General features: G+C 46.5%; 3 protein-coding genes and 3 long non-coding RNA genes across 26 annotated transcripts; 3 read left to right on the top strand and 3 right to left on the bottom strand.

The window, feature by feature from the left end:
• Positions 1-4,585: 4,585 nt before the first annotated feature.
• LOC120399403 (meiosis-specific coiled-coil domain-containing protein MEIOC-like) lies at positions 4,586-60,356 on the bottom strand. Of its 11 annotated transcripts, none has more exons than XM_039527620.1 (9): positions 60,317-60,356; positions 58,848-58,923; positions 47,021-47,152; positions 30,484-30,650; positions 22,384-22,485; positions 16,331-18,146; positions 12,752-12,886; positions 12,442-12,622; positions 4,586-9,475 (listed from the first exon to the last, which is right to left on the bottom strand). In XM_039527620.1, exons 3-9 carry the CDS (start codon positions 47,060-47,062, stop codon positions 9,219-9,221), a joined length of 2,700 nt encoding a protein of 899 aa, XP_039383554.1. In that variant the 5' UTR covers positions 47,063-47,152; positions 58,848-58,923; positions 60,317-60,356; the 3' UTR covers positions 4,586-9,218. The 11 variants fall into 11 exon arrangements, with proteins under 11 accessions (XP_039383554.1, XP_039383552.1, XP_039383557.1 ...); XM_039527618.1 differs by lacking the exons at positions 58,848-58,923; positions 60,317-60,356 and adding exons at positions 47,438-47,531; positions 53,950-54,395; XM_039527623.1 differs by lacking the exons at positions 58,848-58,923; positions 60,317-60,356 and adding an exon at positions 59,410-59,667.
• On the top strand, positions 59,621-61,446 carry LOC120399407. Its single transcript, XR_005595136.1, has 2 exons — positions 59,621-60,051; positions 61,154-61,446. It is a non-coding gene; the product is annotated as an uncharacterized LOC120399407 (long non-coding RNA).
• A 336-nt stretch (positions 61,447-61,782) lies between these two features.
• On the bottom strand, positions 61,783-76,070 carry IBA57 (iron-sulfur cluster assembly factor IBA57). 2 transcript variants are annotated; one of them, XR_005595134.1, is made up of 5 exons: positions 75,687-76,070; positions 71,707-72,053; positions 67,872-68,114; positions 63,502-63,600; positions 61,783-61,920 (listed from the first exon to the last, which is right to left on the bottom strand). XR_005595134.1 is itself a non-coding variant. In XM_039527635.1 (3 exons), the coding sequence occupies exons 1-3, from the start codon at positions 76,031-76,033 to the stop codon at positions 67,720-67,722; spliced, it is 1,089 nt and encodes a 362-aa protein (XP_039383569.1). In that variant the 5' UTR covers positions 76,034-76,070; the 3' UTR covers positions 64,878-67,719. The 2 variants fall into 2 exon arrangements, 1 of the variants encoding a protein (XP_039383569.1); XM_039527635.1 differs by lacking the exons at positions 61,783-61,920; positions 63,502-63,600 and having other exon boundaries at positions 64,878-68,114.
• Positions 75,999-84,278, top strand: LOC120399406. The gene is made up of 3 exons (XR_005595135.1): positions 75,999-76,136; positions 83,730-83,851; positions 84,066-84,278. It is a non-coding gene; the product is annotated as an uncharacterized LOC120399406 (long non-coding RNA).
• Positions 84,279-88,240: 3,962 nt separating this feature from the next.
• GJC2 (gap junction protein gamma 2) lies at positions 88,241-211,295 on the bottom strand. 10 transcript variants are annotated; one of them, XM_039527626.1, is made up of 5 exons: positions 211,219-211,295; positions 198,453-198,790; positions 166,765-166,862; positions 94,408-95,637; positions 88,241-94,047 (listed from the first exon to the last, which is right to left on the bottom strand). In XM_039527626.1, exons 4-5 carry the CDS (start codon positions 95,615-95,617, stop codon positions 93,995-93,997), a joined length of 1,263 nt encoding a protein of 420 aa, XP_039383560.1. In that variant the 5' UTR covers positions 95,618-95,637; positions 166,765-166,862; positions 198,453-198,790; positions 211,219-211,295; the 3' UTR covers positions 88,241-93,994. The 10 variants fall into 10 exon arrangements, with proteins under 10 accessions (XP_039383560.1, XP_039383561.1, XP_039383559.1 ...); XM_039527627.1 differs by lacking the exon at positions 211,219-211,295 and adding an exon at positions 134,252-134,388 and having other exon boundaries at positions 198,453-199,204; XM_039527625.1 differs by lacking the exon at positions 211,219-211,295 and having other exon boundaries at positions 198,453-199,204.
• Positions 89,304-110,422, top strand: LOC120399409. Its single transcript, XR_005595137.1, has 3 exons — positions 89,304-89,425; positions 90,476-90,569; positions 110,154-110,422. It is a non-coding gene; the product is annotated as an uncharacterized LOC120399409 (long non-coding RNA).
• Positions 211,296-224,622: the final 13,327 nt, after the last annotated feature.

Below are 224,622 nucleotides of genomic sequence, written 5' to 3'. Positions count from 1 at the left end.
TGCCACTAGATTGAGGGATGTGATCATTCCCCTCTATTCGACATTGGTGAAGCCTCATCTGGAGTACTGTGTCCAGTTTTGGGCCCCATACTACAAGAAGGATGTGGAAAAATTGGAAAGAGTCCAGTGGAGGGCAACAAAAATGATTAGGGGGCTGGAGCACATGACTTATGAGGACAGGCTGAGGGAACTGGGATTGTTTAGTCTGCAGAAGAGAAGAAGGAGGGGGGACTACCTGAAAGATGGTTCCAGAGAGGATGGATCTAGACTGTTCTCGGTAGCGTAATGGTCTCAAGTTGCAGTGGGAGATGTTTAGGTTGGATATTAGGAAAAACTTTTTCACTAGGAGGGTGGTGAAGCACTGGAATGGGTTACCTGGTGGTAGAATCTCCTTCCTTAGGGTTTTTAAGGTCAGGCTTGATGAAGCCCTGGCTGGGATGATTTAGTTGGGGATTGGTCCTGCTTTGAGCAGGGGGTTGGACTAGATGACCTCCTGAGGTCCCTTCCAACCCTGATATTCTGATGGGGAGAGGTGAATTCTGCAGATTAATGTTTGTACAATGCTCTGAAAGCATAAAGCAGCTCGGTAAGTATTATTATATAAAGCACTTGCATGAAACAGCAGCTAATGGTGCCTCAGGATCACATCAGGCTCTGTACCTCCTCTGCTTCACCTCTAAGGGAGGGAATTTCTGCTTATGGAGCTGCATGTAATCACCCCAGGCTCCAACACATCTGTCCATGCAGCCTTGGATGCAGTCCCATGGGGAAATGCTCCACAGAATACAGAGGGTGCACAGGCTCCCACACATACTACCAAACCAGTTCAGCTACCTTATGGAGCCATAAGGAAGAGCAAGAAGCAGGGAGGGGAGAGCAACAGGGACAGAATTTAGCCACTGGCATTGTATTTGTGATCTATTGTATAATTAGTCATGCTGGAAGACCGTGGATTCTTTCATTTTTAACTCACTTTAACAGTCAGGCAGTGATCCTGATACAAAACATCATTTTGCAGATGCACTGTCGCAGGTGGCTTGAATATGGATATAAGGGAAGTGAGAGTGTCTCTCTGGGGGAGGAGGACCTGGGACGTGGGCTCAGGGCCGTAGCAATAAAGAACGTGGCCCCCTCCGAACATATGTCCAGGGCCCCTTACAATGCAGAAACATTTTTTTTGCCACTTTTAGGGGTCCCTTTCTTTGCGGGTACGATACTACCAAGCGACTGTCTGGAAAGTTCAGCAAGCCAGAACGTCCCGTTAAAGACAAGCAGGGAAAGTCTATAACAGGAATAGAACTACAGATGAACAGATGGGCGGAGCACTTTGAGGAACTCCTGAACAGACCAGCACCACCAAATCCACCAGACATCGACCCAGCCAACGAGGACCTCCCAATCAATTGCGATAAACCAGCCAGAGACGAGATCAGAAAAGCCATCACCATGATGAAGAACAGGAAGGCGGCTGGACCTGACGATATCCCAGCAGAGGCCCTGAAAGCAGACCTGGATGCCTCAGTGGAAATGCTGTACCCCCTCTTTGAGAAAATATGGGAAGAAGAAGTGATTCCGGCTGACTGGAAAGAGGGATATCTCATCAAAATCCCCAAGAAAGGAGACCTCAGCAACTGTGCCAACTATAGAGGAATCACACTCCTGTCGGTGCCAGGGAAGGTCTTCAACCGAGTCCTCTTAGAGAGAATGAAGGATGCCGTCGATCCACAGCTACGAGATGAACAGGCAGGTTTCCGGCAGAACAGATCATGCACGGACCAGATAGCAACGCTCCGCATCATAGTCGAGCAGTCTATGGAGTGGAACTCCTCGTTGTACATCAACTTTGTTGACTATGAGAAAGCATTCGATGGCGTGGATCGAGAGACCTCTGGAAGCTCCTTCGCACTATGGCATCCCAGCAAAGGTGGTCAACCTGATCAAGAATTCATACGACGGCATACACTGTAGAGTGATCCATGGAGGGCAGCTCACAAACAGCTTCCAGGTGCGAACCGAGTCAGACAAGGATGCTTGTTGTCACCACTTCTCTTTCTTCGTCATCGATTGGATTATGAAGACATCCACTTACAAGCGTAGGAATGGAATCCAATGGTCATTGTGGACCCAGCTTGATGACCTGGACTTTGCCGACGACCTTGCACTCCTTTCGCACAGTAAACAGCAGATGCAAGAGAAGACCAACGTAGTGGCAGCCATGCCATCACAGGTTGGCCTCAACATCCACAAGGACAAGACCAAGATCCTTAGGATCAATTCCATCAGCAACGACCCAGTCACACTGAATGGAAGCCCCCTGGAAGAAGTGCAGTCCTTCACCTACCTAGGTAGCATCATCGACCAGCAGGGTGGCACAGACGCAGACATCAAAGTAAGGATTGGTAAGGCAAGAGCAGCCTTCTTACAGCTCAAGAACATCTGGAGCTCCAGAGAGCTGTCTTTGGCAATAAAGATTCGACTGTTCAACTCCAACGTGAAATCAGTCTTACTGTATGGAGCTGAAACCTGGAGGACAACCAAAACAACCACCAGGAAGATCCAGACCTTCATTAATAGCTGCCTCAGAAGGATTCTCCAGATCCGCTGGCCAGACACCATCAGTAACATCCACCTCTTGGAGAGGACCCATCAACTCCCAGCAGAGGAAGAAATTAGAAGGAGAAGGTGGGGCTGGATAGGACATACACTACGCAAGCAGCCAACCAACATCACCAGACAGGCACTGCAGTGGAACCCCCAAGGCAAGCGGAAAAGAGGCCGCCCAAGAAATACCTGGCGACGCGACCTTCAGGTTGATAGCAAAAAAATGGGCTATACCTGGAACCAGCTAGAGCGAATGGCCCAGGATAGAAGACTATGGAGATCTGTTGTTGGCGGCCCATACCCCGGTTGGGGTGACGGGCATGAATGAATGATGATTTCTTTGCGGGGCCCCCTCCGGTCGGAGGGTACAGAGGGCGCTTGCTACACCTCTGGGTAGGCTTAACAGTCCTTGAAGAGGAACATGTAAGTAGTCATGCTTGGGGAGAAGGCTTATGCTTGACTTTGAATATCATTTTGAGTTGCCTGGGAAATAAAACCACACCATAGGAAGGGATAGATTTCGACATCCTACAACTTGCATGCACTGTTTGGAACAGACTGGGAAACCACCTAGTCACAGAGCACATTTTTAATTTTTTATACATAAGGTGAGTTGACAAATCTATCCCCTGAAGTGGAAGATAAGGGATTAGACTGAATTAAAGATTTTATTTTAGTTACCAGAAAGGAGATAATGTGGAAGTTTTAATTCCTGATCCTAAAATCTTTTTCAGGTGAGGATTGAGGTAATTTGGCACGACATTCCATGAGAAAAAAAAAAAGTCTGAATTCTTCCATTGATTTTACATTGTTTGGATTTGCAACTGATAATATACTCTCAAAACATGTGTCACACAAGCTATACAAAATAAGCTTTTATATATTGTATATAAAATGAAAGTAGAAAGGATCACACAGTGAATTAAATGAAACAGAAACATGTAATTTAATAGATCTAGAACATTCTATATCTTTTGCCTATATCCTCTCCTCTACCCTTTGAATACAATTGTCATCTTAGGCCTGAACCCGCAAAATGCACACAGACACACACCTGGGTCTGTGCAGAGCTCCACCAACTTTGTGGGGCTCTGTGTGGGCCCAGGGGTCCACCTGCACATATCTCAATGCAGGTTAGGGTGACCAGACCTCCCGATAAAATCATGACTGTCCCGATTTTGAGGAGATAGTCCCGCATCCCGACCAGAGTACGGTCAGGACACCATTTGTCCTGATATTTTGTTTCCTGGTCTTTGGCGGCAATTTGGCAGAGAGTCCTTCAGTCGCGGACGGTCTTCGGCAGTATTTCGGTGGCGGGTGCTTCTGTCTTTGGTGGCAAGGTTTATTACCCACTGCTGAAATACCGCCGAAGACCATCCGCGACTGACGGGCTCTCTGCCGAATTGCCACTGACCTCCTGGACGGGTGAGTGTAAAAAAAAGTCCCCCCTGCAGCGGTCCCGATATTTTCCCCTTAACACCTGGTCACCCTACTGCAGGATCAGGGTCTTAGGTTGTCAGCTCTTCAGTGAAGGGCCTATGTCTTCGTGTGTTTGCAAAGCACTTAGCCCAATGGTCTGATCAGGACTGAGGCTTCTAAGTGCTAACACAACAGAAATTGAAGTGTGATGCTTTGTGAAATAATTACAGCTAAGTTGTACATCAACTTATCCAACAAGATTGAATTCCCTTACAGAAATTTCACTTGCACAGGGGGAAAAGAGGTGAAAAAAAAGGTGAAAGTTACTTAGGTTATTTACTAACACTTTCTCCTTTCATGTATTATTAGTTAGTAGTTTATTAATTCATTTAAATTTTGATGTTTAGAAAGATTCTGCACCTCATGTGTGTGACCTCACATCTGGAAACTAGAATAATGGATATTCCTTATTAACACTGACCCATGTAAAACAAGTATATTACCCATTGACATTTAATGTTCCCACCACCCCACATAAATTTACTGAAATAATACAACCAGTGACTTAAAATATGAAATACTTTAATTATTTGTATAACTGTAAGTGTTAGCCAGAACATACAACAGATCTTTTCAGTGAATTACAAAAAAACCCCAAACAAACAAGAAACACCTCACATATAGAAGAGCAGCTGATAAGTAACATGAGTTGAACTGAATAAAACAATAGCTGTAACAATTTATTAGCCACGTACATACAACACAACTGATTATTTAAATAAGGAAACAATCACATACATAAAAAATGCTAGAAAATTACACTGGCCATGATTTCTTACAGGATTCTCATAAATCTGTGACTTTCATACATGTAATACAAACCTTAGCATCTCTTTCTACTGTACCTTTTTCTTAATATAAACTGTATGTAAGTGTACACAGCATGGTAGGTTACTTTACACAAGTGAACACAATCTAGCCGCAAGGCTTCCTGGTGTTCCACATAAGGGAGTTGTCTAACAGAAAACAAAAAATGCACACCAAATTCACTAGTTAAGGTGCATCAACTTTCTAAAATAGCAAAGTATGTCCCAACAGAAATCTGTGTAGTATAAATAACCTTTTTTAAAGTTAAGTGTTACACAAGAGGTAGAAGTGATATTTTTGCAACGTTCATTAAATATCCAGTTATTTTACAGAATCACTGAAATAAGCCTAAATTGACTAATCATTAAGTATTAACAATTGACATCTTGCTTCTTTTAGTTAAATGTATACTTTCACTCATTTCTGTTGGGTCTACTAAATGGATTAACTCACAATAGCCTTCTTCAGTAATATTTTATTAACAGTGTAAAATTAGTTTTTAATTAAATGAGATTGACCAACATACATGTAAAAGATATACTTCAGACACCAAACAGTATATTAAAATATAGACACTATTAATCTTTGTATATCTGTCATAAAAATAAAAGTAAACTTATTTTTCCCATATATATTGGAAATAGCCTAATTTTGTGGAAAAAACTATGTTCATTAAATTATTACTGTGCATAAACAAGTTTTAGAGCAGTTTTATTTTGTACAGTAAAAAAAGGAAAGCAACCTTTATCTGGAATTGATTTTTTTAAGTTGACACTGGTCTATCCTCGCTCTCATTAGTTAGCATTCATATATTATATGCAAACAATTTCCTTTTTAAAGCTTATCTGGCAAATAAGAAGCAGGGGAATTATAGTTTCAGTTCCCCAATTCTAAAAAAGTTGCTCAAAACTACTTTATTCCATACATTTTCAACTTCTAACAACAAAGGCTAAATAAGTACATTATAATGCACCTTGTTTTTTTGCACCTTTAATTGTAGTATTGCTAATAAAGAAAAATGACTCACCACGCTATAAAATTGACAGATTTGGTTGCACTATTAAAAAGTAAAAAACTAAAGAAAAAGAAAGTGCTTTTTAAAAGCAAATTGTAAAACAATTTATAATAAAAAAGTAACTTCATAGATACACAGTTTTTCCTTTTGTAATTATTTATAAGTTTCCACAAAACAGAAAAGTGCTGGTGATTGAGACAGATAAAACTGCACAAGAAACAAATCAAGATCTTAACACGGTTAAGGCTGTATTTCTATCCAGGCAAATCAGGATAAAACAAGGTGCAAATTTCTCAAAAGCCTATTGATTTAACTCAGCCAAAGCATCTTGCAGAAGGTACATTCCTCAGCTTTAAATGAAAGCAGACTATTCCTCCTAACTCCAAGATGTTACTATGTTCAAAAACCTTACAATAAGTTAGGGAAAACATATGTTTCTGGAGTTTCTTGGTACCTAATGTTCAACATGAACTGCAACGCTTGTATATACAAAAAGTTAAACTGTATAAGACTTTAGAACAGTAAACCCAACTGAAGTCAGTATCTGGCAAAACTATTGACTTGAATGGAAGCAGGATCATTAACAATTTCTGTGTAGTCTTAATTTCAAATGCATTTAAATTTAAAGACACATTTGAAAGGATTTTTGTTTTTGTATGTCAATGATGTTAATTGTTGAAGTATTTCAAGAAATGGGCAGAAAAATTTTCATACTAAGATGTCCATCAGATAGTTCGCATTTTAAGAAGAATACAGGCAGATCAAGTCAAAAAGAATTAAATGTGCCCCATGTTGCATTTGTGGGCAACACAACTAAACTCTGTTATTAATACATTTGACTTGTGGCAACTCTCAACAGCTATGGTGCCTTACACATGTTAAAAGAGTCCATAACTGGACAATCAAAAATTATTCAAGAAAAACACTAATACCATATGCTATGTTAGCTATAGTCAAATGTAGCTACATTTAACCCCTTTAAATGTATTATTAAATTGCAACAGAAAACTGAAGTGAGCATACACAGTTACTTAACGTTTTTGAAAAATAAGACTTTTAAAGGCACATTAACTATATTATGAACTGATTAAGATCACATTCCTTCACAGTAACTTACATACAAACAATACAATAAGGATCTAATATGCCGAATACATTCAATACTACAAAACAATCCTGCAAGACTACAATTATTCTGTAAACAGAAATGCAAATCAAGACTTTCAAATTCTATTTCCTGTTAACATAGTAATCATAACTCAAAAATTTAAGTTCCATCCACAACTCAAATACTGTAAACTCTGAAAATTTTTCAAACCACTAACTATAGTTTCACAAAAACACATCTGACCTTCAGATATTAGTGCAAACAGACTGCGCACACACACACACAAAATACACTCACACAGCACTAAAATAATTCTCTTCACTACCAATTTTTAGTTTTAGACTAAGGCTTAAAAATATCCACTGAAACTGATTAAATTTTCTTTAGAAAAAGTGGAGCATACTTTTAATAAGATTCTGCCTTCTAATGATTCCTTTGTTTAATCAGTGGATCAAAATGAGGCTTTAGTGACTTCCTATTCTACAAAATGATGCACTCATCACCTCGTTACCATTAACAATGGTACTACCACTGGTACTATATTGGTACTAATAGAACTATAAGACTACAGATGTTCTAGAAACATTCACAGGTCCAAAATTACAGATTGTTTGGAATATTTAGCAAGTACATGTATATGCAAACAGAATTATATATTTATCGAGAAAGTGTCGAATTCAACATCATAACATAATGAAACACAGATAAATCTTCATTTTAAGTCTTTGAACTTTTTCTCCTGTCCTCAACATAATTCTTTTTTAAAACAAGAACTGCTCTCCAAAGCCATTCATCAATATACTAACACCTAAGAACATACTTGGTAATTAGTACATTTTGAAAGACAATCTAACATTAAGACACGATTGATAAAGCATTAAAATTACTCATAAGTAGTGTGATAAGATGAAAATATGAATTATTCATCCTTTTCTAATTCTCACTCTGTACATTCACATTGATAGGTAACACTTCTGATTGTCTAAGCCACAGGATGAAGACTAGTAATAGCAACTAAACATATGAAATCTTCTCATGCTAAAACAAATCAGTTAAACAGCTTTGGTAACCTAGTATAGTGAGCTTTGTGTAAATATCTTGCAAACATCCCTACCCCTCAAAAAACCCCTATATACTGTACTGTGTGTATATTTATATATAATATACATAGTTCCTGAGTAAATCATTAAATCTGATTATTAGGAAGGTTTGGCAAAAGACCCAACTGTATTTTATTAAAATAGAATTTTAAATAAACATTTAATCAAAACATTAAAATAAATATGGAATGTTTCTGAAAATTAGAGTACCATAAACATATTAATAACCATGTAATTTTTCATTAAGTGCATACTTGCTGTTTTTAATCATGAGGCATCAGTACATTTAATTTCTAAGTCTGAGTGACAATTTTATGTTAATTGCCAATATGTATTTTAATGCAATGTACTGCAACTCTAAACATTCCTTAAATTAGTTCTTCATTTATTTATTATGTAAAAATTTTGTCACAAAGATTATACTATGGGAACTTTTGGTTTAGATTAGTCCAGCTGGTAACTTTTAATTGGCAGAACAAGCATGTCATGTAACTAACATTAAACTCTGATTATTCCAATCAGACTCTTGGCAATTACCTGAAAGATTTGACACCCTGTCACAATAGCAAAGCAAAAGTGTGGACTATTCAGTGTTGAGTGACAGTACAAACAATTATATTATTTAGCAATCATTCTGGCACTTAAAAGAATACATAATTGTGCAAAAAACCCAATAATTATGAGATACGCTTTAAAAATGACATTTCTAAAGTATGCTAAATTTTATAACGAACAAATGAAGAAAAGAATCAAAATTAGCTTAGCCACTCACTGGTTTCTCAGATCATGGCTTGAGTCACAGCTGATACATAGCTTTGGCTAAGTGGTCAAGAAAATGGTCAGCTATTGCCCAGTTCCCCTTATTAATAAAATCTTTATCTTACATAGAAGACACTGCAATACCAGCAATATTAAAACTGCAATAACACTATTACAAGAAATATTTGTCAACACCAGAATCACAGTAATAAAATTGCAGCACTGATCAGTTGAGTTATCCTTATTTTTTCTGATAACCTAGCAAAAAAGTTCTCCACAGCACAATGCAATTCACTTTCTTCCTTTTTCTTTAAATTTTTTTATTTTTTTTTTTTTGCTTCCTGCACAGTTATTCAGAAATCTGTATGGGTTCCTCATGTTTTTCTTTTTTGCTTCCCTTGTCTTCAGGATCTGCACTATTTCTTTCTTGTGTGCTTGTGTTTCCTGGACAAAGCTCTTGCAATGCCCTTTTGACCTCCTCCTGTTTCACTGGAGTGCTTAAGGAGGTTTTTGGTAGAGTCATCTGCAGTGCACACCATAAAGCAGTACGAGCCTTGCGTGTGGAAGCAACTAACTCTTTAATGGCAGCTGCCAGAGCAAGAACATCTACAAAGACAAGAATATGCAACCACATCACAACAGAACTAATATACAACCATGACATCTATTGATTTCAAGAGATTTTTGTCTATTCAGTCAACACTTTGTAATTCCAAGAAACCTCTGGAAAGATTGCACCCTGTTATCAGAGAACCTTATTTCCAATATTTCCTTAGTTATATTCTAGGCTTTCCAATGCACTGAAGTTATGAGATAAATTCAGACTCCAGAACACGGGCTGTTGGTAACAAATGGTGCTGACGTACAAAGCAGGAGAAAAAGAAAACTTTGTACTAACAATTTCCTTTCCTTCAAGATAGTGTGATAACTTACATGTTGTCATTCACTGAGTTCAGCCCATTCACAACAAAGGAATTATTGCACACCGTAAAGGAGATTTAATCCCAAACCTGCAAGTCCTATACCTACCCTTCCTGCTTGGTTTTAAAAAAGTAAATTGGAGCTTCACCTGACGGAGATAGCCAATACCTCACTCAGTGAGTAAGTCCACCCTTCGTCCTTCAATCATAGAACAGACTGACCAACACTTAAGAAATACACCCTGGATGCACTGGACTTGGCTAGTATCCACTATGAAATCTTTAGGGTTCCCAGCAAGCTAGCAATAAACCACTTTCAGTCTCACTGATCTGAAACCAAGATATTGGGGCCTACGCAATCTGGATTCACCCAAGAACATGGAGCAAAAATTGTATTATTGGCACAGACAGATATTCTCTTGATGTAGATGGATGGAGGGCAGCCTTCCACTTTATCCTGGCTCTCTCTGCAACATTTAACATGGTCAATCACGATATATTGCTCTGTTTAAGACAGTGGTTCTCAAACTAGGGCTGCTGCTTGTTCAGGGAAAGCCCCTGGCGGGCCAGGCTGGTTTGTTTACCTGCCGTGTCCCCAGGTTTGGCTAATGGCGGCTCCCACAGACCACGGTTCGCCGCTCAAGGCCATTGGGGGCTGCAGGAAGGGCAGCCAGCACCTCCCTCAGCCCATGCCACTTCCTGCAGCCCCCATTGGCCTGGAGCGGCGAACCGCGGCCAGTGGGAGCCGCGATCGGCCGAACCTGTGGTTGCAGCAGGTAAACAAACCGGCCCGGCCCGGCCCACCAGGGACTTTCCGGAACAAGCGGTGGCCCTAGTTTGAGAACCACTGATGTAAGATACTTATTCTTGGCGCCTAATCATAACAAATTAAGAAATCATGAAGGAGAAAACAACTTGAAAGACTAACTCTTGTCTTGTCTCCTTGTAAGATCTAATCTTCAGTTTGCCTGTATAGGACGAGCGTTCTTTCTTGTTGCATCTGGACTGGTTGAAAGGCGATGCAAGATTTATAGTATGTATGGTCTTTCTGGAGAACATGTGTGGAGGTAGACAAAGACTTTTTGTTCTACTTGAAATTCTCCGCCATTCTTGTCTAGGTTACAAAGATCACAATCACCACTAAGAAAGCAGCAACTTCTTGCTTGAAAATATAACCCACAGATGAAGCCAAAGCTGCCTTTTAACTAGTGCACTACCCACGAAGGGTCTGGCTGGAAATGTGGTTGGGGCTAGCATGAATAAAACTGCCAGAGATATTTGTCATTAAAAAGCCAATTCTTTTGTCCTTGTTTGGGATAAGTTCCTCCAAACAGGCAATTGCAGTGGAAATCTACAAGAATCTGTCTACTCGCTCAAATGTGGGTTTTTTTTATGACAGCTATTCCAGTCTGTCTGACATCTTTAAGAGGAAAAAGTCCACAGGATTAGGATGGTCTTATTTTTCAACTGTGACTGTGGATTCCACTTTTGGAGTCTGGACATACGGACTCTTCCATGTGGAATTTATTTACTTTCAATTAACTGCCTAATACAACGTCTGTTCTTGGCGGTGAACTCCAACTCTTCAATACCAAGATTTGGGGGTAAAGCCTGTTCTTTTCATTGCTAGCGGGAAAGTACTAGCCCACAATATGCTTAACTTTAGGATCCTTGGCTCCTATCTTACATTAAGAGTTATCCTCCTCCCTCTTTTATTTTTTTTTAACAAAGCAAAAATAAAGAACCCCAACTTTTCTTTCTTTCTTTCTTTTTTTTGGGGGGGGGGGCGGGGGCCTCCAAATTGGATAGATGGGATCCTAATAAAAGAGATCTGGTTTTGATTCACCAGTGAACTTGACTCCTATCATCAAACATTCTTGCTTGCTATTCCTCGGCAGAATCTGCCAATTGTGCCAAATTTGCAGCGGTTTTGTGACAGACAAAACATCAATTAATGAGCAGTGTAAGACCAAGCAATTTTTCACTGTGAAAGCTAAGAAGGATGAAAGCCCACTCTCAATCACTATTAATAAAGAAGCTCAATTTGTTAAAATGAGTACAACCTGATTAAGGATGCTGGATTGCTTACTTGGCGGGGAGGGTTTGAGCATTGGTCTGCTAAACCCAGGGTTGTGAGTTCAATCCTTGAGGGGGCCATTTGGGGATTGGTCCTGCTTTGAGCAGGGGGTTGGACTAGATGATCTCTTGAGATCCCTTCCAACCCTAATAATCTGTATTTGTTTGGTATCAATTCCCAGTCATAGGTTACCATTTTACAGTGATAACCCTCATATCCCCTACCTGTTAAGTAACAGCATGCACTGAAACAAGTAGGAATTCATTCAGAGTCTTTAATAAAATCTGATTATTTAATATAATAAAGAGGACTTTTTTTCCCCCTAGAAAATATCTTGTGACAAGAAGGGGTCTAAAAATCAACAACACAAAACAGAGTAAAGTCTATGCAGAAATTACCTGATACGAGGGAGGGATTTTTCTCTTTTAAAGTCAAAGGCACACATATAACGTTTTTGTTTACGAGTGTAAGTCTACTTGTTGCCATTACAACATTTAAAATGTGTTACAAATTGAATTGAATACAAATTGAAAAAAAACCATTTTTAGAACTACAAAGCAATCAAAAGTATTTACCTTTTTCATTATTATAGCGAGGTGCTCCTTGTCTCTGCGGATTGGCAGCATTAACAATCTCATCTTTTCGTCTCGCTTGTGTAACATGAATGGCTTCTAAATGATCTTCCAGAGTTTTGGATATATTCTTATGGACAGGAGTACCGCGAAGCCTTTCCATTTTTCCTATTAAGGTGAGCACCTAATGAATATATTGCAAACACCAAACGATTATTTTTTTAAAATCCTCCACAAAATATAATAAACCCACAAACATATAACCTGATGTTACTAATCCCTGCAGAACATTCCACACTGTAAGTATGCTTACTCTAGCCTGTTCTCGTAACTGGTCCACAATCAAACGATCCACTCGTGAAGGGTTAGCAGGAAGTCGGGAAACAGGAGTGTTATTTGAGCTAGATACCCGCTTTCCTGGAAAGTTTCTTGCAAGATCAGCTTCAGTCTGAAGAGAAAACACATACCTTTAAAATATTTAGAACGGCATTTCATTCTATAGCCTAAGCTCTTCTATTTTTTCACAACTACATGGAGGCATGAGATGTGTCTGCTGTTTAAGTCTCTGAGGGCATTTAAAACAATAAGAAGTCATTATTAAATTTTAAACTGGCTGTAAAAATAAGGGTACTTCCAAAAATTCCAAGTACTACTTTAAAGCATAAATCTAGAATCAACAGCTGTAACCAACAAATAAAATTACCTTTAAAATGTTAACCAATCTTGGGTAGAGACCAAAGTAAATAGAAGGAACTTGCACAGTCCTTGGAAGGTTAAACTCTAGCTTTGTCAAACCAAATTAGTGACGTGAATTCCCAACTGCCTCTTGATAACACCTTGTTAAGGGATCTCAGGGTACGTCTACACTACAGGATTATTCCGATTTTACATAAACCAGTTTTGTAAAACAGATTGTATAAAGTCGAGTGCACGCAGCCACACTAAGCACATTAATTCGATGGTGTGCGTCCATGGTCCGAGGCTAGCGTCGATTTCTGGAATGTTGCACTGTGGGTAGCTATTCCATAGATATCCCATAGTTCCCGCAGTCTCCCCCGCCCCTTGGAATTCTGGGTTGAGATCCCAGTGCCTGATGGGGCAAAAATCATTGTCGCGGGTGGTTCTGGGTAAATGTCATCACTCACTCCTTCCTCCGGGAAAGCAACGGCAGACAATCATTTCGCGCCCTTTTTCCCTGGATTGCCCTGGCAGACACCATAGCATGGCAACCATGGAGCCTGTTTTGCCTTTTGTCACTGTCACCGTATGTGTACTGGATGCCGCTGACAGAGGTGATACAGCAGCGCTACACAGCAGCATTAATTTTCTTTTGCATGATAGCAGAGACGGTTATCAGCCGTTCTGTACTGTCTGCTGCCATTGTAAATTGGCAATGAGATGACGGTTATCAGTCGTTCTGTACTGTCTGCTGCTGTCATGGGTGCCCCTGGCTGAGGTCGGCCGGGGGCGCAAAGACAAAAATGGGAATGACTCCCCTAGTCAATCCCTCCTTTATGGTATCTAAAAATAGAGTCAGTCCTGCCTAGAATATGGGGGAAGTGTACTAGAGAACCAGTGTATCAGAGAACCAGAGAGCACAGCTGCTCCGTGTCAGACCCCGCAGAAATGATGAGCTGCATGCCATTCACGGGGGGTACCCCTGCAACAACCCCACCTGTTGCTTCCCTCCTCCCTCAACCTTCCTGGGCTACCGTGGCAGTGTCCCCCCCATTTGTGTGATGAAGTAATAAAGAATGCAGGAATAAGAAACAGTGACTTGTTAGTGAGATAAAATGAGGGTGAGGCAGCCTCCAGCTGCTATGATAGTCCAGGCAGTACAGAATCATTTTTTTAGACATGAAGGGCGGGGGCTGATGGAGCTCAGCCCCCAGTTGCTATGATGAAGATGGTTACCAGCCGTTCTGTACCATCTACTGGGAATGACCGGGAGTCATTCCTATTTTTACCCAGGCGCCCCCGGCCGACCTCACCTGAGGCCAGCCAGGAGCACTCGCGGGCTGATGATGACGATGGATAGCAGTCATATTGTATTGTACACATTGTCCGGGGTGGTTCAGAGTATAGCTCGTCAATTTCCCCCCCCCCCCGGAAAGAAAAGGGGAAAAAATCGTTTCTTGACTTTTTTCAATGTCACCCTATGTCTACTGGATGCTCCTGTTCACTGCCGCAGCATCGCGTCTACTAGCAGCATTCAGTAGACATAGGGTGACATTGAAAAAAGTCAAGAAACTATTTTTTTCCCTTTTCTTTCCGGGGGTGGGGGTGGGGGGTAAATTGACGAGCTATACTCTGAACCACCCCGGACAATGTGTTTGACCCTACAGACATTGGGAGCTCAGCCAAGAATGCAAATGCTTTTCGGAGACTGCGGGGACTGTGGGATAGCTGGAGTCCTCAGTCCCCCGTCCCTCCCTCCATGAGCGTCCATTTGATTCTTTGGCTTTCCGTTACGCTTCTCACGCAGCACTGTGCTGAGTCCCTGCTGTGGCCTCTGTCTGGAGATTTTTTTCAAATGCTTTGGCATTTCGTCTTCTGTAACGGAGCTGTGATAGAACAGATTTGCCTCCCCATACAGCGATCAGATCCAGTATCTCCCGTATGGTCCATGCTGGAGCTCTTTTTGCATTTGGGACTGCATCGCCACCCGTGCTGATCAGAGCTCCACGCTGGGCAAACAGGAAATGAAATTCAAAAGTTCACGGGGCTTTTCCTGTCTACCTGGCCAGTGCATCCGAGTTCAGATTGCTGTCCAGAGCGGTCACACTGGTGCACTGTGGGATACCACCTGGAGGCCAATACCGGTCAATTTGCGGCCACACTAACCCTAATCTGATATGGTAATACCGATTTCAGCGCTACTCCTCTCGTCGGGGAGGAGTACAGAAACCGGTTTAAAGAGCCCTTTATATCGATATAAAGGGCCTCGTTGTGTGGACGGGTGCAGCGTTAAATCGGTTTAACGCTGCTAAAATCTGTTTAAACGCGTAGTGTAGACCAGGCCTCAGATAGTCAAATTCAGGAACTACTAGCAAGTGCATGAGATGTCCTCAATTGCTGCAGTGGTTGTGTTTGAAAACCCCAAGGATAATCCCAGGTTTAACATATTGGCTTTGAGAAAATACCAGCCCTGAAAAGTCATCCACATGGACATCAAACTCACCTATGACAATGGGCCTGGGCAAACCCCAACACAGGGCAGATAAAGATGGGACAAAGGCAAAAGAATATGTTTTAGAGTGACATCTCTCTTACATTTGAAGTCGGATATAAACAACCACCCTTTTGGCCATCCCTCAGTGCATGCTGAACTGAGTACTATCCAAAAATAGCTGGACTAATAAAGGCCCTATATTTATCAACCATCCAGGCTTTCGCTATACAAGTCACATCAGCGGTCTCTTCCACAATCCATGGATGGTGGTAACTACTGGCTACCAAACTTGCACTGAACAACATGAACCAAAGAATAGGCTCCATGCCACCAGATAATATAAGACCTTTGGCCAAAGAGGGCTTGATGGTACTTGGTTATGCAACCATTGCTATCGGGTGTAATTTAGTTCAAGAAAATTACTGCTGAACAAGTGGTCCTAGCTCCTGTATGGCTGGAAAATGAAAGGTGAACCTCAGTCTCATGCACAATTGTACGACATTCACACTGCTTGGTATCTTCTTATAATTATGAATACTCAAAATAGAGTGTTCAGATGGGGCTCAAAATATTTAGAGTAGAATGAAAGTCACAATATTTTAAAAAAGGCAGCAAGACTGCCTCCTTTTCTCCAGTCAGATGCAGGAATTTCTACTCTACCTAGCTGTTCCTTTATAATCACCATCCTACATACAAGTCTATTATGATATATATTATTACCTTTTTCCTCTCCTTCTCCAGAGCTCTCCACTGTTCGTAACACTCCTCCAATCGAATATGAAGCTCATTAGCAGGTCCACTGCGATTTCTTGGAGGCCTATACTTGTTAAAAGGAGTTGGAAAGGCAAAGTATGGCGCACTTAATTCCCCACAAAATAGGTCATTAATGAAGGGATTCAAATGGTTAAAATCGTCATAGTGAAAAAGATCAACAAGTTCTGAGAATGGAAATGGTGATGGAGGAAAAGCAAAATTATTTGCTGACAGAAATGGATGGGGATTAAATGGAGCAAAATTGGGATTTTGCTTAAAATCAGACATTAATGGGAAAGAAGGAAGAAAAGAAGGATTGATGAAATCTGACATGTTGCCACCATTCTGTTCTTGCTTCTTTCGGAACATGCTGAACTGTTGCTGATTTTGTCCGGCATAACCAGGATGGGGTATCCAATTCCTTCTACCTCTTCTTTCATCTTTATTACAGTTATCTTGGTTTTGCTTTTTGCGAAACCTATGATACTTTTCAGACTCATCACTTGCAGAATTCTGCTGTGTTAACCAGTTGTGTGACAAATTAATGGGTATTTTACGATACTGACCTTTATTAGTCAATGAATCATGCTGGGAATGTCCAATAGGTTTAATTTGTTTCTGATTTTCTACAAAGAAATTTGAAACCCCTAAGTTACTAGAAACACTATTTGAGATTTGTAACTTTCCATCTTTCCTTGAATAGAGTACTGGTGACAACTGCGAGTAATAAGAGGGCTGGGTTACAGACTGATGTGTGGGAGAGCCACTGGACATAGTTGAAACCCCTGAAGAGGACTGTGGGCTTGTTACTACTTGGTTTTGCTTCCTATATGCAATATCTGATGTAGATGTGGGACTTAAGATTTTACCATCCAGCCACCTATGTCCATGGTAAGGTGAATGAAAATTTCCATGTTGTAAAGCAGTTTTTACAGATAAATGATATTCAGAAGGTTTAGGAGAACATTCTTTAGCATTAACATGGCTCTTACATTCAGTGTTATTACAGGGTTCCCCCAAATTGAAGCTCTTATGGCCATTTTGCATGTGAGTTTCCTGTGGGTTTCTATTTGTTCCTCCAGGAAAACTATTTTCTTTAGTAAATGGTTGATTGAAAAAATATAGCGATGGGTGAATAGATGGCTGTGATTTATGAGAAGCTGTAAAATCTTCATATCTTTTAGAAAACATATGGTTGTCCTGGAACACTTTGCTCCACGTGCCATTAGCAGGTGGACTAGATAGATCATTGGAATACTTTGCTTGTTCTTGTTTGTCATTTTTCATAAACTTGCCTCTTGCTCTGTCAGTTTCCCAATACTCTTTCTGAATACCAGTGCCATCTTTAATTCTGCACTGAGAAGAAAAATTACTAAAATCAGAGCAGTTCTTTTCACAGTCTCCATTTAATTTCATCTTATCATAATTGCACACATGCTGCTTAAATTGTACATTCTGAAATGCTAATCCTTCTTGCTGAATTATGGCATTATTTTCAAAAGCAGAATTTTCAGGATAAATGTTAAAGATATCATCAGATGGCTGAGTATAAGGGTCAGAAGGAGAAAGCCAAGACTCTATAAGATGAAGGTCTTCAAATCCTCTGTGTAAAGTCTCCACATCAGGTGACTTTTGCAAGTGTCCTTGGTAACAGCTCTGTGTACCAATCAGGTTTGGAAAATCTTTACTTTGTAAAGGGTGCTTAGAAGACAGACCTGAGAAGTCACCATTGTTTCCAATGTCAGATGCCCACATAGGGGGAAACAATCTCGACAGAGAATTCCTGTAACAAATAGAATTGCACTTTTAGGAATGACCAAACACATTTATGTTACATTATAGCTTTGTTCAGAGTTAAATGTTTTTTCAAAATGCAAAGCTACTACTAAGACCTTTGCTAAAGATATAATTTCAAGCAGTTTTGTCACAGAAATTAGCGATAAAAACTACTAGTGTACTAGACTGTTGACAGCCTATAATTATTTCCTAAAGTCTATTTTTATTGTTTTTTCTAGTCTACTTTTAACGTGTCACATTATGGTGCTTCAATCACTACTATTTGCCCTTCATAATCTTCAGAGACTTAATTATTTATTCTTTAAGAGTTTCTGTATTGATATTTGAACTTATATAGCACTGTTCATAGAAAGATTCCATAGCATTCTAAAACAAAATTAAGCCTCACAACACCTCCGCAAAGTTGATTCCAAGTTCTGCAGTAATTCTTATTTCTTTAATTACATTTTCCTTGTTCAATAAAAGTATGTTTTTACCCCCAGTAAGAAAACATATATTTAAATCACTTGCTATAAGGTTTTCTAATCGCTGTTTTAAATATTCATATCATCCTGCTCAATGTTTAACAATATTCGTAAGCCATCAGATACATCCTGTAATAGTTGAAAATGTCTGATGGCCTCCCCTCTTAGCATGCTTCTGTGACAACTAATTATGTTTTAAGACAGGGAGAGTAAGAATTCAAGAGAAATAATGTACTAACAAATGGTTATCTTGATTTTTTTCCCCCAAATACTATCTATCTAAGAGAAGTCAGTAAAGTCACTGGTATCTATATAATCTCCACCATTCTAATTTTTGCAGGGAGGAGGGGGAACTCAGATCCTCTTTGTGGAATTTCCCCACCAAATGTTTGGGTGCAAGAAAGAGTGCAACCCAAACAGGAGGCTATAGGGCCTGCCAACAAATCCTACCAATTCCAAGAGATCCACATGCTCTCTATGTCTGTACGGGTTCCGGATCTCTAGTTGTTCCCCAAGCCAACTGCCACACAGTTCCAATGGAGCTATGCCGTCAGGTCTGATCAACGTTGTTCCCTAAGACCCCCAGTGCAGCAGAGATCTGAGGAAGTGTAATATAGCACTATACTATTACATTTCTGTGAGAAGCTCTTTTGAGTACCAGAAGGAAGTTGAGTAATGGAGAAAAGCTGCAACAATGTAGTTATCCTACCCTTGGGGCATCCACTTCACCCATCACATGGAGAGGTGTCTGGCATGAAGAGGGTGGGGGCAGAATTTCCCCTCCCAGCATATATTTGTTAGAAATGATCAGGCATGGTAAAAATAGGAAGTACATGCCTTAAAAGTATAAATTTAACTCAAGCTATTTGGTATCAAACGACACAGAAAAGCCTTTCAAATTTTCTGCATAAACTCTGAGATAAAGGCCCATTGATGGTTCACTTCTTTGCATCAGCAACTCCTGACATGCTCAGTACACCTAATATTCTGTTGTCATGATAATTACCCAAAAGATGGCATGTAATAAATCATCAGAAAACTTAAAACTCATTAATCATTAATATTCTTGCGTAATGTATGCACAGTTTGTGTACAAAGAGTTCATATGTGCTAGAATTATATTCTTAAAATGAGTTTGGCAAGCAAGGCATAAGCCCAGTCTGCCTTAGACAAAGGAATGTGTATTTGCATGTCTGACCAGCCTGGTTGTCAGGCAGAGATAATGAAGGCACATTTACATGCAAGATAAACAAAGTCATCAGGACAGCAAGTGGGGAAAGATGACCAATCTCCACGGAGGATGGAAACTGCATCTCCATGAAGTCTTCCTGCCTCTTGAAGCAGGGTCAATGAACTTTGGGAAGATATAGGGAGAGAGAAAAAGCCATTTTGGCACCATCACTTGAGGAGCTAAAGGGGTCAGAGATCACAGAATGTTGGATCCTTCAACCAAAGTGGTTGAAGTCCTTGGGTGTTAAGTATAGGTGATAAACCTGCTGAGGAAACTATTGCAACTTGCAGAAATTAAGTTTTAATCTTAAAATTGTATTTGTACTTGTTTGGTTGTAACCCTATCTTTATTGCTTATACTTGGTATCACTTAAAACTATGGCCTTTTGTTTAATAAACTTGTTTTTACAATAAACCAATTCAGTGTTTTGATTAAAACAGAGGGTTTGTGAAACCCCAGTTAAATTAATGAGCTGTTTTCTATGTCGTTTAAGAAGCAGTGAACTTAACTTCAGGGAGTTTTCCAGGAAATTTGGGACTGTGGGGGCAGGGAGAGTGTTGAGGTCACCCTGCGAAAAAGTAATTTGGCAACGGAAACCAGGATGGGACCTACATGCTTGTATGCTGGCTGTTGGTGTCACGCTTGTGAGCCACAGCAGCATAGCATTTAAGGCACCCAGTGTTACAAGGCAGGTGGTAACATCTCCTTACTGGTCTGAGGTGCACCCTAAAGCATCATAAACTCTCTTTTTCAGTACTCAAAACATGGGCTCTTCTTGATGACAATAAAAATGATGGCTCTTATCACTATGCATTAGCAATATATCATTGCTTCTCTTTATAAAGGAAGACACTCCAAAATTCACGACATTAATAAAAGGCAATACCTCCTTTGCTGGCATATTCCCACAGCTTTATGGACATTGTCTTTTGAATAAGCATCTCATGAGTATAGCACTCAAAGTGCCATGTTATTTTCTTCTGTTACATACAAATAAATATTTTTTGCATTTGGAAAACAAAAATGGTAAAAATTTAACTATTATGTTCCTACAATATGATTTGTATTGAGCCCACTAGCAAACTTCATCAAAGTATTATTTAGTCAGGACCCAAAAGTATGACAGGCACCTTGCAGAACATAAATCTGGTCCCCACTCCCAAATAGTTTACAGTCTAAAAAGACAAGACAGATGGGGTGATGTGGGAAGAGATACAACACTAATGTTTTGCTTCTGATGTTATCCTTTTAAGTTTATTAAAGAAAAAAATACTGATTTACAGGACTGTCTACTATTCGGGGTTTTTTTTTGTTTTCTTAGATATTATCATTCATAAATCCTGGAAATATATAAACAACTCAAAACATTCTGAAATGTATTTGTATGTTTAGATATTATAAAAATCTTAGGATTTTATACTGATTGATCATTGCAGCTAAATCATTTTGAGTAACTGGCCTCCAGCTGAAGAATTCTGCCATAGCATTTGGTACGATGCCTTTTCCACTCAACTAAAACAAATGTGGAAAGTATTATAATGGGTTTTTTTTAATAGCCTTTTGTATATATAGTGTGGAAGAAAACACAGTCTTCACTCTTGGGTTGTTTGCAACATGTCAGAGACAGTTTATTCTCAAGCAATTGCAAGGTGGAGTGCGCGCACAGACAGGAGGTCTCCGCCAGATAAACAATTAGGGCAAGCATTTATATCTTTTGTTGCATACAATAATGATCAACAGCCGCATCTTGTTTATACACATTCCTTCCTGATATCTTACTTTTCTCAATAGTTCCTGCTACAGTCTGTGTTCCATTCTTATCTAACACAAGGTCAACCAGCATCTCTTACAGTTTTCCTCACTCGCTTCCCAGGCCCTGCCTTGAAGTCTTGTGTTATTAGAATTAGAGTTAGCTTGACTCGACTCTTGCTCTGTTCAGTTAAAAACTAAGATGTCTGCGTCCAAATTCCCTTTATCCTTTTTTCCACTTCTACAATAGTTAAAACTCCTATAAAACCTTCCACATTTGTCTTAGTTGAGTGAAAAAGGCTGCCTATGCTACTGCAAAATTCTTCATTTGGAGGCCAGTTACTCAAAATGATTTAGCTGCAATGATCAATCAATTCAAAATCCTAAGATTTTTATAGTATCTAGAAATACAAATATATTTCAGAATGTTCTGAATTATGAACTACTTCTACCTTCAGCTATATCCATAGTCATACCTCCATTAATCCTCTTAATAAAACTAAAGTACCTAAGACATCGATTTCTCTTTCCAGTTGCCATCTGCTGGTAGACGGATGAACAGAAGACTGCCTTTCTATGTTAGTTTATTCCAAGTAAGTACTAGTAACAGATGTTTCCAATTTAATTTGATGATAGCTTATTTAAATGATATCTTAAAACTCAGTACTATGTCAGACAACACATAAGTTGTCTTGTCAAATGTCTACTGTTACGTAAAATAAATAAAACTTTAAAATGTAAGACATACAACAGCATGAAAGTTTTCAGTATAAACTTACCAATCTGTAACTGGCTCTGGCTTGTTTGGCTCCTCTAGGATGCTCGACACTAACCCAAACATATCTGGGCCATTGCCAGAGTAAGACAGATTTATCTGTGCCCTGAAAAATAAAACCCAGACAGATATGATCCTATTTTTAGGAGAAAAAACAACCAATAAAGAGAAAGCACACAAAAGTTTACCTTCTGATTTCTTTAGCAGTAACATATTATAAATATAGGAGGGGGAGAAAAGGAAGCTTCCTTACCCACCAAGAATTAATGCAATAATGTTCCTTGCAGATGAGAAGCTAAGTATTATCTTCTATCATATCTTTGACAGTAAACACATATTTGAATAACTAGCATGTGTTAAAGCACCAGGATCCTGGCCCTTGTGTGCAGATCTCAGCCTTGATGCATGAAGCATTGTTTTTGGTTTCTAGAATGTTTACAGGGAAGTGGGAAGGAGAGAAGATGGATGGATGGGATGTCATCTGCCTCCTTGTCACCTTTTCCTCCCTCTTCCCCAGAACAGCCTTCTATGGAGATAAGAGTGGGTGGGGACTGAGCAGACATGAAGTGGGTTGCAACACTCCTGTGAAGAGTGGGAGGAACACCACCCAACATCCTCCAACCAGCTCCATGAAAATTACTACAAAAGGATACATAGGAATTGTGATACTGGATTAACCTAAAATCAATCTAATGCAGAATGTTGTCTCTGACAGTGGCCAGCACCAAATACAACAAGATGTAATAACCCTACTGTAATCTGTGCCCCCGCATTCCCAACTTTAGGTCTGATCGTGATTTATAATAGTCCGAGATTGGTTTAATGTCTGTTCCACCAATTTTTAACCTAATTATAACTCTGGATATTCTTGATATCTGTCTTAAGTAACCAATCCCTTTTTTAATCTTGTTAAATTCTTGCCTCAACAACTTTCTGTGGTAGCGACTTCCAAGGCTTAATTACACATTGTGGGAAATATTTCTTTTTATCCGTTCTGAATTTCCTACCTTTCAATTTAATTGAAGACCTTGTTTTTCTGTTAGAAGACTGGAAGAACACAAGTTTCCTATCTACCTTCACTACTGAATATATTATTTTATATACTTTTATCATGATCCCTTTTATATATCTTCTTTCTAAGGTAAACAATCCCAATCTTCTCAAGCTCTTTATATGAGATTTTTGCAATGTCCTTGATCATTCTTGTCACCCTTCTCTGACCCCCCTCTAGGTCTGCAATATCTTTTTGGAGAAGAGGTGACCAGTGCTGCACACAGTATTCCACACGAAGCCAGACCACTGATTTATATAAAGACATTATAATATCCTCTGTATTATTCACTCTCTCATTTCTTACACAACCTAATATAGTTTGCTTTTTTGATCACAGCTGCACACTGAGCAGAGGTCTTCATTGAACCATTTACTCTGATGCCCACATCCCTTTCTTGATTCGATACCATTAACTCAGAACATTGTAACACATATCATTAGTTAAAATTTTACCTCCCATTTGCATTTATCAACACTGAATTTCATTTGTCATCATGTTGCCCATTCACCTAGCTTGTTTTGGTCTCTCTAAAAGTTCCTCACAGTCCTCTCTGGTCCTGACTAACCTATGTAATTGTGCCATCTGCAAATTTTGCTACTTTGCTGCTCACCCCCCTTTACAGATCATGAATATATTAAACAAAAAGAACCTAGTATGGAACCTTGAGGCATCATACTGTTTGTATTTTGACATGATGAAAATTGGCCACTTAATCCTAAACCTGGCCTACATCTAAAATTTAGGTTAACCTAATTATGTTGCTTAGAGATCTGAAAAAGTCACACTCCTGAAAAACATAAATAAGCTGACTTAAGCCCTAGTATAGACACCAACTATGTCAAAGGAAGAATTCTTCTGTCAACCTAGCTACCACCTCTCAAGGGAGTCGGTTTAAAAAAAACTCCTTTCCATTGCTGTAGCAAGTATCTACAGCACAGCAGTGCAGGTGCAGCTGTAATACTTGCAATGTAGACATAGCCCTTTGCTTCCTAGCTCCTAGTCAGATTTTGATCCGTAACAATACTTTGCCTCTCAGTCCGTGACAACTTAGTTTCTTTATTGAGGGACCTGGTCGAAGGCCTTTTTGGTAGTCCAGATAAACATCAACTGGTTCTCCTTTATCCATTATCTCATTGACATGTTCAAAGAATTTTAACAAGGAGTCCCTGTGGCACCTTAGAGACGAACAAATTTATTTGGGCATAAGCTTTCGTGGGCTAAACCCCACTTCATCAGATGCATGGAGTGAAAAATACAGTAAGCAGTGTATATATATATTACAGCACATGAAAGGATGGGAGTTCCTTTATCAAATGGGGGTCAGTGCTAATGAGGCCAATGCAATCAAGGTGGACGTCGCCCATTTCCAACGGTTGACAAGAAGGTGCGAGTATTAGCAGAGGGAAAATTACTTTTTGTAGTGACCCATCCACTCCCAGTCTTTATTCAGGCCTAATTTGATGGTGTCCAGTTTGCAAATTAATTCCAGTTCTGCAGTTTCTCGTTGAAGTCTGTTCTTGAAGGTTTTTTTGTTAAGGTTTTTGACACAGTCCCACAGGACATTCTCATAAGAAAACTAGGGAAATGATTAAATTACTATAAAGTGGGTAAAATACTGGTTGAAAGACCATGCTCAAAGAGTAGTTATCAATGGTTCTGTGTCAAACTAAGGGATGTATCTAGTGCCTGCAGAGGTCTATCCTGAGTCTGCTGCAACTCAATATTTTCATTAATGACTTGGATAGTAGAGTGAAGAGTATGCTTATAAAATCTGAAGATGCCACCAAGCTGGGAGGGATTGCTAACACTTTGGAGGGAAGGATTAGAATTCAAAACAACACTGACAAATTGAAGAATTGGTCTGGAATCAATAAGATGAAATCCAATAAAGACAAGTGCAAAGTACTATACTTGAGAAGAAAAAGAGCAACACCACCTACAGAACGGGAAATCACTGGCTATGCAGTACTACAGCTGAAAAGGATCAGGGGGTTACAAAGGACCACAAATTGAATATGAGACAATAACATGATGCAGTTGATAAAAAGGCTAATATGCTTGGGTAGTATAAAAGACATGGTAGGCAATTGTTCCACTCTACTCAGCATTGGTGAGGCCTCAGGTGGAGTACTGTGTCCAGTTTGGGGCACCACACTTTAAGAAAGATGTGGACAAATTGGAGAAAGTCCAGGGAAGAGCAAAGGTCTAGCAAATATGCGTATGAGGGAAGATTGAAAAAAAATGGGCTTAGTTTGGAGACGAGAAAACTGATGGGGGACATCATAGTTTTCAAAAACAGGTTGTTGCAAGGGGAGTGAAAAATTGTTCTCGTGAACCTCTGAGGATAGGAGAAGCAGCAATGGGCTTAAACTGCAACAAGGGAGGTTTAGGTTGGACATTAGGAAAAACTTCCTGTCAGGGTGGTTAACCCTGGAACAAATTAGCTAGGTTGTGGACTCTCCATCACTGGAGGTTTTTAAGAACAGGTTAGACCAGAGGTGGGCAAACTATGGCCCCCAGGCCAAATCTGGCCCGCGGGACCCTCCTGCCTGGCCCCTGAGCTCCCGGCCAGGGAGGCTAGCCCCCACCCCCGCTGCCTCAGCTCGCTCCGCTGCCGGCACAATGCTCTGGGTGGCGGGGCTGTGAGCTTCTAGGGCAGCGCAGCTACAGAGCCCGGCCTGACCCAGTGCTTCGTGCTGCACGGTGCCAACGGCGTGGCTTGCTCCTGCGAGGCGGCGTGGCTATAGCGCCGCTAGCCATCGGTGCTCCAGGCAGCGCGGTAAGGGGGCAGGGAGCGGGGCTTTGGATAGAGGGCAGGTGAGTTCGGGGGGTGGATAGAGGTTGGGGCGGTCAAAGGGTGGGGAACAGGGGGTTGAATGGGGGCAGCAGTCCCATGGGGGCCGTCAGGAATGAGAGGAGGGGTTGGATGGGGAGGCAGGGGAGTCAGGGGCAGGGGTTCCAGAGGCAGGCAGGGGACAGGACGAAGGGATGAGGCAGGGGTCTCGGGGGGGGGGGGGGGTACAATCAGGAATGAGGGGGAGGGGTTGGATGGGGAGGCAGGGGGCAGTCAGGGGCAAGGGTTCCTGGGGCTGCCAGGGGACAGAGAGAAGGGGTGGTTGGATGGGGCAGGGGTCCCATGGGGGCCATCAGGAATGAGAGGAGGGGTTGGATGGGGCAGCGGGGGTCAGTCAGGGGCAGGGGGCCCAGGGGCGGTCAGGGGACAGGGAGTGGGGGTGGTGGTGGATGGGGCAGGAGTCCAGGGGGGTGGGGGCCAGGCCACAACCTCCTCCCCTAGCCCACCCCTGGGTTAGACAAACACCTGTCAGGAATGGTCTGTTATGTCGTCCTGACTTTAGTGGAGGGGACTGGACTAGATGACCTATTGAGGTCCCTTTCAGTCCTACACTTCTGTGATTCTTCCCAGTAGTCTCACCAGTAAAGACTGATTAAAAAAAAAAATTTAACTTCTCAGCAATGCCTTTATCTTCCTTAATCTCTCTCTTTAACCCCTTGAGTGGCATCATCTGGAGTTCTTCACTCCCCACACAAGAAGACTCTTGGAAACACCTGAGGAACAAAGACTAAACTGGGGGAAGGGCTGGACCCAGGCTACGGGATTTCTAGCCTGTGAATAAAAGACCTGGGGATTCCAAGCTGTAAAGCAAGTGCAGTTTGCCCCTTAAAAATCTGCAGCCTGCTTGTACCATTTCGCCAGGTGAGAATCTGCTAATTCATATCCAATCTATCTAGTACTGTATATACTCAATCATAAGCCAGTTTGTTCATAAGCCGACCCCCCCAAGATGGATAAGTAAAAATGGAAAATGTTTATAACCCGTTCATAAGCCGACCCTATAATTCAGGGGTCAGCAAACTTTGGCTTCCGGCCCATCAGGATAAGCACTGGCGGGCCGAGATGGTTTGTTTACCTCGAGTGTCCGCAGGCACGGAGGTAAAGCTAAGTAAACAGTGTCCTGGCGCGCCAGCTGCTTACCCTGATGGGCCGGGACAGCAACTGGTGGGGAAATGTTTTGGGGGCGAGAAGCTGGGGTCAGGGGAGTAATCCCTGTGACCACCCCCCACATGACCCCACCCCTAGCCCGGGACTCCCACACTCTCCCCATCCCATCCCTTCCCACCTTATCTGGGGAGGGCTAGGGGAGGATCTCTCTGACCTGGCTGGAGCTGCTCCGGCAGGCTGGACAATGCGGCCGCAGCCTGCTCCGGTGGGCCAGACCGGGTGGCGCGGCTGCAGCATGTTCCAGTGGGCAGGTGGCATGGCCACACCCTGGTCTGGGGGGCAGGGCTGCAGCTGCTTCGGAGGCTGGGGGGGAGAGCAGCGTGGCCAGAAGTGGAGAGCCTCTGGCCCTGCCTCTTCCCTTCTGGCTCTGCTGCCTCTCTTTGCTCCCTCTGTTGGGGGGAGGGGCTGTGTCCCACCTCTCCCTCTCTATACTCATTCATAAGGTGACCCCCTACTCTGGTGCTTCTCTTTTTTACTAAAAAATTCAGCTTATGAATGAGTATATACAGTCTATTAAGGTTAGTTTGTGTTTTTTATTTATTTGCTAGGTAATCTGCTTTAATCTGTTTGCCATCACTTAAAATCTATCTTTTGCAGTTAATAAACTTGTTTTTGTTTTAATCTAAACTGGTGAGCTTTGAATGGAGTGCTTGGGGAAAATCTTTGCTTAGTTACCACAAGTGTGCATTGTTCTCTTCACATTGAGGGAGAGGCAGACCAGGTATTAAACCCATATACTGGCCAGATTTGACCAGGGTAGGACGGTACTGTTCTGGTGTCCCAGGCTGGGAAGCTGGTGGTTAGAGAGCTTATGTGTAACTGCAGCTGGGTGTGTCCCTACCTGTGTGAAATACTGGTGGAAGTGTAGGATCGGCAGCGGGTCTGCAGCTTGCCACAGCAGCACAGTTTGAGAGGGAGTCCACGCTGCTGGGTACACAGTGAGTACCCCAGTTCCAGGTAGCACCCGGGGGGAACCAGTCACAGCACCTATTCTTTCTTAGGTTTCCTATTTCTGATGTAGTGAGTTATAAATACTAAAATGAGACATTTATATTGAAAATGCAAATGTCATCATGGATATCAAGGGCCAATAAATTGCTGTGGTAGTCAGCCTTAAACAGCCCCAAAGTAAGAATGCATGCCATAGCCAGCATCTGGGATAGAAATGGAAAGAACACGGGGGTGGGGGGAAGAGAGAGAGAGAGAGAGAGAGAGAGGTCTGCATTTATATAACTTCTCTAATTGTTAACAGCTGCCTATATATTTCTAAAGCTACTATAAAGATACACTAGATATTTCAACAGATGCACATATTTATCTTAAGATGACTAAGATAAATGTGAGATAGCACAAGAGTGCTCATTTAAATGTCCGGTATATAAGGGGAAAGGAAATAGAACCAGGTAATAGGAATGTGAAGGAAAATGGGAGTAGACAAAAGAAGGGGTAACACAGGGCCAGGCTAGCCTAACAGCAGGCAGCTGCAACAACAGTTGCATAAGCTTACTGAAAGATTAGATGGGAGAAGTAGCCCAGGCCTAGGAGTGAGGGCTCAGAGTGCAGATTGGGGTGTCCATTGAAACTTTAAATTTAATAGCTAACATGATTCCTGTCTCTGGATACTTAATACAGGCTGCCCACTTTGATGGGAGAGAAAGTGAATCCAATCTCCACATGGTTTACTTGAACATCCCCTATTTTGGAATTGGCCAATGGGAGGTGGGGGGTGGTGCCTGTGGGCGAGAGCCTAGGAGCCACTTGTGCGCCTCTGCCTAGGAACCGGACCTGCTGCTGGCCGCTTCCAGGGTGCAGTGCAGTCCATGGTGCCAGGACAGGCAGGAAGCCTACCTCTGCACCCCTGCTGCGCCGCGGACCAGGAGCTGCCCGCGGTAAACCTGCGCCCCAACCCCCGGCCCCAGCCCTGAGCCCCCCCCCCAAACCTGGAGCTCCCTCCTGCACCCCAAACCCCTCATCCCTGGCCCCACGCCAGAGCCTGCACCCCAGCCCAGAGCTCTGACCCCCTCCCATACTCCAACCCCCTGCCCCAGCCCACACCCTGAACCCCTCATTCCCAGCCCCACCCCGCAGCCCTCACCCCAACCCTGAGCTCCTCCCACACCCCAAACCCCTCATCCCCAGCTCCTTTGGGTCACGGGCATCAACAATTTTCTTTAACTGGGTTGCAAGAAAAAAAGTTTGAAAACCACTGGTCTAGACAGACTATACCAGTGGTTTTCAACCTTTCCAGACTACTGTACCCCTTTCAGGAGTCTGATTCGTCTTGTTTATCCCTAGTTTCACCTCACTTAAAAACTACTTGCTTACAAAATCAGACATAAAAATACAAAAGTGTCACAGCGCACTAGTACTGAAAAATTGCTTACTTTAAAATTTCATACAGAAAAAATTAGAGTTTGTATGGACTTTTTATGTAGCCTGTTGTAAAACTAGGCAAATATCTAGATGAGTTGCTGTACCACCTGGAAGACCTCTTCATAAGTCCCAGAAAGCTGGTGAATGCATGCTTATGTTACCGGTGGTGGTGAAGACAGACACAGACACAGACACACACACACACACACACACAGACACACACGTGTTCCCTAACCTCCATCCGTCTGTACTGTTCAGTAACAAGAGGAAGAAACTAGCATTCACCGTGCCCCTTCTGTTACAAAAAACAGCTCCCTCTGTCACCAAAAAGGGTCATAATGACGTCATGTAACAAGGAGGCCTTTTCAAGAGGTAATTTTTTGTCATTATATAAAGATCAAGATTTATCTGATACTTGACTTTCCTATTATGTTCCATAATAAGGAACTTTTATGTCTCATATTTTAAAAGTATAGCCATGATTTCCACAGTTATTTGATAAATACTATTCAATTCAGGTGAGTTATTGCCCATGAGTTTCTGTAGTTATCCCATAACTTCTTCCTTACAATACTTAGAAACCAAACCCTCACACTCCCGCCCAATTAAACTTTCAGCCTTCCAGAAAACAGCATAAGATCATACTTATTTAATACCTTTTTTTTGTGCAGTCTTGTAAAGAAGTTGCTGTGTTGGTATCATCTCCACACACAGACCAATTAGTATATAACCGGGATGATTCCAGAGGTGGTGGTGTACTTGTGATCCCTCCTAACAACGGGGAGAATAACTGAGTGTCCATTTTTTGTTTCTTGCCGTTTACCTGAATTGAAAAGAGAGTGAACAGTTTTACAATGTGAGGAGTTTATGTAAGTGAACAATAAAGGGCACCTCTTTTGAAAAAAAGGAAGTTTGTTTTTTAAAAGAGGTAATATTTTTTCTTTCTGAAAACTTTGTTTTCTGCAAATCCATACATCTGATTTTAAAAAAAAAAAATCATGTGTTATTTAAATCAGAGTTTTCTTTTTAAAAATAAACCTATTAAAAATAAATCTGAAATTGTTACAACTTATGTTAAGGCCTAAACTTAGTATAATCTATCAAAATAAATTAACTAAACAGTTATTAAATTAATTCAAACAGTACATGTTTATGCTGAAATTTTAAAGAAAGTCAAACCACTGAACTGGTGGAATTCACTGTGCTCAGCACCTGGAAGTGCATTCATTGAAGTGTTAACCAGATTTTGATAACTGTAGCCTCTTACACAGCTGCAGAGAGAATATTTTCTTTATTTCAGTTTATTCAACTAGTTTGTTAAATGACTACATTGAAAGTTGAGAAATGGATTCACATTTTTTTTTAAAAAAGGCAGGAAAACTTGCTTTCCTTTTCCAGTCTACGAATAAAAACTAGGGGAGAAAGGATGAGAGCTGCTGTTTCTAAAATCTAAAGGAAATGGAAACCAGAAACAATCAGTTCAATTAAGTAATTACAGATAAAACTTCCTTTGTATATCAAATCAGGTTTAAATGCACAATGTTTTGATAAACTTACATTTTAAAAAGTATGCAGCACATTTAAAGTAGCTTTATTTAATCAAAAATAATTTTAAAATGCTGTTTTGGGCATTGTAATTCAATTCCAGTTTCCATTCTAATGCAGCTTGACACAAATCACAAGTAAAAATAAGCATGGGGCATGCCACAACCCTTCCGCTGGCTCCAGGATACTCTCACTGATTGGCATGGCCAAACAGACTTGGGAGACAGGATGCAGAATATCAAATAATTTGAGAGAACTTTCCTGAATGACTTTGAGGAGTGTATCTAAGGTCTCCACCATTCTTTTAAGGAGGTCCTGACAGGTCTTGATATTAGGCTGTGGAAGGAGCAGATGGTGCTATAGCCTTATTTGGTGATGAAAATGAAGTAGCCAAAGCAATGGGTTGGTCCCTCATTGTCCTCCATGAGGTTCCTGTTCAACTTCCCGGATGAACTCTGGTTAGAGAGTTGTGCTATCTTAAAGGATTCTTTAGGAAGAGGCAATCTATTCTCAGACCTGAATCTAAATGAATAAAGAGCAGGAAAATGTTGAGGATTCCATAATGACCTACATTCCATACAGGAAAGGCAGATAACACCACAGGATGTACGGTGCCTGAAACCTGTCAGAAGTATGGGATCTATGACAAGAAGGACTTCTTCTTAGGTCTCTTTCAGGAACCAGTCTAGGAGACTGAGGGAAAAAAATCTACAAGAAGCACTTCTACAGTCATAAGACAAAGATACAGACTAGCAGAACTCCATCCAGGATGGCACATACATCTGAGGGGTTGTAACAGACTGTGGAGATCTAGACACTAGTTACTGAAAAATAGATATTGGTACCACAGATAACTGTCTCAGAGAGATTCGTTCATAATTGATCCCTTTGGTTCCCATACCAGACGGGACTTGAATCCAGTAAATACTGGAAAATATTAAAAGACAGGAGATTCCGGTATTGGAGTGATCACTATGTTCTCAGAGGTTGTAAAGGCAGCCTGCATTGAGATAGGAATCAGGACCAAAGTGGACGAGCTCCATGGTGCCAATGTGGATGTCTCAGTAGATGGGCTCTTCTTATTAAGATGTGGTACTGAAGACTCTGTGGCAGATGGCACCAATGGCATCAGTACTGAAGAAGTGGTATCGGTCACTGAGAACTGTGTCAACACAGTACCAAGTGGAAGAAGGGCTTCCCTAGTCCCTGAAGACTCATGGTGCTGATCAGATTTGGAAGGAATGAGTTTGGAGACATCAGAGCAATGAGTCTTAGACCTCTTCTTAGCTGGTGCCAGGGATGGTGATCAGTGCCAAACATCATCTGAAGATCTCTGCTCCTTCCTACCTTGGACAGGAGGAGTCATCCTGACTGACCCGAAGAGAACTGAAGAAAAGGCTCAGCATGTTTTTGAAAAGCAGGAGGTCTTTTAGAGCAGTAGGCATGCTAGCCACCATAAGTAGCATCTCTGGTAGCTGAAGCACTAGCAGCAACCAGCTTTAAAACAGCTGATTGCTTTTGATGAGGGACTTCAAATTTGGGAAAACGCCTCACTAACCTTTCCATCAGAAACATTTTTCAATGGGTATCACTAGCTCCCTTCATGCATGTACAAAAGGATTTGCAAACTGAACATTTGTCCATAATATGCAGTTTCCCTAAACAAAACAAAGACACTTAGTATGTCCATTATTTGCAGGCACGGGTGATTCACAGGCAGTGCAGATTTTAAAGCCTAAAGATGGTGTCAGCCATCAGACTTGCACCTCAATACTGGGGGAGACTCAAACAAAAAATAAATTTTGCCTTTTTTGAGGGGGCCAATGGGCACTAAATAAAATGTATAGGCTACAAAGAACAGTTGTCAACCCATTAACTATCCTAAACAACCTACGAAATTACAGGGAAGTAGGAGGACACGATGTAGCTCTGTCTTGCTGCCATGAGCAGCAAGAAGAAATTGAATGGCAGCTGGGGCTGCTCCACTCTTTATACCCTTGGGAGGGGCATGAGGGAGTACAGGATGCATGAGCAGCCGCAATGAATACAGCTGGATAAAATATTCTGGGCTTGCACACATGGGGTACACACACCTACAGTGGGATCCACGTGGACAAATGTTTGAAGAACTTTTTGACAGGGTTCTTGGAGAAGGCAGAGGGTATATTTCCAATATGAGAAAGGGGCTAAAAGAAATTACTGTCATTGACTGGCTGATCTCCTGCTCAGTTAATCATTTTAATGATGCTGAGATTTCAACTGCATTGTTCCTGTGTATCAGGGTGCCTAAAGCCCTGGATAGGCATCTTTTTAGTTATCATTTAAATCAAAATAAATAAAAAGTCAGTCTTCACTCCACTGTCTCTGAGGTATTGCTAGAACACTCCCCAACCCACAGGTGTTGCTATCTGTTCAGCTGCTTTGAATCTCTCTCTCTCTCTCTCTGTGTTAGATACTCAAGAAACCAGATCACTAAGGCCCTCCTTGTTGCAAGACCTAGGCATGAGTTTGATTTGGTGGTAACCACCATACCTTTTTCTCAGTAAGCCTCTCTTCCCCACTGTGACCCAATGAGATAGAAGTGGCTTGGCAGAAAAGGCACTTAACCTGAGTGGACTGGACATTTTGATGTTATAGGGCACTTTATTAAAGAAAAAAATGGTTACTAACTTATCTCAAAGAGCAACAGTTAGGAAGTGTTGCTCATGTCCATTCCAGGCTAGGTATGTGCACGCTACATGCACAGTTGCTGGAGATTTTTCCCTTAGTGGTATCCGTAGGGCCAGCCCAAGCACCCTCTGGAGCCCTGTGAACATGTACCGGTATAAGGGACACTGCCGACTCCACACTCTCAGTTCCTTCTTTCGGGTAACGTCGACAAGAGGGTAGGAGAGTGGGTCAGGGAATGGACATGAACAACGCATTTGAAAGAACAACTGTTATGAAAAATTAAGAACCATTTTTTCTTCTTCAAGTGCTTGCTCATGTCCATTCCATGCTAGGTGACTCACAAGCAATATCCCCTGAGGTGGGCTCCAAGTTCATGTATGTTCTGATTGCAACACTGCTCTACCAAAACTAGATTGTCACGGGCCTGTTAGGTGATGGCATAGTGGGATGCGAAGATCTGAATCGATGACCATGTCGCAGCCCTGTAGCTATCCTGGATTGGTATCTGCGCGAGAAACGCTGAGGCTGAAGACTGGGATCTTGTAGAATGAGCCATCACGATAGCCGGTGGTGGGACGTTGGCCAGCTCATAGCAAGCTCGGATGCAGGCGGTTATCCAGGACAATATTCTTTGGGATGACAATGGTAGACCTTTCATCCTGTTCAGCACAGCCACAAAAAGCTGTGTAGACTTGCAGAAGGGCTTAGTTCTTTCAATATAGAAGGCCAAGGCCTATCTAACATTTAAAGTATGTGCTGACATTCCACAGCTGTGCTGTGAGGCTTCGGAAATAAAACAGGCAGAAGAATGTCCTGGTTGTTATGAACAGCAATACCACCTTTGGAAGGAAGGCCAAGTGGGGGCGCAGCTGGACGCTGTCTTTGAAGAACACTGTCTATAGTATATGGGGGTTCTGATGTCAAGGCTTTGATTTCGGAGACCCTTCTGGCTGAGGTAATCACCACTAGGAAGGCAACCTTCCACAAGAGGAGTAGGCGAGAACAAGAAGCTAACAGCTCAAAGGGGAGACCTGTGAACCTTGACAGGACCAGGTTTAAGTCCCATGTGGGAATCGGGGCACAAACCTGTGGGTAGACTTTTCTAAACCCTTGAGGACCCTGATCGTCATCTCATGGGAGAAGACTGATTTGCCCTGGACCAGAGGATGGAAGGCTGAGATGGCTGCCAAGTGAACCTTGACTAAAGACAGTCAGACCCTGGTGCTTCAGGTGGAGCAAACAGTCCAAGATGGACTGCAGTGAGGGCTGCGATGGGGAACGATTCCACTCAGAGGCCCACAAGTGAAACGCTTCCCCTCAGCCAAGTAGGTAGCCCTGATGGAGTGTTTCCTGCTACCTAGCAAGATTGCTGGACCTCCTCCAGAGCACGCCCACTCCTTGGAGTTTAGCCACACAGAACCCACACCATCAGGTGTAGGGAGACGAGGTCAGGTGAAGCAAACGGCCTTGCTCCTGTGAAATCAAGTCCGGACGTCATGGGAACTCTAACAGAGTTGCTACCGAGAGGTCCAGAAGTGTGCCAAACCAATGCGTGGCCATGCCGGAGCTATCAAGATAACCTTTGCCTTGTCCCTCTTGATCTTCAGAAGGACCTTGTGAACCAAGGGGATCGGTGGAAAAGCAACCAGCAGCCTGCCTGTCCACGAGAGCAGGAAGGTATCAGACAGAGAGCCCTGGCTGAGCTCGTGCACCGAGCAGAAACTGCGGCATTTCCTGTTCTGTCTGGTGGCAAACAGGTCTACCTGGAGAGTCCCCCACTTCTGGAAGATAGCATTGACTACCTCTGGGTGAAGGGACCACTCAGGATGAATGGAAAAGGACCTGCTGAGTTGATCTGCCAATGCATTCTGTTCTTCGGGAAGGTGTGCTGCCTCGAGACGGACGGTATGGTTCACACAGAAGTCCCACAGACAGAGGACCTCCTGACACAGGCCTGAGGAGCAAGCTCCCCTTTGCCTGTTGACATAAAATAATCAAGGCCGTGTTGTCCATTGAGACCTGCACAACCTTGCCTGACAGGTGGGGAAAAAACACCTGGCAGGCCAAATGTATCGCCCCGAGTTTAGCTCTTCCTGGGACCAGAGACCTTTGATTCTGAGATTGCCATGGTGGGCTCCCCACCCCAGTTCTGATTCATCCATAACCAAGGTCTCGGATGGATACAGGGCAGCAACGGGCACCCATTTCATCACCCAACACGGATCTACCCACTAAGTCAGAGATGCTAAGACAGTTGATGGGATCGTGAGAACTGAGTCCAAGTGGTGTTTGCCCGGGGAGTAGATCGATGCCAGCCACATCTGTAGGGGTCTGAGGTGTAACCTTGCATATTGTACCATGTAAGTACACACTGCCATGTGACCTAACAGTCTGAGGCATACCCGGGCACTCATAAGCGGATGAGCTGTGACGTGGGTGATTAGATCGGACATAGTTCGGAACCGGGCTTCTGCTATGAAGGCCCTGGCCTGGATAGAGTCGAGCACTGCCCCTATAAGCTCTATTCTTTGCTCTGGGACTAGTGTTAATTTCTGTTTGCTTACCAACAGGTCTAATGCCTGACAGGTGGCCCATACTATGGCAATGCTGTGCTGAACCTGAGCTCGCAAATGGCCTTTGATCTGCCAATTATTGAAGTATGGGTAGATTCGTATACCTCGACGTCCCAGGTAAGCTGCAACCATCACCATATACTTTGTAAAGACCTGTGGGAAAGCTGACAGGCTGAAGGGGAATGCAGTGAACTGGTAGTGGCATTGGCCCACCACAAACTGAAGAAATCTTCTGTGTCTATGGAAGATGGAAATGTGGAAATACGCGTCCTTGAGATCAAGGGCGGCATACCACTCTCCTGGATTCAGAGAGGGAATGATAAAGGCCAGGAAGACCATGCAGAACCTCAATTTCTTGAGATATTTGTTGAGGCAACACAGGTCCAGGATGGGACGCAGGCCCCCCCTTGGCCTTCGGGATTACGAAATACCAAGAGTAGAACCCCTTCCCTCTCAATTCTCGAGGAACTTCCTCTACTGTTATGTACTGTAGAATGTTATGTGAGACCTTGCAGTGCAGAAGGGAAAAGACGGTTACTCACCGTTGTAACTGTTGTTCTTCGAGATGTGTTGCTCCTATCCATTCCAGTTAGGTGTGCGCGCCGCGCATGCACGGCTCTTCGGAACATTTTTACCCTAGCAACACTCGGTGGGTCGGCTGGGCGCCCCCTGGAGTGGCGCCGCTATGGCGCAGAATATATACCCCTGCCGACCCATCCGCCCCTCAGTTCCTTCTTGACGGCTACTCCGACAGTGGAGAAGGAGGGCGGGTCTGGAATGGATAGGAGCAATACATCTTGAAGAACAACAGTTACAACGGTGAGTAACCGTCTTTTCTTCTTCGAGTGATTGCTCCTATGCATTCCAGTTAGGTGATTCCCAAGCCTTACGTAGGTGGTGGGGTCGGAGTTAGATGTTGCAGAATGCAAACTGCTGAGCCAAAGGCTGCATCATCTCTGGACTCTTGGGCCAATGAGGCAAAGGTGTGGACCGAGGACCAGGTAGTTGCACGACACATCCCCTGAAAGGGTACGTGAGCCGGGAAGGCAGCAGAGAAGCCTGAGTCCTGGTGGAATGTGAAGTAAGGTGGCTCTATGGAACATGGGCCAAAACACAGCAGGTGCGGTTGCACAACGTCATCGAAGACGAAATCCTCTAGGAGGAGACAGGCATGCCCCTCGTCCGGCACGCCAGCACGACGAAGATTTGGGGGCGTTACGAAAGGGCTTTGTCCGCTCGATATAGATTGCGGATGCCCTACGGACGTCTAGGGAGGGCAACTGTTGCTCTCCTTGCGATGAGTGTGGCTTCGGAAAGAAGACCGGAAGGAAGATATCCTGGATGATATGAGAGGCTGACACCACCTTAGGGAGGAAGGCCGGACGTGGTCACAACTGCCCTTGTCCTTGAGAGACACCAGTATACCATGGGTCCATCGTGAGCGCCTGAAGTTCGGAGACTCGTCTAGCCGATGGAAAGGCTACAAGGAAAAACTGTCTTCCAGGACAGGTATGTCAGCGAGCATGTCGTCAGTGGCTCGAATGGGCAATCATAAAACTGGTTAGAACCAGGTTGAAGACCCAGGTTTTGGCGGGGGCCAACTGGGGGGTGGGTATAACGCTCCAAGCCCTTGAGGAACCTAGAAACCACCAGGTGTAAGAATATGGAGCGGCCACTCTCCGCTGGGTGGAAGGGAGAGATGATTGCCAAGAGTGCCCTTAATGAGGACCATCCCAGGTGCTGCTGTTTGAGAGACCAGAGGTAGTCCAAGACGGAATGGATCGGGACCTCGGCGGGAGAAACATTGTGTGTTTCGTAGCGGCAGGAGAAACGATTCCACTCTGCCAGATACATTAACCGAGTGGAAGATTTCCTACCACCCAGGAGAATCCTGTAGAACCGAGGCAGAACAATGTAATTCGAATCGGTTTAGCCACGCAGCAGGCATGCTGTGAGGTGCAGGGATTACAAGTCTGGGTGGTGAAGTTTGCCGTGATCCCGCGTTATGGGGTCTGGGCAAAGAGGTAGGGAAATAGGGTTGGCTACCGACAGGGGTAGCAACCTGGTGTACCAGTGCTGCCTGGGTTACGCTGGAGCGATCATGATCAGGTGCGCTCTGTCCCTGCGGAGTTTTAGCAGGACCCTGTGAACCAGCGGGAACGGTGGAAAATCGTACAGCCGATGGCTCATCCACGGCATCAGAAAACCCCTCCAAGACTGAGCCCGGGGAGAGGCCTTGGAATGAGGAGAACTTCTCTCTCTTTCCGCTCTCGCAGGAGCGAAGAGGGCTATGCGGGGAAAGACCCACTTCCGAAAAACGGAATGGATAATGTCCGGAGGAAACGACCACTTGTGAGACAGGAAGGATCTGCCGAGGCGATCCGCCAGCTGAAACGCCTGGTATACAAGGCAGACTGCTCTCAGCTCTTGGACATTGATGTGTAAGGCCAGCTCTTGAGCCGACCGGAGGCCGTGAGTGCGAAACTGACCCAGGACCCCGAGGGGTAATGGAACAGCATCCCTGGATGCACCAGGGAGGGCGCTGACTCCCGGTCGAGGGAGCCTAGGATGCTCAGGGGGAACGAGACGACCATGAGTATGCTATCTCTGCCCGAGTGGTACACCAAGGTGAGCCACGATTGAAGTGGACGGAGGCGAAGCCTGGCATGTTTGGAAACAAACGTGCAGACAGCCATGTGACTCAGGAAACCTAGGCAAGTGCGAGCCAAAGTTGTCGGGAAGGTCCGTAGACCTTGTACAATTGTTACCATCGCATGAACCCGAGGCTGAGGTAAGCAGGCTCTGGTGAGACTGGAGTCCAGGGTGGCCCCAATGAATTCTATTCCCTGTGAGGGAACCAGAGTGGATTTTACTATTGATCATCAGGCCTAGACACAGGAATAGGTCCGTGTCGATGCCCACATGACTAGTAACTTGGGCCCAGAGGTCCCTTGAATGAGCCAATTGTCTAGATACGGAGAACGTGTATCCGACGGTGGCGAAGAGAGGCGGCGACTACAGCCCTGCACTTTGAATACACTTGAGCTGTATAGAGGCCAACCGGGAGGGCCGTATATTGGAAACGACGGTAGGCCCCCAACCACGGGTACCTTCTGTGTGGAAGAGAAATGGCGACGTGAAAATACGCGCCCTTCATATCGAGGGCGGCATATAGTCTCCGGGATCCAAGGATGGGATGACGGTCCCCATGGGTACCATGCGGAACTCATCTGCATCGTGAACTTGTTGAGGTCCCGCAGGTCTAGGATAGGTCTGAGACCTCCCTTCGCCTAGGGGATTAGGTTTCGTCCTTAGGTACCTCCTGTATAGCTCCGATGAAGAGGAGCGTCCGCACCTGTTGCGAGAGGAATCGCTCATGAGAGGGGTCCCTAAGAGGGGCGAGGATGGGTAGGCTTTTGCCCCATCGGTGGTTAGAAGGACCTTAATTTTGGCTCCTTTGGGGGCCTGCTTGACGCCTACGACCGCGTAAGTGACGCCTGCTGGCAAAGTCCTGACTTTGTCTAGGCGCAGAGTAAGGGCGGTGAGGCTGGGGACGGAAAGGTCGGCGCTAAGCACTGGCGTGTGCATGCCGAGAGAGAGCACAAAGTGACCCTATTGCCCTCCAGGCTTTGCAGCCTAGGGCCAGTTTTTTCAGAGAACAGGCCTTTGCCATTGAAGGGCAAGTCCTGTATAGTGTACAGCAGCTGCGAGGGAAGGCTCGATAACTGGAGCCATGAAATGCGCCTCGTGGCAACACCCGAGGCCAGGGTCGTGGCAGCGGAGTCAGCTGCATCCAACGAGGCCTGGAGGGAAGCTCTCGCCAGCTTCTTCCTTCGATCCAGGAGGGCATCGAACTCTTGACAGGAGTTCTGAAGAACCGACTCTGTAAATTTGCCCACCGCCACCCATAGTAGCGGCTAAGCAGGGCTTGCTAGTTTGCTACACAAAGTGGCAGGGCCCTCGTCGAGTACATCTTACGGCCCAGTAAGACCACTCGCCTAGCCTCCTTGGATTTAGGGGCTGGTGCCTGCTGGCCATGGCGTTCCGTCCCATTGAGGGACTGGACGACAAGGGAGCGGGGGGGGGTAGATGTACATATAGGTACTCGTACCCCCTGGATGATACCCTGCACTTGCGTTCCGATCAGAGGAGGGCCCGAGGAGTCTGTTCCTGCCCCCGCCTCATCTGGGGAGGAGGAAGAAGAAAGGCCAGGGACAAGCGGGTCCTGTGTGGGCTCGCGCTCCTGGACGACCTCCTGATCCGGTGGGATCTGGGAGCCCGGTGGCTGAACCGGGGCTTGCTCCGTACCGGTCGGAGGGGGACGGCTAATTGTCGTCTCTGGCACCCAGAGCTCCGACGGAACGGAGCGAGATGGGAGCACCGGTATGCCTTTGGCGTGGTAGGATGCCCAAGGTGACTAGAAGGACCACTGATAGGTCTCCTGGAAGACTCTGGAGGGCACATCGGAAAACAGAGTACTGCGCATATGAAGTGTCCGTACGTGGCAACACTGATGCGTGGCTGGATGGCCCTGAAGGAGCTGAAGAGCCTTTGGTAGAGTCTCCCTCTCTAACTGACATCGCTCGACGCGGCACCGGGGATCGGTACCGGGAGACATACTGGAGCTGTGCCGGGCGGTCGACCGAGAGCGCAAGGCTCGATGTTCAGGAGTGGCTACGGGAGTCCCGGTGCCTGGGGCGGTGCCGGGAGCTGGATCGGTGCTGAGTGAACTGGGCCGGCGAACGGGATGCTGACCGGTGCCACGAGTACTAATGGTACCGAAATGGAGAACGGTGCCGAGACTGCGAGCGGCGTCGAGACCTCGATCGGTGACGGGACCGAGAACGCCTGCGGGACCGCGATCGGGAACGGTGCCGCTCTGCGGTGCCGACGCAGGGTGGCGTGAGCAAGACAGGCTCGCCGATAGACAATATAACCCACACCGGCGGTGTCGGGGGTTAAAGCAGCGCAGGCTCTGCCCTTGCCATCCACTCCCTCGCTGTGGAAATGTTTCCAGCGTGGAGGGAATAGTGAGCTCGATCACAGCTCGCACCGGGGAGCATTCAGGTACTGGACTCGACGGCTCTTGCGAGGCCGGAGTCTACGGTGCTGATACTGTCGGTGCCGCAGCAGGTACCGGTGCCGGGCAGTACGACGTAGTAGAGCGCTCGGGCTGCAGAGCAGGCGGCTCGGACGCAGCTTAAAAGCGAGCTCGACCACGGTTCGTACCGGGGAGCTTTCCAGCACCGGACTCGATGGCTCTTGCCTGGCCGGAGTTAACGGTGCGGATATTGTCGGTGCCGTGGCAGACATCGGTGCCGGGCGAACTGACTGAGCGTAGCGCTCGGCTGCAGAGCAGGCGGCTCGGACGCAGCTTCATAGCGAGCTCGACCACGGTTCGTACCGAGGAGCTTTCCAGCACCGGACTCGATGGCTCTTGCCTGGCCGGAGTTAATGGTGCGGATATAGTCGGTGCCGCGGCAGACATCGGTGCCGGGCGCTCCGACTGAGCGTAGCGCTCGGCTGTGGAGCAGACGGCTCGGACGCAGCAAGTATACAGAGCCAGCGAGGGCCAGTGCCGGGAGGCCTTGGCGGTACCGGCGATCCGGTGCCGAGGGAGCGCTCCTTGAAGACTAACCAGCGCTCGGCGCCGAGAGCGGAGGAGCAAGAGCTGCCTCCCTCAGGAGCTGCTTGAGACGAAAGTCCTGCTCCCCTTTGTTCTCGGATTAAAGGCCTCACAACTGCGGCACTTATCTGTTAGTTGAGATTCCTCGAGGCACTTAGGAGAGGATCTCTTGTCGGCATCGGCTTGTGGCCGGCCGAGCGTTGTAAAACCCTGTGGACCGGGCATCGGACCCAGCACTGGGTGAGGGGAAGGGGATAAACCCCGAACCCCTGAAAATAAATACTATACTACAAACAAATAAAGTTAACTACAACTATAAACATCTGAACTATATAGTAAACGAGAGAAACTACGAGTAGCTAGGGAAGTGGAGGTCAGCTAAGCCGCGCTCCACTGTTCCAACGGCCGTCACGGGCGGGAAGAAGGAACTGAGGGGCGGATGGGTCGGCAGGGGTATATATCCTGCGCCATAGCGGCGCCACTCCAGGGGGCGCCCAGCCGACCCACCGAGTGTTGCTAGGGTAAAAATCTTCCGAAGAGCCGTGCACGCGCAGCGCGCACACCTAACTGGAATGCATAGGAGCAATCACTCGAAGAAGAAACAGGCAGTCCAAAAACAAAAGGGGGGATGGATCCTGACTCAAGTCTGGTATGCTGTTCTCAGGCATACCCTCAAAAGGCCTGCCTGGACTCACCAGGGAATCTAATTGAGCCTGACTGGGAGGCCGAAGTGGAAGGTAGGGCCTGACGACGCCTGTAGCCCTTCCCTTTCTTCTTATAGGAATCATGTCTGGGAGGCCGTGGGGGGATGCGAATACAAGTACTCAAACCTGGTGACCAGTATATAGTACTACTTTTCTACCCATTTTGAGGTAAGGGGCAGAGAGGAAGGGGTCTGCCATAGAGCCCTGCCCCTGACTGGTCCCACAACCCCCTCACTGACCAGAAGGGCCACTCTGGAGAGAGCCGCTGCAGCTAAGATATCTATCACATGGTGAGTGGACTCCTTCAGTTCCTCTATCTCCAAGTTTGTGGCGACCCTCTTCAGGAGCTCCTGATGTGTCCTAAAATCATCTGGCGGGAGCAGGCTAAATAACCCTACTACCACCTCCAGTTGGTCACTTCCGTGACCTCGGAGTTAGGGTAGGTGCCAGAGGACAAAGTAGTGGCTTGCCTACACGACTGAGTACAACCATTGGGAATGGGGTCCCGGTACCAGGAGAAACCTCCACAGGTTCCAATACTACCACTGCATGGGCCAGTATCCTGATGACCAGGTGGCTGCTATGAGGCCAGTACTGAAGTCTGGTGCGTACGACAGGTACCGGTACTTCTTTTGGCAGGGTGAAGGACTCCACCTTGGACTCCAATGAGGACTCTTTTCCCGAAGATCATGGGGGGGCCATGCCCGGTTCCACCTCCAGGTGGTGCCGGGGAAGCAGTGACCAATGTCGGGTTGGGGACTGTTGTGGGGGGGGCCATGCAGGGCTTCCTCCTGGAAGGTGCCGCTACCGTCGGTGCTGAGAAGGAGCTCTCCACCCCTTGCACCCTTCTGTCCCGGATAGCCCTGACAGGCATGGGACCTTGGGGGGTGGGCGGTATCAGGAGGGACAATAAATCTTTTGCAGTCTGGAAGGCCTCTGGAGTTGAGGGGGCCCACCAGCACAAGGTACTACAACCACTCCCAGGAGTGGGAGGAGGGTCCCAAACTGGGCTCGATGCAGCTCTGGGGAGGACAAGTGGCCTGGCACAGGTCTCACTACGTCCACTGCTCCCCTCTCGTCTCTCTTCGGTGCCAGGGAGCGCCCTCTTTCAACATGTTGTTTCTTGTGCTTCCTCCTTGGCACCGGGGATGGAGAATGGTGCCAAAAAGAGCCCAGTGCTGGTGGTGCACTTTGCACACAGGCTGAAGTACATGGCACCAATTCGGAGCGGGATGGCTCCGAGGCCGGTCTGAGGGCTGCTTCCATTAACAGAGCCTTCAGGCAAATGTCTCTGTCTTTCAAAGTCCTTAGTCTGAAGCCCCTGCAGATTCCACACTTCTCCTTAACATGAGCTTCTCTGAGGCACTTCAGATAGGCCATATGTGGTCGCTCACTAGCATAGGCTTGGTGCAGGATAAGCATGGCTTGAAGCCTGGAGACCGGGGCATGCCCAGTCCCTGGGACAATGTCCCTCTAAGATTGGAATAACTATCTGATCTATCTAAACTAAGACTGGTAACTAAACTTACTAACTACAAAAATTATATACACTAGTTCTGAGTCCAAAGCACTGTTAGGAAGGCATTCCAGCCAATTGGCACAGTTCATAAGAAGGAACTGAGAGGGTATGGAGCCGGCGGCACCCCTTATACCGGTGTATGTGCACAGGGCTCCAGGAGCGCTAGGGCCAGCGCTACGGATACCACTAAGGGGAAAATGGATGCAATCCCTAGCCCCACTGACTTCAGTGGGGACATGATTTCACCCAATCTCTCTTATTAGCTAGCAGGGGGAACAAACCTCTCCTTCTCCAAAAAAACAAGCTCTCTTATCCTATCCAACTGAAAAAGGAAATGTAATAACAATGCACTCTGGTGGAATACATTCTCTCTCAATGCACACCACAACAGACATTCAGCTCATTTTTAACAAGCTGTAAATACTGGGACATAGTAAGAATTCTGTCCTTGGCATCACAATCAGGCCATGCATGTTTGAGGAGTCAATTTGCTTAACCATTAAGAGCCACATCCTACTCTCACAGATGTGGAATCACAGTTGAAGACTGAGGCTTGGTCTACACTGGAGGGGCCGGGGGGGTGTTGATGTAAGACATGCAACTTCAGCTGAAGTCGACGTATCTTATTTTGACTTACCTCCCGTCCTCACGGCACAGGATTGACGGCCGTGGCTCCCCCGTCAACTCTGCTTCTACCTCTCGCCCTGGTGGAGTTCCAGAGTCGACGGGGAGTGCGTTCGGGGATCGATTTATCGCATCTAGACGAGACGTGATAAATCGATCCCCGACAGATCGATCGCTACCCACCGATCCGGCAGGTAGTGTGGACATACCCTAACAGCAGCCTTCTGGTTTTGAGACAGTAGCAGCTGCTAGCACAACAGAGACGGTCTCTCAACCACAGTGGGAGGGTAAGAGAACCCTGCTCTTTCTGAATCCCATTAATATTGTGGCAAAAGGGATTGTCAGCAGTTATGCAGAGTATCCAGACTCTGCCTACCCTCTCCTGATTAAGAGGACATTGCTGCACTATATAATGGGAGAAAAGAGTAAAAAGAAATAGTTAATGGGGGTTGGGTGTCCTCACACATAAAGGTGTGGAAAAGTATGTTGGCTATTTTAACAGATATAAATCTAAAAAATTAAGGGTTTTTTTTGTATTATATAAGTAACAAATTAAAATAGAGATTACTACTAAATTTCTTCACTTCACCCAAACAATTTGAAATAGTGGCTTCTGTTGCTTGAACTGCATTAAACCTGCCCTGTAATAGCACACAAAAGTGCCAAAACACCTTTTGTTGGCTAAATTCAGTATAGAAACCCTGTAGAGTCACCTATCCTAAGAAGAAGGTATTCCAACTTGTAACGGATTAGTACACACAGAGTTTTTTATTCGCAGGTATCTTGGATGCTATTTTTAACAATACTGGGTACAAACTTTTCAGAGGAGTGTGATTTTAAGTTGACTATGTTCCTTTTCAGTTTCTAGCTCAAACAACTAAGGCAACCATTTTAATGTTATCTGAATGTAAAACAAAGGTGTGCTGCCTTTTTAAATCTGCAGAAAAATAGTTCTAGTACCTCTGTGGCCGCTGCTAACTTTCCCAGCCTGGAGCACACTAAAAATGGTTAGCGTTGCCTCAGTGTTTACTGCTATTAACCCTAAGGGACAGCAGTGAAATTCACAAGAACTGTATCACTTTTACTCTACTGGCACTTGAAAAACTGACCAGAAGTAGAGGTAAATAATAGAGCTATTTACTGGTCAGGAGGACTCCAAACTTAAACTGAGGGACAAGGTATGTGAGTTGAAGAGATCCTGCCCACCACAGACAGCAGCCAGGAGGATGGTAAAGTGGAAGAGTAGTGGAGACTTCCTTTCCCCACACCCACCCTTGGGGCAGCTTGAAGGCTCTGGTATGGTGGTGAAAGGAAGCAAAGAATGCTCCTTTGCAGCAGCCAGAGAATTGTGGACTTCTTGTTTATGGGAAGGCATTACATTTGTCAAACATCTACTAGCCAGAGCAAGGTAAGAAAAATAAAAATATAGACCTAACCAGATGCGGGAACATCACCTTTGTAGGACTCCCACCATTCTGTGATGCTCATCTTTCCTTAGCCTTTATAACCAGATTGCCATCAAAGATGCATAGTGTCTATCGTATTTATGAACTTTTTTATGTGGATAACAGTTAGCTGGGAAGTGGACTGAAAATAAATTCATTTCACATTGCCACTGAGCATTTATCAAGTGGTAACAACTTCTTGCAACTATTTTTCAGTATATTTTGCCAAAGAAGCTCATGAGGTTATCATCACTTGAGGCCAGACTAAACATGGAATTGTTGATTGCTGTAGAAATCCATGATTACTCTTCTGTATAGTGATCCAAATGGAGAGACTATAGAGATCATTTCCACCTCTAGCATATAAGAAACCTAAAGACACGCCATATAGGGTTTACGTACACATTTCAGTCTGGGGGGGGAAAAAAACAAAAACCCAGAGAATTCCATTTCTATTCATCTAAGCAAGCAATTACTTTGGACTCACCCGTGGCTCGTAATGACTGAGAGTGGCACTTTGTTTGACCATGTCCTCGTTGTCAGAATACAAATTCTCTTTTCCCACATTCGTTGCATTGCCAAATAAACAGAAATTCAGAATCTTAAGCACAGGTGTACCCTAAAGATAATTAAACATGAAAAGCAAAGGTTAGCAATTTAACCGGAAACATCAGCACTTTAAGAAAAAAATAGTATGTATTATTCAGAAGGCCAAAAACTGAAACAACATCAAAGATGATTAACTTGTTATTAGTTGAGTAAATAAGGTTCAGGCAAAATGACAGTACTATATTCCAATCCAAGCCTTGAAAAATCCACTAGTCCAGCACAAACTGAAAAATTTCCCTGACAATTGCCATAACTTCCTGCAGAATTTACAATTTCATTAAAAAGAAAAGGATACCTTCCAAATGCAAACAGAAGTTAGTAAGGCAGCACCACACCGGTTTAAGTTTTCAGGCAGACATTCCCAGTGTCTCCCTGGCTTCTCAGAGCTTCTGCAAGATGCAGAAGAATGAAAATTGACTAGGTTTGTCATTCACCAACAAACAGCAAGTGGGTAAACTGAAGTCTAATTTCAAAAGGATGAACTCAGTGATATTAGACTTCCAAGTGCTGTAATTAAATAAAGACAGCAGTCTACTGAAGAATAACTTGGGCAATATTTAAAAGCTTCACATTAGTCAGGTTTTTTACAAAACATCAACATTTGTGGGACCTAAAGGGCCACAAAAAATAGTTTAGCATTAACAATATCCCAAGAAAAAAAATGAAATCTGTATCATATGTTAGTCATAGAATCATAGAATCTCAGGGATGGAAGGGACCTCAGGAGATCATCTAGTCCAACCCCCTGCTCAAAGCAGGACCAATCCCCAACTAAATCATCCCAGCCAGGGCTTTGTCAAACCTGACCTTAAAAACCTCTCAGGGAAGAGATTCCACCACCTCTCTAGAGAACCCATTCCAGTACTTCACCAGCCTCCTAGTGAAAAAGTTTTTCCTAATATCCAACCTAAACCTCCCCCACTGCAACTTGAGACCATTACTCCTTGTTCTGTCATCAGGTACCACTGAGAACAGTCTAGATCCATCCTCTTTGGAAACCCCTTTCAGGTAGTTGAAAGCAGCTATCAAATCGCCCCCTCATTCTTCTCTTCTGCAGACTAAACAATCCCAGTTCCCTCGGCCTCTCCTCATAAGTCAGTTTTGAACCATTTCACATCCAGTTTTGAACTTTCAAATGAAGATTCCCAACAAACAAGATTTCCCAGAGTGACAGTTTGGGTCTTGGAGAATGGGTGGAAAAAATTAGCATTGGCCATATGCACATTTATAAAAGATTGAGTGTAAACTCTGCAATTATCAGCATTAGAAGTAGGACTTCTCAGTGAAGACTTAACAGGCTCAACCACAGAAGGTGACTATTAATTTGCCTCTATGAAGCCCCCTAATTTAAGTTTGCATGCTTGCCATTTCTCCAGCTTCATCCGTCTCTTGAGTTTGATACAGCAGAACAATGCCCACTAAAAATCCCTTGGAAAAGTGAAACTCTTAGGATTTATCTTCACTGACAGATTTTTGTTTAAAGCAGGATAACAAATGTGCAATAGTTATCGAACTGTAAAATCCTAAGTGAAGACAAGTCATTTGTAGTGTTTATGCCAATGTAACTAGGCAATGTCAGCACTATAACTCAGATGGTGGTTGACCTTGCCTACTGACTCTTAAACTAAAACTAAGGTCTTGTCTACATTTGAAAGTTAATTTGGATTAAGGTAGGGTGTGAATTTACAGTGCAACAGCTTTTCATCTAAACAGAATGAGTGTCTACACATGGAGTTATTCAGGGCAGTTAATCAGGAACAGATGAGTTTTCACAAGAGCCATTAAAAGTTTGTTAGCTTATTCTAAAGGCTGATTCAGTCAAACTTTTAAAACTAGATTAAGGCCATGTCTACACTATAGATCTTACAACGGCACAGCTGTACTGATACAGCTGCACCGCCATAATATTTTCTGTATAGCCACTCTACTTCGAAGGGAGACAGCTCTCCCATCGACATAATTAAACCACCCCTAATGGGAGAGAGCATCTCCCGCCAACATAGCGCTGTCCACACTGGCGCTTCTATCAGTGTAATTTTTCCAGTTATACAGACAAAAGTGCTAGTGTAGACACAGGAAAAGATAGAAAAGTGAAAGGTTTCAAAAGACCTTTCTTCTCTCCACACTTTTCTTACATACAGCTCATTAAGAGAATAATAGTTATTTTATAATCACTTTCTTTTGACTAATTTTATTCCATTTCAATTCCTCTGTTGATTGGTATTTTAGATATACCCAAAACAAATAATTACTGAAGGATTCTCTCCGTTAAACTGCCTCCCACAGTTCCCAGTGTGGGCAAACAAGTTGTCCCACAACACCCTGTAAATGGGAACACAGAGCCATGTAGCAAGTTGCAATGCTAGCAGTCTTGAGATATGCTCCCAGATAAATGTATTGTCTGTCATGGCCAGATACAGCGCAAGTGTGGACACAAGGAGTGACAGCATAATGTGTGTGGGTGCACTCTCATGGGTTAGGTTACCACTGGTTAATTAACCTGTGATATCTTCACTGCATGTCTACCACAGGGTAAGCAAAGACCTTACTGATCTGTTAAATAACGTGTATAGGATCAATATGGCTCAGCTATTAGCACATTCATCTGTGTGTAGAAATAGACTTACTGAAAAAGACCCAACAGTTCATCTAATATATCACTACATCTATCACATTGTATTATACTGGATATTTCACAGGAATACAAAAGAAACAATAAAGCATCTGACCAAGTATGCAATTATAAAGTGGGGAGGAGTAAGCATTCTATGGGAAGCAGTTTATGTCCTAGAACAGGAGGCAACTGGGGAGCATTTCAAATCATTGGGGTACTCCGTGACGCCACATATGTAGGTAGGTGTCCAAGTAAAAGTTAAAGTCTATGACAGCTGTTTGAAAAGATTATGGAAGCATCTTTGTGTCCTAGCCAACATTGCCTCTCTCAGTAGAATAGATTTTCAATGACCACAGATTTCTCTGAGCTGTTGCTGAGCACTTAATGGCTAATATGCATGCACACTCATTGCACTAGTAGTAAATAATTCACTGTTTGAAATGCATTTTGGGATACCTTGAGATAGAAGGTGCCTCCATTATAGCTTTGACAGAAGCAAATACTTTAGTTACAGGAAAAATGACAGCTTGCATTTTGTTTGACTAATTTTTAAAAATTCATGTTTCTCACAAAGCACCTTTAATAGTATCCCCTGAATTATTTTAAATTTCTTTTTAAAAATTTTTAATTAAGTGTTTATCTTCTTCATCTGCTATTGTTTAGAAGGATTTCTCCCATCCCCATCCACACTTCTGCTACTGGTTCCGGTTCTTCAGTAGCAGCAACGTTGAGGCAAAGTCTCTTAACTTAAAAAAAATTCTTGGATTTACAGTCATGAGAGACAAACCTCCTTCTTTTGCCCTCTGCCCAATTACATCTGCTCTCCAGTCGCATGGAGAGGATAGGGGCCTCCTCCCCTACAGCTAAGTGCCTCTTCTCTGATCTGAACGGAAGGATGGGGGAGCGTATGCCTCAGCTAGTACTAGGTGATCTCCAGACCCTTAACAGGGTTTGAGAGTGATGGATGCCCCACCAACACTTGTTCATCCCCATCTGAACCCTGTATAGAAAAAATATTCACTAACTCCAAGACTCCAATTGCTTCCTCAGTCAGTACATGGATATAGGGAGGGAAGTCATCAGTACCACCCCAGGTTTTAAGTCACTCCCAAGTTCTATGCAGGGATCCAGGCAAGTACTCTCTATCCCCTACCTAAGGCATTATCCGTAACTATAACAGATATAAAATTTTCCAGATAGAAGAATGATTTTCAAGTTGACAGTATCCTTTTAAGGTTGCTAAATGATTTTCATTATACCAGTTTCCCCTATCTAAGGCACAAAAAGACTCTCTTTGGGATGAAAACAATCCACACTTTGGCTCAGTCAAGAGGTGAATGTTTTTTTGGAAATTCATTGGGCTATTTTTGAGTTACCTGAGATATGTATGTGTGGGGAAGGCAGGGAAAAAACAATTTCCCATTATCTTCTTGCATGCTTTAAAAAAACCACCGAAATTCTGAAACCTCAAATTGAGCCAGTAAATAATCCTCACTGAGGAATGGGAATTTGTCTAACCATGTAATTTTCAAATAGTCACTATATTAAGATTTGAAGGAGTTCTAGCATGCACACAGATATATGCTTTACTATGCCTTTCTACTCAGATGCAGTGTGTATGTGGCTGCCACTACAGAGAACTGTAAAAATTTCACTAGTTCTGGGGCTCTGCACATCAGAATATATCTAGGCCTCCAGAGAATAGGCAATTTGAAATAAATACTTTGAGGTGACATGAGAAAGGTTGCCAATCCTCTTACCATGCTACCTGAAGTCCAGGAGTGAAGGCCAAATTCTACAATTCAGATGATGTGGAAAAGGAACTGAAAAGTCTGGGGAACTCTCTTCCTTCTCAAACTTTGAACCTCTTTCACTCTGGAGGCCCATTCTGGGTTGCAAAGCCACAGAGCATAAAAAAATTTGAAAAAATGACTGGGGAACAGAGGTCTCCAATCCACACACTGGCTAACAACACACCAGTACCTCTGAAGTATGCACTACTATAGTACTTTTCCTAATAAAGATTAAAAAATAAAAAAATTAAATGCAGAAACATTAAGGTTGCAGATTCAAAACTCAGACAGCAAGAAATGCAAATGTTAAAGCTCTCTTGGCAACATTAATGTATTGCAATGTGAGCAAATAAATGTGGTCATAACCTTAATTTTGTTATTTCCATCTGTCAAATTCACAGCCTTATTACTTAAACTACAGTAAAATTAAACTAAATTAAAATGAAAATAGGTTACAGATAAGGGCCTTGTTTCTACACCAATTTTTTCCAATCTTTTGGAATCAGACATGCTCCCAAATACCTTCAAGAAAAAGAATCAATCCACAAATTACACCTGTCGCCTGATGCCACAAAGCTTTTGTACCCAGAAGTACCATTTATATAAATAGCTGTTCCGAGTTTGGAGGATCTTGCCCCTGCTTTCAAGTTCTGGAAACCAGTCTTTGAATAATGAATTATAAATTATTTCATAATAGTATTAAAGGGACCCAAAGTGCAGAACAGTCTTGCTGACAAAGATTATTTTTCTACAGTTCGGGACTTTATAGCTCTGCTCTCTGATTATTAAAACATAACAAGTATTCCTTACTTTCAAAAACTCTTCATGAAGCATTCATATAAAGCTGTCACATATTAGAATAGTCTGCAAAATTCAAGTTAAAAGAATCTTTTCCAAAAGGCTCTGACTCAAATTATGGTGGGTGTCTATTCAAGAATATTTCATTTAAGGGAGGGATAGGGTAACAGACAACTTTTATTGGCCCTATCAATAGGCAAACTATAAAATTCCTAACATTCCTAAGTGGCCAAACCACTACTAAAGCATTTAATAACAGTCATTCATTGCAGGTTCTACTGAGAGGTAATGAAGCTTGATACTAGCTAACTACACTTCCCTTCACCTTTTAATTCATACCTCTCTCACAATCCATTGTCTTCTGGTACAGGAGGGACAATTAAACACAAGTTTGGCAAAAGATCTCAACTCTGACCCACTAAAATGTCAACAAAACCAAGTCAGTTTAAGTGGGTTTCAATACTTTTATAAATCACATATTACAGATTATAAGATAACCCTTTCAAAAATATTTCTTAAAAGGGACACAGTACAAAACCAACAAACCTGCCATTTTAAAAAATGAAGGTAAAAGTGAAGTTACCAAATATTGTTCCAAAAGTTTTATTTAAAATAAAAAAGATGATTTGGGCACTATTTAATACCTGTTAAAATTCCATTTTTGTCCTTCAAAATATAGTCTCATGTTTAAATAGACTAACATATTTATAAAAATATGCCTAACACATTAAGAAATTGACTGGCATTGAAGGTCTCAAAAGGAGCTAACTGCAGCAAGCCAATGTTTGTTATCAAGTAAGAGATCTCTCCCATCACCTGTGCCAAAATTTAAATGCACTAGGTAGCTCATTATTACATTCATATAAAGGATTTATTTCTTATTTATATTAGCCTACTGTGATTAGATTCAGAAACTGCTTCCCTCCATCAGCAATTTTTGAAATTCCTACAGCAGGGAAACCCAGATGAAGGTCTCAAAGAATCACAGATTGAGGTAAACATTGTGTCATGATATTTAACAAGTAATACAAGCCATAAAATACAGAAATGAGAGGAAAAATTATCTGGCTGGAAAGTTACTAAACTGTTCAGAGTTAGAGTTTGATTAGAGTGAAGGGGTGATAGATGGTGATCCCTACCTGTCCTCCCTACTAATACATTTGTCTTTTTCCGTAGTACAATGCTCCTTTTGAATGACCAGTAACATACAACTGCAGTTTGGAGTCTTGGGCTTTTGTGATAAGTGTTTATAATAGCAATTTCAGTGGTGATTTACAAAGGTTGGCCACAGCCAGGCAACTAGGTTATCACAGCTTCTTCTAAGCAGGCCACCAATCTAGCTGCTTTAGAAAATATTATTCTGCAAAAATTGCTTTGCTAGACTGTATTTTCCATTCACTACAACAGCAAAATTCATAGAGTCTCCAAACATTGCCCCTGATCTAGACAATGCACATATCACTGAATTCCAGGTGTGAGAATCAACTTCCACCAAAATAAACCTGCACAAACGTTACCACCAGCCGTTCCCTGAGTGCATTCCTCCCACCGACACAAGCCACTGGAGAAGCAAAAGCAGCAGAGGTTTTAAAACATCCCAACCATACGCACTACAGCACCCGCTGATCCCTGTGCCATGAAGTCTAGTGGCGTAGTCTTGTACCTTACTGAACCCGGGCTGCTGAACCTCATCCACCTCCCCTAAACACCGCTGCCATGGGACACACGCACACTACACAGCTCAGTACTCCTTGCATATAGAAACTGTTGCCAGGCTATGGCCAGCGTCTCTTCTCCACCCACTGAAGCAGCACAATACACAAACAGGGGAGAGAGGCAGGCAGGGGCTTGATCTGTGCGCTGCGAAAAGGGCCTTAGTATGAATTCAGAAGATAAACTAGCAGCATTAGCACTCAGCACTCACTCCTCACGGCTTGCCCTAGACAGTCAGCGCTGATCTGCACCTACTGAGAGAAACACTGCGAACTGCCTGCCCTTTGCTGTCACCCACCCCACAGCCCCTTCAAACCCTTTCCCCCGTTTAAATGCATCTGCTGCAGCAACCGCAAGCCCCTCTTCTGAACAAGGATTTCAGCTTGCCAAGGCCCTGCTGCAGGAGTAAAAGAAACACCGAGCTTACATTTGCGTTCCTCTTGCTATACAACCATTCTCAGCCCTGTCATGTGTGATGTCACTGTAGTACCAGTATGTGGAAGTACTATGGGAATTGTAGTCTTCTCCCTATTGTGTAATAGCTACAAAGTACAGGGCTCAAGGTAATGTACTGCAAATGTGAGAGCCCTGGAAACAGCCTCCTTACTACAGAGGATTATTGGAGCTGCCTGGGGGGTGGGAAATAAAATCTAAACCAATACGGGCACGGTGGAAAAGGGAGAAGCGCTGCAAAACTTAATTCTTCCTCCATTCCCCGCTTGGGATGAAGCAATTTTAAGGTGATCAGATGCTTTCAACAGTGATTTAAATCGTTCTCAGAACTAGGGTGACCACATAGCAAGTGTGAAAAATTGGGACAGGGGGTGGGGAGGGTGATAGGTGCCTATATAAAGCAAAGCACCAAGTATCAGGACTGTCCCTATAAAATCAGGACATCTGTCACCCTACTCAGAACACATCACTCATTGGGAAAGTATTACTAGCTGTGAGATTTAATTAGGATTTCATTTTAACTTTAATGGAGTACAAGAGTTCTGATCATAAAAGTCCCATATATTACTGGCTTGGGGGGAGTAATTCTCCACAAAGAAGCGATTCACTGACCAAAGTGTTATGTTTGTTACAGTGAGTGTTACAAAGAATAAAAAAGGCCATTTCCTCCACAAAGAAGTTAGGCCAGTCAAAGATATTGCCTCACCTATGTCTCTCTGTTTCTGACACGGAGAGTCATGGTTTGTGTCACCCTAGCCAGCCCACTATTGAGTAAGACTTGAACAGGTGCCTGGCATTAAATGAGGACATTGATATAATAGGCGATGCAGAAATTTAGTGGAATGAGAATAATCAGTGGGATATGGTAATACCAGGGGACAAAATATATAGGAATGACTGGGTGGGACAGTGGCACTATGTTAAAAAATTACGGAGTCAAATAATGTAAAAATGTTAAATGAATCAAACTGTACCATAGAATCTCTATGGATACAAATTCCATGCTTGAATAATAAGAGTGTAGCAGCAGGAATTTACTACTGACCACCTGACCAGGATGGTGACAGTGACTGTGAAATGCTAAGGGAGGTTAGAGAGGCTATAAAAAACAGAAAACACAATGGGTGATTTCAACTATTCTCATACTGACGAGGTAAATGTCACCTCAGGCGTGACGCAGCGATAAAACTTCTAGACACTATGAGTGACTGCTTCTTGGAGCTCCTAGTCCTTGAACCCACAAGGGGAGAAGCAATTCTTGATTTAGTCCTCAATTGAGCACAGGATCTAGTCCAAGAGGTTAACTGTAACTGAACCACTCATTAATAGCAACCATAATGTAATTAAAGGTAGCAGCCTTGTAGGGGAGAAAACTCTAAAAGACACCCCATCACAGTAACATTTAACTTTAGAAAGGGGAACTACAAAAGAACGAGGATGCTAGTTAGATTGAAATTTTAAAAAGCGGTCAGAAGGGTAAAATACCTGCAGGCAGAATGGAGAATACTTTAAAAAACCATAATAGAGGCTCAGATTAAATGTATACCCCAAATTAAAAAAAAGACAGTATGAGGACCAAAAGAATGCCACCAGGGCTAAACAGCAGAATAATGTAGGCCATTAGAAGCAAAAAGGCATCCTTTAAAATTTGGAAGTCAAATCCTAATGAGGAAAATAGGAAAGAAGGATCACTCATTCTGGCAAGTAAAAACATAAAAGTATAAGAAGGCAGGCCATGAAAACATTGGAGAAGCAACTTGCTAAAGACGTAAAAAACTAACAGTAAATTTTTTTTCAAGTACAGAAGCATGAAGCCTGACAAACAAGCAACGGGGCCACTAGATGACAAAGGTGCTAAAGGAGTACTTGAGGAAGACAAGACCATCATAGAGAAACTAAATTAATTATTTGCATTGGTTTTCACAGCAGAGGACGTGAGGGAGATATCTTCATCAGAGCTAGGTTTTGGGTGACAAATCAGCTATTCCAAATACTATCCCAAATTGTTGCATCAATGGAAGAGTTTTCCAACAAATTGATAAACTTAACAGTAATAGCAGAAAAAAAAACCAAAAAAAACCAAACAAGGATTCCTTGTGGCACCTTAGAGACGAACAAATTTATTTGGGCATAAGCTTTCCTGGGCTAGAACCCACTTCATCAGATGCATGAAGTTAAAAATACAGGATCAGGTATAAATACATGACCCAACCACTCCCAGTCTTTATTCAGGCCTAATCTGATGATATCTAGTTTGCAAATTAATTCCAGTTCTGCGCTTCATGTTGGAGTCTGTTTTTGAAGGTTTTTTTGTTGAAGAGTTGCCACTTTGAGGTCTGTTATTGAGTGACCAAAGAGACTGAGGTGTTCTCCTACTGGTTTTTGAATATTATGTTTCCTGAAGTCAAATTTGTGTCCATTTATTCTTTGGCTCCTGTTACACCTTTGTCTACTAGACTGCCCATGATCAAATTTCTGTTCCCCATGTAGGCACTTGTAGACTGTGATTTAAGTCACTCCTTAATCTTCTCTTTGTTCAACTAAACAGACTGAGTTCCTGGCATCTATCATTATACAGCATTTTTTCCAATCTTTTAATTATTTGGTGGCTCTTCTCTGAATCCTCTCCAATGTATCAACATCTTTTTTGAGTTGTTGACACCTGCACGTGGCAGGCGCACACGTGCCAAATATTGAGGTAATATAACTTCACTACTCCTTGTCATGATTCCCATTTACACATCCAAAGATCACATTAGCCCTTTTGACTATGGTATTACAGTAGACACTTACACTCTACTAACTGGGGGAGGAAAGCTAGCTCAGTGATTTGAGCATTGGCCTATTAAACTCAGGGTTGTGAGTTCAATCCTTAAAGGGGCCATTTAGGGATCTGGGGCAAAAATCTGTCAGGGGATTGGACTAGATGACCTCCTGAGGTCCCTTCCAACCCTGATATTCTACAATTATCCATCATGACTCCAAACTCTTTTTCAGTCTCTGTCCCCCATTCCTCTAATTAGGGCCTACATGTTTTATTCCAAGATGTATAAATTTACATTTGGATGTATTAAAACACATTTTATTAATTCAAGGCATGGTTCTGCAAATGCTTGAAGCCAGTCTATATAGTACTTATATAGATGCTAAAAAAACAAGCATTAACTTAACTGGTACAAACATGACTGCTGATGGCTACAAATAAAGTTTGACAGCAGAATTTCATACCTGTTTGGCCCCTGGCAGGGAACGGGGGGACAAAAGACCAAAACATGAATCTACTAAAAAATCTATTCATTCAAATATCATAATTTTCACTGCATCATAGGTTTGAGAATAGCACTTCACAGAAATATAAGAAAATACACAGTCCCTGTTCTGAAGGGCTTACAACTTATGTAAAAGCAAAATAAAAACTTGAAACTGACAGAGCCATCAAAATGAAGTTTGAGACACTGTAGTTGACACTAAAAATGTGATAAACTTTAAATTATTATGAACAGGTGGGGAGTGCATTCCAGAGTCTGTTTTTTTAAAGAATGGATACTAGATTTATTAACAATACACAGACACTCCCCATCCCAAAACAGCATGCAAAGCCCCCTGTTGGCTCTGCACAAGTAAGTAAACATAGCTGTGAAAAAATCAGTCAAGATTTGCCAGCTAATTCTACTCCACTAAGACCATAAGGAATTTAAAAAAAATGCATGCCTGATACAAAAGATATCATGAACAGCAGAGAACAAACCACACTCCCACATTATATATATAGTAGGTTTTATAGAATGCAAGCTTCCACTCATAATCCTGTCTAGCAAGTTAGTTGGCTCAAGATTTACAAATGCTTTAGCTAAACAGTAATGGTTGACCGAAATATTGAAATATCTACCAATATCTGAAAGTGCTTGTCTAGCAGCTTTTGTACCAATTTAAATCAGGAAAAAAACCCTATTCAGTTAAATCGATTAAACCACCTAAACAAGGAGGAGTCCGGTGGCACCTTAAAGACAGATTTATTTCAGCATAAGCTTTTGTCGGTAAAAACCCATTTCTTCACATGCACTTCTCCATGCATCTGAAGTCGGTTTTTAACCATGAAAGCTTATGCCCAAATAAATCTGTCTTTAGGGTGCCATCGGATTTGTCATTGTTTTTGTGGATACAGACTAACATGGCTACCCCTCTAATACTCAACCACCTAGTATACATGCAGTTATACCAGTAGAAGAGTGATCATATTGTATTCAATCAGTACAGCTCCCTATTGTGGATTCAACTGAATAGGTACAAAAGCTATGTGTAGACAGACTTTAAGTACTACCAGCGATCCTTACATTTTCCTTGCTTTTTTCATCATTAGAGATAACGGAATGAGAACAGCCTTCCTTTTTCTACTGCAATATTTCAGAACTGAATGTGAAGGATAAAATGCATTTAATTTTTATTTCAGGTTCAGTAAAAGCTATTTTATTCCTCTCCGCATTCTCTTAACATCTGAAGTTTCAGCACAAGTGACTTCTGCCTCCTTGTTGCCGGCACAGAGGCCCGAGGACAGCAACAGTGTCCTTGTGGCAATAGATAACTTTCCTCAATTACATTTTCAATAAGGTGGGAAGATACATTAACAGTCACCCCTGTACAGCACTTAAAGTGGTCTGAAAAAAGCCTGGGAGGGGAGAGGGTCATACTCTGGGAGCAACAGCTTCAGGAAGTGATTAAAGTGACCCAGCTTGATTTTTAATTGCTCTTTCCAGGTCTGCAAACACCACCCCCAACAAACCCTTTAAGCACTGTGGCGGGACGGTCTGAACACGATCTAGCGGGCACGAGGGCAGCGGTAGCAGGGAGGGTGGTGGACTGGCAAGACCCCAAGCAGCAGGCAGAAAATTGGGTTACCCATTGCTGCTGCCAGTGCTGTTGGAGGGGTCAGTCTGGTGTGGCAGCAGCCTGCCCCATCAGCAGGTAGGTACCACAGTGGTGGGCACTTAAAAAGCCCTGGGCGGGGAGTGTGTGTGTGTGGGGGTCACTGCCCCACCAGGCAAAGGGAAGGGAGCAGCCCAGCCCCCCACTGCCAGGGAAGTGGGGGGGCCTGTCCCACCCACCCCAATATTTGAGGCAAGGGGAGCACCCCCAACAGAGCAGCAAGGCGCATCCGCCCCCCTGCCCTCCAGGGGGGAAGGAGGATGAGGATTCTCGCCCGCCCCTAGTACGGCGCGGGAGGGGAGCACACCCCCAGGCACAAGCGCCCCCACAGACAAGCAGGACACACTCCCCCACCCCCCATCACATGGGGGCGGAGGGACAGGACGAAGCTCCCTCCTAGCTCCGCCCACCGAAGAACAGGGCACAGCCTCGGCGGGAGGCTCCGGTCCGACCGCTACCCGTCCCGGAGGGGTGGGGGCGAGTGGGGCTTGGCCTCGCCTCCAGCCACGAGGCCCTCGCGAAGGGGGGGGGGGAGCCACCATCTTACTCCTCCACCCCCCCTTCGCCCGGGCGCGAGATGGTGGCGCCCGCCGACTCCGTTTCACCCACTGACAGGTGAGCGGCTCCCCAACCACCCCCCCGCCCCGGGCGCGAGGCGCGGCGGGAGCCAGGCGCGTGGGCGGAGGAGCCAACGGTCTCCCTCCTCCCGTCCGCGCGCGCTCTTTCCCACCCTGTGGTCGCCCAGTCTGCGAGCAGAGCGGGATGAAGGGCGCGCGGCAGGGGAAGGGGAACCGCCTTGACAACCAATGGGGAGGGGGGGCGTGAGAGTGGGATAGGTCGCGGGGAGAAATTATTGTAGGAGGCGGGGCCTGGGACAAACAGGGTTAGACGGCAGCGTGAGGGACCATCGACGAACCAGTCCACGCTTAGAACGGGGGGAAGGGGGAGCCACATCAGGAGAGAGCGTGTGGGCACAGGGGGATTACGTGAAAATCACGTCAGGGTTGGGAAGGAAGAACGTTGGTGGTGGGGGGGAGGTGTGGTTAGGGCAAACCATTTCAGGGTTAGAAGGGAGAAACGGGTAACTTGGGGCAAACCATTTCAGGGTTAACAGGGCTGGGACGAACCAGTTCAGAGGTAGAAGGGGGATTGGGGGCAAACCATTTCAGAGTTAGAAGGGGCAGTGTGGGGCCTGGGACAATCATTTCAGAGTTAGAAGGGAGAACTGAGGGGATTGAGGGCAAACCATGTCAGGGCTGGGGCAAACCATGTCAGGGCTGGGAAGGAAAAGAGGGGGCTGGGGCAAACCATGTCACCTGGGCAGAGAGCAAAGCAGGTCAGGAACTGTGGGAGGGAAGTGAGGGTAAACCATTTCAGGATTAGAAGAGAGCGTGGGGGAGTTGGAGCAAACCATTTCCGGGTTGGGAAGGGTAGGAGCACCAGGAGTTACTTTGGGACCCAAGAGCAGGACCTGGGCTATGGCCCTTGTTTCCTCAGCCAGCTCCGTGCCCAACTCCTGGTGTGAAATGGGAAGTTGGGGGCCCATTCTCAGCAGCCCAGCGTGTGCACGTGAAAGCCACTGTCAGTATCTGCGCTAACTGGCTGCACTGGGGCCAGTTTCAGGGCAGTGGCCTGGACCTGCAGGCTGGGTTGATGCTGCACTCACCTGCTTACTGTAGAAAAATTACTTGGCTTTTTTGTGTTTCTAAATCAAAAGGAGTCAAACCCTTGGAGGCATGTGCCACCCACATCCCACCCGCCGGACTTCCCCTTACATTCAGGGTCACTCAGTGCAAAGACTGAAGGTGCAATACATCTCCCCCCTGCCCACAGGAGTGAGATTGGGAACTTGAGAGCCAGTTGTGGACCAGGACCAACCCACAGCAGCAGAGGTGCAACTGCAGGAAGAGCTCTGCTCAAGCCTATGCTGGAGCATGCTAGTGCATACAGAATCATCAGTGAATTTAGCTGCTAAAATCTAAGAAATTAAAGTCTCCCATAATCACTCAATTCCTAGTAGCATTTATTTCTTTAAAAATAGTAGAGATCTCTATCCCATATCCAAATCGGATCCTGGGGGCGATCTGTAGGAGACCCCAAGCACTATCCCAGTAGCGCCTTTGTTATCTTTTTCCCCCATGGAGGTGCTAGATTTTAACAGGCAAAACAATGTATTTTTCCCTAGCATCATTCTCAGAAATGGATTAATTGTTTTGGCTGAAATTTCCCCAAAACATTTAGTCCATACCACTGGCCACAGAAACATGGTGAGGAAAATTTCAGCCTAGTTAAAGTTTGCCACAGTTATAAGAAACTGAAAACAGAGTCTTATAATGGAAAGTGTTGATCAATTTTAATAATAGGTGGTCCTATCAGCCTTGCCTTTAGTAATGTGTTTTAGTGGCAGTGTGCTTGCAGTGATGTGTTTTTTTCTCTGTAGTGGTTGTTTTTCTTAATTTTTGCTGAGATTAGTCATTGAAAGACCTAGTGAGACAACATCAAACAAACATTTTAGTTCATGTGAAAAACAGTGGAAGGAAAAAGAAGTCCACTGTTTATTTTCCATTTTTTGACCAGTTCATGTTAAATTTAATTAAATTACATATCATGTCTCCATAAAATAATAGATTTGTCTATTTCATTTCAGTCTAATAATTTATTTTAAGATTAATTAGATGTACTCTATTATTTACCACCTGTAAGTATATTTCAATGCAACCTCAAAACAAGCAAAGCCATTTTTTCCTAACTTTGATGCCTAATTGGAAGTGCTTAAGTGCATGCATAAGCATCTAACTCAGGGGTCAGCAACCTTTCAGAAGTGGTGTGCCGAATCTTCATTTATTCACTCTAATTTAAGGTTTTGCGTGCCAGTAATACATTTTAACATTTTAGAAGGTCTCTTTCTATAAGTCTATAATATATAACTAAACTATTGTTGTATGTAAAATAAATAAGGTTTTAAAAATGTTTAAGAAGCTTCATTTAAAATTAAATTAAAATGCAGAGCCCTCCAGACCGGTGGCCAGGACCCCGGCAGTGTGAGTGCTACTGAAAATCAGCTCGCGTGCTGTGTTCGGCACGTGTGCCATAGGTTGCCTAACCCTGATCTAACTAAAATAGTTTGATTTTCAGAAGTGCTGAACACATACAGCTCCCTTTGATACCAATGGGCATTGCTTAATACCTCTGACAATCAAGCCATTTTCAGTTAGTTGCCTATATTATGTGTTTAGGTGTCTAACTTTAGGCATCCACATTTGAAAATTGTGATCTGTGTTATATATATATATATATATATATATATATCCAGCCCTTGGTAATATAAAAGCCTTTCACATATTAAGAGGCATTAAGAAATGTGTGTATGTAGCTGAAATAACAGATATGGTGCCCATGAAAAGAAGAGAGAGTGTTTATTCATGCTGCATGTACTGTAGTACAGTATAAATATTCTGAAAAGAGCTTGCGCAATTGGTGGCAGAGGGAAAAGCTTTTCTTGACAAACCAGCATAAGCATATCCTACACAGTGTCTCATCACATTCAGAGAATCCAGAAAGTCTAAAGGTCAAACTTAAAAACAAAACAAAAAATTCTGTAAGCAACCTAAGAACTGACTGATACTGAGGAAACTTACATAATCTAAAAAGACTGCACTAAAAAGACTCTTCAGGGACTCATTCCTATGTCAATACCATAGCCAAACAATTCTTCAAATCGCACAAAAATATCCTTGCCCCAAAAAAATGAAAATAGAGGCCTTTTTTCATTTGTTTCCTTCGTGGCTAAGTAGCCAAGCATCACTTATACATCGTATTGACGGATTTCATGACAAGAATTTCAGCAAAAATAGAGTGATTATTATCTGACTAAGTTTATTCGACCAAGTTTGGAAATTAACTGTCAGTTTGATCTCTCACTTAATAGGTAAAGAAGAAGGTAGACAGTTCTTTCATTTCAAGCTGCATCAACATTTTTTAAAATGTAACCCTAGATAATAGTGTCTAACTTTTGCTGACTTTATAAACAATTTTATGTAACAGGCTAAATTGGACTTTTGTTACCTTGAACAACTTGGAGTACTTCTGCACCACAGTACCCTCATCAAGATTAACACTTGGGTTGAGTTTAGAAAAGCTTGGATGGAACACTTCAAATGGGAGCTGCCAATAAACATTTTAAGAACAAAAACAAAAAGGTAACTTATTTCACAATGAGGATTAGATTTTAAACCTTCTATGTAACTGAAGAATACTGGGACAACTGCTGTCATTGAGAAGGATTCCTTTTATCTTTTATAGTCCTAATTCCTCTTGTGTCTTAATAGATGCTTTTATTTTTAAATATTTAACACGTGATATTATTTCTTGGAGGGTTTTAAGAACAGACTAGACAAACACCTATCAGGGATGGTCTCACTGCAGGGGACTGGACTAGATGACCTATTGAGGTTTCTTGCTGTCCTACATTTCTATGATTCTTTATCAATTTTCTTATATCCCAAAGGCAGTTTAGTTTTGTAGCATCAGAACGATGACTATCGGACAAACTTGGCACTGATTGTACACTGTTACTAGGACAAGTCTTCAATATCAGTGCTAGTTAAAACACAGGTAGTTGTACTGGCATTAAGGAGGGAGGCACAACAGTGGCCAAAAGATTGCAGCTACCCACTGCTCCTGTCCAATAGTGACAGGTAATCTGTAAAGAAAAACTGTGTTTGTTTGTTTTTTTTTTTTAAATGAAGAATAATGATGATCCCAATCTGCACGTGGAGATTTATATAAAAAGCACAAGGAGCTGCTTTATTGACCACCTACAACAATCCTTGTGCACCTTCTTGCTCTTTAAGGTATTAATGATATCATCCATTGCAGGAGAAATGGCAGAAAGTGAACACCGTCTTGACAGGTAACAAGCCTGTGTTAAAGTTCATCTTTAACTTCTTGTTCTGGTAGTTAGAGGATGCTTAATTTAACGTCTTGACATTGATCCAGAATGGGCTAAGACCACATTGACTACAGTGGGCATATGAGCAGACCCCTTCTTTGAAGACAAGCACATCTGCCAATCTAACGTACTACTATCACTGAAAAATAAAAGACCTTTGTCTATGCTAACTCCACCTAACCTACAGGCCAATCACACAGAAGCACCAATACTAAATCATTGACATAGCTAACTTTTAATGAGTAATTCCACAGATTCCTTTTACAGCAAGCCTGAGGAGTTTTAACGAATATTTTTCATATACATTTCACTTCACAGTAATGGCTACAGCAAGGCAACGACAAAATGCCCTTTGGACAAGGGTTATTTCAAACAAATATTAAACAGGGCTAGTTCATCGTCTTGGGCCCCTTCCAGACCCATTCACTCATTCATCCCCCTCACTCCTCTTCCACACACCTCGCTTCTGAGTTCACATTGATTTCTTTAAAAAAAAAAAAAAACACACAGCGTCTATAAATTAGTTTAGGGTTAGAGGGGGGTGAGGAAGAGGAGGCGCAGAGTAGGCCAGCGGGGGGAAGGGAGGTGCAAAGATGGGAAAAGTAGCCAAAAGGGCCCCAAATACTTGGGTGTAGGGTGACCAGATGTCCTGATTTTTGGGTCTTTTTCAGGCTCCTATTACCACCACCCCCGTCCTGATTTTTCACATCTGCTGTCTGGTCACCCTACTTGGATGCAAGTTTGAGCACCCAGGAAGTCAGGTGGCTAGAGAAACTCCCAGTAAGAGCCAGCAGCAGGGACTAAACAGAAGGCCGTATTTGTGGGCCACATGAAGCTGTTGGAGGACGGGGGCAGTAGTGAAGCAGTGAAGAAAGTGAGGGCCCGGAGAAACCGCCTAGTTAAGGGCAAAAGAGTTAGAGTTAGACAGCTGGGAAGAACAGGACATGGAGTGTGGGTAGCAAGCAGGCCTCAAATCCATAGGACACTGCACAGGCTCCACTCAGCACTTTCTTATAGAAGGCAGGATGGTTACTCCCTCCTGCATATCTATGGCACCGTCCCCCATCCTCCAGAGAGAGCCCTCTATGGGGCTGAGATTCATGTTGGTAGGGAAGGAGTGGAAATCTCACCTTGGGGAGGGGACATGTCCCTTCATTGGCTTTGAAGAGATTATGTGGGAACAGTCATATAGCCCGGGGGTTTGGCTGCCTCCTGATGGATTTTGGCTTTTTTTTTTTTTTTTTTTTAAAGAATCACAAGGCACATGGTCCTAATATTTTATTTATGTGTTCTTAGTACCTTTATTTAGGCTTGTCTACACACAAAGTTGTACTCTTTTACCTATTAACTATCCTAGTATATTTAAAATGTTCGCATGGAGACACTTAAGCCTGGTCTACACTAGAAAGTTTTACTGGCAAAATTTTCCTTTTGCCAGCATAGTTTTGCATGTGTCTACACTCAGGCCTCATCAACACTACAAAGTTAGGTCAGCTCAACTACGTCACTTGGGACTGTGAAAAATGTTATGCCCTGTGCAACATAGTTAAGCCAATTTAGGCCCCAGTGTAGGTCACCGGAAGAATTCTTCTGTCAAACATACCTACCACCTCTCAGAGAGGTGGGCTTACTACAGCCATAGAACAACCCCTTTTGTCACTGTAGCAAGTGCCTACAACTACAGTGGCACCGCTGTAGCTGTGCCACTGTAGCATTTCTAGCATACACGTACACTTATTTGTGATTTCTGCCAGCCAAAATCTCAACATTTGCCGACAAAGTTAAATCAGTTATACTGGTGTAAAGTCATTCATATCAATATAGTTTATTCCCATAAAGGATGTATACTATATACAAGTATAATTGTGTGCAGACTAGGGGTTGTACCGGCATAGCTATTTCAGTAAAATATCATACCCTGACATGAAATAGTTAAACTGACACAAAACCAGTGCATCGGTCAGGCCTTTATTACCATGGCAAGGCAGCTCTGGGTATACTACTGAGCATTGTGCTCCCTCTGCTGACCTTGCAGCAGTAGAGTGCATACTGATATTACAGCATCTGCATACACTGCTCGCCCACGTGGTCAAGTATTAAAAGCAAAATCCTTATTTCAAACGCAGAGTACAATCCATTCCTCTTCCTTCAGAGAGAGTTAACAGTAATGACAAAAAAAGTTCTCATCAGTCAGCAATTTAGGAGCAGTGCAGAGAGCCTGACGCAAAGAACGTTCACAGTGAACATTTTAGCCAGAGTGTAGCAAAAACACATGCTATTGAAAGAAATGGGCAGCACACTCCTTTTAAAAAGCTTTACAATACCACAGAAATAATCCTGACATAAAAACATTTGACACATACTGTGATAAAATTCCTATTCCCACCTCCCCTTTCAGCATTTCAATATATGCAGCACTATATTCAGAATAAGTTTTGATCCATCCAATGGAGGGCAGATTTAAATACTCAGCAGGGCCCAGATCCAGCACCACCCAAATAAACACAGGGCACCCTCACATAGAGTAGGGGCTGGATTCCTTAATGGCCCCACTGGACTGCTTAATAGTCCTCACCCATGCCAAGCCTCCTCCCTCTGTCTCAAAGAGACTCTTCAAGCTGTATGTAACCATCCACTGTGTCGTGGGAGGAAACCAAAAACTCTCAGCAAAGCTCCCGGACACACAGCTGGGGAGCAGTGTCTCTGTGACAAGCTCCTCTGTGGTCCCTCGGAAGTCCATCTCTGCATAGCTGTGGGACCTTGGCTTTGGGTAAGCTAACCAGCTAGTGGAAATCAGTATAGAGATCTGCTCTCTACCTTGCAAATTCCCATGGGACTGATACAATCAGCAATAATTGGCCTGTCTTCACTCTCTTTGAGAGAGGGAAGTATGGTACAGGTCGCAGAGGGAGAGCGTGGGCCACAAGAATGGTGTGGCTGGGTCAAGGATCTTCAGGGATGGAGCCTAGTTGCCCAGTACATGCCAAATCTCCTTAATCTCCCTCCCCATACACCTCTTCCTTAAGGGGAAGCAAGCAGCAGGAACTCCACAAGGAGAACTTTACAGACTTTGCTGAATATTTCTCTGCTCTCCTATGTGCTTCTCCACTTAGCCCTTGTTTTGTCAGTGACTCGCTGATGCATCAGGTTCCTTTTGCCTTTTGGCCCAGCTCCCAAGGACCCTTCTGTAATACACCCTGCTCAAGTGCTGCAAATAAAAGATAAAGACAAAAGGAAACTATGATGGAAGGGAGTAAAAGACTGAATGAACTTCCCAGCCTATTAGACAAAGTTTGTTAAGTAAGGCAGATGTGCCGCAGAGGATTCCTCATTTATTTGTTGGTAGTTTTTGGCCACCACTTAGGTATAGCTGCAGTAAGGTTCACACTAGTGTCACCTGGTAAATTGATATGAAGTGGCTCATTTATGTTAGCTAATCGCAGCAAAGCTATGCCAAGTTCATCTCCACCAGCCCGGTACTTGCCAGCTGACTTTCCCGATTCAGTTAAGATCGCAGCACCCTCGGGAATGCTTCCCAATGGCAAAGGAGCTGAAAGCTGCACTGGCAATAGGCGTTTACGGATGACACCCGTGTGGTGGGTCCTAGCTGTTAACTCCTGTCCGATATAACAGCCTTTGGTAAAACTGATTCCATTCATGTAGGCCAGGTTGGATTCCAGTGGTAAGGCTACTCCTGGGGGGATGTCTTTTACGCCTTCAGCTATTCCTGGGGGGAAAACAGAAGTAACTGGTAAGTTTTGTCAGGCTCTCACAATGCATAGCACTTTTAGCATCTATCTTGTTCTCTGCAAACTGTCATTAAAAAAAAATAGAAATAGTTTAAAGTTATTGGTTTTTCAATATGTTGGTTGGAAACCCAAGTTGAAACCACTAGTCATAACTGAGCAGGGCTAGCAAAGGCTGATTTAAAAGGTGAACCAAAAAGCTGTATTAGAGCCTGATCTCCTGACATTTTGAGCATTCACGAGCACACTACTGAAAGGGAGGGCAGTCAAAACCAGGCAGGACTGGACCCAAATGAACCTATATACATTTAATACAAAGGGCCATATCCTTTAGGGTCAATAAAGAGTTACTTTTGGTCATAAGCTATGTAATAACCATAGGACGGTCAAATGAAAATACCTATTCAGCAATCAGCCCAATTATATTTTTTATCTTAAAAGTCAGGGCATACAGAGAAATAAAAAACATCCAATTAGTTAATAACAGCTTTATGGAAACGTTAATATTTTCTCCTTTTTGACTATAACTTCTGATGAAGGATTATTGAAGGAAATACTCAGTGTGGATCCATTAAAAACTATGCAGCCATCTCCATTATGACCATAGATTCATTGTACTATAGGAGTTCAGACTCTAATATATTAAATACTTAAGGTAAAAATATAGTTTAACTGAAGTATTTCCTGTTATTACCCAATAGGAGACTGATTTTCAGTGGGAGTTTCAGGTGCTCAGTATCTATGAAAATGAGGCCATAAGTCCTGTTCTTTATTTTTTAAACCTAGAACTGTGGTTTAACTAAGATAGGCTCTGATCCTGTCCTGCAATCTGATCTGGAAGGGCAGACCCTACAAAGTTTAAGGCCAAAAGGGGGGAATTAGATCATCTAGTCTGACCTCCTGTATATCACAGGCTATTAAATTTTACCCAGTTCCCCCTGTATTGCTCCCAATAACTTATGTTTAGCTAATGTGCATCTTCCAGAGAGGCATCCAGTCTTGATACGAAGACAGCAAGAAATAGAGAATCCAGCCCTTTCCTTGATGGTTTGTTCCAGTGGTTAACCACCTTCCCTCACTATTAAGTTTGTGCCTTATCTTCAGTTTGAATTTGTCTGGCTCCAGCTTCCAGCCATTAGTTCATATTATGCCTTTCTCCACTAGGTTACAGAGCCCATTAATACCTGGCATTTCCTCCCTGTAAAGGTGCTTATACACTAATCCTGTCAGCTCTCCATCGTCTTTTTGATAAACTAAACAGATTGAGGTCTAGGTCTCTTGCTAGAAGACATTTTTCTCCAGCTCTCAAATCATGTTTGTAGCTCTTTTACACAGCTTCCCTCGTTTTTCAAAATCTTTTTAAATATGTGGATAACAGTATTCCCGTGTTGGTCTCACCAATGCCAGATACAGAGGCAAAATCACCTCCCCACTCCTGCTCACTCACTAGTCTGCCTTATACCCAAGGATTACATTAGCCCTTTTGCTAGTGTCACACTGGGAGCTTATATTTTACTTGCTTGTGTACTATGACCCCTAGAGTCACTGCTTTCCAAGATACAGTCCCCCGTTTTGGAAGTATGGCCTACATTCCCTGCTTCTCGATGTCTGGTTTTGCATTTGGCTGTTTTAAAATGCATTTTGTTTGAATGTGCCAAGCTTACCAAGCGCCCCAGATCCAGTCTGTATGACTGCCCTGTCCTCATTATTATTTATCTCTGTCAATCTTTGTGTCGGCCACAGCGATTTTATATTTACTTCGAGATCATTGATAAAGTGTTGAATAACATTGGACCTAGCACGAATCCCACTAGGACCAAACCCATTTAGTGCTGATTTCCCAGTGACAAATACTTTGAAATCTGTCCATTTGCCAGGTCTTAAGCCATTTAATTATTGCTTTGCTGACATTCTATACTGCTCACTTTTCTAAATCAGAATAGCATGCATTACTAAGTCAATTACCTTACAAAAATCAACCACACTTGTGATCTCATCAAAGAATGAAATCAGGGTTGTTTGACGAGACCTATTTTTCATAAAACCACATTGACTGGCATTAATTATATTCCTATCCTTTCATTCTTTATCAATTGAATCCCATTTCAGATTTTCCATTCATTTGCTTAGGCTTTGTCAGGCTAACCAGCCTATAGTTACTCAGATCATCTTGCTTGCCTTTTTTGAATACTGGCACATCAGCAGCACTCTCCCAGTCTTCTGAAATTTCTCTGGTATTTGAAGATTAATTAAAAATTAACATCAGTGGGCAGAGAGCGCCTCACCCAACTGTTTTAGGACCCTTGAGTTCAAGTTATCCAGGCCTGTTAATATCTAGTGGATGATGTTTAACATCCTCCTTAGTTACTAATAGAATGGAAAGTACTTCATCGGACATATATGATGCAAGTACATCATTCTGCTTCTTTCCAAATATGGAGAAAAATATCTATTGAACATTTCTGCCTTTTCTGCATCATTATTAATAATTTTACCATCTCCATCGCGTTATGGGCCTATACCACTTCTTGGATTTCTTTTGTTCCTAATGTATTTTATTTTAAGTAAAATCTCCTTATTGTGCTTATTCCTGCCAGACACAGATTCTTCCCTGATGACTTTAACTCTCCTTATTATCTGCACTTCATATTAATAAATATAAATTAGAAGTTATCTATTCCTCCTTTTTCCTTTGGTTATATGTTGCTTTTTTATTTATAATTACTGTCTTTGCTCTGCCAGTGAACCAGGATAGGCTTTTAGCCAAAATTGTCCTTTTTCTTGTTTGTGGAATTGTGGCTTTTTGGCCATCTAATAAACTCTTCTTAAAGAACTCCCAATCTTCATTCATATTTTTCTGTCTAAATTTTCCCTCCCCATCAACTTCATTCGTAATTTTCCTCATCTTTGAGAAATCAGACCCTTTGAAGCACCAAGAATATATACTACTTTTCTTCCTTTGCCCACATTAAATGCAACTTCCTGTCCAGTGATTCATTTCATCTAATGCCTGGCTGGAGTCCCATGGAAGTCAACAGGGCTCTGCATGGGCACAATGGTGAACCCACACACGAGATTGCAGTATCTTAGTTACCAACTCAAAGCAAATACATATGGCTTTGATCGTAAATTTCTTTATGAATCCAGTCATACATTTTTACTAAACAGGCCAAGTTCGTTTTTTTTTTTCCCCCACAGCAACAGGCAAACAAACAAGCAAGCACAGTTAATATTCCAAAAATAATCAAAATGACTCAAACCACAAAAATGTCTGACCATATGGAAACCAGTAATCCTATAGGCATGCCCGCATCCATACATTTATTTAAAAACCCCAGCAGCTGGATACTGTATTCAAAATATAGTTATAGTTACTAAATCAAATGTAGTCCAAACGTATTAAACAAGAGCCATATTTACTACCATGTCAGCAAACACATTCAGACATCCAATACTTAGCATTTAACTTCTTCTAGTGTCTTGCATTAGATCTTGAGTATGGAGTTCTCTCAGTAACATAAATCTCCCTCATTTTCCTAATTTACTAGCGTATAAAACTTAAATCGGCTTTACCTTGTTTGTACCTGTGCCTATGATAATCGCTAATATTTCCTATATGACTTCCAGGGACAATTTCTAGTGGATTTTCCTCTTTGTTTGTAATCAATCTCCAACCCATGACTTCTACTCTGGGATCAGGAGTTAAAACCAAAGTTTTGTCTGCACATTTATCAAGGGTACTGGAAACATCTCCAGACTGTTCCTCTGGGATGACTGCCCACAAAGAGAGATCAAGGCAGGGGGCTATGTTTACTTTCCTCCGGATCTTGTACAATTTCAAATGCTTTTGAACAGAATCCAGCACTGAGTAGTCACACTCCAGCAGGATATTTGGTTCCTCTTCTTGACTTTCATGAAGCCTGAAAAAGTAACACATACAACATTAAAAGAAACAGAAGAAGTAGTTTCACCAGAGCCTTTTACCTTAATCCTGAGCCAAGTCCAATGATATGCAGAATTTACTGAGTGCTACTAGTGCTGATATGGGCAGTGCTCAACCTTTTGGACAACTATGAAATGTTTGCACCATACTTTTTTCTGTTAAAACAAACAAAACAAAGAAATCAAACAAAATTGTAAAATTATATAGGAATGGAAATCTACACTTAGATTCCCCAAGCCCCACCAAACCTATCCAAGTTATTCTATTATTAGAAGATCAACTCCTGCCTTCAGGAGATCACTCTCAGTGATGCCAGTCGTGAGCACCCAATTGTCCACTGCTCTGACAAATGTGTTTTCACCCATGCCTGACCCCATTCAATGAGTGGGAAAAGACTCCCAGTCCCAGTAAGCCATCTTCTTACCCTCCTTCAGAGGCAGATTTACCATGAAACAAACAGTGCAGTGGCACGGGGTCCCCAATGACAGGGGGCCCCCAAAATGCAGGACAAATCTCACCTGGCAACCTGCCCCTGAGTTCCGGCCAGTAGCGCAGCAGGGCTCAGGCAGGCAGGCTGCCTGCATTCCGTGGCCAGTGGCCCCACGCCACTCCTGGAAGCGTCTGGCTGCTGGCATGTCTCTGTGTGCCCCTGGTGGGGGGGAAAGGCGGCTCCACGTGCTGATCCTGCCCCAGGCAGCACATGGAGACCTGCTGCCCCCTTCTCTCCAAGGGGCACACAGAGACGTGCCAGCAGCAGTGCAACAAGGCTATGACAGCTCCCCACCCACGCTGCCTCCCTTCCTCCATGCCATGCCACTTCTGGAAGTGGCTGGCATGTCCCTGCGGCCCCGGGGTGGGAGGGAGAGGGGATGTCTCTGCGCATTGCTCCCGCCCCGAGCACCGACTCCGCAGCTCCCATTGGCTGGGAACTGCAGCCAATGGGAGCTGTGGGGGCGGCGCCTGCGGGCAGTGATGTGCAGAGACCCCTTGATCCCCCCTGCCTAGGAGCCGCTGCCATAGGGGTGTGCCGGTCGCTTTGGGAGCCGCGCTGCCCAAGGTAAGTGCCGCCCCCCTGATCCCTCCCACATCTGAACCCCCTTCCCCAGACCAGAGCCCGCACCCAGCACCCAAACTCGCTCCCAGAGCCCGACCCCCACACTTCCTACTGCACCGCAACCCCAGTCAAGGCACCTCATTTTATTTTCATTTACTACCTATTATAATATAGGAGGATGAAGAAAAAACAAAAGAATGAAAAACAGAGGGTAGGGAGATAAGAGAGAACATTCTTTTTCTTGTCTGGGTCCCCAGGGGGGTGGCCCCAAAAGTGAAGCTGCACACAGGGCCCCACTAACTCTAAATCTACCACTGCCCTCCTTGAAGTCCCTCCTCAAAATTTATGTCTTCCATAATGCATAGATTAAACTTAATCTGAAAACAACTAGGAAGATGAAGCCTGTGATCACTACTTCTGAATAGCTAAGAACTGCACATATTCTATTATATTAGTTATCCTGTTTCCCCTACCCTGGCCTGCTTGTTCACATCATCCACTTGTTATGGGCAGCAACTGTGTATTTTTGTACAGTGCCTATCACAATGGGGCCTGACCTCTCTATGCCTTTTATGCACTATCACAATATAAATGTCAAGTAATAGTAACTGAGCTGAGAATATCCAAGGCCCCATTTGTCACTGCTTACAATTATGTAATGGAACTGTGAAATGTTGCCATTCTACTTTGGTAGCAGTTTAAACCAAGTTTGCACAGATGTAAATGACTGCAGAAGGCAGTGGAAAAATCAAAGCCAGTATGTTCATATATCATCATAGCACATTTTTAGAGTTGGTGCTTCAGTACTATAGTGAGGGATACATTAGAATTGGGCACCTTATTATTACTTATTTACGTTGTGATAATGCCTGCAGACTCCAATCAGCAATCAAGAGTCCATAGTGCTGGCACTATTTACAGATTAAAAAAAAGACATTTAACTATGATCAACTGCATGAAACATCTTGGGGGATTACTGTATGTGAAATGGGAAATACACAAAAATTCTTAAATAGTAGGGACAGGAATTACCTCTGAAGAACAGAAGTGAAGGGAGAACAAAACAATACAAATTAATTTAAATGGAGAAAGATGAGATCTTTCAGCCACCTTTTTTTTTTTATGAACAAGAAAAGCTAAACTAATGCACATTGTAGGACTGATATGGCCCTGATCCTGCAAAGACTTACACATGCGCTTGACTTTACATACTGTAAGTGGTCCCATTGATTTCAGCATCACTAATGTATAAAGTTGACCATGGACAAAGGCAAGATCAGGCCCTGTAACATAAGCTATGTCTAGTTGACATTAAAAGACCACCACCATTTTTCAACAGGATTTTTTCCCCAACAGTTATTCATAATAAACCACCATTGTAAACGTGAAACAAAGGAATCTCTCCCTCCATGGCATAGGCCAGCAAGTTTACTATTGTAAAATTTACACCAAATAATTTAAGAAGGCCCCAAATGAGCAAGAGTCATAGATTCTAGGACTAGAAGGGACCTCGGGAGGTCATCGAGTCCAGTCACCTACCCTCATGGCAGGACCAAATATTGTCTAGACCATCCCTGATGACATTTATCTAACCTACTCTTAAATATTTCCAGAGATGGAGATTCCACAACCTCCCTAGGCAATTTATTCCAGTGTTTAACCACCCTGACAGTTAGGAACTTTTTCCTAATGTCCAACCTAAACCTCCCTTGTTGCAGTTTAAGCCCATTGCTTCTTGTTCTATCCTTAGAGGCTAAGATGAACAAGTTTTCTTCCTCCTCCTTATGACACCCTTTTAGATACCTGAAAACTGCTATCATGTCCCCTCTCAGTCTTCTCTTTTCCAAACTAAACAAATCCAATTCTTTCAGGCTTCCTTCATTGGTCATGTTCTCTAGACCTTTAATCATTCCTGTTGTTCTTCTCTGGACCCTCTCCAATTTCTCCACATCTTTCTTGAAATGCGGTGCCCAGAACTGGACACAATACTCCAGTTGAGGCCTGACCAGAGTAGAGCAGAAGACTGATTTCTCGTGTCTTGCTCACAGCACACCTGTTAATGCATCCCAGAATCATGTTTGCTTTTTTTGCAACAGCATCAGACCGTTTACTCATATTTAGCTTGTGGTCCACTATAACCCCTAGACCCCTTTCTGCCGTACTCCTTCCTAGAAAGTCTCTTCCCATTCTGTATGTGTGAAACTGATTGTTCTTTCCTAAGTGGAGCACTTTGCATTTGTCTTTATTAAACTTCATCCTGTTTACGGCAGACCATTTCCAAAGCAGTTGCAATCCCTCCCAGTTTGGGGAGTGATTAAACACATGCTTAATTTAAATTACACCCATTTCCAAGCCTTAAATGTTTTGCTCTATCAGCTCTTAAATTAACTTTGCACTGGACCAAATTTGGCCAAGTTATACAATTAGATCCAGTACATCCACATCTGACTTCACAGCTAGCAAACGCATCTGCTCCCACATTAGCAACATACTGGTTGCATACTCGAGCAATAGTCTCTTCCAAATCCTCCCCCCCCCGCTTTGAATTGGTCTCACCTGTAGAGGATGAGATCATAGAGGCACCGGCCCTGCACGTTGAGCGCATGCGTGTACTGAGCGCGTGGAGGGGGCCAGGTCTGTGGCGAAGGTGCCCCGCCCTCCGGGGGCTGGTCCGCTCCGCCCCACATCAGTCGCGCCACGTCATTAGTGAGCAGCCCCTGCAAGAACGTGTCCGCCTCGGGTCCCTGCACGCGCAGGAGCGCGCGGCTGAGCGGGAAGCACCGAACAGCCGCGGGTGGGGGAGGGGCGCCCCCGCCCAGCCGCCTCATCCCTCCGCCCCCACCTAGCCACAGGGGGGGCCGGCGGGGTAGACCGAGCACCGCCGCGCCCGCCCTCACCAACATGGCGACGCGAGAGAGACGGGGGCCCGTCAGGGCGGACCGACGGCAGCAACCGCTGTAGGAGCCGCAGCCGCCATCTTGCGCGTGTCAGGTTGGGAGCGAGGCGGTAAGAAAACGCTCCTCCCTCCTGAGGGAGCCCCGCCCAGTGCCCTCCACAGCCCTGCGGGGTGGAGCTATGGGGCCAGAGGGCGGGACCTCCGCCAGCGAGGGGAGGCCTCAGGCACCACGTGCCCTGCTGCCCTCTGGGCCCCCAGTGTCAACTGAGGGGGGTTCACCCCTCCCCCCCAGTCAATAGCTGGCCTGGGAGGCTCCTATTTCCCTGACGCCTGCCTGGTGCGGCAGCAGATGCTCTGGTACCTCCCAGAGAGTGGCCCGTGGCACCCAACAAACATCCATCGTGTGAGGTGACACTGCCCCTTCCCAGCAGCATGGGAGGCTTTCCAGCCGTAGCTCTCAGAGCACTTTACAAAGGCGGTCAGTGTTGCCATTTAGAGGTGGAGAAACTGAGGCACAGAGGTGCAAGTTGCCCAAGGTCACCCAGCAGACCAGTGACAGAACTGGGTTTAGAACCCAGGTCTCTGGAGTCCCAGTCTAATGCTCAAGCTACTAGGCCGATAGGACCCATCTTTATTGTAAAACTTGGCACCTGGCCCATATGTAACCAGAACAAAGCATATGCTTCACTTTCTTTGAAGTAGTCAGGATTAAATTGCAAAGCTTGTCCTGAGTAGGTGCAGTTCTGACATATATGTACTATGTAGAGCCATCTTCTGACTAAAACAGCTGGGATCATCCGTTTGTGTTATCTTTCTCCTGCTCTCTGAGAATTGATCAGCCATGTTTTAGGGCTTGGAAGGAGGAGGATGTGTTTTGGACCTAGAGGTGGTTTTTTTTGTTTTTGTGGTTGTTATTCAACATGTTATTCAACATGCACTTAGGATGGAAGAATCCCATACCCTGCTACAGACTAGGAACCGAATGGCTGGTCAGCAGTTCTGCAGAAAAGGACCTATGGGTTACGGTGGACGAAAAGCTGAATATGAGTCAACAGTGTGCCCTTGTTGCCAAGAAGGCTAATGGCATTTTGGGTTGTATAAGTAGGGGCATTTCCAGCAGATCAAGGGATGTGATCATTCCCCTCTACTCAGCACTGGTAAGGCCTCATTTGGAGTACTGTGTCCAGTTTTGGGCCCCACACTACAAGAAGGATGTGGATAAATTGGAGAGAGTCCAGCGAAGGGCAACAAAAATGATTAGGGGGCTGGAGCACATGACTTATGAGGAGAGGCTGAGGGAACTGGGATTGTTTAGTCTGCAGAAGAGAAGAATGAGGGGGGATTTGATAGCTGCTTTCATCTACCTGAAAGGGGGTTCCAAAGAGGATGGATCTAGACTGTTCTCAGTGGTAGAAGATGACATTACAAGGAGTAATGGTCTCAAGTTGCAGAGGGGGAGGTTTAGGTTGGATATTAGGAAAAACTTTTTCACTAGTAGGGTGGTGAAGAACTGGAATGGGTTACCTAGGGAGGTGGTGGAATCTCCTTCCTTAGAGGTTTTTAAGGTCAGGCTTGACAAAGCCCTGGCTGGGATGATTTAGTTGGGTTTGGCCCTGCTTTGAGCAGGGGGTTGGACTAGATGACCTCCTGAGGTCCCTTCCAACCCTGAGATTCTATGATTCTATGTTTCTACATATCTGCTAAGGAACTCAGATACTCTGATTGCATTGCTATTAACTCTAGAGAGAGAATATATGATTGGTGGGATCACATAAGACCTACATTATTCTCCAGCCACCAAGGTGCATGCGTGGAACTGAGGTACGTCTTGTCTAAAGAAGCAAAGGGAAGTGACTCAAGTAAAATCAATTTAATATTTGTGCTATGATTCCTGTGGGGCCTGGGCCTCTCCCTGCTTGTCCATTTTCATTGTCCCTCTGGCTCTTCAATGTGTTGCTTAATCTTTTCCAGACTTCTCTGGTGTTCCTTTAATCACTGAAGCAGGTACATAAAAATCTTCCTGAGTACTCAGTGGCTAGTACACTGGAAAATGCCACCATTCAAAGGGTTAAGCTTTTCCAACTGTTTTTTACTACTCCCTAGCTCTCTGCTGCTGCCTCCCCTCTGCTGGGGCCTCTCCTCACTATTCTTTTAAACTCCTCTTCCTTATATGCTCCCTGAGCCTTGTTTAATTCTCTTTTTGATTCTGCTTCCTGACATTCTGCTTTTTCCTGCTCTGCCACTTGCCTTCCTGAATGCCTGACTCTTAATGCTGGTTCTCCAGCATTTCCCAAGCTTTCTGCTGCAGTCTAAGCTGTTTTCATTTAAGCCTGGGGGAGTAGCAAACGAAGGAGGAACATTATTAAAAGCTTCTTTGCTAACACACTGTGGTATTTGATGGTAATGTACAGAATGTTTAATAAGATTGGAATTTGAGTTATGTTACTTTGCTCTGAAATAAAAAATCCCCTGATGGAAGCATCTTGTCAAAATGATTTGCCAATGTGAAGGTGAGAGCTAAAAATCACCATTCCTTGGCTCATTAATACTAGACTAACTCCAGGGGAAATATATGCTAAGAGCATATATGATATGATAGCCTTGCTTTAAACTCCAATTCATTACAGTGGAATTCATCTCCCAGACTTAAAAAATGTTATTGAGTCATCTCTAAAGGCTTGTGCTCTGTTCCTCCTCCCCCTGCCACAGAAGCTTATTCTCTGTTCTCGGAACATGTATGTTTAACTCAAGACAGCAAAAGTTATCTGACTGAAGTTTTGCTGCAAAACTTCACCCTTATGATCTCAGCTGTATAATGAGAGGAAGACATTTCAAAACTGGGAAAAAAATTCTTTTTATTAGAACTGACAGAAGCAACTAAGTATAGGCTGCCACTCAGCCCTGAACTACTTATTTATATTACAGTAGTGACTACAGCTCCATGTGAAATTGGCGCCCCATTGTGCTAGGTCAGGGGTCCCCAACGTGGTGCCCGCGGGGGCATATAAATGCGCCTGTGTCCTGGCCGGCGGTGGAGCATCCGCCGAAATGCCACCGAATTTCTGCAGAAATTCAGCAGCATTTCGACGGATGCTGCACCGCCGTCACGGTCCTTCGTCTGGCACCTGCCAGACGAAAAGGTTGGGGACCACTGTGCTAGGTGATAAACTTATACATAGTTAAGAGAGGTTTCAGAGTAGCAGCCGGGTTAGTCTGTATCTGCAAAAAGAACAGGAGTACTTGTGGCACCTTAGAGACTCACACGTTTGAGTGTAAGCTTTCGTGGGCTGATGAAGTGGGCTGTAGCCCACGAAAGCTTATGCTCAAATAAATTTGTTAGTCTCTGAGGTGCCATAAGTACTCCTGTTCTTTTTATAGTTAAGAGAAAGTCTCTGACCTTGAGCTTACAGTTTAAATAGACAAGACAGACACGGAGGGCAAGGGGGAATGGCAGAGTGAGGGGAAAGTGACTGACCCAAGATCACACAGCAGAATAGTGATAGAGCCCAGATTTTCTGACTCCCAGTCCAGTGCCTATCCATGCTGCCTCAGAGCTTTTCTGTCCTCTACAAGGATCACAGGACAGTACAGGATGTTTTATACCATGTTTGGTGTCAGCAGCCAGGCACAACAAGTAAGGACATGTCTACACTTGCCATTTAAAGCGGAAAAAGTCCCTTTTTTGCACAAAAGTCGTGGGAGCGTCTACACTTGCCAAAAGAAAACCACCTCCACGAGAGCTGTACAGCTCTTACCGGTGATGTGCAAGTGAAGACACATCCTTCCTGTTTACAGAGCTTTAGCCTCCACAGGATATCCCACAGTGCCCTAGCGCCCACTCTGGCCAGCAGCTCTGCTGCTCTGACGTCAGGTAAACAGACATCCACCTGTCCCTCTATAAAGCCCTGGGAACTTTTGAAACTCCCCTTCCTGTTTTCTTGGCAAGTGCTCACTTATCTGGCAAGGTGACAATGCCTGCTCCATGGAGCAGACAATCCCCTGCTTGGAGCAATGCTGAGCTACTGGAGCTGATCAGTGTTTGGGCAGAAGAGGCTGTGCAGGGATGCAGGTTGCCCTGCGATCACCTTCTGCCCCTGCTTCCCACAAGACCTATTGTCAAAATGGAGAGAGCTGCACTGTGGGATAGCTGCCCTCAGGGTGCTGTTCTCATCAGGGATGGAAGTGCTGCAAATGTAAACACGCTGAAACCTGTGGAAGTGAGTACACTAACCAGTGCTTTTCTTTCACCGGTTCACTATCACTGTTGAAACTGACAGCGCAAAAACTCCTGGGATCTTATGGAGCTGATAGGACAGAGGCCCACAAACTGTGGGGTGTGCCCCCCTAAGGGGGAATGGAGGAATGTTAAGGGGGGCCTGGGCTAGCCCCCACAGGGGGAGGGAGGGCAACACTGAAAAATGTGGGGACCATAGTGATAGGAGGCATACCATGGCTGCAGCCACTTGTGAGCTTCACCATGCTAGTGTTCCACTGAACTCAAAGCCATAAAAGGGGCTGATCCTTCAGGTGCTGAGTGCCTCTCCTCTCCACTGCTTGACAGGGAGCAGACCTTGAATTTAAATGGTACATAGCCCCTTGTATTGGCCCTCTGCAACAGGGGTGAATTTCCCTCTACAGTAGCTGCCATTGTGTGCCAGCTTTAGTAGCGTAATAGAGCAACAGCTCGACTATTACCACAAGCCACAGCTTTCTCTGGCACGCAGCCTTGTCCGGTTGCAACAGATTTGCAGCTACTATGGTTTTGACTCCCTTTTTAAATGGCTGCCCTTGAGCTGCCGCCAGTTTCCTCCCATTGCCCACTTTTGAAGAGCATAGCTTTTTTCCTCCCTTTCAATGCAGTGTTATCTGGCTTTTAATTCTGGTTAGTGCACGGGGTGTTCCCAGATGAAAGCCGACACTTGTTAGGCAGCTGCGTAAACAGAAAAAAACAATGTTGAGAAGAAACAAAAAAATGGCCTGCGGATGTGATTTTTAGGTGACCTTGGACACTCCAACAGACACATTCTGCTGGGTTATTAGCATGAGTTAGCAAGCTTCTAGCCAATATGGAAATGCTAGCATTGGTAATGAGGCTGAACACTGGCAAGGAAAGGCAGAGAGGCAGGATGATGTGAGAGCTGGGTGAACTGGACATACATGAGAATTTTTTGAGACTCCTTGCCTCAGTTTCTCCACCTGTAAAATGACGTTCACTAGGGGCATTTTGGGTCTTAACTGAGGGCAAAGGTCCAGATCCTCAAAGTTATTTAGGCTCCTAACTTCCAGTTGAGGAGCTGAGCCAAAGTGCTTCGGGCTCCTTGAATGGAAGGTGCTAACTATGTACAAAGTGTTATAAATGTTGGCAATTGAAAATAGATGGTTCAATATGGTCTTGCATGTACCCTCCCCCTTTCTTCCCCTTGGTGCATAGCGACATGTGTTATGAGCTGCCTTTCTTTTGAAGGATAAAGCTAGGTCTTTTTTTCCTACCTTGCACAGAGCTGGGAGAGGGTTTTCTAAAGATTTAAGCAGGCCGTAGGATGGAGAGGAACCCCCTTCTTCCTACAGTTTGACTTCTATGGTGATGATGACTTCTTCGCTGCTGCCCATAAGGTGCTTCATCTCCATTGCTCCACAGCCCTCAAAGCCATCAAACAGGGCCTAATCCTGCAGGGTGCTGACCTCCTCCACCTATCACTGTTCTAGAGAATGGCAGGAGCAAATCCTGAGGGACTGCAGTTACACCTGACTCTCCAGAAGCCAGTGCAAAGGGGGAATGGCATATATTTGGAATCACAATCAGTCTTAAATGCAAGGGGTTTATTAAAGAACACAGCCCTAACTATAGACCGGGGTCGGCAACCTTTCAGAAGTGGTGTGCCGAGTCTTCATTTATTCACTCTGGTTTAAGATTTTGAGTGCCAGTAATACATTTTAAAGTTTTTAGAAGGTCTCTTTCTATAAGTCTATAATATATAACTAAACTATTGCTGTAGATAAGGTTTTTAAAATGTTTAAGAAGTTTCATTTAAAATTAAATTAAAATGCATAGCCCCCCCGGACTGGTGGCCAGGATCTGGGCAGTGTGAGTGCCACTGAAAATCAGCTCATGTGCTGCCTTCAGCACGTGTGCCATAAGTTGCCTACCTTTGCTATAGACAAACAGCCTTCCCATAGCTTGAGTTCCAGCATTGTCCTTGTTTACCAGACACCGCACCCTGTCTGGAACACAATACAGGATTACACAGAGATATCTAGTACCTGAACAACACTGCATGTAAACATTGGCATGGAGGGGGAAGTTCCTTTTGCAGGGCCTATATCTGTGCGCCCACATGAAACCTAAAGGTTAGCGAAGGTCTAGCTTTGGCTTATTGCATGATCCTAACCTTCACCCAAGCGGTATAAAAAATCATGGTACATAAAAGGCTTTTTTAATGGGAACAGTGAATGACAGAAACATTCTATAAAAGCAGCAAAGAGACCTGTGGCACCTTATAGACTAACAGACGTTTTGCAGCATGAGCTTTCGTGGGTGAATACCCACTTCGTCGGATGCATGAATAGAAACATTCTATTCAGTCAGAGAAAGCAAAAGTCCAACATCAAGTGGGCTAATTTCTGAGCCTTTATTTGACTTTCTGGTTTTTGTGGCTTTGATTCATATTTTCCCGGTTTTCCCATGTTTTCATTGCAGTCAGTGAAAGCAGCATTAGCAATGTTTCTGCTGTTTCTGCATTACCTTTCAAAAAGGGAAATTAAATTTACCTGCAAGATCCAAACTGACTTTAAGTGTTTTGTTTCTTTTTATCCAGCAACAATTAAATATTTTTCACAGCATATCAGCAAAAATAACTTACAGCTACAGTTGAATGAGGATTTTGTTAAAATAACTTCTTTACAAACAATAGGACTGGGAGCCACATTCTGATCTCAGTTATGCCGTAGTAAATCAAGAGTAACTTCACTGAAGGCAACTGGCTAACTCTGGATTTACACCAGTCTACCTGAGAGCAGAATATAGCCCTAAAGGCTCAGTCCTGTTAGGTATTGAGTGCCTTCAACTCTGAGTGAGATTCCTGAGTGAGATCACTGGGGACTAAGAGCACCCACTCCCTTGCAAAATTGTCCTCTAAAAGTTAGTTGGTTAAAGCAAAAACTGATCTGCTAATCTTGAGACACAGGTGCCAAAAAAACGTTATTGCTGGGGTGACACCAGAGATTTCAGTGGGATGAATTTGGCAGAAGTTGAATTAGTATAGCTGAGAATCTGCCTTTCAGTATTCTCTCTCGTGTCCACGCAAATAAACACTAATTTAATCCTGCATTGCTCCAGTTGATTTTAATGGATTTGCAGTGGTGAATCAAGCCCACAGCTCTTTTCCATCACCTCTCCAGGACACTAGAGAGCTAATGGGGGAATTATGACAAGCAGTGGGCTAGGATTTTCAGCCAAGTGAGCTGATGGCATTTGATTTACTCAAATGCAAAAACTACTTGCTGCACTGACCCTTATCGTCTGTTACCACTCTGACCGTTCCTCCTTCTTGGCTAGGAATGACAGAAGAGCGCTGGGGCAGTTTCCTGTCAGCGCTTGCCATCAGCTCTCATTTTTCATCCTGCAGCACGTGCCTCAGACTTTCAGTTCTTGGTGACTTAAAAAAATATTTGATTGATCTTTTTTTTTTTTTTTTCCCCTCTAGGATCTCAGCCAGTTCTGAGGCCAGAGAGAATCATACTTTGCTAGGGAGCTGTGCTGCTGAACACTGATGCTTCTTGGGCCAGATACTGCCACCCTTACTCTTGCTAAGTAATACCTGACTCTGTAAGTATGCCAGCTGATGATAATATATTACACTAGGCCAGGTTTTGCCATCAGTGTAGCGTTTGGGCCTGATCCTTTATGCTTCAAGCAATAAGCTTGGCATTATATAGCCTAAAGGGTGGTCGCTTTCTTCCATGTATAAAACACACCTATTGAAACAATTTCCAATCCTTTCTTTTTTGCTGTCTCTGAATTCATTGGTTCAACACAACAGGTACAGAACACACGTCTGATTGACAAAAATGCCTGACTGTCCCGATGTAGCTACAGTGTCAACCAAGTTAACAGTGTTGTTTGTTTGAAAGACTGCCGTCCTTGTACTGTGCTTAGTGTGTGGGGAAAAATGAAATGTACCATTTGTTGGAATCATACTGGCTAAGCCATGTCACTTTATACGCATCTCTTTAATAAAAGACAATTGGCCAAATCCATCTCTCGTGTAATTCACTGAAGTGAAGGCAAATGCATTGGGGTGAATTTGAACAGTTAGTTACCATAAATGGTGGAAATTCTCTACTTTTTATAACTCCAAACCAAAACAAATACTATAAATGCTGCAGACTGCCTGTCCTATGAGGGATTATATTGCTTTAATGGCAGCCAATCTTTCCAGTTCTATATTTGGGTTATAATGGCTTCCAGGCTCATAATGCCAGTACAACCGCCTGTAGCTTCAACCACCAGGGGTTTAGCCTCCAGGTTTGGTCCTACTAAACGGGTAGCTCAGTACTGGGCTCTTGACAAACCACCCTCTAAGTCAGGGGTTGGCAACCTTTCAGAAGTGCTGTGCCGAGTCTTCATTTATTCACTCTGATTTAAGGTTTTGCTTGCCAGTAATACATTTTAACGATTTTAGAAGGTCTCTTTCTATAAGTCTATAATATATAACTAAACTATTGTATGTAAAGTACATATGATTTTTAAAATGTTTAAGAAGCTTCATTTAAAATTAAATTTAAAATGCAGAGCTCCCTGGACTGGTGGCCAGGACCCGGGCAGTGTGAGTGCCACTGAAAATCAGCCTTCAGCACGCGTGCCATAGGTTGCCTACCCCTGCTCTAAGTTTTCTACAGTCAGTAGGGTAATCTCCAGATTTGTTTGTTCTGTTAGTAAATCCGTCTCAGGATCTGCAAACTCAGACATGCCACTGCTAGTTTAGACTGGAGAAGAAGGGGGTCTACAGGAGTGTGGAAGAAGCCCACCATCTGTGATTTGGGCAAATTCTGCTTACACTAGTGGAAATCAAGGATAACTCTGCCTTAATGGAGCTACCCATTTCTTAATTAGCTGGAGGACAGTGCTGTGGCTGAATGATGGGAAGCATAAAGCAGCCTGAGAAGCATCGGCTCTCTAGCTGGGGAATAGCACCTGTATGAGAAGGTTCCCTATCTGTGCTCAGGCTGGCAGAAATGCTCTAGAGCACAGGAGTGCTGGGGATCAGAGTCAGGTCACTTGTTGACTCTCTCCCAGTATGACACTTTGGCGGCATTGCTATCAACAGCAGTGGTTTCCTCTTTAGCCCTAGTCTGAACCATGACATGGGCAAAGTTTATTTTGGTTCGGGTCTGTTTTCACTGTAGAGTGCAGTACACAGAGCAGAATGCAACAAGCACCTACATGTCTCCCCAGAAAGCTTCAATAGAGATTTCTGAAAGAGCACACAAGTGGGTCATTAGCTGCAAACAGCTCCGAAAGTGACCGTAGCCAAAGGAAGGAAAAATGGGAGCTATTTCCATTGCAGGGGAGAGTTTTGTACTTAGAAAAGATTTGTAAATGGAAGCAGCAAAGAATCCTGTGGCATATATAGACTAAACAGTTTTTTTTGCATGAGCTTTCTTGGGGTGAATACCCTTCTTTTGATATGCAAGCAGTCTCTTGTTAGTCTATAAGGTGCCACATCTTTCTTTGCTCTTCAGAGAGAGACTAACACACGCTACCCTCTCTTGTAAATGGAAGTAATTTAAGGACCAGATTCTTGGCATAAAATTGATCCATTGACTTAAGTAGATCAGTGCTGCTTTACCCCAGCAGAAGATCTGGTCCTTGGCAAATATCTTCATTGTAGTTTTAGCCTGCCATAGTCCTGGGAAGAAGAGATTTAGTGTTACTCATCACTCATTAGTTCCCCTCCACTGTGATGTCATTTCTGTGAAGAGCAATGCAGTGGAACTTTGTTTCATCCCTGGCAATTTGCCACGGCCCAGGTGTGAGACAAAGATCCCAATGGAGCATCACCAAAAAAGACAGTGCGGGATTATAGCCCTTAATGTGGCATACAGGACACTCACTAAAGGATTAATTTGTAAAGGCTGTAGCCAGCGACAGTGTCAAGCTATATGCAGCGGCTGAAGATTGATTCTGATAATGTATCACTTGTAACTTGATGCCCTGCTGGTGACCTTAGTTGACCAGTGGACTTTTTATCTCTTAGGTTTTCCTGTACCACCCATCACTGTTGTAAATCAGCATTGAGTGAGTAAATGCTGTTGTGCACTGTGAACTTCATAAAATATTCTTTCCTGGATCTAGGAAGGTTTACTTGATGGGCTTATTTTGTTGTTCCGGTTGGAAGAGTGGAGAAGTAACACTACAACTGGTCAAAAAATGGAGAAAATAGTGGATTTTTCCACTGTGTGTTTCATCAAAATTTTCCAATCGGCTATAGAACTGGTCAGAGTTTTGTGAGAAATCATTGGAGGTTTCCAGGGTACAGTTTGTGGGTGATCATCCTTTTAATGGGAAGGGAAAAGATAGTAAATCTTTAACAAAGATAATATCCCTCCCAAGTGACTTCCAGTCAATGGATTTGAGTTAGAGGGTCACAAATAACCACGAGTTTTAAGCAGCCTGAATAAATATAATTTTCCCTGTAATGTAGCTAGATTCTGCTCACTCAGTACCTCTTAAGTCCTATCTCCTCCTAGTTGTCCAGCTGAGGAAAAACCGGATAGACAAGATCTGAATTTCTAATATAAAACTTAAGCAGAAACATGTATATGAAGGAAGGGGGGAAGTTGTTAACTTAAGCTTTTCTCTCCCTTTACTGGTCACCTTTATGCTAAATCAACATTTGGCTTAATCTACTCCACTATTCTGTTTCTATAACCTGCAAAAATAATTGTAGTTCTGGCTACACAGAAGATCCATCCAGTGGCTTAAATTTTCAGAAGTGATATGTATGCAGCATTTTTGGTTGCTGAATTTGAGCCACCTTAAATGGGTCCAGTTGCAAAATCAGGCCCCTTTAAGATGTCCTACGTTGGGTCCCCAAAATCACTAGTCACTTTTGAAAATTTAGGCACTTTTCTACCTTACTTCAGCTCAATGCCTAAGGGAGTTGTAGGCAATGCCTCTTCGCACAGAGAGAGAGCAGAATACAGATAACCAGCAGGTCACAGTAAGGCAAAAGTACTTTGTGAGTAATGCACATTGGAAAACAATAATCCCAACTATACATACAAAATGATGGGGTCTAAATTACCTGTTACCACTCAAAAAGTGATCTTGGAGTCAGCGTGAACAGTTCTCTGAAAACATCCGATCAATGTGCAGTGGAGCAGTCAAAAAAGCTAATGTTAGGAACCATTAGGAAAGGGATAGATAATAAAATATATCATAATGCCTCTGTATAAATCCACAGTAAGGCCACACCTTCAATAGTGCATGCAGTTCTAGTTGCCCCATCTCAAGATATATTGGAAAAGGTACACAAAAGGGCAACAAAAACATCTGGGCTATGGTTCAGCTTCCCTATGAGGAAAGCTTAAAAAGACTGGGTCTGTTCAGTTTAGAAAAGAGACGACTAAGGGGGGGGATATGATAGAAGTCTATAAAATCATGAATGGTGTGGAGACAGTAAATAGGGAAGTGTATTTACCCCTTCACTTAACACACAAACTACGAGTCAAATGATAAAATTAACAGGCAGCAGATTTAAAAAAAAAAAAAGGGTACTTCACACAACACACAGTCAACCAGTGGAAACTCATTGGCATTGGGATGTTGTGAAGGGCAAAAGTATAACTAGGGTCAAAAAAGAATTAGACACGGTAAGTTTATGGAGGATAGGTCCATCAATGGCTATTAGCTGAGACAGTCAGGGTCACAACCTCCAAATGCCAGAAGCTGAGGTTCACAGGGGATGAATCACTTGCAATCGCCCTGTTCTGTTCATTCCCTTTGAAATACTTGGCACTGGCCGCTGTCAGAAGACTGGATACTGGGTTGGATGAACCATTGTTTTGGACCAGTATGTGTTCTTATGTATCTACGTCCATGAAAATATATGGTTGAATTGGCTACCAAATTAGATTTAAAAGTTTTTGCCACCTCTCCTCACCAACCTCTTCAAAATTATCCTTGTCATATCAATAAACCACACACTTTGCATACTGTAAACAATATGTATGTTTTATTCCATGTTATTAGTATTGGAAATTGAATATCCAAAGAGCTGGGGTTTGTTTTGTTGACAAATATGTGTAACATTCTAACTACATTCCAGATGTAACATTTACACTGAAAAATATTTACAGGTTCAATTTCATACGCAAAAAGTTTCAAATACAAATACAGTTAGTACAAAACCTCCCAGAAACTCTGTAACAGCACAGACTTGTTATGGCCTTTAGTTAAGTTCAAGTATTTTCCAGTGGAATGGAATGCAAGCAACAAGGTAATTTGGCTTCTACCTGGGACATTCCAGGCCCTGAATAAAAAAGATGAGCACTTTATCTGACATGTTTTAGTGAATATATTCAGCATTTAGGATTAAACAAACTACACAACTAAACCCATCTGCTCTGAGAATGAAACAACTAACCTGTAAAACAAGCAAAGCATTAAACCCATCCCATATAGTGATCTCGTTCGAGAAGGATGCTGCATGTGAATTAGTTGCAATTGTCTGAGCAATTAGATGGTTAGCTCCTGATGGATTATTACCTAATCTGGGACCCAACTTTTTGCCACATTGTTTAAGAAGGTTATGTTTATTGTGCCTCCTAATATTTCTCCTTCCCATAAAAAAATGGGATTTCTTTTTTGAGATTGGCACAGATTCATTTGCGAGGCAGTATTAAATCCCGGTAGCCTGGTGCAATGATGACCTCTGAAGGCCTTAGAGAGTATAACCAGCAAAAGAGGGAACACAGCTTGGGAGGTCCCCAAGGGATGTGAAAGAAGTAGTGGGAGGGCATTCAGCAACATCACATAATAATACTAATGTACATTTCTCCGGGCCAATTCTGTCCCTTGCTTTGGCTCCTACATGCTGCTCCCATGGCAAATAAGGGCTGTAATTGAGCCAAAGGGACTGGGGAAGAATTCCCCTAGTGTAAGAGCAGCTCTAAGTGTGCCTAGGCTCCTCTCCTCTCATCCCCTAGTGTGGGACTCTTGCTGCGCTGGCTGTGAGTTGAAAGGGAATCCTCCATAGCACTGAGTGCTACAGAGATTTGGGGTTGTGGATCATCCCAAAGGCAGCGCTGGCAAGGCTGCTGGAGGTTAGAGAAGCTCTGCAGAGGTGCAACACACAGCGTGTCTTCTCACCTGCAAGTCTCGAGGTGCTTTACCAAGGTGGGTAAACGTTATCAGCCCTATGTTGCAGATAAGGAAACGGAAAGTGACTCAACCAAGGTCACAGAGATTATCAGTAGCATGGTCGGGAACAGCACACAGGTCTCTTGATTCAGTTTTATCACCAACCACTAGGTCACGGCTACCTTACGGGCTGAATAGCAGGAAACAAATCTAACCCTGAATGCTCTAAGACAGTGACATATTCTCTCAAGGGAGGTGGTGGAAGCCCCATGCTCGGGTCTTTTACAAGTTAATTCTAGAATGGACAGAGCCCTGGACAAGGTGCTGCAAGAAATGAGCCAGCACTGGCCCCAGATGTGACTTTAAACTTTTATGGGTAAAATGCTTCCCCCACTGAAGTCACTGGCAAGACTCCTAGTGACTTGAATGAGGCCAGGATTCTGCAATCTACTATTATCACATTGCCACTGCCTAGCCCCACAGGCATGCTGTTCAGCACTGCCCTGTAGCTGCATGGGGGCATATGGAAAATGTGAGTTACGTTCTGCCCCATCTTATGCCCCATGCAACTTTACTGATTGTATGGGTTCACTTGACTGGGGTAGCGAATGAATCAGGACAGAATTTGGACTATTGTGTACAACACTGACATGCTCGCAATCATCATCTGACCCGTTATGCTGATGGTGTGGAATGGGGGGTAAGGAGAATCACACATTGAGACATTCAATAGGTACTGAGGGCCCAACTTCCCTGCCCGTTAGTTTGGGTGATAATTTGGTGTCCCTCCTGCAGAAATACAGCTCATTGACCACCATGGTAACACTAAGTACCTGGCATAGGCTACCCAGAAGGGTCAGGAAATTCAGAGAGGCTTCTGAAATCCCATCTTTAACTCACTCCCTTTTTAACAAGGCATCACAAGCAAGTCCTCAATCACAGCTCTCAAGCCATCTGCTTTTCACCACAGCAAGTGAAGCCAGGAAACGAAACCAAACCAACCCCCCTGCCAGACACAATCATTTTGTAACTGAAAATGTTTCTACACTGAAAATGTGTATACCACATATTGGCTGCCTAAAACAGGTGAACTGGAGCCAATAGGCTGAACATGGGGCTGGACACTTGGAATCGCTGCAGTCTAATCCTGTCTCTGACACTGACCCGCTGGATGCCTTGGGTAAGCGTCTTAACCATGCTGGATAAAGTGGGGTTAATAATAGTTACCTTCCAGGCGTGTTGAGGGTTAATTAGCTCTTTGTACAGCATTAGGCATGGGTGATGAGAGATTATAATTATAGACCACTCAGAAAGGAGGTTAGACTAGAACCGACAAGAGAGTATTAACAGCAAAATCCTGCACTCGCTGACGGTCCTTAGCCCTAGAGATGGTGGCTGCAGGGAGAGCAGGGCTCACAAGGCCCGCACAGATCCAAAGCGGTTGTGCATCTCTTCCTAATATAATAAACAATAAGGGCCGATTATACATTGATTAGAGCGAGCTCATGTGATGTGATGGACTCTGAGATGTCAGATTTAAAGCTTGTTTCTCTGCCTTCTGGGCAAATGCTTGGCGTTAGCCACCCTTACAAATAAAGTCAGAGCCAAGGGGCTGGCTCTTTTTCTCTGGCTGGCTATTCTCGGTCCAGCAACACCAATCAAAGCAGGATTGAATTAAACACAGAACACTCCCTGAAGGTTAATGACTAGCTGAGGAGTCCAGTGGAAACCTGGGGTCAATTACACCCAGCAGGAATTGTTCAGGAAATGCTGAGGGCTGGAGGCTGTTGTTGCTGTTATAACCAGGATAAACATACAACCCAAACTCCCCCATGCAGCAGAGAGTCACTGCTCTGCTCCAGGGGGACACGTTTCAATGGGCCTGCTGCATTGTGAGTCATCGCTAAGGAAAAAAACATGCAGCATCCAACCCTCAGTCTACTCAGAGCTTCCATCAGGGTCACCATGTTAATTGCCTGTGCGGGGCACAGGGCCAGAGCTAACCAAGGGAGATTCACATAGATACGCAGTATAAACGTCCACACTGGGCAGCATAAAGCATAAACCAATTCCCAGCTGTGGGCCTGACTTCACCACGGCATCGCTCCTGTTCAGAATATGTACCAGGGTCAAGGGATCTGCAGCACATTTCATTTTTAATGGAACCCACCATTATCAAGCAGACCCTCTTAGTTTTTAGGTATGTCCCACGTTTAGGAGGAATAATTTAACTCCATGCAAAATGCAAAGTCGTTCCATGAAGCAAAGAGAAAGGACTCAGCCAGGAGGAGCAGACCGATATGTTTCTTCCACCCCCCACCAGGTTGTAAATATTAGGAGCCTTTTGTGCAAAACTCACGGCTAAAGTGAGTTCTTTCCTAAGACAGACCCATGGAGTAATCCTGACCTATCCTGCTGAGGAAATCCACTACATGTGCCCTGTCGGGCAGCAGAATAAAGCTGCATTCCTTTAAACAGAACTGATGATTTGTGATCAGTTCCTTCGAGTCACTCAGTCATATTCAACAATCACATGGAGCAGATTCTGCTTCCAGGAGATGTCCTCCAATGGGAACAGGATCAAACCCTAAATTACTTTATAGGTGGCTAAGCAAAATATATTAAACATTTTTGCCAGAAGCTCTCGAGCTGGTCAATGTATTCCTTTGAAAACAATCATTTGCTCTGTCACTATCACTGATGATGCTGTAGAGCTTTCGGAAGTGCCTTCATAGGCCCTGACTGAATACAGCACTTCTGCACGAGTCGGCCCACAGAGCTACTTACTTGCTTAAAGTTAAGCACGTTCTTAAGTGCTCTGCTCATTCAGAGTGTTTAGAGGTTTATCGTGGTCTGAGATGTATGGGTCTAATCCTGGAAGCTCCTGAATGGATCCTGCAAAGCCACAGTAGGAATTGAGGACACCTAGGCACCTGGCAGGATCAGGCTCTCCGCGAGAGGCAACAGAGCAGAAAATGGGGCAGTTATTTATTTACTTTTTTACTTCAGCACATCCACTGACACCCAGGCCGATAAATCCCCCAGCTATGTTCCCAGCGGTCAGGATTACATTTCTGCTCGTTACCGGAGTTAATTCACAACAAAGCCACAGACACAGTCAGTTTTGTACAAGTCAGATACGTGAAAAAAATAATACTTTGGCAATGATGAAAAAAATACATTGCCAAAGAATTTCTGACAGAGAGTGTTTGAAACCCTTCTAGTTGGAGCCACGCTGTGTTTAGGGTCCTAACCCTGCTTGCCTCACTGACATGAATAGCCTCATGGAAGTCAATGGCGGTGTCTAGACTGGGCTTCTTTTCTTAAGATTTCCCCACTTCTCCCACCATCGGTTCACTTTCTCCCGCAGAACTAGAGCAGACAAGGTGCCAGTGGCCACTGGCATTGTTAAGCACCATGTTGCATAGACTTGGTCTGCACTAGCATTGCATTGTGGGTATCTCTGGTGGTAAACTTTAGCCAAAATAACCTGGTGTACACAAGTCCAGTGGAACTAGTCGTGTGATTTGGGCCTTAAACTTCAGACGAGTGCTTTTTGGGAATGGCCCCTCTCCTGTCCCCATTAAAGCCAAGTGGGCAGAGTCTCAGGTTGGATCAGATGAAATAAATGAAGCTGAACCAACTGACACCAGCTGAGGATCTGGCCCAAGGGCTGGCGATTCAACTTCCAAGAGAGAAAAATCAGCCACCATTCTGAGCTGGTGTTTTTTGGTGGGGGTGGGAAGTTGTAAAAATCATTGTGGGATTGATATTACATTATATATATCTGTATCTCACACATAATATTCAGATGTGTGTGTATATATACTTAAATATATGTCTCCACACACACACTGTACACACTATGCATTGATCTATTTGTCTGCAACTATTTATAAGCTTTTGATTAAAACAAAAGTACATGATAACAAAATTTGTCAGCACTGGTCTTCTGATCTCTACCAAGAGTTAACACAGACATTAGAAACTTCGAATTTCATTTTCCTGGTTGCTTAAAGGCACTTTTGCTTAAGATGTGCAGTAGCAGTGTTAAAAAACACTAAACTGCTGCAATTCCCACCAGCTCTGGGATGAATGCTATACTGCAGCATTGTTACAGTGCAAATTGACTGCAAATGCTACATAGCATTTGATCCCGTTTGCTTTGCAGTTCAACACTGATTGGGGGAAGAAAAGGATACAACATTTACCTCAACGCTAATCACTCAGGGTTGCGTACATTCTTTAAAATATGGCTACTGTGCTTCCGACAGTCTTCATGTTCCATTAATGCATGGTTAGAAGAACTCACGGCTGCAATCTCTGTTGCGTTCATCTCCAATGACTGCTTGTTAGTGCATGTAAGAATCCAGGCAGGAAACGAGCCATGCTGGTGGATCGTGGCAGTTTATTCAACATGTCACTGTTTTCCCCTTTAACGGAGGAATTCAAATTAATTTGAGGAAGGACATTTAGTAATTAAACCCTTCTCAACACAAGTACAGTACTATAGCCTCACGATGCAGGACATGAGTTGCTCAGGGTAGTCAAGACTTTTCTTCTGAATGATCAACAGAGTCCCCTTCCCGCCAGCCAGCTCGCTTGTCAGTCCAGTCTCTGTCGCAGAGAGCCTGCAGTGGGTCGTCCTGGGCAAATAGCTAGTGAGTGACATAAGAAGAAAGACTGTTACTCCCACCCCTAAGCAGTGCCGGGGCGTCTGGGGGGGACCATACAGTTTAGCTCGATGGAGGTTCCCAGAGAGAATATGGACTAGGCAAGAAAGGGAGTGTCTTTGTTAACACACCAGAAGACATTATTCAAATGTAACGTTTGAAACAACTCATCCGTCAGCTACATTTACTCCCACATACAAATTGTGCCTGTGCTCTGTGAATTGAATTCTAGACAATGCTGGAAAAAACCCACACTCCTACTTACATTGCCCTGTCTGTGAGCTACGGTCAAAGCACCTAATTATATCCATACAGAACTCTTTCCATCTTTGCTGCTAGAACTACCTTTTTCTGAACTGGCTTTGGGCTTAGCGCCTTGTTTCTCATGGGCAGTATTGACCCTGTTCTGTTCTACCACCGTCCCACCTGAAGGTGGGCTACTGGTTCTGGAAGGCTGCATGTTGGCCTGAGTGGCACTGTAGCTCTGGAATGCGATGTCTAACTGCTCCTGGGCCACTCTCAAGTGTTTATGAAGGGTGGACAGATCTGGCGGGATGTTCTCATCTGGGCTTGTGCACTGTTGTTCTTGAGCAACGTTAGCCAAGTTCTGCTCATGGGCCAACAGGCTATTTGGGACCTTTGCGGGCTTCTCCGATTTCACAACCAGGTTATACTCGGGAGGGCAGGAGATATTCTTCGAATAGGAATAGTTGTATGGAGGCTGCCTGAAACTATTAATCTTTCTGTTGCGAATGGCATCTCGAATGGTCCCAAACCCCAAGTGGAACATTTCACACATGTTGAGCAACAGACACAGGCAGCTCACAACATACATCACCAGGAGGAAGATGGTCTTCTCTGTCGGCCTTGACACAAAGCAGTCCACGGTGTGAGGGCAAGGGGCTCTGTTGCAGACAAAATATGCTTCCACCTCAAAGCCATAGAGAAAATACTGCCCAACCAGGAAACAAACTTCAAATGAAGCTCTAGCAAGGAGCTGGAAGACGTAAATCTTCATCAGCCCTTCTTGCTTAATGCGTCTCCTCCCGTCGTGCTTCTGCTGCTCCTTGCTCTTTTTGTTTGCTTTGGCTTTCTCCTCATTTTCCACCGTGTTATCGGAGATCATGGGCTCCTCTTCGTCTGCTTCCAAAGGGTCTTCCAAGTTACGGACAGCCTGCCAGTTCAAAGCAAACTGCTTCTTCTTCTTCTTGAGTACCTTAAGCCTCTTCTCCTCCTCGGAGGACCTAGCGATCCTATGGATGGCATAGCCCAGGTACATGATGGAAGGGGTTGAGATCATGATGATCTGGAAGACCCAGAACCGGACATGTGATAGCGGTGCGAAGGCATCGTAGCAGACATTGTCACAGCCTGGTTGCTTGGTGTTACACGTGAATTTGCTCTGTTCATCTGAGTATATGGACTCCCCTCCAACAGCCGTCAGGACGATACGGAAGACGATCAGCACGGTGAGCCAGACCTTCCCCACAAAAGTGGAGTGATTGTGAATTTCTTCTAGCAGACGGGTGAGAAAACTCCAGCTCATGTTGGTCATAAGGGCTAATCATTTATAACCTGCAAGAAAAGCAGGAAGAAAAAACATAACGTATAAGTTAATGCAGCTCTGTTTGGTCATAGCAACAGATGCCATTATAATAGTGGCATTGGTACATAGCAGGATGATGTCAAAGTGAAGTTATTTTATTCCAGAGATCAGCATCACTATTATGAGAGGCTCAGTATAAGTGGAATTGTAATTTGTACATTGCAAGTCACCGAAGCAATTAAGAGTTTTACTTTATATCACTATAAGCTCATTATAAGGAGTTTCCATTATTTGCACAAATAAGTGCAGTACATTGGATATGTTTAGGCCATGATCTTATAGTGAACTCCCAAGAACAAAGCCCTCCAGTCAATGGGACTTCGTGTGGGTTGAGAGGTCTGTCCATTCATTGCAGGATCAGGGCCTTATACTATAAACAAACCGATGGCCATTTAGGAATCTCACAATTGTCACTATGCTGCATGCCACCATCACTTTGAACTTGATGACATGGGGACAGAGATCTGATTCTCCTACTCCAATAGTACAGGCCCCCCTACCACTGGAGCTAAATGCTAGCTGAGACTCTCTGTTAGCAGTACAGATCCTATGACACAGCTGCATAGCTATGATTCTATCAGTGGAGTGCCTAACATGCTAGTAGTCAATTACAATATATAAGAGATAGTCAGTAGGAGCGTAAACAGTGAGAGCATAGGTATCTGTACACATTACACACACAAAAGCTACACTAAAAGAACATTATTAAGGTTGCAAAGTCAAGCAGTCAAAGGTAAGGAGATGCCAGAATTAAGGTCGCCTGTGTAACCTTAACTTGGCCCCCGTGTGCCTACGCATTATGGTACAGCCTTTAATCACAAGGTCACATACTATATTTTCCACAGAACCAGGGGTGGTGCTGGGGGCGGGTGATTTACCAAGGAAATACTGTTTGAATGTAACCAGAGAAATCGATCTATGGTACCTGTAGCAACTGCCATTCTCCGACTGAAGGCAGAGCAGAGAGAGCAGCAGCTGCTGGCCTGCCCGGGCTGGGGACGGAGGTGCCCAAGAGCAGTCTCTGGCCTGTTTCCCTGCCCACTGGGACATGCAACCCAGGGCTGCTCCCTGAAGGCTCTGCCAGCCCCAGAGTTAGGTCCACCACCGCTCAGGTGGCTCTTACCCGTGGTGGCTGGGAGCACTGCCCAGCTCCGGCTTCCGATAGGGCCAGGGGGCGAGGCCATGGGAGGGAGAAGAGGATCAGAAGGTAGGGCCATGGAGAGGGGTCGGGCCTCATGGCGAAGGGAAGCTAAAGCCCACCTCAGCCTCCCCACTGGGAAGAGCCGGTGCTGCCCCTGCATAGAACCCCGGCCTCATTCAATGCACAGAAGGGTTCTCCTGGCTGCAGCATTCCTATTTCATTTACTGTGGAGGCTAGAAGGTGTGTAGTGAATGAGACAGAGGATCCCAGCCAGAGAAAGGACAATCACATGGTTCTGGCAGTTGAATGCTGCCCTGTGGAATTGGATTCTCTCCCTGCCTCTGCCACAGAGTTCCTCTGCAGTGTTGGAAAGTCACTTAACCCACATTTTTCACGGGTGGTCACCGCTTGTGTGCACCTCGTTTTCTAGGAGCCCAACTTGAGACCCTGGGGTCTGATTTGCGGAAGTGCTGAGCACTCTCAGGTGCCCTGAACAAATAAGATGCTATTTAATGCTGAAAAATCAGGTCCTAGTTGTCTCACCCAAACTTACACTTTTAATCTGAATCTCTCTGTGCCTCCCCCCTCCATCTGTGAAATGGGGGTAACACCACTCCCACACCTGCCAGGGGTGTTGTGAGGGTGAATTAATGACTGTTTATGAAGCACTGGCTACTAGAGTGATGAGCACCAAGGGGAAGCTCACAAGGAAATCACTAAGAGCAAGGTTTGAATAGTGTGTGGTACATAAGTCATGGGGCTGCACAGGGAATGACTGAAGAGCCGCTCACGAAGTAGGCACTGTCCAGGCTGCTCACTGAATGAGGCCGAGGTTCTGTGGAAAAAGCAGTATGTGATCATGTAATTAAAGACGGTATCACAATACATGCATCTGAGGGAACTGAGATAAGATTGCACAGGCAACCTTAATTCTGGCGTTTCCCGACCTTTGCGTGCTTGACTTTACAACTCTAATAATGCTCTTTTGGCAGGTTTTGTGTGCTAATTTCCTAGGTTTTTAAAAAGGCAAACTGAAAAAACCAGAAATTCCATCGTGTGGCGTCATATTGACACCCACGCGTCCGCCGCGGGGCTGGAACCTTTAATCCACCTCACAGAGCTCTGCCGCGTGAGCTAATGGAGTCGCTGATGGCGGGAGTGGGTTGTCCTGCTCTACGTGGACCAGGCTCCCAGAGGGACGCTTTGCCGGTGGGTTTCACAGAAATAGCTGACAGCAGAGAGATGGTGAGGCTCAGGAATCTGGGTTCCAGGCCAGGCTCTGGATGGGAGTGTGCTCCAGTGGCTCGGACTCTTCTGCCCTGTTCCTCCAACCTGCCCCAGTCCTGTCTCATCCCCTCCCTGGCTCCTTGTCCCAGACTCATTCTCCTTGTCTACGCAGTCCCAACCTCCCGCTCTGGGCTAGCTATCCAGGCCCTTGTATCTCCTCCTCTCCACACCCCCTCACATGGCCCCCATCACTGCAGGATCTGAGCCGCCAAGAATCGTTATCCTCACAACACTCCAGCGAGGCAGAACGGTGTTATCATCCCCGTTTTACAGATGGGGAACTGAGGCACGGAGAAGCTAAGTGACGTGCCAAAGGTCATGCAGGAAGTCTGTGAAGCAGCAGGGAATTGAACATGGCTCTCCCAAGTCCGAGTCAAGTACCCTAGCCCCTGGCTTGTCTTTCCTGCTCTCCCACATTTCTAGCACTGGTTCCCAGCCCCAGTCTCACCCAGCCTGCAGTCCCAGTCTCCTTGCCTAACCTGTACCAGCCTCCTCTCCCTGCAACTACCAGGCCCAGCCTCCCCACCCAACTAATTCCAGATGCCTGTCCCACCCCGGCTCTGTCTCAATCTCCTTTCCATTCCAGCCTCAGCCTCCTCTATCCTCCCCACTCCAGCTCCCAGCCCCAGCCTCCCCTCCATCCTATGGTTCCCAGTCTCCTAGCCCAGCCAGTCCCAGTTTCTCCTCTAGCCAATCCCAATCTCCCCCAAATCCCAGCTGCAGTACCATAGATAGATTTCTCTGGGTACATTCCAACAGTATTTCCTTGGTAAACAACCCCTGCAAGCCCCTCAGGGCAGGGACCGTCTCTGTGTTCTATGTTTCTACAGCTCCGAGAGCGGTTGGGTCCTGGTTCATGACTAGGGCTCCTAGGCACAGCTGGAATGTAAACAATAAACAATAATGATGTTTGGAGGCATGAGTCAGAAGATGCAAGTACTCAGAACCAGCTGCAGTGAGCTTGGGGATTTCAGTTTATGGAGGTGACACCCCTATTGGTTTTAACCTCATTTGCCTCAGACCGGAGTCTTGAAACAGGCTGCAAGTTTTGCGATCCTATACATTGCTATAGGGCAGTGGAGAAAGTGGGTGTATCAGAGTTCCCCGTGTTCTGAACTGGCAGCCATCCTGCACTATCCTGCTCCCCACTGCCACCCGGGCAGCAGTTGATACAGGACAGAATGAATTACGGACCCGATCCCGGTGGTGCTGAAGGGCTAGAGGATGTTCGGCATCCTGCAGGATCCAGCTCAGATTCCTGAAGCCCATTTTGTAAGCGAGCCAAGAAACATAAAACCAGGCAAACAAGAGCAGGATTTTTTTTTTCCAGAATAATGGAGCTTTTTAAAACCCTTTGGAAAACCATGTGCTTAAGAAAGTTTAAATCAAATACAAACCCCTTAAAGAATCACACATAAAGCAGTCACTTAAAAGCATGTGAGTTTTGCAAGAGGCAGATGACTGGGAAGGAACAGTCTATTATTATTATACACATTAGGGTTAGCATTAGCTTTATTTTTAATAGGGCCTCCCCACTTTCCCTTTTCAGGGCACAGCTACCCAGACACACGGATAAAGGCAAGGAGAGGTTACTGCCTGATTTGCAAGTACACCTCATTAGTGCAAGCAGGTGTGTTGTGAGCAAGACATGAGAAGTCATTCTTCCGCTCTACTCTGAGCTGGTTAGGCCTCAAATGGAGTATTGTGTCCAGTTCTGGGCACCGCATTTCAAGAAAGATGTGGAGAAATTGGAGAGGGTCCAGAGAAGAGCAACAAGAATGATTAAAGGTCTAGAGAACATGACCAATGAAGGAAGGCTGAAAGGATTGGGTTTGTTTAGTTTGGAAAAGAGAAGACTGAGAGGGGACATGATAGCAGTTTTCAGGTATCTAAAGGGGTGTCATAAGGAGGTGGGAGAAAACTTGTTCATCTTAACCTCTAAGGAGAGAACAAGAAGCAATGGGCTTAAACTGCAGCAAGGGAGGTTTAGGTTGGACATTAGGAAAAAGTTCATAACTGTCAGGGTGGTTAAACACTGGAATAAATTGCCTAGGGAGGTTGTGGAATCTCCATCTCTGGAGATATTTAAGAGTAGGTTAGATAAATGTCTGTCAGGAATGGTCTAGACAGTATTTGGTCCTGCCATGAGGGCAGGGGACTGGACTCAATGACCTCTTGAGGTCCCTTCCAGTCCTAGAGTCTATGAATCTATGAATCTATAAGCTCCGGACCTCTAAAATGCATCCATGTGGGGGTAGTTACAGCAGAGCACTTTGCTGGGCACTGCTATTCACACCCCCTTGGTCTGAACTGTGAGGCAGTGTAGATGTGCCCTCTGCTGGACTCTTTCCAATTTTTCCACATCCTTCTTGTAGTGTGGGGCCCAAAACTGGACACAGTACTCCAGATGAGGCCTCGCCAATGCCGAATAGAGAGGAATGATCACATCCCTCAATCTGCTGGCAATGCTCCTACTTATACAGCCCAAAAGGCCGTTAGCCTTCTTGGCAACAAGGGCACACTGTTGACTCATATCCAGCTTCTCGTCTACTGTAACCCCTAGGTCCTTTTCTGTAGAACTGCTACTTAGCCACCTGGTCCCTAGTCTGTAGCAGTGCATGGCATATTTATATCATGTTTGAACTTGTATTCACTCTGGAAGAGTCTGAATCACTTTCTTTCTTTCTTGATCTTTTTCATGGGTAGGGGGCTGAAGCACATGACTTATGAGGAGAGGCTGAGGGAACTGGGATTGTTTAGTCTGCAGAAGAGAAGAATGAGGGGGGATTTGATAGCTGCTTTCAACTATCTGAAAGGGTGTTCCAAAGAGGATGGAGCTCGGCTGTTCTCAGTGGTACCAGATGACAGAACAAGGAGTAATGGTCTCAAGTTGCAGTGGGGGAGGTTTAGGTTGGATATTAGGAAAAACTGTTTCACTAGGAGGGTGGTGAAGCACTGGAATGGGTTACCTAGGGAGGTGGTGGAATCTCCTTCCTTAGAGGTTTTTAAGGTCAGGCTTGACAAAGCCCTGGCGGGGATGATTTAGTTGGGGATTGGTCCTGCTTTGAGCAGGGGGTTGGACTAGAGACCTCCTGAGGTCCCTTCCAACCCTGAGATTCTATGATTCACTTTGGCACTTTGTCCCCGCCCTGATGGTGGTTGGGCCAGAGACAGAGATTGATGAGCCAGCTACAGCAGGGGTGGGCAAACTATGGCCCGTGGGCCAAGCCGTTTTAAGCCAGCCTGCGAGCTCCCACTGGGGAGCAGGGTCTAGGGCTTGCCCTGCTCCAGCGCTCCAGCGGCAGCGCTGGGTTGGGGGCCACACCACGCATCTTGTCTCCACTCCGGCGCTCCAGCCGGGGCGCTGGGTCAGGGGCCGCACCACGCAGCTCCCAGAGGCAGCGGCATGGCCCTGCTTCGATTCCTACGCGCTCCAGTGGGAGCTGCAGGGATGATGCCTGTGGATGGGAAAGGGCGCAGAGCCGCCTGCCCGCGCCTCCGCGTAGGAGACAGAGAAGGGATATGCCACGACTTCTAGGAGCCACTTGAGGTAAGCGCTGCTTAGAGCCTGCACCCGTAAGCCTCTCCCTGTACCCGAACCCCAGCCCTGATCCCCCTCCTGCTCTCCAAACCCCTCGATCCCAGCCCAGAATACCCTCCTGCACCCCAAACCTCCCAGCCCCACCCCAGAGCCCGCACCCCCAGCTGGAATCTGCACCCCTACCTGCCCCCGCCCTGATCTCCCTCCGCACCCCACAGTCCCAGCCCAGAGCATCCTCCTGCATCCCAAACTCCTCATTCCCAGCCCCACCCCAGAGCCTGCACCCCCAACCAGAGCCCTCACCCCCTCCCACACCCCAACCCCAATTTTGTGATAATTCATGGCCCGCCATACAATTTCTATGCCCCGATGTGGCCCTCAGGCCAAAAAGTTTGCCCATGCCGAGCTAGAGCCTCAGTTATCAGTGATGGGTTTCTTAACTCAGGCAGGAGCAGCCCATGCATCTCAAACCAGAGGTCCCAGATTCAATACATTCTGCTGACGACCCACCCAGGGGAGCGGCATAACAGCTACATACCTTCATTGGTGCCTGCATAATTATACTGCAATTATTGACAGGCCCAAATTGCAGATGCAATATGGGAAGCTGTTTGTTTTGTTTGCTTTTTATAAATCAGACTCTTCTGAACCCTGCTTTTAAAAAATGTAATTGAGAGCGAAATGCGATTGCTGGTTTCAGACTCCCAACTACATCACTGCAGAAATGTGCTTTGCAAGGAATACAGTTTGTATGAATTACTCTTGTACTGCACCGAGAACCTGTCAGCAGGCTTGGTACTGTCTGCAACCCAAAGGAAGACACTGTCCCTGACCCATGTCGTTTGCATTCTAAAGCAGGGCAGTCATTCACGTCACACACACACGGGGCCTGGCGCAGCATCCCGGATGCATTTCCATCGGTGCAGGGTCTCGCCCACCAAGCCCGAGCAGTGAAATAAATCCTAGCTCCCCGGAGCAGCGTGTGCATATTAATACAAACACAAAAAGCCCGACCAAGGCAGAACACTCCACCGCCACACACACTTCTCCTGGGGAGACGATGAGAGAAAGAACCAACCCATGTGTAAGACATGGGAGTTGTGTCACTTAAAGCACTACTGGCAGGTGCTCAGAGGTGTGATGAGGAGGGCAGTATAAGAAACTATGGTGAGCAGAAGTCAATGGCAAAACTCCCATTGACTTAGATTCATAGACTCTAGGACTGGAAGGGACCTCGAGAGGTCATCGAGTCCTGTCCCCGACTTGAATGAGGCCAGGATTTCACCTAAGGTTATCAGAAGATGGTCTAATCCAGAGCTCCCCAAACTGTGAGACACGCCCCCTGGGAGGGGCATGGAGGAACGTTTGGGGGGTGGGGGCTGGGCCAGCCTCCATGGGGGGGGGGGAGGGACCACAGTCCAAACCCAGTCCACTCCCAGCTCTGCTCTGGCCCCACCCCCAGCTGAGGCCCTGGGTCCCAGCCCTGCCCTCAGCCAAGGCCCCAGCCTGCGAGGCCACAGCTCCGCACCTGGCCCTAGTCCTGTCCCAGCCCCTGGCTGCAGCTCTGTCCCCAGAACTCCCGCCCCCAGCTGCAGTCCCAGCCTCAGTCTCCTTACCCCTGGCCGTGTCCCCACCTTCCCCTGGGAGCTGCCGCCCCGCTCACAGTCCCAACTCCAGGGGGAAGGAGGGGGGTGACCTTGAAAAGTTTGGGGACTACTGTTCTCTTAGCAGTACCTCTTTGCCCTTCCCCCTCGCTCTCACGCACACATTTCTTTTTGGAGGATTCTTGTGTTTTAAAGCCACTAGCTGCCTTCTCATTTCTCCTAAAGACCCCATTGGTCTTGAAAAAGTATTTCCTTCCCTATCAGTCATTTCCCAGGTACAGAGGAGGATTCTGGGAGGCTCTGCACCTAGTCATCACCCAACATATCGCACCCAACGGTGTTAGCACAGTACCAAATGTGGCCACCTCTCTTCTAGTTGACTCCCACTATAAACTGGGCCTCTGTGTCCAGGACAAAGTGCCAAGTACTTGGAAGGCCTATTGAAGGCAACAGGAGCTGCAGGTGCTCAGAAGCATACAGGATTTTGGTCCCATTTCAATACCTCCATTCATCCAGCAATACCCCTTAGGCTGGGGTGGACAAACTTTTTGGCCCACGGGCCACATCGGGGAATAGAAATTGTATGGCGGGCCATGAATGCTCACAAAATTGGGGTTGGGGTGTGGGAGGAGGTGCAGGCTCTGGGGTGGGGCTGAGGAGTTTGGGGTGTAGGAGGGTGCTCTGGGCTGGGATCAAGGGGTTTGGAGAGCGAGAGGGGGATCAGGGCTGGGGCAGGGGCATGGGGAGAGGCTCAGGGGTGCAGCCACCAAGTGGTGCTTACCTCAAGCAGCTCCCAGAAGCAGTGGCATTTCCCTTCTCCAGCTCCTATGCGGAGGCACGGCCAGGCGGCTCTACACACTGCCCCATCCACAGGCACTGCCCCTGCAGCTCCCATTGGAGTCATAGAGCCGGAGCGGGGCCATGCTGCAGCTTCCAGGAGCCGCATGGTGCGGCTTCCGACCCTGCGCACCGGCCCACGTGCTGTAGTTTGCCCACCCCTGCCTTAGCCAGAGCTTCCCCATGTAGATGATTCACACTCCTGGCCAGGAATCATCTGCCTGGAGGGGGCAGTGCATGCAGCTGCTGCTGGCTGTAATGTAGGGCACATTAATGCTGCTGATCAACGGAATTATACCAGGGAGGAATCCGGCCCGTTTAGTTTACTCACCTAATGTATTTAAGGACCAAATCCTGAGTGTTCTCCTGCAGTAGAACCCAATGCATTTTCATGCCTCTCCTCATGCGTTTTCAAGCAAAGATGATCAAGCGATCCTGCTATTCATGCAAAAGTAAAACTGATGGACCCAGTTCTGATCTCATGCACACTAGGTTTGCCGTCGAAAGCAGAATCAGTTCCCCGCTGGTTTGGTTATTCCTTTCTAGCCAATGGGATGGCTTGAAATTCTCATCCCCTACACTAGGGGTTCTCAAACTGGAGGTCAGGACCCCTCAGGGGGTCGCGAGGTTATTACATGGGGGGTTGCGAGCTGTCAGCCGCCACCCCAAACCCACTTTGCCTCCAGCATTTATAATGGTGTTAAATATACAAAAAAAAGTGTTTTTAATTTATAAGGAGGGGTCACACTCAGAGGCTTGCTGTGTGAAAGGGGTCACCAGTACAAAAGTTTGAGAACCACTGCCCTACACGGTACATAGGTCTGGGCTAGAATCAGCTTTCCAAAAGCTCTTATCACTTCATGTGAATTACTGATACTTTCCCATGGTCTTCCACTCCAAGGACCCAGTTCTTGATCATTGAAGTCAGTGAGAGCTTTCCTTGAGCCATTTGAAATCTGCGTGTCAGATTGGGACCAAGGTGACTTTTTTTTTTAAAATGTCTAAATTCTCCCTCTTTGCAATGTAGGAGTCTTTTTTTCTACTGATGTTTCTTAGGATATGAGCCAAATACAACACTGCTGCTCCCTCAACGAACAACCTTGATTCTCCCGCAGAAGATAATAATCAGACCCAGGACTTGAAATATAGTGAAAATTCTTTAGTGTCCAGAGGTCTGGTGTAAAGTCAAATGGAAATTTCCAGTGCTACTATTTTTATACATAATGAGCCCTTTATAAACACAGAACCACCAGTCTTTAAAATCCTACTGGCTGCAAGACTCCTAATAACAATAATCATCTAGCACTTTCCATCAAAGAGCTTTACAAAGGAGGACAGTCTTATCCCCATTTTACAGACCAGGGAAACTGCGGCAAAGAGGCAAAACAGTTGCCCATGTTTACAAAACAGGTCACGAGCAGAGACGGGAGTAGAACCCATGTCTCCTGTCTCTCATACCACAGGTCTAGCTGTTGAATCCCAATGTCTCTCAAAAGCCTTCTTGGTCAAATGGTGTATCTCCAGCCATGACCATGAACCAACCCAGCAAACTAAAAGGGTAGACTGTAAGCTCTTCAGGGCAGGGACCACCTTTTTGTTCTGTGCTTATACAGCACCTAGCAATAGAATTCCAATCCATGATTAGGGCTCCGAGGCGCTCTGGTAATACAAGTATTATATAATAATCGTGTACACAGGTAGGGGACAGAGTTCTGTTGTGAGTTACTATGGTGCTTCATAAAGACTAAGCAGCGGTAATTACATAGTGTCTTTGTTGGACACAAGCGTAATTAAGCTGTAACTCAAGGAAATGCTATCACATTATCCTGTGACAATGCAGAAAGCAACTCATGCCACTTCTGGATTTCCTAGTTGAACCACAAGAGCAAGTAGGAAAAACACCCCAAATTCATTATATAATTTTTGTTTGAAGCTTTTGAGTTTACACAGAGCTCTTGTTCTGGTCTGGTTTGGGAAACCTTGTATTTAGCTGTGACACACTGAGGACCTTTCCCAGACTTAAACATGCCTTGAGGACTGGAAGGAATTGTCCTGTGGGCTGGATGCGGCCGGTGGGCTGCCAGTGGGAATGTAGCGCATTTCCTTTTAGTTCACTGTTCATTAAATGGGTTTCAGACTTTCAGTCAACTGTGGTTTACCATCAAAAATATTCCTTGTGCCCTTCCTCAGTCAAATACACACTCTTCCTAGGGAGAGGAGACCAAATCTCACAATGATGACAGAGGCAAAATTCCCACTGACTTCAATGTCGTCTCAGCTGGGAGCTTTGCATGAGGAAGGCTAGAAGGATTTGACCAGTATGGTTACACGGTCAGATTGCAAAGCAAGGATTTAAGGACTTGATTCTGCTCTCACTGAAGTCATTGGCAAACTTCCCATTAATGCCAGTGGAAGCAGGTTTGGGAGCCTTAAACTGTTTTAAATGTTCACAAGCTAAATGTGGGGGGGCGGGGGGTGGAGAGATTGCAAAGTAATTGAATTAATTAAAGAATAATGGCTTCTGACCACAGGCAATTAACCCTCTTATTTGATTCCTATAATAGTCAATGTAAACTTTTAACAAACTATTCGGTTATCAGCGGAAATTGAGTCCAGTGTATTTTAAAGCTCCTGCAAGCCCTTAAACCCGTGTTTAATTGTAATGCAGGATTAGGGACTAATTTTGCCTGTAGTAGCTTCTTTAATTCCCAGTGCAATACTTTTGCCTCCATCATTCTGGGAGAACCAGGCAAATTCATACATTTCAACAGCCATGTTATAATGCTATGAGTCCACCCACCTTTCGAGGCAAAATAGCTGTGAGTAATATAACCCACCCAGGAGACAATTAAAAGAGACACTTGGAACATTCGATCTCCAGTTGTAATGCTCAGTTTAATTTTTGCAACTGCGCAACCGAGTAAAAAACTATATATCTGCCAAATATAATTGTGAGGGCTTTAATTATAAGGTGTTTTTTAAAATATTCCCTTTATATTTTCAAAGAACTTATAAGATAAACCAAGTTTCCATTGTAGGATATGATCACATCAATTTAGCTTAACCCACAGGACAATATTCTGAAAATGTCAAGTACCGTCTCCCAGTGATGCATGCTGTCAAAGAACAAAAAAGAAAAATAGTGTGTGTTTCCCATATAGGCGCCTATGTGTATTCAGTGTACAATATAAGAGCCCATGTAGGCCACTTACACTGGACAAAAACAGTAAGGAACAATTCTGCACTGATGGGTAGGAGGGCTAGATTACATAGTTTCCCTACCATTGAACTCAGACTAGATCATCGAATGGTCCCTTCTGGATTGAAAAATCTATGAATTGAAAATCAAATCCAGCCTAAAAAATGCACACAGAGTAAATGTTTCATTCCTAGATAATTAAACACAGACTGGGGGGTGGGGGATTTTACTCCCTTTAGGGCCGGATCCAACGCCCATGACAATCAGTGGGAATCTTTTCACCAAATTCAGTGGACTTTGGATCGAGCCCTTATGTGGGTGAAAAAGTAACTGAGAGCAGGGGCTGGCTTGAGGGTTCAGATTCCCTTCTCGTTTACACCGGTGCAGGCTACACTGGGGTCATACGGTGTAACGGAGAAGAGAATTTGGAAGTAAAGGAACTCTTAAAATAGATGGTAAAATAAGTGAGATAAGAAATGTCTGGGTTAGCCAGAGTTCTCTCCTGATTTTCCAAGCCAATCTTTTCACCCTCCTGCTCTGGTCTCACACACCCAGCATTGTACAGTCCTTTAAACTGAAGGGAAAGTGCTACGGAAAAGCTACTCACGGAGACATTGTGTTTCTTGCTGAGGGCTCTCCCACCAACCAAGCATCAGAAAGTTTCCTGCTATCAGTGTCCTTTTCCTTTCCGTAGACAAACGTCCCGACGTCTCCCCAAACCCATACCCTGCCAGCTGGGAAGGAGACTTTATGGTAAGTATTTAAACATCCTGTCGGTCTCCGCCTCTCTGACAGCTAAGCGCCCATCCCCCGAGAATCCTGCCTGGACGTGTCAGGAAAACGGCTAAAAGCAGCGTCCCATTTTCCCTCCTCCCCTTTCTCTAATATCTATAGAAAGGTCTTGGAACAAAGATTGAACAGAGCAGGTAGGAACGAATTCCAGTGTCCTCATTCACAAGGGACTCCAAAGGTGCGAGGAGGTGGAACATGCCACACAAGCAGGAATAAAAACATATTAAAAAACCCATTGCCCAGGGCTTTCCTAGGAATACTGCCTGGAGTTTTGCTGTGTTTTTCTTAAGCAAGTTAATCGCATAAGTTCATGGCGGCAGTAACAGATTTGTGAGATAGGAAGCAAGCCTAATAAGGAACATATGGAAAACATATGTTGACGAAAGATCCATGTGTGGAAAACATAAAGACTAGCACCTTAATAAGAAAAAGCCATTTCAGGCCATTCTGCACTGTGCTAAGGACTTAGGCGTCCTCTGAAATGAGCACTGCATTTGTCTCAAAGCTCACACTGTTTGAGATCTCGGTATTCGAGCAGAACACAGACTTTTTCCATTCCCTTTGTAGGCAGTGCCAAGGATTCTAGGAGACTTTGAAAACTATGCCTGGCTTCTTGGCTTATTCTCAGAAAGGGGGAAAAAAAGAAATCTGAGTTTATATGAACTCCAACACAAAGCTGCGGATTAAAATGAAACCAAGCCCTGAAATCCACCCTACTGCCCATCTCAGGGCTACATCCTTTCCCCACTGAAGTCAATGGGAGCTTTGCCATTTTGACTTCAATAGGATCAGGCTTTGGTTTCAATATAGTAGCTAAGAATAGACTGAAAGGTATGGCAGAAAGTTTGCCTAGGAGGTAATTCCTGTGCAGAAGGCAGGAAGCAACAGTGATAGAGTCAACAAAGAATTAGAGAGGGGAAAAGACGCTGCAAAATGCAATGCTAGCCAGAGAGGGAGATGAGTAACCATGGGTACAATGACACAGCTTTGTAAATCCAGGTCTGTGGGATCCAGGCTTGTGGACTCTGTTTCCAAGCCTGCACCACCATTTTGCAAAGCCCACAAAGGGATATGAAGGTTCCATTTACATTAATATATTCTTTACATTAATACATTCAGCACCTTTTGGAGATGGCATAGTGGTTTCAACTGATAATATTAACAGTACAATATACTGGCCAGCATATATGTGCACCATGACTGGATGGTGTTGGAAATGATCATCTGTTTGTCATAAGCCCTATACTGCTACCAGGGATTCTCCTTTAGCGTCTTCTAGGCACCTGTGGTTTTGCAGCAGGAGGATGCAGAGTCTTACAGCATCTTACTGTGATTTTCATGCAGAAGGTCTCAAAGTCCTTAAAGTTAAAATGATAGACAAACTGTACACAGGGATCATTTAACCCATTGCTCAAATGCTGCCATGTCCAGGGACAGGAAGTGCAAAAGAACTCTATATCCCATTAACAATACAGGGGAAATGTGAGCTATATGAATGTAAATATGACCAGGACACTGGGGTAAACACACACAAGTTTGAGAAAAAATCCATGGGATCTTTAATGACCATAAGTTTAGTGGCCTTGGGTTTAGGTCTCATCTGGAAGACAGCACCCCTAGAAGCACATTGTCCCCAAGCATCGTGCTGGGGTATTGGGTCAGTTTCAGAAGGAAGAGTGCCACATACTGAGTCAACCCCCGAAAGCACCTCGCATTTCCTTGGATCACCCATCCAAGTACTTATCGGGCCAGCCGTGCTTAGCTAATGAAATCTAACAGGTGCCCAGACCAAGGCTGTAATGGCTACCAGGATCCAGTCTGGATTCTGGATTGTCTGCAGTCACCTGAATACAGGAGTCTGTGGGCTGATAAACGCTGCAGATCACTGGTGATGTGGCCAGTGGTGCCCCCAATAGCTAAGCTGCCAGGGAACAAAAATGAAACAGGCCTAAGCAGCTAGAACATAATGCTGCTTTGATTCGACAGCCACCGCACTCTTCCTTCCAGAGGCAGAAGTGAGGCTACGTTCTTTGTACTGAACAGCAACGCTTCCAACAATACAATGACCCCTCATGTCTCAACAGGCTCCATGGAACCTTTTGTGACAGATCTGACGTGCTTGGATAGAAGCTCAGCTGAAAGAACACGAACAACACGACAAACCCACTTTGCAACATGCCTATGGCCAAATTCTGCCCTTGAGTGCACATGCCTGGTTCCCAATGAAGGCAACATGGGCAACAACAGAGTGAACTCCCCTCTGCCCTGGGATGACTCGTGTGTGTTTGGCCTGTTATTATGTTTGCTCAGACTGTTGCTGACTTAGTCGTTTCATGGTTATTACATGTTTTGATTGACCACCTCTCAGTGCATCTTGCTTCAATTTTCTTGTGTTTTGGGATTGCCGTTTTGGGGTGCATCAGAGCGTAACATGTCCCCACTGCTCTCTGAATGTGCCTCAGGCCTGAGCTGGAGGGACCAGCTCTAGGGATGACAGGGGAGTTCAGTCCTTGGCCCACATCTTCTGGCACTGCCAGCCAATGTGCTGATCATTGGTAATTATGGTGGTATAGTTACAGTGGGACCCCTATCCAAACTCATTTCACACAGACCATCAAATACTTCTCTTCATTTAGTGCTTTGAGCTCCTCAGATGAGAGGTATGACTGGCGTGCTTCCACTCTCACTCCCACTCCAGACAATGGCAAAACTGCCATTAACTCCATTGCGGGCAGGACCAAGCAAAAAGTCTTATTAGTTATTTATAAATAGCCACCAGCTGAGTCTGACTTCCAGTCACTACAAGGCCTGTTGGAGTTGAACCAGTGACCTAGAGATGAAAGGCCTGATAGAAGACTGGTGCCAGTCTTCTGTCTTTTCACCAGACTTGTAGTGCTCCATCAATTTATACTAAGCCTTTCTGTGCAGTATGGGTTGCCTGTGCAAACCGAGTACAAGGTAGGTGTAAAACAAATCCAAATGACAGTGTTTTATACCCACTTTGTACTCACATGGCACAAGAATACATGGCTACCCAACATGCAAGGCAATAGACAAATCAAGCCATTCCGCTTTCACTCAATTCATATCACCAAAAGCAACGGGTCTTGCGGACACCAGCGCTTTTCTGCTTATATCCAGAGATAAAAACAGAGGATGCCAGAAATATACATACTGCTGTGAACAGTGTGTGTCTTCTTTCGTGCAAAGCGGAAAGCAAACACAAAACAAAGCAGACCTGATGCCACAAGGCATCGCTTTTCTAGCATGGGGTTGACTCCCTGACCATCTTGGCTAATAGCCATTGATGGACCTATCCTCCATGAACTTACCCAGTTCTTTATTAGCCCTGTTATACATTTGGCTTTCGCACCATCCCCTGGCAATGAGTTTCACAGGTTGACTGTGCGTTGTATGAAGAAGTATTTCCTTACATTTGTTTTAAATTTGCTGCCTATTAATTTAATTGGGTGATCCCTGGTTCGTGTTCTATGTGAAAGGGTAGGTAACACTTCCCTATTCACTTTCTCTACACCATTCATGATTTTGTAGTCCTCTATAGAACTCCAATGAAACACTAATAGTATTTCAATTACTATTCTCTAGAGAAGAATAAATCTAATTCTATGTCCTGGTATTACACTAGAGGTCAGAATAATGATCATAATAATCCATTCTGGCCTGAAAAGTCTATGAATCTCTATATGACATAGTTCACATTAGAAAAATATATTAATTTTTATAATCTTCTCCTTCTGGATTTTCATTCATTCCGATTACATGTGTTAAGGACCCTTTCATCAAATCTTCACTCAAATAACAATCCTACTTATCAAATGAAATCCATAAAGTTTCACCGGTTTTTTTTTTTTGGGTGCGGGGGACTGGATCAGTTTCACAAAATCAAAATGAAATATGAAAAACTCAAGTGTGAAGGTTTGTTTTAATTTATTTTTGACCAAGGCTTAGGTGACAGTGGAATGTTATGGCAGTGGAACAGGTATTCTTGAATTCAGACAATTGAGACAAAAGGAAAAAAATTGCCTCGGATTAGAAATTTCCTGACAGGTATTTTATTCTATCACTGGCCTTTACAGGTATGTCTACACTAAGCCCAACCTCTGACTCAGGTTTGAGCCCAAGCTTCCCTTCTGTCCACACACAGCCTGACTCAGGTCAGCAAGCACTCAGGCCCCAAGCTTGGGGGATGGATAAGAGAGTCAAGCGAAAATGGTGGTTTTATCATAACATTCTCTTTGGAAGACTCCCTTGGCAGAGCAAATGTTTTGCACAGAGGCTGCTACTGTCCCCTCCAGGTGCAAAAAAGGGCTAATGTTCTGAGGTGTACTAATAGGGGTGTCGTATGTAAGATGGGAGGTAATTGTCCTGCTCTACTCAACCCTAGGGAGGCCTGGGCTGCAGTCCTGTGTCCAGTTTGGGGTGTCACACTTTGTGGACAAACTGGAGAGAGTCCAGAGAGGAGCAACAAAAATTATCAAAGGTTTAGAAAACCTGACCTATGAGGAAAGATTTTAAAAAAGGACATTTAGGTCTAGAGAAAAGGAGGCTGAGCAAATATGTTAAGGGCTGAGGTTCAATTGTTCTCCATGTTCACTGATGGTGGGACAAGAAGTAATTGGATTAATCTGCAGCAAGGAAGGTTTAGGTTGGATATTAGGAAAAACTTTCAAACTCTAACGTTAGTTAAGCTCCAGAACAGGCCGCCAAGACAGACTGTGGGATCCCCATCACTGGAGGTTTTTAAAGACAGGTTGGACAAACACCAGGCAGGAATGGTCTAGGTTTACTTGGTCCTAGGGGCTGGACTTAATGAGTTCTTGAGGTCCCTTCCAGCCCGACAATTCTATGATACTGTGGCATACAGGGCCTAGCACAATGATGCTTCTAGGAGGTTCTGGAATAGAAAGAGTAATAACAATATCACAGCTCTGACTCTTTGTACGTGGTGAACGTAAATAAATCAAGCACATATTGGGCTAGTCGGACTACAGCCATATTCCCTCTTTGAAACTGCGGACATGCAGTGCCTTAGCTGAACTCAGGAAACTACAGCTATTTATTGGAGGCACCACTGTTCTAAAAATGGCTTTTAAACAGAGATTTTCTTCAGACGTAAACACGTGCTTTAGGGAATTGCAGTATCTTCCTTGAAATACTTCCTACTTTTCCTGAACTCATCTCTTCCTGGCAGTATCCTTATTGTCTCGAGAACTGCTTCTCATGCAAACACAAAGGGGTATGCATGATTCATAGAGTTTGAGGCCAGAAGGGACTATCGCAAGGCAAACTACGGGCCGCGGGCCATATCCAGCCCTTCAGATCATTTAATCTGGCCTCAGCTCCTGCTGGGGAGCAGGGTTGGGGGTTTGCCCTGCTCCGGCGCTCCAGCCAGGGAGTGGGGTTGGAGGCTTGTCCCGCTCTGCGTGGCTCCCAGGAAGCAGCCAGCATGACCCCCCTCCGGCTCCTATGTCGTACGTGGAAGAGTGGCCAGGTGGCTCTGTGCGCTGCAGTTCCTGGCCAATGGGAGCTGCAGGGGTGGTGCCTGTGGCCAGGGCAGCAAGCAGAGCCGCCTGGCCACACCTTAGAGCCGGAGGGGGGACATGCTTCCAGGAGCTGCTTGCGTTAAGTGCTGCCTGGAGCCTGCACCCCTGAGCCCTCCCCAGGCCCCAATCCCCTGCCATAGCCCTGATCCCCCTCCTGCCCTCTGAACCCCTCGATCCCAGCCCAGAGCCCCCTCTTGTACTCCAAACTCCTCATCCCCATCCCAGAGCCCTCACCCCACCCCCACACTCCAACCCGGAGCCCTCTCCCGCACCCTGAACTCCTTATTTCTGGCCCCACCCCAGCGCCTACACCCCCAGCCAGAGCTCTCACCCCCTCCCGCACCTCTACCCCTAATTTCGTAAGCATTCATGGCCCGCCATACAATTTCCATACCCCGACGTGGCCCTCAGGCCAAAAGGTTTGCCCACCCCTGGACTATTGGGTCTTCTAGTCTGACCTCTTGCATATGACAGGCCACAGAATTTCACCTTGTTATGCTTGCATTGAGCCCCATAGCTTCTGTTTGGTATCTTCCAGAGAGGCATCCAGTCTTGATGTGAAGACATCAAGAGATGGAACATCCACCACTTCCCTTGGTACTTTCTTCCAGTGGTTAACAATCTGTGCCTAATTTCGCCTTTGAATTTGTCCAGTTTTAAATTCCAGCCATTGGTTCTTATTCTGCCTTGTCTGCTAGATTAAAAAACCCTTTAGTGCCCAGTATTTTCTCTTTGAAGGTATTTATACACTAATTAATTCAACTCTCCACCTTCTGATTCATAAGAAACAGATTGAGCTCCTTAAGTCTCTCATTGTAAGACCTTTTTTTGGCTCTTGTAGCTCCAGTTTTTAAAATATCATTTACAAACTGTGGACACCAGAACTGTACGCGTTATCCTAGTATTGGTCTGTCCAATGCCCTGCACACAGGCAAAATCACTACCCTGCCCCTACTCACGACTCCCTGCCTTATACATCCAAGCATAGATGCTGGAACTAGGGGTGCTACCATATCCTCTGGCTTGAAGTGGTTCCCATCACATACAGGGTTTACAGTTTGGTTCAATGGCTCTCAGCACTATACAAATTGTTCCAGCCCCCCTGCATCCAAGGGTACGTCCACACTACCCACTGGATCGGTGGGTAGCGATCGATCTATCAGGGATTGATTTATTGCATCTCGCCTAGATGCGATAAATCGATCCCCAAACGCGCTCCCGTCTACTCCGGAACTCCACCAGGGTGAGAAGCAGAAGCGGAGTTGACGGAGGAGCCGCGGCCGTCGATCCTGCTCCGTGAGGAAAGTCATCTAAGATACGTCGTCTTCAGCTATGCTATTCTCGTAGCTGAAGTTGCGTATCTTAGATCGATCCTCCTCCCCCCATAGTGTAGACCAGGCCCAAGGATCACATTAGCCTTTTGCCACAGCATGGTCCTGGGAACTCATATTCAGTTGCTTGTCTACTACGACCCGTAAGTCCTTTTCAGAGTCCCTGCTTTCCAGGATACAGCCCCCCATTCTGTAGGTCTGGCCTGCATTCCTCATTCCTAGATGGGTGAAACTTGCGTTAGGTTTTATTAAAATGCACTTTGGCCCAGCTTACCGACTGATCCGGATCGCTCTCTGTACAACTGCCCTGTCCTCATCATTTACCACTCTGCCAACCCTTGTGTCATTCTCAAATTTTGTCATCAGTCATTTTATCTTTACTTCCAGCTTGCTGGCGACAATGTTGACTAGCATCAGGCGTAGCGCCAATCCCTGTGGAACCACACTAGAAACACCCCATTAAGGGATTATTCCCTATTGACAACTACTTTTTGAGACTGGTTTTAAACCATTTAACATGTGGTCTATTGATATTGTACCGTGCTACTTTTTAATCAGAATGTCATGCGGTACTAAAGTCAAACACCTTACAAAAGCCTAAGTATATTACATCTACGCAGTTACCTTTGTCAACCAAACTTGTAATCTCGTCAGATCTCATGAGCTCGTTTACGTGTCTCTATTAATGATTACATCAGGAGGGGGAAATATGTTGTTGTGGCAACATAATAAAGAAAAGCTTTTTGTTTGCTGCATAAGATTTGAAGGAGGTTTTGTATTAAGGACTTCTCGGCATTCAGGCCATGGCAACATATGCTCAGCAGTGAGTGTAAAGTGATAACCTACAGAGTCTAACTGAATCAGAGCTGGTATGACTTACCTGTCTGGGGTCTGGAGGAGAGATGGGTCGTGGAAAAAGCAACTACTAAGTAGTTGGAAAAGAGGCGTATGTTAAATTAGGCAACTCCTCCCTCCCCCACTAAGGCCATGTCTACACATACAGCGTGTCTGGTGAAGACGCTCTATGCTGATGGGAAAGAGCTCTGCTGACGGGCCAGACTCTCAGTTGGTATCAATCGGTGCAGCTCCACTGACTTCAATGAAGTGACGCTGATTTACATTGGTGTAGGGACAGAGACGGGCCTGGTGTAACTCTCTGGTTGATTTTACTTCACTTCCTTCTGTTGGCAACTGCCACTGTAATAAAAGTTGTCATGATTTTTCCATTAGTCTGTAGTTCACCTACAGAAATTTGCACTGGAGTTAAACTTGGCAAGCAAAGCCTCTAGCAGGAACGTTTGGAATTTGGAAGGGAAAAATAAAGAAGTGTCCCAAACAAGTTCCTGGATTTTAAAAGGAACTTGATGTGCTCTCTGACCGCTGCCTCGGGACAAAGCTATTTAGACAGAACAAGATACCATCTCGCTGTTACCTAACTGGCCCCCACTGGGCCCTGCTGCTGGCACAAGTTTTCTTGCATTTGCCAGTTTGCCACATAACCTCAAATGCTCACTCATAGTGAACAACCATAAAGGGCGCCTAGTCACACCGGTGTAAATGCAGAGTAATTCCCATTGACATCAATAGATTTAGACTAGTGTGTACGAGATCAGAATCAGGCCCAGGTTGTTTAAGCAAAGTGAGGTGTTAGTCTGGGTTCGGCTCTGCCGTGTGGACAATTTTATTGTCACCGATGATCACAATTCCTTGCTATAAAATATAAATACTGTGTTATGAACTGGATCATCCAAAGACACCACTACAAGCTGCAATCACGTTTGTGAAGAAGGTTATACAATGCATTGGCACTCAGTGTTTAATAGACAGTCCTGCAACCAGTTCTGGAGCAGACCAACGTGTGCAGATGTTGCTAAAGCAGCTGATTGACACAAAATTAGGTCAAATTCTTGCTCCCTTTGCAGGTGGGAAGGCACGATGCCACCGGAATTGGCATCTGCGGCACGGGGCAGGAGGGCAGGCTGCAGGGAGCATCCAGGGAAAAGGATTCCACTCCATGGTGTCATTCTGTGTAGCTGGGGAGTTTAGCAGGCGTGGGCAGTTTCCGTGGTAGTGACAGCAAGTGCTAACGTAGACAAGGTGCCGGCGGCCACTGGGTATGTTAAGTGCTGCGTAGACCTGCTCTGAGCAGGGCTAGGTGACGTGATGGTTAAAACACCACTGGCTGCCTCTAGCCTTGGTTGCTCTAGCACTCCCAGCAGTGGAAGCTGCACCAGCGATAGCAATGGCGGGAAATGTTGGCCAAAAAGCCTAGTGTAGAGACAGTAACGTCGCCATGTCTTAGCTCCATCCAAAGCATATGCTTGGGATGACAATCATGACCCTGCCCCATCTTGATGGCAGGCTTCTTCGGGGTACCCAGCTTCAGAAGAGGGGAGCCGTTTTAATCTGTGACAGTGGAAAGGAACTTTTCTGCCTTAGCAGTGACTGTCTTCCCTTCCCAAGGGCCTGGACCTTCACTTGTATAACTGGGCCTTGTGTTGTCAAATCCAACGTGAAAGTCTCCTGCAAGTGCCATTAAGAGCCAGATTCTCTACTTACTTTCTGCCACTTTGTGCCAGTCATGCAGTGCAAAGGGGCCAGGAACAGTTGGATCTGGCCGGCTGACTTGGGGTAATTTGTGGCACCAACACAGCTTGTCTCTGACACCACTCAGACACAGACCTGGCAAAATTGGTATGTTGGGGGCAGGAAGTGGTGTGGCTGGAGTACAGTGTGTTAGCTCCCAGCTGGGAAAAGGTCCTTTGGGGACAATCACCAGCTGGTGTAAATCAGAGCAGCCCCTAGGCTGCTCTAGTCTACCCCAGAGCCACGGCTGGCACAGATGCACTTTGGGAAACAAGGAGCTGTAATAGGCCCCTGATAGTGTGTGTATGGTGAGGTGGGAGGGGCTAAGTGAATCTCAGAGCATTTGGGAATCTGGATTTATATATTTAATGCTTTTGCTACATTATTATGAGAGGTAGCATCTCTACCATCCTATCTAAATGATAAAACCCTCCGTTAAGAAGCTGCCTAGTGTAGATGGACTTAATCATTCTCACTTTAAAGCTGTTTGAACTCAGAAAGCATCTATTTAATAAACAGCTTAGCATTGTTGCATCTGCACTTGACAGCAGAGAGCTTTCATGCAAGGAGCTAAATGCAAATGGGTTTGTAGCCCCAGAACAACTGCTTGGCACAGAGGTCCTTTCAAACTCAAGAAAATGGCTGTTTCAGTGACTGCCCCCGCCCAGCTCAGCATCACAGACTGCACAGCCGTCACAGACCCAGGGGTTTATATGGGGAAAGAACATTTTAAAGAGGGTTCAACAACTAGGAACACCTTGCAGGGCATTTAAACAACCTGGAAGCATTCACAGGTCTGCTCCAGAGGAGACTCCAGTCACGGCTAACACAGCAATAGAGCAAGATGTTTTCCATCACAGCCAATATCCTGCCAGGTGCTTACAGGTTCCTTGCAAGGTGCTGAGAGCTGTTAACTCCCATTGACTTCCTATCAACCACCTCAATGCAAGCGCAGGGCACTCAGCACCACTCAGGAGGTGCTTGCGACTCACAGGATCGGCCCCTTAGGTCCGGATTGTGCAAGTGGCTCTGTGCAGCAGTCCCCTGAAGTCCTTGGGACTCAGGGTAGGTGCAGGAGTCCGCCCCATTGCAGGCCTGGGGCCTCAGTCATTTATTTTGCCAGTGATCTGGGTATTTCTGAGGAGCACTAGCCTGCAGCCTTCAAGCCCATGAACAATATCCATGAGATCAATTGCTGCTATCGCTGCTAAGACTCTGGAGTCCAAGGTATTGCCTATGGAACAAAAATCCCTATCAAGGGATAATGAACCAAAACACTTTGCAAAGATTTTGTCTGGCACACAGCTAAACGTATATTGTAGGGAAAGCTCAGAAGCCTCCCTGGATAAACAATGTTTAGCTACGGCGCATTAAGCTGTCAGGAAGAGTTTATACACAGAAGTCTTCTCCCAGCAGGACATACACAGTCTGAGTGAGGGTGCTAAAGGGTTCACGCTGTGGAATTAAAAGAAGAGAACCCCAAAGCGCCAGCAGTATGGCTCCACCGATGCCCACCCCACCTGTGCCAGTAGCTGGATTGGTGGAGGAGGTGCATGGGGACCGGGGAGGGTGGCACAGGGACACATGGGGACAGGGGCAGATGTGTCTGTCTGAATGGGAAGGCTAGGGGTCAGGGTCTGCATGAGGGGAGGCTCCTCAACTCCCTAACAATCCCCCCCTCAAAAAAACAAATCCCCCAATCCATATTTCTCCCCCACACACGGGGCCGCCCAGAGGATTCCGGGGGCCTGGGGTCTTCGGCGGCGTGGGGCCCTTCCGTTCCGGGACCTGCCGCTGAAGTGCCCCAAAGACCCGCGGCGGGGCCCCCCCCGCCTCCGAATTACCGCCAAAGCGGGACCCGCTGCCGAAGCGCAGCCCGGTCTTCGGTGGTAATTCGGCGGCGGGAGCCCCCCACCGCGGGTCTTCGGGGCACTTCGGCGGCGGGTCCCGGAAAGGAAGGGCCCCCCGCCGCCGAATTACCGCCGAAGACCGAGCTGAACTTCGGCGGCGGGTCCCGCTTTGGCGGTAATTCGCCAGTGGGGGATCCTTCTGCCCCGGAGCGGAAGGACCCCCCGCCGGCAAAGACCGGGAGCGGAAGAAGCTCCTGGGCCAGGCCCCGCAAGAGTTTTCTGGGCCCCCCGGAGCGAGTGAAGGACCCTGCTCCAGGGGCCCCGAAAAACTCTCGTGGGGGCCCCTATGGGGCCCGGGGCCTGGGGCAAATTGCCTCTCTTGTCCCCCCCTCTGGGCGGCCCTGCCCACACACCCAGCAATCCTCCAGGTTCACTGCCAGACTCCTTCCAGCAATTACTTCCCTCTCCCTCAGCTCCTCCTTTCCTTGACTCTCCCCAAGCCGTTGCACGGCTGCTGGAAATACTTCTCTGTATTGGCGTTTAAATGAATTCTTACTCAAAGTTCGTATTAATACACCTAGTAAGGAATCTATTTGTCAAAAAACATTTCCTGAATCTCTTTGGTTGTCCGTTTTGTTACAGACATACTTAGTGACAGGTATTTTGAAATAAATCACCAAAATAATTGAAACTGGCGGGATTATATTGTGTTATTTCGACAATTAAAATATGCAGAATTTTAAAATATTGTGCACAGGATTTTTAATGTTTTAGTGCAGAATTCCCCCAGGAGTAGTATGTGCAGTGCCTAGCACAACGGAGCCGCTGTGCCATGTGTGCAACACACATGAATAGTAATAGTGACACACCAAAGGGGACCTGACTAGCTTAGGGGATTGGTGATGGGTTACAGAGCCTTCTATCTCTATCGTACTGGTTTGAATCCAGCCCAAGCTGAAAATAACCAAAAATCATGGTTATCTGAGGACTGTTCAGTGGTATGTGTCTCAGTTATCAGCCTTTGCTGGCTGTCTCAGCAGTGACTAGAGACTGAATGATTCTCTTGTTTCTAGCTGTGGTCCATCCATCCCAGGGTGGAAGTGGACTGGAGGAGCAGTGCACCAAAACTTGCATTGCTGCTGTACTTCAACTGTAGAGATGAGGTGTAGCCATGCTGGTCCCAGGATCTTAGAGAGACAAGGTGGGTGAGGTAATATCTTTTATTGGCCCAACTTCTGTTGGGGAGAGAGAGAAGCTGAGGCAGAGCTCTGTGTGGCTTGAAAGCTGGTCTCTCTCACCAGCAGACGCTGGGCCAATAAAAGATATTACCTCACCCACCTTGTCTTCTGTAGATAAACAGAAGACAGCAGCCTCCAGGCCTGCAAATCCGACACCTTCTACTAGCACTGAACTCATTCAAACCCCAAAGCAACCATCCGCTAAACCAAACAGTTTGCAGAACATGGAGAGGCCCTGAACAGGGCTTTCCCGCTGCCTTTGCAGTGAGGGATAATCAATCACTTCACGCGTGGGTAAGAGGAGGTAGTAGGTGGCCTTAGAGAGGTTCTAGCCCGCTCTGAGATCTCGTCACTGCCGTCATCACAGCACCGCCCCTGCTCACAGAGAGCACCGTCACTGCTGCCTCTCGCTGGGACGCTATATCCTGCAGGGGGATCTGGCCTACAGAGATGACTGTACTTTGCCATGCGGGAGATCCTCCATCTGATGACAGCACAAGAGGGCTGGCGTTTGGAGGTGCTGTCCTGAATTTCTGAATGTCACACAGGGCTTTAGCCTCAAGCCTGCCCCTCACTTTCAATCTCCCCGCTCAGCGTTCTCTCTAGCTTACGTCCCACTCTGTCTCCCCAGGGCTTTGCAATGGGGTTTGCTATGTACAAATAGACGGTATCATGCTAGGGCAGTTCACACTGCTCCTCATCCTGCTGAACAGGTGCTGCTGGAGGGAAGTTAGGATGCCCCTCGGGGATTCGGGGCTGCCTGGGACACACAGAAAACCTGTGCGTCAGCTCCAAACCAACCAAGAGACTGCGATACAAGCCCTAGGAAACAGCCATAACATTTGGGGCCGTTTGTTTATGCTAATACTGCACAGTCGGTCAGTCTGAGTAATAGGAAAGACTGACGCAGCCTTAAGTAATGATTCTCTTTGACTGCTTGGAAAACTCTTGATTTTGTGGCCGTTTGGGTGAGACACCACTGGGTTTGGCCTTAAAGCCAGAAGATGAAAGGGCAGGGAACGTGCCATTTTACAAAAATGCTTCACTTAGGAATTCCTTTAGCGTTGGCGACCATCCCTCAAGGGAGTGTGAGGCTCTTAGAAAAGGTAACATTTCCCTTCTGGTGGGGATAATAATGAAAGATGCAAAGGGATGGTGTGAATCCAGACTTCTCCAAAGTGGACGGTGCTGGGAATTTGGCTCTGGCCATCTCTGATAATGATACATACCCACCTCATGGTGAGTGCTAGTTCATTCATGTCAGTAATGTGTAGGGCCCTACCAAATTCACAGCCATGAAAAATACATCATGGACCGTGAAATCTTCCCTGTGGAATCTAGCTATTGGAGGGCAGGGGAAGAGGCAGGGCTGGGGGTATCCCAGCTGGAGGCTCCTACCACGCACTAGGCTCCAGCTGCTAATCCCGGGCTGGGGAGGGATGGGACGTCCTCTTCTCCTACATGGCTGCTCTTGGGGGGACATCAGAGCCAGCTCTGGGTACCTAATTGGCTGCAGGAAGCTCCATGGCTGCTGCGTTCAGCCCAGCTCTGAAGGCAGCGCGGAAGTGACGGTGGCAATCCTGTGACACCCACACCCAACAGCTTTGAGACCCCCCACCCCCATGGCTCCCTTTGGGTCAGAACCCCCACGGTTACAACACTGAAATTTCAGATGTGAACATCTGAAACAGTGAAACTGACTAATTTTAAAATCCTATGACCGTGACATTGACGAAAATGGACTGTGAATTTGGTAGGGCCCTAGTAATGTGCTTTGATAGCCACTGATGAAAGGTGCCTTGGAAATGCAAATCATTATTATTATTAGAGCAGCAACCTCTCTGGATGCCATGTATTCCTCACCCTTCGTACCTACCCCAGGGATGATTTATTGGGCAATGAATCAGACCCACAGGGGAGAGTCTTGGAACCACAGCAGCATTTTGCATAGTTTAACTTTGGGGGCACCGTTCCTGCACTGACAATGAATGAAACCCAATTAACTGAAACTCCAGATTAACAGGATGTTGGTTATGTCCTCCATGATGATAGGATCCCATTCAATCAGGGGCGGCTCTAGGCATTTTGCCGCCCCAAGCACAGCAGGTAGGCTGCCTTCGGTGGCTTGCCTGCAGAGGCACGCCTGCAGGAGGTCCGCCGAAGCCATGGGACCAGCGGACCCTCCGCAGGCATGCCGCCAAAGGCAGCCTGCCTGCCACCCTCGCGGCGACCGGCAGAGCGCCCCCAGTGGCTTGCACGTGCTTGGGGTGCTGGGGCCTGGAGCCGCCCCTGCATGCAATGCAAGAGCTTAATTTCAGGCCGGTGGTGCACAGCTGCAGTTCCCAGTTATCTAAACTACCCATTATCCAAATGTCTGGATGTTCTTCAAGGCTCTGGGATAATCGGGATTCATGCTAAGAGAACACGATTCAAAGTCCTTAGTCAAAACTTCAAGACCATCTGAATTTTAAAAAGCCACAACATAAAAGTTTACCCCATTTTGGGATCCACTTTCTCATGATATCTTTTCAGAGTACAAGAGAGGAAGAGAGTAGAGCAATTACCTCATTTTAACTACAGAGAGGGCCCAAATCAAACTCCCATATCTGCACAGCACCAGTCAACACCACATCATTTGTTGTTTTCAAGTCTCTACCTTGCACCCATCAGTACTCTTTAGATGAAACTGAGGAAAGTTGTACTCAGATCAGAACTCTGTAATTGGCCACTGGTTCTTTAAAGGGCCCAACCAAAGATCCTGGACCCAAAAATTTTCATAAGTGACTCGGGATTTTGGGTTGCCAGCTGGAGAACACACAAAAGGGGCACGTGTCTGAAAACCAGGCCCTTTAAAGGTGTATCAAGTTGAGCATCCAAAAGCACTCTGAAGACATGGGCCCTAGATCTGGATTCCCTGAGCTCTGGGCAAGTTCCAATCAGGATCAGAACCTTGTGTCTCTGTTAGAGCTGGCTGGAAAATGGAATTTCCGTTCTGCAGGAGATTCCAACATGTCTCCATTTGGTTCGTTCAGAATCAGAATGAAAAGCTGGAATTTCTAAATTTCCCACCGAATGAAAATTCTGAAAAACTTCAGTTCAGAACCAATTAAAACATTTAGCTTATATAATGCCAAAACAAGAACTATTAAATATTGTCAATGTAACATATAGAGAGTATATTTATAATATTAACAGCCTATACACAATTAACCAAAATGATAAAGTCAAAATGAAACCTTTCAACATTATCAAAACAAGGGTAGTCAAAATGATTCATTTAGCCTTTTTCCTATCAATAATTTCATCCAAATCATTACACTCCCATGAAATGTTTCAATTTAGACAAAACCGTAGTTTCTGACAGAAAACCGATCCATTGACAATCCTCTGATCAGCTCTAGTCTCTAATGATAATGATAATGGCTAGTTTAATCAAAGTTAATGAAAACTGGTCTCCAGGTGAGAGACATGAAATTCTGAGGTCCCGTAAGAGGGAACTTTGTGCACACAGGCGACATAGGGAGGATATTCCCCAAGGGTCATTGCCTCTGGCAGTACAGCATAATTCTTCACTCCATTTCTCTCTTTGTCTGTTCCCACTCCAAAGAAAGCACAGTAAAGACAGAGAGAGGCAAAGGCCAAATTAAGTAATTAGTTGCTTTTCAATTTGCTTCCTTTTTCTGAGGCAGCCAAAGAAGGAAAGAGAAAAAAAAACAGAGATATTCTGCCCCTCCCAAGCACTTTGGTGTAGTCCCTGAAATTAGGGCTGACCTTGGTTCCTCCTGAACAACCCACCATGGCTCCCTGAACCCTCATAACAGGAAATAATAACATTTCCATTCAGTTTTCCCAGCGCTGGCGTTTTTAAAGAATGCTTCTATGAAGTGAGTCCAGAGCCTGAATTGCCGCAGACCTTCCTGAACTTCATACAAAATCAAAGGAAGTGGATGCCCAACAACAGGGATCATGTAAGATGTGTTTGCTGCACACCTCCTGCTGCTGCTGGTCCATGCTCCGCTCCCAGTGTAGCAGTAAATATGGCAGAGTCACATTAACACAAAGGAAGGCAGAGGAGAAGATCGAAGGGCATGGGAAAGAATTGGGAACATTGAAAGGTCACGCGGCATTGTGAAGAGCCAGACCCCTGGCTGCTCCACAAAGGTGTTTTTCTAACACCTGCAAATGGCCAGCTCTGACACATGGAGCAGAAGATTGGACGAGCACCAAGAAAATGGAGCAGAAACAAAAAGACGGAGAGCAAAGGGATGGAAAGATATGAAGTTCAACCACAAGCTATGGGCTTGATGTGGGAATCGCTGGGTGAGGTTCTGTGGTCAGTGTTATGCAAGAGGTCAGACTAGATCATCAGAATGGTGATGGGAAAATGTATGATGAACCTATTCACAGTGTCAGAGGGGAACCAACAAACCAGTAAGACCGAGAACCAAAACCAAGGACACCTTGATGACTTTGCATAAATGGTATGATCTACATTTGGCCCAGATCTCGTGTGTCAGGATGTAAGGGGAATTGGTAAGGATCGGTTATGTACAGGATTGCAATGCTGGCCAGATGTATTATGGGTTTCCCCACAACCTTCCTCAGAAGCAGGCATTGGCCGCTGGTCTGGGTAGACCAGTAATCAGAGCCGATGTTCGTTTATTTGGATTTATACAAGACATTTGTATATGGCCCCTCACCCACATGCTTTGGACACTCTAATTTCAAGATACAGCCAAGGTAACCCTCCAACAGGAGTACAGCTCAGTATAATCCAGGCAATTGAATAGCTCCAAACACCTCCCTCTCCCTTCCAATCCCAATCCTATTCTGTTTTCATATGCCTGGGAACACATATATGCCTTGCTATGGTATGGAAAACTCTGTTCCAGGACTGGGAGATCTAGCGATTCCAAGGGAGTGAGGGAGGGAGTTTACTCTTGCAGTGGATCTAATAAGAGGAGCAGTGGTGATGACACAGGCATTATGCACATTGTCTCTCAACAACAGATGGATTAAAGCAGCTGGATGGTCACAACAAAACACCGGTCTACACACACCAGTTGCACCAGCTAACAGTGCGATGTTAAACTGATTTTGTTAAACTGATGGACCAGAGAGAGCTAAACTGACACAGCCAGTTTTAAACCAATATAAGTTAATTCACACAGGGTTTAACTAAACCACGGCATAGACTCGTAGAACTGGAAGGGACCTCGAGAGGTCATCTAGTCTGGTCCTCTGCACTCATGGCAGAACTAAGTATTATCTAGACCATCCCTGACAGGTGTTTGTCCAACCTGCTCTTAAAAGTCTCAATGATGAAGATTCCAGAACCTCCCTGGGCAATTTATTCCAGTGCTTAACCACTCTGACAGTTAGGAAGTTTTTCCTAATGCTCAACATAAACCTCCCTTGCTGCAATTTAAGCCCATTGCTTCTTGTCCTATCCTCAGAGGTTAAAGAGAAAAATGATTCCCTTTTATGTACTTGAAAACTGCTTTCATGTCCCCTCTCAGTCTTCTCTTCTCCGGACCAAACAAACCCAATTTCTTCAATCTTTCCTCATAGGTCATGTTTTCTAGAAGAGCAACAAAAATGATTAAAGGTCGAGAAAACAGGACCATCCTCATCACACACAAACTCAGGCAGTTTAACATCACACCTTTAGTTAATACACTGGTGTGCAGCTCTGTGTGTTTAGACCTGATCTAACTTTAGGCACCTGCAAAATCCATGGTTGCAATCAAGCTAACTAAGCTCTTTTGGTCTCTCTGGCCTGTGTCTGAGCAGCTCCCAGCACAGTGGGGTTGTAGTCTCCTGGTGCTACCACAATGCACAAACAAACAAGAAGAATTCAAGAGGGACTTCACAGATAAGGTCCATGCTCTTTCCTCAGCTGTGGATGAACAACTCCCACTGACTCTGCTGGTCCTGGCCCCGCCCTTTGGGTCTGTATGTGGGAGACAGGATTCTGGCTGGGCACGGACTACCCCTCGCAAAGGGAGGTTTCTGCTGCCTACACAGCACCGTCCTCCTCACCCCAGAGGCAGAGGGCCCTTGCGTGGCTGACAGCCAGGCACAGGAAGTGGCAAGGTCTAGTCATGCAGGGGACAGAGGCCCAGATGCACATCATTCCCCACCCCATTAGCCCTGTAGGAGGTGATACAGCCGGAGGCTGAACTCCCTTTCTTATGGTCCCCTGCCCTTTAAGGGGGACCCCACAGGGAACCCTTGGTAGGGTTGCATCACTACAGCCGTGATACCAGGGGTGGTGAAACTGGGACCACAGAGCCAGTGTGGAGGCAGGGGGCCTCTGCACAGGTACCCCTGGCCTCCCGTAGACACTGAGGGATCTCAGAGATTTGGGGGTGGATCACACAGCCTATTACTCAGGTCGCGGGGGAACCCCAGCTCCCTGATGGAGTGATGTGGGGACAACTCCAGGCCTACTGCTTGCTGCCCTGACTAAATGACTATAAGCCACAGATGAGCGTGCGTTACAAGGCCCCACTTTGCCCTATCCACAGAGGGTGGACACTGCCTTCGGGAAGGCTAGCCCTCTGGTCCCACCCCTTCCGCACGAGGCCCAACCGAACTCCTCCACGGAGGAACCCTGAGGCCCCTTTTTCCCACTCCCCGCCACAGAAGCATCGGGCCCATCGGAACCCAACACTGCTCCCCCTTGCCTCCAGAGGAGCCCCAGGCCGGCCCAAGCAGCCCCAGCCCCAGGCCGGCCAGAGCGGCCCTGGCCCAGGACTGGCCCAAGCAGGGCTGGCCTCAGCTGCCTTGAGCCTGACCTGAGCCACTCCAGTCGACCGACCCGAGCCCCGGACCAGCCCCAGCCACTCAGCCCGAGCAACCCTGGCCTGGGCTGGCTCCAGCACTCCGAGCTGCCTCGGTCTGAGCAGCCAACCCAGCCCCAGCAGCCCAAGCAATGCCGGCCCCAGGCTGGCCTGAGCCACGCTGGATGACAGCACGCCTCCCCCAGCTAGCCGGCAGAAGAATGCTGAGCTTTTTATATGCGCCATGCAGGTTCCGGGGCAGCTGAGGAGCCGGTATCTGCTACTCGACTTCCTGGGTTCACCAGTCAGCTCCCTGGAGTCCAGGGAGACGACTGATGAGCCTGGGAAGCTGAGTAGCAGATATCAGCTCCTCAGCCGCCTTGGAACCTGCCTGGTGCATAATAAGTAAACAGTGCTGAGCCTTCCTTGGCCTATTATACCTGCTGCCGATGGGGATATGGGTCGATTACAGCCCCACCTGCAGAGCCTTGGCTCTAGCTCCAGCTATGGCAGCTTATGTTTTAAGCTCTGGAAGTCCCTGCTTTAATCCCCGGTATCCGCTAAGATGGCACCCATCACACAGCACACGGCATAGCGAATAGGGCCCTCCATGAGGGGAACCTCACAGAGATTTCCTTGCCCCCAGTTGTGGGCTGTGCAGTGGGAGGGGGCAATATGAGAATCTGGAATCAAGATTTTAGTCTTTTTTTCCACAGAGGGACAGGAAAAATTTCCAATGGGAAAATCCCCTGCAAATCAGCACAGACCAGCTTCCAGATGGGCGAGGTCTGTGCATTTCCGGGGTGGTGATGGGAGTCCGAGATGCCCTGTGCCGGTTTGCTTGTACTGGCCTTAATATGATGAAACTTTCCTAACGTCTGGCACACCAGGGAGACTTTTTAGCTACTATAAAGTCCATGCCTGCATGGGACCTTCAGTGAACAGGATCAGTGCCTCACACAAAGAAATGCATATTTCAAGGGACTGTTTTGTTAAAAGCCGGGTGTGTTTAGCTCAGATGCCTCGCTCTGTTTGAAAAGAGATGTAAAGAGCAGATAAAGGAGGAACAAGAGGAAGCTCCTGCTGATACAGTCTCTGGTTCCTTTTCAAACCATCTTCTTCCATTTAGCTCCCCTCTTAAATCCAGCCAGCTACAGACGAGGAGGCGGGAAGATGGAGTAACTAAATGACAACCGATTTACCCCGACAGCATCCAACCTTGACATCTTCATTCAGCCGTTGCCCCAAGCAGAACGCTCACTGACGTCAATGGCAATTTCACTTGAACAAGGACCAAATGGAAACTTAGGCAAGACTTGCAAAAACAGGAACCTAGAGTTAGGCTCCAACATCCATATTCAGGCTCCTGAATAAGTGGCCCGAGTTTCAGAAGTGCTGAGCACCCCGTGACCCCAGTGTCAGCGGCTGGGTGGTTGGCACTTTAGAAATCAGGCCATTTACTCAGGTGCCTACAAGTAGACTCCTGGGCGGGATTTTCAGAAGTGCCTAAGTGACCTAGGAGCCAAAATCCTATTAATTTTCAATGAGACTTGTGCTCCCAACTCACTTAGATGCTTTTAAAAATTCCACCCCTCAGGCCATATTTAGGCACCTGCTTTCGAAAGCCTTGGCTTCAGAAAAGACGTCAGCATTTTGACTGCTGTGTATTTCTCACGCTAAGGACCCAATCCTGCAGTCCTCGCTCTGGCAAAATGCCCACTGAAGCCAATGGGAGTTTTGGCTGATTGCAGAATCAAGCACTTCATTTCACAGAGTACCCCGGAAACGTGGCCACCTCTGGGGTACAGTGCAACAGCCAACTGGTTCAGAGACAGGGACAGAACAATGGTGGGTGGGGGAAGGCAGGGAGAAAAGACTACTATCCAGCATCATGATTTATCTAATTATTATTGTCTGGTTCTATAGGCTTACATTATAGTCTGATCCCAAGAGACAATTCTTAATTACTATTAGCAGCGGCAACAACATATGGACATCAGTGCACATAATGATCAAAGCCGCTAATGTAAGCCTGATTTCAGAAAGGCCAGTGTGGCGGGGAAAGGCAGAAAGCAAAGAAGAGCCTATGCAGAAGAACCTGCAAGTTGACAATGGTGAACACCAGACATCATATTTCAGGAGTCCCAAACCAGCTAAATAAAGATGCCAGAGACACAAAGGCAACAGCCAACACGAAATTGCCAGATGCTTAAATCCAACTTCGTGGCTTGTTTTTCCACTACTAATAAGGCCTGAATGGAGGAAAAAGAAAACCAGAATGTGATAAACGAGGAAACAAATGGGTTGAATGTGCTCTTGCCGACTGCTCTTAAATCTACAAACAACTAAAAATTAAAATAAAAGGAAACATTACTACATGCTGTTCCTTATCCTGCTGGCCAGAATCCCTGCTTGATCTTCATGAGTTTCTTCAGGCAGCTTTATTTTAATACATTAACCAAGATTTCAGAGTAGCAGCTGTGTTAGTCTGTATCTGCAAAAAGAACAGGAGTACTTGTGGCACCTTAGAGACTAACGAATTTATTTGAGCATAAGCTTTCGTGGGCTAAGGTTGTCTCTAAGGTGCCACAAGTAATCCTGTTCTTTTAACCGAGATTTAGCATTCTTGTGTAGCTTTTGCTACTAAATATTTAAATAGCCTATATTATATATAGATACACACGCACACACACACACCCCTCTCTCTTTATGCACAGACAGACAATTACATGCACATCAGCCCTGACAAGGTACGATACCTTCCCCTTCCAATCAACGAGAGGAGCGGCGTTGGTGAAAGCTGTGCTGTCACTCAGTACATTTGTTAACGGCTGGATGGCAAGTCTGATTTGAAGGAGAGAGCAGACCGCTGTAGAAAATGAACAGCCGGCTTCCTGAGAGTGTTTACATAGATGGATACTAACCCCTCTGACACTGGATAGGTTGGCTGCTCTCAGGTCAGGGCTTACGCATTTTTTTTTTTTTTTGCATCACACCTCACATCAGGAAGCTATTGATTCCCAGCACCAAGGAGAGATGCAATAAAAATCAGCACATGGCTATAGAACTTTTCATCAGCAGATCTTAAAGCGCTTTCTAAAAGGTGGGTAAGTATCAAGGCCTGCTTTACAGGTGGGGATATGGATGCAAAGAGGTTGCACAGTACCTCACTGTCACAGGTGGGAATGGACCCTACCACACCCCATCCCTGTGGTCATATTGATTGGCCTAGATAAGTGCAACAATCACCTTTGGAACATCGATACTGGTGCAGATTTCAGCAGGGTAGGTTCATCTTTCCAAGACAGATTGAAATCAGGTCATCCAATTCCTCTGGTAGAGAGACAGATTAGCTCTCAGAGAGTTAGTTTACTCTGTGGAGAGTTTTGCAGATGACACGTGGAAGTCGAGGGCCTGTCTGCTTTGCATGGACATTGTAATTTGCAAGGCAGTTTTCAAACAAGGCTTGGCTGGGTATACTGGTCAACGTTCCCCCTCCTCACAATGTGCTGTGCACGGTAGGCTTCTTTACCCATGGCAAATATCCTAAGTAGGCTTGGTCAACATTGCCTCACGCAAATATTTTTTTCCCCGATGGAAAAAGGCCTTTTTTCAAAAATGGAATTTTTCACAAAAAATTGTTGACATATTTGACATTTCCCAGTTTTTGCAAAAGTTTTGTTGACATTTCAAAATTGAAAATTTCATCTAAATTGTCTTTGAAATAGGTATTGAATGTTTTTGTTGAGTGAAAGGGTGGATTTTGGTATATGAAGACTGCTCAATAATGATTTTGAATGCAGTTTTCATTTATGGATAATGCAAATGTTTAAAAATGAATTCAAGCATGATTACACTAAAAATTTTTAATTGATAAATTGTGAAACTTTCATAACAGATGGGTCCAATTTGAACCATGTGAAATGGAAACAGTTTTGAAAATTCCCATGGAATTACATTTCCATTTTCTGATCAGTTCTATCACCAAGGAAGATACTGAACATTATATGCTCTGTAAAGTTCCTCCTGAAAATGTATCAAAAATTCTGCTGCAAAGGTGGTCTTCCTCTCCCATTACTCAGTTCATATCAGTCCATCCCCATCAGGTACAACCAACGATGAATACCAATGTAAGAACCTAGAGAGATCCCTCCTTCTCTTCCAGGAACTTCTTCCTACCTTCTCTTCCACCAGGAATCTCTCTACAAGCGTCCCTTGTTCTGTGCCTTGTAGGTTTTTTTGGTCTTGCGTAACTTAGGGCCTGCCCCTGCCCCTGCCCCCTACTGAAATCAAATGGAAGTCTGCCCATTGGATAAAGCCCTTATGCGTTTTGTTATGTGTAAACAGAATACAGTCCAAACCGTAATATAAGCACTTGGTGCTTTATAAGGACCAATTTCACAAAACCATTAGGAATCAGATCATATGGGAGACAGAATTTAAACAGAAAAATGTGACTGATTTTACTGGGAATTATTTAATAACGTTTTACTAAATGCCCAGAAAGTCACAACCCCACAACTGAGAAAGAATGCTACACTGGTTAAAAAAAAATAGCTGGGCTAAGAGGGGAAGAGAAAGCAGCTATAAATAGATATATAAAAAACAAATGTGAAAAGAGGGATGTTGATAGCAATGAATACAAATTAGAAGCTAGACATTGTAGAAAATTGATAAGGAATGCAAAAGGACACTAGGAGAACTCCATAGCCAGCAGAGTTAAGGACAATTGAAAGAAGTGTGGGATTTTATTGTGGGCGGGGAGAGGTGAAGGTGTTGTTTTAGATCAGTGGTTCCCCAGCTTTTTGGCATCACGCCCCCTTTTTAATTGTTGAGAAACTCTCACGCCCCCCACCTCTCCTTTACCATCATCCAACCTCCCCGATCCTTGTCCTCTGACCGCCCCCTCTAGGGACCCCACTCCCTATCCACCCCTCTGAACCTTGTCCCCTGACCGCCCCCTCCCAGGACTCGACCCCCTATCCAACCCCACCCTGTTCCTTGTCCCCTGACTGCCTCCTCCCAGGACCCCTGCCCCGCCCCTGCTCCCTGACTGCCCCGACCCCTATCCACACCCCTGCCCCAGACAGGCCCCCTGGGACTCCCACGCCTATCCAACCCCCGCTGCTCCCTGTCTCCTGACCACCACCCCCAGAACCTCCATCAAATCCAACCACTCCCTGTCCCCTGACTGACCCCCCCCGGGACCTCCTGCCCCTTAGCCAATCCCCCCTCCCCTGCTTCCCCTTACCAGGCCGTTCAGAGCAGCAGGACTGGCTTATTGGAAAGCCTGGGAGGTGGGCGGGTGCAAGCTGCCCGCACGGCAGCATAACTATAGGGGAGGGTGGACAGAAGGGGAGGGGCCGGGGGCTAGCCTTCCCGGCCAGGAGCTCAAGGGCTGGGCAGCCTCGCATCCCCCTTGGAATTTCTTCATGCCCCCCCAGGGGGGCGCCCTCCCCAGTTTGGGAACCAATGTTTTAGACATATCAGGAAAAAAGGGAATCCTAATAATGATACTTGTCAAGTACCAGCTGGAAATGGTAGAACTATCAATAATAATGCAGAAAAGGCAGAAATGTTCAATAAAAATATCTGTTTTGTATTTGGGGAAAGCCAGATGGTGTAGTTATATCATACACTGATGAGAAAATATTTTCCATTCCAAACAGTAACTAAGGAGGATGTTAAATAGCAGGTACTAAAGAAAGACGTTTTTGAAATCAGCATGCCTAGGTGACACAGAGAAGAGCAAAACAGTAACAGAGGGCTCTCTAATTGAGCAAACAATGGTATAGCGAGAACCAATGGCTGGAAGTTGAAGCTTGAAATATTCAGACTGGAAATAAGGCACACATTTTAAACAGCGAAGGTAATTAACCATTGGGACAGCTCACCAAGGGTTTTGGTGGATTCCCCATCATTGTAAGTCTTCAGATCAAGAGTGGATGTTTTTCTAAGAGATGTTCTAGTTCAACTGCAGGTACTACCCTTGAAGCAGGAATTAGTTCATGGGAATCCTAGGTCCTGTGTTATGCAGGAGGTCAGACTAGATGATCACAGTGGTCCCTTCTGGCTTTAAAGTCAATGAGTCTACGAATCTTAGACTGTAAATTCTTGGGGGCAGGGAATTGCCTCCTCTGGGTTTCTCAAGTGCCATGCAAATCAATGGGGCTATATGAAGGAAATCCATTAATAATAACATTATGCCTATAAATCCTGAAGGGCTTCACTGAGGCCAAACACTTACTGAAGTCAATGGAGTCCAAATCTTGATTGTTCTTTACCTGGAGGCCTCAGAGATCAAGGCCCCGCTGTGCTACGCACTACACCCTCGCCCCAAAGAGACAGCCCTGCCCTGAAGAGTTAACTATCTAGCTAACTAGCCAAGAGAGTTATATAACAGAATATTTTTAGCCTTATTTTACAGGCGAGGCACGGGGAGATTAAATGACTTGCCCAAGGTCAAACAGAGTATGTGGCAGAGGCAGGAATAGAATCCAGGTCTCCTGAATCTGCTGCAGGCACCTTCCCGACATGACCACCCTTCCTCTCTTACTCTGCCTTTACTCGGCCAAACTCCCACCGACTTTAATAGCATTTTGCTGAAGTAGGGGCTGACTGCCCATTTAATAAAGACTTCAGGATTCGACCCAATCATAATCAATTACCACTGGGAAGAATCCCTGTGAGTGCCAAGGCTTCCTTGAACGCAAAAGGCACAGATCTGTTTCTGTCATCACCACGGGGGCATTATTTTTCTATTTGTTTTTTACAACTGCGGGGCCTTTCAAATCGCTGCTTGTGCCGTGAGTTTTTATTTTTACTCACTGGCTTCCCAGTTCATCCTTCCTCAGACAAGTTTCAACCTCTTCTTCTGCCTAGCTGGAATCTGGCAGGATTTTTGGTTCAAGCATGGAAACACGAGCGCATACACCGCGCTAAAACAAGCCATTCCGGAGAATGAGCTGTAATAAAAAGCAGAAAAGAAAAAAAAAATCCAGCTGTGAAAACAAAGATTAAAAACGGAGATCCAACCATGGTCATACCATGGCCTGAGCGCGGAAATGAAGCCAGAACATCAGTGGAGGCCAGTTTTCCCCCCTTTCAACACTATGGGAATTTTTTCATGAATGAACATTTATAAGGCAAAAGGAAGAGGGATGTGGGGTGGAGGAAACCAGTCAGCCCTTCCCAAGCTGTTTAAAATTTGTGATGCTTTTTGCAACTCAGTGTGGGACAATACAATGGGTCAGGGACACAGGTACTATGGGGCTGGGTGCCAGTACACAGCTCTAGGACAGATAGAGAGAGAGCAGAGATTCTCTGTCTGTTTCATGCTGTGGACCAGTCCCTAAGGCAGAAATCCTCTCAAGACATATCCAGATGTGTGCACACACACAGGTGCAGGTTATTAATGTTATTAGCAGAGCTCGAGCAGCTAACAGCTTGTGTACCCCCAGCATTTCTTGCACTAAACGTCACTATTGGCCGTGCAAACTTCCTGGGTTCCAACAGACACATGATCTTAAAGGGACGCACTGGGCACCTCACAATCCCCGGCCTCCACAATTCTCCTGCAGCAGCTCTCGGGTGCAAGTTATGTGGAAAAAGCAGTATTTGTTTGGTGTTATGGAGAAAAACTGACTGTCATCCTAGTGAATGCGTGTGTGCAATCCTAGCACACTGGGAAACCAATCCTCACTGGCATCTACAAGTGCTGTATCAAATAATAGACTCTCTTTCAGGACAATGGCTGCTCCCTCTTGGTTACATTGTGTATCCGTGCAGATAACTTCCTACCCCCAGGGATCAGATTTTAGTCCCGAATCCTGAAGGAACCCCTGTTTGGATCTCAGGTCCTCTTGCTGATTGTTTTATCTTCCATGCACACTGGCTACCCCCTTCCAATTTTTGGTGTTGTCTGCTAATTTGATCAGAGCTGAATTCACACCAAAAAACAGATAAATAAGGGCCTGAAGAAACTGGTTTTACTTTAGTTTGTTACAAAAAGCTCCTAGGAAACCAAAAGCAGCGTGGACTGGGCTACAGGTAGCAGAAAGTGTCTCTGGGCTAGATCCTGAGCTGGCATGACTCAAGAGTGCCATTCGTTTCAATGGAACAATGCAGATTTACACCAGCTGAGGATCTGGCCCTCTGAAGACTGATGGGTTCTTTGCTGTTACAGAAGCTAAGTAGAGGTGCTCAGTGGAGAACCGGGGTTTGAAAACTTCTGCAACAGAGAGAGATTGGCCCTGGGCAGGAAAGGGAGGGGGTAAGGATGATGTGGGAGGGAGTTCTTGAAAATCCAGTCTTTCAATCTTTGGTTCATCCTTGCTTTAGCTCGTTTATACGAAAAACCTCAGCACAATCCACGTGCCGGTGGATAATGAAGAAGTAAGAATCGAAACCCCTAAGGGTGTCATGTTTTATCACTCCCCTTAGAGGAAAAAACAAACTACAGAAATAATCCTAAATGTGACAATCCATGCAATATTTTGGACCAATAATGTAGAACAGCACAGTACTTTTTTATATAAGGCCCTCCGGTAGTTAGAAACAGCAGACACCAAAGTCCCCACAGGGTACTAGTAATAAGCATTACACCGAGCAGTGATTGCAGTACGGCAGGGGTGGCCAACCTGAGCCTGAGAAGGAGCCAGAATTTACCAATGAACATTGCTACAGAGCGACAGTAATAGGTCAGCAGCCCCCCATCCACTACTGGGCGCCTCCCACCCACCGGCAGCCCTGCCAATCAGCGCCCCCCCCTCCACACCTCCCACCTGCTGTAATCAGCTGTTTTGCAGTGCACACGAGGCTCTGGTGGGGAGGGGGGAGAAGCGATGGCATGGCAGGCTCGGGGAAAGGGGCAGGGGCCTTGGGGGGAGAGGGGGAGTGGTGGCAGGACCTGGGGCAGAGCAGGGGGTTGAGCAGTGAGCACCCCACAGCTCATTGGAAAGTCAGCATCTGTAGCTCCAGCCCTGGAGTCATCGCCTATGCAAGGAGCCGCATATTAACCTCTGAAGAGCCGCATGTGGCTCCGGAGCCACAGGTTGGCCACCCCTGCAGTATAGTGTTGGATATTAATAGCACCTGCATGCTGCATCTTTCATTCACTTACAGGGAATACGTCCTCTGTCATTCATACACTACAGTAAAAACGACATGGCAGTATTAAAAATCCCAATAATATTATAGCCTGGCCTCATTATGGCACTTTCCAAGTGAGGAGCTCAAATGTTTTTTACAGATGTGAACGAAGTAAACCCCAAAATGCTTAATAAAGAGGGAAGGAATATTATCCCCATTTTACACATGAAGAAGCAAATACAAAGGATGAAATCCTGACCCCACTGAAGTCAATGGGAGTTTGGCCACTGACATCAATGGTGCCAGGATTTCATCCAGAGTGTACAAGTGATTTTCCCAAGGTCTGGCAGGAAGTCAGGCATAGAACCAGGTATAGAGCCCAGGTCTTCTGAAATGCAGGCTTGCACTTTAACTACTAGTCCATGCTCCTTTAACATTACATATTACGGTATATTAAGGTAGCACCAACCAACAGCACGGCCCTATCATGCTAGGCACTCTTCAGGTAGCTAGTGAGAGACCGTCCCTGTCCCAAAGAACTTATGATCTAACTGGACATGACAGAAGACAGGTGGGAGGAACAGAGTATTACAGTCCCCATTGTAGAGCTGGGAAACTGAGGCACAGAATGGCTAAGTGACTTGCCCAAGGTCATGCTGGAAGTCTGTGGCAGAGAAGTAACTGAACCCAGTGCTTAAATCATACAATTTTTTATTAAAGCAGCTACAGCTAAGCCACCTGTTTGTAGTGCTGCGTACCATACTGAGACTCTCCATTGTTTATCCCCTGCCCACAGCATAGTCTTGCTCTCCCTGTAAGGGTAGTTTCATTGAATGCCATTTGTGACCGATGTTGCTCTCACGTCCTTTGTCTGGGCATCTCTCCTTGAATCCACGTCTCCCAAGTCCAAGGCTACGGCTCCTGGGCCATCCTTCCTCTCTATTTAGCCTACCTCCAGAAGACTGCGTAGCATCCTATTTGTCCCAAACACCAGCTATGCCTAAAGGCAACCGTGCGAGTGAGGCCCAGGGCTTCAGCTCCAGGGCCGGCTCCAGCTTTTTTGCTGCCCCAAGTGGCAAAGAGAGAAAAAAAGATAAAGCCGTGATCGGCGGCACTTCGGCGGCTGCTCTACCGTGCCGCTTCATTCTTCGACGGCAATTCGGCAGCCGGTCCTTCCGTCTGAGAGGGACTGAGGGACCCGCCACCGAATTGCCGCCAAAGACCCGGACATGCCGCCCCTTTCCATTGGCCGCCCCAAGCACCTGCTTCCTGCGCTGGTGCCTGGAGCCGGCCCCGGTCAGCTCTCCACCCAGTTCTCTTGGTAGCTGAGGCAGACCAGCATTCAGCACAGTTTGCCATGGGCGGAGGGAGGAGGGACCTGGCATATCATGTTGTCAACATGAATCAGTGTTAGCGAGCAAAGACATTTTAATGGGGTCCTTACAGATTTGCCATTAACAATGCCCTGCCTTTCTACTCCTCCATCTCAGGGTCGCAGAGGGCTTTACAGACACGGATGAATTCAGCCTCAGCACATCCCCGCGGAGGTGGTAAACCCCCATTTTATAGATGAGGCCCCACAGGGACGGATGTTGAGTGACAGGCCCGAGGTCACACAGAGCCTGGGCCTACTCTTATCAGTGGCCCCAACAAAGGTCAGAGCCGTGCTGTGCTAAGTGGTGCACACACACGACACTGGACAGGCCCTACCCCAAAACGAGATTATGATCTAAACAGACAAGACTCGGGGGGTGGGAGTGGAGACACAGGCACAGCAAGGGGAGGAGATGTGCCAATGGACACAGTCGTCAAGCTGGGAACAGAAGCAGGTTTCAAGTCCCTGTCCAGCACTCTGTCCATTAGGCCACCCCCATGTCCATTAGGCCACCCCGACCCCTCTTGTAGCTGATGCCAGTTTTTCACCAATGACGTCTGTGGAGTTGTTCCCAATTCCCACCAGTGTATTTTCTCCATCCCCCTCCTTTTTCTCTACCCTCGGTCCTGAACTCCCCCCCATCTCCTTTTCCTTCTCCTCTCTTGGGTGAGGAACTTTCATGGTGGCCAGCCTTGGCCTCCCACCTGTGCTCCCCGGGTGCATTCACCTCTGCACTGCAGCCCCTCTGGGCCAGCTATATTAGCACAAAGATGCTGCCCCGCCCCCGGTGAATTCTCTTCTCTCAGGCAGGAGACGCCGCCTCGGATGCAGCTGTTTCTCTTGTTCTGTCTCCGTCCTAGACACAGATTTTTCCATTTGGTTTTACTTTCCATACATTGACCATTATCCTGGGTGCTTTGATCTCTCCTCCCACCACCATGGCACACCGCCCGCTCAGCTCCACCCCTGCTAACACCCTCAGGCCTATGCCTTGAGCTCCTCTCATCTTGGTTACTGCAGGTGCCTTCCCTGGGTCCTCCAAGACTCAGCTCTCCAGACATCAGCTGGTGCAGAAAAAATTAACCCCGGCACCTCCTTCCCCAAATACCACACAGGCTCTCCAACCATACCAGGAGCCATTTCACAGAGAATTATTGTTATTGCCCTTGTTCTTTTCCAAATCTTCCATTTGTTCTCTACTCTGCTCTGCTCATCTAATTCAGATCCCCGCTGCTCCCTTCCACACGATGTCACTGCACCTGGTGCAAGGGCTTTCTGGTCTGCAGATCCTGCCATCTGGAAAGGCCTCTGGCTCCGCTTTACTCCATCACTTCACCTCCAACCCCTTTCAAAATGCAGCTGAAAGCAGGTTTTTTCCCTTGGCCAATAGTTACTTTCTCCTCCTCGTTTAATTGCCCATTTGTGATGTCCAAGAAACATTTTCCAAAGCCTAATGGAAAATTAAAGGATCGGTAGAACAGCACCATTGTCACTGCCTTGGAGAACGCAGATTTCATTTCCTGCCTCCATCTGCCAGCCCCTCCTTCCATGCACCAAGAGAGAAAAACCTAGAGCATTTCAGACACTAAATCACATTGTTTGACTCACAGTGTGGGCAGTTCAACTACACCTAGTTCCAGCTATTGAAATGAGGGCAACCTTCTCCGGCCCATGGGAACTGACCCCTTTATTGTCGCCGATGCCTGGGGAAGTTATGATGACACATGAGTATTACTGTCGGTTCTTTCTTTCCAGTATTATTTTGCTGAGACTGGAATTCCAAATTACAGGGAGGAGGGGTGATGGCTCAGGGGATTGGTGATGGGATATAAAGACTCTCACCTCAGTAGAGAGGCCAAGGATTGGATGGAGATTGGTTTCACCTCCAGAGCCAGCTCAGCCTGTTATGGGAGTGCTCTGTCTATACACATGTCATTAGTTAATTAACTGGAAGTGTGCTAGTAGATGGTGCTAAAGAATATGGAGCATTCTTGATGGGTTTTGTTGGACCAATAAAGCGGGTCGTGCTTGTGCATTGCAAATGGCTTCCTTTATGTAGCTCTTTCCAACAGCTCTGTGAGGGAGCAGAGAAACTGCCACCTGGCACAGCAGGGGTTAAAGAAAAGCTGTGGGTTCAGCTATCCCCGCCCCACTGTACCTGCAGCCAATGCCAGGCCTGCAGGGGGAGAAAAGAAGAGAGCCTGGCTCAGTTGGGGGGTGACTGGGGAGGAGGCAGGAGCTCTCTGTGTACCTGAAGGGACGGATCAGTGACCTGACAGCCAGTGCAGCCATTTGAGGCAAGTAAGTCTTCCCCTGCCAAGGGGAGTCTGCAGATAAGCCCCAACTGTGGGGCAACTGGACGAGTGGGGCCATGCCCTGAACTAAAGAGAGTTGTAAGAAGTAGCCCAGGGAAACGGGTCTTGACCCCTGCCCCAGTCCCGGCCAGAAGGAGACGCATCCCCTCTGTTTAGGGGTTGAACTACACGGGGCCCTGGGCTGGGACCCAGTGGAGGAGGAGGTCCCGGGTCTCCCTACCACCCCCTTTGGCCTGACGGACCAACGATCTAGCCACTAGGCTGCCCAGCCACGAAAGGCCCTATCACAAGCTCTTAAACAAGCCCTGCATGGCAGCATGTGCCATACATCTGCTTGATTGCTGGTGAACCACCCGGGTGCCCCATCTGACTCTGATGCCACAAAACCAAGGCAGATTATGAACCACTTAACTGCACTCTCCCTATTTGGAAAGAATTCCCATTTACAATCGCTTAACGAGCATCATTTGCCTTTGCAGTAGACTTGGGGATTGATAGCTCCCTAATCTTTCATGGACACCCATGCAAACTACCTCCATTAAATCTTGGAAGAAAGAACGCCCTTCATTAAACCATGGAAGGAACTCCTGTCCAAAGCGACACTAGACTCTATAGGGTGCAAAACAGGTTTTGCAAAACCAGACCGATCTGGGGATGCATAATGATTCCCTGCTCCTGTTGCAAAGTTGGCACACAATAAAGTGACCCCCGAATTCCTTTTGATGAATGAGTTCAGGGTCTTGTCACACAGAACGTTATGTCACCTTCCTGGTGGCTGGCAGTAGCACATTCCTGCATCCTCCTACCCCCTTCAGACAATCCCTGCCGATACTGAAAATATTTATTTTGGCTGGGTCCTTGGAAGCCTCCCATTCTGGGGAGCCATGAGAGGGTGGACGCTTCAACTGTTGCGCCTGTCTCCACCCTAGTGCATTACTCAGACAAGGTCACACCAGCCAAAACCCCACCTTACTGCATGTAGCAGCAACGGCTATTTTTTCCCTTTGCACAGTAGAGCTAATCCAGCTCAGAGCTGGATCAGTAAAACCTAAATCTCCTTAAAACAGAGGGCCAGCTTCTCCATTACACCAGGATAAACCCAGAGTCGCTCCACTGATGGCAGTAAAGTGATTCTGGGTGGGAAACTGTTTTCCTGTCCCATGAGCTTTCAAAACTTCCCCCATTCGGCATTGGGACAAAAGCCAAGAGCTTAAAAAAAAAACTCACAAAAAGACAGGAAAAGAAAGACCCACCCCAGAATAGCCTGGTGGTTATGGCACTCATGGGATGTGGGAAACACAGGTTCCAGTCCCTGTGTCTCCCACATCCCAGGAAGCCTCAGGCTAGAGAGTAGGTCTTTTTTTCTCTGGCCCAATGGATATGTAAATTATTTATACAAAGTGGAATTGCTCCCACAGGGAAGACTGAGAGATGCCCACCCACAATAACCCATCGCGTGGTGATTGGAGCATTCACCTGGGTTGTACTACCTGAATATCCTTCCCCTGTGAATCACAATGAACTCAATGCACACTAATAAATGAGACCTCACAACTACCCCTCTGATCCTTGCCTTCCAGAAGCAACATAGCCCACTGGGGAGGGCACAGAGAGACCCAGGTTCATGTCTTTGCTCCGAAGCAGGGACTTGCTCCTGGATCTCCCACGTCCCAGGTGGGTGCGCTAATCACCAGCGTATTGGCTTTTTCTAAAAAAGCTGCTCTAGGAATTATTTCAGGGAAGTTCCACAGCCTGTGTTATGCAGGACATCAGGCTACATGGTCACAATGGTCCCTTCTGGCCTTGGTATCTAGCTATTCTGGGGGTTTTCTGTCTCGTCGTCTCTTTCTGGTTTTGAGTGGAAATTCTACCCCTGGATCTGAAAACCCTGCCCAATGAAATTTGTCAAAACCGCCCCTTTCCCTTGAAGTTATAGTTTTGACACATCAGCATTTTCTGACCCCTCCCCGCCAAAAAAGTTGAAAAATTCCCAACCAGTTTCACTCTGCACTTACATCTGTGTAACCTAGATCAGAACCTGACCTGTAAACTCAAAACGAAACCAGCCCACCACAAGAACCAAAAGAGGAGCCATTCCCCAGCTGGCCACGCAGCCCAACACCAGAGAGCTCTCTCACCTCATCTGTCCAAGCACTCCAGCCAAAGCCTGCGAGATGTCTCACCTGCCATCACTGCTGCCAGCAGAGACCTCAGACCAACCCATCTGCCCCCAATGACGCTGCAAGGAACAACTGTCGAGAGGGGAATCTCAATGGCGGTTTCGAGAAGAAGCCTAGAGGTACCAGTGAGGAAGGATGATGGACTTGGGAGTGGGGAAAAGCATGGAACTGATGGGTATTTTTGGCAGGAAGAGAGAACTGGAATGATTCAGTTTTAGGGGGAAGAAGGAAAAACAAGGCTATTTTACCCAGGCAACGCTGTACTCATCACTTAAGCCAAAAAAATTTGAGGGAGCCCCTGGTTAAAATGTTGGCAAATTTTGGCTCAGGGTGCTCAGGGTGCTTTCAGAGCTCTACTCTCCTTCACAGCTATTCTACTTCTAGGGCACGAACCCTGAGGGATCTACGTGTATGGTACCTGAAATGAGTTTGGTTGACGGTAGTCCACAAATGGACAGGCGTTTATACTACTACAGCAACAACATCCCCCCTCCCCAGCTAGACTGAACAGGCCTGGATTTATTCTGTCCTGGGAGGTGGTTGTCCAGCTCAGGGTAGAGACCCTCTGGTGGGTTAACTTGCATTGCTGCTATCCCCGCTATATCTCTTCTGTAGCTAGACACCTTCACCCTACAGGATGTTGACTGCAATGGCCAACATCAGTGGGCATTGAGGGCACTCTGCACTTCCCAAGATTGGGCCAGAACAGTCTCAAGGGCTGTCTAGGTAGGTACTTCTATTCGTCACTGTGGGATCTGAACACCTCACACTCAGTGTGTTTTACCTTCACCACAGCCCTGTGAGGTAATGAGCCAGTCTCTCATTTTTAAAGATGGAGAAGTGAGGCCTGGCGTAGAGTCAGTGATTTGTGTAAGGTCACCCAGGGAGCGTGTGGCTGAGCCAGGAACTCAACCGACGTCTCCAACATCTCAGCCCCATGCCCTGGCCACTAAACCATCCTCTCTCTTAACGCAGGGGATTCCACCACTGCTAAAGTATTTAAAAACTCATGATTTAAGGGAAAGTTTAGAATTTAAGACAACCTATTTACCCTCTTGTAACGGTGCAGGACTCACCCCTGCAGCGCCTCCTGCTGGTCGTCTCAGGGAATTAGCGTTTCCAGCCTCCGGAGTGCCCTCTGCAGGCTGGTGTCCCACTGCCACTGGCCCCCCTGTGTCCCTCCCAGGACCCGGTGCCCCTTGCCTTTAAGGTGCTGCCCCCTGGGGGGAGGGATAGCTCAGTGGTTTGAGCATTGGCCTGCTAAACCCAGGTTTGTGAGTTCAATCCTTGAGGAGGCCACTTAGGGGTCTGGGGCAAAATCAGTGCTTGGTCCTGCTAGTGAAAGCAGGGGGCTGGACTTGATAACCTTTCAAGGTCCCTTCCAGTTCTAGGAGATAGGATATCTCCATTAATCTAATCTGGCAGTACCCCTGCAGTCTCAGGGTCTCCCCACCCAGGGGAACCCCCAACCCTCTATCCCCACCTTGCCTCGGTTGTGGGCTACTGCTAGTCACCATCTAGCCCCCACTCAGTGGGGCGGACTGCAGTGTAAAAGCCACTCATCATAGGCAAGGGGGGTTTGGACCTGCTTCCTCTGCCTACCTGCAACCCCACTACCTAATTGGCCTTACCCTAGGCCTGCAGCCTGGGGGGTTTCCAAGCCAGAGCTCCCCAGCTCCTCTGGCCTTCCTCCAGCCTAGGTACCCTGCCCAGCAGCCAGGCCCCTCCCTCTCAAAAGGCAAGAGAGAGAGTCTCTCTCCCTTTAGCTTCTGGCCCCAGCCCTCTTATAAGGGTCAAGCTGGGCGGCTGATTAGGCTGGCCACAGCTGTGGTCAGCGACTCACTCAGCTGTTCTCACTCTCTCTTACCCTGCTGCAGCCCTCTCCAGGGCTGCTTTTATCCTTCCAGGGCCGGAGCTGAGTGATCACCCCGCTACACCTCTCATGTAAACACACCAAACATTTTGATATAGGTCATATAATATTGATCTGCACTGTTTTAATTCTCTGGAACAGAGGAATTGCTAAGAAATGGGAATATTGAGGTCAGCAATGAAGCTGCTAAGGGCATGGGACCACAGAGAGCAGGAGAAAAACAGATCTAAATCCTGTTCCAAGCCAACAACTTGGGCTGTGATGTTTACATCTCTGGTCATTTTAGTGCTCCCAGAACATGCACAGCCCAAGCAGCATTAATTTAATTCATCCATGTGTGTCTTACATAAAGTGTTTGAAATTCTGTTCATACAAGTCTGGAACCAAACAGCTCCTAAAGAAAACCCTCTGCCTCTTCCGCCATGAGCTGACCATCTGGAGAACCTACACACACACACACACACACACACACACACACGCTTTCTCTGAACTCACAGTAGCACATCAGCAAAATCTCAGGTGGTTGAGTTCACGAGAGCAGCAAACTAAAGATCTAAGAGAAGAGTGTGGGGAGAGCCCCTAGTTAATGCTCACCATTTGGGTTAGTCACTGCACATCGTTCCAGGCAGAACCTTCTGTTTCCTTTCGGGAGGTCCCATTTGACAGCCTTCCAAGCAGCAGGTTTTAGAAAGCCTGAGTCAGCTCCCACCACACAGTCAGTCCAACCACATCTGGAAAGTCCAACTCAGCCTTAAACTCCCACTCTAATTTCTTGTGTTTTACACTTTGAATCAGTTGGTTACTTATGGAATCCTTACACTCCATAGCCAGGTCCTTCTGCTTTGGGCATGGTGGAGACAGTTTCAGTGATGTGCATCTAAAATATGTCTCTGCACCACACCCAGTACCTGGCAATGAATCAGTCCCTCTCTTGGATTTGCCTGGATCAGTTAGACCAGCCTGGTAACCAAGACCACATCTAACCTTTAAGAAACATCCTTTCCCCAGATCTGACAGACCAGCAATGACCCAGCAGCCTAGGTTTAGTACAGCGTCCACATGCTTCCACCCAACATCTGTATTTCAGAGCCCCCAATTTAGTTGAGGGTGGCTCAGCTCGGCTGCAGCCTCACACTTACACATGCCTTTGGTTCTCCCTTCTGCCCCTTTGTTTAGAAAATGCTTATGCCGGAGGGTAGTGGTCCGACTGTGGGCACCTCGCTGCAGCCAATCAGGATGCAGCGCCTTGCTTTAATTCAACAATGCTTCATTGAAATGCAGCCTCCCATCCTCGTGCGTCTTGCTCCGTTCTTCTCAGCACTGGACGCCCTTGGAGGAATAGTTACATAGGGGAGAGGAGATACTCCCTTGGACAGCAAGCGAGCAGCACACTGCTGATAAGTGAATCTCTGTGTGTGCCCATTGTCTTCTAAATACAAGCCCTGAACCCTGACATCGCCATCAGATCCACTGTGGATTTGCTTCTGCAGTACAGACAGCTGTAAGATTTCACAGCTGAGGAGCACGCTCTGTGTCCTGAATGCCACTGTTCAGACAACATAATGGGTTGTGTCAATTTGCATGATACATCACAGCATGGGACGACGCAAAGCTGAAATTCCTCTGCCCATCATAATTATTTCAGGGATAAAGAGGTTCACTTTCTTTTCAGGGGACTACGGACAGTCCTGGAAAATGACAGCCACCATTTATCCGCTGGTCAGGTACCCCTCAAGCAACAACGTTGGATTGCTCACATCGTCCGCCCAATCACAGGGTGCCTCAGCCTGCACCTCATAGGAGGAAAGGAGAGTTGAGTCATCAGGCCTATTCAATCCTTGGCCAACAAAGGAGGTGATTGGTTCAACTGCACTGGTGGTTTCAGTGATGCTTGTCCATTGGGAAATGAAATGAAGCTAGTAGACTCGTTTCACATCAACCAAGGATCTGTCACTGGATGGATCACTAACATCCTGAGCTGGATTCTAACCAATGTCCTGGAAAAGTGCTATAACCTGGCAGCCGTAAGCAATGATGCTTATCCTCTCTATAGAGTTTTTCTCCCCCGGATCTTAAAGCGCTCTACAGATGTGGGCAAACACTGTGTCACCCTGCACTGTGCAGATGGGGAAGCTGTGGCACTGGGAGGTGAAATGACTTGCTCAGTTCACACAAAAAGGAGGTGGCAGAAGGGTACATGAGCCCTGTGGATTAGAGAAGAGGCAGGAGCCATTCCTGCAGACAGCTTCTGTACCTGTGCGGGTAGCAAAGCTAGATAGAGCTGACAAGGCCTTGCTCCCATGAGGGCAACCTCATGCACTTTTCCAACCTCTCCGGCCCTGTGGCTGGTTCTTGCTAGCAGGGGGTGACCTGGTTCATTGCTGCACTGACCTACAGTGCAATGCTATTTAAGTAAAACATGAGTTCAAGAAGGATGGTTAAGGCCTGGGACAGGTACTCAGGAGAGCTGGGTTCAAGCTCTGGTTCTGCCACCGGCTTCCTGCCTGACGTTGGGCAGCTCATTTCATTTCTCTGCGCCTCAATTCTCCAATTTTTTTTTCTGGCTTATCTATTTAGACTGGAAACTCTGCAGACCGGGCACTGTCTGTACAGCGCCTAGCACAACGGGGCCCAGATTTCAGTGGGGGCCTCTAGGCGCTACTCTAATAGAAATAGCAATAGCTGGAAAACAAACAATTTCGCAGTTGAAGGCCGTAGATGCTATGGCAAGGAGCGGAATCACGTAGATTAGCCAGACAAACGAGTCACAAACCTCCCATGCAAATTAGTGCCCGAACACGACAGCACATTGACCAGCACGTCCTCCACACCCTCAGGACGGAGGGGGCTCAGTTCAGCGATTTGCAAGCACTTCAGGGGGGGAAACAACAGTTGCAGCAGAAAGGAAATTGGAACTTTAACATGTGCAGCAGACTGGGTTAACTAGCTCTCTCTGCAGCGTGCTGAGAAAACAGCTGGGCAGAACAAGCAGTCGCCTTGTCCCGGACAGGAAAGAGATGACAATAAAAGTGTGCATGAGAGGGTGTGTTTAAATTCAAATTTGGTCAGGCCTCAGTGTTCTGAAATGTAGACTCTGCTGGTAGCTTTGGAAAAACACCTAAGCCCAACTGAAGTCAATGGAAAGACTCTTCAGACTTCAGTGGGCATTGGATCAGGTCTTTCTTGCCTCTGGTTGTTTAGAAGATGCTTTTCCCTCCTTTCAGCTAAAGTAGACGCTTGTAAAACTCAGAACTAAGCAAAAGTTGATATGGATTTTAAGAATAACGGTCAAAAGTGTTGTTGTTGTTGTTTAAATCTACCCTCAGGCCTCATGTAAAAGTTCCTCAGTTCTAACTGTCTCTAGCAACGGATTAAAACCTGACTGTTCAAGTTTAATCATAGATATTAGTGCCTAGATACTATGGCGATGAGTGCAGTGAAAATGCATATAACTTCATCTAATTTCTCCATATATTATTTCTCATGTGTGTATGTGTGTATAATATATAACAAATTAGAATTTTAGATTTGGGGTTCTGGCAACAAGGACTTCCCCAAGGACCTTAATTATTGTGTCAGGATCCACAGCAGAATTAGGAGAATACTGGAAAAAAAGCGCCTGTGAACATTTGTTCAAATAAAAACCAGGGGCCAGATCTGCAGCTGGTATAAATTGGCAGCGCTCCATTGGCATTAGGCTGCTTCACATCATCCGAGGAACTAGTCCCAAGAACTCATTTTGGAAGGATGTGCTATCCCCTTTTATGAGTTTTCCACGGCAAGTAATATTTTTGGTTCAGGGTTCGCCTTGGAAGCGCTCGGCAGCCCACGTGGAAATCTCTCCTTTTTCCTTCTCCCATTTGTAAAAGTTTCAGTCGTCCAATCTGGGAGGAAAAAAATACCAACGGACGCCGGTGGTCAAATACACACTGCGAAGAGCCAGCACTCAAAGGGAATAGATCAGCGTGTGTGGCGAGGTGCATGCCAGGCTGGAAAATTCCAAAGGAGCAAGAACGTAATGAAAATCACAGCCTGTCCGAGAGCAATTTATGAACAGAAAAAAGAGCTACATTCATTGAGGGCCAGATTTACAAGTGTAAGAACAATGGGAGATGCTGGGTGCTAGTTGCTGAAAATCAGGTACATTCACTAATGGGGAACTGAGAGTCAGGGGCTCTTGAAAATTCGTCCACTTATATATGTACCTACAAGGGAGCTCTTGGGAGCAGAGTTATTTTGACCATCTGGCCTTGAATACATTATTCAGTAGTCCAGCTCTCCTACAATTAAGATATGGTCGGTCTAACAGAGACACAGTCTGGCTGGCTATCTATTGCCTTGATTTCCTGTCTTTATGAAAACCATCTAAGAAAGCGTGTTCTAAAAGTACATTTGGTGGCTTGCAGAATTATAAAGCACAGTTGTCATGTCATTAAAATGCCCCTTTCCCTCCATGACTCACCCCAGCCCTGTTAAATTGGATTCACTGAAGTAGCTTTGCACAAGGGAAGTTTTTGAAGGGTGCTCCTCTTTTTAGGGGAGGAGAGTGCCCCACCTAGTGGTAATTTGGGGTTAAATGAGAATGAAGCCTTCGCTCTGGCTCTCTGGAACAGCACCCATCTACCTAGGAATCTCAGGGAGGGCTCCTTTGCTTCCCTCCGTTTGAGCAGCGGTGTCATTTTACTTCCTAGGCTGGGGTTTCGATCCACAGTGAGTGCAAAGCCCATTTCTGCATCCCGGAATGGACACTGGAGAGTCGAATCACGCCCCTGCCTTCCGTCTCTGGTCAGGGCAGAACCTGCCGCTCCCTCGTGCTTTTTATGTTTTGTTCAGCTAGCGGGTGATTTTGTGAGTTTGCCAGAAGAGTTAAGACTTTTTGCATATCTCACCCCAGTGCCTGCTGTTATAAAGTCTGTGAGATCAGTGGAGACTCCTTGGGGGAATATTCCAGGAGAGAATATTCCTGAAAATGTTCCCCAGTTCCCCACCCCACCTATCCTCTCCAGCAGCTCCAACAACATTAAACCAGATGCTAATTTATTTCCCAGGGCAGAGCAATTATCCTAGGACTATCCACATAGGGTCAAATCCTCATGGGGTGAGCACCTCTAACTCCCACTGGTTTTAAGTGGATATTGCAGGGGCTCCCTGGGGTCAAATAGGAATTTTGCCATCGACTTTAACAGGGCCAGGATTTCGACTTGTTCTGCGTAGCACATTGTGTGCCTGTGGATGGGGATAGCTGTGCTGCCGTGTACACACTGGGAGCTGGCCTTTACGACACAGGGTGCTGCTGGCGTCCGCCATCACCTACCGCAGTGTCTATGCAGGCTTCAGTTGGGGGTACTGTGGGATGCACATCACATGGCTCCATGCCCATGTGTAGCACCAACAGAGCCCAGTCGTCGGTGGGCAGGATTGAACCTGGGATCTCTGGAGCTAAATGCATGAGCTAAAAGCCATATGGCCCTTAGCTAAGGCTGTAGAGCAGACTCATTCATCTCTCTCTCTCTCTAAGTGGTCTCAGTGCCACTAGAAGGGACAGAACACCACACCCAGGAGGTGTGTGGGTTACACATGCAGGGTCCCCCCAGCCCACTATCAAACAGCTGACAGATCCACTAACAGCAGCTGCCTCTCCTGGCTAAACAGCCAACAGCTCCCCTAAGGGCTCTTGGCAAAGGGCTGACAGCTCTCTCAGGGCACGGCTAAAACCCACAGCTGGCCCATGTTTAACTTGCTACAGGTGTTTGGGCTCAGGCTAGAGCCTAGACTCTAGGACCCTGTGAGGTGGGAGGGTCCCAGAGTTTATGCTGCAGCCCGAGCCCCAGTGTCTACACCGCAATTAAACGGCCAGTGAGCCCAAGTCAGCTGGCCCGGGCCAGCCGCGGGTGTCGAACTGCAGTGTAGACGTAACCTCAGAGCCCTGCGCTCACCCAGCCCTGCTCAGCCTCTGGTCCTCTCCTGCCTGCTTACCCTCTGGTTTAGGTAGTGGCATCACAAGCCAGGCGCCAAGCCATGAGTCTTCTCTGACCAGTCCCCATGCCCCCCTGGCTTGTATTCCTGGCACGCCAGATGGGTGGTTTCTTTCACCCTAGAGGCCATTGCACTCACTTGGCAATAGAGGGGTGTCGGTGGCATGCAGAGGGCTGTTCACGTGGGGCAGGTCAGACAAGGCCCAGCATTGGAATGGAAGGAGCAATTGTAGCTTACATAGTGCCCCAGGGCACAGCCCGAGACAGCGACCAACCTCGTCATCTCCCACGTGCCTTCTTCCATACTGCTCCCCAGGACTGACTCCCTTGCTGGGCCCTGCTGCGCCCTCCTCACTACCACCCCAGCACTGAAGTTACACATCCTCACCGGTGGGTGTAAGTTGCAACTCCATTTGGACCACAGCAGCAACTCTGGGAAATGTTTGTGTTTCCCCCGCACCAAGCTCCCAGCTCCACAAAGCACTGAAGTGTATGCTTAGTTTTAAGCGCATGCTTAAGGCCATCTCTATTCAGCACAGCTCGTAAGCACGAGCGTAAGCCCTGAATAGGGAGGGATTCAAACAATAAGCACAAACTTGATTACAGAGAGGGTGATTAACCATTGAAGTGACTACCAAGGGACAGGGCCGGCTCCAGGTACCAGCCAAGCAAGCTCGTGCTTGGGGCGGCAGGTTCGACGGGGCAGCATTCCGCCCAATCCTAGGGCTGCACGGCTGCTTTTTTTTTTTTGGTTCACCGATCCGGCCACTCCGTAGGGGGTGGCGGTGCAGAGGAGGGGAGCGCCCTGCTGGGAGCGGGCTGCACGCGCCGTCTGCCCCAGCCGGTGTCAGGTCTGCAGCAAGCCTGGCAGCCCGCGTCCTTCCCTCCCCCTCGACTGGAGCGGCACGGAGCCCTCCCAGCAGGAGGCGCGGCGGTCGGGGCTGCGTGGCGAGCACCCCGCTGAAGCCCTGGCCGCCCCCCTTCTCTCTCTCCCCCCGCTCCCTCCCCCTCCCCCCGCTAGCTGGGGCATGTCTGCAGCGCAGGGAGTCCCCCTGCACCCTGGCTCCGGCCGCCCCAAAAGTTTTTTCCCCCCCCTGCTTTGCTGTTCCAGCCGCGCCGCAGGTTTTCCCCCCGCCCCTGCTTTGCTGCTTGGGGCGGCAAAAAAGCCAGGGCCGTCCCTGCCGAGGGAAGTGGTGGCTTCTCCATCTCTTGATGCCTTCAGATCGAGACTGGATGCCTTGCTGGGAGATATAATTTGGTGAAACACAAGTTATTGGGCTTGACACAGGAGTAACTGGATCCAACTCTCTGGCCTGTGTTATGCAGGAGGACAGACTAGAGGTTCTAATGGTCCCTGCTGTCCCTCAGATCTATGAATCTGTTTACGTAAGTGCTGGGCTGAATCAAGGCCCATGTCGGCTGAGCTTCAGACGATAACCTTCAAGCATCACAATCACGGCACTTCACTTCACCAGCGTACTGCCTTCTTCGTCTTCAAAAGCGCTTTACGAACGTCTAAGAAAGGCTACAGCACCTGTGAGGCAGACACCTCTCACTATATTCCTTTTGCCGGCTGCTCGGCTCAAGACCAAGCATTGTAAGATAGGACCTGGGGCAACCCCTCTACAGTCAAGAGGACGGCTGCCATCTGGCTCCACTTCATGCAAACGGTATGCGGGCCTCAGGCTCCTGGCAGGTTGCCATGGCAGCACATTTTGGGCTGCAGTGAAATGGGCCGGCTGCCTGTTCTCAAGACGTGGCACGAAGCTAATAGGAGATTCAGATCTGGAGTAGTGTGTCACCGAAGTGTTCCGGAAAGAATGCCTCAGTGCTTCCAAGGTTATAATGGCCAGGAAGGAGGTGGATTATTCACTCGGATTGTCTGGGAGCAGTGAAAGGAGGAGGAGAAATGCCTAAACATGGAAAGAATCCAGATTCACTCTACGGAAATACCTACGAGCTCTCATTGCTAAGGCACCAGCAGAGATTACTAAGGTTCAAAAAATGTGGAAATGACCCAGGGAAATGCACTGCAAAATGCAGGAAGCCTGGCTCTCTGGAGGACCCAAGAAGACATTGCTGACAACTACAATCTCTCTGGACTCGATGCAAATCCAGCTTCTGGCCCTAATGTAGATATGCATGCACCTCCCATCAGGCCAGAGTTGTCTTAGACATATGCCCCCAAGGCAACGATATGGTCCACATTTAGATTTCTCTCATTTCCCCCTTAAAGTGAATTCATAGCACTGGGGGGAGATGCTGGATTGATGGCTCTGGGGTGTGGAGAATATGTACAGAACCAGAGATAGCAGTGTAATCTTCACCCCTGCTGCCCTGCCAAAGTGTCTCAACTCTGACCTGCATGGATCCTCTCTCGGGTAGCCTAGGCTCGGTCAGGATGGGAGGGGAAGTGCTCATGACACTAGATGAACAGGGGCCACATACACACCAATAAGCATCTGCAACTTTTACTTTACTTTTCTTCACGTCGCTGCCCCGTGCCTCAGTTTCCCCATCTATAAATGAGGATGACAATATCTAATGCCACTACAAAGTGAGATCTACTGAAGAAAAGTGCTATGTAAAAAACTAGCATAGTCAATAAAAAAAAACTGACGGAAAAGGTATTTTTTCTATTAAATTCTATAGGTCTTTTCCATGAGGGTTAAAGCGACCAGTTCGGAAGTGGTATCTCCTACTGTAATAAGTTGCACAAGCTCTGATCTCCAACACCTGCACAGAGCCCAGGAGAGCCAGAGGGTTGAAGATAGCTACTTGTCTGCCAGAAACGGACTAGAGGTCCATCAGCTCATTGAATGGTAGTCAATGAACACCCTTCGGCTGGAGACAGGCTTCAGTTACTGCCAACGCGAGCTGGGTTTGCACCAGTGACCTAGAGATTAATTAAATGCTTTGTAAACCCACAATTTGTCTCCCTGAGCAATTCACTCCCTTAGGCAGTGCCCCATTTAGCAGTGATCACATATTACAAGGAAAGAAACACATGATACACCTCTACCCCGATATAACGCTGTCCTCGGGAGCCAAAGAATCTTACCGCGTTATAGGTGAAACCGCGTTATATTGAACTTGCTTTGATCCACCTGAGACTGCAGCCCCCTGCCCAGAGCACTGCTTTACCGCGTTATATCAGAATTCATATTATATCAGGTTGCGTTATATCAGGGTAGAGGTGTACCTGTTCTGTGCACAACAGGACCACACTACTTCTTTAAATATAGGTTGCAAGAATCTGATCCAAAGCTCATTAAACTCCTGGAGCAGGTCCCTAATACACAACTGAAAAGTCACATCATCCCTTCCAAAGACAATGTCTGCTAATAAAACTTCCTTTAAGGAAAGGAATCCTTTAATTGGCATGTAACCAGCAGGGTTCTATAGAAATGTAATAGGGTATAAAGAATCAACTCTAAACTCCAATAGAATTGAACAGAGAATGAAAAATATAATAAAGAATGAGATTCTGTCTATAGATTTTGGGAGCCATCCTAAAGAATCCTATAGCCAGGGTAGAATTTTCTCTGAATCCTATACAATGTTTTTTTAAACGGAGGCAGTGTGATTTAGTGGGTAGAGCACTGGACTGGGACTCAGGAGATCTGGGGTGTATTCCTGCCTCTGCCACTAGCCTCCTGGGTGACTTGGACAAGTCACATCACTGCCCTGTGCCTCAGTTTCCCCATGTGTAAATGGGGATGACAATACTTAACTCCACAACAAAGTACTTTGATATCTACTGATGAAAAATGCTCTATAAAAACAATTATCAATAAAAGAAACCTTTTGCAAAAAAGTATTATTTTCTATTAAATTCTATAGATCTTTTCCAGGAGGGTTAGAGGAACAAGCTAGGAAGTGGTATCTCCTACTGTAACACATTGCATGAGCTCTGATCTCTGGATTCTTTACCGATGACCGTTTCTAACGCACATTCCTTACTGCTTAAAAATGCAAAGCGTAAGCTGAGTCCCACAAGGAAAAAAAACCATGACTGAAGGAAAAAAAAGCATTGTAGCTTTAGGAAATGTCATGGTTACGCACTCCATAAACCCGGCCATCTTCGGGCTGAGTTTTTCCACCATCTCACGTTAGAGAGGACAACACGGGACACTTGTGGGAAGCATGGGCTTATTTTACTTTATGATTCGCACGTTTGTATATGTGCATGCTTCCCACCTCTCCAGAGAGCAAGGCACAGATGGGGCGGATTCCAAGGGACTGTTTTTGAGAGTTGCTCACGGCTTTGTGACTGCTCAACACGTCTCAAGATCAGGCCCTAAATACACTCATTGGTCCTGATCTCATGTTGGATTCCTGTGGGTTGCCCTCTGTGTCTGGATAGACCCCAGTGAAATCAGTGGGGCAGATCTGCAGGTGGTGGAACTCAGCGCAACTCCATGGAGTTACACCAGTTCATACACCAGCTGGGGATCTGGCCCATTGCTTTCAGTGGGGCTCAGAACGGGGAAAAAGATCCACTTGTGGATCCAACTCCAGGATCTGGGACTGATTCTGACCTCTGCTGGGTTTTGCCTCAGCGCAGCTCAGTTCAACTGAGTTTCCTCTGCCTTACCCTAGTGCGAGGGAGATGACACGTTTGTGAGCGATCACACTCACTGGGGCAGTTCGATTCCCACCCCCACATTGATTGTAAAGTGTAAAGTGCAGAATTCTTAAAAATATCCTGCCAGGGGGAATGAAATCCATAGGGTTTCTGGATGGGCTTTCTGCTATGGAGCAACACTAGCTCGCATGGTCTGCGGTGTCTCCCCATTTCCACAGGAGAGCCTCATTAAACAGGTCCGCTTGCTAATGGCCGTTCTGATGGCCTGAGGCTCCAGGACCTCCCGACCGCTAATCACAGCTCCAAACACTGACACCCGTGGGCAAAATGGGAGCCCACTGAAGGCAGCGGCAGTGGTGGGTCCTCCGCAGAGGGAGGCGGAGGAGGCCAGAGCGGGGGGCACCATAACTGCACGGTAACAGAGCTGGAGAGTCCAAGGAACCAGCTGTGAGGCAAAAGCCTTCTGTATGGTGGAGCCGCAAGGTCTGCACAGAACATGGTGAGAGGTCCCCAGGGTTTAGAAGCTGAACCTCCAGCTTCATCCATGGTGTAGGAGAGAGCAAGAGTCTGATGGAAGGATCCAAAGGCCCTTCTTGCAGGGTCCCCCAGGCCCAGCAGCTGCAAGTGGATTTTCCCTTCAGCTCATCCACTTTCCCTCTCAACTCACTTCCCCCTGAATAAACCTCTTCCCCACCCCCACCAGTGTCTGTGCCTCTGAAATCCCCTCTCCCACTGAGCTCTGTCGCTGCATTCTGTGGTGCACACACACACTGCTCTGGGATACCAGCTCCAGCAATACCCCCAACACACGACACTCCCAGCAGAAATGGGGTGTGCAGGGGGCTGGCCGGCCGAGGCCCATCCCCGCATCTGGAAGATGTTACCCAGCACACCCGGACTGGGCCAGCTCCTTGCCTGGGGTAAATCAGCATCGCGCCACGGAAGTCAGTGCAGCAATATCGATTTACGCCGGCTGTGCGTCTGGCCCATTGTCTTTAAGGCCACATTGGAGGGATCTGTCCACCACTTTCAAACACAGGAATGGCCAGTTTTCGGGGGCTGCTTCTTTCAAGCCGCCCACTCACAGCTGCCCTTCGTTATCTCACAGGACCCACAAGGAACAGCTCTTTGTACAGGAAGAGGTGAAATTGTGCAGAGCAGCCACCACATGAATCATGTTATTCAATGAGGAAAACAAGCTGCTTCCTTAAGCAGTCATGTAGGCTTCCCTGCCAAGGACAATTACAGGCTCTAGTTCAGCAAAACACTTCAGGACATGCTGAACTTTTATAATAAATAATACCCCCTAGCTCGGTTTGCCCATGGATCTCCACGTGCTTTACAAAGGAAAGTTGTATCATTATCCCTGTTTTACAGATGGGGAAACTGAGGCACGGAACAGTGCAGCGACGTGCCCAGGGTCAGCCAGCAGGGCAGTGGCAGAACTGGGAATAGAGACCAGGTTCTCTCAATCCCAGGCCAGTGCTCTGTCCACCAGACCCCCTGTGCTTAAGTCCCAAGGACTTAAAAGTCAAGCCGACGCTTACGTGTTTTGCTGCACAGGGATGGGCTGCTTGAATGGTGGCAGCAGAGGACGCCAGTGACTCAGGATGTTCTGCCTCACAAGGACCAGCAGAAAGCTCCTCTAAGGCTCCGTCTGCACAGGGACACTCAGGAAAGTTACGGTGATTCAAAGTGTGCTGGACTCCAGGTGGATGATCTCATTCAAGAGACAGGTGGCTTTGTCTCACTATAACTTAATTTGAACTCTCCCTACTCCAATCCCAGTGGGCAGCCCCTGGCTCAACAGCATGCAGGGGGCACTGGGCCCCTTGGTAGCTTCTCAGAGTCTCCTCCCACCCCTGCCAGCAGCGCTAAAAGCCAGTTCTCTCCCCCTTTCCCAGCAACGCGGGGCGCTCTGCTCCTCAGACGGAAGCATTTCAAACCCAACAAGCTGTTACCCGCTAGCAGAAAAAGACATTTGAAAACTAAGTGCTTCCAGATGCACGTTTGTCATTTCTAGGTGCGGAAATCTAATGTGACAGAGCTGCTGGGGCCTCCTCCCGGGACTATTCTATTAACGGTGTGGAGAGAGGTGCTTTCTGTCTGCCTCGCCTCCTGTTTGGTAATAGTCCAGAATTAACTGATCCGGGCTCCCTACCACTCCTGCGGCTTCTTTGTCCCTTGTAGGGTGACCAGATGGCAAGTATGAAAAATCGGGACAAGGGGAGGGGGGTAATAGGCGCCTTTATAAAACAAAGCCTCGAATATTGGGACTGTCCCTATAAAATCGGGACATCTGGTCACCCTAGCTCCCTTGCAATCAGCGAAGTCACAATCCGCAGATGTGTCTGAAGTCACTGGGGATCGTGACTTCTAGCAGGGAACAAGTACCAGGCCCAGGGCCTGATCCAAAACCCCTTGAAGTCAATAGGAGTCTTTCCATTGGCTTCAGAAAACGCCAGATCAGACCCCAAACCCTCAAAGCCTATGGGAGTTGGGGGCACTCAGCACTTGCACCTGGAGGACCCACTATGCAGCAAAAAAATGGGCCACATTTCCCATGCCCTGCACCTTGTGGAGTTGATTATTCCAGGGTAAAGTGCATATAAAATGCTACCAAATTGGAACGGTTGCATTTTGCACTGGTGTGATTGATGGCACAAGGTACAGAGCAATAGAGAATTGGGCCCTCTGTTCCCATGCAGATGTCCCGACGAGAGAGAAAAGGAAGTAACATAAAGACAGAAGACAGGAGATGTCTGAGCACTGAGAGCTGGCTCAAGAGGGGGATAATTTTCAAAGCTCCTGTACAGGAATCAGCAGCACTTTCAGGCTAAAAGCAGCTTAGGAAAAGAAAATCAACATACTGAGAATTCCTGGACTCAGCGCTCTGCAAAACCGTCCCATCCTTCTTGGCTTTGGTATCTTCGTTCCCAGCAGGGAAAGAATCATACACTTTCCCGCTTCACGGATTCTGCTGGCCAGGGAACTTAGATAGGAACAGCCCGCAAAGGCAGATCTTCAAACTGTTTCTTTTCCTCCCCTCCTTCAAATCAATCTCTCTTCCCGCTGCACACGCCTGGAGACTCTAACGCTGGAGCTTGGCTGGGGAAAGCTTCCTGATAGAGAGGATCGCTCCAATAGGAGCGGGGCATGGGAAGGCTGACTCACGGATTGAGTAAACACCAAGAAGACGTGCTGCAAATTCCTTTCCACTGGGGACACAAAGGGTTCTTTTTTCCTTTGCCAATTCCCCCCAAGAGTTATACTCTGGTCTGAAATTCACCCAGAAAAATGACAATGTGATGACTCCAGTTACAGCACAGAGCCCTCTGTACCTCAGAAAAAATCAGGCCACTTATCTAGGTGTCGAACTAAGGATGTAGGGCCAAGTTATTTAAAAAAAAATAAAAAAATCAGGGACCTGAAGTTAGGCTCCTAAATGCATATTCAAGCACCTAACTAAGGGCCCTGATTTTCCAGAGTGCTCAGTGCACAGCAGCTCCTGTTGTGCAGGAACCGGATTTTTCATTTTTGGAGGAATTTTACTATTTTGAAATTTCTTCCATTCTGGAAGGAAAACAAAAAACATCAACATTTTCTGTGAGCCAAAGTTCTGCACCCACAAAAAAAGTTGTATTTTGGGTCCATCCAAATGTTTCATTCTGATTTGACACTGGTTTTGTTTTGCACTGCCCGATGTCAAATGCAAAATTGAAATGAAAAGCCATTTAGTGAGGGAAAAATCGAAACGGCCCCGTTCTTAACAGGGCAAAATGGAACCTAGCGCCCTGATCGAAAGGCTGGTTTTCATTTCCAAACGCGTCATGGTCAAAGGCGACACGTTTCTGTGAAACTTCTCACTTTTACCTAATCGGCATTTTCCGATGGCGAGACATGCCACCCGAAAGTGACCCGCCGGCTCTAGCTCCCACCGAGGCCCCATTCACTTTCCCATGGCTCCGTTTTGCACTGTGCCATAGCCAGCGGGTCCCGGCTCCGCTGTTGGCAGACAGGGCTTGAGCACTGGAGCCAGGGTGGCCAGTATCTAGAGAGCCCCAGAGCTGGTGAAGAGGAACAACTCTCCATTGGTTCTACAGCGGGAATCCTGCCCCTTTCCCCCAGTAGCTTTCCATAGAGGGAAAACAAACTTTACATCCCTGTCAGGTCCTGCCTGTGGGGCTGCCTCATGCCATGTGGCAATTTGGCCATCAGATTCGAGGTAACTAAGCTGGGCAGGTTTTATCCTCTTGGCATTGACAGAGAGGGATCTCAGTGCTTTACCCCGGCAACCAGCACTGGGATCATCACAAATCATCAATCACAGCCGGTTGTAATGACAGAAACCTTGTCTCTTGGCTCCTAAAACATGCGTCTGTACCATCTGGGGTAAAGGAGAATCTCCATCAGCAGTCTGTACTACCAGGGTTTATATCCTTTCTATGGGCCAGCCTCTGGGGCCCACATAATCACCTATGAGCTATGGCCCTGATCCTGCAAATGTATCCCAGCGGTTAGATCCTTACATCTGCACAGCATCCAACTAACTTCAACGGACTCTGCGCAAGCATAAAGCTCTCTCTGTGCGGATCCTGTTGCAGGATCAGGAACTCAGCCAATACATGATAGCCTCCCTGAGCTCTAGCATGTGTTTCCACCCCAGAAAACATCAGACAAAGGAAGTCTGTACTGAAAAGCAGGGTCAGTGTTGCAGACATAGTGGATTCTCCATTCCCAGGTACTGTGGTGTCATCATTTATACCAGCGCAAAGTAGGTGTAAAACACTAATTGCTGTACACGCACTCTGCCCAAGTGTAAGTGACTGGAGAATCAGTCCCTGCACTCTCAGCCGATCTCCCATTGGTTTGTTTGTTCTCTACGCAGGAGGAGTCTGAGGATTTTACAGTGCTTTGGCCAGCCGCTGGATGACAAATTAGATCTGCTTCTGCCGGAAGCCAAGCCTTGAAGCAGTTGTAAGAACTGACTGCCTTCCTGGCTGCATTCAAAGAAAAATCTCTTTAGCTTTTGGAAGCTGTTGCACTGTGGAAGGAACCACAGCTGTCATGAAGAGAAAGCAGACACTGCGCATCACCAAACACAGCTATGCCAATTACACGGCTCAGTGGGTGCAACTTGGAGAAACTGAGCTAATGGTTTCAGGATCAGTCACTACATTTGGGGGGGCTTCAAATTCTGGGTGCCCAGCTTTTTAAGGGGCCTGTTATAGAGAGGTACAAAGCACCTGCAGCTCCCATTGACTTGAACTGGAATTGTGGCCTGTGGTGTTAAAATGAGCTCCCAGCACTCACAATTAGTAGCTGCATTTGAAAATCTGGGCCTACATATATTTGCAAGAGGTATATAATGATCTGACGACCGCACCCTCATTTCTAGGGTCTGTGTCACCAAAAAGCTCCTTTTGGCCACAAATATATTTGGCAACACAGATGCTGCATCTGTGGGAGGGATAGCTCAGTGGTTTGAGCATTGGCCTGCTAAACCTAGGGTTGTGAGCGCTATCCTTAAGGGGGCCACTTAGACATCTGGGGCAAAAATTGGTCCTGCTAGTGAAGGCAGGGGGCTGGACTCAATGACCTTTCAAGGTCCCTTCCAGTTCTAGGAGATTGGCATATCTCCAATTATTACCTATTATTACCTCCTAGGGACAGTAACACACAGTTGTAAGAAGAAATTATGTGGCTTGAACCAGTTGTAAGCAACAAGCACTTGTAATCTGGATGCATCATGTTCCATTGTAGGTGGACTACGAGCAGTGAACTTCGGCTCTCTGGATCTTAATCCATGAGCCTCTACTGCCTGAGTTCCAAGACCCACCTGTGTTAGCCAATGCCAGTGGTCCCCAATGCAGTGCCCGCGGGTGCCATGGCATCTTAATGCGCCCGCGTCCTGGCCCCCGGGAGAGCACCTGCCGAAATGCCACCGAATTCAGCGGCATTTTGGCGGGGACACCTCTCGATGATGTTGCTTGTCAATGGCAAGCGGCGTCATCGAGAGGCGTCGCCGCCGAAATGCCACCGAAATTCGGCGGCATTTCGGCGGGTACTCCACCACTGCTGTGGTCCTTCGGCTGGCGCCCGCCAGCCAAAAAGGTTGGGAACCACTGGCCAATGCTATAGAGGGCTGTGTAATGGAATGCTAATCCATATTATGCCATGCCGCCACTAGGAGGCACTGTGTGTAAAACAGCTTATTTAAATGAACTTCAGCCACACCTGGCAGTAGGGTGACCAGACAGCAAGAGTGAAAAATCAGGACGGGGTGATGGGTAATAGACGCCTATATAAGACAAAGGCCCAAATTTTGGGACTGTCCCTATTAAATCAGGACATCTGGTCACCCTACCTGGCAGAGCATCAAAGGATCTTATGGTGAACACATCTGGTATGTATAAGCAACGGCTGGAGTTAGTCTTATATCTGACACAGGAGCATGATGGACTCATCAGCTTCTAGCCATCACCAGAGGGGTTAAGGAAGATAGAGTCTCATGGATCACATGGGCCCTTTTCGGGTTTGTGTACATGCACTGAAACCCGGGTCTGTGGGACCCAGGCTCATAAACTCAGTGTTTCCAAGTTCATGTTAGAGCGTCCACACTGCACTGGGTTTAAATTGCTGGTCCTGGTTCTCAGAGGCACAGCGGGACTCGAGCTCTGACCTGTCCCCCAGCAGGGTCCTAGGGCCTGGGTCCCGACTGCCTGCTGACTCTGGTCAGACTGATTTGTGTGTGGTCGGAAGATTGCAGTCAGAGCTTGGACTTTGTGTGCAGTAAAGTCAGACCTTAGACACCTGAGGAAACTTCACCTTTGCCTGTGTGTGTTTTAATTTGTATTGCGGTACCGGTTACAAGCCTCAGCTGAGGCTGGCGACCCCTTGTGCTAGTCTCCGCCCCAAAGAGTTCTTAGTCTAAACAGACAAGACAGACAAAGGGTGGGAAAACAGAAGCAAAGTGATTTGACCAGGGTGACACAGGAGGTCAGTGGCAGAGCCAGGAACAGAAGCCAGGCCTTGTGACTTCCAGGCCAGTGCTTCTAACCACTAGAACACACTGCCTGCTGCGTATATGACAGACAGCAGATTTCTGAGTGCGCCTGAGTCCAGCAGACTCAAATTTGAAAATCTTTAAGGCTTAATCTCTTTTTTTCAGCATTATAAGGAAGGATGGAGAGGGCCCCGATTGTGAGACAGTCCTGCCCCATAGCGTTTACAATCTTGGTTAAAGACAAATCCAGTGGATGAACCAGACAAATGGGTGAAAAGCGTATGCCTGGCTAAGGGAGAGGGGAAGGACTGGTTGTTGTAGGGACCGTTCTCTCTTTTGCCTCTGAACAGGGACAGATTTGCATGTGTGTTTAATCAGGTCTGTTACTATGCCCTTAGCCAGAGGGCGGAATTTTAGAAATATGAAATAAATAAGGAAAAAGCAAGCGTCCGCAGGCATGACCCAACGCTGTGACTGAAATAGGAGACTGACTGTACAGAGAACACAGGATCTGGTCCGATACACAGCACGCTCTTCACTGCTGATGATTTGATGCAGCAGAAACTTGTCCGTTGGAACAGAAGCCTGGGGCCAGGGCACATCTTTTTTTCATTTCTGCTTTGGCTAGAGACCTGACAAACCACAACCGCCCCCCACAAACTAGAAAGCATAAACATTCTGGGACCAATCCCAAAGACAGAAGGAAAATTCCCTCCCTGCATCCATCTAAGTCATTTTGGTTACACACAATCTGTGTTGGATTCATGCACTTCACGTGGCTGTTTCTTACTAAGCTTTGTAAGAAAGAGGCAGGCAAAGACATGGACCTATAATGGAGACCCAGCGGTATTTATAGTACTCACTGCTTGGCCTAAGTACTGTGAAGATAAATAAAGACCTCCAGGATTTGCTTTAGGGTGTACTGAGGATCTGTTCTCTTTCCCTGAGGAAGGATAAAGTAGATGACTCTAAGGGTAAAGTTATTACTAAATGGGCCCAGTTCTCCTTTCCCATTGATGCAAATCGAAATTTACTCCATTGGAGTCAGTAGAGTTGTACTGGTGAAAGAGAAAAATCAGCCTAAAACCACCCCAAGATATATATTAAAACTAAGTTCTTTGCTGTATCAGTGCTTGAGAAAACATACTTAATGTGTTTCAATGTATGCAATTGCCCACCCCAAGAGCTCCAAAATCATGCCTCGGACTCTCAGAAATCATGAAATCATTTTAAAATTCATGAGGTTACTTAAAATACATTTTAAAACAGTTGGGTCCTCTTTATTTGACTTGGTTTTTGAGGCGTTAGCGGGTCATGTTTTCATGCTTTTCTCTGCAACCAGGAAGTTTAGAAACTATATTTTTTTCTTGAAAGCTGAAATCATGTTCACATGATTCCTAAAACTGGGGTTTTATGAAGAAATACCAAACAACATGAGAGTTGCCAATACTGCATATGTGAGCCTCATTCTGCACCTCCTGATATAGTCATTTACCCTCTGCTAAGTCACTGTGCCGTGGATGTAAAACACCCGCCAGATAGCAGGGTAGCATTTCACCACCACTTTGCCCAGGGGAAGCGGTTCCACAGGGGAAAGGCAGTGGAGAATCAAGCTCACCGGGAACACAAATGGACCTATCTACATCAGTGCTTCATAATCCCCTTGGCATGGGAGTCCAAAGTGAAATGCATGCTCTACCTCACCTGTCCATTGGCTTTCACCGGTGCAACAGCTCTTTAAAGAACCTGCCCTCATTCCATCACTGCAAAGAGATTCAGGCAGCAACCACCAGTAGGAGGGTAAGTTAGGCATCTATTCATATTTGCTACGGCTAGAGCTCCAATTTCACCTTCTTTCCCTTTAGAAACGCTGGGCCCAATCAGGCAGCATTACCCACTAACACAGGGGTCGGCAGCCTTTCAGAAGTGCTGTGCTGACTCTTCATTTATTCACTCTGATTTAAGGTTTCGCATGCCAGTCATGCATTTTAACGTTTTTAGAAGCTCTCTTTCTAGAAGTCTATAATATATAACTAAACTATTGTTGTATGTACAGTAAATAAGGTTTTAAAAATGTTTTAAGAAGCTTCATTTAAAATTAAACTAAAACAAAGAGCCCCCCGGACCGTTGGCCAGGACCCGGGCAGTGTGAGCGCTACTGAAAATCAGCTCGCGTGCTGCCTTCAGCATGCGTGCCATAGGTTGCCTACCCCTGCACTAACAGAACCATAGGTTCTGGCCCATTGACTAGGTTCTACCTGCAAAAATATGCATGCTCACCTCATTTTGTGCACCCAAATGCCGGGTTTCCCCAACCAAGGCATGAACACTCACATAAGAGACCTTTCATTTTATTTTCACAGCGCTGCAAGACAAGCTAAGACCAAAGGGATACAATCACCCATAAACATATCCCACACATGCAAATCCACCATTGCACTACACAGACCAGTTCGGGGCCAGCCAACATCGAAGTGCCCAAAATAGGGTGCACACTCATTGTGGGTGCCTAGTAACTAATGACACACAGAGGCAGCTAGGTCACACTTTTGTCTGCACAGACAAAGCCTGCTTTTTCCCTTTTGCAGCCACAGCTTATGCAGCCATGTTTGGTCCAGGGAGAACTGGGGAAGGGAGGAGAGGAAAAGAGAATGAGTTTTTGTCTGGGAGAAGAAGGATGGTCCAGTGATTAGGGATCTAGTCTTGGGACACCTCGGTTCAACTCCTGCTCTGCCACTGGTTTCCTGTGTGACCACATGAGCAAGTCACTTCGCCTCACTGTGCCTCGGTTTCCCATTTGTAAAACTGGGATAACAGAACTGCCCTACCACACTATGTTGTGGATGAACACATTAACGACTGCGAGATGCTCAGATATGACAGTAATGGGGGCCAGATAGGAACTTTAAATAGATTTCCAAAAAGCCATTGTGTGATTGATTGAGCACCTGAAATTCTCTTTTTTTAAAAAAAACCCTAGGCTGGTAGAATTATTCTGCACATTGACATTACAAGAAGTGCAGAATGAACAATTGATATAACCGATGTGCCGTAACCTTGTGTTTATCATCATCTATACAGTGTTGCCACCTCGTGGTTTTATTGCTGGTCTCATGAGAATGAATGTTTCTCTTAAAGCCTCAGCTCCTGGAGTCATGTGGTTATATGAGACTCTCAGCATGCATGTTTTTAAAAACAGTAAATTTCTAGCCCTCATGACTGTGAGGAAAAGCTTATAAATGCAAAACAAGTGCACCCTGAAGGTTCAGAAACCTCAAGGTAAACACAAACTACCCAAAATAGATGATTAAACAGCCCAAGTGATTTTTAAACCAATGCCATGATCTTTGGGGGGCCTGACTCATGATTCCTGATTGGGATTGGCAATGCCATATTGATATCACAGTAGTACCTAGGGTATGTCTACACTGCTACTAGCAGTGAGCTTCCCAGCCCAGGGAGACAGATCACGCTAGCTCCGCTTGAGCATGCTAAAAATAGCAGTGGGAATGCTACAGCACAGGTGGTGGCTCAGACTAGCCAGCCAAGCACAGACCCAGGGGTCAGTCGGGCTTGGACTTGGGTGGCTAGTGCCACAACGGCCACACCGCTGCGTTCAGTGCACTAGCACAAGTGAAGCTAGTGCTGGTCTCTCTACCCGGGCTGGGAGGCTGTAAACATATCTCTAGTGTCCCAACCAGGCCAGGACCCCATTGTGGTATGGGCGGTACAGGTACACTTATATTCCAGGCCCTGGTGAACTTACTGTCCTAAGAGAGCAGCAAAGAGTCCTGTGGCACCTTATAGACTAACACGTATTGGAGCATGAGCTTTCGTGGGTGATGCACTTCATCGGATGCATGTGAAGCGAAGGAGTGATTACTAGCTCTGACACCTGTAGCATGCAAAATCACTCCTACCTGAATTCGGATGCATGTTGGACATGCATCCGATGAAGTGGGTATTCACCCACGAAAGCTCATGCTCCAATACGTCTGTTAGTCTATAAGGTGCCACAGGACTCTTTGCTGCTTTTACAGATCCAGACTATCACAGCTACCCCTCTGATACTTACTGTCCTAAAGACGTGATACAACAGGTGAGTCCCTCTCTCACACACACACAGTTTCTTTGTGCTCTGCAGCTCAACTTCAACAAAAGTTACTGAAACCTCCAAGTTTCAAAAGGACATTTTCACAAGCATTTAATTTTCAAAATTCCTTTTGTTTTGTAAATGGCACCATTGATATGAAGCCTAGTCAACTGAACAAGAGGCGTTAACAATAGCTTCAGGTACCTGCCCCTGTGGTTTTGCAATCCAGCTTTCCTGCTTTTGTTTCTCGACCCAGCTGATGCCTGGGAGAAAGACAATGGAAACTGGACTGACTATACAGGGTAGAGGAGCCATTCCCAGGATCTTTTTCCATAGAAAATTGCTCGTCGTGTTTGAAAGACAAATTTGGATCCAGATCCCAATTTTGGAAATAGACTTTAGTTAAAAAATGTTAAAGCTTTGAGTTTCACTGGGAGTTAGGCTGCTAAGTTACTCAGGCACTTTTGAAAATCTTACCCAAGTTCTATTTCAGATCTGGATCAAGTTCCCACCCATTCTCATCTTTTTAATGGGCTGAACCAATACCTCAGATCCAAATTTGGGGGCATTGAAAATACAGACCGGAGTCTCAATTCTACAGCTTAAACTCATCTTTAATGTAAGACATGCCAACTTTCAAAGTCCATATAATAAGGGAAAACAGAAGGTAAGCCGAGTTTCACGCTTCCCAATCTTGTCAATATCACAAGGGTCAATACCTTGGGATCTCACAAAGGCAAAGGTTAAAGTGTGAAGTGCCCCCTTGCTGTGAAAATCGTACTTTATTCCTACCTGAGATAAACATGGAGCTGTATATTATTAACAGAATTATTAGGAGTTCCCTACCTTTCACGGAGAGGAAAAAAATAGCTGCTTCTTTGCTGCAGATCTTCACTGCATAGCCGGAAAGCTTTGAAAAAGCACTGCTGTTGGTGACTTCAGTACTAAAAAAAAAAAAAAAAAAAGAAAGACAGACAATTCATCATTCTTTGGGTTCAGGCAGGCAGCTCTCCCCACCAAGCACTATGAGGCATCATTTCAGATTCCACTCTCAAGGGCCTCATTGTTCCATCTGCAGAACTGCCAAGAATAGTACAAATTTCTCAATCAAAGGTTTTGCCCCTTGCTTCATTCACTTCTTCCTGACAGAGAAATCACCTCATGGGCATGTGATCATGGGTAGCTACTACAAAACCACCATAACAAAAGACAAAGGCTGGACACCGGTAAAAGAATATCCTTCTTGCACTTCTGTCAAATGACCTGCAGAGAATGTTATAAAAACACAATATTCGTATTGTGGAGCTAAGACAAAGGAGAAGGACAGGACATCTGGTTTTCACTCCCAGCTCTACCCCGATTTGGTAGGAGTCGGATTCTGAAACCCATACTCCTGTTCAGTAGAAGAGAGCAGCTAGACAACTCCAGATTAGAAATAAGGTGCAAGTTTTTAAGTGAGGGTAATTAACCATTGAATTAATTTAACTAGTGGTGTGGTGGGTTCTCTGTCACTCAGTCTTTAACTCAATATGTTTTTTTTAAAAGACATATTCTAGCTCACACAGAAGTTATGGGCAGATAAGGGTACAGACTGTACCATTATGTTCATCACTTTTACAAGTCTACGATACATTGTATACAAAGTAGGCCTTGTGAGATATCATTTGAAAATTCATAATTTGCTGATTATTATTGTTCTGGTAAAACGTGTGGCAACATTGTATGTAAATTTATAAGATTCTACAGTATAACATTACTGAGACATGCTCCAAGTTTAGAAAAGTAGGCACAAACCCGTTCCTCAGAGAAAAGAGCAATCTGATGCCTCAGCCAGGTGGCAACAAAATCAATTGGACAATCACCTTGTTAAACAGCCATTCTTTAGCAGGAAGAAGGGTGTGAGTGAGAAAGTTGCACCTTGGCAGACAGACTTGCTGTCCCCTGAACCCCAGCTGGAGATGATTATCAGAGAGACAGGAAAGAGGTAAAAATGAGGAACAGAGGATACAAATCACCTCTCTCCCCTCATCTCTACTCATGGCATCAACAACATTTGAAAGATAAAAGGAGCATCGTCAAACTGGGGGCGAGGTCTTGGCTGAAATATCCAGCCAGACTGCTGTGATCCTGTGGTGAGAAAAACCTTTTTGCTTTAAGTTCACTTAGCTTGATAAGTTAGTTATTAGTTTGCGTTTTACCTTTTATTTCTTTGTAACCAATCCTGACTTTTATGCCTCATTACTTGTAATCACTTAAAATCTATCTTTCTGTAGTTAATAAACTTGTTTTAGCTAAACCAGTGTCTGGAACTTCCATTTGAGATAACAGAGTTTGTGCATATCATTTTCTATTAATGAAACGACGGACTTTCTATGAGCTTTTACTGCACTGTAGGAAAGAGCTGGCAGTACAAGATGTACTCTTCTGGGGATATGTCTGGGACTGGGAATTTGCTGGTGTCACTCTTCAATATAATTCAGGAGTAGGTGGCTAGAAGCAGTCTATAATTCAGGTAGGAGTGATTTTGCATGCTACAGGCTGTGTGTAAACAGACCAAGTGGGGTTGCTCTCAAAGCGAAGCAGTGTGAAAGGCACCCCAGCTTGGAGAGTTGAGAGGACACAGCTGTTCCACAGTCCAGATTGTACTCTGAGGAATGTCATACTGTGTTATGCAGATGTTTACAGCAGAGGGTCAGAATGGCCCCTGCTGGTTTTATAATCTAGGAATATTTTACTCCGATCAATGGGACTCAGTGGTGGATTTAGAGTTAGTGGGGACCCAGCCAAGAAAAAGAAAGCCAGACCCCTGTCCACTCCAGGCGTGGGTCCAGACCTGGGTGTAGGCCGCGGGGCGGCAGCCAGGACCATAGGCACAGGAAATAGGGGTGCGGGCAGGGCTGCCGACAGAATTGCCGGGTCCCTGGGCAAGGTGAGGGGAGGCGACTCCGGATCCTTGGAAGGGGCAGGCTGGGGCTAGCCTCCCCCAGCCAGCCCTTCAGTGCTTTTAAATCGCTGGGCCCCAGGGCAGCTGCCCCTTTTGCCCTCCCACCCGCATCAGTTTTATGTGGGGCTCCGCTGCCACCCCACTCCACTTATGTTAAAACATATTGTTAGGAGCACAGAACTGCCCGGGCTCCTGGGGAGACAGGAAGGTACCCGAGCCCAGCCATGGGGGCTGCCACGCGGGCTTTGCAAGGACCCAGCGGCCAGGGGAGGTGAGCAGAGAGTCCCAAATGTGATTGATCTCTCCTCATATGGAAACTGTACCATACCCCAATCATTTCTGTTGCCCTTTTCGGAACCTTTTCCAACTCCAATATATCTTTTTTGAGATGGGGTGATCGCATCTGCACGCAGTATTCAAGATGTGGGCGTACCATGGATTTATATAGAGGCAATATGATATTTTCTTCCTTATTATCTATCCCTTCTTAATGATTCCCAACATTCTGTTCGCTTTTTTGACTGTTGCTGCACATTGAGTGGATGTTTTCAGAGAATTATCCACAATGACTCCAAGATCTTTCTTGAGTGGTAAAAGCTAATTTAGACCCCATCATTTTATCTGTATAGTTGGGATTATATTTTCCAATGTGCATTACTTTGCATTTGTCAACACTGAATTTCATCTGCCATTTTGTTGCCCAGTCACCCAGTTTTGTGAGATCCCTTTGTAGCTCTTCCATTCCCCATCTGTAAAATGGGAATACTTCCTTTCTCCCACCCTTTGTCTTGTCTATTTAGACTGTAAGTTCTTGGGGGCAGGGCTGTTTCTTATTAAGGTTACATACAGCACCTAGCACGATGGTGTCCTGGTCTCAGTTGGGGCATCTAGGCGCTACCGTAATACAAATACACTTAGAATGGTTTAAACCAGCATTCAATGTGACATTTACAAGCTAGTTAACAACCCTTGGACTGTCCCATGACGACAACGGAACTTGCCCGTCTTAACCACAAACCCATTGGGACTTCTAGCTCGCACTCAATCAACCCAGCTCAGTCCTCAACACCTGCTTCAAAAGCCAGGCTTTGCAGCATGTGCAAATGCAGCCTCTGCATGATCAAAGCAACTTTCAGGGGTGAGAGGCCCCTTGCCATGAACCCCTTATCCACAGATCCTGCCCTTTTAAACCAAGGGATTTCTAGCTCTGACACCTCCACTGACTGCAACTGCCGCTGGACGGCACAGACAGTGGCAGCAGGCTCCAAGGTAAACCAAGTCCCAAACCATCTAGGGCTTCATCGGTTAAAGCCAACACCTGGCATCCCATTTGTTGGTGCTCAGAGTAGATCATGGCGCACCAGTGTTGGGTGCTGTGTGGATAACGTCCCACTCAACAAGCAGGCAGACTCATGCCACAGCAATAGCTGTCCATGCTCTAAGGCAGAGGCAATAACACAAGCCCCTTTAAACCACAGATCTCAGCACGTCCAGTACAAGGGTGGAAATCTGTTTGACTGTATCCAAGTCAGCAGAGACAGCGTCGGGCTTGTGAGCTATCTTGGCTGTGTCCAGTTGGTTTATTTGTACTTAGCTGTCTTGATCTTTTCCCCTCATCTATTTTTTCTCTTGGAGCCCTGCAGTTACTTTTTGCTCTTTTCACCCCTATTCTCCAGATTCTGCCTAAAACAAACATGACTAGGCCGAGCGTGTGCCAAAACATTTAACACGTTGTTTCCCTTAACCTAGCAAATCCCCAGCAGGATCAGCACGAGCTACATGACTTCCTGAAGAGCTGTTTCCATTCTCCCAGGTCCCACTTCAAAGCTCCCACTGCGCCAGGTCCTGTCCCACACACAAAGTCCCGGCCCAGCCTTCCAGGGCCCAAATTCTGGCCAGCAGCTGATAGAATTCTGGTCTCATCAGCACATCGGTCGCTTAAGCAGAGGCCGATAGGCTTCGTACCTGTGGCTCTGCAGTCTAAAGACAGATTAATCCTCAAGCCGCAGGAGCAGCAGCAGCCTTAGGAGAACTGAAGTGAGCGACCGGGCTCTAAATGGCCAGCGCAGCAGCTCTGGGGCTGATGTTTCTCTTCCAGGGGAATGGAAGGAAACACTTAGAGAAACGACAGTTCCACACAAAGACGTATCCCACGTGAACCTCGCTTCCAAGGAGACAAGGAGCGCTCGCCATGCCCTTTAATTCGGGTGCAGGCTGGCTACCCTCAGCACTGTTCACCTGCCTCTTCTCACATCTGTGCGATTCAGGCAAACGGCATAGCTCAGTTTGCCCTTCTGGTTTCCTTCGTTTCGATGCAAACAGGGTCCTGCCTCGTTATAATTAGCAGGTCAGCCATTGCACGAAGCATGTCACACTCCCATTCTAGAGCAACGGAAATCCTCCATTTCTCCCCAGGACACAATGCAAGCTTCCCCTGTATGCTTCCAACGGCGTGCCTCAGGCCTGATCCGAAAGCACAGCCTCTATGAGTAAGAAGGTAACTTGCTCTATTGTCCAATCAGTCCATGGCCTCCCAGCTGAGATTCCAGAAGTGCCAGCTGGCTGGTGACTGTTTTTGGAGATGGTGGGAACCCTGCTTAATGAAGACTGGGCAGAGGCAACTAAGCTGAGTGCATACAAACCCCTGAACAGCAATCACATGTTAACAATCTTGGCTCATCACTCTCTTGGGATGGATTTTGAACCAGTGGCTTGAAAGACTCTGTCCTGTTAATAAACCCCAAGCTTTCCATTCTACTGATTTTTTTAAATATTGCAGTGGGTTAGGCTAAACATTGTTATGGATCAGGTCAGTATCAGAGAGATACTGAACAAGTTGAAGGAAGGCAGACTGGGAGAGATGTGGGCACAGCCTGAACAAGCACAGTGCATGAGCCTGCAGAAGCAAAGAAAGGACTTTGGGGTCAGGTGCTGGCTAAAGAGGCTGTGAGCAAAGACGTTCCCCCCTGTTTTGATTCCTGCAGCATTCGGAGAAGCAGGACTTTGTACATTTCTCCTAAGTCAACAAGCTTGCATCAAAGAAAATACCAGGCTCCATTGTCAATCTGTACTCCCAGCTGGAAAGCTGTTGGGGCCCCAGACTTTGGCTAGCTGTTCGGGTTGTGGAAGTAGAGCAAGAACTGACAGGGATTTGAAGGGGATTTCAACGCAAACAGGCCCCTCTGTGAGCAAGGGTCAGGCCAGCCGTAATGCTAATAACGCGAGATTTGTAGAAGTGAGGATTGTGTAAGGCGAATGGGAAAGAACTGTGGGAGAAGTTGTTGCAACCTTGTGTCGATAAGGTGAAATGCAGACTAGCGTCTAAATAGAATGAGAAAAATAAGGTATCAAGATGGCCTATGTATAAACAAAATGCAGCTGTTGCTTATTATTGTCTGTAACAAAAGGTATAAATGCTGGAATTGTTTACCTGTAGAGAGACCTGCCTAGGAAGGGGAAACCCTGTGTCCTAGCGCACTCCCTCCCTCTATGCAATTGTAAAGAGAAAATAAAGTATCTGACTTTGCTGCACGCAACCAAAAAGTGAAAATTGAGTTTTTCTCCGACAGGGTCAAAAAGGGGTGACAATATTTTAAGTGTCCACTTCTGTCTTGATCAGAGCAGCATTAACAAAGGCTAATTCTAGTGCCAAGGCATCAGATGGGGGCACATCAAAATATGCTCCAGGGCTGGTCACATTTTGATAAACCTGCTGGTTTTTCTACTAAACAATTTGACTAACCAACTTGGGGTTTTTTTTTTGAGAAAAACACAGAAAGTTTTGATTTTTTGTTGTAAAAACAAAAATGCCCAACAACAAACTAGCCCCCTCCATTCAAAGTGACTATAGCCTTGGATTATAACAAATACATGTATAATGCACACAGAAGGACAAACACCTGCAAAGGAGGTTTTCTGTATATAGCAGCGTTGGCTGACATTTGAATGTTAACAAAGAAACTAGCACCAATCCAGCACAAATTCCAGTTTGCGCCATCCCATCGCGCTTGGCTGTTCCTAGGGTTCCTCTCTCCAGACTGTTCAGCCCAAACCCACCATCTTCTCTCTGGAGAGTCACTCCCACCTCCCTCACAGCCAGGCTGGAGCGAGTGAGTCATTTTCAACAGCAAGTCAGTAAGGCTTAATCACCAGAGCCAACACCTATCGCCAGGGTGGGTGTGTCATGCACTGATCCAAATCCCTGCTTGGTGGTGTAATCTATTTGCACTCCTCTCCGTGGGCACAGGGATCTCTTCATTAACATGAATGGCAGGTTCTGACCAGATGGGGCCTTGACCCCACAATTGCTTACACCCAGTGTTTTCCATCCGTTTTGCATGAATGGTGGCTTGCCAACATGGTTGATGCCAACAAACATCCACAACCTATTTTCCAGTGCAAAACTCACAAAGTCCAGATCTTCACGTGGTCGAGGTTGTCTCCCTGGGTGTCAAGGAGGCAGTAGAGGTTTCTGAAGAGTGCTTTCTGAGGGAGGCCTTTCTACAAGAAAGGGGTAGGATTGTCACCTCTGCATCTACTTCCCTCTTTTCTCTGTACCCACTCCTAGTCCTAGGGAACTGTTTGAGAGGAAAGATGTGTGATGGGTTTGGTCACAGAGACCCCCTTGGGACTGACAACTGATCTGCTGAGGCTACTTCGGAGCCCTTTTTCCCTGCCAGCTTGGGACTTCAGTACTCTGTCGTGTTGAGCCAGACACACTGGCCTGCTGCAAACACAGACCCAGGTCTGAGCCACGTCCCCCAAAGCTGCAGGCTTTAACTGGAAACAGCTTAAGAAGTGCTCCTGTCTCTAGCACCCGATACCCAGTTCCCAATGGGATTCAAACCCCAAATAAATCCCCTTTATTCTGTATAAAGCGTATACAGGGTATACTTATAAATTATCTGCCCTCTATAACGCTGATAGAGAGAGATGCACAGCTGTTTGCTCCCCCAGGAATTAATTGCTTACTCTGGGTTAATTAATAAACAAAAGTGATTGTATTAAGTATAAAAAGTAGGATTTAAGTGGTTCCAAGCAATAACAGACAGAACAAAGTAAGTTACCAAGCAAAATAAAACTAAAACATGCAAGTCTAAGCCTAACACAGTTAGAAACTGATTACGGATGAAATCTCACCCTCAGAGGTGTTCCAATAAGCTTCTTTCACAGACTAGACTCCTTTCTAGTCTGGGCCCAATCCTTTCCCCCGGTACTGTCCTTGTTCCAGCTCAGGTGGTGGCTAGGGGATCTCTCATGACTGCAGCCCCCTTTGTTCTGTTCCACCCCCTTATACAGCTTTGGCACAAGGCAGGAATCTTTTGTCTCTCTGGGTCCCCACCCCTCCTTCTAAATGGAAAAGCCCCAGGTTTAAGATGGATTCCAGTACCAGATGACATGGTCACAAGTCCTGTGAGACCCCAAGCCTTCATTCTTCCTGGCCTGACTCACAGAAAGGCCTGCAAGCAAACAGAGCCATTTACAACCAATTGTCCTAGTTGATGGGAGCCATCAATATTCCAAACCCCCATTAATGGCCCACACTTTGCATAATTACAAGAGGCCCTCAGAGTTATATTTCATATTTCTAGTTTCAGATACATGAATGATACATTTATACAAACAGGATGACCACACTCAGTGGATTATAAGCCTCGTAAAGACACCTTACAAGAGACCTTTTGCATGAAGCATATTTCAGTTACATTATATTCACACTCATTAGCATATTTTTATAAAATCATATGGAGTGCAGTGTCACAGGATGCACAAAGATGGAGCCAGAGGTGACATACACTGTGCCACGAGGTTGCATCACCTTTACCTCTGGCCCATCCCGCCCTGTGGGACCTCCTATAAGAGCAGGGGAGCTGCCAACAATACACTAGAGCCATGCTGCCTAGGAAGGGGAGACGATGGGAAGGAAATAACATTAAGGTTGGTCCAGGGCCATGGGGTGGATAGTCCTGCCATCAGGCAGATCCACCAGGATCTGCAAGGTGAACCCCCCTTTCCAACCATGGACATGCTCCTTCCAGACGAATGTTCAAGATGTGGCTGCCATGTGACTGAATTACAGCTCATGTCACTTTTCATTTACAGACACCACTATCATAAGCCAAGCCGTCCCTGCCCACACAGCACTGGAGAAACCCAAACACAAGCGAAGGTCATGTCTGCCGAGCGTTTAAATAAATCAGTGCGTATGCACTGGGTCAGATCACTGGAAGTATAATTGCTTGCTGGCCTCTGCAGGGCAGTCTGCCATGTCACAATATAATTAGCAATCCAATATCAAATCAATAAAATATGTTAGATCATACTCCTGGCCAAAGGGAAATGTCCCCAGTGCACACTCTGGATAGCGTTAAAATGATCCCCTTCTACACAATGAAACAACACAGTCATGGGACTTAGCCACTGTGACCAGTGCTGTTGAATCATTTTGCCATTAACCAGCTTTATAGACGTGGCCCGCCACCAAAAAGATACCCAGCAAAATAGACAGAGGACCAAGACATGCTTAGCTATTTGGTTACCATTTATTCAATATGTTGTTTGCAGAAAAATGATCAACAACAAAAAACACCAGATCGTTCATGGACAAACACTTTTCACAAAAACAACGATGAATCCGGTGGCATCTTAAAGACTAAGATTTATTTGGGCATAAGCTTTCGTGGGTAAAAAACCTCATGCATCTGAAGTGGGGTTTTTTACCCACGAAAGCTTATGCCCAAATAAATCTGTTAGTCTTTAAGGTGCTACCGGACTCCTCGTTGTTTTTGTGGACACAGACTAACACGGCTAACCCCTGATATTTTTCACAAAGTGATCACTCCATACCTGATCTTTCCATACTTGTCCTACCTGCATAACACCTTCAGAGAAGGCAAGCCTGGAAACTTAAATGTATAACTCTGCCATGGACATAACAGAGACACTGCTTTTATGGCTCATTTTACAACAATTTGTAACGTGCCCCATAGCCAGCTACCTTTAACTGACCACTTCAGACCCTTTATGCATAACAATCTAACCCCCAATTACCCACTTCATTTCAAGTGAACATCTCTCACATTACCTCTTTGGCTTAACAATCTGTCCCAACCTGTATTTATCTCAAGACTTGTGTACACTAGGAAATTAGGTCGGCATCACTACGTTGCTCAAGAGTGTGAAAAATCCATACCCCTGAGCGGCGTAGTTAATCTGATCTAAGGCCTGGTCCGCACTAGGAAATTTGGTCAGTATAGTTACATCGCTCAGGGTTGTGAAAAATCAACACCTCTGAGCTATGCAGTTAAACTGGCCTAACCCCTGGAAGATGGAAGAATTCTCCCGTCGACCTAGCTACCACCTCCTGGAGGGAGGGATAGCTCAGTGGTTTGAGCATTGGCCTGCTAAACCCAGGGTTGTGAGTTCAATCCTTGAGGGAGCCACTTAGGGATCTGGGGCAAAAATTGGTCCTGCTAGCAAAGGCAGGGGGCTGGACTCAATGACTTTTCAAGGTCCCTTCCAGTTCTAGGAGATTGGTATATCTCCAATTATTACCTTACATACACTGATGAGAGAATCCCTCTCCTCGGTGCAGGTAATGTCTACACTGAAGCATTTCAGCTGTGCAGCTGTGCCACTGTCGTGTTTTAAGTGTAAGCAAACCCTCACTCTGCTTTCTTCCCCAGATCTGAAGAAGAGCTCTGAGTAACTTGAAGCTTGCACCTTTGACTAACAGATGCTGGTCCAATAATTACCTTGCTTACCTTACATCTCACTTATTCAACACTCAGACAAAGAATATTCACCTGCAAACCAGCACACCCGTCCAATTGTTGTGAATATTAGCATTTGCTACACATGCCTGGCCTGTTAAATATGTGTAATTAGAGAGTTTACTCGGTTTAACAAAATCACTAGGAACAACACATGTCATGGGTGTTGTAATGATGCTCATACTGTAACAGGGTAACACCGTGTTAAACAGAGAGATGATGGCTGTATTATTGTATAATGTCTTTAAACAAAACCTCACTGTTGTAATGATTCTTTTGTTGCTGATATACACACGGCAAGGATTTGTAACCCTATAAATACTTCCTAAATAAATAAATAGTATTAAAAAAGTGTCCTGATTCGAGCTGCTGCACAGCTGGTAGACACAGCACATGCCAGGCTGTGAAAGAAACTGCAAATGAACTTTAATTATCTGGTGAAGGGCCTGGCAGCTAGGGGTAGTCGCCATGGGGGGCCTGGATCAATTTGGTGCAGCACTGCCTGCTAATCAAGATTACTGGGTTTTCCACCACTGCCAAAAATAAATAACATTAAATCCACATGAAGGGCTCAATCCTGAACTGAGGGGAAAACTCCCGTTGATTTGCAATGTGTCCCCAAAACAGACACAGCCGAGGCCGGAAAACACAAATGTACAGACCCAATCCTGAGAGCTTTACTCAGCCTCATATGAAAACTCCACCAAAGTCAAGGTCCCATCCTGCCCTCGTTTACACTGCTGTAACTGCCACGAATTCAGTGGGAGTTTTGCCTGCATCAGGACTGAATAGAAACTTTAGATTAGCACATGACGGCAGCTTGGAGAGAGAGGCGGATAAGATTTATTGGGGCCCTCAGCACAAAGAACATCGGGGAGACCCCCACAACCCCACCACAGGGCCCCGCTCCCTGCTCCTCTCCTTCCCCCCATGGCCCTGCCTCCTGGCCTGGCCGGAAGTCGGGCCCTGGTAAGAGCTGCCCAGGGAGCCGGGGCTGTTGTGAGGAGCCCTGAACCCACCACCTGTCCTGGATGATGTGACGTGGAGGGCAGGGACAGGGGCCATGGGCTGGTCTCGGGCACCCCGGCTCCTCACCTAGGACAGGTGGAGGGTCCGGGGCTCCCCACAGCTGCCCAGGAGGCATAGAAATAAATATGAATGAAAATAAATGGTTCAATGCTCTAAAAATGTGGCTATCTTAAAGTTTCATCTTGTCAATAAATTGTTTGGTTTTGAATGAATGGTTCTGGCAGCAGATTTGGAGCCTGTAGTTTCAGGTGAGTGAGTGTGAACAGCTGCAGCGGCCTGTACACATAATACAGCGTTAGGCCAGAGAACTCTGCCTAAGGGCCATGAGACATGAGGTTTTCTATTGGAACAGTGTTGTCTATTGGCAGGTGTTGGAGACTGGGGGTCAGGACTCTTGAGTTCTCTAACTAGCAGTGATACCTGATTCACTTTGTGCTTGACTGTAGGCAATTCACATAACCGCCGTGTGTTTCACTGCACCCATGTGTAAAATGGGGGGCAGGAGAGGGGTTGGGGGGACCCAGCTCCACGCATGAGCCGCACAAGAGGGAGAGGGAAGGAGAAGGGATCGGGGGGACAGCTCTGCACAGGAGGGAGGGGGAACAAGAGGGGTTTGGGGGGCAGCTTCATGCAGGAGGGAGAAGGAAGGAGAGGGACCGAGGGATCCGGGTCCACATGGGAGGGAGGAAGACTGAGGGGCCCAGCTCTGTGTGGGAGGGAGGGGGAAGGAAGGGGGAGGAGGGGCTCGGCTCCGCGCGGGGGGTGGGGGGGCGGAGAGGGGCCGAGGGTCCCAGCTCCGCGCAGGAGTGGAGGGGAAGGAGAGGGACCGAGGGGCTTGGCTCCGCGTGGGAGGGAGGAGGAAGGAGAGGGACCGAGGGGCTCAGCTTGGCGCGAGAGGGAGGGGGAAGGAGAGGGACCGAGGGGCCCGGCTCCGCACGGGAGGGAGGGGAAGGAGAGGGGCCGAGGGGCCTGGCTCCATGCGAGTGGGGAGGGAGGGGAAGGAGAGGGGCCGAGGGGCCTGGCTCCATGCGAGAGTGGGGAGGAAGGAGAGGGGCCGAGGGGCCCGGCTCCGCGCGGGGTGGGGGGGAAGCAGAGGGGCCGAGGGGGGCTCGGTTCCATGCGAGAGTGGGGAGGAAGGAAAGGGGCCGAGGGGGGCTCAGTTCCATGTGGGAGGGAGGTGGAAGGAGAGGGGCCGAGGGGCCCGGCTCCGCGCGGGGGCAGGGGGGGGGAAGGAGAGGGGCCGAGGGGGGCTCAGTTCCATGCGGGAGGGAGGTGGAAGGAGAGGGGCCGAGGGGCCCAGCTCCATGTGGGAAGGAGGGGGAAGGAGAGGGGCTCGTTGCGGGGGGCAGCTGTATCAAGGAGGAATATGCTCAGTGCTCACCCTACCACAGCTCCCCTCTGGCCTGGCCGGGGGGCAAGGCCTCAGGAGGAAAGAGGGTGGCGGGACCCCAGGGGGAGGGAGAGGAGGAGTGGGGGGCAGGGCCAGAGTTCCACCCTGTTGGGGGCCCCCAATTGGCTGAGGCCCTTGGGCACAGCCCTATGGGCATGGCCCCATGGGCCTAATCGGCCACTGCTTGCAGAGAGGGAGGGGAGTCAACTGGTGAGGGTGCAGCTTGGGACTTAAGAAACTCAGGTTCAATCCTCTGCTCCATTAGTCTTCCCTTGGGCAAGTCACTACGGGCTTGTCTACACTTCAAATGCCGCAGCGGCACAGCTGCTGTATTGTTTCAGTGTAGACGCTACCTACACCATCACTATTAGATGGACACCTGTCACGGATGATCTAGCCTCAGTGTGGGGGGATGAACTCGCCGACCTCTCGAGGTCCCTTCCAGCCCTACCTTGCTATGATTCTTGGGCTAGATACTCAGAGTGGGAGTGGAGAACCAGGCACAGAACGGGAACTAGAATTGGGGTCTCCAGCTGGCAGCATTATTCAGTATTGTGACGCAGAGCCTCTTGGAATACTTGTGCTGAGGATAAACCCCATCAGGATGTGTGTTAGCCAAACACCAGCTATCGGGTCCAATACAGGGGTAACGGGCTGACATGTAATGGCCTTAGAGATACAGGACGCCAGACTAGATGATCTAATGGTCCCCTGTGTCCTTAGAAATCCATGAAAAGTCTAATGGGCCCCTGTGTCCTTAGAAATCCATGAAAAGTCCACAGCCAAGCAAACAGCATGAAAGGGAAGAGTCGCTGCTCTTAAGGAAGGGCCTGGCTTTTGGTCCTGTCGAGCTGGGCAGGGGATGCTCCCTGACCTGCCTGCTTTTTAACCCCACTTTTCTCAGAGATGACCTGGGTCGGACGTAGAGGGAAATTAAACACCAGCAAAACATCCTGCTCCTCGTTCTCTTTGTGTCCCTGGGAGAGAGGGGGAGGGAAATCAACTCAAGGGTTTTTTTGTTCCTGATCTCACAGACGTCCTGCCGTACCAGTTACTGCTGCAGAGAATCTGAACTGCAGACAGCTCATGGCCAGCTGCAGCCTTTACAAAGGTGCAGCCAAGTGCCAGACAAAGGGAGTCACGGAAGCCTGGATGTGCTGCACGTCTGCCCCCTGAGGTTCAGGCCTAACCTGCCAGTCCAACAACATGACTATTGTTAGGGGAAGTTTCCGGTGTCTTGTCCCTTGTAGGGACTGCAGTCAAAGCTGAACTCACTGGGTCCATACGGCAGCTACCAATAAAAGGCCGACCAGTGGGCACTTCATGGTGGTGTCTGAGATTCGAAACCATGTCCCTTCTCCTTAGAGTAGCAAATAGCTGCCCTTGTGTTCTCGCACTATGGGCTGTCCCAGCAATATCTTGTGCTCCATTAGCTCTTCAGCAGCAAACAGAATCATTCCCAGATTTGAGCAGACACAGTAACAGGTGTCTGTAACACATTCAAATGCAGATGTAAACGGTCTGAATGAACTCTCCTCTGATACCTAGCTGGGAGGGGGAGAGACTTCAGGAGCAAACTGTATTTACATGAACACTCCTACTCTGCTTAGATATCCAGCAGATAAAGCGCTGTGTTGCTTAAAGTGATCAACTTTGGCTGGCAGTGGGTTACAAATCACTTTAGTACTGAAGGCAGGGGTAGTGAAATGCTGTTATCAACGTTTTTATCTTTATTGTATGAGTAAAGGGGAGCAGAATTGTGCTTAACTTGTCCCCAATGAAGGGGTCACCCTCAGCTGAAAGAACCTCATTAAGCTACGGGCTCAAATGCCAGACCCGCCTGAAAAGTAAGAGGGGTAAGGACTATATCCCAGCTGGGAGGTGTGGACTTCTGCTAAGGGTCCCCCATTTGGTTTAGCCTGTTCCTCCCCATTGTTCAAAGATGGAGCTAAACAGGCTTCACTAAGAACCTTTTTGTTAAGTACTCATGAAGACCTGAAATCACTTGTGGTGGGACAGTGTTTCTCCCAGCCTGCTGAGAGCTAAAAATCACTAAGAGACTGACTTACAGAGGTCACAGCAGAGAGGCAGACGGCACTAGGAGGTAACTGACTGATGGGTGGCTGGCGGGAGCGACCAGCAAAAGGGGCGAGCGGTCAGCTGGTGGGAAGCAGCAAGGAACAGCCGCTGGCAGGGCAGCCAGGCTGCAAGGAGCAGTGGCTGGCAGGGTGGCCAGCAGAGAGGAACAGCTACTAGCAGGGTGGCCAGCCAGAACAAGTGCACAGGTGGCAGAGTAAGCCAGGTGTCTTCTTCCTCAGGTGGGAGGTGAACTCACACAGATGCACCTCTAACCCTGGGTCCTCACTGACTAAGGACAACCGCTGTGTGTGGGGTGTGGTGAGGGACCAGAGAGGGGCACTGAAAAGGAACTTTTAGTTGCAGAACTCAAGAACACAAGGCAGAAGACTCTGCCCCTCATACTCTGGGGTGGGTGTCCTGCTCACGGTTTTAGGTTTATGAATCCCGCTTGCAGCATTTTCCCTAATTAATGTCAGGTGACTTCTCTCCTTTCATTAAAAGTTTCTTTTCTACACTCAGACTCTGTGCTTGCAAGTGGGGCAGTATTGCCTCTCCGAGGTGCCCAGGGGTGGTGTGTAATTTCCCCAGGTTACCGGGTGGGGGCTCAAGCCTGTTCTGTGTTGTATTGTTGAAAAGGAACCCCTAGATATTAAATGCACCCTCGGTTGCTGCCGACTCCACCTGGCAGAAGGGTTACACAAACCAAGGCTCTATCCAATTCAGTGAGACTTTACTAGCATGGCAAGTTACGCTACTGTAAAAGAGACAGGCCCCCTTCCCGTATTTGTCAGAAGTGTGCAAGATCTGCCCAAGGTAGGGTTACATGCTGCGTCTGGGTTTGATCTCCTGCATTCGTGTCTCATCAGCATCCATTCTTCATGTGATTGCTACATAGTGTAACTTTGCTGCCTCCTGTGTCTCCCCTTCCTCCCAGCATCAGGCATTATTTTTTCTGGTCACTTTCTCGTGAGAAGTCTTTCACAATTCCCAGGTGTTTGAGGAAACATCTCTCTCTTGTTCAGTGGCACACTCAGAGCTTGATCTAAGACTCCTCAATGGCTTAGATCAGGACCTAAATGTTCAATGTCGTATTCAGTGGCACTTCTCCTCCGTGAACGCTATTTACTTGCCATTTCAACTCGATACTACATGCCTGTTTCAGCTGCAGGGCTGGTCAAAAACCCCAATTTCCGCAATGAAAACAGCGTGCTTTCCTCAGACAAGCACACAGAGAAAACCAACAAAAAACTCCCACTTCATTTTCCTTTCGGAGACAAGAGAGGAAGTCAACATTCTCCAGGTGATCAAGGAGTAAATCAGCTGAGAATAAGAAGATTCCTCATGAACTCTGCTAATTTAAATATTATAGCTGTCGCTACCTGCACACCTATAAGGTAAGTTTGCCCAATACTTCCCATTGTAACACCTTGCTTTCAGTTGCACAGTAAGTCTGGGAAATCCTAACTTCCGAGTGCGGGACTTTACAAACCTGAATTGTCTTTTTGGAGGCTATTACACACACACACACACACACACACGTTAAAATAGAGGTCCCCAAACAGTGGGGTGAGCCCCCCAAGGGGGTGTGGATGAAATTGGGGGCGGCATGGCAAGGGGAAGGGATACTCAGTGGTTTGAGCATTGGCCTGCTAAACCCAGGGTTGTGAGTTCAATCCTTGAGGGGGCCACTTAGGGATCTGGGGCAAAAATCAGTACTTGGTCCTGCTAGTGAAGGCAGAGGGCTGGACTTGATGACCTTTCAAGGTCTCTTCCAGTTCTAAGAGATTGGTATATCTCCTATTATTATTAAGGCTCAGGCCAGCCCCCACGGGGGACAGGGAAGGAGTGCCACCCAGCCCCAGTTTCGGCCTCCAACCATGGCCTGGCCACAGCTCCACTCCCAGCCTCGGCCCCTGGCCCCGGCGCTGTTCCTGGCCCCAGCCCCATTCCTGATCCTAGACCTGCCCCCAGCTGCGGCCCCCTTGCCCCTGTCCATGTTCCCCACCTCCCCAGGAGCTGCAGCCCTGCTCCTAGCCTCAGCTCCAAGCCACCTCCCCAGGAGCTGCAGCCCTGCTCCTAGCCTCAGCTCCAAGCCACCTCCCCAGGAGCTGCAGCCCTGCTCCTAGCCTCAGCTCCAAGCCACCTCCCCAGGAGCTGCAGCCCTGCTCCTAGCCTCAGCTCCAAGGGGGGGAGGGGGCACGTGCGGACAGGGGTAAGGGGGGGGGCGTGACCCTGAAAAGTTTGGGGACCTCTGTTTTAAAAGAACATTAAGGTTGCAAAATCAAACACTCAAAAGTGCCGGAACTGATAAATGTCAGGTGAAAAACAAACAAACAATCTCCTTCAAAATCTGCAGCAAAAAAATAATTTTCGATTTTTGACCAGCTTGACTATTTAGGCCCCAGACATAATTGCCTTGATTTACTTCAGCAGGAGGCACAAGTGGTCAGAATCTATGGAAATTAGGCCTTTTATTTAGGTGTCTAAATATAGATTTATGTGATTGCAAGATCTTCAGGGCAGGGACCACGTCTACTTGTGTCTGTCCAGCTCCTCGCCCAATGGGCCCCAGTTCTGACGGAGCTTTTGAGTGTTACTGTAACTACATCATAGTTTGAGCGTGTTGACCCATACGTAACTCTGCAACGTACATTTTGGCACACAAGAGAACCCCAAAGCAGTGTATTGTATCTGTTTAGACTATCTGACACCATCTCCTAGTGGTCTTCATTTAAAAGTCAACAACATCTAAATAATCAACTTTCCTAGAAAGTCCATTGTAATTGATGCCGACGCCGAGCAAGCCAATACAAACATTTATTACCAGACCTGGCATTAGGCTGGCAATTCTGAAACTCCAGAGATCATAACAAACCTGTCCAACTACGCCCTGTCTACATAACAAACCAAGGGCAGATAAAACTGCCACACGATCTGCTTCGAGCAGAATACGCTACTTAGTTCCATCTCCTCCTCTTCTGAGCTTTTTAAGCCTATAGATTTACAGGAGAATACATCCACAGACCTTTCTTAGTGATGCTGTACCTCTTGGCCTTATCGCATCAGCTCCTACATACAGCAAACGGTTGATAGCTCTGTCTTTCACAGATGAAGGTTGGCCAAGTACCAGAGCTGCATGATCATCCCTTGTTCCTCACTCCTTAAGTTTTCAGGGTCTTGAGATTCAGGTGATTTTGGCCTCACCGCCGTTGCTCCATTTTCATAACACCATGTGTCCTTGCTCCTGCGTAGAACCACATGGAAGGCTAAGCGCAGGCTAACAGAACTCCACATATGGACTCAATACAGGAACCGCTGGGAGAAATTCCCTGGCCTATGTTAAGCAGGAAATCAGATGAGATGATCACAGTGTTTCTTCTGGCCTTAAAGCCTATGGCTATGTGTATTTGGCAACACTACCAGCATGCCACAATCTCTTGTGTGGCCTGGTGCACAAAAGAGGAAAGCAGGCGTAGCGTTACTGGGGCAAAGGGGACATTCTCTCTCCCCCCAAAAAAATCATCTTCAAGGGGCTCCAAATTATTGCCAGAAAGGCCAGAATCTGTACAAAGTTATCCAGCGTTAAGCAGTGGAACAGCAGCAGATTGTAGCATCTCCATCCTTTATGTAAATTATAAATCTCAGCAAAATACTGACACAATAGCCAAATATTACATGTTTAAACTCTCAGACGCGGATATTTTTTCCAGGGGTCCATCTAGTCCCTGGACTCCTGAAAGGTGGGTGGTTTTTTAAGTCATGACATCCAGCCCCGCCCCCACCCCCCACATACCGATGTCCCCCACAAATAATGGGATGCTAGAACTGGCTCTGGAGGACAGAGCTGGGCCATAACTGGCTGTGTCTTTGGAAAATCCGTGGTAACCACCAAGGCAGACCTTCGGCGTCCCTCCCCCAAGAACTCCTGTGCAGTGCGGCGTTGCCCTGGGCGGCTGACTGGCTTCCTCAGCTGCTACAGTACAGACCTAGCCTAACCCTCAGCTCCTCAAATTCTGCTCCCAGAGCCAAGGGCGCTTCCCATGTAGGGGGACCATATTTCCCAAAGGTAAAACGGGACACCACGTGGGGCTAGCCCCATTCCCCCCCTCCCCTCCCACGCTTCCCCACGCAGGGCTGGCCCAAGCCGCCCACCCGAGCCCTGCCCCTCCCTCCCCATGCAGGGCTGGTGTCGCTGCTTGCCTGAGCCGGGCCTGCCCCCCACGTGAGGCTGAGGTGAGTCCCGAGCCCTGCCTCTCCCACCAGTGCGGGGCTGGCATCACTGCTCACCCCCCTTCCCCACACGTTCCTCTGCACCCCACTTTTTTGACAAAAGGGGGCCTTTGTCCCATTTGCTCTTGCCAGGTTGGGCCTGGACAGGGCTTAAAAAAAGGGACTGTTCCGGCCAAAACGGGACATATGGTCACCCTACTCCAATGAGACTGATCCACCGCCAGCTTTCACAAGCCTCCCCATGGGCTTGCCAGCTACGTTGTCTCAGAGAGCTGCAGACAGAGAGGCCGTCTCCTATCCTGCGCAGCGGAGGCCTGGAAAACTAGCATCACGTACACTGTTCCCTCTCTGTGTGAGAGTGAAACCATGGAGAATGGCTGCTGAAAAGCAGCCACAGGCCATAAACCAAAGCTACTGCACAGTCAGTGAACTGTTACGGGGCTCCATCTCAGATTGATCCCCTGCGACTAAGGGAATCTGGACACGCTATCTGGAGAATCTGGCTCTCTGCCCTGAAGAGCAGGAACGTTCCTCCAAGTCATTGCTTACCAGTGACCGTTCACATGTCGCAGGGGTAGCGGATGGTCCACCGTGCATGACATGCGCTCGCTCCCTGCAGGGCAGACAGGGACAGAGAAGCAGAACCAAAGCCAATCACACAGCAGGGAGATTCACTGCCTCCTTCCCCTGCTCCCCCAGGCTCTGCCGAGCCGAGTGGGCGGGGAGCACGAACAGCACTCAGCCCCGGGGCGAGCACAGGCCCCTGCACTTATGCAGTGATCAATCCTTGGCCGGATAGCAGCGAGAGGGCATGGTGAGCAGAGTTTCAATACAGCATTTAGTCATGGTAACCGTCTGCTGCTGGCAGCTTATTGCATGGCGTCGGGGAACCAGGGAGACCCATCCGGGCTCACCGACAGCGTAGAAAATATCCAGAGAAGCATTCAGCAAAGCCCGCTTCGTCTCCGCCCACCAGAAAAGGCTGTTTCAGGCTCTGCTGCAGCTGGGCTTCTCTCTGACTTATAGATTGGTGTCCTGCTGGGCCAAGGTCAGAGGCACTTTGGCTACCCACGGCACTAACAGGAAACACAACTGCTGTACGGGACAGGGCACTGCCAGCCCGGCCATGCCACAACTCTGAGCCACCGTTCTAACTGGTCAGCAACCTGGCTGGCTCCAGGCACAGCGTACCACCACACACCACATTCAGCACCCGATTCGAAGCCCACTGGAATCGGGGGGGAGCCTTTCCATTGATTTCAGTTTGCTTGGGAGCGGGCCCTTGGCTAGTAACCATGACTGCCAGCCCGTGCATCACCCCTGCTAGAGGCCTAGGCTGGGACACGAGTACCTTTCTGTAAGCTGGCACGTGGCTTTTTGCCACATGAGCAGGCTCCCCTGGCTGTGCCCATGGCATCAGGTTGGCAGATCCTCTTTCCTCTGTGCAACTGGAGACGCTACAGCCGTGATACTCACGCTGAGGCTGACGCATCCCAAGTGGCTCTTTAATGCCTCTCCTGCAGATCTGCGCAGCACGTGAAATTAAATCACTGTGTGATTGTTTCATTCACTATAGTGCTATATGTTCAATCCATTCACACTCCTCTGGCTCTTTTGGGTAATCTGATCGCTAATTTGGCTCCTGAACCCCTGAGGTCTGAGTAGCACGGCTCTCGTGCGTATGCACCCCTACCCGCCACACACGCTGCTGGCTCCAGGCTCTCTGTCTGCTGCTAGTGCACTATGGGAGAGCTGCCCGGCTTTTCCCACAATGCATTGGCACAGCCGCCCTTCAGCAGCCGAGCTGAGCATGGAAACACACAGTCACGAGGCAGAAAGACTATGGGGTGGACACAGCTCACCATGTGTTTGTTGTAACCGGCTTGGGTGACAGAGGGTCACGGAGAGGTTACAGAAAGACAGCTGTACAGGCAGCATGGAGCGGCCTTTCGCCCCTGCTGAACGAGAGCGCGTGCTGGAGCCATCACCGTGACAGGCTCCATTGGAGCCTCCTCGCTCAGACAGCCCACAACAGGAGAGTGGCAAGTGTCTTCAGCAAGCAAACAAAAAGCTGGCAAGGAGTCTGGATGGCTTGGGGAGGGGTTGATAATGGGGTCTAGTCTGACAGGTTGCTAGCTATGCTGAAGGCAGTTACCATCCATAGGTTTTTTGGTCCCCTACAAGAAACGGGCTGAGTCATTTCAGTCTAGTTCACAAGGATGCCCCTGTTGGCAAGCTCAGTAGAGATCCAAAGGATTAAATAGAGGCTAACCTACCCTCTCAGCCCATAGGGCTAGCTTAATAGGGCTAGGAAATTCCCCATCCACCTGGGTCCCTGTCCTGCTGGCAGACGGGAGGCTTTCGTGTCCTGGGTTGTCAATCCAGCACCCTTCACTAGTGGTGCTGGATGCTGGAAAAATATTTTAAAGACAACAGCAATTGAGTTGGGGCAACACGGTCACTTTCCACTGATTGTTGCTCTACGGGCAGTAGAGCTGATTGGGAATTTTTCGACTAAGCTTTTTTTTCCATCCGAAAATGCCGATTTAATGGAAACCGAACATGTTTGTGAGAATGTCTCAGTTCCGACTGGAAGGTGTCTCAGGTCGAGGATGGAATTGCTGGTCAAAACAAGAGCAAAACCTGCCTTAGGATACCAAATAGCCCAGTGGTTAGACCACTCTGCTGGGATTTGGGAGACCCAGGCTTTAATCTGCACTCTCCCTGACTTGGGCCGGGCACTGGAATCCAGATCTCCCACATCGCAGGTGCCTGCCCTAACTGATTGGCTATTCTGGGGTGGGTCTCCCTGGTTTTTCCATGAAAAGTTTCAGAAGTTTTCATTCTGATGAGGAATGAAACCCAGAGGCGGAAACCTTGATATTTTTAATGAAACAGAGCTCTTCTTTTAGCCCTAACTGGCAGATTACAAATAAATCCCCAGCAAATACTCCCAGCCCCAGCAGGCCCTGCAATAGCATTTTATGGCACAAGTGCGTCCACACAGCTATGCGTATAGCCCCTGCCTGGTGGTAACCTAACCCACGCACACTCCTCCACTGGGAAAAAGTGCAACCGTCACCACCTTGACTGACACCCTGGCAATTTACCTGGGGACCCCTACAGCTAAAAAGCACAGGCTGCTAGAGACCCAGGCACTTAACTGGTCCAGCAGCAGCCCCCTACCCTCTGCAGATTGGGCACAGAAGAAACCTTTTATCACACACACATCGGGAGGGTGGTCACACAAGCAGAAACCGTCATGATCATGTGGCCCGTAGCGCTAGTCAAAATGTTTTTCATTCAAATGATTTTCTGATGAAAAAGGCTCTTCTCACAAAACAAAAATTTTCCAGGGGAAAAACTTTAGTTTTGCTGGAAAATTTTCAGCAGGAAAATTGAAGTGATGTTCCCGGCTGTCCGCCAGGAAGGTTCACCTCCCGCAAGGGAAATTGACAAAAACTTTCCTGGCCCAGGCTGATCACAGAGACACTCTGCAGCTGAGCCTTCCACCCAGCTCCAGGAGCTATAAAGGTCGGGAGCTGGAGCTCTCAGCCTTGCTCACTCCTCCGCAGCTCGGGGAGCCAGAGTCTCTGTCTCTCCATCTCTAGAGCTTAGCGGGAGGGGAAGGGGGAAAATGGGGAAACAAAGCCCCCACCTCTTTGGCTCCTGGAGCTGCAGGGGAGGGGAAGGGAGGCTGAGTAGCCAGGCACTCTGGCCAGGGAAGGCTCTGGTCAGTTTCACAACTGACATCGACAAGAGCCTTCCAGGAGAAAGGATGAAAAATTCCATTTGGTTCTTCTGAAATGGAATTTCTCTCCACAAATTCCCACAAAAAAATCTCACCCTTGACGTTTCGTCCCAGTTCAAGACAATTTTTTTTTAAGCGAAGTTCTTCCGGAAAAGGGATTTCCTTCTTGCAACTCGTCCAAAAAAGCCCCAAATTAAACACATGCCATAAAGAAACAGACATGCCGTTTTCCAACGGACAACAATACTGGATGTTTACAGAGCGACTTCCATCCCAAAGATTCCAACATGCGTTACAAACTGCGCTTCCCCTACCAATGAAATGCAGCCACCTCTGGGGTGGCATGCGGCAGCTGTTCAGCAGCAACGACCAGGAAAAGTAATTAGGAGTCCCTGGTTTTGACAAAGCTTACCAAATATGGCATTAAAAAGCAGCTACTCACGCCAGTGTCTCAGTTCTTAGGAACTTGCAGGGAATTGACTGGTTCTCCTAAAAAGTCTGCTATAAGTGACATTCCCAAGAGTTCTAATGTACCTGGAAAAGTCTGTTCACTGTGGATTCAATTTCTCTTTTGATTAAACACCACAACTGTATAAAGAGCTGCATTATGTAAGATAAAGGATGTTACGCAAGCCAGATGCAAACTAAACTGACACGTCTGTCATTCGGACGGACTGATATAGCTGTGGCAGCTGCTACCCCAGCATTCAGGCCCCATCTCCAGCAGGACTCTTCTGCTGTTGAGTTTCCGCACTGTGATTAAATGTTGGAGTGTTTTTGTGCATGTGTGCATGAGAAAGAGCATGCAGGTGTGTAATTTGGGTGTGCACATGTCTGTGGAGTGCTCTGAGTGTGCGCATGTACAGACTGCTGCACATGCATGGTGTTTGTCAGCAGGAGTGCTGCGTGGACGTGCCGCGCGCAGAGCGTGTGTGTGGTATTCGTGTGGCACTGAGAGTGCACGGGAGTAGTTTGTGAGCATGAGTGTTATCGTGTGGTAACACAACCTGCTGAATTTGTGTATGCAAGGTGTACTTAGAGCATCCATGTGGCGTTCACGTGCGCCAAATGGGGTGCGTATGTAGTTTGTGCCAGCATTGTGTAAAGGCTTGAATGTTTTGTCTATTAACCCTGCTCAAAAACAGTTTTTCACCCTCGATCTTATGCCTAACCCCCATGTCTCTGTATGGATGGGCGGAACAGTGGAGGAGAGATTTTGTTAAGAATCTACAGCTCCAAGAGAAAACGAACCAGATGAAACAAACTGAGAAATAGTATCGGTCAGAAAACCTGTTCTTTTTGCAGACAGACTAGGAGAGCCAGGTTCTTTGGCCAGCTGGAGTGCTGCTTTATTTACCAACATGAATACTACTAGCTTGGTGCGGGTCTCTCTCGGCTATAGATACTGCAACTCAATCCTCATTATCATCACTTGTCATAACTATAAACGGAAGAGAACAGCCCTCTGTATACAATACTATAAAATCCCTCATGGCCAGAGACACCAAAATCCTTTTACCTGTAAAAGGTTAAGAAGCTCAGGTCACCTGGCTGACACCTGACCAAAAAGACCAATAAGGGGACAAGATACTTTCAAATCTTTGTGGGGGGAAGGCTTTTGTTTGTGCTCTTTGGTTTGGGGTTGTTCGCTCTTGGGACTAAGAGGGACCAGACATCAATCCACGTTCTCCAAATCTTCTGAACCAGTCTCTCATATTTCAAACTTGTAAGTAACAGCCAGGCAAGGCCTGTTAGTTTTATCTTTGTTTTCTCAACTTGTAAATGTTACTTTTGCTAGAGGGTTTACCTCTGTTTGCTGTAACTTTGAACCTAAGGCTAGAGGGGGTTCCTCTGGGCTCCTTGAATCCGATTACTCTGTAAAGTTATTTTCCATCCTGATTTTACAGAGATGAGTTTTTACCTTTCTTTCTTTAATTAAAAGCCTTCTTTTTAAGAACCTGATTGATTTTTCCTTGTTTTAAGATCCAAGGGGATTGGATCTGGACTCACCAAAAATTGGTGAGAGAAAGGAGGGGGGATGGTTAAATTCTCCTTGTGTTAAGATACAAGGGGTTGGATAGGTGTTCACCAGAAACTTGGTGAAAAAGTCTCTCAAGGCTACCCAGAGAGGGGAAGGTTTTTTGGGGAAAGAGTGTTCCAGGTACTCAGAAATCTGGATGGTGGCAGCGAGACCAGATCTAAGCTGGTAGTTAAGCTTAGAGGTGTTTATGCCGGTCCCCACATCTGTACCCTAAAGTTCAGAGTGGGGGAGGAACCTTGACATCATCTTATTCAGGCACTCTCAGCAAGGAGTGGTGCTGCCATATTTCTATAGGATTTCCTGAGTCTTAGCTCCTTGAATGTACTCAGTACCTCCACCAGAGCCTCTGCTGTACTGTAACGTAACTAATACGGCGTATTCTCCCCTGGCACCTCGCTTCCGTGACTGAGCTTTCCCCTAATATATCCATTGACCATCAAGCCATCATGAGCCATGTTCCTCCATGCCCCTGCTGGGTGGTAAAGGTTAGCTGCTATGGTTTGGATCTGTCCCTAGGTTCCATTAGGACTAGGTCGTCCCTATGTTCCTCCCTTAGGCCATGATACAAGTCTGGTCTATGTCAGATGGGTTATTCTTACGGCCCTTGTGCTGGTATCTGCCCCTCCCTTTGGTTTTCCCCATTCCTCCCTCTGGAGTTGAGAGCTGGTCCCTTTGTGGGTGAGGTGCTGGCTACTGGCTTTGTGCCAGTTGCTCTTTTAAAGGCCGATGGCCCGTGGCTGGCTGTTTCATTTGTGGCTTGCATTATATAATCATTGTAATATTGGGCCTAACATTTCACACAGCCCCACGGGCTCTGGCTTCTCTCGCTCCCTGGGCTGAGCACATGGCAGACTCAGCCCCTCTGAGGAGGCTGCAGCATCCTGCGTGGTAGAAAACAGACAGGACTCTGTTACACTGAATATACAAAAGATTCTTTACGGAAGCTGCAGGACATCGACATTAGCCATTGTCCTCCCTGGCTCTCTACCTCCCAGCCTGACTAACAGAACCTGTGCTACCGACTGTCATCACATTCGTTCTCCCTAAGTCCCAGCTTGGATCTTGCAATCACAGAAGAGACTGCCACACTACACTACATTACACACTCCTCCCAACAAATTGGACACTACAGATTGGGGGCCAAGGACTGCCCGCTGCTGTCAGACAAGGAGGGGTGCCGGCGGGACCTCCATCTTTGGGCCAAGGCAGGGGGTAGTGATGTGGGGCATTGCTGACTTCAGACCTGACTGAGATGTCCCACCATGCAATGGACTGGCGACATCACCGCTGACCAGTGCCGGGGGGCAGTCTGGCAGTGGGGCCTGGAAAGTCAGTTTGATTTTTATTCAGTAATGGGCTGCTCTCTAAGGACTGAAACGTTCTCAGAGGACAAAGCAAGAGCAATATGAAGTTGAGAGAACAGCTGAATAGTGAATAAAACAACTTCCTTGGGGGAAGACTCTCTGCTCCAGGGCAGAGCAGGGGTACCAGACGCTGCTAGCGCACTGGGATCTCTCAGCACAAGGAAATGTCAGCCATCATAGAGTGTTATCTGTGTGTGCCTGGAAAAATACAAAATGTGACATTTTAAACAATCATTAAGAAGGCTAGCTCCCTGGGAGTATGGATGGATCCTTTCCTTTTGCCTCTCTGCAGAGACCAAGAACATGCTTCTAGGAACAGCTGGCAATACACAACCCCATCACAGCCCACCACACAAATAAATAAATGGCTTAAAGCTACAATTAGATTAAGGTCAATCTGCATAACTAACGGTTTATTCAAACACATTTTGCCTCTTCTGCTCCTAAGTTGTCCATGAAGAGATTGCATTTTGTTCAAACTTATTTCTCAAACAAGCACTTTGGAAAATTTCACTGAGAAGCTAAGCAGCTTAATGTGACGGTCGGGGGTCTGTGTCTTTACAATCCGTGGTGTATTGAAAACTGTGTACAAATTGTAGAGCTATCACTTTAAATTTCTAAGGCATTCCCTTGCATTCCTTTGAAAGCTAGGTGGTTCTTTAAGGAACTCTATGAATCTGTGATCAGAGTCAGCCTGAAGACAGACAGCCTCGAGTAAGGTGGGGTGAATTGTGTCTGTGTCTGTCTGTTTTAGAGAGCAGCCTGCTTTCTCTCTCTCTGGTTTTGGCTCTTGTGTTATTGTTCTGAATTCTAAGAAATACAGTTATATTTCACTGCAACCTTCCAGCAAGAGTATGTTATGTTTTATCTAATTTCTCTGTGTGTGCACGGTGACCACAACACTGTTTATGAGTTATGTATGAGATTATGGTCTCAGTATGTAACTCTGCCAAGCTGCAATCTCCCTTTTGAAGGTATAGCCTCTTGTCTTCTCTATTATCCTTTCACTCCCATGTTGGACTGAAACTCTAACTGGGGAACTGGAAAAGACCTAACAATAGTGGTAGTTAAACCTGAATGAGATTCTATTAAAAAAGAAAGCAACCTAGACAAACAGCTGGCACCTACTCTTAGGGTTGACACCTTTCTAATTGCTGGTAACTGGACCCCCAATGCCCCACCCCACTCCGCCCCATCTCCCAAGGTCTCGCCCCCACGCTGTCACTTCCTCCAAGGCCCCATCCCCATCACTTGCTCCTCTTCCCTGCCCACCCCCATCACTCACTGGATCATCTCCAAGGCCCTCACCCCCTCATCTGGGCTCCCTCTGCCCCAGGACTGGGCTGGGACCTCCTGCAGCCTGACAAGGAGCCTGCCTGCAGGTAGGAGGCAGCCCTGGCTGAGCAGGGGCTGGTGCAAGTTAATGACCCGGCACCCAGCGGAAACCAGGCTTTTGGTATCTGGTCAGTACTAACTGGACACTGCCAGGTCTGCTTTTCGACCAGACTTTCCAGTTGAAAACCAGGCACCTGGCAACCCTAAATGGCACCTGCACACAGAAGCCAAAACCATGATGGGTGGCAACCCTACCTACCCCAGAGAACTGATTTGTCAGGGAAGAGGTCACCTAGCAATGAGGCGACCTGCCAGAACTCTGGTCAGCTGTTGAGTCCAACCAGGGAGTCACCTGACAGAGGAGGCCAGAAGATTAAGATGAGGGAAGCAGCTGCAGGAGCCAGGAGGTGCGTAATGTCCTGCCTCCCTGAACACACATGGTCCCCCCAAGGAAGGGTCAGCTGGAGAGGGGAAATGCTTGTGGGGGGTATTGTTTTTGTAATAATCTGTGCCTTTCTCATGCAAGTAAGTAAAGAGCAATAACGTATTAGATGCCTGTGCAAAGTATCTGTACATGCCATATGCCCCCTGAGAGAACTGAACTGTGTCCCAGAAGGCACTCACCTTCGGTGGGATTGGGGGAAAGAGTGCGTTTAAACTACAGAAGCAGCCTGAGGACCCAGCACTGGTTTCAGGGGCAGGGATTGCATGGATGCAGCTCCTGCGAGTGAGGAGGTGCTAGACAGAGGGTCTGCACCCAGACAGTGTGCCTATGGACCCTCTGACTGGGATGGTACCTGGGCTGTGTTCAGACTCCAAAAAAAAATAATTGGAGCTATACCTATCTCCTAGAACTGGAAAGGACCTTGAAAGGTCATTGAGTCCAGCCTCCTGCCTTCACTAGCAGGACCAAGTACTGATTTTTGCCCCAGATCCCTAAGTGGCCCCCTCAAGGACTGAACCCTGGGTTTAGCAGGCCAATGCTCACACCACTGAGCTATCCCTCTCCCCTTCCAACAGTCTGGTGAGCTGCCAGCTGGGGAAGTCCGGCCAGATCTGTGACACCTTTAGGAACCTAAAGTCCCACTGAAAGTCAGTGGGACTTAGCCTTGGCCTAAACGGGAGGGCAGGGGGGCGGGAATCAATCTAAGTTACACAACTTCAGCTACGTTATTCACTTAGCTGAAGTCGACATATTTAGATCGACGTACCATGGTGTCTTCACTGCCATGAGTCGACTGCTGCCGCTCCCCCATCGACTCTGCTTGCACCTCTCGCCAAGCTGGAGTACAGGAGTCCACGGGAGAGGGCTCAGAGGTCAATTTATGGCGTCTAGACTAGACGCAATAAATCAATCCCCACTGGATCGATCGCTGCCCGCCAATCTGGCGGGTAGTGTAAACATACCCTTAGACTTCCAAGGCCAGGAGTGCACGAGTGAAGGTTGCTGGCTATACTGGTGAAAGCCATAGCAGTGCACCCTCCTAGTGCAGATGCAGTTTGTACTGGTAAATGGTTCTTTTGCCGGCATAGCTTATGTTGGTTCCCTGAGCAAAATAACCCACACCAGCAAAAACATTTTTATGGGTGTAAAACTGTCTCTAGAGTAGGGCTTTTGTCAGTCTACAAAAATGTCGCACACACAGACCACACCTCTAAATGATACTGCTGTATCAGCAAAAGTTTCTAGCGTACCCTTGGCCTTAGTCACTTAGGTGCTTTTGAAAACGTGGCCCTCTCTGAGCAATTCTTAGTCTATAGTTTGATTGCAGACAGCTTCTGGCAGGAATTCAGAATTCAAGCTGTTTAAACTTGACACAGGACACATGACATGTTGCTGTTTGCTGAGTGGATGGCGCATAACGTAATTCTTTGGATCAAGATGCTGGTGTAAATACTTATGATCACCAATCTGAAATTGGCTCTCTGCGTTCCTGCACTATTAACTTGAAAATCTGTTTCTGCAAACATTCCTGCCAGTTAACCCATTCACTACAACGGTCATGGAAATCAAACATGAATGGAGTATGGACGCTGCTAAATCAATTTACATAAGCATTCAAATGAACATTTGTTGAGGAGTGTTTCAGTAGTATACACCCAGCTGTAGCTACAGTCTTGACCAATATGTATGCTTAAGTTTTGTGCATAGGCGCGAGGGGTGCTGCAGTACCCCCAGGTTTTACGTGGGGCTCTGTTCCTGGCCCCACGCCCGAGGTCCCGACTGTCGGTCCCATGGCAGGGGCTCTGTGCCTGCCCCCAGCTGTGGGCTCAGCCTAGGCCCACTTCCCCGTGTGCATCCTCCCCTCCTGAAGTCACGGCCCTGCTCTTGGCCCCAGCTCTAGGGGGCGGCAGGCGGCTCAGACAGGGGCAATGGAGGGGTGCAGCACCCCCACTATAAAAAGTGTTCCAAAGCCACTGGTTCTGTGCATCATGATTAGGGCACATTGGTTCTCTCTATGTGCTTTTCACATCTGAAGAGAGAAACTTACTAAGTCATCATCTGAGTATTTTTAGTCAATTATACCCCAAAAAGTCCTGGCATATAATGGTCTTTTTTCCTGTCTTTTTTAAAATCAATCAGTGGATGATAAAGTCACCATATGGTCCACAGTAAAACCCTAAATGCTTGTAGTGCCAAATAAATAATGATCAAAAGTAGACAAATGAAACCAAAGTTTAAGAGAGATTATGATCAAGAGTGAAAAAGTCAGACTGAAAGGAGCAAAGCAAGCATTTGGTGGAAATACGCATGGGTTTACAACAGATGGGCAGATTTTTGCTGTAGGCAAAATGTATGCAACCACCTGAAGAATTTTAATTGTGGCTTATTTTGTACATGGATCGAATCGGGAGCCAAGAGCTTTTAATACCAAGAAAGTGATTTTGCATGCAATGCCAGCTCTAGCAGGAAGCCATCAGAGGGGCCATAATTAGGCAATAAGACACTCCCAGGCAATGGATTTCAGGGGATCTGTTGCACGCCCTGAGTGGAGTTAAGGGACATGAGGCCAAAGGGCATGGGACTTTCAGAGAGCAAGAAGGCCAATTATTTCCAAGGACGGCGCTGGCCCGGAGCGCCTGCTTGCTGTTAGCAAGAGAACATCGAATCCTAAAAGAAATAAAAAGTTAGAGCTGCCCATTTTAAAGGGGCTCGAAACATACTTCTCCGCTCATCACACTGTCTCACGTACAGTTTGGTGGCCTGAGATGGGCTCACGTGGTACGGAAGTGGTTGGGAGAAGGAGGAGTTGCTGGGTGCTGCACAGTGGGGCTGGAGCAGGACCCAGTGCACAGTGGGAGGTCAGAAGCCAATCAAAAATGTGCTGCTCCCTCCACATTGTCACACCAAGGGTTCCCCCGTGCCCAGCTCTTCTTCGACTGGGGCAGGCTCCTTTTCCATGTGTGGCTAGTCAAAGCAGCGTGACTCCGGGGAGAAATAGTTAATCTCTCCCAGCTGGATGGGAGTTCAGATCTGGTGTGTGGGTGTGTGTGTGTGTGTGTGTGTGTGTGTGTGTGTGTGTGTGTGTGTGTGTGTGTGTGTGTGTGTGTGTGTGTGTGTGTGTCAGAAGAGGATGGGCCAAATACAGAGGGGAGTCTACGTTGGCAGAATTCACCCCCCAGACCTTGCCAAGCACGATTTTGCTCTCACAGTGGCAACACCATAGAAGCCAGTGGTGTAACTGGCATCAGCACCAGGACCTTGGTACACACCTCACAGCGACTTAGACATCACCCCCCGCCTGCCAACACATTCATCTCTGCATTCGTCCCAGTAAGCCAGCCCAACTCAGCATGACTCGCGGAGAGGGGTGCAGCAGGAAAGGCAGCTCACCGGAGAGCGTAAAAGTATGTGAGGGAGGCCACCCCCTACTGTAACTTACCTGTTCCCTTGCTCCATCCAGTCCATACAAAACACAGCCACTCAGATCAGCTCCCCAGCCCTTGGCTCCGACTGCGTCACTTCCTTTTCAAATCCTTCCATCGGCTCGCCCGGCTCCACGGCACCAAGTTCCAGCCCCTTGCAGTCGCCTTCAATGCCCTACATAGATCTGCCCCTCGCTACGCCCTGCCGGGCTTACTGCATGGGCCTGCATCCCCATCCGTTCTGCCAGCAGTGCCCACTCCAGCACGCTGTCGGTCCACCTCTCCCCGACCCATGAAACTCCCTTCTCAAGCTGGCCCGCGAGGTCGCTGCCCTGCACTCATTCAAATCTCTCCCAAAGACCCACCTCCTCCAAGAAACGAGCCGACGAGGGGCCAGCGCCAAAGCCCTCTGCAGGCCCCGAGAGCCCTTCCATCAGCTTCAGGGAGCTCTGGATCAGGCTCGTCTCAAGCATCTATTTATCGGTTTCATCTCTTCACACTCGGAGGGAGCTGCCCATTTAGGGACTGAACGCTGACAAGGGGAGCCTAGAAGCACCAGCAATATGCCTGGGGGCCGCTGTCGGGGGAGAGGAGCGGGTGAGTGCGGAAGGAAGACGGGCACTTACTGACTGTTGACATTCCAGCCTTAATGTTAACTGGAGGTTATTTTTGTCCGTACGCACAGTGCTGCAGAGCATGCACATTACGAGCCAGGCAGACACCCGTACTTACTGCTAATCTTGGCTCGACGAAGCTTCCTGTCGGGTGGACGAGGAACATCTGTGCGGGATCTTGAAGGCAGCACAGCGCATCTGTCAAGGCGATGGCAGCTCACGGCGGGGTTTGCAGCCGGTTTTACACAGATAAGTACTAGCTGCCGTTACAAAGTTGCTCCGTTCACCGGGACCATTTCAATCTGGGCGAACCCTCTTTAACCCTTGTTCTACTCATCACCGTCAGAGACTGCAGCGGTGATCCAGCTGGCAGAGATGTCACACTCACAGCAGAACTCAGCTCTCCCTGCCCTGCAGCCTTGGATAATCATCGCTCATCACACCAGGAGGTGCGACCTGGAGGGGGAAAAACATTGGACATGAGTCTGCTGGACCACTGCAAAACACGAGGGGCCAGATTCTTTTCTCCTGTCCAATGGCCTTACTCCAGAGTCACTCCAGTTTTACACCAGTTTAAGTGAGGCTTGGTCCACACTGAAGATTGGCCCCAGTGACAGCCCACAGGTGTGGCTGCACCAATGCAAGCTACAGAATAGACAGACTATATTGGATGCTGTGATTTGCACCTTCTTGAAATCGAGATGAGAAGCCCTGGCTTATATTGGCTTTGCCTGCCTACGTCAGAGCAGCCACACTAGCGGCTGAAACCCCGCCAGGTGGACAAGGCCTGAGCTCCAGATCTGGACCCATCTCTCTGAACTACGTAGGGTGACCAGATAGCAAATGTGAAAAAAAATCAGGACAGAGGGTAGGGGGGTAATAGGAGCCTATAGAAGAAAAAGACCCAAAAATTGGGACTGTCCCTATAAAATCGGGACATCTGGTCACCCTAGCGCTACGGGGCCTGCCAAAATGCTCCTCTTGTCTAACTCTGTGCTTATGTAATGCTTTGCTGCTTCGCGTACTTTACTGCTGGAGGCAAAGGCCGAAGCAGCCAGACATATACAGGACGTACCCCCGGCTCCGGTTTGGCAGGCAGAGTGGGCATGAATTGATCTGTAAGCAGGGGCTGAATGAATGCTTCCCTGACAGCTAGCTGGGAGGGGGGGAAGAGACCCTGGGTGTGTTTATGTAAATACAGTTTGCTCCTGTTTTGCTTAGATTTGCTAGATATTCAACTGATGGAGCGGTGTTTTCCTCATTGTAATCAACTTGGCTGGTGTTGGGTCACAAATTAGGGGGGTAGTGAAATTGTTTGTAATTACTGTGGGAATACAGAAAAGAAGGACTGTCCCAAAGGAGGGAGTCACTTTCAGTGTAAAGAACCTTGGTAGAACAAGAGCTCGAATGTCCAAGCCCTTTGAAAACAAAACGGGTGGGGGCAGGAATACCAGCCAGGAGATAGGCTACTTTAACCTGTTCCCCCAAACTGTTCAAAGAATAGAGCTACATAGGCTCACTAGGAACCTCTTTGTTATGTAACATGCCCAGTCAGAGCTGAAACCAGTTGTGGTGAGACTCTGTTTCTGCCCAGAGTGGAAATCATAGAGCTGAAATCACTGGGGGCAAGATTGTGCTTCTGCCCAACCTGCACAGAGCTAAAATCACTAAGAGACTGCAAGCAGGCAGCCAGTGAGGAGTGGCCAGCAGACCCCCCCACACCTTTACCCCCCACCTTTTCAGAGGGGTAGCCATGGGCTAAAACCCACTTCATCAGATGCATGGAGTGGAAGATACAGTAGCAGGAATATGTATATAGTACATGAAAAGATGGGAGTTGCCTTACCAAGTGAGGGGGTCAGTGCTAACGAGACAATTCAATTAACAGGAGAATCCCAAGGGAGGAAAAATCACTTTTGTAGTGGTAACGAGGGTGGCCCATTTCAACCAGGGTCTGCACTGACCAAGGACAGCAAGTGTGAGTGGGGAGCAGAGAAGGGGTGGGCATGTGAAGGGGACTTTTGGGTTGCTGAACTTAAGAACTTGAGGGGGAAAAGGCACAGCCCAACCTACTTGGGGTGAGTCTTTTACTCATGGTTTATGTTTATGAACCGTGTTTTCCCAAATTAATGCCAAGTTACTTCCCTCCTTTTATTAAAAGTTTCTTTCTACACTCAGACTCTGTGCTGGCGAGTGGGGCAGTGTTCCTCTCAGAGGCGCCCAGGGGTGATGTGTAAATTTCCCAGGTTACTGGGTGGGGGCTCGAGCCAGTTCTGTGTTGGATCGATGGAAAGGAGCCCCTAGATATTGAACCCGGCCCTGGTTGCTGCTGGTTCTGCCTGGCAGAAGGGTGACGGATCACGTACTATGGGCCGGTGAGGTGGGAGGAGGAAATCATTCGTCGCACTGTGCATAAGGTCAAAGCCGAGTCTGCGAGAGGGGAGCGATCTAAGCCGGCTCCTGCGTTCTCCATCGAACTCTACCACATTCTCATGCCCAGCCAGCCTTTGAAACGCACTGCAGGGACGCAGCCCTTGTGGTTACAGAGAGCTGCCTTCTCACACTGGCAGAGGGACACCAGTCGGCATCCCGGCCAAGCCGGGAAACACCCTGGTGGGAGGCACAGTCCAGTGCTCTGAATACAGGGTAACTCCTGCCCTTTCTAGAGCTCTTAGACCAGTCCTGTTCCTTTCCAGCCTCACAGCCACACCTCTCAAACAGGCCCACACGAGAGCCCCCCTCAACCACCACAACAGCCTCCTCTCCGGCCTCCCAACGCACACACAGACGTTGCCTCCCTTCAACCCATACCAAATACAGCCACTAAGGTCATCTCCCCAGCTCCTTCCCCACTTCCAGTCCCTCCACTGGCTCCCCATCCGTTAGCCCAGCAAATTTAAGCTTCTGGTCACCCCACCCTTACAGGTCTGTCCATCCCTTATCCTTTAACCACAAGCCCACACCGCCTCTGAGCCATATCCCCTAACGCTCCACCCCCTGCACCACCCGCATTCTCACCTTTGTCAACTCGCTTGTCATCTTCTCCCACAACTGCCTCTGCAGTCTCCTGTGCACGGTACAAGCTTACCGTGCTCAGGCACAGAGCCTGTACCCTGCCCACACACCATACCCTCTTCCAGGCCCATTTGTCCTGTGCTGCCTCCAGCGAACCTAACTTTTAAAATAACCATCTCGCTTCTCCTTCCCGTACCCTCTGCCTTATACCATGAGCCCTTCAAGGTGGGACTCTCCCTGCTTCGCTGTCTGGAAAGCACTACCACACTGTGTGAACTCACTCACAAAGAGTAACAACATTTCCTATTGGTACAACACTAGCACCTCGGGGACCCAGCTCAAATCAGAGCCCCTTGGTGCCAGGTGCTGTCCAGACACAATAAGAGAGCTCCTGTCTCAAGTGCTTTTCATCTGTAGGGCCCCAAGTGCTTTACAGAGGTGAGGATCATCATTAGAGCTGGTTGGAAAAAAAAATGTCTGTTATAGTTCAGGGAAATTATTTTAAGAATTGTTTTACCAGATTTCCCCAGGATACGTTTTCCAGTTTTTAACAGAAACTGAAACCTAAACATTTTTTGTTTTTTGAAAACTATTTTTGGTAAAAAAATAAATAAATGAATACAGTTTGGTTTTCAATAAAATACATCGGTCAAATTTTTCCCATTTTTTTCAAAAATAAACTAAAGTGAAAAACATTCCAAGGCAATTTTGGTTTAGGTTGAAAATCCATTTTTTGTCAGAAAAGTTTCAGGTAGCGCTATTCAATTATTCCCATTATACGGGGGAACAAGAAAGCAGGGTCAAATGACCCCCTCACTGGCCTTGGCTGAGACCTAATCTCTCTGAACCTGATTCTCTGTTTCTCCATGCCTGCACTTGGCACAGATATCACGCTCGGGACAGCCATGGACCTACCCAAAAGGCAGCCTTGGGGCTGCTCTAGCTTATGCTCCAGTTGCAATGGCTTTCTAGGGATTGTTTACCACTTTACGCTAGACAGGAAAAGATTTTGCTTCCACATGTCCCTTCTCTTCCCCAACTCAGTCCCTTCACCAGGGGAACTGGGAGAGAGGCCAGACTAGTGTAGATCTGTTCCGGGAGCCCTACACCAACAGATGGAGCAATAGGTATTACCTGGGAGCCTCTTCCCCGCCTTTATGGCCTCATTACAATGACAGAGCAAAGAGACAGAGTACAAGGGAGAATCGGGTCCTCAGTCTCAGTTACCCAGTCTGTACAATGGGTTTATCAGCCCCCATTAGGCCCCAAGGGACACAGGCTGAGGGTATCCTCCTTTCACTAATCTCCCTGGACCTCATAGAAAGGGGCAGGAGGATCAGCCATTTCCATGGCACTGCAGCCTGCCATGCTCAGATTAAGGACATTTTAAATACCCCTCTTTACACGCCCCAAAGGTCTGTGCAGCAGATTTAAATGACCTGTAGATCACTCCAGTAGTTAAGAGGACTCTGTCAGGTCACCCTCCCTCCGTTTGTTTGGCCTATTTGTCCTAGATGCATAGATTCCAAGGCCAGAAGGGTCCATTGTGATCATCTAGTCCAGTGGTTTTCAAACTTTTTAGGCTGCCTACCTCTTTCCAAATAATGTAGCCCGCCTCGTACCCCTGTATGAGATAGGGTCATACTATACCTATGATTAGATTATCAAGTCTTACTAAATAAAGTGCGTTGTCCACCATTACAGGATTTTTCTCGTGTACCCCGTGACGAGAGCTTGCCTACCACTAGGGAGCCGTGTACCCCAGTTTGAAAACAACCGATCTAGTCTGACCTCCTGTCTAGCACAGGCCAGAGAACTTCCCCCAAAGTAATTGCCAAAGCAGCTCTTTTAGAAAAACATCCTATCTTGATTTTCAAATGACCAGCGATGCAGAATCCACCACGACACTTGGTAAATTGTTCCTCTGGTTAATTACCCTCACTGTTAAAAATTTACGCCTTATTTCCGGTGTGAACATGTTTAGCTTCCTCTTCCAGCCATTGGCTCACATTAGACCTTTCTCTGCTAGATGGAAGAGCCCGGTACTAAATATTTGTTCCCCACGTATATACTTATAGACTGTAATCGAGTCGCCCCTTAACTTTCTATTTGTTACGCTACAGCATCCAGAGCAAGGAGAGGCAGTGCTTAGGTACAGACTGTTATTGGGGTTAAGTCTCCCTCACTATTTCTACCCTATGAATCGACATTTAAAAGTTTGAGTTAAACCTGGACCCCTTCCTTGTCCCCAAAACGTCCCCATGCGACTGCTCATCAGTTTAACCTGGGGTCTTCGTTGCCCATATGGTGCCACTGGCTCTTCGCCAGCCTGTAAATTAAAGGCCTCCAGCTAGCAGCCCATCACCCTAACGACACAGACAGTTCCACTTCAGCACCATCTGCCTTTGCTGGAGGACCCAAGCTTTACGCTCAAGCAGCTTCCTTGGTGCTGTGCCTGCTACTGTCACCCACATTAACACAGAGTGGCTCTGTCCCCCTCTGCTGCGACACCCTACCAGGGCACCGCTCCCTGCTCTGTGCAAACAGCCCTCTCGGTAAATTAGAGCTCATCCTAAACGCAGCAACATGATGGAATCCACACTGAAGATGCAACATGAAGATGAGCATCAGTTCACTCAGGTTAGGCACAGATTTTCTTCCTTTCCTTCTCCTCTGTCCTTCCCCAGCTCAATAGAAAAATGACAGCTTCTGCCTCAAGGTTACCAGCTTTCATACAACATATCCTGCCCCCCTCCAGCCCTGCTCCAAATCACCTTTGAATTGCTACTGAATTATTCCACCCATTTTAAAAAAACTTTAATTAAAGACACACTCAAATCAGAGAGCCTATTTTTAGAATAATGGCCTGGGACCAGCTCTGCCACAGAGACATGCTGTGTGACTTTAAACACCAGACTTAACCTCTCTGTGCCTCAGTTTACCCATCTGTGGGCAGTCATACTAACACATCTCAGAGGGATGCTATGCACGTAGATGTATGTCCATAGTGTGTTTTAAAGTTTTCTGGTGAAAAATGCTTATTAGATTAGATTGTGTTGCTTCTTCAGTTCCCACATCCCATGTCGCACAGAAGCCAAACAGAAACAGTATTTGCAGTAATACTGCTCCCTGCTTTTGCATGTCTTTCACATTAATTTCCAGCACAACATACACAGTCCATAGACTATCTACACAGAATGCAAAACCTTGAGAGACACATGCATTCTCTCCTCTGCCTCCCACACACGGAGACACCCTATGCCCAGACATTACATTGTCACACGCATGCTGCACAAACCTCAGACTGCTCTTCCAGTACGTAGACACACACACACACGAAATTGACCCACATACACCGCACAGAAGCTACACACAGATATTATGCATGCACACAAACCCCAACAGATACCTACACCTCGCACTCATGTGCTCAAACACAGACACACACAGACAAGCCACACCACATACTGCACACTCACGGACTGCTCTTCAGAGTCACATATACCACTGAGACCGTTCTGGGGCAGAAACTGCCTCCCACACTCACCAAGCCAGATCCACTGTACATCAGGCAAAGCTGCCCACAGCTACTCACCCCTCATGGCCCGTTCCTTTTGCTACCAGCCGTGATGGACCGTCCTCTGCTCAGACAGCATCACAAAAGGCCACACACACTCACAAAACCGTGGAAGGGACCGAAAAGAATCCCACCTAGCCGCACGACTGTATTTTCCTGGTTCTTCACAGGAGAGGAACAAGTCATGGGTCAAAGCTGGTGCCTGACAGGAGCAAAGCACACAGCTACGGCTACTGTATAAGGACTGCAACAGTAAGGAGCTCAGAGAAGAGGAGGGTTTGTTCAGGCTTTTCACTCTGTGCAGAGTTCCTCGGCTTACCCAGCCCCGGGCTCCAGCCATGCACTCACTAATACATCCCAGACGTCAGGGGCAGGGGGTGGGCCCTGCCTGTTCTCTCTGGCTGAGCAAAAACGCAGAGATGCTGCTGGGTGAGTGCACAGGACACACATCTCAGGCGGGCTCGAGGGTCTGCTTTATGTTACCGGACTTGTTTTGGCAGGAGGCTGCCCAAATATATGTGAAACAAGGAGACAACCCAACATGCTTAAGCACTGGATTTACCCCCAGAAACACCAGCCTAAAAGCATGTGCATTTTTCCTTCCCAAATTCTCTACATGTCTGACCCCTGAGCCTATAAATGCTTATATCAGCACAGCTATTTGGAGGTTATTTTTTCCTGAGCAGAGAAGATGCATTAACAGACCCCATAGACAAGGGCCCACCAACTTGAAGCAACCCTGCCATAACAGATGCAAAATCTGCAGACGTATCTCCACTGCTATGATGATCAATACCCCCCACAACACACCTTTCAAGATCCAAGGGTCCTACGTACACCTATTGCAATGTGTGGGCTACCGCATCCAGTGTGCTAAATGTCCCAGTAACAACTATGTGGGTGAAATGAAGCAACCACTATGCTCTCTAATGAGCTCACATCGAAAAATGATAAAAGAGAAAAACACCCATGAGTGAACACTTTTCACAGAGTCCTGTGGCACCTTATAGACCAACACATCTGTTAGTCTATAAGGTGCCACAGGACTCTCTGTTGCTTTTTACAGATCTAGACTAACACGGCTACCCCTCTGATACTTTTCACAAAGCGATGACTCCACGTCTGACCTCTCAGTCCTTGTAGGAAACCTGCACAACTCCTTCAGAAGATGAGCCTGAAAGCTAAATTTGTAACTTAGCTAGTCACTAAAAATCATGCACTCAATAAAGACACTGGATTTATGGCACATAACAAGAGTCTATCACCCACTAATTCTCCTTTGACCTAGGACTGCAGAGGTGTTACCTGCCCACTTTACCTTGAATGATCTCTTAGAATCACAGAATCTTAGGGTTAGAAGGGACCACAAGGGTCATCTAGTCTAGCCCCCCCCCCTTGCAACATGTTAACTCCTTATGATAACCAATTTGTTCCACCTTCCATTTTGCTGTGACACTGAGAACCTTCCCCAACCCTGAAGAAGTGCTCTGAGTAAGCTCAAAAGCTTGTCTCTCACCAACAGAAGATGGTCCTGTAAAAGATATTACCTCACCCACCTTGTCTCTCTAAAGGACCTTTTAAAACAGTTTATTCTGAAAATAAGGAAGAACGGTTCAAGCATATCCAGTGATTCAAGCCTTTCTGGAAGACAATCCTGTAAAGCTGAATAGAGATTAAACCGATGGAGTTCTAGAGAAATTATCCTAATAGATAGAGAAAACGTGCCTATTGAATTTGTAAAGCCAACCTAGGAAATTGAATAGAGAATTACATCCTTGTTGCTGAATTACGTAGGTAATATTGGCTTTCTTTCCATATGATGCTGCCCTAAGGAAATGGCTAGTTGCTATGTTCTGCATTTGGCAGGTGTCAGTGTGGTTTATTTGGGATAAGGCAGTAATATCACCTATGCTGCACAATGTAATAATGTTTCTTACTGTTAGTTTTTTCATATCACTTTGTATCAAAAGGAAAAACCAGTTGTGCAATATCATTCCCATCTTACCTTTCAGAGTTTACCTACGGCAGGTCTACACTGCAGGGGGTAAGTCGAGCCAAGTTACACCACTCCAGTTATGTGAACAATGTAGCTGGAGTTAACGTAGCTTAGGTCAACTTACTGCGGGTGTCTACACCACGCTGGGTTGACGGAAGAAACTCTCCCATCAACTTACCTTACGTTTCTCCTTCCGGTGGAATACCGGAGTCAATGTGAGAGCGATCTGTGGTCGAATTAGCGGGTCTTCACCCCTGGTGCATCGATTGCCGCAGCGTCGATCCCAATAAGTGTAGCCATACCCTTACATAGCACCACTTGCATAGACCGTGTCATCATATTTTCACTTTCAATTTGCCTTGCTGATAATCTCTTCAAAAGTTTTGCAGACATGCTTGAGTATATTTGCATAGCTACATATATTATTTTAAATGGAAAAAAATATGTTGAGGCAATGCTAGTTTTCAAATTTAGAAGTCAGGAAATGCAACAGCTAATGTTTTCATAACCATACTTCACTCACATTGTACGTGTAGTATTTCAGAGGACTAGTTAGGGTGTACAACACATCTTAACATAACATTATTGCAATATTTTAATTAAAATTTACCAAGTGATCCACAAAGTCTATGTATTCCCACCATGACATTAAATATAATTGGGGAAAAGTGATATTCACTGATTAAAACAAAACCAAAACCACACTTTTCCTAGATAAGTGTTTATGTAAATATTGGCTATGCTGCTTTAGATCTATAGATAGGGCCCTACCAAATTCATGGCCCATTTTTGTAAATTTCACGTCCATAGCATTTAAAAAATCTTAAATTTCACAGTTTCAGATATTTAAACCTTAATTTTCACAGTTTTGTAACAAAACATGAATATGTATTTGGAAACAGCAAAATACAAACATGTAAAGCCCTTAAGATGCAACGTTTCTCCAGCAGGGGGTCCTGACCCAAAAGAGGGTTGCAGGGCTATTGTAAGGAGGTCATGGTATTGTCACTCTCCCTTCTGCGCTGCCTTCAGAGTTGAGCAGCTGGAGAGCAGTGGCTGCTGGCCGAGTGCCCAGCTCTAAAGGCAGCACTGCTGCCAGCAGCAGCAGCAGCAGCAGCACAGAAGTAAAGGTGGAAATACCATGACCCCCTACAATAGCCTTGAGACATTCTTTTGGGTTGGGAGCCCCAGTTTGAGAAATGCTGTGTACTTTTGCATCCTTTTAACCTTAAAATACATAAAAGACCAGATTTCACAGGGGAGACCAGATTTCACGGTCCGTGATGCGTTTTTCATGGCCATGAATTTGGTAGAGTCCTATCTATAGAGTATTAAGTGCAATGTGGCTCAGCTAAGCCAAGCTAATAATGTCATGAGCATGTTTCCTCCGCAAATGTTAGTAACTATGACATTGAAAACAATTATACCGAAGACTCAATGGGCCTATGAAGACAAGTTGTTGCAACAGATTTGGAGATGAAATTCTATCAAGTCCAGCCCCAGGTGGGAAGGTGAGAGATTTTTAGTCCTGCCTTAATTGCAAACCTTACAAAATCTTAACTAATCTTACCGAGGTCTCCAAATTATTATTATTACTTATTTGTATTACCATAGTAACTAGGAGCCTTAGTCAAGGACCCGACCCCCCCCACACACACACACTGCGCTAGGCACTGTACAAACGCAGAACAAAAAGCAGGGTCTCTGCCCCACAGAGAGTTTACAATAATGGCGTTATTATACTACCAGTATTATTTTCTATCCTATTCTTTATACAGCCCCATAGTTGTTTGCTTTCTTAACCACTGCTGCACCTTGAGCAAAGGTTAAGCAGAGTGGGATCCTGGTCTATGACTGGCAAATCTGCATACTATGGCGATACAAATAATAAATTAATTAATAAATACTAATAGAGCCCTCCACAGTGATGCCACGGCAAAGATCTTATTCCCTGATTTGGTTGCAGTTCATTCTGAACCCAATTCCATGGAGCCGTTCAAGCTGTTCTTTCCACTAGGTATTCCCAAGGCATTTGTCGACTCAATTGCTAGCCACTCTCCTAGTTTTGTTAAATCCTTCACAGCCATCTCTGGTCTAAATAACGTTGGGTACATTTGCAATATTTGCCACCTCGCTGTTGACCTTCTCCTTTCCAGCTCGTTAATAAACCAAACGCCAGAACTCTTATGGATCCTCATGGCTGTTAACCTCTTGCCATGCTGAGGATGGACCGTTTGTTTCCACTCTTTGTTTTCAGTCTCTCATAGACAGGAAGGATTGCCCAGTGTTTAAGGCACTAGGGTTAGAGAACCAAGATTCCCCGCTCTGTCATAGGCTTCCTCTGACCTGGGGCAGATCACTTGGGCCTGGTCTACACTACAAAATTAGGTCGATAAGTACTTTAAATCAGTGGTTCTCAACGCATATCCCTGGAGGTACGCAGAGGTCTTCCAGGAGGTACATCAACTCATCTAAATATTTGCCTAGTTTTACAACAGGCTACATAAAAAGCACTAGCAAAGTCAATACAAACGAAAATATCATACAGACAATGACATGAGCCATGTTCTCACTCTTCTTCCACAGAGCCCAGGAGAAGCCGTTCCGACCTCACTTAAATAAGAAACAAAATGATGCAGCAATCAAGAGCATGAGGGGGATGGAAGAAAGAGAGCTGAGAGAAGGATGCCTTACACCATCTCATAGATCTTCTCCAGAGCTCGCTCTGACTGGTTCCCGGCTCATTGTATCCCTCCTTCGTGGGAGCAGTTTACATCAGTGCACTGAGATGTGAAATTAAGACACAAGCTGAGCTTTACGGAACCCATCGGCATTGCCTGGGTATTCGCACCACATTGACGAAGGACCCAAAGTGCTGCTCTGCCAGCTGCCTGTGCAGACATGCACGCTAAGCGTTCCTGGCATCTCTCCACAAGTCTCATGCAGAGCTTTTCAAAAGCAGCTGGATGGCGTTGCTTGTCAGCACCATCCTTGGGGGAGGAATAGACCCTTCCTCTAAAGGGGCTTCTTCATCAGCAGTTAAGGCAGCTGAAGCTGCTCTGGAGGAGAGCTTCAAAACCTGCATTCCCTGTACCTGTACAAATGTTCAAAGAATCATTTTGTATTCTTCATACAGGCCATGTATCTAAGTCTTTGGGAATTAATGTGCAAGGATTTAGCCATTGATGTTAATAGGAGTCGCATGGAACAATTCCAGCATGCTACACTGAAGACACAATGACTATTTTCACGTACAACTGACCCTTTCACCACTGGGCCCTGCTGCCAATACTGGGCCTGGGCAATAGAACACGGTGGGGGCTCTCGGAAGTATCACCACTCCACTGGGATGTACCATTCCAAAGGGGACATGCGGTGTGCTCGATGTTGCCCTCTAGGGGTCAGTGAAGAGAAGATAAGGGACATCTCTCTGCGGCTAGCCGGAGCAGGTCTCCTTTAGCACAAATACCAGAAGCCTGAGGTTTTGGAGCCAAAGGACCAAGGTTCTCCTCCCAGCTCACTCAGCTACGTCCCTCTCTGTGATTTACATGGTATAATTGTGTCTGTAGCACATGGATCTGGCACTGTACTGGGGACAGGGCTAGTGGGCTGTGTTGCCGGATGAGTACGCAGGGAGCACTAGAGGTGCACTTTGGCCCATGCACAAAGTACTTCAGGCACCAGGGAAGCTATTAATTAGCAAAGCAGAATGAGGCTATTTTAAATTCTGGTTTAAAAAAAAAATCAAAATCACAGTTGCAAGGAAAGTTATTCATTAGAACCCTGCGTGTCTTTACAGCAGAGGCCAGGAGGAAAGTTACATGAGCCCCCAGGCTTCCCCCCCCACACACACACATAAACTAACATTCTTGTTTACAGTTGATTCCTCAAATGCTCTCCAAGCGCTGCCACCCTCAGCAGGGAGCCTGCTCGCTACCCCAGCCAAACAACTTGCTTTTCACCTCCTGGCCTCCCATCTGCATCACAAGAGTTCCAGAACTCCAGCAGGGCTCTTTTAAAGGAGGACTGAGTGTTAACTTAGCCTGTACTCGGGGCGGGCTATGTGTCTCGAGGTAAGAGACCACTCTCCTCGAGGAGCAGGGAGCAGAATCCTGCTTCTAGGGGCTATCTAGGACACAGCAACGTAGGTCAGAATCAGAAGGGAGAAACCGCCCTGGTGGAAAGAGACCACTCTGTGCAGGGCTCATTTTCCACCCCATTTAGAACTGCCAGACCGTCTAGACATCAGAGTCGTGTAAGGAGCAGATGGGGCTGGGCTCTGTTGTTTACACTCACAGGTCGAGCCGCCCAACTGTCTCACCAGCTGGAAACGTGGATGAAGAGCTGGAGCTTGTTAGAAGCAGCAGGCCGCGGGGAATGGGGGTGGTTCTGCGGAGCCCACTGCTCTGCTTTGGAAAAGCCTGGGAACTGACAAGAACAGGGAACGCTGGCTGGATAAAGAGACTCCCTCTTTATCTGGGGGAGCTGTTCAGGGAAAACGGACTGACATGCAGGACTTGCGGGGGTGTCTGAAGCCGCTAGGCTACCATCAGAGGGCGGTAAGCCATTAGGTAGAACAGACTGTTTGTTGTTTTAAAATCCTTTTCCTCTTACGCTTTGTTCCTATGATTAAAACAAACACTTCGGTTTGAGAAAGGCCATTTGGTCGCTATATTCAGCGACTTGCTGGGTAAGCACTGTGACACACCGTCTGCTGTAGCCCAGGCCTCAGCTAAGGGTAGGAGAATTGTGAAATTCCACCCTGGGCCAGAGAAAGGCACGAGTCCTGAGCGGGCGCACTCAGAGACACCGCAAAGGGGACAGAGGTGCAACTCGCCCTGAAACCGTGAAATTCAGATTCCGGTTCAGCGTTAGGGAGTATCGGTTTCGGCCTGGACCGATCTTTAGGGTTAAGTGATGCATTTAGGAACAGAGGATGGGCCAGACTGGATCATCAAACCCAAGTCCTTAGCTTTCAGCAATATTTTGTACAGGATGGGTAAGGGACCAGTGAAATACCACATCCCCCCACCCCTTTTTATTTTATTTTTTTTTAAATAATCAAGCTAGATATGGAGAAGAAATTCCTTCCTGGCCCTGGTAGACACACCAGTCAGCACAAGATCCAATGGTCTTATTTTAACATGCATCTTGTTACATGAATCTTGTTATGGACCATACGTGTCTCCAGCCCATTGCACGTGTACAGCCAGAGTAACTACTGCCATCTGCAGCTGTGAATTCCACACAGTCACTACATATTGGCTTGGATCCCACGGCTGAGTTCATTTCCTCCTGCGTTCCATCCCACTCCCTAGACTCTGCAGAAGCTCTTCTCCTCTTCCTCCTCATGACTTTGTGCCTGGATCAGACTCCCTGTTAGCATTCCCCAAGTTCTCTGCCTCTCCTCCTCCTGATCAGTGCTGGATACTGGCCGTATGCTGCATCTCTGGCTGTAGCACTCAACCAAACACCAAAGGGCTAGATTCCGCCAGCCTTTCTCCAGTTGCATAGCGCTTCACTGCACAAGTAGCGCTCTTGAGTTCAATGAAGCTACATGCAGAGAAGGTACAAGTCGGCATCGGTAACGTTAGCCGAATCTGGCCCCAAATAAGCAGGATGGGTATCCAGCCAAAGCGGAATTAGGCCCCAGTTCAGCAAAGCTCTTAAGCACGGGCTTCACTCTGAACAGGTGAGTAGCCCACTGAAGTCAATGGGATGACCCGCACGCTCATGTACCCACCGGAGAGAATGTTTTAGGGGTGTCCCGCACCCGATCTGCGGAGGATTTGAACACGCTTCAGGTTCTTTAGCTCAAGCTTTACCAGCTCATGCTTTTAGCTCTGGAGGTCCCCAGTTCAATTCTGGTGTGATGGCTTAGATGGCAGCCCTCTCACTGACACATTCTCACGTGCTGAAGTGCTCTGCTGGACCGGGCTCCACCATGGACATGACACATTGAATTCACGTGATAGAATTACAGAATATGGCTACCCTGCAATCAGAGGTGTGACTGCAGAATGTGCAGACCTACTTGAGCAAGCTACCTTGAATAGCAGCAGCAAGGCTGTGGTAACACAGGCAAGTACACACCCAGGGTCCTGGGCGGACGTTGTACAGCCCCTGCTGCTGCAGCTGCACCGCCGTTGTTATTCAAGCTGGCTAGATCAGAGCTAGCTGGGGTATGTCTTCTCCCATGTGGTACAACAGCTGACTGCAGTGCCGACAAGCCCACAGCAAAACTCACTGAACATCTAGAGGCAGAATACCCTTTTGAGAACCAAATAACGCTTCTCATTTGAGCTGCACTTTAATACAGTCTCTGACAGGGAATCTCTACCATAGAATACCTAGTTCTGAAGCATTGTTTTGACGTTGTGACCATAAGAACAAAGACGTGTATACATACTATGAGGGTAGATGCTTTAGAAATGGTTGTCTGTAGCTATGCAGACATAAGGTTAAATAATAATGACTCTTACCAAAGAATCCTGGGGTCACCATAAACAGCAAGTTTTTGTCCTAGGGAATGATTCCACTGTGCTCCTGCAGTTAAATGCCAGTAGCCAAGCACGGTCTACTGTGCTGATTATCACACAGCTGGGTGCTTTCTTGCAGCTTGGTACTAAAAAAAAAGTAATAATAATAATCATTGTACTGGAAAGGACTGTGAAAGCTTTGTGCAAGATGGGCCATTTGCTTCTAAATTCCTACTGCAGGCCTGGATGGAACCACAGCGCTGCACTGAGAGCAGTTTTTAAAAACCCCGATGGAATTTTTGTGATCAAAATCTGAACACATTCCAGCCCAAGGAGTAGGACAGAAAAATACAGCCCACTATTTTTGCATATATATAATGTATTCCAAAAGGTTTATCTAGCTCAGTATTGTCCAGCTTCCATCCCTGTAGTATCTAAGCTTCTAATAAATACAAGCAGACCAGGTTCATTCACTTCTCTCTGTACTAGCAGGGTAAAGCACATTATGTACATAAGCAAGACAGAACTGACATTAAGCACAAAGACATGGTGTTGATGTACCTGACTGCTGATTCTACATGAATATTGCTACTGGGTGAGTTGCTTTATGGTACCTGAAGGTCAAGAGTAAACTGAAGAAAGAAATGGAGACCAGGGCGAAAAACAGAGGAGAAGAGGAGAAAATAGATAAGAAAATGGATAAATAAATAAATAATAACTTGACACATGAAAGCTCTGGCTGAAGCCAAGGCTGTGGTGAAGTACCTTTCTTAAGTGCATGCTTCACTATCTCACTGAACCGAGGCCTGAGCTGATGTTCATAGTAAAGGAAAGCCACAGGTTGAATTTTTCTTTACAAAACGTGCAATCAGCATCACGTGGCTTCCCCCTTAGAAATGGATCTGCTGGATTCATGGGAATACATTGTTCTGGTCTTAAACGTAATGGGTAAATTCCATCTTCACTCACACTGCTGTGCAAATCCACGGAAGTCCCCGGGCTTAGAGAAGCTCTGAGGAGAGAGAATTTGTCCCAAAGATTTTCCAAAGGTCCTAGGCTTTTTACAAGGTGAGACGCTGAATGAGCAACCTTTGCAGACAATACCATTTTGTTTTACGTCCAGTGTAGTGAACTAACGATAGACCAACTGTAGTCAGACCTGATCACTTTTAGGTCTATTCATTGTTTTATTTAGATTGTAGAGTGCTGGGAAAGCGGCCAAGCTGTGGCTTATGTTATTGTATCCTCCTGATACACCACTGGTGTTCAGACTCTGTGGTAACAGGAGTCTCACACATAGCTAGCTACATACAATTAGTAGTTTCTGTACTATGGTGCCATGCACTGCCAAGAGGAAAAAAATGCATTGTTTACACAATTGACATTTCCCAGTTATATTATTTTTCCCCACTATTTTACGCTGATAGAGTAGCTAAAGGACTGAAGTGCCCCACAAACTATGTACAGACACCATCACTGAAAATGCAACTGCTTCTGGGGTAGGGAACAGTTGCACAGGCACACTGGACAACAGTGAAAGGGAGGGAAAGTGTTTTTGAGTTCAGGTATACCAGAGCTAACATCTCTGCTCCTGGGAAGACCATGAGATCCTGAGTGGACACAAGCGCTCGGTTCCTTGGGTTTACGCCTCATCCAAATGGAGAGATCAATGCCTCAGATTAGGCCTGACCTAAGGCCCATTGAAGTCAGAAGAGAACTCCACATTGGCTGACTCCTGGAAGGTCCTCAACAGGGCATTAATTCAGTGAGTGTAGAGGGAACTCAGTGTCCCATCAGAGTGACTCCAGATCAGCTCGGGATAGTCTGGTATTTAGAGTGGATTTCCTCAAACAGCAGAGTGTCTCATGTGTCCCCAAGTCTTCTCTAGTTTCTTCCAAGCTCGGCATGGAAGGAGGTTTAAACTGGACCATAATGCTGGACCATAGAGATAGAGGGAAGGGGATAGACAGTATTCTCAAGGATGTTCCAGAGATGGATTTCCAGCTGAGGAGAGATCAGCTCTGCGTGTTTCCCTAGGAAGGTTAAACGGGCAGCGAATGGCAGTAATTTGATCATATAGGCCAAGTGACTAATAGATCCTGTGGTGAGCCGTTCTCTGCATTCAGATGGGCTCAGAGTGATTGCTGCTGACAGGGCTGCAGAGCCCTGTTAATATATATTCCAGCTCCATTAACATGACATTAACTATCTCAAATAGCATCTGCCACCCTCCCGCCGCCGAGGTTCTTCTTCACCACATTAACAGCCACTATCAGTGGATAACTCTCCCCCCCACCCCCGTGGTTCCCATTCCGTTTCTGCTCCACCAATCACAGCCATTGATTGGTTTCTTTCTCCCATGCCCACTTTCTGAGCCTTCGTTCATGCTACTCCCCTTTAAGCATGGAGTCCAATTTCCAAGCCACCTGCCTCTCCCCAGTCAATGTCCTGCTGAACACCCACATCCGGTGTTGCTGCCAAGGAATGAAATAAAAAGAAAAATCTAACAGCACCCCGGAGAGGAGTACATACTGTGTGTGATGTTGATGTTATTGTAACCCTTTTCCTTCCTCCTTACATATTCCCTGTCTCCCTTCTTCTTGTCTGTTAGCCTCGCTTGTGGCATCCTGTCTGCATTGAGGCCCTGATCCCGCACTAAGACCTTGATGCCCAAACAAAACTCAATGACTTCCGTCAGGCTCTGCACAGGGACAGGGGTCTTCCCGTGCAGTTCTGGGTGCAAAATCCAGGATGCAGGCCCCAATCCTGCAAAGACCGCATACTACGTCTAAGCTTTCCAAAGGGGTCCACACCTCCCTTCAAATTTGTTTTAGGGGTCTGCAAATGAAAAAAGGTTGAAACCACAGCATTAAAGTCTATATGCTGTAGGGTGCTAACCAATATTTTGGTATATTTCTTGTCCACTAAAATACAATTCTATGTTTTGTCGCATTCAGTTTGAACTCTGCATCTATTTAAAGGAGAAATGTACTCACTTCTAAAAGATTTATTAGGATGGCAGGCACTTTCTTTTGGAAACAGGATCGATTGTTCTTTAGAAAAGAAATCTTCCCTTTCTGATAGGCAGTGTTAATAGCTCAACAGAACTAGGCTATGTTGAGAAGGGTGAGCAAGCTTAATTTAGTTTTACTTCCACTGTTAAAAATTTGATTCTCAGTTAAGAACCAAAACCTTTGACTTAAATTGTACATGCTCCAGTAAACTAACCACTAAGACATAAATAGACAGACGTGTCCTGATTTGACAGCCAGTGTCACAACTGGAATGTCGTTTTTTAGTATATTAGACATTTAACCTTTCACAACTTTGAAACAGTGAGTAATAAGCAATGCAAACAGGGAAAGCAACGTTGAAAGTGAATCATTTGTATAGCAGGCTGGATGTCTTCTAGTCAGCATGCCCATTCTTTGGGTGCACATTCTGTAAAAACCAGCGAGCTAAGTTAGCCATAGCTGGCAGGTTACTCAGCTGGATTGGCAGATCAGTCCACCTGAGGTGGTGGTTAGGGTGCTACTGTACAGACACATTGACTCCGCTGTCACTCACGATAAAGAAGGGCTCCAGCTGTAGGTCAGTGCCCGTGAGCTGCCGTATCAAGAGGTGTTGCTTGGTACGTCAGTATCCAACACCATTTTTCACGGAGGCACAGTAACAACTGTTCTCATCTAATCTGCTTTAATTATTAAGGGTTTGAGGACCATAGTAAATACCAGGAGATATTCTGAAGGCAGAAGAAAACAGTGTGATGAGTCTAGCAGGCAAGCTGGAAGCCCGACAGCAGACATTTAATGGGGAGGGGTACTGCTTCATGACCGTTCTGACTTGTGACGCTTACGCCCCTGGCATATTTGTGTCTGTCAACATACAAAGTGCACAGTATAGTCAGCAATCACATGGCTGAGTCCCAGACAGCAGGGGCCAGCACTTAAGAGCACCCAGACAGGGCAGCGATAAGTGCCCTAGAAACACACATACACAGAAGACAAAACCATTGTGTACTGTACCCGCTAGGAAGATCAAGCAGTTTATGAATCCTACCTTCAAGCCACCGCAGAAGGATATTGCTAAATATAAAGAGTGAAATTCTGGCTCCACTGAAATTAATTCCAGTTGGGCCATGGACTTCAGTAGAGCAGGATTTCATTCCAAACACTGAGAGAAATATGTTTGGATTAACAGAACTACATCAAGTATGTTGGTACCAACCTATGAACCGTCCTAAAAAAGTTTGATGTTATGAGCCTTTAGCTTCTGAAATCTTTGTGGCTTTGTTATCCACACATTGCTGAGAGTCTAGCGTTAAAAAGTCAGTAGCCATGATTAGAAAGCAACCCTACCGTTATTCCCCAGGTGCTGCTGCTATGGAGGCAGAGGTTGCACCCTCTCCTGCATTGCCCAGACATCACTGAAGATGCAGACTTAAGAGAGAAGTTAAACCTGCGACTTGCAAAGCCTAGGTGAGAAACCCACAATGGAAGCATCCTCAATTTTTGTTAAGATACCTAGAGCAAATAGAATTGGTTTGAAATTACAGGGGAAGGAAGGAAGAGGGGGGAGTAAGAAGAGTACTGGGATGAGCAATGTACCTCACTGAAGTAAACAGAGAAATCATGAAGCTACAGAGCAGCTCTATAATAATAGTACCTACATAGCTCTGTTTGTCAGTAGATCTCAAGGTGCTTTACAAAGAAGGTCAGTATCACAATCCTCATTTTACAGAAGGGGAAACTGAGGCACAGAGCAGTACCATGACTTGCCCAAGGTCACCCAACAGGGCAAGGCAAAGAACGATGTTCTCCCAAGTCCCAGGGTAGCACACTATCCACTAGGCTGAGCTGCCTCCCACCTGTGCCACCCCACTGACATAAAAGGTGTTACTTTAGAAAGAGACCCTGTAAATGAGGAGCGAGTGATGACCACTCTCCCCAATAGCCACAACAGAATCAAACTCCCAACAGACTTAGATTCTTCTTCTTCCAACCTGTGTCCCATCCTCAAATCCAGCTCAGAAACACCACAGCTAATCAAGTCCTTCTGTTTGACATCCATCTGTCTAGTTTCGGGTCTTCCAACCTTTCTCTTACTCTCCACTTCTTAAAATTAACACCCCGATCCCCATCTTATTTTCTGGACTCTCTTTTTCTGACCGCAGCCATTCACAATGATGCAGTAGCTCTCAGAGAAGGTTGCTAAGCTTCCCTTGCAAGGAACACTGCATTTCATGTAGGGAGCTGCCATTTTCTTTACGGTCATTTAGACCCCGCAATGGGGGAGGGCTCAGAACCTAGGCTCCAGCCCACGCGCCAGCATCTACGCTTGCAATGTTATAGCCCCGCAGCCTGAGCCAGCTAAGCTGGGCTCCGAGAGTCAGTGCCCTGGGCTTTCCAGTGCAGCGTAAACACACCCTTAAGCGATTTTCAGGAGTGTTGAGCACCTCATGGCTTCTCTGAAGGTCACTGGGAGCTTTGGCTGAGTAAAGGTGGAGTAAGAATGGAGTGAAAACTGCAGCGTTCTGAGGCCTTTTGCAGGGCCGCAGCACTGAAGGGCCCCCCACCGCCGAAATCCCGCCGAAGACCCGGACCGCCGCCGGGCCAGGGCTCGCGAGGCCCCTGCTGGGCCTGGGGCAAATTGCCCCACTGCCCCCCCCAGGTGGCCCTGGCCTTTTGTTTTTAAATGTCATTTTTCATTTTGAAACATACCGCACATAAGTGTAGATGTATAAACATACAAACCCCCTGTGCAGGGCTTGTCTAGTTAGAATTTTTACTGGAGGCTTTAAGTGTATTTTCCCCCAAAGTTTGTTTAATTTTCACTCCAGCTCAGGGCCTCAAGCTTACTGCTTTAGTGCTGGGTCACTGCTTAGCTGAGTCTCACAGTGGCACTTTCACGCCACAGCAAACACGAGAAAAGGAACAATGGTATTGACAGAAAGGTCCTTTCCCAGGAACTGCCCAGCTTCCCTTTTCCAGCCTGGAAAATGTTTCCTTTTGAATATTTGACACTTTCCCCATCCACCCCTGCTCTCTTCCCACAGCAGCTCCAAGCCTGTGGGAGCTGGTGGTTCTCTCACCAGCCCGGAAGGGCTCAGCAAATGCACAAGTACATCTAGGGCCCGTGTTATTGTGTAACTACCTGTTCCCGTCAGCACTCTCAGCCCTTTTCCTGGCTCCCTGCAGGCTGATCTCTCTGCCGGCTGGAATGAGCTGCACACCCATGAACTGCATCTTCTTAGTCTGCAGCCTAATCAGGCCCCTAAGGTGACTTGTCTTTTTCTCCCCTTTGGTTGCTGAGGTAACTGGGCCCTCTGGCCCAACCCCAGAAGTCCACCCCTTCTGAGGTAACCAAAGTCCAGCAGGAGACACCATTCTTCCACCCCAGCGCCATGCCAGGTGCACAATTCCTTCTTCCCCTTCCCCGGTGGTAATACAGGGGACCCTACAGCCTCCTTCTTGTAGGGGTTCCTGGCCCTGTAAGCTCTAAAGATTTAGGCACCCTACCAGCATGGCCAAACTTGGAGAAGAGGGAGCTGAGTCTCTTTCCCAGCACATCCTCCTGTATGACCTGCCTTCCTGACTGGTTTCTTGCTCTTTGGAGAGCACATGCTCCTAGGACTCCTCCCCATCTACGGCAGCCCCTCCATCTTGCTGCTGTCTCTTCTCCCTGCTGTAGCACTCCCTTCTTTGACCCCATAAGCAGCACCCCCGCTCCATTCTCCTGCAGCCCTCCTCCAGTGGCTGTGAACCCACCCAGCTGTGCCCTGTGCTCTCCCACACCCACCTCCTGGTTGCCTGAGGCCTTCTCCGCTGCTGTCCCCCATTGCCTCCAGCTGGGGAGGCAGGCAGGCCAAATCTGGCACAGGTGCAGCTGGGCCATCATCAACCCTCTGAAAGGGCCAGCTCACCCTGGGAGAGCCTGCCAGGAAGTCCTTAGCCTGGGTTTATGACATCATGCTGCACAGTTATGGAAGTGATTGTGACCTCACAAATGTGGAATTAGGACTCCACCGAGAACCAATTCCTGCTGCTCACCTCTCTCACGCGGAGCCCTGTTGGCCATAATGGAATTGCCAGTAAGGTGAGCAGGACTCCACCTTGACAGAATGAAGGTCCCTTCAATTGATTCTGGACCCAATCCTGCAACTGGATCTGCCTGGGTGGAGCCTCTCCCCATGTGGAGTGCTAGTGACCTCAATAGGATCCCACACCAGAGCATCCCTGCCTGTATCTGTTTACAACAGGGGTGGCCAACCTGAGCCTGAGAAGGAGCCAGAATTTACCAACGTACATTGCCAAAGAATCACAGTAATACGTCAGCAGCCCCCACCATCCACTCCCCCAGCCTGCTCCCAGCACCTCCTGCCCACCGAAAGCCCCTCCGATCAGCGCCTCCTCCTCCCTCCCCACACCTCCTGATCAGCTGTTTTGTGGCAAGCAGGAGGCTCTGGGGGGAAGGAGGAGCAAGGGCATTGCAGGCTCAGGGGAGGGGGAGGGAAGGGGTGGAGTGGGGGCAGGGCCTGGGGCAGAGCCAGGGGTTGAGCAGTGAGCATCCCCCAGCACATTGGAAAGTTGGTGCCTGTAGCTCCAGCCCCGGAGTCGGTGCCTGTACAAGGAGCCGCATATTAACTTCTGAAGAGCCACATGTGGCTCCACAGCCGCAGGTTGGCCACCCCTGGTTTAGAAGATTAGGGCTCTGATGGCAAAACACTCAGGCCCAGAGCCACAAAGATATTCAGGCACCTAAACCCCAGATTCAGGCTCAACTGTGATTCACAAAACTCCATGTGGCTGCCGCCTAATCCTGTAGGTGCCTAAACTCACTTGGTGCCTAATTCGTCAGAGTAGAAGTTCCCCAGGTACCCAAGTTTCTGCCTCTGGACATGCACACTTCAGAGACATCAACGGTGCAGGATCAGGCCCTTACTATCCACTCGCAAGGCCCTTACTAGGTTGGAATTAGGCTGTACCACAGCAAATGGCCATTGGTAACACTGCAGTGTTAGTTAACGGTCGCACACACCACTTTACATTTTCACAGTGCTGCACAAGTTCCTTTCCCCTCCATCTCTCTCCAGCCTCACTTCTGTAGCATGTATCTGCCAGGCTCATAACTGAGCCATTTCCATCCCAGCAAAATCCAAGATCCCCAGGTAGGCCTAGGCCTGGAACACACATTTTGGATATTTCTGCTAAAATGATCCGTGGTGAAATAGTTAACTATGTTGGCATTGGATGTGTCATCTTTAGGCTTCAGAGTTAACACCCCATTGAGCTGTATCTCCAAACTCATTTAAGGCTGTCTGCAGACTCAGGAAGATGCTGCAGTGGTTTACACTTGAAAGGTTAATTTCTTTTAATGACAGCTGAGATTTTAAAGAATCTGAATACTTTCCACAGCCCCCATAAATACATTAAAACAGGCCAGATCCAACCCACAAACCAGGTGTTTGACATCCCTGCTCTGAGTAGCCAGTTTTTCCAGAACTTCTTCAGCATTTTAAAGGCACAAAACATGTTCTCTGTCTGTTATATTCATTTCTCCTGTTCAGCAATATCACCTCCAAATACCTCCAGCCAGTGGCTGCCAGCAGCTCAAGAGGTTGGAAAGAGACACTGGGCTTTAATTTGACAATCACAACATAGAGGCATATGAAAAACCCTGTGCTGTTACATTGGGGTTTCCGTCTACAGCATCCAGGTCTCTTTTGTAATGAAATGCAGTTCACGGCCTAGAGATGCAAGAGCAATCTAAGGTCATTTTCTTTTTCTTCACGCATCATAATCCTGACACTGAGCATGTCACTTTCCCATTAGCATGAGAGAATGAAGTGTTCATTGCTTTAGTCCACCACACAAAGAGATGGAACTATAAACAGCATGCTTACCAGTTTATTTCATTGGGGTCATTTCAAGAGCCTATGGCATGTATTGTAAGGGTGGGCTATTGGAGCAGAATCTGAGATTATTTTAATTCCCTTTGTTCTTTCATTAGTATTCTCCAATCTCTTTTCTAAACTATTCTATAGCATCACTATGAAGTGTTAAATAGCTGCTGCCTTCCACCCCAGAAATGGTTGCATGTCAGTGCTGAGCGAAGGAACCCCTATCTGGCACTTATCGAGCTCAGGGGGACTTTCTGAGGATTCAGTAATGCGTGTATGTCACACTGGCTGCAGTGCCTTCCAGAATTCAAGGGAGCCCAGGGGAACGTCTGAGTATGGAGCTTGCTAAAGGACAGTCACAGGTGCAGCTTGGTGCATTTTCAGCTGATAATGGGCACAGAATCCTAACTGGTACAAAGAATGATCCCGAGAAACACCAGTCAGGCAACGTACGACACAGCTCCCTTCCTCTGTGTTGGGGCAGAAGGGTCCTAATGAATTTTCTTAGTGCTCCACTACTTGGACTGCAGCTAACCCGTTCCAAAGTTAAATTGCAACTGAGCAGTAGGGGCCTGACTTTTAAAGGTACTTAGGCACCCAACTCCCAGTGGGAGCCTAAATACTTTGAAATATCTGGTGCCTACGTTTTGAGTTTAGGTATATACGTTCCAGTCTGGGCTCCATTGAGATCTCCAGAACTTCCATGTGGGCAACTAAACTCACTTGGCACCTACGTTTTCAAGGGAAAAGCTCACTCAGTGCTTAAGTTTCTGTCTCAGGGCTTACTGCTATGTACTTGGATGCCTGTCTCCCAGCTAAGCCCCAGAGTGATGCATGACCCAGAGAAGCTAGTTGTTCTTCCACTGAACTTGCCTGCAGATCCTGCTATGGTAGGCATGCTCAGAGGCCCCCGAGGGGATTGGTCCCATTCAAAATCTGGAGAAGGGGTGCCACCCACCTTATAACTTTCAGCCCAGTAGTTAGAGCACTCGCCTGGGAGGTGGGAGAGGCAGGTTCAATTCCCCCCTTCAAGCAGAAGGGGAGAAAGAATTTGAACAAGGGTGTCTCACCTCTCTGAGAGCTCTAACCACTGAGCTCTGGGGCATTCTGATGGGGGCTTCCTCACGCTCTCCTGTTAGTCATTGGGCCAGAGAGACAAGAAATATGAGAATGAGATGGTAACCCCAGTGATCAGTGCACCCACTGGGCAGGTGGGAGACCCAGGGGCCAGTCCCCTGCTCCAACCATCAGTTATCGCACAGGGGAACAGTTTCAACAGGAGAGACTGAGGGAGGGCTTCCCACCCCCCATCAGCATATACCCACAGCTCAGTGGTTAGAACACCCAGCTGAGACGTGGGAGACCCGTTTGAATCCTTTCACCTCTTTTGGAAGAGAGGGGGAACTGACCCAGGCTCTCCTACACCCCAGGTCAGTGCTCCAACTACAGGGCTAAAAAATATAAGATGGGTGGTAGCAGCAGCCCCTCCCCCTGCCTTTTGTGCAGAGCAAGGCAGGCAGCGAATTCATTCACATCAGAAACGACTTAGGCAACTAAACCACCTGACTCCAGAGGATGGGTTCCTGTTCATGGATCATAGCGTTAGGCACCTCTCTCCCAGACAGGAGTGGAACTTAGCACACATCTCTCTGGTCAGCATGGGCCCATGGCTAGCTTACAGGGCTCCCGGCTTAGTACGCTGGCTTTTGTCGATTGCATTCTAAGGTGCCTCTCCCCACTCATTGCAGAGGGAGCCTAGGTGCCTAACTCAGCTTCCTGGAGCACAGCATGTTGCTGAGATTTTCCAGGCACTTAACCATCAGCTGCCAGGACACTCAGCATTGCAATGCCTGAGACCCTACAGGGAGCTGGGGCCTGGGCACCTACCACTCATTGATTTCCCATTGCAAGGAAAGGAGTTAGGTAGAGGGTCTGGCATTAGAGTTCAGAGGGTGTTTGAGGGAAAAGGGGAATGGCATCAGATCAGACTCAGCAGAGCCGGGATAGACCCATTAGATCATTAGTCCGTCCCCACCTACCAAGTCCAGGATGATGCTCTACAGGATACGTCACTGGAATGAAGAGCACGCTCAAATGAAAAATAAATATTGCAAGGGAGGGAGGGGAGGATTTCTTACCTGTCTTATTACTACTGTCGACTATTAAAAGGGGCAGATGGGGAAAAGGGAGAACGACGTTAATTTTTCATCTTTAGTGCTGTTTGTTGACCTTCTTCGGTTCCAGTAGCTGGCACACAAATTAGTTTCCTTTCCCTGCTCTCCTGCCCAAGGCCATAATGGCTTAGGCTGGGTTGCAGGGAAA

The sequence above is a fragment of the Mauremys reevesii genome, linkage group 2 (assembly GCF_016161935.1).
Source record: "Mauremys reevesii isolate NIE-2019 linkage group 2, ASM1616193v1, whole genome shotgun sequence".
In the NCBI taxonomy this organism is placed as follows: domain Eukaryota; kingdom Metazoa; phylum Chordata; order Testudines; family Geoemydidae; genus Mauremys; species Mauremys reevesii.
Note: the sequence above shows the minus strand (reverse complement) of the source record. Positions and strands in the feature narration are given on the sequence as shown.

What these genes read in the sequence shown, in the direction of transcription:
- LOC120399403 (XM_039527612.1), bottom strand. Translation starts at nt 54,039, where the DNA reads ATGAGGTTCAGCAGCCCGGGTTCAGTAAGGTACAAGACTACGCCACTA. An exon ending in TCAGTCATTACGAGCCACGG is followed by an intron (nt 30,651 to 47,020) that starts GTGAGTCCAAAG and finishes TTTTCAATTCAG; the next exon opens with GTAAACGGCAAGAAACAAAA. An exon ending in TCGCTATAATAATGAAAAAG is followed by an intron (nt 9,476 to 12,441) that starts GTAAATACTTTT and finishes TTGTCTTTGTAG; the next exon opens with ATGTTCTTGCTCTGGCAGCT.
- IBA57 (XM_039527635.1), bottom strand. Translation starts at nt 76,033, where the DNA reads ATGTTGGTGAGGGCGGGCGCGGCGGTGCTCGGTCTACCCCGCCGGCCC. An exon ending in TATGATCTCATCCTCTACAG is followed by an intron (nt 72,054 to 75,686) that starts GTGAGACCAATT and finishes TTACTTTTTCAG; the next exon opens with GCTTCATGAAAGTCAAGAAG. An exon ending in TAGGCACAGGTACAAACAAG is followed by an intron (nt 68,115 to 71,706) that starts GTAAAGCCGATT and finishes TTTTCCCCCCAG; the next exon opens with GAATAGCTGAAGGCGTAAAA.
- GJC2 (XM_039527626.1), bottom strand. Translation starts at nt 95,617, where the DNA reads ATGACCAACATGAGCTGGAGTTTTCTCACCCGTCTGCTAGAAGAAATT. An exon ending in CAAAGCCAGTTCAGAAAAAG is followed by an intron (nt 94,048 to 94,407) that starts GTAGTTCTAGCA and finishes GTCACTCACTAG; the next exon opens with CTATTTGCCCAGGACGACCC.